The following is a 278,874-nucleotide window of genomic DNA, read 5'->3' on the forward strand; positions in this document are numbered from 1 at the left end:
ATATATATATATATATATATATATATATATATATATATATATATATATATATATATATATAATAGATTTTTAAATTTCTTCCAGGCATTCAGAATAATTTATATTTCTCTTCTGCCTTTGTGCATTATGAACTTCAGCAACTGATTGTAATAACAATATATTTGATGCAAATATTGGATGATTTTTAATGAACTTCAAGAATGCAAAACTTGATGATGGCGCCTACTCTATAATAGTTGAATACTTCTAGCTCCATATTAGTATTTTCCCATCAATATTTTTAATACGAAATTAATGTTGGAAGTTAATGTAATTATGTTGTTCGATGCATTTCTCCTCACTATGCGATCCGATAATAAACCTTCGCATGTAAACAATTTATTCCAACACATTAAAAAATGCTCTGACATGTATGATTTCTTAATACATTCAATTAATGATAGTAAGATCCCAACATCCTCCTCCTTAATGTTACTGAAAAATGAGTAAACATTTGATCAATATGGAAAATGGAAAATGGCATCAACCCATGGTATTCATCCACCCATGGAATTTACTCATGGTATTTATCCACCGATGGTATTGTAAGTGACATCCACCCATGGTATTCATTCACCCATGGAATTGGCCCATGGTATTGTAACTGAAAAATACTATAAGTAACAAGTCACATCTTGTAAAAGGACAGTTTGTCTTCCACAATGTAACTCTTCCAGTTATTCTCCATTTTAATAAAAAAAATTCTTTATGGTTTTGTTTTTTGGGCATTCTCCTCTTTTTATTCTGGCATTTCAATTTTTCAAATCTTGAGGGCCTCTCCCCAAAAGTCCATTTCAATCTTTTAGATTTTGGGGGTCTCCCCGCAAGAACCAGATCAGTGGTATCGGAGCAGGTTACGATTCTATGGGAATGAGGGTTTAATGCATATTTTAGTTTCAAATTTTTGTAGCAATATTCAACAAACTTCAAGAATTTTTTTTTTGGCAGCAAGTTTGCAGATCAGATATGAAACATTTGGCGCAATATTTACAAAAAAAAATAACATATTTGGATTCTTTGTGAAAAAATACCAAAATTCAAAAATAAAATCAGCTGAATCGGAGTCTGGATGAGGGAGATATTGCTGATTTAAAATCAGCTATGTTGTAGAATTTTATTTTATTTATTTATTTTATTTTATTTTATCTTTATTTATTTATTTATTTTTATTTTTTATTATTTATTTATTTATTTTATTTTTTTCTGACAACAACTAGTTGATGACGATTCTCCCATTATTTTTTAATTTTTTTGTGCAGAATTTCAGAAAAATGATTGTAGATCTGAGCTCCTCTTTAAAAATCACCCAATTTAAAAAAAATTGGGTCGAATTGGAGTTCGGATGTGGGAGATATCGTTGATTTAAAATCAACTATTTTTTTAGAGCTTTTGTGACGACAGAAAAATTGCAGTGTGAATATGAGATTCTAGAGTGTCTAGATAAAGATTTCCAACACATGGGAAGATGCAAAATGGTCCTTGTGCTTCCAAAAATAGGTTATAATAAATATTCTGAGTTATATTGATCGAGTTATGTCCATTTTAATTCTGGAGCAGCATTTGGAGCAGGATTCCGTTGGAGACGTGCCCTCTCACCCCACTTTAGTAGGCACCTGCTTCACATTCATTAGTTTTAGCATAGCAACATTCAGCTTGGGTTGTTGGAGATGTTCCCTCTCACCCCATGCTATGTAGGCACCTACTACTTCATCATCAACCAACATCACGGTTATGGGTCAACTGCACAAAATCCTTGTCATCGAAGTCCATTTGCTAGGCCGCACATTGTTAGTATCACAATTGGTCACAATAAAGGTATTCTCGAACCAATATACATTTATCTTTCCTCTAGTTGTGAAGAATTAATAATACCTTGAAATTATTGTTGTTCCATTATGTTTCATTCCTCATGTCCATTTAACACATTTTGTGGCCAAATAAATGGAGTCTTCATAAGTATATCTTCATTTGTTTACCTTGATATGATATTTCTCTGATTATTGAAAAACGACTCCCACCAAACTGAATCAACAACATCAAATGTTGTTAAGTTGTTCGATGCAGTTCTCCTCGCCATGCGATCCGATAATAAACCTTCACATGTAAACAATTTCTTCCAACACATGAATTTTTTTTTTTTAACATGTATGATTTCTTAATACATTCAATTAATGATAATAAGATCCCAACATCTTACTCCTTAATGTTACTGAAAAATGACTAAACATTTGATCAATATGTTCATTAGTGTGCGCAATGTTGTCACTCACTCCAAAAAGTTTTTTCAATTGTCCAAAGTGCTAAAGAGAAGAAATGTTTGCAACCATATTTCAAGAAACATAAACACTCAAAGCTAAATCAGACCCCCTCCAATGGAAAGTGCTCCAAACAATCTTTCCAACAATATGTGGAAGTGCAAAAATGGACTTCTCTATTAGAAGATATGGCCTATTAAAATTGAGGATTTTGTCACCTTTGAAAGGAAGAAAGAAGAGCATATCAGAGGTTGTGGCACATCGGCGATTGCAATATTGGAGGATCAACCATTATAACGCATCAATGATTGCAATATAGGACATCCCAACACATTGGTGATCACAATATCGGAGGATCAGGCAGTATGGAACATCAACGATTGCAATATCAGAGCTCTTGGCACATTGACGATCGCAATATCGGAGGTCCAGGGTGAATCGATGATCGGCGATCACAACAACACAAGACATTTCACAAATCGAAAATCAGTAATCAGAGAGTGACCAATATAAAGGAATCATAGGAAAAAGCATTGATAGTGTAAATTGTTGGGATAACACCTTGAAACATTTAAAATAGGAACGCAGTAGCAAAACCAAGGAGGGCGAGCCTTTCTTTCTCCTCTAGAGGTCCATGTGGCAGAATACCATTGGTCCCGATAAAGCTAAGTGGCGTCTCATGTCATCATGACATGCCGGTACTACAGACACATGGCTGGCAAATTCAACATTTTGAGGGGTCATAAGGGGCCAAAACAAGGTGACACATGTCACCATTCACAAGGCGCTACATGGCATTGATTACGTCACAGTCGGAGGTCACTAATCGACATTTTGTAACACTCAAAAAAGAAAAACCTATGATTGAAGACTTTTGATTAGGGGGCTTCGATAGTGAGGCTAGCCCCACGGTCACAAAGGGCATGAGGGACCAAGGGCGGAGCTAGAGGACGAGTACCAAAGGTGTATCATAATCAGAGATTGCAAGCATGTCACAACTCAAATGTAAAAGCCTCGACTGGAAACCTTTGATGTAAAGGAGCTCTCATATAGGGCGCGTGGTTGTAAGACTTAAGGTGCTAAGCAATTAACATGGGAAAAGAACCCTCGAACAACAAATAAAAAGCCTCAGCCCCGAAAGACTAAGCTAATGGTCAAAACCCTTGCTCTTATGTGAAGTAATGCAAGAAGGGCTCGAAGAAAAGGGGGCATAAAAGGATTGGAGATCACTACCTCGCTAAGTTGTTAGATATTAAGACTACGACAAACATAATCCCTGATATTACACTTTGGTTGATTTATGAGGATTTTCATGCTTCGGTAGCATGATACAGTTGCTAACAAATAATATGATTTGGCACCTATGTTTAGATCATCACCACGATGGTCACTGGTGATCGCTCCCAACTCTAGTGAGTGGGAAATTAAGTAGTTAAGGAAAATGGGATGGGAACCAGATGAGCAGCAAGAGAGGCATGTTGAGGTAGAGACATCGCCTGTTTTCATCATTCAGTTGTCCTTTCTCTTCTTTCATTTTGTAATTTTTGTATTTCAAGAAAGGAATCAAATATTGTTGGTAATCATTTGGGCATCCGATCTATCACACGCCAAGACAGCTAGTCAATCAGATAGATGGAGCTCTGCCTGAGATATTTTATAATTGATTTTCAAAGCTCTCCATGTCATTATTAAAAAAAGGGAAGAAACACTTAATAGAGGTTCTCGAATTTTACACATGAGGGGTCCAAAATTCTATGATTCCACTTTTGGTTCTATTTGTATGTTCATGAGGGACTTGAGCTATGTATTGCTAAATGCAATGGACTGGTTAATTGGACTCATTTTGAGGATTAACGAAATTCTTTGGTGGTTCCAATCAGATAAATGTGCAGTATGTGTTTCTCCTATGTATATCACTTCATGTATCTTTTTTCTCCATCTCAAATAGTGTAATGAAGATATCAATTTAAATTTTATTCATGGTTGTAAGTTTTTTTCTAAGTAGTGAGAAGTACCTACATATTTACATATTTACTTATGTTATTTTATAGCCTACAGTACCTGTCATGTGCACATATAGACTAATTGATGTTCAACAATAAATGCATCCATGATGCATATAGTTTGGGACCTTAACTAGTGCTCAATTGTTTCTTCCTTTCCATCTCTTCAATCTTCCATACCTCTGCTAGAACATTGTTGCTTAGGATTTTGTCTTGTTTCTAGCCCTATGCATCAAATTCCATCTTCTCTTTCCTCCTCTTCATTTTACTACAAGGCCAATATTAAAGCTGCTTATTGTTGTGTGTCATCCACCTGAACCAGACATTTCTCTCTAAGATCATCCTGATTCACCCCCTGAGTATCTAGATCCATGTATTTTATTGAGTTCACCTTGATGAAGGACTATTGATCCAAGCCCCCCTTACCCTACATCTAAACTTGAGATCACTCACCTAAAGGGGTTTTCAAAATGGCCATTCCTGCATTCTTGGCCAACAAATTTTCCCCACTAGATTTTTCTTCTATTGTTGGTTATCCCAATCATGTCCCTTCATTTCATGAATGGAATACCTATTTGTCTATATTCAACAGAGACATAGATAGAAGACCAGACCAACACCTTAAGGATTTTCATGAATGCATGGAATAGGAGGGTATTATTTTTTAATATGTGTGAATGAAATTTTTCATGTACTCTTTAGAAGAATAATTTAGAGTTTGGTACAGAACAATACCTCATGGAAGCATATCTTCCTTAAAAACTTTTCATATAGCATTCAATCATTATTGCAAAAGATAATTTCCACCGAATGCTCTGTTTGAAGAATATTGCGCACATTTTAAAGTTGAAAATATTCCAGAGGTTAATGACCTTGCTGAAGATGTTTGTGACACACCATTCCAAAAATATATCTAATCACATCAAGAAGCATTTCCCAGTGATCAAGAAAGCAAAGAAGGAAACATCATCCAGCTAAAAGTAGACCCTCACAGATGTTATTCCACCGAATTTTATTAGTCTCATTCTTATGATGAGTGTGAATCCAATGGGAAGTCGAGCAATCCAAAACTATGATAGTCCTAGTCATGGTAAGATGCACAGAAAGAAGACGCTCGAGTTTACAATTCACATCCTTCACCTAGAGAACAAGTTCAAGAACCTCCTTCGATTATGATTCATATGATTCTCAGTAGGATGAGATTGTCACAGATTGTCAAAGGGATCTACTTACAAACAAGTGGAGAGAGGGTTTCTAGTGATTTTATTTTAAGAAGAGCCCAGAGTTGAAGAGCCAAGAAAAGTTTGTTGCTTCCTATTGCATAAATATTCCTCCTTGGAAACGTTTCAGGAAAGCGAGAGAGATATAAATTTTTCTCATCAATTCCATGATCCAACAGCTAATTATATGGTGTCTTTCTTCGGTCTGCCACAATATACTTGTATTCCAAGGTATATGTCAAAACTTTAGTCTGAAGCTCTTATGGGGTTCATAAACATTTTAATCACTAGTTTTCAAGAGCATGTCCCAATTAGAAGGTTCATGGTGGAGATTAAAAGATTTGATCATCAACTACCAAGTTCAGGGCACATATCAAATTTTTTCTCCAAAGATTTTATGTGGTACATGACTGTTTTAATTGTTGAATTTTTAAATAAATACGACATAAGGTCCAGTACCCTGATTTTAAGATGGTGTCATTGGAAGGTTGACTTCACTTGGGTAAATTGAGCCTTATACATAACTATGATTTTTATATAACTAAGCTCACTAGCTGAGGATTTAATTTCTAGTTATTAGAATTTAGATTTCTGCATTTCAAATTGATGATGAAAGGGCTCACTACAAATAAAGTTGCATGGATATTTTCTGGTTGTATAGGTTCATTATATTTTTTACTCCATGCTCAGAAGTGAAGGTTACTGGTCTGCAGGTTCTCAGCACCTTTCCAGCAAGGCATTGTCCCCAATTCGAGCCAATGTTGTCACTCACTGCAAAATGTGTTTTTAACTGTCCAAAGTGCTAAAGAGAATAAATGTTTGTAGCCAACTTCCAAGCTACAAAAGCACTCAAGGCTAAATCATACCCTCTCCATAGGAAATTTCTCTGAACAACCTTTCCAACAGTATGTGGAAGTCCAAAAATAGACTTCTAGATCAAAAGATATGGCCTATTGAATTGAGGGTTTTGTCACATTTAAAAGGAAGAAGGAAGACCCTATCAAAGCTCCCAACACATAAGTGATCACAATATCAGAGGATCAGGTAGTATGGCACATCAGTGATCACAATATCGAAGGTCAGGACACATCAGCAATCAAAATATCGGATGATCATGCAGTATGACACATTGACAATTGAAAAATAAGAGGTCCTAACACATCGACGATTACAATATCATAGTTCTAGGGCGAATCAATGATTGACAATCGCAACAATTCTAGACATGTCACAAATCAACAATCAAAAATCACAAAGCGACCAATATAAAGGAATCGTGGGAAAAAACGACAATAGTGTAAACTATCAAGAGAATGCGTAGAATCATATAACGAAGGAATCCAGTCACAAAACGAGAGAGGGTAGGCATTTTCTCTCTCCTCTGGAGGGCCACGTGGTAGAATACCATTGGTCCTGATAAATCCACGTGGCATCTGACGTCATCATGACGTGGAGGTATGACAGATATGTGGCTGGAAAATTCCATGTTTTGAGGGGTAATAAGAGGCCAAAATAGGGCGACACATCTTACCATTCACAATGTGCCATGTGGCATTGATGATGTCATTGTGAGAGGTTGCTAATATGCATTTTGTAACACTGGAAAAAGGAAAACCTCTAATTGAAGGCTTCTGATTAGGGGGCTCTGATATTGGGGCTAGCCCCACAATCACAAAGGGTATGAGGGAGCAAGGGCAGACCTGGAGGCCAAGTACCAAAGGCCTATCGCAATAAGAAATTGAAAGCATGTCACAGCTCCAATGTAAAAACCCCAACTGGAAACCTGTGATGTAGAGGAGCTCCGATGTAGGGCAAGTGATCGTAAGTGTTAAGGCACTAAGAAGTTAACTTGGGAAAACAACCCTCAAACAACAAATAAAATTTGTCAGCCCCGAAAGACTAAGCCAATGGTCACAACCCTTTCACTTATGTGAAGTAATGAAATAAGGGCTCAAAGAAAAGGGGGCTTAAATATATCAAAGATAGTTGCCTCATAATTTTTTTATGTAGTATGACTGCAACAGGCATAATCCTCGATATTACACTTTGGTTGATTTATGAGGCCTTTCACGCTCCGGTAGGACGATACAGTTGCTAACATATAAGATTAGTTTGCACCTGTGTTTAGAACATCACTATGACCATCATTGGTGATTTCTCTCGACTCTAGTGAGTGGGAAATTAAGTAGTTAAGGCAAAAGCGATGGGAACCAGACGAGCAACATGAGAGGCACATTGAGGTAGAGATGTGGCCTGAGCATAGACCATAATTCCTCTGTTCATCATTCAATTGTCCTTTTTCCTCTTCTATTCTCTAATTTTTTTTATTTCAAGAAAGGAATCAAATCCTATTGGTAATCATTTGGGAAGTCGAGCTATCACACACAGAGACAGCTAGTCGATCAGACAACTAGAGCAGTGGTTGAGATATTTCGTAACTAGTTTTTAAATCTCTCCCTCTCCTATAAAAAGAGGGAAGAAACACTTATTAGCAGTTCCGAAATTCTGCAGCCGAGGGGTTCAAAATTCTATGATTCCACTTTTGGTTCTATTGGCCTGTTCATGAGGGACTTGAGCTATGTACTGTTAAATGTAATGGAATGGTGAATTGGACTCATTTTAAGCATTAATGAAACTCTTTGGTGATTGAAATTAGAATAATTTGTAGTATGTTTTTCTCCTCGATATATCACTTCATGTATGTTCTTTATCCCTCTCAAATAGTGTAATGACTCTTATTCATGGTTGTATGTTCGTTGCTAAGTATTAAGAAGTAGTTACGTAGTTACAAATTTACTTATGTTATTTAATAGCCTTCAGTACCTGTAATGTACACAAGTTTAATAATTTCTTTTTGGCGATAAATGTACCCATGATGCATATAGTTTGGGACCTTAATTAGTGCTTCATTGTTTTTGCCTTTCCACATCTTCAGTCTTCCACACTTATGTCAAAAAATTGATTCTTAGGATTATGTCTTGTTTCCAGCCCTATGCATCACTACAAGGGAAATATTAAAGGTGCCTATTGTTGTGCGTTGGCCACCAAAACAATACATTTCTCTGTAAGATCAGTCTAATTCACCCCTTGAGTATTTAGATCCATGTATTTTCTTGAGTTCACCTTGATGAAGGAATATTTATCCAAGCCCCCCTTTATTATCTTTTTCAAAGTACGTGACAATTGCAATGTAGAAGAAAGCCTTGTTAATAATCTTCCCATGCACTCCTCTCTTAATATGTCCTAGGCACTGGTCTACAATCAATCGAAAGGCTTTCTCTAGGAAGCTTCTATATCACCCGAAGCACTTGTGCTATAGGTGCTAGAAAAAGTGACAACACCCAAGAAGAAGGAAACTAGCCTTTACCCTCCAAAAAATTCTCAATTCAACAAGCATGTTTAGATATCCAAAATAAAATTTCTTTTTTTTATGACAAGTGTTGTCCAATTGTAGCGACAAAAATTTAGAAAGATTACTAGACCAATGAGAAAGAACATCATGAATTATGGTTATTGTCAAATTTTCATCATTATGAATATTTGGAGCTGTGAAGTAAACCCTTGGAAACATTTTCCCATCGTAGGCCACACAATCGACCAAGTGAAACTTAATAAAACTTTTCTCCTATAAATTTTTCGGTGTGTAAACAAAATGTGGTAGAAGTGTTCTCTTCTGGTCCATACCATCAATTACCAATTCGAAATATTTATTTGGATTATCGTACCACTTCTTTCGATGCTTGTACAACATTTTCCTTTCACTTGTTTGTTGTTCACGATTCTCTTGAATTGCTTTCAAAATGGAATCTACACATAATATAGAAGAAACATATTAATAAATAAATTTTCATAGTTGATGACTATACAATTTTAAAAATTAATGTTATGTATGCTTACCTCGTTCTGCCCCTTGACATTTGGCCCCTTTTTATTTAAGAGAATCACATGCACTACAAACCCCCATCCTTGTCTTCTTAGGAATACATACATTGTTGAATTATTTCCTCCATATCTTCACAAAATATTGATATGTAATAAAACTACCATTTCCTTCAACACCTTTTTCATATTCTTTGTAAAAGTTGTAGAATTCTCGTCTTGAGAAATTATTTGGAATATATATTGTCTCTATTTTTCATACACTCTCCATGGTTTGAAAATAAGCCTTGCATCCATGACATATTAGTATTTTCTAAAGGCCCAAACTCTCATTTATGACGTACTTCTGAATAAAATGTGGGATATTTTTCCAAATTTTCTTGGATTCTTGACAACTGCAAATTACCAGTTGAATAAAACATTTTGAAAGACATTTTACAAATAAATAAAGACCCAATATGATAATCATAACCGAACAATGTGTATTGAATGCACCCCACTAAGTACGCATTTTGCATGCTTTTATTCATTGACAAATATCTCTTCATTTTCTCCAATGCAAACTTGAAATCCATATATTTCAAGCAATCCTTTTGACAACAATCACTTGAAATCAAATCCCTAATAGAACTTTTTCTCATGAGATATTCTACTCTACCCATTGTATAACTAGAAATACTTGGATTGATACGAGAAGGTCTACTCCTAGTCTTAGATACAATATCTGTTGGCAATGTCTCCATCATTTCATCATCCTTTGTATAAGAATTTTAATCATCATTAGGAGGCATATCATCCTCACTATGATAATTTTGAACATAGTTAGGAAATTCATCACCATCATTATTTGAAAACTCATCATTACCATCCTCAGTTGAAGGAAAATTTTCACTACCACCATCTGTAATTTTCAAATATTGACTTGGAGGATATTATTAATAATATTCATCCTACCCTTCATCAGTGTTACCATCATAGTCCTTAAAATTAGGACTAAGTGGAAAATTTGACTCTCTATGCACTAGAAATTCTTCATCCTATGCTTTTCCAGGGTTGCTCTCATAGTCCTTAGGATTAGGACTAAGTAAAAAATGTGAATCTTTATTTACTGGAAAATTTTCATACTATCCTTCATCATTATTTCTCTCATTGTCCTTAGGATTAGGACTAAGTGGAAAATGTGACTCTCTATTTTCTAAAAATTCTTCATCCTGTCATTCGTCATTCTCACTCTCATTGTCCTTAGGATTAGCACTAAGTGGAAGATGTGACTCTATATTTACCAAAAATTATTCATTGTTCCCTTCATCACTACTACCCTCATATTCCTTAGGATTAGGCCTAAGTGGAAAATGTGACTATCAATTTTTTGGAAATTCTTCATACTAGCCCTCATCACTACTGCTCTCATAGTCCATAGAATTAGGACTAACTGGAATATGTGACTCTCTATTTATTTAAAATTCCTAATCCTGCCCTTCAGAAGTGATGCACTCATATTCCTTAGGATTAGGACTAAGTGGAAAATTTTACTCTGTATTTATAGTGAATGAATTTTCGTTATATTCATCAATATGAATAAACATGTTATGCGGTCATGCTTCACAAAGAGAAACTTCACTATCAGAAGAATCCATGGCCTTCAAACAAAATATGTTGAATGATACAAATGAACTCTCTCCGATGATAATATATAGCTTAAAGAAATAAGATTTCCCTCCAAAAGTTTCTACCCAAAAAATTTTGCCGAAAATTTTCCCTCCAAATATTTCGTGTGGAGTATTTCCCTTGAAATATTTCTTCTAGTATTTATTTGAAAAATATCTACAAGAATTTTCTCTTGAAAATTTTGACCATAATTTCCATTCAAATTTTCCACACAATTTTTGTTTAATACGTTCATTCAAAACTAAACTAAATCATTTACTTAAATCAATATTTTACTTAAATTATAAAACATTTACTAGATAATTGAATTATTTAAATTTTTTTTTTTTTAATCCCACATTGATCCGGATTTAATTGATCTAGATTTAAACAGGAACGCAAAAAATTATAGAGATAACAATAAACACAGATATGCAGTGGAAATAATAATTCATTTCGTTACCGTAAAATACTGAAATATGCTTACAAATAGTAATGGAAATAAACCAGCTAGGGCGATGGTAGCTTATCTCTGAGAAGAGATGTGGCGGCTACATGCCTTTGAACTGTGCTATAATGAGGCTCGAAGGCCTATTTATTGTTGAGAAACAATGGAAAACACTTAACATCCCACAACCTAACCTTAGAAGATGAAACGCCAAATTGTGGGCCCCGTTTGGGTAAATTGGTACATCAATTTCCAGGGGTTGTAACTTTGACACCCGATCTCTGTTTGACACGTACAATAGCTCATTAGAAAGATCTATTCGAGAACTATAATTTTGGGAAGAGCAACATCGGTTCACGGACCCATGGTTCTTTGAAATTTCCCAAAAGACATCGTTTAGGGCCTCAAAATGGCTCCGGAAGTTCAGGACCCGAAAAACTGCTAAAAGTAGTTAATTGTGCTACAATTACAGAAACTGAAAAGCTAAAAGAGACATTTGTGAGGGTCCAAGTGGGATAGGTGGGTGGCTACCAACATCCACCTAGATCATTTATCCCCCATTAGGAAGCAATGATCCCCATTGCATTGAGTTCCTCCAGGAGATGAGGAAGCTGCTACTGAACTTGGTCCCTGGTGAGTTGTTCTGCAATCTCTGATGTGTCTAGTAATGGTGGGAAGCATGGTCGACGATGGTCCACATTGAACACTCGGTGCAAGTGAAGGAATGGGCGAACGTTATGCTCCAAAGCATTGTTTACCACTGCCTGGGTAATGGTTTAAGGACCATGTCGCCATGGTTGGAGCTTTGGATGAGCTCTTGTAAGGCGTTATTTCTGCAGATGCAACCAAACTCTGTTGCCCACCTGAAGCTTGTGTGGTACCCCTGTGGGTGAGCAGAAGTTGTTCCTGTGTTCTGTCATGACTGTATCCCTTTGCTGTTGCTGTCACGTGGAAGAACCCTTTGTGGGGGTCATGGATGTGGTGATGATCTTCCCCTTTCTTTGGGAGATAACTGGACATATGAATTTCCTAGTCTGGGAGATCAGCTTGCTGTCTTTCTTAGTAGAGATCAAAGAGGTGGCTGTAGGTGGGGCTACCTCCGGTATCCTATATAATGAATTATCCAAAGAAATAATGACAGCACGAGGCCTTGACTCATACACGGCATGCCGCCTCCACAAGTATGGCTGGCCTAATAATACATCACAAACATCTAGAGGTGTAGCATCACACAATACCTTGCTTGTGAAGGGTTTGATGTTGTAGGGAAGGCGGCACTACTGGCGAACATTGAGATCTCGTCCTTCATGAAGCAACCTGATACTGTACGGCTGTGGGTGTGGTGTCGTTGGTAGGCCCAACTGCTTCATGACCTCCACTGAAATGAGGTTCTTTTGGCTGCCACTATCAACAATGAATTGCAACAACGAACCCTTCACCCACATCTGTGAGTGGAAAAGACGCTCACCCTCCTCTGGGTCTTCGGGCTCATTCTTCTGGATCTTGGTGGTGGCAACAGTGACGCTTGGCTCCGCATCAATGATCTGCATCCCTTTGCCATTCCCCTTATCGGGTTCTAACTCAAGCTCAGATCATGCATCTGATTCTGAAGCCTTCAACTCGGACACCAGCGACTGCTTGGTCCGACACTCACTTGTGTTATGAGTGGGACCCTTGTGGAACTCACACCACTTTCCTGTGTCCTTCTTCAACTTCGTGGTGTTGTTCTCTTCTTGCAGCTTCGACGGGTTGTCTTGGGTCACTCCACCTTGGCTTTGTCCTTTGGTCTTTGGATTCACAGATCCAAAGTCTCTCTTCTTTTGTATGAACTTTTGCTCGATTTTGATAGAGTATCGATACACTGTGTCGAGCGAGGAGATGTTCAGGAACTCCATCTCTTCGTGGATGTATCTATGTAGGCAGTCATGGTATTTGAGTACCAAATGCAGCTCAAAGTCCTTGATACCCAACTGTGTGCGAAGGGTATGAAAAATGTTTGTGAACTCTGGCACATCTTGGTCCCTTCCCTGCTGCAGTGTGGTCCATTTGATGTATTTGTCCTCATAGCTTTTGACAGGGTAGTATTGCTCTTTGACGACATCCTGAAATGAATCCCAAGTGGGTGCGGCTAAAAATAGTGAGCCCGTACATTCATTCTTCTGATTGCAGTAGGTTTCCCACCAGTCCTTGACGTGGTGGGCTGCTTTGAGAAGAGAGAAAACAATGTTTTCTTGATTGGAAAGTTCATGAACAGAAAAATACCCATCTGGCATATTTAAATGTTTATCTATGACATCTGCGTCTATTTGACCCTCGAAGATGGGGATTTCAAAATTAACGTGTACCTTAAACGATGTGGCATTTCCAGAGTAGCTGATGGAAGTCGATGTGTCGCTTATGGGTAGCTGCTGAAGGATTTGCGCAAAGCTATCCATCATTGCATTCCTTTGTCGCTCGAGGGCTTCTTCGAGCAATATTTTGATAGGATCTCCCGCCCCCTCATCTTTCTTTTCATATTCCATGGGGAGGCTGTCGGGATTTCCGAGGCTGGTCTTGCAAAGGTTTGACTAGTTCAAGCCCTAACTCCTTATATCCTAACCTCGTTGGGGACATGCAAAGAAAAACAACGAAAAAGTAGACCGCTCTAATACCACTGATCCAAATTTAAATAGGAATGCAACAAATTACAGAGATAACCATAAACACATATATTGAGTGGAAATAATACTTCATTTCATTAATGTAAAATACTGAAATATGCTTACAAACAGTATTGGAAATAAATTAGCTAGGGCGATGGTAGCTTATCTCTAAGAAGAGATGTGGCGGCTACATCCCTCTAAACTATGTTACAATGAGGCTTGAAGGCCTATTTATTGTTGAGAAACAATGGAAAACCCTTAACATCCCAAAACCTAAGCCTAGAAGATGAAACGCCAAATTTCGGGCCTCGTTTGGGTAAATTGGTACATCAATTTCCCGGGGTCGTAACTTTGGCACCCGATCTCCATTTGACATTTACAATAGCTCGTTAGAAATATCTATATGAGTAATGTAACTTTGGGAATTGCAACATCAGTCCATGGACCCATATTGCTCCCAGATTTCCCAAAAGACGTCGTTTAGGGACTCAAAACGGCTCCGGAAGTTCAGGACCCAAAAAACTGCTAAAAATAGTAAATTGTGCTATAGTTACGGAAACTGAAAAGATGAAAGAGATAGTTGTGAGGGTCCAAGTGGGATAGGAGGGTGGCCACCAACATCCACCTGGATCATGCATGTAACATAAATTAGTGTATCATCAGAATATTAAGTATATATTATGTTTACCTAATTTTATTTATAATACCACATTCAAGAAGCGATAAAACAATTCCATAATTTTCTCTGTTACACAATAATTTGTCACCATTTGCCACCGTCCTTGTTATCCTTTCCCGCATTTTGGAGGACTCATTCCGGGACCTGTGAGAAGTGACATAACTTGAAAACACTTGCATTATGTTCCCCAAAGTATGGACTTCATATGCCTTGAAGACAACTCCTGCAGAATATCCTTTAAAAGTCCCCTTTTTCCATTAGCGCGGATCCACAGTGTATCACCCGCGCCAATGGGGGAAATTCTCCAAAGAGGGCGCGCCAGTTGGTGCTCTGTCTTAGAGTCTTACCTGTGCCAACCAAGCTTGGAAATCCTTTTAACAAACGCACGCCCGAAAGTTTTTTCCTTTCGACTCATGAAGCGTTTCAAGGATAATGCCAATCTCATGGATGTCAAGATTCATTGTATCTCTATCCATAATAGCTTTTCGAGGATAATGCTAATCCCATGGATGTCTGGATTCGTTGTACCTCTTCCTCCTCTTCCATCTATAAAAGCTTGTTCTGTTGCATTTGAAAAGCTAGTTTTTGAGCATAGGGAGAATGATACTATCAGAAGTCTGAGAGATTGTAAGAGTCTCCTTCGCATTCATAATCAAAGAGAGAGAGAGGCTTGTCTCCGATTCCGAAAAGCTTTGCAAGACATATGTAGCTGATCACCCAACCAAAGGAGGATTTGACGTCAGAACTATGGTTGTATACTCCTTTGTTGATTATCAATAATAGATGACTATCATTATGGTTCCATTCTTGCTGTTCATTATGATGATGTTTGAATTATATCTTTTCTAACCGATATATAATTTCATCTATTGGATTTTATGCTTGTATTCGTATCGTTCTTTTCATGTGTAGGTGTCCATTCACGGATATCGTGACGATCGTGATCAGCCGGAGCAAAGGAACGGGAGTGTCAACTCTTCTACAACACTAGCGTTGGAATCCAAGTAGGTTCTCATAATCCACTTTTAATTTGAAATTAGGAACTTGCGTGATAGCATTGTTTGATTGTTGCTAGAACCATTTTGGGCTAGTGGGATCACCTCTGTCGGCAGACGGTATTTACCTCTCCAACATTCTCTATATAATAAATTTCGTTATCGCTATTCCTAACATCACAACAAGACTTCTCGAGGTTTTGTTAAAATGCTTGGAGAAATTTTGTGGAGCACACACATTGTCATCGACAACAAATTCAAGAGTTGATTTTCACATTTCAAAGGTTAGTTTCTCTTCTACTTTGACCATTGAATGAGGAATTTGTGAAAAATAGTTCGTTATATCCTGACAAATCATTTTTTTAAATTTATTTTCTGTCTTGGGGAGGTAGCTCAATTTATTAATTCAAAATTTAGGAAATTGTTGAAATTACATAGACTTGAGTTCAAATCCCACTGAGTGTGTGTATTAAATCCCAATAGGTTTATTAATAGTGACGTTTCAGCTGGGTCATTAGGCTAATCTAAGATACTAGACAAAAAACACATTCCATTAATTTTTCTTTAACATTTTGTTAACGAAATATAGTTATTTCTCAAAATAAAAAATAAAACAAAATGACATGGGGAAACCTTTCCCAACGGGCCCCTCCCTACTATGGGGTCATTGTGCCACCAGTGGGCGAGACGGGCCCACTTGTGGTATAGCGGGCGTGCATCACACCCGCTGTGTTGCAAGCAAGCATGCCCTCCCATGGCACAAGATCCTCCAGTGCCTTGCGAGGGTGCCCCTGCCTGCGCGACAACTACCCCCTAGAAGGTAGGGGTTGATTATGAGAATCAACCCAAATCGGACCTATGGCAAGAGGGGATTGATTCTCAGCGTTGCGTCACCAGTGGGCACACCCGTCTAGGGAAAAGTGCAACCCTCACAGGGAGGGGGGCGTTGTGCCTTAGACAAGCCTGCTAGGGTGCAGTTGTGCCCTAGTAGGCATGCCCATGGACAACACAAAAAACCCTTGGTAGGAAGGGGGACATTATTCCCTAGGCAAGCGCGCCCATCGACAACACATCGATCCCTAGCAGGGATTTGTTGTGCCTCCGATGGGACTTCCAGGGGGGAATCATGCCTTGAGGGGGCGCACCCGCCGACCACACGAAGACTCCCTGGCAAGAAGGGCGATGTTGTGGCCTAGGTGGGCGCACCCAGCAGAGGCATATTGACCCTAGGCAAGCAGAGGGTTGGCGGCCAAATGTAATATATATATATATATATATATATATATATATATATATATATATATATATATATATATATATATATATATATATATATATATATATATATATATATATATATATATATATATATATATACACACACACATATACATATACACATATATATATACATATAGATATAAGGAATGGGTTTCTTCTTTGGTACGCTGGATGAACCTAACAACCCACTTGACATGGGGGTTGTTATGCATGTTTTTTGGTGTTTTTTAGTTTTTTAATGTTTCTTATTTTATTTTTTTACTTAAGATATTGGTCTTTTTGTAATATATATATATATATATATATATATATATATATATATATATATATATATATATATATATATTGCAAGAAAATGACATCAAGGAAGGTTTTTGTGAATCTTTCTGGAGTAAAGACAACAATTATATCATCTAGGGCTGCAGGTGGACCATCAAAAAATATTGTTGAAAGATTCTGGCCCGAGCTAATTACTAAAAATATAACAAGTGGCTCCTCAAAGTAAAAGAACTTGATTTCATACTAGAATAAATCACAAGTGAAGCATACACAATTTGCATGGTTTGTGAAATATAGATAAGGTTAAGAAGACATACAGATATATCTGTATGTTGGTATGATTTACGATGGTGGAAGTTATGAGGTGCTGGGAAAAGTACTAGACATATGTTTGATGTCGGATTCTAAAGTTGTTTATATACTTACAAAACTTCCAAAGTCACATTATAAGATTAGATATCATTTTGGAATGTCGGTGTATGACATGGTAGAATATTCTACAAGGATATGTAAACAAATCATAAATGACATTGCACAAAATATTGTAAGTATTCTTATTTATATTTGTGTGTTTTTATTTTGTAACTGTATCATTATATTTTTTATAACTTTGTTATTATTAACATATTATATTTTATTTGACAAACTTTTGTGGAGGGTCTTTCAATTATGTTGTGGGGAATTTATTTTATAGTGTGAGATATTATGAATGTTCTTGGCAGTTCCCACTCAGGCTCAGAAGAAGATACGAGAAACAAGCAAAAAAAAGTACTTCATGATGCTACAAGACTACATACAAGGGATCAATAAAGGATGCCTATAATGTATCAATCTAGTCAACCTAGACATGTTACCTTCGAAGATGAGAAAGTTGAAGTTTAATTTGAAGCTGAAGAATATGTTCTCATTATTGGGGATGATATTACAACTGATATGGGAAAGGAGAAGAGACATAAAAGACCAAAAGAAAAAAATTCCTAGAATGTCCCCCTTCTAGTTGATGATGAGGATATTTCTTATGTAGAATAAAATATGATAACCAATAGGAGGAAGAAATTAAAAGTTGATCATTCTAAAAAAATCATAGCCAGTAGTGAAGATCCTAGTGAAAACTTAAAAGGAAGCACGGAAGTCATTATACTAGGAGTCGATTTAGAGGATGACATGATTAAAACAAAATAAAATTCCATTCGACATCAGTTGATGAGGAAAAACTTAATTAAGGGCGTTCGTACATTTTGACTTAATGTTGGCCAAATATATAAGCCAAATGGAGGATAATTTAAATATGAAATTAGAAAGCTACACCACCTTCATGTTCACAACTTAAAAACATTGATGAGGTAAAATCCATATGCTCATGTGGTTTATTATGTGCTTCTTGTTGATCGAATTAAAGTTCCCAACAAGGAATCATTTGATAAGTCAAGATTTTTTGAATAAAAATATTATGTACTTGGGGGGAATCATTCTATAGAAGCTCAAATAAAATTGATTGGGGAATATCCCAAAAACCCTTTGTTTTGAAACAATGAAATGTATCATTTATGTTGGATTAATAGATAGAGAAGAAAAGTTACTGGCATGGGATCATAATAAAAATAATGAGGATAGGATGTGTATGACTTTTATCCAAAGGGTCACATTTATTCATAATGAATTTGAAGAAAAATGTGTTGGAGATAAGACAAAGGTTGGTCTAGCCTTTCGAGAGGAATGGTGTATGGAAATACGTTATCAAATTGAGGAAAAAATCAATTAAAAAGGTGGAAAAGTAAATTATGAAATATTTAGAGGTGTGGATAACATTTTCCATTTGTCATGTAGAACTAGAGAGATATGGGAATTTATTAATGATATTTTCAACATGCGGGACTCGGACATTGGCATAAAAAACCATAAGGTAAAAAATTATAAACCATTGAAATGTACCAGTAGTAAATCAGGCCCTGAAATGAAGCTCCTTCCAGAAGATATGACTATCACACTTTGGAGAGCATTACAAGGAGTGAAGGATGAAAATATTTTCAAAAAAATATTATCTTGTGTGAAGTCAGGTGAATTATCATTGGACAAAATGTGTGAGGAATTTCAAAAGTAATTCTGTTGAATTATTTTGACTTATTTCTAGATTATAAGTTTCTTTGAAATATAACATATTATTGTCGATATTATTTTTTATACATATCATTATATTAACTTTTTTTACTTTATTTATTCAGTCACAAGGTTTATATGAGAATACAAGAACAACTGGTTAAATTGTTGAATGAATATAGTTGGAATGATGTTGTACACAACTATCTAGATTCAAGCTGTACATCAACACTAAAATATTGTTATCTTGCATTTAAAAAGATAATTTGATTTATACATTCATTTTTATTGATATGTATACTATTTTTGTTTCATAACTTACAGATATATTTGTTTATTTCATTAAAAATGAAGAAGGATGCAAATGGGCACTGAATAGTTTCAGAAGATTTATTGGAAAAATTTAGATGGAAACACTGAGAAAGTAGTGTCTTAGTAATGTTGAACTTGATCCTAGTCTTACTCATTTTATTTTGAATGGGTTCCATTCTATTTAATTTTTGGGTTGTGTTATATTCTTTCCACGACTAGCTTGTTGGCATTATGATGCATGTGTTGTACTTGATGGCAACCCTCTCATAGAAGAACATCTCACTTAATGAATCATCAGAAGAGATAGCAGATGTGATTGAATGCATGGATGCAAGACTGCTCAAAGGAATCAAATGATAGTTCTAAGTGTGACAAGTTAGCTTTTCCACCAAGTCCAAAGGGGGAGATTGTTGGCATTATGAGACAAGTGATTGTCCTTGATGGCAAATCACACAAATGACAAATTATAGTGCAGCAGGTCAGTAGCAAAGAATTGATGATCAGACTACAAAGAATGAAGAAAGAAGAGTATATACGCAGGTTCACTATATACCAAGTAGGGTATACACGCAGGTTCACTATATACCACGTAGGGTATACACGCAGGTTAGCTATATACCAAGTAGGGTATACACACAGTTTCATGCACGGAAAAGCGCGTACATGTCGGAAAGCTTATTTTTGGGTCCGTGGTATTGCACCCATAAGTGTTTATCCCAAGTATTGGGTTGACGGTATTGTTTTATTATGGTTCTCGTCCGTGGTATTGAGCAAGGCCCAAGACTATTAAAGGAGAGGAAGATCATTAGGCAAAAGTATCTAAAAAGGTCTTGAATATCTGAAGAAGTATGAGATCCAGGATGCAGGTTATGGGTTGATGATGCATTTCTTGATCTGAGCTAAGGAGGGATCTCACCGGTTGATGGAGAACAAGATCTAAGGAGAGATTGGGATCAAATGGTTTGAAATGAACTATCTTTATGATGCTTATTCTAGATCTGCATACTGGCGCATGTAATATACCATAAATGTTATGAGTATGACTGATTTCTGGTACGGTTGCAAAGTTATAAGAAAATATTTTTAGATCTTTACGCGGGTTGTCTTTGGAAAAAGCGTGTATGTACGCGGGTTTGATTCATCGTAGTAGCATATACATTATGAAGTATAATATTTGAAGTTGCAGATCGGTGTGATTGTTATGGCAGAGTTCTGTAGTCTGCTCTGTGTTCTGGTGACTGTGTTATTGACAGGGTTTCAGTGTTTCAGTGATTGATGATGCTAGTAGTGATTGTTTTGAGCTTCAATGATAGTTATGGGTCAGGTATGAAAATTGGATGAAACGTGGCCTTTCAGATTATGTGTTGTGCTTCAGGAGTATCCAGTCTGAAAATGTATGAAACGTGGTACCCGGAGGAGAGAAAATTGTAGGCTGGCACCTATGTACTAGTATCTTAGCTAGTACAAGAGCAAAGGGGGTTGGAGCTCCCTTCCAGGAGAGTCTGGAGAATGAGAGAAGGTTGTATCCTTCTGTAGGTTGTAGCCTGCGTGCTGGTAAAGGACTGCACCAGTACATTGTAAAAGAAGTTTCTTAATAAAGGAAGATAGAAACGAATTGCAGCAGGTGGTTTTCACCCACATTGGGTTTCCACCTTATATCATGGTGTTCATGTGTGTTGCTTATGTGTGTTGATCTATTTGTTTTACTGCTATTTTTTACTGTTAATATGGCTAATAATGTTCTGATGCATCCATTGAAGATCACATAACTAAATCATGAGTTTAATGGTTATACGCTAGTTGCAATAGACACAGTCGCATATATATGCGGGTATACTTAACTTAAGTAGCGTATGTGAATCTGAGTATGAAATTGAAAAAGTTCAATTGATTAGATAATACTCATTCACCCCCCCCCCCCCCTCTCAGTATTATTTCCAACAACTGGTATCAGAGCCAAGTTCTTTGGTAGAAGCTTGATCACTTGAAGGAGATCCGTGGAACTATGGGAAAAAAGCTTAAGAAGAAAGCACCTAAGAAGAAGAAGACATCTCAAAATAACTATGACAGTGGAAGAATCGATTGGGGATTAGGTATAAGAAGCTCTTCAGATTCAGAATCCGATTCAGAATCATTTCAGAATGAAGATGAACTATCAGGTATGAATTTGCTATCCTCTGATGTTCCAGCTATCTATCCATTTGTAAAAGATGAAAGTGATAACGAAACAACTGAATTTGCTCTTATGGGTGAACAAGAAAGATATCAAATAGAGTCAGAATTCAAAATACTGACAAACAAAATTAGAACTCAAGAAGAACTTTTGAACATAAAGGATGGTGCCTTCAAAGAAGCTGCTACTAGACTAAAGACTCAACGAGAGTTATTCAAGGACAAATATCAAAAGTTGCAGGATGAAGTAACATCTCTAAGAAATGAAGCCATTGAAAAGAACACACCAATCAAGGAGCTCAGAGATCGATCCAATTATTATGAAATTCTTGAAGCTACGACCCTCTCGCTAAAGGAAGAACTTGAAGAAACAAAGAAGCAGAATAAAGATCTACTCCAAGCTATTAAAAAACAGGAAAACGAAGTTATTAGCTTAAAATCTCAGCTGGAATGTGCCTTCAGAATTCATCAAATGCAGCAGGATGTGAATGAAGAACAAGAAAAGGAGATTCTCAAACTAAGGCAACAAATGGAAGAGGAAATAAATGTTGAAGAAAACATGAAGAAACAATATCTGGAAAAGGAAGAGCAACTTCAAGTTGAGGTAAATATCTTGAAAGGTAAATTAGAAGAAAAGGGTAAACTATTACGATTTCAAGATAGTACTAAAGCCTTGGATGATATTTTTAGTAGTCAAAGGTCTCCTGCTATCAAGATTGGTCTTGGTTTTCATGAATCTGTTGAAGGTGAATCTAGTTCAGAAGGTGAGGCAAGGAACTCTAAAGAGAAACATAAAATGATCAACAAGGAGATAAGAGAGATGAGAGGTCAACAATCAAGGAAAGAGATTCCTCAAAGAAAATCTTTTACTCCTATCTATGGAAGTAATAGTCGGCCATTTACTCAGATGAATAATATTGAATATCATAATCTTGGACATGTTGCAGCTAGATGTAGAAGAAGAATGGTTCAAGATCATCACATAAGAGGATCATCACACTCCAGGTACTTTAATGGATATTGTTTTTCTTGCAATATGCTTGGTCACAAAGCTGTTGATTGCTACAGGAGGAATATGAAACATGTAAGATGTTATGCATGTAACAAGATTGGACATATAGCAAAGGAATGCAGGAACAAAGGACAGACATCACACCAAAAGGAGAAAACATCATCGCACTTAAAGATATGGAAGAAGAAGGAAGTATAGTCAGAAAGATGTGGCACAACACAATGTACTCAGATACATCACTGCACAGACATAACATACTTAGAGGGAGCTAAAAGTATAAAACTTCAGTATCCTGAATCTCATACGCAAGTTCCATAAAGGGAAGTCGCGTATATACGTGAGTTAGACACTGCAAAGTCGCGTATATGTCAGTATGAGGAAAAGCAGTGGGGACAGGCTCAGAAAAAGGATCTGATATGATTCATTACGTTATTTGCTCTATTAGTTAATTGTTACAGTCTGCTGAGGATGCGTGGAAATGTTTTGGTACTTGTAAGATGTCTAGAAGTGTTTTGATCCTAACTTGATGATGATGATGTCTTGATGCTTATTGCTTATATATGCATGATCAGATCTAACAGATGGCACAGGTTGAGGGGGAGCATATGCCTTTAATAATTCATTGATGGCATTATGGTTAATATTCCTTGGTGATGATGCTTATATGGATAAATGATATATCTTGCTATGATGTGGTCATGAGTTGTCCATGATAAAATCTCATATGATTCTTGGGGTTACATAGTTGCTTTTCAGATCAGATTTATGGTTGATTCTTTGATGATGCATATATGGTGCTTACATGGTGATCTTCATAAGGATAAGGAGAAGTACAAATCTTGAATACACATCTTCCTCACTTGATGATGAGTCACTCATATGCTGTTGTCGTCATAAGCATGATGCAGGCACTCTTGCAGATAAGGATTGTTGCTGTTAATGATATAAAGAGGTTTTGACAAATGAGGTTGAGCTCAAGATACATAGTGTTGATACATTGATGACTACTCAAAGTTGCTTTATTGGAGACATGATGATGAGTTCTTATCTATATGATACTTACATATGTTGATTGATGTAGATCTTCCCAAGTAGTGATACTTGGATCATGTAGATCTTGATGAAATGGCTATGGTGGTTCCACACATGATATAATGTGAATGACTCTGAATTCTGTTCAAAGCGATGAATTGATGCAGACATACCTTGTTATAGGTTGATGACTTATACTCTACAGGACATTTACAGGTTGCTGATATGAAATTGGTTGTACGCGAGTTTCACAAGGAGTATCCGCGTATATACACTAGTTTCTGTGGATAGAGTCGCGTATATGTTGGTTTGAATAAAATCAATGGGCCAGACTCTGGGTGAGAAGAGTCTAATATGGGTCTAACAGAGACCATCTGGCACAGGTTCAGGGGGAGCAGATTAACTTCTAATAATGCATTGTTGGCATTACCTTAGAAGCTTTTGGTTCTAGTTCACAATTGTTGTTGGTTTCAGGTGGAACAGAGGCAGATGGAGAATAGAAGGAGATCATGGTTGATGATCTGAAAAGTGTTTGACAGATGTTGCTGCTATCAGTTATTGGTGACTTTCATAAGTCTTGCTTTAGATATTTCGTCTCTATGTCATGTATCTCCTTTATGGTGTCAAGGTCATGTAACAGCCTATATTGGTTTCCCCACTATGTCTGGGATGAAGATATAATATATTTGGTTGTCATATTTCTGATGTATTCCCACTTGATTCGGTGGATGATCCCCACTTGGTTGAGAGATGGATGTATGTATGAGTCTTTGGTGATAGGAAGGTCATTTATGATAGAGTCATGTTCTTCTTATAGAACATATTTTTGCAGATCTAGCCTATAGTCAGGGGGAGCATGAATAGCACACTTCAGCAGTACAGAGACTCAGCATGTACTCAGGGGGAGCATGGACAGATTGGTACACCTTGGCATATACAAAGGGGGAGCTCATTCAGAAATTTCAGCAGGCACTCAGGGGAGTATGAACAACGGAATGCTTATCTTGTAAAGAGAATATCTTGGTTCGCCCTTTGCCCTTGATTTCAAAGGGGGAGAGTGATTTGGTGTTGTTGCCATCAAGTCCAAAGGGGGAGATTGTTGGCATTATGATGCATGTGTTGTACTTGATGGCAACCCTCTCATAGAAGAACATATCACTTAATGAATCATCAGAAGAGATATCAGATGTGACTGAATGCATGGATGCAGGACTGCTCAAAGGAATCAGATGATAGTTGTAAGTGTGACAAGTTAGCTTTGCCATCAAGTCCAAAGGGGGAGATTGTTGGCATTATGAGACAAGTGATTTTCCTTGATGGAAAATCACACAGACGACAAATTATAGTGCAGCAGGTCAGTAGCAAAGAATTGATGATCAGATTACAAAGAATGAAGAAAGAAGAGTATATACGCAGGTTCACTATATACCAAGTAGGGTATACACGTAGGTTCACTATATACCAAGTCACGTATACGTAGATTAGCTATATACCAAGTAGGGTATACACGCAGTTTCATGCACGGAAAAGTGCATACATGTCGGAAAGCTTATTTTTGGGTCTGTGGTATTTACACCTATGGTTTTGGTCCATGTTATTGCACCCATAAGTGTTGATCCCAAGTATTGGGTCGACGATATTGTTTTATTATGGTTTTGGTCCGTGGTATTGAGAAAGGCCCAAGACTATAAAAGGAGAGGAAGATCATTAGGCAAAAGTATCTGAAAAGGTCTTGAAAATCTGAGGAAGTATGAGATCCAGGATGCAGGTTATGGGTTGATGATGCATTGCTTGATCTGAGCTAAGGAAGGATCTCACTGGTTGATGGAGAACAAGATCTAAGGAGAGATCGGGATCAAATGGTTTGAAATGAACTATGTTTATGATGCTTATTCTAGATCTGCATACTGACGCATGTAATATACTATAAATGTTATGAGTATGACTGATGTCTGGTACAACTGCAAAGTTATAAGAAAATATTTTTAGATCTGTACGTAGGTTGTCTTTGGAAAAAGCGCATATGTACGTGGGTTTGATTCATCGTAGTAGCGTATACATTATGAAGTATAATATTTGAAGTTGCAGATGGGTCTGATTGTTATGGCAGAGTTCTGTAGTCTGCTCTATGTTCTGGTGACTGTGTTATTGACAGGGTTTCAGTGTTTCAGTGATTCAGAGATTGATGATGCTAGTAGTGATTGTTTTGAGCTTCAATGATAGTTATGGGTCTAGTATGAAAATTGGATGAAACATGGCCTTTCAGATTATGTGTTGTGCTTCAAGAGTATCCAGTCTGAAAATGTATGAAACGTGGTACCCGGAGGAGAGAAAATTGTAGGCTGGCACCTACGTACTAGTATCTTAGCTAGTACAAGAGCAAAGGGGGTTGGAGCTGCCTTCCAGGAGAGTCTGGAGAACAAGAGAAGGTTGTAGCCTTCTGCAGGTTGTAGCCTACGTGCTGGTAAAGGACTGCACCAGTACATTGTAAAAGAAGTTTCTTAATAAAGGAAGATAGAAACGAATTGCAGCAGGTGGTTTTCACCCACATTGGGTTTCCACCTTATATCATGGTGTTCATGTGTGTTGCTTATGTGTGTTGATCTATCTGTTTTACTGTTATTGTTGACTATTAATATGGCTAATAATGTTCTGATGCATCCATTGAAGATCACATAACTGAATCATGAGTTTAATGGTTATACACTAGTTGTAATAGACACAGTCGCGTATATACGCGGGTATACTTAACTTAAGTAGTGTATATGAATCTGAGTATGAAATTGAAAAAGTTCAATTTATTAGATAACGTTGATTCACCCCCCCCTCTCAGTATTATTTCCAACAAGCCCATGTAGTTAACCAAGGGCTTAGAAGGGGGGCAAAGCCCCCCTTCGTTGCATCGATTGCATAGCGCGTGGGGGGGGGGGGGGGGGGGGGGGTGTCACAGGGGGTTTGAGGGGTGTAGGTAACCCCACTCTATGGGGTCCAAGGTAGCACCCCCAAAAAATTTGTTTTTGGACCCTATATTAGGTTGGGCGGACCTACCTATGGTTTTGTGCATGATTTTTTCACACATGGTTTTGGACGCGATGGTTTTCAGTCTATGGTTTTGGATGCAATGGGTTTTGGTCCATGGTATTGGATGCTTTGGCATTTATAAATATGTATTGTAACATTGAAAGGAACACAATGAAAAATCAAGCTAGTAGTCTTGGTTTTGGGATCCAAGGGAAAATCACTGTGTATATGTTGTTGGGAAAAGTATCCAATACGGAATGACCCTATCCCACTCTAAGGGTGATAGTACCTCAGCAACAATCAAAGCAAAGCTATTTGAGATTACTTCTTTATGAGATGTAAGAGAGGGGAGGAAGAGATCCACTAACCGATGTCTTCCGCTAATGATTGATCCAATCTTCTCTCTTTGCTGCTTGCTCCCAGCTCCTTGCTCTTTCACTGGCCCAGCTACACCAAGATCCTGCAAAATCACAAGAGAGGGAAACTACAAGAAGCATACATTCATAATTGATTCAAGGATTACAATAAATCAAATATACAAGTATAACAATACACCATTGAGACACATGCATATAGAAGAACCTCAAATGCTTTATTAATGGAAGAAGTAAATTTCAGGAAGTGATACAACCATAAAAGGCCCAATCCAGCATCACCTCCCAGCACAAAGAAATCTCCTCTTCACCTCCTTCAAGCAAATCACCCAATAGTTCTATACTCAAACCAACAGCACTTCCTTACATTCACAAGATTCCAGCCTCCCTAGACCTCATGAGAGAGCTCTATATATAGGAGTTTTGGAGAAAGGATGAGTCAGCTTGAGCTTGGCATGGAGCTGACTAGTGTCCTCTCCCACTTCAGTTATTCTTCAGTTCTTGAGTCCACTTGGAGGTTCTTGCTTCCACTTGGAGATCTAGACCCTCTTACTCATCACTAGGCGAATTCCCTGATCCAAGTGTCATTTTGGAAGCTTCCTGGGCATTGACACCTTGAGGAATGACTGTGCCACTTGGCCAAACTCGCCCAGCGCAGGTAGCCTTCTTTACAGTTGACATTCAGCGCAGGTACAGAGTGGAGCAGTTGACATTCAGCGCAGATGCTTAGTGGAGCAGTTGACATGATCCAGAATTAGCTTGTTTTTGAGTGTTTTTAGGTGGAGAACTGATATTCAGTGCTGTGGTTTGCTGACCTTGTTCCTCTAGGGGTAGGAACAACATGTTTAGGGACTTTGGATCCCTTAGATTATTGACATTTCATGCTTCATGCTGTAAGGCACAAAAATGTCTATAACAGTTGCCCCCTAAAGTATGAGGTCGTTTATCGGGTGAAATGCTTTATCAGGAGGATCCGAAGTTCATTCAATCGCTGAGAGGTGACCTGTAATAAAATACAATACAATACATTATTTTTAATTCTGATTTCATGATCTAGCTGAGGCGGGCATTCCCATGCTTAGTTTTATAAATTCATTTTGGTACATAGAACAGACGACCGTCTGATGGTAGACTGATAATTCTCTGCTGAAATTATCATCCTTTGAGTAGGATGATCATCTGCTGCAATGATGTACATGTCAAATGTCTTTATGTTTCCTTAATATATATCGCAGCCCGGATGGATGAAACTAGATCCGGGGTCTTCAAACTCGTTCGATCTTCACTCTAAGTACAAGTCGATCCATGCGAGAATTGCGCTGAAGTCGAACATGGAAAGACATCTCTTGATTACCGGTCAATGATGTAAACCGTTAACAAGCGCGAGAGGAATCACCGATAATGATAATGACCCTCAAGGTACTGCAGTACAATTCACGTGGTGTGAATAAAGGACTTGGCGTCGAACACCACGCAAAATCTTCTGGTCGAAGGTCATTAATGTATACCTGTCGCCAGAAGTGAGAAACTTGCCATTGAGGCATGCAAGCTTCAAAGTACTGAAGGGGGTGTTCCTAGATCAACTTCTTGGATAATGAGCTGAAGTCGACAAGAAGCGATCAGTCAAAGGAGGGCCTTAATGAATCCCACATCAGTGACACGGAACGGAGCTAACAATTTTAGTGGAGGTGAAAACAATCTGTGAAATATGATTCAGGGTGGTGATCATGGGTGGATGAAGGATAATGTATGGCAGTGGATGGGACACGGTTGACTCTTTCTGAACAACATCTCTTGAACATATAACGACACTGATGCGATGGATGGGTAGCATTACCCCAAATGTGGATGGTTTGGCGAAGACCATGGTGATGAGACCGGTGAATGAAACAACCCAACCTGATGTGATACGGAGGAAAAGTGTCATGTTCAAGAGCGACTTGCTACCATTAAAGCTTTGAGGTTCTCCCAATTTTTCCCCAGTCATTTCTGACCAGTACCTCTTTATTTTTGTCAAGCTTGAGGAGGATAACATATGCTTGTTCTATAACCTGCCCTTCGGGCAAGCCCATCGCTATGTTTTAACGAGCCTAGCGATAGGGAAACTCGTTCTCGTCTAAAGACAAGTTTGTCGCTATTTAATCATTTTAACGAGTCTAACGACAAGGAAAACTCGGTCCTTTTCATTTTTAGAGAGTCTGAAAAGGTACAGAAAGTTAACTCCGAAGTTCCTTTTTCGTCATCTAATCCCTTAAGTCCGAAAAGGTATAAAACAATACAGAAGGGATGAGTTTTCGATAACTTTAACGAGCCGAATAAAACAAGCGCTCGACCTTTTTGTGCAATAATCCCTCAGGTCCAAAAAGATTAAAATCTAGAGGAGGGATAGCTCTTCCGGTCACTTTAACGAGCTGGAAGGCCAAAACTCGGCAAACTTTTCATATTTTACGAGTCAGTTGAAAAGAGCTCAAAGAAGACTCGTCTTTTGAGGAACGAGTGATAAACACTGATAGCAGCAGATTCCAGGTACAGGTTGGAATTTTCCAATCACGGCAGTGTCATAAGGATGGCTAGGTGAAATCACTCTTCGCAGCTGTTCCTCAAAATAGGTAAACAATCATATGGAGGTGAACGATCGGCCAAATGGAATGGAGGTGGCAGGTGCAAACATGACCAAGGCTTTTATGGCTAATAAATTTACGATCACAATGGTTATTTACCGGAATAGGTTCATTTTTTAATGATCTTAAACTCTGGAGGAAACTCTTGCTCAATCTTATGTTTATCTTTTAACAAGCATGAACTATATATTAAAACTGCTCGGATCTCGCTTTTCTATTTTTTAACGAGCATAAATTCCGCGGTAAAACTGCTCGATTATATGGTCAAATTTTGATTTTTTACCATTACTAGCTTTTCTCTTTTCAAGGATAGTACTGCATTTTCAATTGCTGCAACAAACTTTGTTAGAAATGAATAATATTTGCATGAAAATGAGATTATAACCCTAATATTTCACTTTGAACTACGTAAAAATATATTTAAAAGGTGTTTTTACCTCTCATTTACCATTTCATTTGCATTTGGTTTGTTGGAGCTCTGGAGGTGCCTCTTCCCCCTTGATTTTCATCAACTGATTCTGGGAGATTCTGCGGACGATTTTCGGCGCCGTCTGGACCAGGTAGGAGCTAAACCCTAGCTCTTTCTTTTCATGGTTTCCTTTTCCAGTTTCATGCCTGTTTTTCAGTCTTTCTGAGCCCCTGGGGTTTTGCCAGGGCACCCTAGCTTCAGCGCAGGTTCCCCATTCGAAACCTGCGCTGAATGTCAAGCTGCCTTAAGGCAGCCTGATCCTCAGCGCAAGTGGGAGACTCTCTGCTCAGAAAAATTGAGTTTCAGCTCATTTTTTGACGAATTTTTGCCAGTTTTTCATCAAAATCAGGAACTTACTCTTTCTCTTGTTTGCTTTGCAGGGAACTTTGAACAAAATGTCCCTTACGTGGTGAGAACGAGAACATGAAGAGGAGGACATGATTGCCCTCCATGACCCTGTCACGGTGAACGCGCTGCGGAACTGTGGCCTGCTGAAGTTTTTCCGTATCTCTAGCATGAGGGCACAGATTACTTTGTTGCAATATATGCTTGATGCTTGGGATCCTGTTAACCAAGTATTCCAGATTAGGGGAAAGTCCATCCCCTTGACCATAGAAGACATTTACTTCTTGACTGGGTTGTCAAGACGAGGTGCCCCCATTTCCTTGTCAGGTACGGCCCGGGGGACTGATTCCACCAGAGATTATGTCCGCCAGTATTGCAGGGAAGGTTCTCAGCCGAGCAGAGACAGCAAGATTGTTATCCGTGAGATTACTGACAGGTCTCTCAGGTCCATTCTGTATACCATTGGTACGATGGCCGGTAGCGCAGCTCTACATGTTGCCAACAGATCTTATATGCAACACGCCTTGGAGTGTCTCCAACCGAAAGTATTCAACTAGTGTGATGCAGTACTTGTTCAGATGAAAAGTCAATTGACCAAGGTAAAGGATGGGAAGCTGAAGAACTTTGGATTTGGTTCTATTCTGACTGCCTTTGCCTTGGAGAAAATCCCACTGATGCAGCCTCAGTACATCATACTCGACTTGCCTTCTCCGACCGAGCCACGCATGCAGAGGTGGGTTGATCACATGTCGAGGCATGCTGGTCAACCTCAGATTACTTTTACTGAGGCCTTCTTCACGTGGTTCGAGCGCCAGGAGATGGTTTTCTCCGAGTATCCATATGTGGGTATGGATTTCCGAGGTGATCCGGATTTGGTGTTACCGGATGGCGAACAGTGGGGTGCTATTGGTAAACTCTTTAACCATATTACTGTTTACTGTTCCACTTATAATGTTGTTGTGCTTTATTCTATCAAGACTTTTAATCATACTCTTGGGTGCATGCAGATGTTGGTCCTGTTCGTCCAGCAGTTCGTCCGAGACCGCCGGTTGCTGCCCCGGCAGTAGAGCCTGCTAGGAGGGCTATTCTCCGCGACCTTGATGATACTGAGACTCATACAGCTGTGCAGGAGAAGGTTGAGAGCCTTACTCTCGGCATTCCTGATGTGAGGATTGATGAGTTACCTTTACAGCTGTAGCGACACACCACTGGCGTGCCTAGACGATGGACTCGTCTCTTGCGCATGATTGCACAGGCCGTGACGTGCTATCATGAGCACCACTAGGCTAGGGTGCCCCCTAGCATCTTTTTGAGTTTTAGGTCATATGACCAATTTTGTCTTGGTTACAGAACATTATGTATGAACTATAAACAGCTTATATATATTTTGATTTTCGAGTTTTATTCTGTTTGAGTTATATGATCCATATACACAATCTTTGATGATGTGTCCTTTTTATAAATGTTGCAAATGTCTATCTAACACATAGTTTGCCAATGAGTCAGTTAATGTGTTTAAGTTTCTGGAAATATGTTGATATTGAATTGAATCAAATCGTCTTTCCAAGATCTTACCCCTTAGGAACATGCGATAAATAGCTGGATTGCGAACAGAGTATATACCATTGAGTTGTAGTATTACGAGCTGTGAGTCTAGCCTGACAATTAGTCGGCGTATGCCATGTGTGATGGCATCAGAGAGTAGTTCTATCAACGCGCTATACTCAGCGATGTTATTCGTTGATTGCCCAATACACACACCTGTGAAACTTACTAACTCGCCGCTTGGATCAAAAATGGCCCAGGTTGCAGAAGATAGGTTCCGCGAACTACGACTCGCTCCGTCGGCATATCCAACACATGTCTCCAGAAGGTTCGACATCTACAACAAATGAAAAAAGGTGGATCACTCGACCAGAACAAATACTTTAGCGAAAACAAAATACAACAAAAGCATGCAGGTTACTATTTAAGCATAGTAACGCTTGAGGTACAGCCCGTTGCGGGGCTGCGCCAATGGAATTCCATCGTAATCCATTAACTCGTAGGCTCCTTTTGCTAACATCCTTTTAACAATATAGGGGCCCATCCATAAGGACTTGAATTTCCCTGCTCCCAATTTATCGGATTCTTGGTCATAAAGCAAGACCAAATCACCTTCTGAGAAGACACGGGGTTTGACATTTTTGTCAAACTGAGCCTTGACTCGTTTCTTATGGGCCTCGTTAGCCAAAGCGGCATCACGACAGGTTTCATCCGATTGGATTAATTCTAAGAAATGAGCCTCTTGTTCTGAAGTTCCGGGGAGAAGATCGATTGCGAGTTTAAGCGACGAAATTTCGCACTGGATTGGCAAGACTTCTTCCAGGCCATACACCAGTTGAAAAGGTGTGAACCTGGTTGCGTTCTTTACCGATGTTTGGTAAGCCCACAAGGCTGAGTACAGGATTAGGTGCCTCCTTCTTTTATGAACCCCGATCATCCTTTGCAACATACGCTTCAAGACCTTGTTGATTGCTTCAACTTGTCCGTTGGCTTGCGGATAATATGGGGTAGAGCTGTCATGAGATAGCCCTAGCTTGGCAGCTAATTCGACCATCATGCGATTGCGAAAATGTGACCCATGATCTGTAACTATAGCCTGTGGTACGCCGAACCTGGCGACTACATGATTGAAAAAGAAAAGGGCAGCTGTTTCACCAGTGTTATCCAATGTAGGCATCGCCTCGGCCCATTTGGTAAAATAGTCAACAACGACTATAATATACCCATGCCCCCCGGTCGAGGTGGGGTTACATTGCATGAAATCGATGCCCCACTTGGCGAAGGGCCCAACAGCAACTATCGGCTGTAAGGGTGCGGGTGGTCGTCTGGTTTTGCTATCAAAAATTTGTCAAGCATGGCAACTTCTGACTGCGGTTATGCAATCTTTGAACATGGTTGGCCAGAAGTACCCTGCTCGTAAGATTTTTTGTGCTGTTGCATATCCAGATTCATGCCCCCCACACGCGCCTGAATGACATTCATTCAGGGCTTTTTCGGCCTCCTCATGGGTAAGGCACCTCCTCAGAACCGTATCGACACCACGACGGTAAAGTGAATCACCGACAATCATGTAGTCTTTTGCTTGGTATCGTATATGTTTTTGTTCGGAGCGAGAGGTGTTTGGCCTGAACTTTTGGGTTTGGAGATAAACTATGATATCTCCATACCACTCATCGCTTGCAGATATGAGAAACAAAATTTTGTCCACGATTGACTCTTCCGATATTTCATCGTTGGACGACGATGGGAAATCACATAATAATTCTGCGAAAACTAGAGCTTTCTTTGATTTGGATTTTACAAATTCCAGATCAAACTCTTGAAGGATCGCTATCCATATTGAATATTTGCCCCCCAGCAACTGTCGCGACAGTATATAAGTCATGGGGTTGCAATCTGACAAGATGGTAGTTTTCCGAAAGAGGACATAATGTCGAAACCTTTGAATCACTTGAACAGCTGCAAGCGCTAGTTTTTCAACATAAGAATATTTACTTTCTGTATCATTTAAGTTTTTACTTAAATAATATATAGGATGTTCAATTCCATCGACTTCTTGAACTAAAACCATCGCAATGATCGTATCCGCTGCAGCCAGATACAGGTTAAAATCTCTTTGATAGTCCAGGGCGTACATTAATGATGCTTTTACTAGACAATCTTTCAGAGCATCAAAGGAAGCTTGCGCCACCTGGTCCCAGACAAAAGGTACATCCTTTTTCAAAAGACGAGTATAACCCTTAGCAAGTTCTGCGTAATTTGGAATGAACCTCCTCAGAAAGTTTGCTTTCCCTTGGAGTTTCTGAATCTGAAGCAAATTTGAAGGTGGAGGCAAATTAATGATTGCTTGAACCTTGCAGGGGTCGAGACGAATCCCATCCTTAGAGACTACAAAGCCAAGTAAACGACCAGAACCGACGTAAAACACACATTTGTGCGGATTGAGTCTTATCTTGTAGTGTCGACAACGTAGAAATATCGCTCTTAAATGCTGCGGATGATCAGTCCGCTTTCGCGAATGAGCCGGAAGATCGTCGAGATAAGGTTGAACAATGTTCTTGATGTCATGGAAGGCATAATTCATCGCCCTCTGAAACGTCGCCCCTGCGTTCTTTAAACCAAAGGGTAATTTTCGATAAGCGAATGTGCCCCACGGACAAATAAATGCAGTCTTTGACTGGTCCTGTGGGCGGATATTGATTTGATTATACCCGGAAAATCCATCCATAAATGAAAAAATTTCACATCCGGCGCATTCATCAATTATCTGGTCAATGAAGGGTGTAGGGTAGTTGTCCTTCGGACAAGCTTGGTTTACATCCCTATAATCGACACACACTCTAATCGTCCCTTGTTTCTTCATAACAGGGACAATATTCGATACCCAATCGGTTAGAGGAACCGGGTAGATGAATCCAGCATGGAGAAGTTTTTCAACTTCTGCTTTAATGGCCGCGGCTTTCTTGGGGTGCACCTGCCGAAGCCGTTGTCTTACTGGTTTGACATCGGGATACATTTTAATTTCATGTTCAACGATACTCGAGTCAATGCCTGGCATTTCATCATATGACCAAGCAAAGACATCTCTAAATTCCCGAAAAAGAGCGTTATATATTTCCAGTTCTGAAGGGGAACAACCTTTGCCAACATAAATATTCTGTACAACATCTGTTTTAGTCGAGATATTTATGGCTATAGTCTCTTCAATATTGGATAGGTTTCGCTCGGAATCCACCGTATTTACAGTATTTGCTAGGAACTCAAATACTGAAGGGTGATAAAGGTCACTTTGAGTATCTCCTTCAAATTCCGGAAGAAGGGAACGATGGTGGTGATCATTCCATGGTGCCCCCTCAATCAACATTGATTGTAAGATTCCTTCGTCAGTCCCATGTACTTTCGACCAAGGATCTAATGTGGTACCATATTCTCTAGACCTATCTACCCAAATGCTTGAAAAGCATTGATTTGGGTTCGCCTCCCATGCTTGAAACATTGATTGCTACAATATTTCTAAAGGACTTGGGGGCAAAACAATTGTATGATCCATGTTGACCTTCGTGGAAGATATCATGTTGCAGGTTGCTACAACCGGTACATTTCCTATATAAATAGGGGGTGGTAGCGTGAAAGTTCCCATCAATGTGGGGTCTTTCAATAATCCTACTCCGATATCTTGAAGCGAATGGTTGCTCTCATGGATCATGGGAATGCTTCCTGTAACTTGTGAACCATTAGGGAGGAAGTTCTGTTGGTCGACGACCGTAATCCCTCCTTCAAACGGGAATGCGATCTTCCTGAAATAAGTCGACACAATAGCTGCCATGTCATAAATCCGAGGTCTACCCAGTAGGATGTTATAGTAAAGATTTCCATCAATGACCTCAACATCAATTTCTACTATTTTTTCTCCTAGTTCAACTTTCAAGTTATTAAGGATACCGTAGGGGGTATAAGTCCTTCCGTCGAAAGCTTTTAATGTCGTCGAAGATCGCGACAAGGTTGGAGATCCTAAAGTTTTCCAGCAACTCATCGACATAATACATGTCGAGGCTCCCTCATCAATTATTGTTCTGTGAACAATTTTGTTGAGGGCTTTCACTTGAATAAGGAAAGTTAGCTGAGCTGGCAACTGAGGATCATATCCCTTGTGATCAAAGGATACAAGATTGGAATCCTTAGGATCAACCCCACCAATTGCTGATAACAAGGCCTGCCTTTGGGTTGGACAATTTTGTAGTACTTCAAGAGTCGACATAGCGGACGGCGTTTGTGCCAAATATTCCACTATGTTATAATGCTGCACTGCTCTGGCGCGAGGATTAAATGTCGACTTGTGTACTACACCCTTTGGCGGTTTTATTGTTAATTGAGGGATGATGGGTGGTACAACTTCTGTCGAAGTTGTTGTCGAACTACTCGGTTGATCTTTACCTTTTTCATTCGACAGCTGAGGATTCCCATAATCTTTGTTCCTTGTCGAAATCAAAGCATCATTCTGCTGTTTTGAAACTGACAACATAAGTACTTGCGACGGGGAAGCATTTCCATTATCAACCAGATTTTGACCTGGGTTGGGAAATGGATCAGTTAACACAGCTGAGGTTTGGGAACTTTTAAAGAACCTCTTTAACTCAGCTTTGAATGGGCAATTCTTTGTGCTATGATCCTTATCATCACATATTAGACATGGATAATTTTGTTTTCCTTTCCCAGGAGGGTTTGAAGAATTTTTCCCAGGGGATGACTCACCCTGTTTCTTCTTCTTCCCTTTGTTTTGTTTCTTCTTGCTTCCTGGTTGATTGGTTTCTTTGCCTCTATCTTCTGATACGGCATTTACTTCCGAAGCAAGAATTTCTTCTTTTGCATTTTGATCCGAATTCTTACGGGCTTTCTTTGATGAAGCCTTTATCGATTTCGCGTTTGCCGTGCCAATCACACCGTCACCGGCATGAGAGTCACTATTGGATTTAGGAGGGGGAGGAATTGAAAATTCCGGTCTAGGGGCGTCGGGTATTTTGTCGTAGAGCGTGCCGGACTAAGTATAAACTAAGTCCAAATACTGTGCACGAGCAATAACTTGCTCCTCTGTTACGACTCCCCCCTTGGCCACATCTTCCGTAATAGCCAGAAGTAACAACTTTATAAACCATTCAGCTAATAGCCGATCGGGAATGTATGTTTTCACCATCCTACGATGACGACGCCACTCATGTATATGATCAGATATATGGGTGGCAGTTGTCTGCTTGAAGTTGGTTAATATTTCTGTTCCCGTCTCATACCTTATCGGTAATTGAAAATGGGTTAAGAAAGTCGTGGCTAGGGAACTAAAATTGTCGAAAGAGGCTCTTGGCAATTCAATATACCATTTAGCCGCTGGACCTGTCAATGTCCTCTGAAAAAGGCGAAGCCTTATTGAATCGTCGTTTAGGGTGTTCGACGAACACCATAGATGAAAAGTCATCACGTGATTCGATGGGTCTTCACCTGGATTTCCATTGAATTTAGGAATGTCAGATGGAAGTTTATGAGGAATCGCTGGCCACCAAGGGGCATAAGCAATCGGATCGTTGGTTAACCGGTGTAGATCGGGTAACTCTAAAGTCGCCACGAATGGTAACTGTTGATTCAGGTTAGGTGAAGCATAACCAGGGTACGATGGAATCGCTTGAGCAGTGGGCCTTTGCATACCAGCATAATGTAATTGATGTTGGTATGACTGATACGGTTGGTGGACTTGGCCACTGTAAAGTGGTTGATTTTGACCGTTTTGGATATACGGTTGTCCACTATTCGCAAAGATCTGCTGCTCAGAACCTTGGTATACTTGCTGGAATTGTGGTTGTTGGTATTGCATAAGCCATGGTTGTGAAGCCATGTTTTGTTGTGCCATGCTAACCATTGGACCGAGGTGTGGGGTAATTGTACCCGTTTGTACTTGTGTCGCCCCACCGGTTGGCGATTGTGGTTGTGACCCATGGTCAAGTGGCTATTGCATCACAACCTGAGAAATCTAAGGTTGACATGCAACAGGTATCGCTTGAACTTGTGACACTGTTACAATAGCCGGTGTGGTTGGGATGTTCGTCATAGGTACACACTGTTGCATAGAATATACAACCCTTGGTTGTTGAGGTAGCATAGGTACCCAACTACTTGATGCAATTCCAGTATAACCTGAATACTGTTGAGAACTGCCGTATGGATATCCTCCTGGAGGAGGTAATGAAAGGGCATACTGCCCCCCATACGGTAGCAATCCGGAACTCAGAGGGATTGTTAGTCCTTGAGGACTAGATGGCCCAAATTGACCTCCATGAGGATCAATCTATCGAGTCTCAACATAAGAGTTGCTGGGTATTACTCCAGATGAACAAACTGGAACATACCACACTGTCGAAATACTCCCTTGGTGGACTCCTTCTAGTGGTTGGGAGCTAGTCGGGACTACTGGTATGCCGGCAAACATCGTCGGAGTGACGGCAGGGGCTTCTGTTGTCGCTGTGTCATTTGACACAGTCCTAGATGATGACGGTTGTTCAGACATTTTAAGTCTATCCAATAGATTGCCTAGCGATTCTACAGGAACTTCCACTTGTGGTGGATTAACTTCTGATGAAGGAAATAGAGTGACCCCGACTCCAAAATGAGTTGGAGTACTTGCTTGCGGATCCTCTGCAATTTCCTCTATCGCAATCAAACCCGGTGGAAGAGGAAGACCGTCAGGTCCGTAAAATATTTCTGGTGCCGAAGAAGTGGTTGTTTCGACAGCGACAGTTGTTTGAGGAACAAAACTCTCTGGACCAGTTACAGATGGAACTGGTTCAGTTATACAAGTATTTGCCCCCAGACTGGGATCAGTGTTACTGTCCTTCTGTGGCTGTTGAATTTCTTCTATAGAGGCAGGGTTTCCAGAAATGTTTGGAGTAACCGGAACCTCAGATGTAGTTGGAACACTTGTTCTAACTTTTAAAGGAGATTTTGAACCGGTTAAACGAGTTCGCTTTGTCCGTACTGTTTTCGATTCCGGAGACAAAGACGGTTGACTCGTAAGCCTCCGTGAACGACAGGGTTTCAATTGACTTTCTTCCACGATTGCGGATTACTCGATCAACCAAAATATTAAAAGGGGAAAATTTTGTTTCCGAATTGAATGAATTTTATTAGACGCTTTTAGACACAACTTTCTTTTTCACTTTTTAAGAGTCGAGAAAAAGCTAAAGATGACTCTAGTCTCCTTCGATGTTTTAACGAGCCTGAAGTGACAAATGCTCGGATGGACTTTTTCAGTTATAGAGTTTGAAAAAGGCCAAAAGAAACTGCTCTGGAGATCTAGGCAGAGGGTGTGCCAAACCTTTTGCAAAACCACAGAATACGTTTTATGGTACGGGTGGTCGATCTTCGTGAATGTTGTGTTCACTGCATTGCGATCAGTAGGGCGGCCGAAACGGCTTCCTATGGATAAAAGATATATGCCTATAGGGGTCTCCCAATATATACGCGACGGTACGTGGGAGCACAAGTCCGTATTAGTGCCACCGACTCTCAGGAGGAATCACCCACCTTCTTCGAGATCGACAGTCACTACGTTTAACGACGCCAGAACACGTCTCTAGCTTAGACCTCTATGTGTTTGCGTTATGTTTCAAATAATTGTTAGGTTCATTCAATATATTTTAAGTTGATCTTTTTAAAGTTTGCCTTTCAAGGTTCACCACAAGATGTTCGATACAAGTTCCTAAATGCAGTCTAAGATGAGAAGCAAGCTTTTTCAATCTTTTCGACTTATGAAAATCTTAACTACTGAGGGAAAAGAAAGACATCATCTTTTCACACAGATCAAAGAGCATACACTAATGCACTTTTTCCTAAATCAACATGCAAACTTATCAAATGCAAAATGCAGAATGCAGGTATTTCTTTTCTCTTTCTTAATGTTGATGTAATACAAGAAGAAAGCTGTTGTATAACTTTGAATTCAATTTCAAGTGAAAGCAAACAAGCTTGTCCAAAATCAAAAGACACCTTAAGATTTACTTGTTTCGACACTAGAAATATATAAATTCAAACCATATGACGAAAGCGAGAGCTCAATCAGCTATGAACAGCAAATAAACTAACTCTTAAGATCAGAACGACACTTTATCACAGGTCTAGATCTAAGAGGCCACAGCAAGACTAGTTCACTTTCGTTATGGGAAACTGCAAATGATACAAGAAATACACAAAGAACAAACACAGTTTCTTTATACAACCGAGGCGGAATAGTGGCAAGGAAAGTTGGTTTCAGATAGGTACATTGACTGGTAACAGGCTGCAAAAACAAGGGTGAAAACAGGGCAATAAACAGGAGGGAACCCCAGTAGCACTAGGCAAAACTGGTTCAGCACAGGTAGTACACTGGCAGTTTGACCTTCAGCGCAGGTAGCCCCTTCGGGAACTGCGCTGAAATGCAAACTGCCTTCACAGTGCCTGCACTGAAGATTCAAACTTTCGTTTTTCTCAGTTTCCGGGTCACAGATTGCTCAAAAATTCACAGTTTTTGGCCAAATCAGAAGCTATCAGTCAAGTACACACTAAGGGATGAAAATATATCACTAAGAGCTATTTAGAGTCCTTGTGAATCAGCTCTTCAAATCATAAACATGCCCAGAAACTAAGCTAGAGTAGCTGCCCTCTACTTTGCATTTGAAAGATCCAAATGCAGTTCGATTCGGTACTCCCTGTGTTTATGAAATGAATAGCAAAAAACGCAAACAACCAACAAGATACGATCCCCAGCGGAGTCGCCAATTTGTTGTTGGGAAAAGTATCCAATACGGAATGACCCTATCCCACTCTAAGGGTGATAGTACCTCAGCAACAATCAAAGCAAAGCTATTTGAGATTACTTCTTTATGAGATGTAAGAGAGGGGAGGAAGAGATCCACTAACTGATGTCTTCCGCTAATGATTGATCCAATCTTCTCTCTTTGCTGCTTGCTCCTAGCTCCTTGCTCTTTCACTGGCCCAGCTACACCAAGATCCTGCAAAATCACAAGAGAGGGAAACTACAAGAAGCATACATTCATAATTGATTCAAGGATTAGAATAAATCAAATATACAAGTATAACAATATAACATTGAGACACATGCATATAGAAGAACCTCAAATGCTTTATTAATGGAAGAAGTAAAGTTCAAGAAGTGATACAACCATAAAAGGCCCAATCCAGCATCACCTCCCAGCAGAAAGAAATCTCCTCTTCACCTCCTTCAAGCAAATCACCCAATAGTTCTATACTCAAACCAACAGCACTTCCTTACATTCACAAGATTCCAGCCTCCCTAGACCTCATGAGAGAGCTCTATATATAGGAGTTTTGGAGAAAGGATGAGTCAACTTGAGCTTGGCATGGAGCTGACTAGTGTCCTCTCCCACTTCAGTTATTCTTCAGTTCTTGAGTCCACTTGGAGGTTCTTGCTTCCACTTGGAGATCTAGACCCTCTTACTCATCACTAGGCAAATTCCCTGATCCAAGTGTCATTTTGGAAGCTTCCTGGGCATTGACACCTTGAGGAATGACTGTGCCACTTGGCCAAACTCGCCCAGCGCAGGTAGCCTTCTTTACAGTTGACATTCAGCGCAGGTACAGAGTGGAGCAGTTGACATTCAGCGCAGATGCTCAGTGGAGCAGTTGACATGATCCAGAATTAGCTTGTTTTTGAGTGTTTTCAGGTGGAGAACTGATATTCAGTGCTGTGGTTTGCTGACCTTGTTCCTCTAGGGGTAGGAACAACATGTTTAGGGACTTTGGATCCCTTAGATTATTGACATTTCATGCTTCATGATGTAAGGCACAAAAATGTCTATAACAGTGTATGTGTTTTATGTGTCATGCTTTCACATTGTTTATTTTCTGTGTTTTAAAATTCGTATGCAGGTAATTTTTGTATGGGGTTAAAACCTACACCAATATCAAATAATACAAGTTGTTTGTGAAGACATTACAAAAATCATACCTAAAAGAGATTATTCCATAGTTATTGTAGATATTCCTCATGGTTTCAATATCCCGAACATTGAATATGATAGTGACACTTATACTTATCAAGATTTTAGTAAAGTAGTTGTTGGATTTCTACAAGTCACAACATCACCATTTTGGAGATTTGTGAAATTTCATTGAGAAACACAATTTGCAATGTTATTAACAAGATTCAAAGGAAAATAAAACTCAAGGATGCATCTTACATGGTAAGAAGTTGAAATTTTTTGTTTGATTAATGTTAAAAGAATCATTTATGTACAAGTTAATTGCACTTTTACTATTTCATGTTACAAGCAAAATTAAAATCTTATTGGTTGCAGAGATCAACCAATTATAAGTGATTGTAAGTTCATCCATGTTGATTGTCAAACAAAAGATGATAACTACAAGCCTATGCTTCTGATTGCGTAGATGGAAAGAGTCATAGTGAAGTATTAGTTCATGATGCTATTGTAAAAAAATTAGCATATCAAGATAAAGAAGCAAAAGGAGATATAGTTAACTTTTATCAAAAACCACAATCATTGATTAACTATGTTATAGATTTATGTTCAAATGAAGAAGGTTGGGTTTTGGATTTATTCTTAGGCTTAGGAAAGTTTTATTATATAAAATTGATTTTCAATATTTTCTTTTTTAATTTTGATGTGTTTATACTAATTTACTTGATTATTTCTTTTGTACTTTATGATTAGGTACAACACTAGCATATTGCCTACAAAAAGGAAGAAATTTCATTTCCATTAAAAACGACCTAGTAAAGTGCAAATGTATTCACTAAAGAATTAATTTTCTTTAATTTCCTCCATATGAAATGCAAGAATTTGGATTTAGGAAATGGTATTTTAATTAATCACATGTGACAAAAAAGGCAAAGAAACCTCAACCACCATTAGATGTAATGATTGGAAAGGCATACAATGGGAGATTCATAGACATCAAAGATCCATCAGAAAAGGAAAATGGTCAAACTAAAGAAGAAAATATTATGGAAGAAGACAATGTAAAACTCTACAAAATGAAGAAAATGGATTAAGTTATTGTTAAATACACATGGGCAGCCAGAACAATAAGAAATATAAACATGAGAATTCGATTTTTATTAACAAATGATTTACATTTATAGTACATGTGGTGACCGTTGGGTTTCACATCCCAAGGTCTCTTGGACTCCTTTTGTCCATTCAGCTTCCACACTAACCCATTGAGGATTAGGTGTCCAACATTCCCCCCCTTAATCCGAAGGGTTATGTATGAGTCCAAGAAGAGAGCTGTAATACAAAATGTGCAAAAAATGCATGGCAGCACTAGGCTGAATGTGCTCTCTGAAATGTTGGTATAAAGGGTGGTGGTTTAAGGATGACCACCAACACTGGAACGCTTAGTGCAGTTCCCAGAACTCTTCCAAAACTGGCAAGAAGTTGAAGTCTTTTGCTAGAGGAAGTGCTCCTATTGATTTGAAGAGGGAAACCTTCAACCATGAAAGGGAGGTCTCACCCCGCATAAAAGGGAGAACTTCAACCTAAAAAGGGAAGTCTCAACCTGTGATGGTTTAAGGATGACCAACAACTCTGGAATGCTTAATGCAATTCTTGGAACTCTTCCAAATCTGGCAAGAAGTTGGTGTCTTCTACTAGAGGAAGTGTTCTTAATTTTGTTCCTGGAATTCTTCTGAAACTGGAAAGAAGCTGAAGTCGTATGCTAGAGCAAGTGTCCCAGATTTCCAACTGAAGGCATTCTAAGGGGCATCTTTGTTTCTGGCTACAACTCTGAAACTGGTGTGGTAGGTTGTGGCTCAGGCTCGCTTGATGTGACTTTGAAGCTTGTAGATGACCATCATTTCCCCCCTGTCAGATACAAAGTGAGAAGATGGAGAAAACTCAACTGCAAGACTGTTCAATACTCTAGAACAAGTTCTGACATGTGTTTGGAATATCTTCTTGGCTGTTGATGCCCATTGCCAAGAAGCGATCCATCCAAGATGAATCTTTGTTCTTGCAGGGTGTTTGTTGCTAAAGCATCTGTGTGAATAATGGCTAGTTTCATGACAATGCTTACATGGATGAAGATAAAAACAGTGATCTTTCAGATGGCCAACTCGGTCATAGTGTTGGCATTTTACAATCTGTTGTTGTTGTTGCTGTGGAAGAGAGGCAGAGTCTGGAACAGATGGAGGTGAACTGTCATGAGGAGTAGGTGAACTGTCATGAATGGATCCAGCACTCTGAAATTGAATGGGCTTGGTGTAGTCTGCAATATGAAAGGACAAGTCCTTATCATATCCAAGACCAATTTTGTTCTTGTTGTGGACAAGCTGTTCCCAAGGTCTGATGATGGGCTTGGGAAGTGCAGACTGAGTTTCTGCATCTGCATGTACAATTGCTACTTTATTGGGCACTGGATCTGAATGAACTTCAACAATATTGTCTCGATGTTTATGGGAGTCTGTTTCATTGTTCTGAATAGAAACAGGTTCAGAATGATGATTCCACTGCTCTAATTCTTCCTACTGCAGTTGTGATTCAAGTTGCAAAAACTCTATCTTTTCTTGTGCATATTGTAGACATGTTTGAATGTCTAAAAGAGAGGCTTTGTTAATTTTGACTGTGCTCTCAGCAGTGGACTTGATTAGAGTTTTTAGTAACTCTAATAAGCCATGAATGTTTGCCATTATTCGACCAAACAAATGGGCAAAGTGTTAAGAAACCAAATGCACAGTGTTGCTTCACAATAAATGTCTCTTTTTTTTTCTTTTCTTTTTTGCAAAAAAGATGATATCAAGCAGTATTCAAGGTAGACCCAATTAATGAGGAAAAGCAGAATTCGTTATAGCATGAAGGCTCAATCTATTTTCTACAAAAAATGAGTTTACAATCAGCTCGAAACAGTGCAGCAATTTATGAATACACTGTCGTGGGAAGACACACCATTAACCACTTTGCATGTTCAAAGGTTGATTCTTGATGGAGGAAATATGGAAGATGCATTTCATGAGACAGAGACAACATAGTAAAAATACCATACCATAGACAACTTACTAATGTAATAAACAGTGTTAACTTATAGCTCAAATAAATAAATAGCCTACACAGCTACATTGCCAAGATATTGTTGATTCTTATGGTCGCATTTGGGATGTTGATTGAAACTTTTCACCAAGCCATCTCACTGTGGGGTTTGATATATCAGTGAAGATAAATAGTTCTGGAGTTCCAGAGAGCCCTCCTGATGTCGTATATTGGTTTGAACAGATACCTTATCTTACAACTTCCAACTTGATGAGGAGGCAAATTACCTTGTAATTGCCTAATTTGCCAGGATTTTACCTGTGCAATCTTCTTTTCATGTATTGGTTAACGGAGATATTTTAGCAACCAATTACACTCTCCAAAGCAGTGAGACAGGCACAGTTTCTTTCATTTCAAACAATATCTCTGTGATTAATATCACAATCCACAAATCAATGCTCTAGAAGTATACCAGATAACGTGATGAAAACAGAACCACAAAAAAGAAATGCCAAAATATTGTACGAGGAATAACTGCATGAACCCTATCACTTAAATACACTCTGCAAATGCAATAGATCTGAACTTCAATGATCTAATTTCTTTAGCAACCTCCGAACTAGACGTCGCATAATTCAAACCACCGATATTGATCGTTGATCATTGTTTCACCGATCAGCGATGCGTCCATGCAACGCTTCAAAGGCCGTAAACGTTCCAATTTTGCCACTTACAGCTTTAACACGCTGATTTGAGCCTCGGAGAAACAGAAGTTATGCTAGGAGCTTCTACACATTGGTAGAATTCTCTATCAATTTATCAGAATTACGAATAAAACTCTCGAATTTGAGCATTGAAACTCCCATTCCTATACTTCTCTGTCATTCGTTATTGAATTTCGTTGAAATAACTATTGGTGAATTGAATGTGTGCCTTTACAAGCCCCAAATTTTCGAATTCCTCAAAGAATCCATTGGATTTGAGTATTCGGATGCTTCGGATTTGAGCCATTACGGCACGGGGTTGGCATATTTTCTATTCCGTATTTGCGTTTCGTGGAACCCGGAAGAATTCCTTCTCAGGTTGGCCTTATAATCCATAATCTGTAAGTATAACGCAACTCTGAAGGTTGATGATGTATACTCGTTGTATATATACCATTTAAAGAAAATACCGAATTTATCCAGGGTAAATTGGGCATAGATGGCAATCCTCTCGGCAATAAATGGAATTCTACTGATATCTACTGACAATAAGAAAAACTCTCCATATAAGTCTTCCACTTCTCCATTGCTCAATTGGGCAAAAGCCAGTGCCTTCGGCTAGTCCCAGAAATGAGGTTGAACAAGACAGCAAAGAAGAAGTTGGCAAACAACTGACTTCTCTATCACTTGACGATGTGAATCCTATCGGGCTTGGAAGGAAATCCAGGCAGGTATTTGATGAAGTCTGGAGGAAATTTTCTGAACTCTTCCTCGCAACTGCTCCGCAGATGTGCCTCTTTCTCGTGACAATGAGATAGCTTCAACGTTTTATATTCCCTTCAATACAGCGCACGAACCAATGGCTTGCTCAAAGCACAATCATTCAGCCCATGCTCTCCAACCAGTGCATATAGCCATATGATGCAGAGGTTCTAAATATTGTGCAGAGAAACAAGACTCCTTAAGGTATCAAAACATAAATCTGAATGAATAGAAAGCGTTCAATAGAATGAGCGATGGTCGATGGAACATTGGTACTCAATGCTACACAATGAATACATTAAACAATTCTTGTGACAGGGCTAGCGTTCAGAAAAAACGCATATGATAGACAGGCGTACAACGTTTAGCATATGATACAACGTTTAGTTCCAGGAAGATTGAATGTAGGGAAAATAATGTTGTTAAGAGATTAGGTGCATCCCAATGGAACGTTAGGCATTAGAATCAATGAGACTGTCACGTCAGGAGAGAAACGTAAGCATCAGAAGGATAGTTTGTTAAAGCGATTCAAAATGCTTTCAGAGCTAAAGGATGGCAGAAATGGTGCAAAAATAATTATGGTAGACAGAGTGGCGCAACATCAATAATGGCAGAAAACGGTTATAGAGAGCACATAGAGCGTATCGTGGACAACACTGGTCAGGTAGGTAGAACACAGATAAAGGAATATGGAGGAGCAGTGCAGGTATATGCAAGAGGTGGCAGCTAAATTCTAGTTGAGAAAATATTCATAAGTGATGGCAAAAATGACCTGCATATAAAGACCATAAAACAAATGGTTCAAAGAAATTATGCAGGGCAGGAATACGCCTGCTCTGATACCATGTTAAATACACATGGGCAACTATAACAATATGAAAGATAAACATCAGAATTCGATTTTTATTAACAAATGATTTACATTTATAGTACATGTGGTGACCGTTGGGTTTCACATCCCAAGGTCTCTTGGACTCATTTTGTCCATTCGGCTTCCACACTAACCCATTGACGATTAGGTGTCCAACAATTATATTATTGATTAAATTTAAGTTATGATTGGGAATCAAGCTCTTTTTTTGTAACTATTAATTAGTTATATTTGTAATGTTTTGACTTTGAAATTTTAAGAGAAGAATAAGCATTCAATTATTTTTGTTATATGTTTAATATTTGTATTATGTGAATTATCTTTAAGTTTTATGTGAATCATTATTTTTTGAAAAAAATGTGATTATTATTATCTTTTGAAATGAAATTCATCAAAATTGTTATTTTTAACCACTTTTAGTTAATTTCTTCCTATAAAAATTGTTTATTTGACATGTCATTTTTAGCAAAAAAGTTTCAAAATGTGTATTTTGTTTGTTATATCTATATTCAAAATGTGTAGTTTTATGTCAACAATTAAAAATTATTGTTTTGTTAGTGACAATTATTTGATTTGCATTAAATATTAACTAACGATATATAAATATATAGAGATCTAAACATTAAAATATCGACCCTTTTTTTAACTATGCAAAAGAACAAATATCTCACTACAAAAAAATGAAAAGAAAAAATACAAACCTAAAAAATATGTCATGGTAGAAGAAGAAGATGATTATAATCATCCACAGTTAATACATTAGAAAATTTAAAGTAAAAAAATAAGTCCTATAAAAAAAGGTGTTGACGTTGCATCAACACCTTTCAAAATCAACATGAAAATCACTAACATTTTAAAAATAATGTTTATCCTTGATACATAAAAAATTTAAAGTGTGAAAAATATGCTAAAAAAAAATTGTTATAAATCAACACTTTTCAAAATCGGATGATTATTTTGCTACCTCAAAAAAATGGGTACTCAGTACATTTTTTGTTTCATAACTTACATTGTTACAACTTGCTCATCCTACAATCTAATATTGAGAAAATCTATGTTGTGTGAAAGGACTCTTCTTTATGTCCAGAAGACAAGAATCAAATGACATAAATTGTATTCCACAAAAGTTGCAATACTAATCTCTAGGAAAACAAGTTGTAGATCTCGATTCCTTACTTTAGTTGGTAGCGGCTTAATTTCAATGTGATAAATCAATTCCTTGCAGGCCTCCTTAATGATCAATTTGGAATTAGTTGAAGCACTAGATTCCTTGTGAGGGCCCAAAAATTTCTTTATCACCACCACAAATATTCTTTTAAAATCAAAGTATCTATTATGATCCATGCAAAAAATGAATCTCCTCATCAATTTGAATAATCGTAAGCAAGTAATTTGAATGCTTATAAACGAGAACATAGAAAGAATATTCATGGGTACAATGTTATGGATGACCTTCATTGTTTTTCTACCCTCAACTAATGAAAGTGTCACCCCTTGTCTTCAACAAAAATTCCATGCACTGATAATTCCACAAGAATTACATGCACAGATATCACTAAACAATAAACACACATTAATCTAATGTAATTATACTTATGTACAAAGTATCAATCCTCACATAATTTCCATCTTCATGATCCCCTTCTGTTGGGGAGTCAAGCCCAACCTTGCTTTGATAGAAACATAGAAAACGAGAAAGAAAACATAGTTACATAACAAACACACATCACACTATTTTTAATTAACCAAATAATGGTTACATATAGGAATAGAGCACTGACTAGATCCAATAAAAGTTGATTTGATTTATTAAAAGTATCTAGCCGAGAAACTCACAATAATTGACAACTTTTAATACACAAGTAACACATATGGAAGCATTACTTCCAAGTGGAACAACCAAATATCATTCAGGAGTAGAATGTCGTGTGTAAGGTTTTGCATGTTTTTCCACATCCATTGTATTCTATTGAGAATGGTTTTACATAGTGGAGAAAATATTTATTCAAAGGCGTTGTACCCAAGTTCCAGTATTGGGAACATATTGAATGTGGGTTTAAAGCCAAATATTGATGCTAGTCATTATAAGGATGAAGATATAAGTAAAACATATGTAGTGGTTGACTAGTGACCATCAGTACAAACATGTGCTATTTTTTTCATAAATTGTCGAATGTACTTGATAACGTTGGTGGTTACTTTGGAATAAAAAACATTTCTAGTTCCATTTTATATGTTTAAGCCATAGTTACCAATTTTAAAAGAAAAATATTTTTGAGCATATTTAAAAAATTCACCGATATGTTTCAAAATTTATGAAATCCACTTGTAATTGAGTTTTTACTAAAGGTGTTGGTTAGTTTTTCTTTCCCTACCGATCGGTGCCTCTCATTAGGCTCTGACAAAGGTTAAGTAGCAATGCATAATTTTTTGTTAATATATTTTTATGATCTACTCAAGGAGAAACTGTTATTAAATTAGCTTGATGTCTCTAGTTGGTATTAGATCAACTTTTATTACTTCAGCCCATGTGATCCTTATGTGTTTTAGATAATTTTGTATTTTTTTTTATAAATTTAGTCAAATATGGTAACTATGGTTTAATCATACTTGAAAAAGAAAATTGTGTTGGTGTTTTATTAGCATAAGTCATTGGCATGTTAATTTCTACACTAATATGTATGGTAAAAAAGATATATTCTTACATGTCTATTTTGGAATAGGGATTCAAGAATTTTAATTTAATTATCAATAATTATTTGGTGGATGGCATACTCCAGAGGCATAAGTTCAGTTCCAACTGTTTCCGTTATAACCTTGTTGATGCCTCGAAAATCGCTGCAACAACATTGGGGAAACCACCCGGTCTGGACCTTAATACAGCTCCTTTTCCGTTTGGAATAGTGGCTCCGACTGGGGATAATGGGACAAGTTTCCCAAAAATATAGATAAACGGGATGGATGAGTGACTTATAGACTATGCTAGCGATAAGCGAATAACTAAAACTATCAGCAAGAATATAATAACTATGATCTACCCCGGGGACTTATTGATTTCTAAAGCGTAGCGTTTGATGGTATATGCTTAAAACAGGCATATAGATGACTCCATCTTTAAGACATAGATATTCATTCATTCAAGACTGCTGTGCATAAATAGTTAAGCAAAGCGATAACAGCGAAATTACCACACTTTATCATTTATATCATTGTTACATGCATGATTAAAGGAAAAGGCATATCATAAAACATCCAATAGTGGAATGAAATAAAGATTTGCTGTTACAGCGCATACATGTATTCAACAATAGCAAGAATAATTACATAACAATTCATATATAACGGGAATGAACTTAGACATAGATAGAAATACCATATGAGCTGATTAACACTCCCAAATATCAATCGCTATGTTGTAGTTCTTCCTTCAACGCAAAAAACATCCCCAACAAAAGACAATAGTGCGCAATTGCATAAAGAAGCTTCCTCGTCAAATTAAGAACGATTGGTCGAGTTTCATAAGAGAATATTGGCTGAAGCACAGTAGTGCAAACTTCAGTCTTTAAGTCTATTACAAAATTTTACGACCCTTTCTAAAAACATGAAAGGGTCTATAAATACTAAATTAATCTAAATATCTAAGAAACTGAAATGCTATTAAGTTTGCATCAATAAATATTCATCCTATCTTCCTCAGCGATCTGGCAATCGGCGGCATGATTCATCAGGTAGGCTCTTTGCCTTTAAACCTGAGCTGACTTATCGCTAGCATTGGCTCCACTTCAGGCGGTTTGTTGAGGCGCGAACTGAGCTGGGCAGCATATGTGGCATCTTGTATATCGGGAATTATACAGCCAAGTGCATCTGTTAAACACTTGAGGGCAGACCTTTGTGTGTGTGGCTTGATCAGAAAGAGCCAATATGCATCAAAAGTCAAAGTATTAACCCCAGCGATTAACCTCCCCTTCTCCTCTAAGTCAGGATAACTTGTTTGCTCAATCATATTTGCTGTTGTTATGCTTCCAGGTGTACACTGGGAGATCATGTTCGCCAAGTAGAGGGTGTTGTTGACCAGATCAACTAGATTGCTGGCAGTTAGTTTACATCTTGAAGCCGCCCTTTCTGCTTTCATCACTTGAGTTTGCCATTCTGTGAAGAGTATGTCCTTGTATGTTTCTTGGATTCTAGGCAAATTCGCTGCTTTTCCCACATCAGAATCTTGCCAATCAAGATATGCGGTTATGGTTTCCTCAGCTTGGTCTAAATCATTCCTGGCCTTCTCTACCTGCTGACATACAGATGTAGTTAGCTAACATAATGGTTCTGCCTCAGTGAGTTGATGACATAGGAGCCTAATCTGTGATATTAATGCATTGTTTATCTGTGATGCTTCTGCTCTGAAATCCTCCACTTTTTGGGTGCCCTTTATGATTTCGAGCTGTGACGACAATTGATCTATTTGCTCGTCTTTCGTTTTCATCATTAGCTCATTCGCTGTCCTCAACTGTGCCAATGCTTCCGATAATTCCCTTTGTTTCTGGATCACGCTTTGGTCGATCCTCTGCCTCTCTATTTGCAATTTCTGGGTTAATAAATTGTTCGTTTGATGTTGTGCCAGCAACTGCTCTTCTGCTTGCGCTGCCTTCTACTTTGCCTCGGTCAATTCTGCCTGTAGTGCAAAAATTTATTGGTCCTTAGTCTTCAGTAGAAGACTTACCTCTGATGCCTTGTCAATAGTCGCTGCAGAATAGGCTCCTGCATACTGTGACAGTTTTGTTAGGTCATCGGAGGGGTCCAATTCCTCCTTCCATACTACATTACCCGTGACTGTTTGCTCTGGAAAGATAGAAGGTTGATCAGTCCTTCGTCTTTTCCTTGATCGCTTTACAACTGCTCTATACCTTGGGCTGTAGAAAACATCCAGGGGAGGAATATCTTCCACCCGGAGAACGATTTGATCGGAAGGGTCTTTAGGAATTACCTCAACATCCTTAGAAATGGGTGGGCCGCTGGTTCCACTTAGAACCTGAGGAGAAGTGATGTCCTGTGTGTCATTTGTTTTGGAGGTGTCCATATCTTTGGAACATTCCATTCCACTGATGATAGAGTCAAATTGCTTCCACTGCTAGAGCAATTCGGGATCAATGGTGGTTTGTTTCTGCTTCTCGGCTTGGGACTCGCTCCGCTCTTTTTCCTGTTCTTTCTTTTTCTGCTCCTCTTGTTCTCTCCTCTGTTTTTCTTCTTGTTCCCTTTTCTACCTATCTGCCTGTTCTTTTTTCTGTTTCTCCTCTTGTTCCCTTTTCTGCTGTTACTCTATCTCTTTCTTCTTTCTTTCCTCTTGTTCTATTTGTGCTCTCTGCTGCTTTTCTGCTTGTTCTTTCCTCTGTCTTTCTGCCTGTTGCTTCTTTTGCCTTTCCTCCTGTTCTTTTTTCTGATCTTTTGTTATAACAGGAGGCTGGCTTGACTGTTGCCGACCAGGCTCGCTTGAAGATGTCGCTGGGGTTGTTGCCAGTAAATCTAGAGGCAGAGTTTGCAACCTCTGCTCTCTAAGTTTATTGAACTCAGTTAACCCTTCATCATTATATTTCATCCTAGCGAGTTCTTTAGCTTGTCCTATTGATTCGGAGGCAACGAACAAGTCGTAAAACATATCTTCTTGATGCTCAAATTTTGTCAATTTGGCCTGTTCTAATGTAGTATAGGCAACTTTCTTTGGATCAAATAGCCTATTTGGGATAGTGGCCAGAGTTAAGGATTGAATCTTTGTGGCTTCCTTTTCTGCATGTTTGAGATCATGCAGAGTATAGACACCACATCTCAAGGGAAAAGAGGGCCAGCCCCTCTTCTTTTCTTTCTTGAGAGTCTGTGTAGTACTCTCAGCTATAATCTGATAGGCGATTTCTCTTGCTAGTAGTTTATCTGGAATGTACAACGGGAGAACATGCGGATTGGCTTGGCTGCCGAAAACTCTAATATAGGTAAATCTCTCTTCTCCAAACCAACTCGCTACCGCCGGTAAATCAAAGGAAGCTAGATAGGAGATCTTGGGAATGGGCTTATCAAAAATAGAATAATGAATGGGAACCATAAAGCCATTGCAGATTTGGTACAGATGGTGCTTGTAAGAAGACTTCCACAATTTCTGGTGGTATATATGAATGGGTGAGGGGTCTTGGGCAGTCCACCTCCAACCGAGGACGGGAAACTCAGAATTGAAACATAATGTATCTAAAATGTATGCACTGTAATAAAATGGGGGAATTTTCCTTTCAGTGACAACAGACTTAGCTCTAAAATCACGAACAACTACGGCTAGTTTATCAGAGAGAATAGTGGCCCAATCCATAATTATGTTGTTTACTGTTGCCTCCATTAGAGGGACCATCTCTATGGTAAAGTTAGCAGAGTCATGTAATCCCCATAGCCTACACATCATTATCCCCGCATAGCAATAGGGAGAAGCCAAAGAATCGACTGAGTACTTACCGGAAGACTCGTGCTTGTGTTTGGACGGATTCTGCCTCCAATCCTGGATGGGTTCGGATTCCACTTCATTATCGCTTGCAAACTTTTCCAGGAATGTCTTGTTATACACCTTCTCTGGCTCGGGCAAATGATACGTTTGCCTTAGATGATCTGCCTTGAATGATCCAAAAATCCTCCCATCTCTGGTGCTAAAAGTTCTGTCCAGGATTGGAATTTCTTCAATTGCCCATCGCACAACGTCTGTGTAGGGGAGAATCTGTTCTTTGGCCGCTATCCTGTGAAGGAAAGAGTCGGCCAAATCTTTGAGAGTGCAATCAGACTTCCGGAGTAAGTCCACACTGGCTTCCGTCACTGTTTTCACTGGTTGTTCGGCTTCTAGCAGATTGTAAGTGCCTTGCCATGTAGCTCTGGTAAGACCCGTGCATGTAGTATCCGATATTAAACCCTTCTTTTTATCTGCGGCAGCTTGTCCTGCAACTGATGTAGCAGAGGAACCCGCGGTCTTCTTAGATTTCTTTCCCATCTTGCTCAAGCTTCTCTCAAAAGATGAATTCTGCACAAAGGCAAGAAAAATCGTAACATAGAAATATAATAATGAAAATCTATGGTGGGAAAGATATATCAATCGAAGCGTGCTGAGAGATTAACTCTCAAAAATGGCTGCGGATCCAATCAATGAGAAGATATTACAGATACATTAAATGGCCGTTTAAGGCCTGCTACTCCTTAAATGCTTATTACACCATTATCCGGTTGAATGACTCTCTTAAGCGTGCTATGGATATTTTGGCGGTTGAGTGCAGGTGATCGTTAATTGAAGGGGCAAAACTTTAAATACGAATACATCACCTTATCCCTCCATTTAACGTCTTTTTCGAAATCTGCGCTCTATCGCGATCGGATATCAATAATACTTTAGATTTTCAAGTTATGTCTTTTGAAATGCCGATCACCGATAGCGATATCGCATCGCTTTAGGAGAGTAGGTGTTATGTAATCATACGCATAGGATCCTCCCGACCGTTGATTGCGACATCACATCGAATTAGCGTGAAGAAGTATAACAATGTGCATTTTAGAGTGAAGTGCCGATTCCCCGATCGCCCATATCGCATCGCATCGGGGGTAAGACCTGGGCGCCTTATTATTGTACATGGAATGTTGCCGACTGCCGATTGCGAAATTGCATCGGATCGGGGTAAATGACTTAAAGTGCTTTTGAATGCATACGAAGTATCGCCGATAGCCGATTGCGCATCGCGTCGGAGCTTATGTTATGTATGCTTTTAAGATGTGTATGGGGTATTGCCGATATCCGATCGCCAATATCGCATCGGCGGAGACTAATGTGCCATCTTATATGTGTTTTCCATGTCATTGCGATATGCGATCTTGCGATCGCTTTATCGCAATAATATAAGATTGTTTTATTTGTTGAAAAATGGTTGTTCGAAAGGCTTTAAATAAATGAGTTCATTTGGTTATCGGACCTTTTTTAACAATAGAAGTATTGATACCAATTAAACTTTTAAAGGGACCCATTTCATATGTTATCCTTTATAAATAAAAATAATATGAAATGGGGGGTTGTTGTAGAGCACAACAAACCTCTAGGTTGATTTGAATCACTATCACTATAAGCTCTAGGTTCTTATGTATGCCCCTTCCGCAGTGTTATTTTTTTGTAGCTGAGGAGGTATTTATGCATTGGTAGTGCCCAGCACGTGGAACTAACTGAGCATATTTCACTCTCTACACACTTTACTTTATAAAGTGATTTTATAAATTTAGAAAGTGGCTTCTTATATTTAATCAATAAAAGGTGACTTTTTATCAAGTGAGTGTGACTTTATAAATTTGGGTCACTTAAGTGATTTCAGTGGAGCTAATGTGAGATTAAGTCAGGATTGTTGATCTTGAGATGCTGAGATTTAATCTCAATCAATGAGATCTAGGGTTAGGAATTTTATTTATTGACGAGAAATAAAAGGAGAAAAGGAGGGTCAAGAGGCACTTCATTTTTCATGATATTTTGAGAAGAGGAGATAGAAAACTAAGGGGATAAGTTCAACAAGAGGAGTTGAGCTAAACAGGAAGAGCGAGTAGTCTATATAGTAGATAAGAAAAGGCACGAATCCTTAGGAGAAACATAAAAATCAAGGTAGGTATAACAAAAATTTTGAGGTGTTTTTGAGAATTCAATGAACAACAAAGGACATGAACATCGAGAGCTGCTACAATGCACTTAATGCATAGGTTGTACAAAAATGGGGACAATTTTCAAGAGGTGACTGGATATGAATTTTGAGAGATGTACAACACGAATTTCTAAGCAAATGGGCATTGTTTCCAAGGTCGTTTGGGCAAAAAAATCGAGTAGTTGAGGCAACACAAAATTCTAAGAAATCCGGGCATCATTTCTAAGGGAAATAAGTTGTATTTATTTTTGATTTGATTGTTGTAAATTTTTTCTATGAAATAAAAATCCCTCCTCTCTCTCTCAATAGTTTTACTTAGGGCTTTTTATAGGATCATTTGACCAAAATCACCTATGTTAAATTTGTTGGTTGTTTGAGGTATTTTAAGAAAAAATGAGTAGAATAGGTTCATGTGTTTTAAGTTTGAAAATATCCATGTTTATGACAACAACATGAAACATGTTGGGTTGTTTATTACAACAACATAAAATATGTTGGGTTGTTTACGATAACAACGTAAAATATGTTGTGTAAGGCATTAAACTTGATGTGACTTTACGAACTTGAAACTGAGTTGGACCTAAACTCAGTTTTTTCTATGTGTAAGCACAAGGGAAATTTGAACCTCGAACCTGCTTGAACATGGCAATTCATTTTCATGGTCATTCCCAATTGAGTTTCCCCTAAGACTTACGAGTCATGTTTATTAATTAAATTTAAACATGAAATTCTTATAACTACAAATATGAATCATTACTTTAATTTTTTCATGTAATACGTATATTATGAATTTTTCCCAAAAAACATTAGTGACCCAACTTATTTTCTGGACTATAAAGCTCGACTCCATGCAATTAATAGATTAGCAATATTCTTCTTTACCTTACTCGTCTTACATTATTATTTCTTTAGAATATTATTTTTAATCTAGAAATTTTGTGCATTTAATAAACACTATTTTATGATTTCAAATACAATTAGATATGTTCAATAAGCTCAATAGTGGTTAAATAGCTCAAGAGCGATCAAATATAATCACAATCGTCATCCATGGTTAACACTTATTATCAATAGTTAACCGTTGTCAATTATGGTTAACTCTCTTCAACCATCATAAACCATACTCAATCATGTTCAACCATCCTCAACCATGTTACAATAGCTAATCATGCTCAACCATAATCAACCATAATGAGTCATTATCAACCATCATTAACTATACTTAACCCTCATAAACCACAACTTAAACATATTTAATGATACTCAATTAATCTTCACACATAAACTATTAAATAACATAAGCACATTAAAACTTATCTATCACCATAACTTTTTCAAACTAAAAATAATGCCACATTACAATTATGCATTATATAAATGCATAGCTAGAGCTACCCTTAAAACAACGAAACTCAAAATTGAGTTATGTTCAATGCACAATTAGTCCACATTACAATTATGCATGATATAAATGCATAGCTATAGCTATCCTTAAAACAAATAAAGTCAAATTTGAGTAAAGTTCAATGCACAATTAGGCTTTTGTTGCATTATGATTTGTAATACGTTGAGGCATGAGCCCATAAGCATCCAACCAACGACGAATTTCGGCTTAGACTTTAAGCTCCCCACAGATAAGACAATTACTTCAAAATTCGTGCGTTTATTTCGAGCCGTTCTGTAAGAATCTATAATTTCACATCTTTCTTGTCATGCATTTGGACAGGGTATATGCATTTGGACAAGGTCCAGCTGTTTTCGTTGGCCTAATCGCACGCACGTTATTAATACGGTTCATAGCCCCCGGAACTTCCGGATTTTTATTTAGATGGCTGATTCGCTAAATATTTGTTTCGTTAAATAATTGATCTTATTTATGTCTCTCTGATTACTAAATATATTGTTTTTCAATTAAAGCCTGAGTTGTTTATATCTGCAAATTCTTATTAATACATGCATGCCTCACTTTTATTCCGAAGTAGAAAACATATATTTATAGGACTTTTTTCGAATATTTTGGTTATATATATATAATTTTCTCTATTTTGTTTTATATACTAGAAACATAGTTGAGATTAAAATATTTTATTATAATTAATATTTTACATTTTAAAATGTTAATGTATACTACAAATATATTAGAAGTAGAAAGTATATATTTATAGGAATCTCTTTCCATATAAAAATAATTTTATTATAAATATTTTTTAAATATTATATATAATGATACATTTCAACTCCATATTAAAAGTGAATAAATTGCCATTCTCCCAAGAAAAATAAATAAATAAATAAAATAATATATATATTCTCTAACTTATCACTTTTTTCATAAAGATACTTGGAATTTCATTTATACTAAAATGATGAAATTACAGTTTTGTATGTAAGAGTGTATTCTTGCAATTTCAACTATTTCTTTACATATATGGTTCATCTTAATAAAATTATAATGAAAAAGCATATATTTTTCAACATCCATGTATCCAGCATATATAAGAAAAATAGAAAAGAGCTTAAAATGTCCATGAGAGATACATAGAGATTATAAGAAAAATGTTAAACTAGAGAAAAGAACAGGTAGACATAGAAAGTATGATAAGAGTCTGTTTGTTGTAGTAGTTGTAGTATGAAAGAAAATGCTTTGCTTGAGAGCAAATGAACTGACACATAAAAAAAGAATATATATATATATATATATATATATATATGGAAATTTTATATTAAAAAATGAATAAATTATAAATATCTCAAAAGAATTTATTAATGGAATAAAATTTTTTCCTATATATAAAATTTATTTTAAACTCTTTTTTATTATCAATATGTTTTAAATATTACATATCTATTACAAGTGAAAAATGCAATAAATTATATCTTTTATAGTGAAATATGAGAATTTTTTTAATTTAAATTGCTTTGCATTCTTTATATGAATTTGAGATAAAGCTATATTATTCAATATAAATATTGAATTATTTTATTTATGACTATAAAAAACTATTATTAATATATTTTTATTTTAATTATTACATACTAATTAAACATAAAATAAATGGCATTTAATGTAATATCAATTATATAGTATTTATCAACTATATATTAAATACTAAAAATTAAATTATATTTTTTAAAATTTGATCTCTATATGAAATATAAATGTAATTTAAAATTAAAATAAAATAAATTTTTTTCTCATTATTAATTTTATTATTTTCAAATATGATATTATTAAAAACCCTCACTCATATAAAGTTCCTGCGTTAGCCACAATAAATTACAAACATATTTTCTCGTTAATAAATCAAACATTTTTCACTCATCAAAATTATATAAATAGTGTTAATTTAATTAAAGATCTAAATCATAATAATGTAATGAAAATTTAAAAATACATATATCTGGTATATATTTCACTATTCAATGTTGAACCTCAATCTTATTTCCTTAATAAAAAACACTTTTAAAAAAAGATAAAATGAATATATAAATCCACATTACAGCCGTAACTTGTCAAAAAGATAAAATAAATATATAAATACACATTATAGCCGTATGAATCAGATATTATGCAGCCTGATCAAGCTTTTGCAGCACCATGGAGATTATCGTTGAAGAAAGAGCAAAGACATAATATCCATTACGGAAGCCGGACAATACCTAGTCCTTCCTCCACTGACTCTGCATCAACTCAATCGTGGCCTCCCTGCAGAGGAGTGAAGGGCAGCGGCCTCGAAATAAAGAAATTCTACTCTACTTGTATTGATTCGGGGTTTTCTAGCCGAGAGGAGAAGAAGAAGCGGAAGTAACAGCCATGGCGGGGGGATTCGTGGCCCCAACTGCTGCGAGAAAGGAATATGCGGAAAGAGTTACAGCGTTCGTGGTCGTGGCCTGCTTGGTGTCGGCCACCGGAGGCCTCATTTTCGGTTACGACCTTGTGATTTCAGGTGCGTTAGTGACTACAATGATTCTCCTCTCAAACCCCTCGAGGTGCCAAATCTCAATTCCAAATTGATATAATTGTTGATTGGCACAAGCTTTACTATGGATCTGTGCAATAATTTTCTTAAATTACGTCTTTGTCGTATGTATTGCAGGAGGAGTGACTTCCATGGATCCTTTTCTGAAGAAATTCTTCCCAAATGTTTTTCGGAAGCGGGAGCAGGCGCACACCAACGCTTACTGTAGATTCGACGACCAGTTGCTCACGACTTTCACGTCATCTCTGTACATAGCCGGTCTCATTGCCTCCTTCTTTGCGTCGGCCACAACGAGAATTATAGGGCGGAAGACGTCGATTCTGTTTGGTGGCTTGACTTTCCTTACAGGGGCCGCGCTCAACGGCGCTGCCGTTAATGTGGTCATGCTTATTCTCGGCCGCATATGTCTGGGTATAGGCGTCGGTTTCGGCAATCAGGTCAGTGCATCACACATTCCATGATAAAGATAGTAAGTAGAATGTCCGACGGGCATGCATGTGGCCTCTAACTTCCTATGCACAAATCAAGTTATATAATTTAGATGCGGTAAGCTGATGTCACCTTAATGCTGAACCTTGTTATATAACACTGAAGAATGAATATATATAATTTTCATAGGATTCGTTTAATGAGGAATTGTTTAGATGGTCAAAAGTGGTTGGAATTTAGGCAAAAAGAAATTTCAAAAATTTTTGTAGAAGCAATGTTTGAATCGTGTTTTTTTTATGGTGGAAACAAATTCAACACCTAAAATTTTGAAGATTAACAACTATAACTTGGATTTACATAAATCCTTATCGGATTTTCTCTAAATATAACCAGAATTTCCATAACTTTTCAAACAACTCCTCAACCTGCTTTGACTATATAACTATGAATTTTTGATAACTACACTCGAAAATATACATAAATTTTCATCTTACGAAATGAACACTCAAAAATATAAATGAACTTTCATTGTGCCTAAAGATGACGCCACTTGACAGTCTATTATATACCGATTATAGTAGTATGGATGTTTCTTTAAGGTTGTAATTAACATTTCGGTTAGTAAGATCGCATATATTAAGTTGACTTTATATCAATAATATTTATTGATATGTGTTAGTTTTTTAATGTTATAATTAATATTTTGGTTGTGTGAAATTTTATAAGAATTAAATTTTAAGAAATTATAATTAATAATTAAATTAATTTATTTTAATTTTAAATTTACCCAGTATTGAGAGGTTAAAAAATATTATGATGTGACGAAGACCTTTAAAAGGTCATATAATAAGTTGAAAATTATCAATTTTTAATTAATTATCTTATGCACAAATCACATTGAGAAAGTTATGTCGAATATGTTAGAATTAATGGAAATTAGGTGATTATTGTTACTTAATTATGATTGTGCCTTTTTTGGACATTTAGTTCCTATCATTCAAGGATTTGATTTACTATTACTAACAAAGTGTATCTATTTATTACTAGAGTTTAATGTGAAGCCTAAGCAGAGTATTTGCTTGTAGGAGCTCCTGGTGATATGCACATGTGAGCTCCTCTTGTGTTGTTTGCCAATTCATGTCTTCCATGTGCAACTGTTGACATGGTATCAGAGCTGCAGGAAGCAGAGGCCTGTACGCTAAGTTGAGGAACGCGACATCATCGCGTGGGGACTGAAGAGTAATCGCGTCGATACTCTTGCAGACTGAAGAGTAACTGCATCGTCGTAGGATTCTGGTGTACATTAACAACTAGTGGCGAACCTGAGGTGATTAGTCATGACGATTGTGTAACAAGGTTTCAGACTAGCCACATGGATGAGTTAAATTGTTAGTTGCGTCGCTGACCTGGCTATGTGTTGAAAGGCTGTGGTTGACTACGTTTTGTTGAGCAAGGAATATGCGTATTTTTTTCGCTGCGTGGAGGCCGAATCTCCCCAGTTGTTGCATTGAACGGGGCTGTGTGAGGGGACTTCGTCGTGGATGCGTGTAGCCAGGCGTGCCTCTAGACCTGTGTGGTGGTGAAGCCAGGGAGGCCCAAATATTAGTAATCTTGGTAGTGAGGGGTTACATGTAATGTCTTCGATTACATGTTAATGTATTTGATTGGACCTGCGTTTAATTGGAGAATCTCGACGGAAAGTCGTGAGGCAGAGAGCAGCTTGCCTAGCCTTGCTGCGTCGGCTCGCTTGGAAGCTGATTCCTAAAGCTGCGCTTGATTGTAAGAGGCCTGATTACTGAAGCGGCCAGCTGGACCTGCGTTGAGGAGAAGGTGGCCTAATCGCCGATGGAGGTCAATAGAGGTGTATGGTGAATGTTGGCCCCTCTCGTTCGGATAATTTATTTTTTAATTGAATTTTTTCAAAGCTTTAATTAAAAAAAATCTGTGGATTTATTTTAATTAGAGGGCTCCTTATTTAAAAAAAAAAGAAAGGGGATTTCATTAATTGAAGATGAATAATCAAATTGTTGAAACTTATCTCAATGAGAGCAATAAGCTTGATGGTTCCAATTACACTAATTGGAAATTTAAGCTCCAGACTCTACTTGAGGGACAAAATGCCTATGGCATTGCCACCGATGATGAGGTCAAGCAGACTACTACAACTGGGGGATTGAATACAACACTTCAAGACTAGGAGAAAAGGGAGATGAAGGTGAAGGTCCTTCTCAAGTTATTAATCAAAGATTGCATCATCCCTCACATTCGGGATTAGAAGAAAACGAATGACATCTAGACGATTCTCAAAGAGATGTACGAGATCAAGAACACCAGTGAAACTTTGTACCTCTGGAAGAAGATCTCTCAATCAAGATGGAGGAGAATGAGTATGTTTCTTCATTCATATCTTGGATAAAGTAAGTTAAAGATAAACTAACTGATATCGGTCAGACCATGGCGAATGATGATCTGGTGACAATCACCATGAACAGCATGACAGATGATTATCAGATGTTTATAACGGGATTGAATGCAAGAGAAAAGCCTCCAGGTTTTGAAGATCTCACTGGGATTTTGCTACAAGAATAGGAAAGGAGGTTGTCTCTCAAACCTCAAAATTCAGATCTTGCATTGATGTCCAAGTTCAAGTCAAAGGGGAAAACAATGGTTGAGCATAGGAGAGGCAACGCATCAAGAAAAAGGACACCACAAGGTATGACCTCGCATAAACATGAATCTGCTCCTCAATGCTTTTATTGTGGTAATATAGGCCATATTGCTAAATTTTTGCATAAGAAAAAGGCAAATGGGGATGGGTACAAGCAGAGAAGACATGCAGGTCATTTGGCTGATGCAGATCAGAATCAGGATGTCAGATTGTTTATGGCTGAGGCTGAGGCTGCTTTAGCTACTGAGGAGGATGAATAAGATATTTGGTTCGTAGATTGTGGAGCCTCGTCACATATCGCAAGTAAAAAGCAATGGCTCAGAAATTTTAGAGAATCCAACATTGGAGTAAAAGTATACCTTGGAGATAATAGAGGGTACAAGATCCAAGGACATGGAGATGTCCTTGTTACTCTGCCCGATGGAAAGTTAAGGAATATATCTGATGTGTGGTATGTTCCTGGTATTAAGAAGAACCTGATTTCCGTATCAAAGATTACAGATCAGGATCTTAAGGTAGAATTCTTTAAATCTCATTGTATTATTAAAGACTTGTTTGACCAGATGAAGCCTAATGCTATAGGTATTCGCATAGGAGGACTCTACAAACTAGATGCGAAGAGTACACCACATCTAACATTGATGTCATCAGATAAGTCTGCTGAAAATTTGTGACATCAACGACTTGGGCACATCAATTTCAGTGACCTTCTTCTATTGCAGAACAAAGGTATGGTAGATAGTCTTCCTGTTTTGAAAAATTTTAATATTGATTGTGAAGCATGTGCATTCGGTAAGCAACATAGAGATGAATTTCCTATTGTTAAAGATAGGACACAGAGGGATATACTTGAACTTGTACACACTGATTTATGTGGCCCTATGCAGACAAGATCATTAAGTGGGGCCTACTACTTTTTAATTTGTGTTGATGATTGTACAAGATTCACATGGGTGAATTTTCTTAGACAGAAAAGTCATGCTTTTGAGTATTTCAAGCAATTGAGAAACATGATTGAGAAGTTGATAGGAAAGTTCATCAAGATTCTTCGATTAGATGAAGGTGGAGAATTCAAGAAAGGGGATTTTAACAAATACTGTAAATAGCATGGGATACAGTAGCCGTTTACATCACCTTACACTCCTCAGCAGAATGGAGTAGCTGAGAGGAAAAACAGAACACTGGTAGAGTGTGCTCGCAGTATGTTGAAAGGTAAGAATCTAACTAATGGGTTTTGCGAAGAAACTGTCAATACTGCAGTGCGTTTGAAGAATAGGAGTCCCACTAAAAGTCTTAATTATAAAACTCCTTTTGAAGCATTGTTTGGATTCAAGCCTACAGTAAGTCATCTTAGATTATTTGGTTTTAAAGATTTTGCGCATGTTCCCAAATAAAATAGGAAGAAGTTAGATTCAAAGGCCATTAAATGTACCTTCATTGGATACTATAGTGAGTATAAGGTTTATAAAATGTTTGATCCTTCCACTCACAAGGTGTTTGTTAGTAGGGACATAGTATTCCATGAACAGGTTGATGATGGAAATCTTGTTCAAAATGATGAAGAATGGCATGTACCTTTACTTTCAGATGAGGATGTTGAAATAGGGATCATTCAGCAACAACAACAGTAGCAACAACAATAGCAATAGCAACAGCAGCAACAACAACAACACCAACAACAACAACAATAGCAGTAGCAGCAACAGGATAAAGAGGAGGAAATTGAGTTCAATCCACAAAGAGAAGAACAGAGAAGAATAATTGAACCCCCACTGCTCAAGAGATCTAGCAGGTCGAAACAATTACCAACTCGATATAGGGATTGTACACTCATGACTGGTATGTCAAACATTGCAGAACCTTCTAATTTTTATGAAGCAAGTAAGAGTTTTGAATGGAAGGAAGCAATGAAGGAGGAATATGAATCTATTATTAAGAACAATGCTTGGGATCTAGTAAAACTTCCTCATGGTAAAAAAACCCATAGGTTGCAGATGGTTATTTAAGTTGAAATTTAAAGCATACGGGTCTATTGACAAGCATAAAGCAAGGTTGGTTACAAAGGGGTATTCCCATAAAGAAGGTATTGATTTTGAGAAAACATTTGCCCCTGTTGCAAAACTGAATACCATTAGATTGATTATTGCTTTAGCCACTAAGCATCATTGGAAACTACATCAATTAGATGTTAAATTTGTTTCTTAAATGGTGATTTAAAAGAATTATACTTAGTGCAGCCTAAGGGGTTTGTTAAGAAGGGAGAAGAGAACTTAGTATCTATATTAAAGAAAGAATTATATGGTTTAAAGCAAGCTCCTAGATCCTGGTACGAAAAAATTGATTCATTTTTCCTCATGCATGGTTATAAACGGAGCAAAAATGATCCTAATTTGTATATTGTGTTTAATCATGAGGGCCAGATAGTGTTGATTTCTTTATATGTAGATGATCTGATCATGACAGGGAGTGCAAACATTCTCATTGAAGAAATAAAGTAGTAGTTATCACAGAAATTTGAGATGAAGGACCTTGGAGAAATGCATTACTCTTTGGGTCCAGAAGTTTGGAGAGATTCAAGCCAAACCTTCTTATCCCACGGTAAGTATGCTAAGAGTTTGTTGACTAAATTAAAAATGGATGAGTGCAAGGCTGCGTTTATGTCTTTATAGCAGAACAACAAACTTCAAGTAGATGATGGTTTGAAATATGCAGATGCAACATTGTACAGACAGTTGGTCAGTAGTCTTATCTATTTGACTACAACGAGATAAGATCTAGCTTATGTAGTGAGTGTTTTGAGTGAGTTCATGACTCGACCTCATGAGAACCATTGGATTGCAGCGAAAGGAGTACTAAGGTATCTGCAACGAACTTCAGACTTTATTATTTTGTATTCTGACTCATTTGGTGTTAGTTTGACTAGTTATACAGACTCTGATTGGGCGGGAAATTTAGATGATAGAAGATCAATTACAGGTTATGCCTTCAGCATTGGGTCCTGGGTAATCTCTTGGGGCAGCAAGAAGTGGCATACTGTAGCATTATCCTCAGTAGAAGTAGAATATCAAGTTATGTGTGCAGCAACATGTGAGGGAGTTTGGTTGTGCAAACTTCTCCAAGATGTAGGAGAATAACAGATAGAAGCTATGGTTATCAATTGCGATAATCAGAGTTCCATCAAACTGGCCTACAATCCTGTGTTTCATAAAAACACTAAGAACATAGACACTCAATTTCATTTCGTCGGGGAAAAGGTGCAGTCCAAAGAGATTTGTGTTGAATATTGTAATTCTTGTAATAATATGGCTGATATATTTACTAAGCCTCCGAAAAGAATAAATTTTGATTTTTTTAGGGACATATTAGGTGTGTTTAAAAACCCATTCTCCATTAAGGGGGAGTGTTAGAATTAATGGAGATTAGGTGATTATTGTTACCTAGTTATCATTGTACTTTTCTTGGACATTTAGTTCCTATCATTTAGGGATTTGATTTACTATCCCTAGCAAAGTCTATCTATTAATTACTGGAGTTTAATGTGAAGCCTAAGAAGAGTATTTCCTTATAGGAGCTCCTGGTGATCTGCATCTATGAGCTCCTCTTGTGTTGTTTGCCAATTCATGTCTTCCATGTGCAACTGTTGACATAATAAGCCTCACAGGCTTTGGAGGGTAGACACTTATGGGCTAGGTGGTTACCTGCCCATAACCTCTTCTAGAGAAATAAAAACTATTAACAGCTAATCTTTGGGATTAGGAAATTCATGTAAATAATGTAAATAGAAAATAACGAGTTAGGAATGTGAAGAGGCAATGGGAGGTGAAGACCAAGAATCTCTCCCTCCATTTATATATCCATGAGCAATCTTAATGAGAAAACACAATTAGCATTGAGGAGTTACCTCCAGGCCTGACATGGTATGAGAGTCGGCTCCCAAATTAGTTTGTGTTGTAATTCCTGTCAGTTCTCTGTGAATATTTTGTTCCTATATTCCCTGTCATATTGACTACAAGATTTTGTGCATTCATATTCCTCAAGGCTGCACTAAGTATCCACTATGAGGTTTTTTTGTGAAGGCTGAGATTTTGTATCTCATACAATTTATATTCTTGATTATATTGTATATTGATATTACTTTCCTGGAGACTAGTGTTACTACACTCTCCCTCGACCCATACATTGATATATCACCTCGCTCTCACCTCATAATCGACCTACGCACCTCGGCCTGCACTGTTGGCATGATTCCATGTTACACTCCTCGACTCCAGTCCACTATGGTATACGATAATACTCCCACGCTGAGAATTCCACTGATCTCGTGTAATACCACTATCGGTTAACATTGATCTCTCATTCCATCGGTTGCTCGTGGCTCCACTGACATCCTCTAAGTCATAACGTTATATGCTTCAAACATTGTATGCTCCTCCCCCATCACGCGGTGTATATATATATATATATATATATATATATATATATATATATATATATATATATATATATATATATATATATAGCTACCACCATGCATATTCCTCAAGGCTGCACTCAATATCCACTATGAGCGTTTTTTTGTGAAGGCGGAGGTTTTGTATTTCATACAATTTATATTCTCGATTATATTGTATAGTGATATTACTTTCTTGGAGACTAGTGTTACTACACTCTCCCTCGACCCATACATTGATATATCACCTCGCTCTCACCTCACAATCGACCTATGTTGGAAATAATACTGAGAGGGGGGTGAATCAGTATTATCAAGTCAAATATTTCCTTTTTCAATTCCAGATGATATATGCTACTTCTGTTAATAAAAACCGCGTATATACGCAACTACAGATAAAGAAACCCGCATATACAAAGTAGACTTATAATTTGATTTATCTTTCAGATGTCAGTTATTAATCTGTGTATCAAAAACAAATAAACAGTACCAGAAACAGAGCAGAAGACAGTCACACACAAGAACACAAGATATAAGGAGGAAACCCAATGTGGGTGAAAACCCCTTGCTGCAATTCATCTCTATCTTCTTTTTAATTAGAAACTTCTCTTTACAATGTTTTGTATTGGTTCAGTCTTTACCAGTACGCAGGCTGCAACCTGCAGAGAGCTACAACTCTCTCTCGTTTTCCAGCTTTCCTGGAAGGGAGCTCCAACCCCCTAAGTTCTTGTACTAGCTTGAGATACTAGTACGCAGGCTCCTACCTGTAGAAGGCTGCAACCTTCTCTTTGCTTTCAGGGACCTCATTTCATTAATTTTCAGATTGGATCCACAAGTAACATCAATCAAACATCAAGAATTTCTGCATAACCTAAACTCCTTTTCACCAATCAAAAGCTGAAACAAATAAACACTTCTCTTACCACTGTACCTAGAACACAGTAACTGTAATCAAACACCAATTCTGAACCTAGAACACTGCAGCAATAAAACAGAAGCAGCTAGAACATAAATCAAAATATATGCGCTACTTCAATTTTCAGCAACCTACGAATATACGCTTCTGTACCACAACCAACCTGCGTATACGCTACTTTCATTCACAGAAAACACGTGTATACGCACCTGTAATTCACTGAACCTGCGTACAGATCTATAAAGGATAATTTATTCTTTTAAGCATTCAGACATTAGTTAACCCAGATTTATAGATCAAGAGTGCGCCACATATAACAGATCAAAATCATACAGAGATACTAATGTTCAAGCCTTAAGATTTTGATCCATCAATAGTCCTTATCCTTCTTGCACTCAGGTTCCTCCTTCATTCAGATCTAGATCTGCACCATAACCCAATCTCTAGTATTCCAGATCTATCACAATATCAGATATTCAATAATTCAGATGATGCCTTGCCACATGATCTCCTTCCTCTTATATAGTTTTAGGCCTTCCACAACACCACGGTCCAAAACCATAATAAACAATACCAAGGGCCCAAAACCTGGGGTCAACTCTTCTGACGAGATACCATGTTCCACAATCATAGTTTCAAATTCCAAGGGCTAACAACCACGGAGCAAAAATAAGTTTCCCACCATGTACGCACTTTTATGTGCATAAAAGTGCGTGTATACGCATACGCGACTTCTGAACGTATAACCCGTGTGTATACACGTCTTCGGCAAGGTGTACCTACGTATATAAGATTTCCTTCATTCTGAGCACCTGAACTGAGATCTGTCACCAAAGTGAGTTTCCATCAAGGACAACACCTGTACCATAGCACCACACCTATGCCAAAATGCCAACAATCTCCCCCTTTGGACTTGATGGCAACCCCAAGATCCTCAAATTCATTCTCCCCCTTTGTCATCAAGGGCAAAAGGTTGTGCTCCCCCTGAGTACATGTTGATATCTCTGCTCTACTGTGTTGAACATGCTCCCCCTGACTGTAGGCAAGAACTGCAAAAAGATGTTCTTCAAGAAGAACCATGACTTATACATCATAAAAGACCTTCCTATCACCAAAAGACTCAATACATACAACCATCACCCAACCAAGTGGGGATCATCCACCCAACCAAGTGGGGATACATCAGAAGTTTACATATGGCAACCAATCACATCAATCATCCCAGGGATAGTGGGGAAACAAAAATAGGCCATTACATGACCTTGATAAAATAATATACATGACATAGAGACGAAATATCAAGATTTATGCAAATGACAAATAACTACTATCAACAGCATCTGACAATCATTGTATATATCAGCAATCATGTTCACCTTCTGGCCTTCTTTCTGCAACTGATCCACTTGAGCCAAAAACAGCTTGAGTACTAGAACCAAGAGCTTCTAAGGTAATGCCAACAATGCATTATTAGAAGATTATCTGCTCCCCCTGAACCTATGCCAGATTGTCTCTGTCAGACCCATATCAAACTCTCTTCAACCAGAGTCTTTCCTTGCTGATTTTCTTTAGAACTCCATATACGTGACTGCACCTGCATAGATCGGTGTATGTACGTGGATTCCCCTTATCCAACACACGTACACCAACTTTTCTTTGAAAACAGACAAGTTTCAACAGCAGGATGAAGAATCAACTACTCCCAGCTTCTGTCTGAGATATTCAAAAGTTTCCCTTGATAGTGGTTTGGTGAGTATATTAGCAACTTGTTCCTTAGAAGGAACATACTCCAACTTGAATTTTTGCTCAAGCACTTGTTCCCGAAGAAAGTGATATTTGATAGGTATGTGCTTGGTCTTTGAATGCATGACAAGATTCTTTGAAATTCTTATTGCAGTTGTATTATCACATAAGATAGAGACAGGTGGAGTGCAAGTGATTTGAAAATCCTGCAAGGTTTGCATCATCCAAAGGAGTCGTGTGCAACAAGATGCAGTAGCCACATATTCCGCTTCAGCTGTAGATAAAGCAATCGAAATCTGTTTCTTGTTGAACCAAGATACTAATTTGGAACCCATAAAGAATACACCACCACTTGTGCTCTTCCTGTCATCCACACTTCCGGCCCAATCTGCATCTATGTAAGCATGAAGAGTGAGATCTGTATCTCTAGGATACCATAAGCCATAGTTTTGAGTTCCTTGAAGATACTTGAAAATTCTCTTCACTTCCTGAAGAAGAGTTTCCTTTGGATTTGCCTGAAATCTTCCAACTATTCCTACTGCATGCATGACGTCTGGGCGAGTACCTGTCAAATAAAGTAGACTTCCAATCATAGATCTATAGGTTGGTTGATGCATTGCTGCTGATTCATCATTTGCACTGAGGCTGCATCCTGTAACCATGGGGGTACATACTGGTTTCGAATCTTCCATGCCATACTTCTTCAGAATCTGCTTGAGGTACTTGGTTTGAGACAAGAAGATACCGCCTTCATTTTTTTCGATTTGCAATCCAAGAAAGTATGTCAGTTCTCCAAGCAAGGACATTTCGAATTCTTTTTACATCACCAAGGCAAAGCTTTGACTCATAGCTTCTTCATTGCTTCCAAAGATAATGTCATCTACATACACAACAAGTATTAGCAATTTGTTATTTTCAATTTTTGTATAGAGATTGCTATCTGCTGATCCTTTTGAAAAACCTTGTTGATGAAGGTATTTGTCCAACCAATAGAACCAAGCCTTTGGAGCTTCTTTAAGCCCATAGAGAGCCTTTTTAAGTCTACATACAAGATTTGGATCATTTCCAAGGATAAAGCCATCTGGTTTCTCAATGTATACTTCTTCTTCTAAGTCTCCATTCAAAAAGGCTGACTTCACGGCCATTTGAAATACTTTGAATTTTTGAAAGCTAGAGAGGGCAAGGAACATTTTGATGGCCTCAAGTCTAGCAACGGGAGCAAAAGTTTCTTCAAAGTCTATTCCTTCCTGTTGAGCATACCCTTTGCAAACAGGTCTGGCCTTGTTTCTAATCACTTCCCCATTTTCATTCAACTTATTTTTGAAGATCCATTTTGTTCCTATGACATTTTTGTCTTTTGGTCTGGGAACCAACTCCCAAGTGTTATTCTTTTCGATCTGCTCAAGCTCTTCATCCATTGCCTTAACCCAACACTCATATTTGCATGCTTCTTTTACATTTTGCGGTTCAGTGGAAGAGAGCAACGCCAAATAGCTTGAAGCTTCTGCTATTGCTATTCTTGTTTTTATACCTGCTTCTTTCTGCCCCAAAATTTAAGATTCTGGATGATTCTTCTGAACGTACCTGGATGGAGTCTTCTCTTCTATCCTTATCTGTTCCTCTGGTGCCTCTTGGGGTTCTTCTTCATCATCTGTCTGATTTGGAGAGTAGTCTTCATCCTCATTGATATTTTCATGATTCACTTCCCTAGGGATGTATCCTTTTTCATCAACCACTACATCAATGCTGTCAACAATTCTTCCAAGTCTTTTATTGTAACACTTATATGCTTTGCTGTAAGGAGAATAACCAAGGAGAATGCCTTCATCAGCTCTAGGTTCAAGTTTTCCAAGCTACTCATCAGTATTCTTAATATAGCATTTGCTCCCAAAAATTTTGAAATGTTTTACCGAAGGAGTCTCACCATACCAGAGCTCATGAGGAGTTTGAGTACTGTTCACTCGAACATTTGTTTTGTTGAGAATAACAACCGCAGCATATGCAGCTTCACCCCAGAAGGTTGCGGGAGTTCCAGACTCATCAAGCATAGCACGCACCATTTGTTGGACTGTTCTATTCATCCTTTCCGCCACTCCATTTTGCTGAGGAGTCCTAGCTGTAGAGGATTCCCTTCTTATTCCATGTTCTTCACAGAAATCAAAAAATTCATTTGTGGTAAATTCCCCACCTCTGTCGGACCTAAGGCACTTAATTTTGTAATCTAATTCATTTTCAGCCAAGGCTTTGAAGGATTTGAATTTTTCGAATGCTTCGTCTTTGTGCTTCATAAGTCCTAACCAAACAAACCTGGAGAAGTCGTCAATGAATAATATAAGGTATTCTTCTCCTCGAGGTGACCTTGTCCTAAATGGACCACATACATATGTATGGACTAGCTCAAGAGACTTGCTAGCTGATCCTTCCTTCTCAGGAAAGTTAGTTCTGGTTTTCTTACCAAACTGACATGATTTGCATATGGTGTTGTCTGGAAATTTGATATCTCGAAGACCACGAACTGCCTGGTATTTGCATGCTTTCCTTATTTGTGAAAATCTTAGATGCCCCAACCTCCGGTTCCATAACCAGTGTTCATCATCCTTGCTTAAATAGCATTGTTGTTGTCCTTCTTCAAATATGTATAGATTATTTGGAGTTCTTCTGCCTTTGATCACTGTTTCTCCTGTATCAAGATCACGAACACTACATCCATTTGATCGAAATATTACTTCGGTTCCTTGATCGCACATCTGACTAACACTCAGTAGATTATGCTTCAAGCCATCAACATACAAAACATTTCCAGCCTTGACCTTTTCTTTCAACTGAGCAGTGCCTTTTCCTTTTATGGTTGTAGGGGTATCGTTTCCAAAAGAAACCTTCTTTCCCTTTTCTAAAGCAGTACATGATTCAAGTTTTTCTTTATCACCTGTCATATGCTTCGAACATCCGCTGTCGATATACCATAGATTTTCTTGTCCTTCTGCATAAAAGGCTATCCCACATCTTTTTGGTTGTGGTTCCTTCATTCTCCATGTTCTGGCACTTGGGGTTTGTTCCTTTTGAGTTGTCTTCCAAAACCTGCTCATGCATTCAGAATCTTCATGACCAAAGTTATTACGAATAGAACATTCAACTTCATTTTCAAGGGCTAAAAAGTTGTTATAAGTCCTTTTCGTGATCCTAGTCATATTCCTTTGTTTTTGAGCTTCTCTAGTCATGATTGTCTTATAGGCAACACATTGGGTTGCTTTGTGACCAAAGTTATGGCAAGAGAAGCATTGGCCATGGAAGAAACTCCTGTGATTATCAAATCTATCATCCAATCGATTGTAGTTTCCACTGACATCCATTCTTGAGGCAAATTGGGAATATTTTACCTGAGGTTAATTGTAGCTTCTATTTGTCCTTAAGGTAGCTTGCCCCTGATTTTCTTGATAGTCTTTGTTTGTTCTTGAGGTAAACTGTCCCTGATGATTTATATTAGGCCTTTGTTCGCTCCTCCTTGCAGCATCAAGATAACTTTTGGAGTTGGATGCTTGAGAAGTTTCTTCATTATATCCCATACATATCTTGATTAGTGGAGAACGCTGCACATTGATAATCTCATCCAGAGTCTCAGATCCTTTAACAAATTTAAGATTAATAGCTTTTGTTTTCTCAATCTCCTTTCTAAGACCAACAATTTCACATTCCAATTTTTCAAGATGTTTTTCCCTTTCAGCCAGTTGACATTGCAGAGAATCAATAATCGCATTTTTCTCTTCTAAGCAAATTTTAAGATTAGATATCTCTTTATAATAACCTTCTACATCTATAGCATCCACGTAGTCATCATCTTCAAAAGCCATTAAAAGTTTATATTTATTACCTCGTTCATCTTCGTCACTATTTGAAAGTCCATCACTATCTTCATGAGTGTAATAGCTTTTCTTATTTGCATTTTGTTTCTTGTTCCATCTAACAGGTTCCTTCCCTTTGTCAATCTTATCCTTGTGAGGACATTTTGTAGCATAGTGACCGACTCTTCCACAAGCAAAGCATTTGAAAGGTAACTTACCTCGGAACCGTCCAGTACCCCGTTGAAGATTTCTGACAACATTTGATTCTTCTGATTCTTCTGACACATGTCCTGACTCATAGTAATTGCCTTTGCCTGAAGCCTTGAAGGCAGCTTCTCTCCTGTCTGATGGTCCTCCTTTCCTCATTTCATAAGCAGTTAGAATTCCGTGCAGCTGTGACATTTTAAGGCTTTGTAGATTCTCTTTTTCTTCTATTGCAGAAACTTTAGATTCAAACCTAGGGGACAAAGATCTTAGAACTTTTTCAACCACAACAGCCTCTTTTATTTCTTCACCCAAATATTTCATACAATTAACAATCTCATCTACACGAAGAAAATAGTTAGCCACACTTTCATCATTATACATCTTGAGATTTTCATACTGAATCCTGAGGGTTTGAAGTTTTGCTCGTTTTACGTGATCATCTCCTTCATAGCTTAGGACAATCTTGTCCCATATTTATTTTGCTGATTTTAACTGCATAACTTTCACGAATTCTGAATGAGATAGACATCCCAATAGAGTATTGACCGCCTTTGCATTTGTTTCATATTTCTTCTTCCCAGTCGGATCTGTAGGAGTTGCTGCTGGAAAAGTATATCTTGTATCTATGATAGCCCAGACTTCTGTACCCAAAGATTGAAGATAGGCAGTAACTCTTACCTTCCAATATACGAAGTTTGTCCCATCAAAAACCGGTGGCCTGATTGATGCTTCCCTCTCGTAGTTGCTCATGATGAAAGATCTTCCTTCAAGCGATCAAGCTTCTTCAGAAGGACTTGCTCTGATACCAATTGTTGGAAATAATACTGAGAGGGGGGGTGAATCAGTATTATCAAGTCAAATATTTCCTTTTTCAATTCCAGATGATATACGCTACTTCTGTTAATAAAAACCGCGTATATACGCAACTACAGATAAAGAAACCCGTGTATACAAAGTAGACTTATAATTTGATTTATCTTTCAGATGTCAGTTATTAATCTGTGTATCAGAAGAAAATAAACAGTACCAGAAACAGAGCAGAAGACAGTCACACACAAGAACAAAAGATATAAGGAGGAAACCTAATGTGGGTGAAAACCCCCTGTTGCAATTCATCTCTATCTTCTTTTTAATTAGAAATTTCTCTTTACAATGTTTTGTACTGGTGCAGTCTTTACCAGTACGCACGCTACAACCTGCAAAGAGCTACAACTCTCTCTCGTTTTCCAGCTTTCCTGGAAGGGAGCTCCAACCCCCTAAGTTCTTGTACTAGCTTGAGATACTAGTATGCAAGATCCTACCTGCAGAAGGCTACAACCTTCCCTTTGCTTTCAGGGACCTCGTTTCATTAATTTTCAGACTGGATCCACGAGTAACACCAATCAAACATCAAGAATTTCTGCATAACCCAAACTCCTTTTCACCAATCAAAAGCTCAAACAAATAAACAGTTCTTTGACCACTGTACCCAGAACACAGTAACTGTAATCAAACACCAATTCTGAACCCAGAACACTGCAGCAATAAAACAGAAGTAGCTAGAACATAAATCAAGATATATACGCTACTTCACTGTTCAGCAACCTGCGAGTATACGCTTCTGTACCACAACCAACCTGCGTATACGCTACTTTCATTCACAGAAAATGCGTGTATACACACCTGTAATTCACTGAACCTGCGTACAGATCTATAAAGGATAATTTATTCTTTTAAGCATTCAGACATTAGTTAACCCAGATTTATAGATCAAGAGTGCGCCACATATAACAGATCAAAATCATACAGAGATACCAATGTTCAAGCCTTGAGATTTTGATCCATCAATAGTCCTTATCCTTCTTGTGCTCAGGTTCCTCCTTCATTCAGATCTAGATCTGCACCATAACCCAATCTCCAGTATTCCAGATCTATCACAATATCAGATATTCAATAATTCAGATGATGCCTTGCCACATGATCTCCTTCCTCTTATATAGTTTTAGGCCTTCCACAATACCACGGTCCAAAACCATAATAAACAATACCAAGGGCCCAAAACCTGGGGTCAACTCTTCTGACAAGATACCATGGTCCACAATCATAGGTTCAAATTCCAAGGACTAACAACCACGGACCAAAAATAAGTTTCCCACCATGTACGCACTTTTATGTGCATAAAAGTGCGTGTATACGCATACGCGACTTCTGAACGTATAACCCGCGTGTATACGCGTCTTCGGCAAGGTGTACCTGTGTATACAAGATTTCCTTCATTCTGAGCACCTGAACTGAGATCTGTCACCAAAATGAGTTTCCATCAACGACAACACCTGTACCATAGCGCCACACCTGTGCCAAAATGCCAACAACCTATGCACCTCGGCCTGCACTGTTGGCATGATTCCATGTTACACTCCTTGACTCAAGTCCACTGTGGTATACGATAATACTCCCATGCTAAGAATTCCACCGATCCCGTGTAATACCACTATCGGTTAACATCGATCTCTCATTCCATCGGTTGCTCCTGGCTCCATTGACCTCCTCTAAGTCATAACGTTATATGCTTCAAACATTGTATGCTCCTCCCTCATCAAGCGGTGTATTTTTCTATATATATATATATATATATATATATATATATATATATATATATATATATATATATATATATATATATATATATATATATATATAGATATATAGCTACCACTGTGCTCAAACTCCTCCCACAGTGTACCTCCTACGTTCAGCCCACATTCCATAGTTACCACCGTGCAATATAAATATAGTTACCACTGTGCTCAAACTCCTCCCACTATCCACAGTCTACCTCCTATATTCGGCCCACAATCCATATCACAAACTCCTCCCATACGTTGTCATACCACTATCCAATTCATGATGCCTCCATACCACCCGTACCCACTCCTGCGTTTGGTGATATGCTACCATGGTTTGAATATGCTATCATTATTTCACCATAATGCCTCCCCTCATATACTCCCTACCCCAAATACTCTCCCCCCCTATTTCCCCGAAAACTAGCGTCTTTTCGATATGCTAGTCCCACTAATATTGGCAGCTATCTTAGAAACAAACAATGAAAGCAATTTGTGATTTCCTCCATGTATGATAGATAAGAGAGAAGCAAAGGACCAACCTGGATCTTCCTCTTGAATCCTTTCTCTATTTCTCTCCCCTTTGATAGAGCTTGTCCCGCTTAGAGAATACCTGTAGAAAAAAAGTAATAGAACACCATCAAAGCATCTCGATCTATTATATCATAAACAATGCAAAATTAGAAATACATTGAACATACAATGGCATTTACAAATAACAAGATTGACAAGTACACGATTGTATGGAGGAAAACTCAAAGAACTTTATTAAAATAGAAGGGATAATTGCAACCCAGCTATCTGATCCAGCATCATCCTCTTCACCTCATGAAAATCAAGATCACCCAACAATGCAATGCTTCTTCTCAAAGACAAATTATCAACACTTCCTTACAAATTACAAAATTCCAGCCTCTAGATCTCTCAGATGAGGGATCCATTTATAGATTTTTGCAGAGGTGTGAATCATTTATGGATTTTTGATTAGTGTCATTCCACTTGTAGTTCTTAGTTCCACTTGGAGATTTCTTGGATCTCTTACTCATCCCTGGGCAAATTCAGAGAGGCAAGTGTCATAGGAGAAGTTTCTAGAAGATTCCATAAGCATCCACTTAGCAAACTGTCTCAAACATTTGTACATTCTCACTCATCGCACCCCACAGAAGGCCTCTTTAGTATGCATCGTATGTGGCTAGTGTAGGAGTAAGTATGCATCGCATCTTGACAGTGGAGTAGTCGGTATGGTCCAGTCTTGGCCAGTTCTAAGTGGTTTTTTAGGTGGAAATTCTGGGGAATGATATAATCAGTTGACTATGATCCTTTACGGTATGAAACAACACTTTTAGTGGTTAAAGAGCCCTTGGCTTATCGACATATAATATTGGGGTTGCAATGCCCAAATATGTGTATAACAGTTGCCCCCTAAAGCATGAAGTCATAAATGTTTTGATGTCGAGTGAAATTCTTTATCATGAGGATCCGAGATATTCAAACTGGAAGGTGACCTATACAAGATACAATAAAATACATCATCATCATATTATTTTTCATGATCTAGCTGAGGTAGGCATTCCCATGCTTAGCTTTATAAATTCATTTTCATGTACATAGGATAGATAGTTGTCTGCAGTTGCAGACTGGTGATTCTTGGTATCTAGAGTCATCATCCCTTAGCTTGGATGATCATATGTGCAACTTTTGTGTAGATTTGATGTCTTTATATTCCTGAATATATCGTAGCCTAGATGGATGAAACTAGATCCGGGGTCTTCAAACTCATTCAATCTTCGCCCGATGTACAATTTGACCCATGTGAAAAGATGTTCTGAAGTGGAACATGGAAAGATATCGCCTGATTACCAGCCAATAATGTAAGTTGTTAACAAACGCGAGAGGAATCACCGATAATGATAATGATCCTCAAGGTACTGCAGTAAAATTCACGTGAGGTGAAAATATGATCTGATGTCGAACACCACGTAAAATCTTTCAGTCGAAGGCCATTGATGTAAATCTGTCGCCAGAAGTGAGAAACTTTCCATTGAGGCATGAAAGCTTCAAAGTACTGAAATGGTTGTTTCTAAGTCAACTTCTTGGATAATGAGTTGATGTAGACAACAAGTGACCCATCGTAGGAGGGCCTTAATGTATCCCACATCTACGACATGAAATGTAGCAAATGATTTTCTGGAGGTGAAAACGATTTGATGATACAAGGTTCAAGAATGGCGGTCATGAAAAATGGAGGGTGAAGGTATTGCAGTGGATGAGGCATTAATTGGATTGTTAATTCTCTGAATGGCTTCTCTTGAACATATCGGTAACACTGAGATGGATTGGTGGCGTTAACCCCAAAAATGGATGGTATGGAGGACCAATGGTGAAATGACCGGTTGTTTCCGAAAAAACTAGTGTCTACTTAGATCTGCTAGTCCCACTAAGACAGGTAGCTATCTTAGAAACAAACAATTCAAAGCAACTTGTATTTCCCTTTATGGATGATAGATAAGAGAGAAGCAGAGAGCACCAACCTTAGTCTTTCGCTTGGCTCCTTGCTTGTTTCCTCTCTCCTTTGATAGAGCTTTCACCACTCCTTTCTCACATGTACCGCTTCACAGAACACCTATAGATTCAAAGCAACAAAATACCATCAAAGCATAGAGATCTATGATACCATAAACAATGTAGAATCAGACGTACATTAACCATACAAATGCATACACAAATACAAGATTTAGAAATATACAAGTATATGGAGGAAAACTCAAATAACTTTATTGATATAAGTAGTAGAAGAGAGGATTACAACCCAGCTGTTTGATCCAATGCCATCCTCCCAGCATGAAAGCCCTCTTCACCTCATGAAAAGCTAGATCACCCAACAATACAATGCTTCATAGAGGAACCAATAGCACTTCCTTACAAAATAAAAAATTCTAGCCTCTGAATCTCTAGGATGAGGGATCCATATATAGATATTTACAGGGGGGTGAGTCATCTTCTGGGTTTTTGATTAGTGTCATTTCACTGATAGTTCTTGGTTCCACTTGGAGATTTCATGATATTTTACTCATCCTTGGGCGAATTCAGAGAGGCAAGTGTCATATGAGCAGTTTCTAGAAGATTCTCTAAGTCTCCACCTAGCCAACTGCCTTTTCCATTTGTCTGCTCTCACTCATCGGAGCCTACAGAAGGGATTTTCAGTATGCATTGTACCCCTTGTGTGTAACAGGTGAGATGCATTGCACCCTCAACATGGAGTAGTCTGTATGGTCCAGTTTTGACTAGTTCTAAGTAATTTTTCAGGGAGAACTTCTGGGAAATGATGTAATCTGTTGACCTTGATCTTTTAGGGTTTGAAACAAATATTTTAGGGGTTTGAGAGCCCTTGGTTTATCGACATATGTGATTGGGGTTGCAGTGGCCAAATATTTCTATAATAGTTGCCCCCTAAAGCATGAGTTCATAAATCTTCTGATGTCGGATGAAATGCTTTATCATGAGGATCCGAGGTTTTTCGAACTGGAAGGTGACCTATAATAAGATACAATACAATACATTATCTTTATAATATTTTCATGATCTAGCTGAGGCAGGTGTTCCCATGCTCAGCTTTATAAATTCATTTTCATGTACATAGGATAGACAATCGTCTGTGTGGCAGACTGATGATTCTAGTAGAGCCATCATCCCTTAGCTTGGATGATTACCTGTGCAGCTATGGAGTACATTTGATATCTTTATTTTCCTAAATATATCGCAGCTCGGATCGTTGAAACTAGATCTGGGGTCTTCAAACTCATTCAATCTTCGCCCGATGTACAAGTCGATCCATGTGAAAAGATATTCTAATGTCAAACATGGAAAGACATCGCCTGATTACCAGCCAATGATGTAAGCTGTTAACAGGCATGAGAGGAATCATCGATAATGATAATGACCCTCAAGGTACTGAAGTACAATTCACGTGGTGTGAATACATGAGTCAATGTCAAACACCACGCAAAATCTTTTGGTCGAAAGCCATTGATGTAAACCTATCGCCGGAAGTGAGAAACTTGTCATTAAGGCATGTAAGCTTCAAAGTACTGAAAGGGTTGTTCCTAAGTCAACTTCTTGGATAATAAGCTGATGTCGAAACGAAGTGACTTGTCTATAACTCTGTTATAGACATTTTTGTGCCTTACAGTATTGAGCATGAAATGTCCATAATCCAAGGGATCCAAAGTACCTAAAAGAGTTGTTCCTACCCCTAAAGGAACAAGGTCAACCAATGACAGCTCCTCCCAGAAGTTCTCCACCAAAAACCACTCAGAACTAGTTAAATCAGGATCAATTCAGATGCTCTACTAGCTGCCTGCGTTGCAACGCACCCCAGTACACTAGCTAGGTGCGTTGCAACGCACCTAAAAGCACTACCAGGGTGCGCTGAGCCAGAAATGCCAAATGGCAGTGTCATTCTGCGAGGTGTACAGACACTAGAAGCTTCCAGAATCTTCCTCAATGACACTTGCCTCAATGAATTCGACCAGTGATGAGTAAGAGGCACTCAGCGTCCAAGTGGAAGCAAGAACTGAAAAAGAGAAGCCACAAGTCAAAACATAAGCTGACTCATCCTATCTGCTTACATCTATATATGGATCCCTCATCCCAGAGATCCAAAGGCTGGAATTTTGTACTTTGCAGAGAATTGCTGTTGGTTTGAGATTGAGATTAGTACATTGGGTGATTTATGCTTTGTTGGAGGAGAGGAAGGGATTCCTTTGCTGGGAGGTAGATGCTGGATCGGGACTCACTTGGTTGTATCTCCTCTTGGACTTTCTTATCATATCAATAAAATTATTTCAGTTTCTCCTACATGCTGTGTATCAATGATGTTTTGTTATATTTGCATGTTTAGCTTAATCTGATCCTAAGCTTTTTATGAATGTAAATCTATATCTTCGTGTAGTTTCTCTCTTTTGTGATCTTGCAGGAATTCGGTGAAGCTGGGCCAGTAAGGGAGCAGGGAGCTGGGAGCTATTGAAGAGAGGAGCGATTGGATCAACAAACTAGTGAAAGACACAGGTTAGTTACATCCTTCCTCTTCATTTACATTTCATAAAGAAGAATACTCAAGTAGTTTTCCTTGTTTGTTGCTAAGGCACTATCACACCTTAGAGTGGGATAGGGGCGTTCTGAATAGATGCTTTTCCCAACAACAAATTGGCGACTCCGCTGGGGAGCGTATCTAGTTAGTTTATTTGTGTTTCTATTGTTGTTCATCTCATAAACTCAGGAGTGCCGAATCGAACTGCATTTTCCATTTACAAATGCAAAGTAGAGATCTCCTACTCTAGTCCATTCGCTGGGCCTGTTTATGATCTGAACAGCTGATCCAAAAAAGCTCTAACAGCCCTTTGTGATAGATCTTAGTCCTCCTTTAAATCATCCCTCTAATTGTACCTTATTGATAGCTTTTATCCGACCAAAAACCGTAGATTAAACTGCAAACCGTGACCCAGAACCCAGAGACAATTCTCATTTCTGCTTCCGCGCAGGTTCTGTGAAGAGGTTCTGCATTTCAACGCAGGTCCTGAGAGGGCTACCTGCGCTGCAATCCAGTTTCTCTGTGCAAGGGGTGCGCTGATCAGCCTTTGCCTTGTGCAGCGGTGGTTCTCTGCTTCTTTTTGCTCAGTTTTATCTCTGTTTTTGCAGCCTGTTATCAGTGTGTGTACCTATCTGAAAACCCCTTTTATTTGCCTTAATTCCACCTCAGTTGTATAAAAGAAACTGTATTTGTTTTTGTGTATTTGTTACATCATTTGCAGTTTCCCATTACAAAAGTAAACTAGTCATACTGTCGCCCTTAGATCTAGACCTGTCGTAAGTGTCGTTTTGATCTTAGGAGTGAGTTTGTTTGCTGTTCACAGTTGATTACACTTTTACTTTTGTCTTTTGGTTTGAATTTATGAATTTATAGTGTCGAAACAAGTATTTGCTTCAAAATCATAAAGTGTCGTAATCGTCTTTTTGATTTCGAAAGAAGCTTGTTTGTGTTTTTCACTTGAAATCGAATTCAAATTTGTACAACAACTTTCTTTTTAGGCATCAATATTAAGAAAGTGAAAAAAAATACATGCACAAGTGCATTTGCATTTTGACAGTTTGTATGGTTTGATTTAGGAAAAGTGCATTTACAGTGTGCTCTATGCTCTTTGAGGAAAGATTGTGTCTTTCTTTTCCCCTTGTAGCTAGGATTTTCATTCTTGAAAAGAGATAAAAGCTTGCTTATCATCTTTAGACTACATTTAGGAATTGTATCTACATCTCGTGGTGATCCAAAAAGGCAAGCTTCTAAGAAATATCAACCTAAAATAAATTGAATGAACTTAACAACGCTTTGTAACTTAACGCACAACATAGAGGTCTAGGCTAGGGACGTGTTCCGGCGTTGTAAAACCTGGTCACTGGTCGCCTCACTGATGGTTGGGTGACTCCTCCTGAGAGACGATAAGTACCAGTACGGATTGTGCTCCCACGTACCGTCGAGTATATATTGGGAGACCCCTATAGGCATAAAACCTTTATCCATAGGAATCCGTGTCGGCCGCCCTACTGATCGCAATGCACTGAACACAACATTCGGGAAGATTGACCGCCCGTACCTTAAAAAGTATTCTGCGGTTTTGTGAAAAGTTTGGCACATCCTCTACCTAGAACTCCAGAGCAGTCCCTTTCGTTCCTTCTCAGACTCCTTAACGGAAAAGGTCCATCTGAGCACTTGTCACTTCAGGCTCATTAAAAATCGAAGGAGACTAGAGTCATCTTTTGCTTTTTCTTGACTCTTTAAAATTGAAAAAGCAAGTTGTGTCCAAGCGTCGTTAAAATTTATTTTAAACAGAATCTTCATACCCTTTTCCTGCGTTGATATTTAGGTTGAGAAAATGGAGCCCACCAACCAAGAAATTCCCCTTGGTGGAAATCCTAGTCCCTTCTCCTCTTGGGGAGATGTTGGTGCGCCCCATATGGCCACATTGTCGCTTCGAGGACTGACAATTGGCTTGTCGGTCTGGCTCTTCTCAACCAATGTCGTTCAGAGCACCACTATTCCTGAACAGTCGAATTATCAGTTAGACCAGTCCAGAGTTACCCACCAGCCTTCTACTTCCTATAATTCTTCCCCTCCTCCTTCCTCTTCGCTTGATGGGGCTGGCAAAGCCAAAAGTCAAGTTCCTAAGGAGAAGAAGGAAAAGAAGAAGAAAGAAAAGAAGAAGAAGGAGCCAAAAGCAACTGGGGGCAAACAAGTGTCGTCTAACTAAAATCCACACACTACACTGACCAGGCCTAAATTGCCATGTGTCATTTCCAAGGGAGACCACTTTCACAGAGATTGTCCCTGCATCCCTCGGATACTAAGGGACTGGTCTCCCCGTTTGCACAATCCGGTGGCGTCAACCTCTGATAGCCATGTTGAAAGCACACTGTCAACTAGCGAAAGTGAAGTCCCAGGACAAAAAGGGAGAGCTAGATCTCCCTGTAGACTGTGCGAAGGTGACCATGCCCTCCACCATTGTCCCTTCTTAGGCGAAGCTAAAAGAGTTCTCGATGATCGTCCGGTTTCACCGTTACGACTTCCTCCTGGATATAAAAAACTCTTGCCGAGTCCTTCGTTAGTTGAAAATCCAGCTGGCCCGCTCAAGTGGTCAGCTGAAGCGCCAGTCATTGAAGATGAACCAGCTGAATCCATACCCGACAAAAGTCAAAAGGTCAAGGCGGCAGTTTACCCGGTCTTGCCTTTAGAGGATTTATCTTCGAATGACACAGTCACTGAAGAGAACATGGATCACACCGTCCAAATTCTCTTCATCAACACAGACTCCGACGAACACGGGGGCAATCCACCCATTCCTTTATCGCAGGAAGGAAGTTCGTCAGAGCGATACCCGGCCGTCTACTCGGTCCCACCTCCAAGCAACCTAGTTGTATCCTTCGACTGGAACCAACTAGGCAGACCCCATTTGCTAGCAAGCATACCATTCTGAATTATCGTCCAAATATACAGAATAGTCATGGCTGGCACCATCATTGATGAAGGGGCATCTGTGAGTATCCTTTCCTCTATTGCTTGGAAAGCGCTTGGTTCGCCATCGCTTTTGCCTGAGATGAGAAATCTGACAGGCTTTGATAAAGGAACCAGTCGACCTTTAGGGATCCTCCCCAATGTGCCCATAAAATTGAAAGGGAAGACCGTTCAAATGAACGTGATGGTCATTCAAGGACCCTTGGATTATAACCTACTCCTTGCACGAGACTATATTTATTGCATGGGAGCCATCGTCTCCTCACTCTTTAGAGTAATTTGTTTTCCGCACGAAGGAAGAGTGGTCAAGCTCGTGGACCAACTTCCATTTCCCGGATCACACATCGCAAATAGTCATATACCATCCCTAAATGGTCTCTTCACGCAAGAAATGTCTCAAGTCCTAGTCCGTCCTCTCGATGAGCGCGAGTAATTCGGAGGGATATGACTGAAACCCAGGGGGCATGCGTCCTGGTCTGCTTCGGCACGAAAACTTTGGGTATAGGGTAGGTTTCCGCGGGATAATATGACTAGTCTGTACCCCATCCGTGATTGAGATAGGGGTTAATCTAGAATAAGATTCTCTTGTCAAATTTATGTGTTTGGTGCTCATTGTCACTCACCTTTGTTTATCTCGGTAAACATCGCCGGAGAAGTGTTTTATTTGCTGTGTGAATAGAACAATCTTTGGGTAACCTGTAAGAGGTAGTACCCTTCCTGATAAAACAAATTTTTTGTTAGCTCGAATAAAGGGTGACCCTTCCTGATAAAATGAAATTTTTGTCAGCTCGAATAGAGGGAGATCTCGAAACTCTGTTTTATACCTGGGGGCATGCAAACCTTTTGCAGTGCAAGCAAAGAGCGGTTATTTATCTGTTTTTTGGATTAGTCGTTTCCTAACTTGCATAAAGGAAGGAAGTGGGGCACAAATCTAAACGTTATCGTTTTATATGAGACATTCTTATCATATGACTGGATTATCGAGCAGTTTTAGCACATAGTCCAAGCTCGTTAAAAAATAAACATAAGACCGAGCAAGTGTTTCAACCCGCGTTTAAGCTCGTTAAAAAATGAACTATCCTCCGGTAATTAACCGTCGTAAATATAGTACTTCGGCCATTAAAGCCTTGGTCGTGTTTGCACCGTCACCTCCACTTTTCATTGGCCGATCATTCACCTCCATTTGATTGTTTACCCATTTTTAGGAACAGCTGCGAAGAGTGATTTCACTAGCCATCCTTGTAACACTACCGTGATTGGAAAATTCCAACCTCTACCTGGAATCAGCTGCTACCCATTTTATCACTCGTTCCTCAAAAGACGAGTCTTCTTTAAGCTCTTTTCATCTGACTCGTAAATATGAAAAGATTGCCGAGTTTTGGCCTTTCAGCTCGTTAAAGCGACCGGAAGTGCTATCCCTCCTCTATATTTTAATCTTTTTGGACCTGAAGGATTATTGCACAAAAAGATCGAGCGCTTGTTTTGTTCGGCTCATTAAAATTATCGAAAATTCATCCCTTCTGTATTGTTTTATACCTTTTCAGACTTAAGGGATTAGATGACGAAAAAGGAATTCCGGAGTTAACTTTACGTACCTTTTCAAACTCCCTAAAAAGGAAAAGGACTGAGTTATCTTTGTCATTAGACTCGTTAAAACGATTAATAGCGACAAACTTGTCTTTAGACGAGAACGAGTTTCACTATCGCTAGGCTCGTTAAAACATAGCGATGGGTTTGCCCGAAGGGAAAATTATAGAACAAGCATATGTTATCCTCCTCAAGCTTGAAAAAAATAAAGAGGTACTGGTCAGCAATGACTGCGGAAAAATTGGGAAGAAACTCAAAGAACTTTTATTGGTAGCAAGTCGCTCTTGAACATGACACTTCCGCTCCGTGCCTGAGTCGGGTTGGGTTGTTTCATTCACCGGTCACATCACCATGGTCTCGCCATACCATCCATCTTCGAGGTAAATGCTACCAATCCATCATATAAGTGTCGCCGATATGTTCAAGAGAAGTCATCCAGAGAAGGCAACCGTGTCCCATCCACTACCATACATTATACTTCATTCTTTCATGACCGCCACCCTGAACCATATATCATCAGATCGTTTTCACCTCCATCAAAATAATTTGCTCCGTTCCGTGTCATTGACGTGGGATACATTAAGGCCCTCCTTTGGCGGATCACTTCTTGTCGACATCAGCTCGTTATCCAAGAAGTTGATCTAGGAACACCCCCTTCAGTACTTTGAAGCTTGCATGCCTCAATGGCAAGTTTCTCTCTTCCGGCGACAGTGTTATAGACAATTTTGTGCCTTACAGCATCAAGCATGAATTGTCAATAATCCAAGGGATCCAAAGTCCCTAAACATGATGTTCCTACCCCTAGAGGAACAAGGTCAGCAAACCAACAACTCTCAGATCAGTTCTCCACCTGAAAACACTCAAAAACAAGCAATCCTGAAATCAAAGCAGGTGCTCCACTAGGCTTCTGCGCTGAAACTCAACTCCTCCATGGTGTACCTGCGTTGCAAAGCAAGTGGAACAAAGGCCACCTGCGCTGAGCGAGATGGGACAAGTGGCACACTGAGTCATTGCTCTGGAATCTTCCAAAAATGACACTTGGATCAGGGATTTCGCCTTGTGATGAGTCAGAGGCTCTGTTTCTCCAAGTGGAAGCAAGGTTCTCCAAGTGGACTCAAGAACTGAAGATCAACTGAAGAGAGAGAGGACACAAGGCAGCTACACATCAGTTGCAAGCTGACTCATCCTTTCTCAATTCATCTATATATTGAGCTCTCTCCTATGAGCTCAGGAGGCTGGAATTTTGTGCAAAGTAATGGTATGTTGTTGGTTTCACTATAGAGCTATTGGGTGATTGCTTGAAGGAGGTGAAGAGGAGAAATTCTTTCTGCTGGGAGGTGTTGCTGGATTGGGGCCTTCAATGGTTGTAACCTTCTCAGAACTTTACTTCTTCATTAATAAAAGCTATTGAGGTTCTTCTATATGCACTTGTTTCAATGATGTGTTGTGATAATTTTATATTTGATTTATGCTAATCCTTGAATCAGTTATGATTGCATGCTTCTTGTAGTTTCCTTCTTTGTTATTTTGCAGGATCTCATTGTAGCTGGGCCAGCAAAAGAGCAAGGAGCTGGGAGCGAGCAGCAAAGAGAAGATTTTGGATTCGACATTAAGCGCAAGGCAACGGTTAGTGCACTCCTTCATTCTCTCTTGCTTTCATAAAGAAGTAAACCTTAAGTAGTTTTCCTTACAGTTGTTGCTGAGGTACTATCACCCTTAGAGTGGGATAGGGTCATCCGAATCGGATAATTTTTCCTACAACAAACTGGCGACTCGACTGGGGATCGTATCTGTTTGATTGTTTGTAGTATTTTGCTATTCATTTCCTGAACAAAAGAGTACCAAATCGAAAAGCTTTTGACTATATCAAAAGCGAAGTAGAGGGCAGCTACTCTAGCTCATTTCTGAGCGTGTTCATGATTTGAAGAGCTGATCTACAAGGATCCTTGTAAGCTCTTAGTGATAGCTTTTCATCCTCCTTGTCATCCCTTAGTGTGTGCTTGACTGATAGCTTCTGATTTGAGCAAAAACTGTGAATTTTTTAGAAAATTGTGACCCGGAAACTGAGAAAACGTAACTTTCGTTTTCCAAAGCAGGTAGTACACAGGCTACCTGCTTTGCAACGCAGGTCCCGAAGGGGCTACCTGCGCTGAGAGCCAGACTGGCTGTGCAACACCTGCGTTGGCCCAATTTTGCCTTGTGCATTTGGGGTTTCCTCCTTTTTTCTTGCCTGTTTTCACTATAGATTTTGCAGCCAGTTACCAGTCTTGTACCTGTTCTGAAACCAACCTTACTTGCCATCATTCCGCCTCTGTTATATAACAAAATTGTACTTGTTCTTTTGTATTTCTTACATCATTTACAATTTCCCATAACGAAAGTGAACTAGTCTTGCCTTGGCCTCTTAGATCTGAACCTGTGTTAGGCATTTTGTTGGTCTAAAGAGTTAGCTTGTTTGCTGTCCATAGCTGATTAGTCTTTCTACTTTCGTCATTATGGTTTGATTTCATGCATTTCCAGTGTTTAAACAAGTAAATCTTAAGGTGTCTTTTGATTTTGGACTAGCTTGTTTACTTTCGCTTGAAATCGAAATCAAAGTTATATAACAACTTTCTTTTTGTAATACATCAACATTAAGAAAGGGAAAAGAAAATACATGCATTGTGCATTTTGCATTTGACTGTTTGCATACTGATTTAGGAAAAATTGCATTAGTGTGTGCTCTATGATCTGTTTGAAAAGATGATGTCTTTCTTTTCCTTCAGTAGTTAAGGTTTTCATAAGTTGAAAGAATTGAAAAAGCTTGCTTATCATTCTTAGACTGCATTTAGGAGTTGTCTCATACATCACGTGGTGATCCATAAAGGCAAACTGCTAAACAAGATCAACCTAAAAAGAACTGAATTTATCTAACAACGCTTTGAAACATAACGAAACACAATAGAGGTCTAGGTAGAGACGTGAACCGACGTCGTTAAACATAGTGACTGTCGATCTCTACGAAGGTGGGTGATTCCTCCTGAGGGACGATAGCACTAATACGGACTTGTGCCCCCGCGTACCGTCGCGTATATTGGGGGACCCCTATAGGAACAAAGCCTTTATCCATAGGAAGCCGTGTCGGCTGCCCTACTGATCGTGATGCAGTGAACACAGCATTCACGAAGATCGACCACTCGTACCGTAAAACGTATTCTGTGGTTTCGTGAAAGGTTTGGCACACCCTTGCCTAGAACTCCAGAGTAGTTTCTTTTGGCCTTTTTCAAACTCTATAACTGAAAAAGTCCATCCGAGCATTTGTCACTTCGGGCTCGTTAATACATCGAAGGAGACTAGAGTCATCTTTAGCTTTTTCTCGACTCTTAAAAAGTGAAAAAGCAAGTTGTGTCTAAAAGCGTCGTCATAATAAAATTCATTTTAAACGGAACATAATCACCTCCTATTCCTGCGTTGATATTCGAAGTTAGTCTTTTGGCATCGTAAGTTCTTGTAGAATCGCTAAGAAATCTTTTGGATAGACTAGATATGTCTGAACAACCGTCGACATCTAGGACTGTGTCGTCTGACACAGCAGCAGCAGAACCTCCTGCTGCTACTCCAACGATGTTCGCTGGTATACCATCTGTCCCGGCAAATTGTCAACAACAAGCCGGAGTCCCATCAGGGACGACAATATGGTTAGTTCCTATTTCTTCATCCGGATTATCATCTGGTACTTCTTATGTTGAAACTCGACAAATTGATCCAATGTGTCTTCAAAGGCCAATTTACCCTTTAAGTACTAGATTTCCACCATGTGGAGGGCAGTATGCTCTTTCATTGTTCCCTCCTAGAGAACAACCATATGAGAGTTTACAACAAGGATCAGGTCAAACTAGAATTACATCCAGCGGTTGGGTACCAATACTGCCCCAACAACCAGGGGTTGTATCTTCAATGCAACCAGTACACCCTGTGTCGAATATTACCACCACACCTGCTATGGCGAATGCGTCGCAAGTACAAGCGCTACCTGTTGTAATACAACAACCTCTTAGCTCAGCGGCTCAATCACAATCTCAGGGTAGTGCCTCCTTGTCTGGAGCGACTCAGGCTCAAACAAGTACTGTGACTCCTCATCTTGGTCAATCATCCAGTATTGGTCAACAGCAAATGGTCCAACAACCAGAGCTGGTTCAATCTCAACAACCGCCATTCCAACAATCATATCAAGGACCTGAGCGACAAGTCTTTGTAAGTAATGAGCAACCATGCTATAATGGTTATACCCATCAACTTTGTCAAAGTTGTCAGCATTATGCTGGTCTGCAAAGACCCATTGCTCAGGCGATACCATCTTATCCTGGATATGCTTCGCCTAACCTAAGCCAACAGTTACCCTTTGTAGCAACTCTAGAATTGCCAGATCTAAACCGGCTGACTAATGATCCAATTGCTTATGCCTCTTGGTGGCCAGCGATTCCGCATAAACTTCCATCGGACATTCCTAAATTCAATGGAAATCCAGGTGAAGATCCGTCGAATCATGTGATGACATTCCACCTATGGTGTTCATCAAACACCCTGAATGATGATTCGATAAGACTTCGCCTCTTCCAGAGGACATTGACAGGTCCAGTGGCTAAATGGTACATTGAATTGCCAAGAGCCTCTTTCGACAATTTCAGCTCCTTAGCCACGACTTTCTTAACCCATTTTCAATTACCGATAAGGTATGAAACGGGAACAGAACTCCTTACCAACTTCAAACAGATAACGGCCACTCACATATCTGATCATATACATGAGTGGCGACGTCGTCGTAGGATGGTGAAAACTTACGTTCCCGATCAGCTGTTAGCTGAATGGTTTATAAAGTCGTTACTTCCGGCTATAACGGAAGATGTGGCCAAGGGAGGAGTCGTAACAGAGGAGCAAGTCATTGCTCGTGCTCAATACTTAGACTTAGTATATACTCAATCGGGCATGCTCTACGACAAAATACCTGACGCCCCTAGACCTGAATTTTCAATTCCTCCCCCTCCTAAATCGAATACTGACTCTCACGCCAGTAATGGCGTGACTGGCAAACGCAAAATTTCTAGTCAAAACGCAAATGAGGAACTTCTTGCCTCAGAAGTAAATGCCATGTCGACCGACAAGGGCAAACAACTGAAGCAACCAGTGGGCAAGAAGAAAAAGGAAAGGAAAGGGAAACCCCCGATAGGGTGTCATATATGCGATGAGGATCATTGGACGAAAGATTGTCCACATATAGCTGAAGTTAAGAAACTCTTCAAGAGTTCAAAAACCCCAGCAGTATTGACTGATCCGTTCCCTAATCCAAGCCAAAATCTGGTTGCTAATCAAAATGCTTCCCGATCCCAAGTGCTTATGTTGTCCACCTCGAAACAGCAAAATAATGCTTTGACAAGGAATAAAGATTACAGGAATCCAAAGCAGTTGAACGACAAGGCAAATAAACAACCTAGTAGTTCAACAACAACTTTGACCAAAGTTGTGCCACCCATCGTTCCTAAACCAATGATAAAGTCGCCAAAGGGAGTAGTACACAAATCGACATTTAATCCTTGTGCAAAAGTAGCACAGAATTATAATATAATAGAGGACCTGACCCAATCGTCGTCTGCTATGTCGACACTTGAGGTAGCGCAAAATTGCACCTCCCAAGAGCAAGCTTTATTATCAGCCATAGGTGGGATTGGCCCAATGGATTCCAATCTTGTGGCCTTTGATCATAAAGGATATGACCCTAAGTTACCAGCTCAACTAGCTTTCCTTATTCAAGTGAAAGCCCTCAACAAGAATGTTCATCGAACAATTATTGATGAGGGGGCATCTACATGTCTTATGTCGATGAGTTGCTGGAAAAATTTAGGCTCACCACCCTTGTCGAAATCGTCAACGACATTAAAAGCATTTGATGGACGATCATACACTCCATACGGGATTTTAAGTAACTTGCAAGTTGAACTGGGGGGCAAAACAGTAGAAGTTGATGTGGAAGTAATCGACGGAAACCTCGATTACAACATCCTACTGGGAAGGCCTTGGATATATGCCATGGCTGCAGTTGTGTCGACCTACTTCAGGAGGATTGTATTTCCTTTTCAAGGAAAAGTTACAATCGTCGACCAACAAACATTTCTCCCCAACAGTTCTCAAGTTACGGGAAGCAGTACAATGATCCATGAACGTAATCAATCACTCCAAAATATCGGAGTAGGTCTCCTAAAAGACCCTGCCTTAATGGGTACTTTTTCCCTACCGCCGGCAAGTAATCTGGCGGAAATAGCCATAGTGGAAACCTACAATATGAAATCTTCTATATCCAACGGATTCAGAAGATTCCTAAATATTTTGTCAGCATGCATCGTCGCCCTAATGGAAATACTGTAAATACAGTGGGCTCCTAGGACGGTTCTTATCTCGTGTCAACCTCGTTAAAAAATGAAACAAGGAGTCACGAGGATAGTTCTTTTACTATGTCAACCTCAATAAAAAATGAAACAAATCCCCTTTTCAAAATTCAAAGGTAAACCTTCATTCCAACCACCAAGTTGAATGCAATGAAGCTTGGGGGGCACCCTCCTTTGACATGCGTTATTATGATGCTGGGGGCATGCAAAAGATCCGAGCAGTTTTAGCACATAGTTCATGCTCGTTAAAAAATAAACATAAGTTGTGAGCAATCTTCCCCTAGAGTTCAAGCTCACCCAGAAAAAATGAACCGGTAAATAACCTTGGTAAATGTAACCTTTGACAACCATATTAAAGCCCTTGGTCGTGTTCTTGCAGTCTCACCTCCATCCATTCATTTGGCCAATCATTCATCTCCATATGTTTGTTTACCCATTTTGAGGAACAGCTGCGAAGAGTGATTTCACTAAGCCATCCTTGTGACACTGCCGTGATTGGAATATTCCAACCTGTACCTGGAATCTGCTGCTGCCCTGTTCATCACTCGTTCCTCAAAAGACGAGTCTTCTTTGAGCTCTTTTCACTGACTCGTAAAATATGAAAAGTTTGCCGAGTTTTGGCCTTCCAGCTCGTTAAAGCGACTGGAAAGCTATCCCTCCTCTAGATTTTAATCTTTTTGGACCTGAGGGATTATTGCACAAAAAGATCGAGCGCTTGTTTTGTTCGGCTCGTTAAAGTAATCAAAAATTCATCCCTTCTGTATTGTTTTATACTTTTTCGGACTTAAGGGATTAGATGACGAAAAAGGAATTTTGGAGTTGACTTTATGTACCTTTTCAGACTCTCTAAAAATGAAAAGGACCGAGTTATCCTTGTCGTTAGACTCGTTAAATTCATTAAATAGCGACAAACTTGTCTTTAGGCGAGAACGAGTTTCCCTATCGCTAGGCTCGTTAAAACATAGCGATGGGCTTGCCCGAAGGGCAGGTTATAGAACAAGCATATGTTATCCTCCTCAAGCTTGATAAAAATAAAGAGGTACTGGTCAGCAATGACTGGGGAAAAATTGGGAGAACCTCACAGCTTTCATGGTAGCAAGTCGCTCTTGAACATGACACTTTGTCCTCCGTATCACATCAGGTTGGGTTGTTTCATTCACCGGTCTCATCGCCATGGTCCTCGCCACACCATCCACATTTTGGGTAATGCTACCAATCCATCACATCAGTGTCATTATATGTTCAAGAGATGTTGTTCTGTAAAGAGTCAACCGTGTCCCATCCACTGCCATACATTGTCCTTCATCCATTTCATGACCGCCACCCTGAATCATACATCACAGTTTGTTTTCACCTCATCACAATCACTAGCTCCGTTCCGTGTCACTGATGTGGGATTCATTAAGGCCCTCCTTTGACGGATCGCTCCTTGTCGACATCAGCTCATTATCCAAGGAGTTGATCTAGGAACAACCCCTTCAGTACTTTGAAGCTTGCATGCCTCAATGGCAAGTTTCTCACTTCCGGCGACAGGTATACAACAATGACCTTCGACCAGAAGATTTTGCATGGTGGTCGACACCAAGTCCTTTATTCCCACCATGTGAATTGTACTGCCGTACCTTGAGGGTCATCATCCTTATCAGTGATTCCTCTCGCGCTTGTTAACGGTTTACATCATTGACCGGTAATCAAGCGATGTCTTTCCATGTTCGACTTCAAGAAATTCTCACATGGATCGACTTGTACATCGAGTGAAGATCGGAAGAGATTGAAGACCCCGGATCTAGTTTCATCCATCCGGGCTGCGATATATATTCAGGATATAAAGACATTTGATATGTACATCATTGCAGCAGATGATCATCCTTCTCAAAGGATGATAATTTCAGCAGAGAATTATCAGTGTATCATCAGACGATCGTCTGTGCTATGTACCAAAATGAATTTATAAAGCTGAGCATGGGAATGCCCGCCTCAGCTAGATCATGAAAAAGAATGAAAAATAATGTATTGTATTGTATCTTATTACAGGACACTTCTCAGCAGATTGAATGAACTTCGGATCCTCCTAATAAAGCATTTCACCCGATAAACGACCTCATACTTTAGGGGGCATCTGTTATAGACAATTTTGTGCCTTACAGCATCAAGCATGAATTGTCAATAATCCAAGGGATCCAAAGTCCCTAAACATGATGTTCCTACCCCTAGAGGAACAAGGTCAGCAAACCAACAACTCTCAGATCAGTTCTCCACCTGAAAACACTCAAAAACAAGCAATCCTGAAATCAAAGCAGGTGCTCCACTAGGCTTCTGCGCTGAAACTCAACTCCTCCATGGTGTACCTGCGTTGCAAAGCAAGTGGAACAAAGGCCACCTGTGCTGAGCGAGATGGGACAAGTGGCACACTGAGTCATTGCTCTGGAATCTTCCAAAAATGACACTTGGATCAGGGATTTCGCCTTGTGATGAGTCAGAGGCTCTGTTTCTCCAAGTGGAAGCAAGGTTCTCCAAGTGGACTCAAGAACTGAAGATCAACTGAAGAGAGAGAGGACACAAGGCAGCTACACATCAGTTGCAAGCTGACTCATCCTTTCTCAATTCATCTATATATTGAGCTCTCTCCTATGAGCTCAGGAGGCTGGAATTTTGTGCAAAGTAATGGTATGCTGTTGGTTTCACTATAGAGCTATTGGGTGATTGCTTGAAGGAGGTGAAGAGGAGAAATTCTTTCTGCTGGGAGGTGTTGCTGGATTGGGGCCTTCAATGGTTGTAACCTTCTCAGAACTTTACTTCTTCATTAATAAAAGCTATTGAGGTTCCTCTATATGCACTTGTTTCAATGATGTGTTGTGATAATTGTATATTTGATTTATGCTAATCCTTGAATCAGTTATGATTGCATGCTTCTTGTAGTTTCCTTCTTTGTTATTTTGCAGGATCTCATTGTAGCTGGGCCAGCAAAAGAGCAAGGAGCTGGGAGCAAGCAGCAAAGAGAAGATTTTGGATTCGACATTAAGCGCAAGGCAACGGTTAGTGCACTCCTTCATTCTCTCTTGCTTTCATAAAGAAGTAAACCTTAAGTAGTTTTCCTTACAGTTGTTGCTGAGGTACTATCACCCTTAGAGTGGGACAGGGTCATCCGAATCGGATACTTTTTCCTACAACAGACAAGTATACATCAATGACCTTCGACCGAGAGATTTTGCGTGGTGTTCGACGCCAAGTCCTTAATTCACACCACGTGAATTGTACTGCAGTACCTTGAGGGTCATTATCATTATCGGTGATTCCTCTCGCGCTTGTTAACAGTTTACATCATTGACTGGTAATCAAGCGATGTCTTTCCATGTTCGACTTCAAAACATTTCTCACATGGATCTACTTGTACTTAGAGTGAAGATCGGACAAGATTGAAGACCCCGGATCTAGTTTCATCCATCCAGGATGCGATATATATTCAGGAAAAATAAAGACATTGACATGTACAGCATTGCAGCACAGATAATCATCCTACCAAAAGGATGATGATTTCATCAGAATCATCAGTCTACCATCAGACGATTGTCTGTCCTATGTACATAAAAAAGAATTTATAAAGCTGAGCATGGGAATTCCCGCCTCAGCTAGATCATGAAAACAATATGAAAAATAATGTATTGTATTGTATCTTATTGCAGGTCTCCTCCCAACATTGAAAGAACTTCGGATCCTCCTAATAAAGCATTTCACCCGATAAACGGCCTTATACTTTAGGGGGCAACTGTTATAGACATTTTTGTGCCTTACAGCATTGAGCATGAAATGTCCATAATCCAAGGGATCCAAAGTCCCTAAAAGAGTTGTTCCTGGCCCTAAAGGAACAAGGTCAACCAATGACAGCTCCTCCCAGAAGTTCTCCACCCAAAACCACTTAGAACTAGTCAAATCAGGATCAATTCAGATGCTCTACTTGTTGCCTGCGTTGCAATGCACCCCAGTACACTAGCTAGGTGCGTTGCAACGCACCTAAAAGCACTACCAGGGTGCGCTGAGCGAGAAATGCCAAATGGTAGTGTTATTTCGTGAGGTGTATAGACACTGGAAGCTTCCAGAATCTTCCTCAACGACACTTGCCTCAATGAATTCGACCAGTGATGAGTAAGAGGCTCTCAGCCTCCAAGTGGAAGCAAGAACTGACAGAGAGAAGCCACAAGTCAAAACATAAGCTGACTCATCCTCTCTGCTTACATCTATATATGGATCCCTCATCCCAGAGATCCAGAGGCGGGAATTTTGTACTTTGCAGAGAATTGCTGTTGGTTTGAGATTGAGATTAGTGCATTGGGTGATTTATGCTTTGTTGGAGGAGAGGAAGGGATTCCTTTGCTGGGAGGTAGATGCTGGATCAGGACTCACTTGGTTGTATCTCCTCTTGGACTTTCTTATCATATCAATAAAACTATTTGAGTTTCTCCTATATGCTTGTATATCAATGATGCTTTGTTATATTTGCATGTTTAGTTTATATCTGATCCTAAACTAGTTATGAATGTAAATCTTTGTCTTTTGTGTAGTTTCTCTCTTCTGTGATCTTGCAGGAACTTAGTGAAGCTGGACCAGTGAGGGAGTAGGCAGTGGGAAACGGACAAAGAGAAGAGCGAGTGGATCAATAAACTAGCGAAAGACATAGGTTAGTTACATCCTTCCTCTTTGTTTACATTTCATAAAGAAGAATACGAAAATAGTTTTCCTTGTTTGTTGCTAAGGCATTATCACACCTTAGAGTGCGATAGGGGCATTCTGAATCAGCAGTTAGACCAGTCCAGAGTTACCCACTAGCCTTATACTTCCTATAATTCTTCCTCTTCGCTTGATGGGGCTGGCAAAGCCAAAAGTCAAGTTCCTAAGGAGAAGAAGGAAAAGAAGAAGAAAGAAAAGAAGAAGAAGGAGCCAAAAGCGACTGGGGGCAAACGAGTGTCGGCTAACGAAAATCCACACACTGCACTGACCAGGCCTAAATCGCCATGTGTCATTTGCAAGGGAGACCACTTTCACAGAGATTGTCCCTGCATCCCTTGGATACTAAGGGACTGGTCTCCCCGTTTGCACAATCCGGTGGAGTCAACCTCTGATAGCCATGTTGAAATCACACCGTCAACTAGCGAAAGTGAAGTCCCACGACAAAATGGGAGAGCTAGATCTCCCTGTAGACTGTGTGAAGGTGACCATGCACTCCACCGTTGTCCCTTCTTAGGCGAAGCTAAAAGAGTTCTGGATGATCGTCCGGTTTCACCGTTACGACTTCCTCCTGGATATAAAAAACTCTTGCCGAGTCCTTCGTTACTTGAAAATACAGCTGGCCCGCTCAACTGGTCAGATGAAGCACCGGTCATTGAAGATGAACCAGCTGAATCCATACCCGACGAAAGTCAAAAGGTCAAGGCGGCAGTTGACCCGGTCTTGCCTTTAGAGGATTTATCTTCGAATGACATAGTCACTGAAGAGAACAAGGATGACACCGTCCAAATTCTCTTCATCAACACAGACTCCAACGAACACAGGGGAAATCCACCCATTCCTTTATCGCAGGAAGGAAGTTCGTCAGAGCGATACCCAGCCGTCTACTCGGTACCACCTCCAAGCAACCTAGTTGTATCCTTCGACTGGAACCAACTAGGCAGACCCCGTTTGCCAGCAAGCATACCATTCCGAATTATCATCCAAATATACAGAATAGTCATGGATGGCACCATCATTGATGAAGGGGAATCTGTGAGTGTCCTTTTCTCTATTGCTTGGAAAGCGCTTGGTTCGCCATCACTTTTGCCTGAGATGAGAAACCTGACAGGCTTTGATAAAGGAACCAGTCGACCTTTAGGGATCCTCCCCAATGTGCCCATAACATTGAAAGGGAAGACCGTTCAAATGAACGTGATGGTCATTCAAGGACCCTTGGATTATAACCTACTTCTTGGACGAGACTATATTTATTGCATTGGAGCCATCGTCTCCTCACTCTTTAGAGTAATGTGTTTTCCGCACGAAGGAAGAGTGGTCAAGCTCGTGGACTAGCTTTCATTTCCCGGATCACACATCGCAAATAGTCATATACCATCCCTAAATGGTCTCTTCACGCAAGAAATTTCTCAAGTCCCAGTCCGTCCTCCCGATGAGCGCGAGTAATTCGAAGGGATATGACTGAAACCCAGGGGGCATGCGTCCTGGTCTGCTTCGGCAGAAAAAATTTGGGTATAGGGTAGGTTTCCGCGGGAGAATATGACTAGTCTGTACCCCATCTGTGATTGAGATAGGGGTTATTCTAGAATAAGATTCTCTTTTCAAAGTTATGTGTTTGGCGCTCGTTGTCACTCACATTTGTTTATCTCGGTAAACATCGCCAGAGAAAGGTTTTATTTGCTGTGTGAATAGAACAATCTTTGGGTAACCTGTAAGAGGTAGTACCCTTCCTGATAAAACAAATGTTTTGTTAGCTCGAATAAAGGGTGACCCTTCCTGATAAAACGAAAGTTTTGTCAGCTCGAATACAGGGAGATCTCGAAACTCTGTTTTATACCTGCGGGCATGCAAACCTTTTGGAGTGCAAGGAAAGAGCGGTTATTTATCTGTTTTTTGGATTAGTCGTTTCCTAACTTGCATAAAGAAAGGAAGTGGGGCAAAAATATAAATGTTGCCATTTTATATGAGACATTCTTATCATATGACTAGATTATCGAGCAGTTTTAGCGCATAGTTCAAGCTCGTTAAAAAATAAACATAAGACCGAGAAAGTGTTTCATTCCGCGTTTAAGCTCCTTAAGAAATGAACTATCCTCTGGTAATTAACCGTCGTGAATGTAGTACTTCAGCCATTAAAGCCTTGGTCGTGTTTGCATCATCACCTCCACTTTTCATTGGTCGACCATTCACCTCCATTTGGTTGTTTACCCATTTTGAGGAACAGCTGTGAAGAGTGATTTGACTAGCCATCCTTGTGACACTGCCGTGATTGGAAAATTCCAACCTTTACCTGGAATCAGCTGCTACCCATTTTATCACTCGTTCCACAAAAGACGAGTCTTCTTTAAGCTCTTTTCATTTGACTCATTAAATATGAAAATATTGCCGAGTTTTGGCCTTCCAGCTCGTTAAAGCGACCGGAAGTGCTATCCCTCCTCTAGATTTTAATCTTTTTGGACCTGAGGGATTATTGCACAAAAAGATCGAGCGCTTGTTTTGTTCGGCTCGTTAAAATTATCGAAAATTCATCCCTTCTGTATTGTTTTATACTTTTTCGGACTTAAGGGATTAGATGACAAAAAAGGAATTCCGTAGTTAACTTTACGTACCTTTTCAGACTCCCTAAAAAGGAAAAGGACCGAGTTAACTTTGTCGTTAGACTCGTTAAAAAGATTAATAGCGACAAACTTGTCTTTAGATGAGAACGAGTTTCACTATCGCTAGGCTCGTTAAAACATAGCGATGGGTTTGCCCGAAGGGAAAATTATAGAACAAGCATATGTTATCCTCCTCAAGCTTGACAAAAATAAAGAGGTACTGGTCAGCAATGACTGGGGAAAAATTGGGAAGAAACTCAAAGAACTTTTATTGGTAGCAAGTCGCTCTTGAACATGACACTTTCGCTCCGTGCCTGAGTCGGGTTGGGTTGTTTCATTCACCGGTCACATCACCATGGTCTCGCCATACCATCCATCTTCGGGGTAAATTCTACCAATCCATCATATAAGTGTCGCCGATATGTTCAAGAGAAGTCATCCAGAGAAGTCAACCGTGTCCCATCCACTACCATACATTATACTTCATTCTTTCATGACCGCCACCCTGAACCATATATCATCAGATCATTTTCACCTCCATCAAAATCATTTGCTCCATTCCGTGTCATTGATGTGGGATACATTAAGGCCCTCCTTTGACGGATCGCTTCTTGTCGACATCAGCTCATTATCCAAGAAGTTGGTCTAGGAACACCCCCTTCAGTACTTTGAAGCTTGCATGCCTCAATGGCAAGTTTCTCACTTCCGGCGATAGGTATACATCAATGACCTTCGACCGAGAGATTTTGCGTGGTGTTCGACGCCAAGTCCTTTATTCACACCACGTGAATTGTACTGCAGTACCTTGAGGGTCATTATCATTATCGGTGATTCCTCTCGCGCTTGTTAACAGTTTACATCATTGACTGGTAATCAAGCGATGTCTTTCCATGTTCGACTTCAAAACATTTCTCACATGGATCGACTTGTACTTAGAGTGAAGATCGGACGAGATTGAAGACCCCGGATCTAGTTTCATCCATCTGGGCTGCGATATATATTCAGGAAAAATAAAGACGTTGACATGTACAACATTGCAGCACAGATAATCATCCTACCAAAAGGATGATGATTTCATCAGAATCATCAGTCTACCATCAGACGATTGTCTGTCCTATGTACATAAAAAAGAATTTATAAAGCTGAGCATGGGAATGCCTGCCTCATCTAGATCATGAAAACAGTATGAAAAATAATGTATTGTATTGTATCTTATTACAGGTCTCCTCCCAGCATTGAAAGAACTTCGGATCCTCCTAATAAAGCATTTCACCCGATAAACGGCCTCATACTTTAGGGGGCAACTGTTATAGACATTTTTGTGCCTTACAGCATTGAGCATGAAATCTCCATAATCCAAGGGATCCAAATTTCCTAAAAGAGTTGTTCCTAGCCCTAAAGGAACAAGGTCAACCAATGACAGCTCCTCCCAGAAGTTCTCCACCAAAAACCACTCAGAACTAGTCAAATCAGGATCAATTCAGATGCTCTACTAGCTGCCTGCGTTGCAATGCACCCCAGTACACTAGCTAGGTGCATTGCAACGCACCTAAAAGCACTACCAGGGTGCGCTGAGCGAGAAATGCCAAATGGCAGTGTCATTCCGCGAGGTGTACAGACACTGGAAGCTTCCAGAATCTTCCTCAATGACACTTGCCTCAATGAATTTGACCAGTGATGAGTAAGAGGCTCTCAGCCTCCAAGTGGAAGCAAGAACTAACAAAGAGAAGCCACAAGTCAAAACATAAGCTGACTCATCCTCTCTGCTTACATCTATATATGGATCCCTCATCCCAGAGATCCAGAGGCTGGAATTTTGTACTTTGCAGAGAATTGTTGTTGGTTTGAGATTGAGATTAGTACATTGGGTGATTTATGCTTTGTTGGAGGAGAGGAAGGGATTCCTTTGCTGGGAGGTAGATGCTGGATCGGGACTCACTTGGTTGTATCTCCTCTTGGACTTTCTTATCATATCAATAAAATTATTTGAGTTTCTCCTACATGTTGTGTATCAATGATGTTTTGTTATATTTGCATGTTTAGCTTAATCTAATCCTAAGCTTTTTATGAATGTAAATCTATATCTTCATGTAGTTTCTCTGTTCTGTGATCTTGCAGGAATTCGGTGAAGCTGGGCCAGTAAGGGAGCAGGGAGCTGGGAGCTACTGAAGAGAGGAGCGATTGGATCAACAAACTAGCGAAAGACACATGTTAGTTACATCCTTCCTCTTCATTTACATTTCATAAAGAAGAATACTCAAATAGTTTTCCTTGTTTGTTGCTAAGGCACTATCACATCTTAGAGTGGGATAGGGGCGTTCTGAATAGATACTTTTCCCAACAACACTGTCGTAGGAGGGTCTTAGTGAATCCCACATCTACGACATGGAATGGAGAAAATGATTTTGTGGAGGTGAAAACAATCTGATGGTACAAGGTTCAGGCTGGCAGTCATGAAAGAATGGAGCGTAAAGGTATTGCAGTGGATGACGCATTAGCTCGGTTGGTCAATTCTCTGAGCGACTTCTCTTGAACATATCGACGACACTGAAATGGATTGGTTGCGTTAACCCCAAAAATGGATGTTACAGAGGACCAATGGTGATATGACCGGTGAACAAAACAACCCAACGCAGCTCAATCATGGTGATGGAGTGAAAGTGTCATGTTCAAGAGCGACCTGCTACCAATGAAGTTCTTGAAGTTTTCTTCCCTTTTTCCCTAGTCATTGCTGACCAGTACCTCTTTATTTTTGTCAAGCTTGAGGAGGATAACATATGCTTGTTCTATAATTTTCCCTTCGAGCAAACCTCTCGCTATGTTTTAGCGAGCCTAGCGACAGTGAAACTAGTTCTTGCTCAGACGGGCAAGTTTGTCACTATTGTTTTAACGAGCTTAACGACAAAGATAACTCAATCCTTTTCATGTTTAGAGAGTTTGAAAAGAGAAAAAAATGAAACTGAAGTAGTCCTTTTTTGTGGTATAATCCATTAAGTCCGAAAAAGTATAAAATAATACGAAAGGGATGACTTTTTGATAGTTTTAGCAAGCCGAACAAGACAAGCGCTAGATCTTTTTGTGTAATGATCCCTCAGGTCCAAAAAGATTAAAATATAGAGGAGGGATGACACTTCCCTTTACTTTAATGAGCTGGAAAGGCTAGTAGCTCGGTAATCTTTTCATATTTTACGAGTCTAAAAAGAGCTTAAAAGAGACTTGTTTTTTAGGAACGAGTGATGTATCCGGGTAGCAACTGGTTGCAGGTAAGTTTGGAACTTTTCAAGCACTGTAGTGTAAACAAGGTGGATAGTAGAATCACTTGTCGCAGTTGTTCCTCAAAAGGGTAAACAATCAAGTGGAGGCATATGATTGGCTAAAAGAGTGGAGGTGATTGTAGGAACACGACCAAGGCTCAAGAAGCTGATAGCAATGTGATCACAACGGTTATTTACCGAGGGTGGATTCATTTTTTAACGAGCTTGAACTTTGCGGAAACATTGCTCGTACCAGTCGTCTTTTCAAGATGTCTCTTATTAGTAGGTTCATTTTTTAATGAGCTTGCCCCATGCGAAACTTTGCTCATGAGCCTTTTGTATGCAGGCTAGGAACGACCAACTACAAAACTAAGAGTTAATGAACTACTGAAGTTAGGTAGGATAGTTTCTTACAAAACATTTCCTTTACTTCGCCGAGCTGCTGACAAAGGTGAATGGTGGACCAGACCAATCACCTAACCTAAGCAGTTGAAGTTACTAAAATACTACAGGGTTAGAGTTACGCTGGTCACTTTTCACTTACGTACAAGAGGTTTGCATGCCCCTAGGTATAAAGAAAAGTAGAGTTTGCATTAAAGCAAGATTGTTTCATCCGCGTAGCAAAAAAATCACTTCCTTGGATTTGTCCATCGAAATAGACAAAGGTGAATGGTGTGAGCTTCCAATCACAAAACCTTTGACGAGGAAATCTTTTTCCAGACTGATCCCATATCCTAAATAGACAGGTGTGTTAGACTGGTCATATATCCTACAAGGAAATCTATCTCTTATCTGGGTTCGCCTACCAAAGCAGACCAGGGTGCATGCCCCCTGGTTTCGTCACATTCACCGAATCACTCACAGTCATTAGGTCCACGGACTGGAGGTTGATGAGACATCCCTTGAGCAAAGAGACCATTCAGGGATGGCATTTAACTAGTAGTTGCGTTTGAACCGGGGAATGAAAGCTGGTCAACAAGTTGTATCATTCTGCCTTCATATGGGAAACACATCACCTGAAAGAGAGAGGAAACAATAGCTCCCATGCTATAAGTGTAGTTGCACCCAAGGAGTAGATTGTAATCTAGTGGCCCTTGGACTACCATCATGTTCAAATGAACTATTTTCCTTCTTAAAGTTATAGGAAAATTTGGAAGGATCCCTAATGGTCAACTGGTTCCTCTATTGAAGCCTGACAAATTTCGAATCTCAGGTAGAAGTGATGGCGAACCAAGCGCTTCCGAAGCAATTGAGGAAAGGATACTCATGGAAGCCCCTTCATCGATGATAGTGCTAGCCATGAACATTTTGTAAGCTTGTAATATGATTCAGAATGGTACATTAGATGGAAGGTGGGGTCCTGCTAGTAGATTCCAATCAAAGGAAATGACTACATTGCTTGGAGAAGGGACCAAATAAACGGCCGAGTGAATCTCTTGAAATGGGGAACTTCCATCCTGTGTTAGAGGAACAGGTAGATTGCCCCCATGTTCACTAGACTTTGTGTGAACAAAAAGAATTTGAACGACTTCGTTCTCATTCTCTTTGGAGACTGTATCATCTGAAGGTGGACCTTCTGAAGACAAGATTGGGTCAACTGCCGTCTCGACTTGTTGACTTTGGTCCGGTGTGGACTCAGAGGGTTTATCTTCAATGATGCGCATTTCTACCGACAACAAAGGTATGTGAGTCATATTTTCAACTAGGGATGGGCTTGGCAAGAGTTTCTTGTATCCAGGTGGAAGTCGTTGTGGTGAAGCATGACGATTATCCAAGACTCTTTTAGCTTCGTCTATGAAAGGACAATGGCAGAGGGCATGACCGCCTTCACACAACCTACAAGGAAATTTAGATCTTCCTTTTTATCCATTGACTTCATTTTCACTAGTTGATGGTGTACTCCCAAGATGATGGACAGAGGTTGAAGACACCAAATTGGGCAAGCGGGGAGACCAGTCTCTTAAGATCCGTGGGATGCAAGGACAATCTTGATGATAATGGTTTCCTTTACAAATGACACATGGAGATTTGTGTTTGGAAGGTGCAGTGTGTGGATTTTCGCTGGATGATGCATGGTTGCCCCCTTGCGCGGCTGGCTTCTTCTTCTTCTTCTCCTTCCCTTGCTTCTTCTTCTTAGCTACTTGGTTTTTAGTGTTACTAGTTTTGCCAAGAGAAGAGGAAGAAGGAGAGGGAGAGACAAACAAAGTAGAAGGTGGGTGAGCGACTCTAGTATCATCTGGTTGCTAATTCAATTACTGAGGAATTATGGTGTTTTGAACGATAGAGGTCGAGAATAGCCAAACTGGCAGGCCAATTGTGAATCCTGGGAGGGACAATGTAGCCATATATGGAGCACCAATATCTCCCCAAGAAGAGAAAGGACTAGGATTTCCCCAAAGGGGAAATCCTTGATTGGTGGGCTCCATTATCTCAACCTAAGCCCAACGAGGGAACAATGATGTTATTCTGAATTAAATAAATTTTGTGATGCTTTGACACAACTTTCTTTTTTAATTTTTAAGAGCCAAGAAAAAGCTAAAGATGACTCTAGTCGCCTTCGATTTTCAATGAGCCTGAAGTGACAAGTGCTAATATGGACCTTTTCTTTTAAGGAGTTAAAAAGGAATGAAAGTGACTAATGTGGAAATCTAGACAGAGGGATTACCAAACCAATCACAAAACTGTTATATACACCTCGGTGGTAAATTATAGAGAAATTAGCGAGGACTTTACGTATGGAAATCAATCTTCCTGAATGTTTTGTTCAGTGCATTGCAATCGATAGGGCTGTAGACATGGCTTCCTAAGGATAAAGGATATCAGCCTATTGTGGTCTCCCAATATATACTCGATGGTACGTGGGAGTACAAGTCCGTACTGGCACTTGTCGTATCGAAGAGGAGGAATCACCCAACATACGATGAAAACGATAGTTACCAGGCTTTAAGACGCCAGAATACGTCTCTAGCCTAGACTTCTAGATTTTGTGCGTTAGGTTCCAAAGTGTTTTTATGTTCACCGAGGTTTATTTTATAGTTGATATTTCTTAAGAAATTTGCCTTTCAAGGTTCACCACATGATGTAGATGTACAATTCCTAAATATGCAATCTAAACTGGTAAACAATCGTTTATTTTCTTTTAGCATTGAAAATCCTAGCTGCTAAGGAAAGAGGAGTAAAATTCTTTCCACATAGAGCAGAGAGCACAAACTAAATGCACTTTTCCTAAATCAATTTCTGCATGCAATCTAAATGCAAATGCACATGCATGTATTTTTTTTTTCGTTTCCTTAATTTGTGGATGAAAAAACAAAGGAAACTAAGTACAGATCTGAACTACTTCCTTCAAAGCGACACTTTAGCAATTTCTTTTCAAAGACGAAAGTAAGACTAAGATGACACTTTCAATTTCGAATGGAAAACTACTTTCGACACTTCAAAGAATTGACAATTCAAATCAAGTACAATGGAAAAAGTGCAACCAACTATCTAAAAGAGGAAAACTTTATGACACTCTTTTTCTTGACTCAAAATGACAGTTGCGACACTTTGGAATCAAAACACGACAGTTCGATTAAGCTACTATTTGCAAAGAAGGACTGTAAATGATGAAAAATACATAAAAAACATTCACAATTCCTTATCAATGGAGGCTGAATAATGTAAAGGAAGAAGGCTTCAACAATGATATACTGATCATAAGCAGCAAAACTACTAAATAGAGCTGAAAACAATGAAGAGAAAACCAAAATCTGGAGAGATAAACAGTCTCATTCAATCATCGCACCTGTCCTTAAGGGAAACAGGGATGCATCTCACCTGCAGCACATGGGAGTTGCGATGCATCTAGACTGCCAATGAAAGATAGTGCGATGGTCCAAGGATGAGACTGAGCTTGGTTTTCACTCACAATTTGTAGGTAAGTTCAAGGATTTAGGCTGAGCTTATGATAGAAAGTAAACACAAATTATAGGGGTATGATGTAATGAGGTTAATGAGCTACCACCAAGGCACTTAGGATGTTTGCAAGTCAGATGTTTAGTTCATAAACCAACCTAGAGATTGACTGAAGCAGCATTGATCTACTTTGTAATTGCATAGCAAAAGAAATTCGAAGGCTAGCTGGCTTAACTTCAGGCCTCGTCTGTAGTTTATAAAGCAACCAACAGTAACAAACTATTCGTTCCCTAGTGGAGTCGCCATTTTGTTTCCAGGAAAACTAGTGTCTATTCAAATCTACTAGTCCCACTAAGATGGGTAGCTATCTTAGAAACAAACAATTAAAATAAACTTGTATTTCCCTTTATGGATGATAGATAAGAGAGAAGTAGAGAGCACCAACCTCAGTCTTTCGCTTGGCTCCTTGCTTGTTTCCTCTCTCCTTTGATAGAGATTTTTCCACTCCTTTCTCACTTGTCCCGCTTCAAAGAACACCTGTAGAGTCAAAGAAACAAAATACCATCAAAGCATAGAGATCTATGATACCATAAACAATGTAGAATCAGATGTACATTAGCCATACAAATGCATACACAAATACAAGATTCAGAAATATACAAGTATATCCAGTGCCATCCTCCTAGAATGAAATCCCTCTTCACCTCATGAAAAGCTAGATCACCTAACAATACAATGCTTCACATAGAAACCAATAGCACTTCCTTACAAAATACAAAATTCCAGGCTCTGGATCTCTAGGATGAGGGATCCATATATATATATATATATATATATATATATATATATATATATATATATATATATATATATATATATATATATATATATATATATATATATATATATATATATGTACATATATATATATATATATATATATATATATATATGTACATATATATATACATATATATATATATATATATCTATATCTATATATATACATATACATATACATATATATATATATATATCTATATATATATATATATATATATATATATATATATATATATATATATTTGCAGGGGGGTGAGTCAGCTTCTGGGTTTTTTATTAGTGTCATTTCAGTGATAGTTCTTGGTTCCACTTGGAGATTTTGTGATCTCTTACTCACCCTTGGGCGAATTCAAAGAGGAAAGTGTCATATGAGCAATTTCTAGAAGATTCTCTGAGTCTCCACCTAGCCAACTGCCTCTGCCATTTGTCTTCTCTCGCTCATTGCACCCTACAAAATGGCTTTTTTGTATGCATCACACCCCTTGTGTGTAACAGGTGAGATGCATTGCACCCTAAGCATGGAGCAGTTTGTATGGTCCAGTTTTGACCAGTTCTGAGTAGTTTTTTAGGGAGAACTTCTGGGAAATGATGTAATCAGATGACCTTGATCTTTTATGGTTTGAAACAAAACTTTTAGGGTTTTGAGAGCCCTTGGTTTATCGACATATGTTATTGGGGTTGCAGTGCCCAAATATGTCTATAACATCGGTGAATAGAAAAACCCAACCCAACTCAATAAGGGTGATGGGGTGAAAGTTTCATGTTCAAGAGCGACCTACTACCAATAAATTTCTTCAAGTTTTCTTCCCTTTTTTCCCTAGTCATTGATGACTAGTACCTCTTTATTTTTTTCAAGCTTGAGGAGGATAACATATGCTTGTTCTATAATTTTCCCTTCGGGCAAACCTGTCGCTATGTTTTAGCGAGCCTAGCGATAATGAAACTCATTCTTGTCTGGTTGGACAAGTTTGTCGTTATTGTTTTAATGAGTTTAATGACAAGGATAACTCAGTCCTTTTCATATTTAGGGAGTTTGAAAAGGGACAAAAAGGAAACTCCAGTAGTCATTTTTCATAGCATAATCCCTTAAGTCCGAAAAAGACTAAAATAATACAAAAGGGATGAATTTTCGATCGCTTTAGCGAGCTGAAAAAGACAAGCGCTTGATCTTTTTGTGGGATAATTCCTCAGGTCCAAACAGATTAAAATGTACAGGAGGGATGGCGCTTCCCCTTACTTTAATGAGCTGTAAAGGCCAATAGCTCGACAATCTTTTCATGTTTAATGAGTCTAAAAAGAGCTTAAAAGAGACTGGTTTTTGAGGAACAAGTGGCATTTTAGGGTAGCAAGTTTTTCCGAGTAAGCTTGGAACTTCTCAAAACATGGTGATGTGAAGAGGGTGGCTAATAGAACCAATTGTCATAGCTATTCCTCGAAAGGGTAAACAATCAAGTGGAAGCATATGATCAGCCAAAAGAATGGAGATGATGGTAGGAACACAAACAAGGCTCAAAAGGCTGATAGCATGGTAATCACAGAGGTTGTTTACTAAAGGCGGGTTTATTTTTTAATGATCTTGAACCCTATGGTAACATATGCTTAGAAGTGGGTTTATTTTTCAACGAGCTTGAACCTTGCAGAAACATTGCTCATGCCAGTAGCTAAAGATGTCTCTCATTGGTAGGTTCATTTTTTATTGAGCTTGAACTCTACGATAACATATGCTCAGCTCTCTTTTTATGTAAGCTAGAAACGACCAAACTAAAAAGCTAAAAAAACTAGAAAGCTAAGGAACCACTGTGCTTAGGTAGGATGGTTTTGTCTTCTGTCTAGACAAAACATTTCCTTTCCCTCATCTGTGGTGCAGACAAGGGTGAATGGTGGGTCAGACCAATCACCTAACCTGAGAAGTTGAAAAACTAAAAAGTTAAAAAAAATCTAAAAAGCTAAGAAATGAAAATGGTCACTTTTTGCTTGCATAAAAAGGTCTGCATGCCCCCAGGCATCGAGAAAAAGAGAGTTCCCAATAACCATGTGGAAATCACTATGGTTAAGTAGGATGGTTTTAGTTAGCGATTAGAAAAAAACACTTACTCCTTGGCTTTGTCTGTAGTGTAGACTAGAGTGAATGGTGTGGGTCGATACCTCCAATCACATAACCTACAAGGAAAATTATCTTTTTGGTTGGGTTCATCTGCTGGATGGACAGGGGTGCATGCCTCCTAAGATTCATTACATTCACCAGACTACTCGTGGTAATTAGTTGGATGAAATGAAGGTTGAAGAGACATTCTTGATGCCAAGAGGCAATTCAAGGTTGATGTTTGACTTGGAGCTGTGTTTGAACGGGGGAGTGAAAGCTGGTCAATAAGCTGGACCATTTTTCCTTCATGAGGGAAACACATCACTCGAAAGAGTGTGGAAACAATAGCCTCCATGCTATAAACATAGTCACGTCCAAGGAGTAGGGTGTAATCTAACAATCCTTGGACTACCATCACATTCAAGTGAATGGTTTTCCTTTTCAAAGTTATTAGCAACTTCGGAGGGATCGCTAATGGTCAACTGGTTCCTTTGTTAAAGCCTAACAAACTTTGTGTCACAGGCATAAGCGATGGTGAACCAAGCGCTTTCCAAGAAGTTGAGGAAAGGATACTTACCGAAGCCCCCTCATCTATGATAGTGCCAGACACGATCATTTTGTAAACTTGTACTATGATCCGGAATGGTATATTAGATAGAATGCGGGGTCTTGCTAGTTGATTCCAATCAAAGGAAATGAGTAGACTGCTTGGAGGGGGTACCAGATAAACAACTAGATGAACCCCTTGAACTGGGGAATTTTCCTCCTATTGTAAAGGAACTACCGGATTACCCCCAAGTTCATCAGAATTTGTATTAACAAAAAAAATTTGAACGATATCGTTCTCATTCTCTTTGGAAATTGTATCATTTGAAGGTGGACCTTTTGAAGGCAAGACTAGGTCGACTGCCATCTCAACCTACTGGCTTTGGTCCGGTATGGACTCAGAAGGTTCACTCTCAAGGATAGGCATTCAATCGACGATTGAGTTACGTCAGTCGGATTTTCAACTAGCGAAGGACTTGGTGAGAGTTTCTTGTATCTAGATGGAAGTCGTTGGGGTGAAGCACGACGATTATGCAAGATTCTCTTGGTCTCATATAGAAAAGTACAACGGGGAAGGTGATGGTCTCCTTCACATAATTGACATGGAATTCTGACCTTTCCTTTATGTCCAGGAATCTCATTTTCACTAGTTGAGGTGTGAAGTCAACATGATCGCCAAAGGTTGATGACACCGGATGGTGCGAACGGGGAGACCATTCTCTCAAGATTTGCAGAATGCAAGGACAATCTCAATGAAAATGGTTTCCTTTCCAAATTAGACAAGGGTATTTAGGAGATTTAATGTGTGGATTTTCACTAGATGATTCATTGTTGCCCCCTTACTTAAATAACTTCTTGTTTTTCTTCTCCTTCCCTTTCTTCTTCTTCTCAGCTACTTGGTTACTACTATCACTATTTTCACCAAGCGAGGAAGAAGAAGGGGAGGGAGAAACAAACGAAGTAGAAGGTGAACGGTCAACTTCAGTATCAAATGGTTGCTGATTCAATTGCTGAGCACTCATGGTGTTTTGAACGACAGAGGTTGAGAATAGCCATACCGGCAGACCAATTGTGATTCTTGGAAGGGACAATGTGGACATATATGGAGCACCAATATCTCCCCAAGAAGAGAAAGGACTAGGATTCCCCCCAAAATGGATTCCTTGATTGGTGGACTCCATTATCTCAACCCAAGATCAACGAAGGAACAAGGATGTTATTCCGAATTAAATAAATTTTAATGATGTTTTGACACAACTTTGCTTTTTCAATTTTTAAGAGTCGAGAAAAAGCTAAAGATGACTCTAGTCCCCTTTGATTTTTAATGAGCCTGAAGTGACAAGTGCTCAGATGGACCTTTTCTTTTAAGGAGTCGAAAAGGAATGAAAGTGACTACTCTGGAAATCTAGACGGAAGGATCACCAAACAAATCGCAAAACTAAAATATACACCTTGGTGGTAAATTACAGAGAAATTACCAAGGACTTATGTATGGCAGTCAATCTTCTTGAATGTTGTGTTCAGTGCATTGCGATCGATAGGGCGGCAGACACAACTTCCTATGGATAAAGGATATAAGCCTATTGTGGTCTCCCAATATATACTCGACAGTACGGGGAGCACAAGTTTGTGCTATCACTTGTTGTATCAAAGAGGAGGAATCACCCAACCTTCGTTGAAAATGATAGTTACTAGATTTTACGACGCCGGAACACGTCTCTAGCCTAGACCTCTAGATGTGTTGTGTTAAGTTCCAAAGCGTTGTTAAGTTCATTGAAATTTATTTTAGACTTGATCTTGCTTAGAAGTTTTCCTTTCAAGGTTCACCACGTGATGTAGATGTAAAATTTCTAAATATGCAATCTAAAATGATAAAAAGTCATTGTTTATTTTTTAGCAATGAAAATCCTAGCTACTAAGGAAAGAAGATTACAACTTCTTTCAAACAGAGAACAAAGAGCACACACTAGATGCACACTTCCTAAATCATTTTTCGCACACAGTCTAAATGAAAATGCAAATGAATGTATTTGTTTTTCATTCCCTTTAATGTGAAGAATGCAAAAAAGGAAACCTAAGCACAACTCTGAACTATTTTCTTCAAAGCAACAGTTCGACAATTTCTTTTCAAAATGAAAGGAAGACTAAAACAACACTTTTAAATTTCGAATAAAGAAATGCTTTCAACGCTTAAAATATTAACAATTCAAATCAAATACATGACAAAAAGTACAATCAACTATCTAGAGGAGGAAGACTTAAAGACACTCTTCTTTTTGATTAAAAATGACAGTTACGACACTTTTTTGCATCAAAACGACAGTTCGATTAAGCTACTTTTTGACAAAGGATTGTAAATGATCGACAAAAACGTAAAAAATTTTACTAATCCTAATCAATGGAGGCTGAACTATGTAAAGGAAGGAGGCTTCAGCAATGAGATTCTGATCCTAAGCAACAAAACAACTGAAAAGAGCTAAAAACAAAGACAAAAAACAGAAATTTCAAGGAGAGAAATAGGATTACTCAGTCATCGCACCTATGCTTCACAGAAACAGGGATGCATCTCACCTACTACACATGGGAGGTGTGATGCATACTGACTTTCAGTGATGGACAGTGCGATGGGCTGGGGAGCGAAACTGAGGTGGGTTTTTGCTCAAATTTGTAGCTAATTTCAGTGATTTAAGCTAAGCTATGATGGACAGTAAAAAATCAAAGTACAGGGGTATAATCTTAGGAGGTTATTGAGCTATCACAAGGGTGCTTATAATTCTTGTAAGTCAAATGTTCAGTTCATTAACTAGCCCAGAGATTGACTGAAGCAACATTCATCTACTTTGCAATAGCATAGCAAGATAAGTTCGAAGGCTATCTGCCTAATTTCAGGCTCTGTTTGTAGTTTATAAAGAAAAAAACAATAACAAACAAATAAACTATTTGTTCCCTAGTAGAGTCACAATTTTGTTCCTAGGAATACTAGTGTCTTTTCGATTTGCTAGTCCCACTAAGATTCACATCTATCTTAGAAACAAAAAATCAAAGCAATTTGTGATTTCCTCTATGTATGATAGATAAGAGAGAAGCAAAGGACCAACATGGATCTTCCACTTGACACCTTACTTGATTTCTCTCCCCTTTGATAGAGCTTGCAACTCCTGTCTTACTTATCCCGCTTAGAGAATACCTATAGAAACAAAGTAACAGAACACCATCAAAGCATCTCGATCTATTATATAATAAACAATGCAGAATCAGACATACATTGAACATACAATGGCATTTACAAATAACAAGATTCACAAGTACACGATTGTATAGAGGAAAGCACAAAAAACTTTATTAAAATAGAAGGGAGAATTGCAACCCAGCTGTCTGATCCAGCGTCATCCTCCTAGCATCAAAGCCCTCTTCACCTCATGAAAAGCAAGATCACCCAACAATGCAATGCTTCTTCTCAAAGACAAACTATCAGCACTTCCTTACAAATTACAAAATTCCAGCCTCTAAATCTCTCAGATGAGGGATCCATTTATAGATGTTTGCAAAGGTGTGATTCATCTCTAGGTTTTTGATTAGTGTCATTCCACTTGTAGTTCTTAGTTCCACTTGGATATTTCTTGGATCTCTTACTCATCCCTGGGAAAATTTAGAGAGGCAAGTGTCATAGGAGAAGTTTCTAGAAGATTCCATGAGCATCCACTTAGCAAACTGTCTCAGACATTTGTCCATTCTCGCTCATCGCACCCCACAGAAGGCCTATTCAGTATTCATCACACCTGGCTAGTATAGGAGTAAGTATGCATCTCACCTTGACAGTGAAGCAGTCAGTATGGTCTAGTTTTGGCCAGTTTTGAGTGGTTTTTCAGGTGGAACTTTTGGGGAATGATGTAATCAGTTGACTATGATCCTTTAGGGTATGAAACAACACTTTTAGGGGTTAAAGAGACCTTGGTTTATCAACATAGAATATTGGGGTTGCAGTGCCCAAATATGTCTATAACACCCGCAAATATTCCCTCTCCCATATAACAACTACCCCAAATAATACCTTTTTCCTATATATATCATAATGTAATTTTTAAACCATAAGTGCATTTTTTTTCCACGAGAAGTGCATTTTGTTTGCCACCAAAAGTACAATTTGTTTTTGCAGTATACATATTTCAACGCATTAATTCATATTTATTGTTGTAGTAGTTCTCTCTGGGAAATGGAACTATCCTGAATGGTCATGTAAGATAAAACAAACTCATTTTCAATGAGTTTTGGAAAGGAGTTTGTGTAGGAGAAGGAGATAATGAACCTTCAAATCCCATCTCAGATAAGGAGATCGCCATTTGGGAAAACAAGAATAGCAAGGCCTATGCCATTATTTGAGCGTTTGTAAATGAAGAGGTGAGTCACCATATTTCACCATTTTCAATTAGTTTTTAAGAGTTATAGAAGTTTAAGGAACTCTATGACTCACACTCTAAACTTGAAGTTGTCCAATTAATGATTAAGTTGTTCAGTCTTGAATTGAAAAATGATGATCCTCTTTCTTTAGCATCAGAAGTAAGATCTCTTATCCATGATATCAAAACCACTAGTGTTCAAATAGGAACTCCTCTTATAGCTTATGTCAAGGCACTATATACCACTTATTCAAATTACCTTGATTCATTGCAATCAAGTGGAAACCTCAAGGAGATTACCTTTGACTCCCTTGAGAAGAAGTTTAATGAGAGAGAAGGATTTTGGGAAGAAAACTCCCCAGTATTCTGAAGACGCTTTGTGTCTTGTACATATAGGGAAGAACCATGCTCAATATTTTTCTAGAGGAAGAGGTGGCCAAAGATGAAGAGGAATTAGAAATTTTAGAGGCAAAGGGTGCAAACAATTCCAAGGAGAAGAGTTTGATCTTCATTGCAAATGTTGCAATAGAGATGGACATGATGCATCCACATGTAAGTTGCCTTGGGACAAATTTGAGCAGGAAAGAAATGAAGCCAAAGGTAAACCCCATCAAAAAGAGCAAGGTAAACCACCCAAATCCGCTCATTATGTTGTGGCACATAAAAATATTGGAGTAAATGAAGACTTGTTCAATGCTTCACTTGAGTCATGGAAAGATCATTGGTTGCTTGATTTAGGAGCAATTTTCCACATGAATTTTATGAGAGATTTTTTTGAAAAATTCACTGACAATTTTGATGAAGCATTATATTCTATAGATAAGTCAGAACTCAAGCCATCAGGGATTGGCACAGTGAGGCCCAAATTTCCTAGTCATCCATACTTTCTTCTACATGATGCTCTATACCTCTAGGAGTTGAGGAGAAAAGTGTTTTCTTTGGTCCACATCAGCCAACAAGGAAAACCCATTCATATGTTTGATGTCAAGGTTGAGGTCAGAAAAGCCTCAGATCACTCACTTCTCATGACAAGGAAAGAAGAAGAAAGACTTCTCATGCTGCAAGGTACCTATTCTCATGCAAAAAACTTATCATACAGTTCTCGTTATGATAAAGGTAAATTTACATCAAGTCTTTTATGGAATGCTAGATTTGGACACTTGAATTATGACAACCTTTGTATGTTGAAGAAAAATGGTGTTACTGGTTTGCCTACAATTCCTAGGAAACTTAAGCAATGTGATGCTTGTATTCTAGGAAAGCATAATAAACAATATTTTCATGATTCACATTCTAAAGCACATAGAAAAGTTGAACTTATTCATTCAAACTTATGAAACCCAAATCCTATTCCTTATTCAAATGGAAATAAATATATGATGACATTTATTGATGACTACGATAGAATGTGTTCGGTTTATTCATTGAAGAACTTTCATACGTGCATTGAAAATGATATACAATCTCATATTGGCTCTATTCACACTGATAATGGAGAAAAATACACTTCAAATGAATTTGAAAACTATATTCTCCAGCTTGGGATCAAACGTCAAACCAATGTGCCTTATAATCCCCAATAGAATGGAGTAGTTGAAATAATGAACAAGACAATCCTAAATATGGTGCGTTCCATGATGTTTTCCAAGAATGTAAAATTGATGTTTTGGGTTGAAGTAGTTCTATGAGTTGTGTATATAAATAATAGGTGTCCTTCCAATGCTATTAGAAACAAGACTCCTTATGAAATGTGGTATGGACACATTCCTTCGTTAAATCATCTCAAGGTCTTTGGTTCCACCTGTTATGCCTTGATACTTAAGGAACAAAGAAACAAACTTGGTGTAAGGAGTCGTAAGTGTATCTTCATGGGGTATTCAAATACCTCTAAAGCATATTGTCTCTATGATGACATTAATAACTAATTTTTAGTATCTAGAGATGTGATCTTTATTGAATCTTCCAAGGCTGACACTATTGTTGAGCAACAACTTGATCTCTTAGATATATTCACACATGAAAAGTTATTTCAAGAATTTAATAATCATATTACACATATTGAAGGGGGGGGGGGGGGGTTCATATACTGGATCAATACGTGGAATCTTCTTTTGAAGCACTCTCTCCCCCACATGAAGCTCCAACCACTGAGGATACTTTGAGTGAGGTGATTAACAGAATTTGGAGACTAAATCTTGATTCCACCCCAACTCCGTCAACTGAGCAGCCTCAGCCAGCTCAGAAGGTCCTCCAAAATGGTTGACAAATACACTTGGAAATTTTTGTCCTAATGAGGTTGGAAAGACAAGAACAAAAAAATTCAACCAAGAAAAATGGAGGTGATGTAGACGATTATGATTCACCTATTGATATGGATGTTTCTTATGATTGTGAACTGAATTTGTCTATAGATTTTGAACGAACTTCCCTCAAAGAAGCCGCTTCTCATAATGAATGAAAAGAAGAGATGCAAAAAAAATATGATGCCTTGATAAATAATGGTAGATGGAAGCTGGTTGATCCTCCATTGGGAACCAAATCAATTCGTTGCAAGTGGGTCTACAAGAAAAAGTATAAATATGATCAGTCACTTGACAAGCAAAAAGCCAAGCTTGTGGCAAAAGGATTTTCACAAAAGGAAGGGGTTGATTATGAGTAGAATTTCCCCCCACCCAAAGAAAAATGGGCTACTATCGAGAGACTCTTTTCCTTCAAAGCTCAGAACAGTTGGAAAGTTCATCAAATGGATGTAAAAATTGCTTTCTTGAATAAATATCTGATAGAGAATGTTTTTTTGTCCCATCCAAAAGGATTTATTGTGAAGGGCCATGAAAAAAAGCATGCGATCTTGTGAAATCCTTGTATGGCCTCAAGCAAGCACTGTGAGCCTCCTATGAAATGTTAACCGAGCATCTTCTGAAACTCAACTTCAAACATTATGATATTTATGATAAAAAAAAATTTGTCATGAAAGTTGGCAAAACAATTATATATCTTGTGGTGTATGTAGATGATGTTTTGAAGACAGGGAACAATGGTAGCTACATTTCATCCATAAATAAGGAATTTAGGAAAGGTTTTAAAATGACTTACTTGGGTTATGTTCACTACTATCTTGGTATTAAAGTAACTCCACATCTGAAGTTTATATTCCTCTCTCAGAAAAATTACATTGTAGATGTGTTGAAGAGATTTGGCATGGCTGAGTGAAATCCTTTGACTACTCCAATAGATTAGAACTTGAAGCTCACATCCATTGAAGGAAAATAATTTTAGGATGCAACAAATTATAGATAGCTTTTAGGAAGTCTCAACTACTTGATTACTACCAGACCGAAAATTTCATTTGTTGTTGGAATCCTCTCTAGGTTTATGATAAAGCCTTGTGAGGGACATTGGTTCGTGGAAAAAATAGTTCTAAATTACTTGAAGGGAACTCAATACTTTGGACTCAAGCATACACAGGTGTGTGACTTAAACTTGATTGGATACTCTAATTTAGACTTCGATGCAGAGAAATAAATTGGGGTTTCTACTTCAAGTTATGCTATGAGACTTGGATCGGGAGTTGTCTCCTAGATATCATGCAAACAATTAGTTTCAGTAGACTCCACAACTGAGGAATAATATGTGGCAGCAACTCAAGTAACAAAGGAAATTTTGTGACCCACGAACATTCAAGAAAATTTGCAGAAGAAACAAATGCATTCAAATCCTCTAATGATTGACAATAGTTTTGCAATAAAGTTGGCCATGTATAAATTCTCACTGTAGGTCAATAGATTATGCAATATACTAAAACATAATGCAAGATCTACTTCTACAACACTTTGCGGAAGCTTAATTGAATTGAGCAAGATCAAGAGAACACATATAACTGAGAATGAGAAATAAATCACACATAACACAGAAGATATAATCCGGGGAAAGCCTCAGCTTAAAACCCCAACTCTATATTATCATACAAGTGGAAATCTTGTTCAAGTTACAAAAAGAATCAGCTCTCAAACTATCCTGCTCTCTCTACAATCAAACAATAGAACTCACAGACTGAATAGACATAGTATATGTCCTCCTCAAGCCCTCCAAGCCTCCTATTTCCTTGCGCAATTTTTCTTGGGGTGCAATGATGTCACATGTGTGAATTGGCCTCATCACACACACTAAACTTAAAGAAGTAATTGCACAATCGTCAAGGAAAGAATTCATTATGCATGCAAGTAATATTCACAATGGAATATTCTAGCAACTGATAGTACACTGCCCCTCCATCTGATCTCAACTAGGTCTCTGTCTGAACTAACATGCATGAGTTATTTATGAGAGAATACTTAGTTATCTGAAGTGCAGTAGTTACATGCATGCAAGCATTAAATAATTGAACTTACACTAATTCAACAAACTATTTGAATTAATCTAACTAGACTTGACTCAGTTAACTAAGTCAACTAATTATGACTCAATATTACAACTCATCCTTATCTCTTTAATTGATGGATAAATTCATTAGTTAATGGAAAAATTGTTTCATGTCCCCACATAGACTTCAAGTTTGATTTTCCTTAACTAATTAACTCAATATGAATTAATTAATTATTTTACAAAGTGCTACTAAGATCAAATTCGAATTTTACTTCACTATTTTAGTTTAGGGACTAACTAAAATAGGAAGGTATCCCAAAATTCTATTTATAGAATGCTATTTTTAGCACTTCCATTTTTTCATCCATTGTTGCTAAGATCAACACTAGCTAAACTGCTATTTATAGTAGTGCTATTTTTAGCATTTCTTGTTGCTATTTTCAACACTCCCTCTTAACAAGAAATAGATTATCAGTAACCCCAATCCTGTCTCTGTGGAAATCGAACTTGCATTTTGACAATGCCTTAGTCAAAATATTTGCATCTTGTTCCTCGATCGAAACATATAGCAATAACATGATCGTCTTGACCACACAGTCTAGAGGATGGTGACACTAGATATCAATGTGCTTGGACCTGTCATGAAAAACTGGATTCTCAATTATTTTCATACAACTATAGTTATCTTAGTAGATCAATGTAGGATCCATCCTCTGACCAAACAATCCCACTAGAATCTTCCGCATCCAAATGGCCTCACATGCAGCCTGACTAGCATCTAGGTATTCAGCCTCTACTGAGCTAAGTGCAACTGATCTCTATTTCTTATTGTACCATGAAACTGCAGCTGAAGCAAGGTTTAAGATTCCTCTAGATGTGCTCTTTTGGTCTCATGGACTACCTACCCAATTTCCATCTGTGAATCCCTGAAGCTTCACTCCCTCTATCCATTTGTACCACAATCGGAACTAAGATGTGCCTTTGAGGTATCTCAGAACATGCTTCGCTGCCTTCCAAAATAGCTTGGTACGCTGGACCATAGCTTGACTCAGCTGGTTCACAGCAAAGCATAAGTCGGGTCGTGTGTTCACCAGATACATAAGTGAACCCACCAGCTCTTGGTAAATAGTAGTAGCTGCCACCTCACCTGAAGTAGCATCCTCCTTCCTCCCATTCCCAGCTAGAGGAGTCTAGATGGGCATACAATTCTCCATGTGAAAGCACCTGATTATCTCATTGGCATACTTGCCTTGAGACACAAATACTTCCCCATCTTTCTGCCACACCTCCATGCCTAGAAAGTAGTGCATAAGACCCATGTCCTTCATCTGAAACTCTCTTGCAAGGTCCTCCTTGCAAGGCAGTATTAGCTAATCATCACCTGTCAAAATCAGATCATCGACATAAAGAACAATGATCAATGGTTTACCTTATACCATGATGTGGTAAAGGTTCACATCTACTTCACTCTTGGTGAAGCCCAAACCAGTGAAATAGTTCTCAATCCTACTGTACCGAGCACGGGGTGCTTGCTTCAGCACATACAATGTCCTCTTGAGTCTGAACACATGCGACTCATGATTGAAGGTCTCAAAACCCTATGGCTACTCAATGTACACCTCCTCCTCAATCTTCCCATTGAGGAATGTTGTCTTCACGTCCATCTGGTGGATCTTCCACCCCATCTAAGCTGATAGTGAAAACATCGATATAATTGATGTGTACCTTGCTACAGGAGAAAAAGTCTCATCGTAGTCGATCCCCTCCACCTGTGAGAAACCCCGGGTAACAAAGCTTGCCTTATGTTTCTCAAGACTGCCATCAACTGCCTGATTTACATTGTAAAGCTATCTGGAACTCACCACTGGCTTGCCCTAAGGCCTTGGGACAACATCCCACACACTATTCTGAATGATAGAGTCATAATCCTCTACCATTGCATCTACCTAGACTGGTCACTACACTGCCTCCTCGAATGAAGAAGGTTCGGTATCTACACACTTCCCAACCAGGGCCATGTACCCAATGTACCGCTTGGTGACCTCCTCTATTTGTGCTGAGAAGATGGTTGTCCCACATTCTCCCACGCATCCAAGATTAACCTGTCACCTTCCCTTGAGAGTTTTTTTCCATCTCTAGAAGTATCAGCATGAGTGGATGTGTCCACTCCCAGATCCTCTGCATGCGGCTACTCCACATCAATCTGAGGCTCCTCATCCTTAGGAACTGAAAGTTCCTCATTTTCATGTAACTTGATCTCCCTCTGATGTGACAAGCACGTGGCTTTCTACTTGTTGAACTTCAGATCCCTGCATACAAATGTCCTCTGAGTGGAAGCCAGGTACACCTGATAGTTGTGGGGTGTATTCATGTACCCCACAAGTATTCCCAACTCATCTATTGGATCTAGCTTCTTCCTGGAATTTTTGGTCACATAACAGTGAACTAATGATCCAAAGATTCTAAAGTCACTTACATTGGGTCGCTTCCAGGAATAGCCCTCCATTGGTGTCTTCAATCCCAATATACGGTGCAGGCTTTTGTTCTGCAAGTATACTGTTGTATTGCATGCCTCAACCCAAAAATACAGTGGTAGGCTTTGATCATGCAACATCACTCGAGCTACTCCCACAATCGATCTGTTCTTCCTTTCGGCCACCCCATTCTGCTGTGGGTTATGGGGTGTCATCAACTCTCGTTTAATACCTTTTGCAGCGCAGAAGTCTTTAAACTGTTGGGAGACATACTCTCCACCATTTTCACTATGCAAGGCTTTTATTTTATTTCTATATTCTTTCTCTACCAAGGCTTTAAACTCACAAAACCTCAAGAAGGTCTAATCCTTATTTTGCATAAAGTAGATCTAGCATCTACAAGAAAAATCATCAATAAAAATAACATACTACCTTTGTTTAGCGGTGGAGGCTGTAGAGAAGGGCCCACAAACATCTGAGTGAACTCGCTCTAGGATTACTCCAGCTCTACTGTCTCGATCCGAAAAGGAAGATTTCACATACTTACCCAAGGTACAACCTTTGCATGTAGTCGTCTTCTCAAGTTTTCCCTTCGGTAATTCGGTAGAAATCTGTTGCATGATCTTTAGGGCTCCATCGTGCAAGTGGCCCAGTCTTCTATGCCATAGCTTGCAAACATCTTCGCTCTGCACCATCTCAGCTTTGGAACTCAAAGAAGAACAATCATCTGCCTCGAGCTTGTAGAGATTCTTGACTCGAATCCCTATTCGCTTTGTCTGTCTAGTACAGGTGTGCCTCAAGAATACCTTTCCTTGACTAAAGACTACATCATAGCCTTTATCTTCTAACATAGTGACATACACAAGATTCTTCTTCAAACCTGGTACATACTTTACATCAATCAGGGTGAGGGGAGCTCCATGCTCCCTTTGAAACACAACCATACCTTCACCTGAAACACAGTACTTTCCAGCATCGCCCATCTTGATCTACATATGGAGATCCTTCTCCTCTAACGTATTGAAAAGATTCTTGTCACCTGACATGTGGAATGAAGCTCCACTATCCAGGTACCACACACATCCCACCATGGATGAAACCATGCATGTGATAAGTGAGAAATGCAGCTCAGACCGTGAGGTCAGTGCCTCACCATTAGATCCCTTCGAGGAACCCTTATTAGATTTCTTCTGTGGACAATTCATAGCATAATGGCCCACTTCATGACAATGGAAGCATCGCACTTTCAATTTGTCAATCTTCTTCCCACCATGGGAAGAACCAGATTTGGGATGGGACGCCTTCCCTTTCCCTTTCCTTGCCTTACTCGCTATGTCTAGATTTTCCTCATCATCTTGCTTCGATGGGGATCCATCTCAGGTGCTTCTTCTTATTTCCTCCTACATTAGATTTGAACAAAGTCATTCCCAATCTGGTAGTTTTTCTCTTCCATTAACTGAGTCTTGGTATCTATGCCATCCCTTAGGAAGACTGAGGAGTGCAAGACTCACCGTGTCATCATCAACGGTCATGATCCCTACTCTTCCATGCTCATACTTGCAGGTGGAGAGCTTGTTCATATATGTAGAGATCGTGTCGCCCTTTTCACACTTGATCTTACAAATCTTGTCTTTCAGTGCCAGCTTCCTCTGATCTCTGTTGTTCTGATATAAATCTTTCAATGTTTTCCACATCAAAAATGGTGTCTCCTTCCCATGGGGGCTCAAGACAATGTGGTCTCGAACTCCCTCCAGGAGGATTCTCCTTTCTCTAGCCACACATTTCTTCCATTCCACCAATTGAGTAGCATCAGTCAACTTGGGGACTTATTGATCAAAGAAGTCCTTTAGACCGTTATCCTCTAATATTGCCTCCATGTGATACTTCCAAGCTATATAATTCGAGCTACCATCAAGGGCATACTCGAGTATTACACCACTGAACGCCATATATAAAATTGAGATGTGATAAGAACTCAATTTCTATATTTAGGAACCATAAACTTCAAACTCCTCTTCTTGTATATTGTTCTTCACCTTGATCACCTTTGCTCCGATACCATATAGAAATTCCCACTATAGATCAACATATTATGCAATATACTAAAACATAATACAAGATCTACTTCTACAACACTTTGCGGAAGCTTAATCGAATTGAGCAAGATCAAGAGAACACATATAAATGAGAATGAGAAATAAATCACACATAACATAGAAGATATAACTCGGGGAAAGCCTGAACCTAAAATCCCAACTCTATATTATCATACAAGTGGAAATCTTGTTCAAGTTACAAAAAGAATCAGCTCTCAAGCTACCTTGCTCTCTCTGCAATCAAACAATACAACTCACAGACTGAATAGACATAGTATATGTCCTTCACAAGCCCCCCAAGCCTCCTATTTCCTTGTGCAATTTTTCTTGGGGTCCAATGATGTCACATGTGTGAATTGGCCTCATCACACTCACTAAACCTGAAGAAGTAATTGCGCAATCCTCAAGGAAAGAATTCCGTATGCATGCAAGGAATATTCACAATGGAATATTTTAGCAACTGATAGTACACTGCCCCTCCATCTGATCTCAACTGGGTCTCTGTTTGAACTGACATGCATGAGTTATTTATGAGAGAATACTCAGTTATCTAAAGTGCAGTAGTTACATGCATGCAAGAATTAACTAACTAAACTTATATTAATTCAACAAACTATTTGAATTAGTCTAACTAGACTTGATTCAGTTAACTACGTCAACTAATTACAACTCAATATTTCAACTCATCCTTATCCCTTTAACTGATGGATAAATTCCTCAATTAATGGAGAAACTGTTGCATGTCCCCACATAGACTTCAAGTTTGATTTTCCTTAACTAGTTAACTCAAGATGAATTAATTAATTATTTTACAAACTGCTGCTAAGATCAAATTCGAATTTTACTTCACTATTTTAGTTTAGGGACTGACTAAAATAGGAAGGTATCTCAAAATGCTATTTAGGGAATCTTATTTTTAGCACTTGCAATTTTCCATCCATTGTTGATAAGATCAACACTGGCTGAACTACTATTTATAGAAGTGCTATTTTTAGCATTTCTTGTTGCTATTTTCAACAGGCCAAGAACCAAAAGTTCCATGATCGAACGAAACAAATCAATATAAAATACCATCTGATTCGATATCATGTTTAGGCCAAGACAGTCAATCTATGCAATTGTTCAACAAATGAGCAGATTGCAGACATCTTCACCAAATCACTTGGAAGAGAAAGGTTTGAAAGATTCATAATGATGCTTGGGCTCACCAGCTTTCCTTCAGATTAAGGGGGGCTTTGTTGACACCTAATATTTGGGATTAGGAAATTCATGTAAATAATGTAAATATAAAATAAGGAGACTAAGAATATGAAGAGACATTGGGAGGTGAAGCCCAAGAATCTCTCCCTGCCTGTAAATATACATGAGAAATATTATTGCAAAACCACAATTAGCATTAAGGAGCTACATCTTGGCCTGACAAAAAATCAGAAAAAGGAAACCTAAAGGGTTACGAGGAACCTAAGGTGACCTAAGGAAGATGAACTGTAGAAATAGAGAATCGATGTCCATGTTGGTTGGCCACGTGGAGTTTGTGCCAAGATAATTATTCACTGCTAAGTTTGGTTGGGACTAGATAGTCACTGACATTCCTTTATGCAGTACTATCTTTTAAAGAAAACCATCCTGTGAGGAGACTTCGGGGGGAGACACAGTATACAGACCGGTCTCATTGGTATGTAGGAAAGACACCACTTTCATTGTGATTGTGTGGCATACGATGAAAGTAATAGATAAGTTTTATGTAAAACTCTTTGAGTTATGTGTCCTTTTATTTTATTTTTAAAAATTAAGTTCTTGGAATTGTTGTTTATTATGGGTTATTGTCGAAACTAGAATAAGAATAGCACATAGGGTCATACACTATAAAACAATTAACAATGACCATAAGTCCTCCCTAATATATTAAAAGAAAAGCCATGTTTGTGACACGGGATTAGAAGGGAAAACCCTCCTCTAGTTAGAGCAAGTATAGTCAAACCTGGAAAAGAGTGAATTGAAACCCTTAGTGGATGCCTCGAATCATAGAAATGTGTGGATTCAAAGTAAAGGTAGATGTGTAACTACAAGTTCAAAGGAATTTAGGATTATCAAACTTAGAAATGAGGCAATAGGATACTGAGCAGGGGATTAAGGGTCGGCAAAAAACTTGTAAGATGAAATAAATTCATCCTAGAAAGGCCTCCAAGTTGAAGCACAATGCAGAGAATCTTACTAATCCAAGAAGTGAGGAAATTTTCATGGAAATAGACCCTATCTCAAAGGAAATAACATGATATACCTTATTTGTGTGTCGTTTGTAGCAAGTTACCTACCAAATTCGGAACGGTAATAGAATCAACCTCTATTGTAAAACCATGTTCCATTAGGCAATGGAAATTACAACAAATCGCAATTAACAAGGAGTCAAATGAGTAAGAAAACCCTCCAATGCAAGTAATATCACCTGTATCTATCACAGTGATGTTGGGTTGGTTAAACAAGACATGCCACCAGCTAGAATCTCCTTGTAATAGTCAAAATTTCTCTCTGGAACAATAGAACAACCACACCAGTGTGTTGAGCAAACCCTCATAGTGAACGTGTCGAATGAACCTTGGGCTAAGCAAGTCGAGTGGATAGTTACCCATAAAAACTCAATATCTAATCTCCACCGTTGATTTAGTGTTGAGAGAGAAGAGCTTTGGATCTATCCTCATATCCCGAGACCTAATACGCTAAGTGTACAATGTAGAATGATTACCAAAACATTCTAGACCCTAGGTTGGGTTAGGAGAAGACTAGGAAACATTATCAAGGGTTAATACTAGTTGTGAGTTAGTGTAATGTCTGACAAGGTCTATAACATAGTAAGGAGAGTAAGATATGCTTTTATTATATTGTCTATAGGTGGAACATTGTATGTCGATACAACCATTCTACTAAAAGTATAACCTTAACACTGAATGCATGATGAATAAAAAAAAAAAATATTAATACACGGACTTTAACATTGGTAAGGAAGACTAAATATTGTGAATATTTTTTTAATATCATTTTCCTTATATATATTTAATCATATGATTTGATTTATAATTTGGTGTCAAAATGGGGTATGTGATAGGTGGTATTAGAGCCACGTTTCAACATTGTGGCTTAAATGGGTATATATGAGATTAACAACAATTGTTGTGTTAACGGAGTGAAAGAAACAAGACACCATGAGGAGAGTTGGAGCTACGCTAGTAAGAAAAACATTAGGAGCTCAATCAGAACCATTTTCGGAAGCCAACCCCAAAATGTGGGTCCATTTGGGAGAGGAATCATGGAATACTAATGCTGTGATCTTCTAGATAGTACATGAATTGAAGAACCAAATATCCTGATTGAGAGCTAACAATGAGAGGTTGATGCAAGAGAAAGAGAAAATCATGAAAATAATTTTAGATAGATAAAACCATCGACACCCTGCTCCGACCTCAGATCATGAAAACATCCATGGACATGGAGATTATAATTCAATGATAGAAGGAGACTAGGAAGAAGAATTAGATAATCTGTCAAATGATAAGGGGCCTAAAAGGGACAAGACTGAATTTCAGGGAGAGTTTAAGAAAATTAAATCATCGAAATTTGATGGAGAACAAGAGAAGGTTGTTGAAGGTTGGCTCATTAACATGGAAAAATACCTCCAAAATTAGGAGTATGATTATAGTTTAATAGAAGATCTTCGGCGAAAATCACAAGATAAATCATTTGTATGATTATAATCTGAAAGCTCACCTCACAATTTATCAACTACAACGAAAGGCCACATTACGGTGGGAAGAAGTAAAAACATTGTGGGGAATTGATGAACATGAGGTGACCTGGGAAAATTTCGAGAAACACTTTAAGGATAAATACCTATTTGAAATATTTTATGATGAGAAAGCAAAGGAATTTCATGATCTTCGGTTGCAAAAACTTTCTATGGTTGAATTTATCATGAAATTTACAGCTTTGTTTAAGTATGTTCCTTACATCCGTGAAGAGAAAGATAAAGTCCAATGGTTTATTAGTAGTATACCTCTATACATAAAGAACAATTGGGATTCGATAACCCAAAAATTATGGACAAAGTTATTAGAAAAGCACAAATATGTTACCAACAAATGAAGAAGAAGGGAGAAGGAAGTAAATGGTCATATGAAAATAAAGGACATAGAATATCACAGAGTATTAAAGGCTGGGATTTTATGGGCTCCAAGAGTTCTTATAAAAATCAACATAATAAGCATACAGGAAAGATTCAACAAAATCCTAGTCACAATATGAGTTGAATTCCACCGACCAAATTGACAAATCTGAGCTGGAACATGCAGCAAGGCCTTCCTTGGAAAGCTAGGGTTGTTGGGAACCACATTATTTCAATAATTTCCCTTACTAAAAAGGAACAACACAAGTAACAAAATTTCAAGAAGCCTCCATTGTAGGAGAAGTTGTAAGGGGCTTGCCCAGAATCATTGTTTCACTAGAAGATCTCAAAGTTGAGTACCAACTGATCATGGTAGTGTTTGAAGATAAACTTTTCAAGCTATTTGTGCCCATTGTAAATGAATATAGGGTATAATTTAAGTTGTTTAAGTCCTAAGATAGTAGAAAAATTCCACTTGCAAACCACTAAATTTAAAAATTCGTGGTTGGTGCAACTAGCTACAGGGGCTAAGAGAAGGGTGTTGCCTAAAGTTGACAATTGTCCAGTGGAACTGTTAGGACAACCAACAATAGAAAATTTGAATGTTTTACCCCTTGGATCATATGATATTTTGATTGGCATGGAATGGTTGGAAAAACATTATTCCCTCATTAACTATAAAGATAAAATAATTAGTCGCTTGAATAATGAGGGAATAAGGCAACAAGTTCAATGAGTGGAAATACCACTAAAATTGAGATCTATCACGGCCTCTTATTTGGTGAAGTGTATTAGGAAGGGATGTCAATTCTATGCAGTGAAAGTAGGATACACAAACTCTAAGGAAAAGAATAATACCCTAGAGAATTTTCCTATAGTGCAAGAATTTGCTGATATTTTTCCTTAAAATCATCCCCGACTGCTTACTAAAAGGGACATAGACTTTACTCTTCAACTTGTTCTTCGAGACTGTCAGGCCAGGCAGTAACTCCATAAGGCAAAAATTATTCGACTGTTCTATTCCTTCAGGTAGGTCTTCATTATATACATGAGGGAGAGACTGTTCAGTTCGTCTCTCGATGACTATTCATATTTCCTATTTATCTATTTACATTAATTCACCCGATCACAAGGATTAGGTTTTCAACATTCCCACCCTTAATCTGAAGGGATGTTGGTGAGTCCAAGTATCATTCTGAATCGTTCAAGATTTTCCCTTCCAAGCACTTTGGTGAAGATGTCTGCAATTTGCACATTTGTGGAACAATGATGAAGATGGATTGTTTTGGCCTCAACATGATGTCGAATTAGATGATATTTAGTATTGATATGCTTCATTCGATCATGGAACTTTGCGTTCTTGGCCAATGTTATTGCAGAGGTATTGTCAATAATGAGTGGAGTTGATTGTACTTGTTTTACCTGCAAATCTTCAAGAATTTTCCTGAGCCACACAATTCCTTTTGTTGCTTCAGCTGCTGCCATGTATTCTGCTTCTATTGTGGAATCTACTGGAACTAATTTTTTGCGTGATCTCCAGGAGACAACTCCTGATCCAAGACTCATAGCATATCCTGAAGTTGATACCCCAATTTATTTGTCTCCATCGAAGTATGAATTAGAGTATCTAATCAAACTGAAGTCGTCCACCTGTGTATACTTGATTCCAAAGTCTTGAGTTCCCTTCAAGTACCTTAGAACTCTTTTTGCAGCAGACCAATGTCCCTCACAAGAATTTTGTATAAACCTGGAGAGGATTCCAACAACAAATGAAATGTCTGGTCTGGTAGTAGTTAGGTAGTTGAGACTTCCTAAAAGTTGTCTATACTTTGTTGCATCCTCAAATTCTTTTCCTTCAATAGATGTGAGCTTTAATTTTTGTTCCATTGGAGTAGTGAGAGGATTGCACTCTGTCATGCCAAACCTGTTCAACAGATCTCCAATGTATTTCTTTCGAGAAAGAAATATGGACTTTGGATGTTGGGTTACTTCAATGCCAAGATAGTAATGAACATAGCCCAAATCAGTCATTTCAAAACTTTTCCCCAATTCCTTCTTTATGGATGCATTGTAGCTTCCATTGTTCCCTGTCATCAAAAGATCACCTACATATAACACAAGATATACAACTATTTTTCCAACTTTCTTGACAAATAAAGTTGCATCATCAAGATCAAAATGTTTGAAATTGAGTTTCAGAAGATGCTCAGTTAGTTTTTCATACCAGGCTCGCGGTGCTTGTTTGAGGCCATACAAGGACTTCACAAGTTTGCATACTTTATGTTCATGTCCTTTCACAGCAAATCCTTCAGGCTGGGACATAAAAACATTCTCTTTTAGATCTCCATTCAAGAAAGCAATTTTTACATCCATTTGATGGACTTTCCAACTGTTCTGAGCTGCTAGTGCAAAGAGTGTCCAGATGGTAGCCCATTTTGTTGTGGGGGAAAAAGTCTCCTCATAATCGACCCCTTCCTTCTGTGCAAAACCTTTTGCCACAAGCCTAGCTTTGTGCTTGTCAAGTGAGCCATCAGCTTTATACTTGTTCTTGTAGACCCACTTGCAGCCAATTGGTTTGGTTCCAAATGGAGGATCAACCAGCTTCCAAGTGCCGTTCTTTATGAGGGCATCATACTCCTTTTGCATTGCTTCATTCCATTCATCATGAGAAGTAGCTTCTTTGAAGGAAGTTGGTTCAAAATCTGTAGACAAGTTCAATTCACAATCATAAGAAACATCCATATCAACAAGTGAATTAGAGTCATCTACATCACCTCTATTTTGCCGGTTTGAATTTCTAGTTCCTGTCTTTCCAACCTCATCAGGATGAACACTTTCAAGTGCCTTTGTTGCCAACTTTGGGGGACCTTTTTCAGATGGTCTAGGCTACTTCGTTGATTGAGTTGGGACTGAATCAAGATTGAATCCCCCAATTCTATCAATCACATCACTTAAAGCATAATCCGTTGTTGGAGTTTCATGCGGGGGAGAGTGTTCATCAGAAGAAGATTCCACATGTTGATCTAGTATAGGAAGCCCCCCTTCAAGATGTGGAATCTGATTATCAAATTCTTGAAATGATTTTGCTTTTGCGAATCTATCCAAGTGATCAAGTTTCCGCTCAACAACATTGTCAGTTTTGGATGATTCGAGGAAAATTACATCTCTAGATACAAAAAAATTCTTATTTACTTCATCATAGAGGCGGTATGCTTTGGAGGTGTTTGAATCTCCCAGAAAGATACACTTATGACTTCTAGCACCAAGTTTGTTTCTATGTACCTTTGGTATCAAGGCATAACAGGTGGAACCAAAGAACCTGAGATGCTTTACCGAAGGAACATGTCCATACCACATTTCATATGGAGTCCTGTTTCTTATAGCATTAGATGGACATATATTCGTTATATATGCAACACATAGAACAACATCAGCCCAAAACATTATCTTTACATTTTTGAAGAAGAGCATGGATTGTACCATATTTAAGATTGTCCTATTCATTCTTTCAGCTACACCATTTTGTTGGGGATTATAAGGCATAGTTGTTTGATGTTTGATCCCATGTTGGTGAGGATAATTTTCAAATTTGTTTGATGTGTATTCTTTTCCATTATCAGTGCGAATAGACCCAATATGAGATTGTGCATCATTTTCAATCCATTTATGAAAATTCTTGAATGTTTGAAAAGCATCAGATTTGTTCTTCAATAAATAAACCCAACACATTCTGGTTTAGTCATCAATAAATGTCATGACATATTTATTTCCATTTGCAGAAGGAACAGGCATTGGACCACATAAGTCTGAATGAATGAGTTCATGTTTTCTATGTGCTCTTGAATGTGAATCATGAAAAGACTGTTTGCTATGCTTTCCTAGAATGCAAGCATCACATTGCTTAAGTTTTCTAGGAATTGTAGGTAAACCAACAACACCATTTTTCTTCAACAAGAGAATACTGTCATAGTTCAAATGTCCAAATCTAGCATGCCATAATAAAATTGATGGAAGTGTACCTTCTTCATGATGAGAATTGTATGAGAAATGTTGTGCATGAGAAAAGGTTCCTTGCAGTTTGAGAAGCCTTTCTTCTTCTATTCCCCTCATGAAAAGTGAGTGGTCAGATGCTTTTCTTACGTGAAGCTTGCCATCAAACATATGAATGGAGTGACCTTGCTGGTGGATGTGGACCAAGGACAACAAGTTTCTCTTGAGCTGTGGGAGATATAGAACATGATGTAGAAGAAAGTCTGGAAGACTAGGTAGTTTAAGCCTAATTGTGCCAAGCCCTGATGGCTTGATTTTTGATTGATATGCAAAGTATACTACTCCATCAACACTATTAGTGAAATCTTCAAAAAAATCTTTTCTATCATGAGTCATGTGGCAGGTTGCTCCTAAATCAAACAACCAATCATTTTTCCAAGAAGCAAGTTAAGCATTAAATAAATCTTCATATACTCCAATGTTACATTGTGCCACAACATAGTGAGTGGATTCAGGTGCTTTACCTTTGTCTGTATCATCAGTTTTACCTTTCTGTTGGTTTCATTTATACTCAATTTTGTCCCATGGTAGCTTGCATGTAGAGGCATCATGTGATCCATTTCTTTTGCAACATATGCAATGCAAATCTGCCTTTTCTCCTTGAGAATGTCTGCCCCCCCACCTCTGAAATATCTTCCTCTTCCTCTTTGACCACCTCTTCCTCTTGTCGAATCTTGAGCAGGATGCTTTTCTTTATGAGCAAGGCACACAGCCTCTTCAGAAGATTCAGGGGCTGTATTCTTTCCAAAATCTTTCTCTCTTTCAGCAAACTTTTTCACAAGAGAGTCAAAGGTTATATCTTTGAGATTTCCATTTGCTTGCAATGACTCAAGATGATTAGAGTAAGTAGGATAAAGTGCCTTGAGAAAAGCAGTAAGAGGAATATCCAATTCAACCTTAGTGGATTTGATATCATGCATTATAGACTTTACTTTAGATGCAAGAGCAAGAGGATCATTATTTTGCAGTTCAAGAGTGAAGAGTTTAATCATGAGTTGAACTACTTCAAGTGCATAATGTGAGTCATAGAATTCTTTCAACTTTTGTAAGGCTTCAAAGGCAATTGAATATGATGAAATATGGTGACTCACCTCTTCATTTACAGATGTTGTGATTAATTCATAAGCTTTGTTGTTCTTGTTTTCCCGAATGACGAGCTCTTTGTCTGAGGTAGGCTGCACTGGTTCATTGTCTCTGTCTCCGACACACACTCTTTTCCACAACTCATTGAAAATGAGGGTGTGTTTATCATCCGGGACCATTTAGGATAGTTCTCCTTGCCAGTGAGAACTATTCCCACCATGGATAAGATTGAATGCATTCTGTAAAAATTATTTCTACTGATAGAAAAATACTTTTGCTAGCAAGAAAAAAATCTGTGTACAAAAATACTTTTGTTGGCAAAAAAATGTGCTTTTGTGGAAGAGATATTAGAGTATATATCAAAGTGGGTTCGGGCCCCACGGTGGTATTTACAAACAATATATTAAACATAGTGAATACACCTCTGTCTCCCCATACTACTATGTTTGTAGAATCTTTTGAATCAAGCAACGAAGAAATATTCATTGATAAAGAAAAAACTGGCGGTGAAGACCATGTTTACCTCTAAGAAATGGCTATTCCAAAACCACTTGCCTACAGGACAACATGGGCATTGCATTTAAAATGAAGATAGTCGAGATCGACAACTATGCCAACTATAATTTTATGCCACATCGGCCAGCTCCGCTACTACTGCGTATCCTTGATTTTCTTCAAAGCACTGTCAAGACTCACATTGGTCATGAAATCATGTTTTAATAGATGGGAATTGTGCTGTGAGGGGACTGTATGGTCAGGTAGTGCCACTATATGGTCCGAGTCTGAGCGGTGGTGGACAAATTGTTATATCTCAGGCAAAGGCGTATCAAGGTATGGGAATCTCTTCCAGGAGAAACAACGGAAATCGATATTAAACCGTGAGAGAGTTCGGAAGTAAACTGTGGGAGAGTTGAGCGATATTACACATGAGTAATGAACAGTAGAGGCAGCGCGGTATCAACTTGGAGTATTAACAACAAAGGTAGCATGGTATTAATCCGAAGTGTGCTGCTGTGAGGAGTGATCATACAGGATGCTGCAAGATCGATTACAATGGTGGTGTGGTGCTCAACGTTGTTCGGAATATTTTAAAAATGCATATGACAGCGTAATGTGGCGCGTTATCACAGTAAAATGGAGCAAGAGCGGATACGTATGTTAACGCACAACACCTTTTTTTTTTTTAATGAAACGTTCATGGACAGTCCAGACAGCACAGGTAAAGAGTGTTTAGACCTGGAAGTGACTATGGAGGGAGCATGCATGTATAAATGGAATATGGCAGACAGAGGGCGCAGCTAATTGTATGGAGGAGCAGCGCAGGTATATGAGAGCATACAAGGGAGTTACAAGGGACAAGAGATACAAAGGAGTTGGCTCTGATACCATGTCAGGCCATGCAGTAACTCCATAAGGCAAAAATGATTTGACTGTTCTATTCCTTCAGGTAGGTATTCATTATATACATGAGGGAGAGTTTGTTCAGTTCATCTCTCGATGAATGTTCATATTTCCTATTTATCTATTTACATTAATCCACCCAGTCACAAGGATTAGGTGTCAACAGAGACACTCCCATATCTAGAGAACCCTACTGTATGAGTGTTCCTGAGCTGATTGAACTTAAAATGGAGTGACAAAAGTTAGTTGACAAAAATTACTTTCGCCCAAGTATGTCACCTTGGGGAGCTCCAGTTCTATTTGTAAGGAAAAAGAATGGTACCCTACAATTGTGTATTGACTATAGGTAGCTAAATAAATTAACAGCCAAAAATAAATATCCTTTGCCCCGTATTGACAATTTATTTGATAAAGTGAAGGGGGCTACAATATTTTCTAAAATTAGTGTGCACTCTGGGTATCATCATATAAGAATAAAGGAAGAAGATATATATAAAACAACCTTCAGAACTTGTTATGGACATTACGAATTTGTAATCTTTCCCTTTGGATTAACTAATGCCCCCGTAACCATTATGTTTCTCATGAATAATATATTTTATCAATACTTAGATAAATTTGTATTGATCTTTATAGATGACATGATTATTTATTCATGAAACATGGAGGAACACCAGAGACATCTGCAAATGTTTTTGTAGACCCTAATGGAGCATCAAATATATGAGAAGTACAACAAATGTAAGTTTTACAAAGAAACGATCTAATACTTGGGACGTGTAATCACTAAATATGGCATAGCGGTGGACCCAAAAAAGATAAAAAACATAATGTACTCGCATGTTCCTAACAATTTCGCTGATATAAAATATTTCATGGACTTGTAGGGTATTATAGGTGGTTTATTGAAGGTTTTTCAAAAGTAGCTTATCCTATTACCACTTTGCAAGAAAGGGGTAGAACCTTCAAATGGATAGGAGATTGCCAAAATAGTTTTGATTGAATCAAACTTTTACTTACCACTGATCCTATTTTGAGAATTACTAACCCAGAAAAGGAATTTATAGTCTGCACCGATTCCTATAAAGAAGGTGTAGGGGGAGTGTTAATGTAGGAAGGAAGGGTGGAAACTTATCAGTTTTTTAAGTTAAAAGAGCATGAACATGATTATTTAGCTTATGACTTGGAATTCATGAGAGTGATCCAGACTTTACATATATGGCCACATTATTTACTGTGAAAATGATTTATGCTAATGGCATATGACCAATCACAGTAGTTTAACTAATTATTTCAAGCAACCAAATTTAAATACTCAACAAGCACATTGGACCGCCAACCTAACCGAGTTCAAATTTGAAATTAAACATTTAAAGGGGAAGAAGAATAGGGTAGAAGATGATTTAAGTAAACTTTGTTTACCAAATCTCCTTCAGTGAAATAGAACATGCTTTCAAAGATCATATCAAAGAGGTTTCTCAAATAGATCCTAAATACTAATTTTTATGGTAGAAAACCTAAAATTTGGATAACAAAAAAATATAGTTGGGATATGAGGTAAATAATGATAGCATGTTGGTTTACGAGAGATAATATATGTTCCTTATAAAATTAGTATTAAGTAGTTGATTTTAAACGAATTTCATGGGAGTCCTTAGGCAGCTCATCCTAGCTACCAAAAAAAGATTACTACCTTGAGGAAAGAATACTTATGGTCCGGTATCAAAAATGAGGTGGCAAAGTATCTAGCTAGGTGTTTGGAATGCCAACAAGTAAAAGTTGAGCATCAACACTAACCAGACTACTTCACGTAGTATCCATTCCAGAATGGAAGTGGGAGTTCAGTATGTTGGATTTTATTATTGGCCTACCTAAAACCAAGAAACAAAATTACTCTATAATGGTTGTGGTGGAAAAACTAAGTATTCTCATTTCATACCAATGCAATCTACTTTTAAGACAATTCAAATTTCTAATATACTTACGAAATAAATTTTCAGATTGCATGGGATACCAAAGGCGGTAATTTATGATAGAGATGTTAAATTCACTTCCGCATTCTTGAAGGCCTTCTTTGAATGGGTACGTACTCAAGTACAATTTAGTACAGTATACCACCCTCAAATTGATGGGAATATTGAACGACTAAATCAAGTGATTGAAAATATGTTGAGAATGTATGTAATGCAACAACCAACAAAATGGGAGGTCTACATACACTTAGTAGAATTTTCTTACAATAATAGTTATCATTCTTCCCTCAAGATGAGTCTTTTCAAAGTGATATATGGATGTAAATGTAGAACACTTATAAACTAGAGTGGCCTTGAAGACAAATTAATGTTGGTGTTGTGTGATAAAAGGTTCCTTTTTAACTCCTAATTATCTTCACATTAATTATCAATCCAGGCAAGTCTTTCTATTTCAAGAGTGTACACAGTATGTGGCGGCTATTTAACTCAGAGAGTAATGCTTCTAAATTGCAGTATAGTTCTTTCAAATACAAGAGTAAATGGATGCAACAAGTAAATTATAATTGCAATTAAAAGAAAACTCAATCCTCTAATGAAACTAAATCAGACATTCATCAAAGTAAAAAAAATCATCAGTTGAGAATATAGTAGTAATAACTCATTTCTATTTTAACTGATTTATTCTCAATCAAACACAATTCTTAATATAAGCAGCAAATGATCTCAATATGAGAGCTTTGACAGCGGTAGTCAATACACTTTATAGTAGGTGATCTCAAAAAGGAATGCTTAACTAAATAACTAGATCTGAAATAACAATAAACTGAATCAATGATATTATAGAACAATTCTGTTGAGATTGGAAAATGGGAAATAGCAAAGCGATACAATTGTAGAAAGTAGAAATTCAATCAAACCATCACACTACAGGAATCATAAATGCATGATACAGGAATAGCAAGTGAATCCACCAGGGCCAGGCCCTTAGCCGCCAGTGAAGACAACGAAATTACTTCAGGAGATGCAAAAGAATAACACTATTTTATAGATTAATCATTGCATAAGCGTTACAATAAGTTTGTGCTCTGCTCAACAACGAGAGTCAGTGATAAAAGTTACAATTTCTCAACAGTAATTCCCCTTTCTGCTTACAATCAGTGCCTTTTATAATGGGAAATAGGTAAAAAGATAAATAGTAAAAGCAATCCCTCAGGATCAAGAGATCCTGAGGGATTCGTGCAATTTTCCAACTTCAGTCATCTTTCCCTTCTCGCACTGATCCCTATGATTCATTTTGTCCTTATCTGTAACTTCCGCGCTCCTTCCTTGGCTATCTGCTTTTTCGTTGTTCCTTGGTTAGGGAATAGCAGTTGTCCCTTTCGTATTTTTCTTGCATCAAGAAGGATAATGATCAGCTCAATTGTAATTACATATAATTTCCTCATTCTTACCATAATCCTTTGATATATTAACATATTAGGATATAAAAAGGGATATAACTAAAGGAAAAGGATGATGAAATAAATAGCATATGCATACCTTTTCCATGACTCAACATACTCCCCTGCTTACCCTTTTCATGTCATCATGAAAACCATGTAGTTCGTGTGCAGAGCAGTCAAGGAATAAGTTGGAGAAGAAATGTTGTAAAGCAGTCTGAAACCATGATTTTTGGCCAAGAGCTCAAGCATGGGCCCTGTCTGCCCTTCAACTAATTCATATATAGCTTTATAACCTTCAGCAGGTTACCAAATGATAGGGCTACGGAACCGATAGCCCAACAAATAAGGACATTCCCTTAAGATGAGGTTGTTGTAAGTAACAAAGCATTCTGCAACAAGCTTAAAGTTTTTATAATTGAATAGCTCCCTATTTTGTACATTACTATTAGAAAGTCCACCTAAACATGGCTATAGCCAAGGAGCTTTCTTGAATAGAGAGGAAGTATTCTACTCCCTTCTGGACAATCTCTTTGTGAATGGGCCCTAAGATTTTGATTACTCCTTCCCTCTTCATCAGACTTTTGTGACTGGCCAGTTTCTGTAATGGGTTCTTTGGTTCACCTTTGACCCACAAGTCCAGTCCATTTTCCTGCCTCTAGAAAGTGTTATGAGCCTTGAACCATTTCAATTGATTAACAACAAATGAAATGAAAGCCTGGAACTACACATCCCCCACAAAAGGACTAGGGTTCTTTTCAATTTCTTCCTCTAATACAAAATTATGTAAGTAAAACTCACACAACAATCTCTGAACTTTTATCCCATGATGTTTACAACAGTTTATGAAATCCTCAATTGTTTTCAACTCTATTGGTTTTCCAACTTTGACAACTTTGATCTTCAATTGTAAGTATCTTTCCAGTAAGAATAGGGCATAACTATTGGCAGGAGATCTACATGCCAATATATCAGTGTATAATGAGCAAAAAGTATCCATTTGACCCATGGCCTTCTCCAATCTAATATTCGTTTTCTCAATTCTTTCCTTCACCCTTCAGTATTTATTAAAGGTCTCACTTTCTGACACATTCATATCCTACAATTGCCTTTGTAATTCCTGGTATCTCTATTGGGGGACAATTTCTACCTCAAGCCATTCTATGGTAAGTTGAGCCTCTGCCAGATTTTCTTGAAGATTTGATATACTAGGGTCATTGCTTGTCATAAAATCTTTGGCTTGAATATCTGTCTGCGTATTCTTGCTATGAGAGTGGATTTTTATTGTCTGCATGTTCTTATTATGGGACTGAATGCTTATAGTTTGTGTACTTTTATTATGGACCATCGGTCTTTCTGTCTAGGTGGCCATGATATCAGAGGGTACCACCTCCGTTTGAACAGCTAGGTTACAAAAATGTACACTCTTTGTTTGGGCAGTTGCTTCTACAATAGTTGCATGTTGTTCCTTAAAAATTTGCGTGAATATGGGCTTAGTTTGAGTCCTAGTAACCTTTGTATCATGAAATTCGGTTTGAATGGTTGCCTTCATTATTTCCGGGGTTCTTCCTAAAACTTTACCCCTTGTTAATGTCCCTATCTTTTGCCCGAGTCTTTTTACTAATTTCTACAGCCTCTGTTGTTCCTTTCTAAGCGTTTTAATTTTGTTTTTCTTCTTTTCGGAATGAACAACTGTTCCACTAATCATTTCTTCTCTTAGCGAGCTCAGTTGCTCATCTCGGTTTTGTTCTACAAGATTTGTGTCCTTACCCTGACTTGTTCCTATTTCTCCTATTTGGTCCACATCCTCTATATTTAAACCTACCCAACTGGGTTCTCTTGGAGGTGTATTACTAGTTTGGTCCTGTTAGGTCCCTATAATACTAGTGATTACCCCAGTACTATTGTAGTTGTATCCCTTATTAATATTGTTGTGCCCTTATTGTCCCCATATTGTTATTGTTGTGCCCCACATAATCCCTCTATTGTTATTTTTGTGGCTTTATATTATTATTGTTTGGTCGGCTGAGTTATATTGTGACTTCTTAGACTCCTATATATAGAAAGGAGGTTTTTTCATTTGAATCATCCAAGAATTGTTCATTTGTGTAATTGAAAGGAGGTTCCCCCTCGAAGAGGCTGAATTCTAAGGTATTCAACTATCTTTTCCATCTTTTTGTGAGTTGGCTTCATAACATTTGGTATTGGAGCATTGGATTCTAGGATTTCGCTGCTCCAGATAGGTCATCGTGGAATTTTCTCTATAACTTTTTTTCTGCGATGTTTCAGAAGCTAAAAAAAAACCCTTTGATATGAAATCACACTGAACCTCATGTCCGAATTTCAGATCTTTTCACACTATATTTGTAGAGATATGATCTGAGGAATTGTCTTTTTGCAGAATCCTAAATTACATTCCAAACAGGTGACCTGGGGAAAATCGTTATAACTTTCTCTCTGAGCATCAGATTGAAATTTCGTAAGAAGGTACAGAAAGAGGACGTAATTTAGTTTCTTGTAAATATTTTTCAAAGCCAAAGATTGAAACGGTGACTCATGGCACGTCGTACAAGTTCACTCTACTGAACTAGTTTATAATCAAGTCACTGTGGGAGATTTGGCATAACTCTACCTTGGAGAATCCAATTTGGATCATACTAGTGGCATTGGAAAGAGGACACAGAGGGCTACTATAAATCACAATTTCAGAACTGGATGATCTGAAATTACAAAGATACATCAGATTCAATATCAAGCTCCTACAAAGTGAAAAAAGGTGTGTAGTTTTTTTTTAATTTTTGCATAAGCTTGGTTTGAAAAATTAGTTTGAAGGAATTCAAAGGGCATAGTAAAGCATTATTATCAATAATTGATGCCCCGAGGAAAGAAAATGCAAACACCTAGTAAGCAACCTGAAAGCTCTAGCATGACTCATGAAGAAGAGGAAGAAATGCAACATGATATATCAAAATTACGAGACCAAGTGCAACAAGTGTCACTTGCACAAAAAGGAACAGAATCTAAGATGGATGGTTTAAAGAAAGATGTAGAAGCTAAGGTGGATGGTTTAAAGAAAGGCATAGAAGCTAAGATGGATTGTTTAAAGAAAGGCGTAGAAGCTAAGATGAATGACGAGGAAGCTAAGATGGACAATTTGAAGATAGATTTGAAGACACATGAAAGATTTGAAGACAGGCATGGAAGATTTGAAGACAAATTTAACAAAGTTTCTACAAGAAATGCTTACTAATGGTGAAAGGGTAGTAAAAGAAACGCATGATGAGAACAAAAGAAATGTTAATCATGATTTCATAGACGCTAATGTTGGATTGAAGACCCACCATATTCCAAAAATCGATATGAGGAAGTTTGATGGCAAGGATCCCGGAACATGGATATTACAGATGGAGCAATTTTTCGATCTCAATAATGTGCAAAACACACAAAAGGTACGTATTGCAACTTTATATTTGGAACCAAATCAGTTTGTATGGTATCAATGGCTTTGCTCTCGTAAAAAAATTATCACTTGGGCAATTTTCACGGAAAAATTGACAACACATTATGAGGATACAAAAAGCAACACTTTTTTTAGCCAATTGATAAGTCTCAAACAAAAGGGTTCAATAATGGAGCACATTGAGGAGTTCCAAAAATTGAACATTAGGGTAAAAAATATTCCAGAGGAGCATAGGATTGATGTGTTCATAGGGACTTTAAAGGATAATATCCAACATGATGTTCGCCTTTGGGAACCTGATTCATTAGAGAAGGCATTCAGGTTAGCAAGAAAAATGGAAAGCAAAATTATGGCAACCAGGAAGCATACCACTCACAACTATAAAGATAGAAGTGTTGTTGCCCCTAGTCTTCCACAACCTATAAGGTTCACACCACAACAATTGAAAGAAGAAAGAGCAAAAGGGCTTTGTTACAGTTGTGATAGAAAATACACTAAAGGTCATAAGTGTGCTGAGAAGAAATTATTCTACATAGATTGTGAAGAGGAAGAAGAAAAGGAGCAAGAAAGGTCAAAAGAAGAGGATATACTCCAGGAACAAAGCCTAGATAAAGAATAAATGAATCCGACCACATCTTGTAATGCATTGGCTGGAATTACCACTCCTCAAACCATTAAGATAGAAGGACAAATCAAGAAGAAAAAGGTAATAGTGTTGATTGATTCAGGAAGTACCCACAATTTTATTAATTGTAAGATAGCAAAAGAATTGAATTGATTCCTATATCTAGCATCAGAGTGTCAAGTGATGGTTGCAAATGGAGGAATGATATCAAGCTATCCATGGGAGAATATGTATTGACTAGCCCAATGCTTTCCATTCCAATGGGAGGTGCTGATGTTGTACTAGGAGTCTAATGGCTACAATCCTTGGGTACAATAGCTTTTAATTTTCAAGAACTTTTCATGAAATTTTCTGCGGAAGGAAAGAAAGTTGAATTAAGGGGTATTGCAGGGAAACCGAGATAGATAATTAGCTCTAACGATATGACAAAGCTTCTAAAAAAGCAACAAAGAGGTGTAATTGCACAATTATTTTTGCTAGATGTTTCCACATCGGAATCATCTATTTCTCCAGATCTCCAAAAAGTCTTGGACAATAATTCCAAGGTATTTGAGACTCTCAAAGGTCTCCCACCTATTCGTGATCATGATCATGCTATTCATCTGATTCTAGGAAGTGTTCCTCCAAACATCAGGCCGTAGAGATATCCCTATGCCCAAAAGAGTGAAATTGAATGTATGGTTACAGAAATGCTAAACACTGGTATAATTCAACCTAGTCAAAGTTCTTTCTATGCTCCAATAGTATTGGTGTGCAAGAAGGATGGATCATGGTGCATGTGTCCGGATTATAGGGAGCTCAACAAGCTCACTATTAAAGATAAGTTTCCCATTCCTGTCATTGATGAATTACTCGATGAATTGCATGGATCAATTTACTTCACCAAGTTGGATCTTTGTTCAGGATATCATCAAATTAGAATGAAGACTGAAGACATTCCAAAAACAACATTTAGAACTCATGAGGGTCATTATGAATTTTTGGTTATGCCTTTTGGCCTTACCAATGCACCTTCTACATTTCAATGTTTAATGAATTCCATTTTCAATCCCTTCCTTAGAAAATTTGTGTTAGTATTTTTTGATGATATACTAATCTACAGCAAGTCTTGGAAGGATCATGTTGAACATGTTGATAGGGTGCTACAACTGTTGGAGGAGAAAAAAGTATATACAAAAGGATCCAAATGTTTCATTGGAGTACAAAAGGTGGAATATCTGGGTCATATTGTATCTCATGAAGGAGTTAAGGTAGACCCTAGCAAAATTAAAGCCATTAAGGAATGGAAAATCCCCACATCCATAAAGCATCTGTGAGGATTTCTTAGGTTGACAAGGTATTATCGCAAGTTTTTCAAGAATTATGGGAGAATAACAACATCTCTAACAAAATTATTGAAGAAAGATGCATTTTCATGGACTCCAGAAGCGACAAAGGCCTTTGAACATCTTAAAGAGGCAATGTGCCAAGCACCGGTCTTAGCTACACCAGACTTCACAAAAAACTTTATTATGGAATGTGATGCTTCAGGAAATGGAATTGGTGTTGTTTTAATGCAATATGAAAGACCCATTGCTTTTTAAAGTCGTCCAATCAAGGGAAACTTTTTACACAAAGCTATTTATGAGAAGGAAATGTTGGCAATACTACATGCACTTAAGAAATGGTGACCCTACCTAATGGGAAGACACTTCAAGGTAAGAACAGATCATGATAGCCTTAAATACTTTTTAGAACAAAGATTATCCTCTGAAGAGCAACAAAAGCGGGACACAAAGATGTTGGGTTATGACTTTGAAATCATCTACAAAAAAGGGAAGCAAAATGTGGTGGTAGATGCACTCTCAAGAAAGGATGAGGATGTGGAAGCATTGTTGTGTGCCATTTCCATTATCCAACTAGATTGGATAAACGAAGCAAGGGAGGAATGGAAGAATGATGAAGAAGTGTGGGCACTTATTCGAAAGTTACAACAAGATTCCAGTACATCTGATACATTTAGCTGGAAAAATGATTCGTTATGGTACAAAGATTGCTTATACCTCTGTAAGAATTCCCAACTCAAACAAAATATTCTTATGGAATTGCACACTCCTCCCTTAGGAGGGCACTCAAGATTTTTAAAAACTTACCACAGGGTTAAGAAGGAATTTTTTTGGGATGGCCTTAAATCAGATATTCAAAAGTTTGTGGCAGAATGTTTGGTTTGCCAACAAAAGAAAGTGGAAACAATTAAGACCCCAGGTCTATTACAACCTTTATCCATTCCAAGCCAACGTTGGGAGGAGGTTTCAATGGATTTTATCACAGGTTTACCCAAGTATGAGGGAAAGAGTGTCATCATGGTGGTAGTTGACAGACTTACCATGTATGCACACTTTTGTGCATTATCACATCCATTTAAAGCTAGTACAGTTTCTACTGCATTTATGGAAAACAATTCAAAAGCGACATGGAAATCCAAAGATTATTGTAAGTGACAGAGATCCCATTTTCACTCGAAATTTTTGGACATAATTATTTTCTTGTCTTGGTAATCAGTTAGCTCATAGCTCATCTTATCATCCTCAATCTGATGGGAAAACTGAGATAATAAACAAATGTTTGGAAGGATATCTTCCTTTCTTTGTATTTGATAAAGAGACACAATGGGTCAAATGGTTGCCTCTGGCTGAATGGTGGTATAACACTTCCTTCCATACAACAACAAAAATGACCCCATTTATGGCACTTTATGGATATCAGCCACCATCCATCACATCATATTTAAGAGAAAATTCTAAAGTTGAGCAGTGGAGCATCACATTGAACATCAACAACAAGTCCTCCAACTCTTAAAGGATAACCTCGTGTTGGCACATAATAGAATGAAACAACAGGCAGATCAACATCGCAGCGAAAGAAGTTTTGATGTAGGTGATTGGGTATTCCTATGGCTACAACCATATAAACAAATGTCCCTCAAGTAAGCTAAGAAGGATAATAAATTATCACCAAAGTATTATGGTCCGTACAAGGTGTTGCAAAAGATTGGTATGATGGCATACAAATTGGAGCTTCCTACAGCTTCTCGAGTGCACCTAGCTTTCCATGTTTAATGTTTAAGGAAGGTTATAGGTGACAAGCTCCCAGTTCAAACAATATTGCCAGAACTTGACGAGGAAGGAAAAATTATATTGGAATCAGAAGCAGTCATAGAAACAAGAACTTGACAGCTACGAAATCAATCAATTTCAGAGTATCTCATCAAGTGAAAGAACTTATCCGCTGAAGATTCCACATGGGAGGATGAGAATTTTATACAGAAGCATCCAAAACTACTCAAGTGTTGAGGACATCACTTTTTTGAAGGAGAAGGGCATGTTAGGTCCCTATAATACTAGTGATTACCCCATTACTATTGTAGTTGTATCCCTTATTAATATTGTTGTGCCCCTATTGTCCCCATATTGTTATTATTGTGCCCCATAGAATCCCTCTATTCTTATTTTTGTGGATTTATATTATTATTGTTAGGTCGGCTGGGTTATATTGTGACTCCTTAGACTCCTATATATAGAAGTCTAAGGAGTCACAATATAACCCAGTTGGCCTAACAATAATAATATAAAGCCACAAAAATAACAATAGAGGGATTCTATGGGGCACAATAATAACAATACGGGGCAATGGCGGCACAACAATATTAATAAGGGATACAACTACAATAGTAATGGGGTAATCACTAGTATTATAGTGTGAGTTGGTTTCATAACAGGTCTGTGTCTTCCCAAGCTAATTCTACCCTTGTTTCTTCTCTATTGATTACATTTTCTGATATGCTCCTATTGTGGGTAGAGTTTTCTTCCGATTGTGTTGCTTCAACATTAAAATTGAGCGGGCTTTCGGGCTGTATAAATTCATTTATACTGGCCAAAATCTGGGCCAATTTAATATCAAATAAGTCTTGCGGGGAACTTGTGTTGGGTGTTAAGGGTAGTTTTGTTTCATCCCTCTCCTCTTCACTAGAGTGATTTGTTTCCTCCTCAAGTTCAGTCTCTCGGTCATCGTATCCTTCCAGCTGTAAATATTGCTCATTTTCTGGACTAGATAGTCCTATGGGTTGGCTGCTGCTACCCTAGGGATTTTCAGCTATTCCCAAACTTGTCTTTAATCTTCGAGAGTGTCTACATTTTTGTGGAATGTTTGTTGTGATGGTAGTTCTCTTCCTTTTTGGAACAGCGTTAGGAGAAGGTAAAGCTAACCACCCTTCTATGGTAAATACTAATTCTTCCCAACTTGTTTGCTATTGGGAAAGATTGTAGCTTACTATTAGCCTAATTAAGCAATGATGACTCATGACAGTCTCTATATGCCGAGATTTTTTTATGCTTTGAGCAATGTCATGCAATAAGAAATTCAAATACGCAGGCAAGTTTACAAAACATTTTTGTTTCAGAACTACTAATAATTTAAGGTGACATGGCCTTACCATGTCTTTTCTTCCATCAAATTTGATATAGCTCTAAATGAATCTGGCTAGTTTTGTCCACAGTTCTTCAAGGGGTGAAGGTTGAACTCCTTTGCCTTCGACAATCAGGTCCTGTCTCTCATCCCGAAAGACTGCAATAGTGTCCTGCAACCTCAATTTTTTATGGGTCCATATGGGTCTGACCGCTGGTAATCCAGACACTTCAACTATTATTATGTCTGTCATTGTAATTTTCCTTCCCCTTATCATAGAATATTCATCCTGTAAATTCTATAAGAATTCGATAGCAATGGATTCATTGGGTTGCTGCAGTCGTGTGAAGTATGCAACTCATTCGGCTCGAACTAGAATTTCTCTGGTGGCATCAGAAACAACTGTTATCAGTGGCTCCCTATTTACTGTTCTTCCTCCCATTTTTCCTGAATTCTGCACATTGTTATCTTAACACAGGTAACACAACAATAAATAGAGCCAACGATGGAACAACAATTTGTTAATATCGGATGATACCTTTTTAGCATAGATACCATTAAAGACTTGCTATTATGGAATGTCATATAGTCTAGTATAACCAAATAAAGGATTGAGATGCATTCATAAGTGCTTTCAGAGTCACCCTCGATCCCCTTAAAATGATAGGTCGCCTTCGACCAGTTAAATGAAGGAATGATGTACTGGCGGTGACGTACATAAGTGGTAAAAATGGCAAGGTATACATATTTATGATAGGATCACAAATAATATCGGAGTACTGACATCGTTGCATAGAATGAGAATTGTGAATATATGTGGAGATGTCGTGGAGTGATTCGAAAAGGGAGAAAGGGCATTTTACGTGGGCAAGATTCTTTGCGATCATTATTCCACTTAAACCACTATGATTGACTTTTTTAAAAGATACCTGATGCATAAAGTTCAAAAAATAAATTAGGAACATAATCTCTCTGTAGTAAAGATAAAGAATAAGAAAAGGGAGCTATAATCACTAGTGATGTTGAAAATATGACCCCAATACCATCAGCAGAGCTTTTGTTCGCCACAGGTGTTTATAACCTTGACAAAGTTTCTTTTTCACCCTTTAGAACCATGATCCTTTATGTATAATTAGGAAAGTTCCTTATGATTTAAGAATGGAGGCCATTGTGCTGGCTTGGTGACCAGATGAATCACAATGCCATTCACTGGGGAGGAGCAGAAAGTGGGCAGGCCGGCTCATGATGAGACCTCCTGTTCCAAGGACTTTATTTTTCTGATGCATCCATTGGATCATATCCCTTGTGTGGTGGCCATAGTGGGAATGCCACTTCGATTCTTCCTTATAAGCATGGTAGTTTGGTTCATGATCAGACCCCCTATCCTCCATCTGAAAAATCATAGAATTGTTAGTAAGCATATGTATATTTGTTTCTTTCCTTCCCCTTTTTTTAGATAGCACTTCCTATTTATATATAGAGGGTGGCTCAACACTCCTTAAGAGTAGGGATGGTGGAAGAAGTCTAAACATACCAATAGAAAAAAAATATGCCCTTACTCTTATTCAATGATAATGAGCAGAGAGAATTATAAGAGTTAGGGAAGAACCAACATAGTACAAATAACCAATCAATTTGATTTATAGTGAAAATAAGGACAAAAAAGTGATATGGATGGTTTTGTCCTTCCCTTTTTAATCAATACAAAGCAATCTCATTAAAGATGATAATATTCGATTTGCTTGTTCTACTAACCTTCAAATTTTGTATCCTTACATATATGTTTGTATTCTTGCCCTATATACGATCATGAAGAGTGAAATAATATTCACAAGGTGCTTATTTTCTAAGGAAAGCCTCTTACAAAGAGTATTGTTCCTTGTACGAAACAACACGAAAAACACACAAAAATGTATTGTACCTTAAAGGGAACAACAACTGTTCCTTAGGAGGAACGACAAAAAGAAACAAAACTGTAGACCGAAACTGTTGTTCCTTAAAGGGAACAATAGTTGTTCCTTAGAAGGAATAGTAGTTGTTCCTTATAAGGAACAACAAAAAGAAAGAAAAAATAATTGGACGTGAAATTGTTGTTCCTTAAAGGGACCAATAGTTGTTCCTTAGATGGAACATCAAAAAAATAGATGCAAACGAAATTGTTGTTCCTTAGTGGGAATGGCATTAAAATAAACCCAAATGAAATTGTTGTTCTTTAGATGGAATAACAGTTGTTCCTTAGAGGGAACAACAACTGTTCCTTAGAGGGAACAACAACTGTTCCTTAAAGGGAACAACAAAAAGCAGATACAGACGAAACTGTTGTTCCTTAGAGGGAATGACATTTGTTCCTCAGAGGGAATAGAAATTGTTCCTTGAAGGGAACAACAAAAAGAAAATACACCTGAAACTGTTGTTCCTTAGAGGGAACAACTGTTGTTCCTTAGAGGGAACAAAAACTGTTCCTTAAAGGGAACAACAAAAAGAAAATACACATGAAACTGTTGTTCCTTAGAGGGAATGACTGTTGTTCCTTAGGGGGCAACAACAACTATTCCTTAAAGGGAACAACAAAAAGAAAATACACACAAAACTTTCGTTCTTTGGAGGGAACGACTACTGTTCCTTAGAGGAAACAACAACTGTTCCTTAAAGGGAACAACAAAAAGCAAATGCATATGAAATTGTTGTTCCTTATAGGGAATGTCTGCTATTCCTTAGAGGGAACAGTAACTGTTCCTTAAAGGGAACATCAAAAAACAAATGCACATGACACTGTAGTTCCTTAGAGGGAACGACTACTGTTCCTTAGAGGGAATAACAATTGTTACTTAAAGGGAACTACAAAAAGCAAATGCACATGAAACTACTGTTCTTTAGAGGGAGTGGCTATTGTTCCTTAGGGGGAATATCAATTGTTCCTTAAAGGGATCAGAAAAAAGCAAATGCACACGAGACTGTTGTTTCTTAGAGGGAACGGTGGCTGTTCCTTAGAGGGAACAACAACTGTTCCTTAAATGGAACAACATGAAAATCGAATATACAAGGAACTATTGTTCCTTAGATGGAATGACAACTATTATTTAGAGGGAAAAACAGTTTTTCCTTAAATGGAACAGAAAAAACAAGTACACATGGAACTGTTGTTCCTTAAAGGGAATGGCAGTTGTTCCTTAGAGGGAACAACAACTATTCCTTAAATGGAACAACAAAAGCAAGTACACACGGAACTGTTGTTCCTTAAAGGGAACAGAAGCTGTTCCTTAGAGAGAACATCAACTAGTCCTTAAAGGCACAAAAATCAAACATATAGGAGACTGTTGTTCCTTAAATGGAACGACAACTGTTCGTTAGAGAGACATCAGTTGTTCCTTAAATGGAACAGCAAGAAAATCAAATATGCAGGAGATTGTTGTTCCTTAGAGGGAACGATAGTTGTTCCTTAAAGGGAACAAAAACTGTTCCTTAAAGGGAACAACACGAAAATCTGTACACAAAATTGTTGTGCCTTAGAGGGAACAACAGTTGTTCTTTGGAGGGAACTGTAGTTGTTCCTCAAAGGGAACAACAAAAATAAAATCCATGCAACATTGCTGTTCTTTTTAGAAGGGACGACAGCAGTTCCTTAGAGGAAACAACAAAGGAAAAAAAAGAGTTTATTTACATTTTATACAAGCAAATTCAATCAAAATATAAAGAAAAATTTATGTACAAAATTCAAAAACAAATGAATTATTTAGTGGGTCAATGTTGAGGATGGGTTTCCCTCCTCAGCAAGAATTTTATTGTGGAATCTTCCCGTAACTATTGGAAAAAGGACTCTCTGGTAAGAATTTTATGATAAAGATGTACTTGATGTTCATTCTCTTTAAAATAATAGCTAGACCCATCAATGGTGGCTAATGTGATGGTGCCATTATCATCCACCTTTTGTATCTCATAAGGTCCTAACCATCTGGTTTGGAGTTTTTCGGGGAAATCCTGGAACCTAGAATCATACAGGAGTGCCCAATCTCCTTCATGGAAGATCTTCTTTTTAATAAGGGCATCATGCCATTTCGCTCTTTTTTGTTGGATCAGTGCAGTGTGCTGAAGAGCTGATAGCCAGATTTCATCCAATTCATTGATTTAATGTAGCATGTTAATATGTGCCTCGTTTAAGTCCAAGCCTACCTCCTGAGCTATCCTCAATGTCTAGATTTCAAATTCAATTGGGAAGATAGGTTCTTTTCCAAACACTAATTGGTATGGGGAATATCCCGTGGTATTTCTCCATGTCATATAGTATGCCCACAGGGCTTCTAGCGATCGGCTAGCCCAGTCACGTTTATGTGATGCAACTCTCTTTGTGAGTATTGCCTCAATCACTTTATTGGTACTTTCTACCTGGCCATTTTCCTGTGGGTGGTACGGAGTCGTGATTCTGTGCATGATATGATAATTATTTAATGTTGTAGCGATCTTATGGCTTATTAATTATGGCCCTCCATCCATAATTACCTCTCTAGGAAAGCCATATTGCATGAATGGTTGGAAAAGAAAGTGGATTACCAAATCCTCTGTTGCCCTTGGTAGTGCCTCTACCTCCTCCCATTTACTCACATACTATGTTGCAACTAATATATATGTCTTTTGATTAGAGGATGGGTTTATTGGACCGATGAAGTCTAACACCCATCGCTCAAAAGGTTTAATGACTATCTGCAGGTGCAAGGGCATCTCATCAGACTGCTCGAGGCATCCCATTCTTTGGCAACTGTCACATGCCTCGACAAACTTCTTGGCATCTTTAAAAATGGTAGGCCAATAATAGTCCATCTGTAAGAATTTGTGACCAGTCCTGTGATCTGCAAAATGTCTGCTACATGGTCCATCATGGCACGCTTTCAGAATGTCGAAAACTTCATCTTCCCTGGCGAATCTTCCTGTATGAAATAAATAGTCCCCGATCCAACAGAATCTCATGTTGCGCTATACTATTTGTTTTCTTTCATTAGGCATCAGGTGCTTGGGTAATTTGCCCACTGCCAAATAATTTGTGACATCCGCGTACCATGGTGTTTTCACTATTACAACAAATAAATGTTCATCTAGAAACTGATCTTATACTACTTCCGAGTCATCTGTCTTTGGCATTCGTGAAAGGAAGTCTGCAATTGGATTTTCTTTTCCTGGTCGATCCTTAATTGTTATATCAAATTCCTGCAAAAGAATCAACCATCTTGTCACTCTTCCATTTTTAACAGGTTTATTGGCCAGATATTTAATAGCAGAGTGATCAATGTATAAAACCACAAGGTATGCTGTTATATAATGTCTGAATTTATTGATAGCATAGATTACAGCCAACAATTCTTTTTCAGTAACAGTATAATTTAATTCAGTAGGAGATAGAATTTTGCTAATATAGTATATTGTATATGGTTTTTTATCTTCTTCCTGGCCGAGAACTACTCCTATGGTTGTGTCTGAAGCGTTGGATGAAATCTAGAATGTCAAATCCTAGTTTGGGCCCCTTAATATTGGCACTGTTGATACAAGCCATTTTAAATCTTCAAAAGCGTTGTCACATTTATCTGTCCAAATGAAATCAATATTTCCTGTTAGTGCATGTAATGGTGCGGTAATCTGAGAAAAAATCTTTATAAACCTTCTATACTAACCAGTAAATCCCAAAAAACTGCATAACTCTATTTGTGTGGAAGGGGTAGGTATTAAAAGAATTATCTAAATTTTTACTGGATCTACCTGGATTCCAACTGCTGAGATATAGTGACCCAAGATGAGGCCCTCAGTCATCATCATGTGGCATTTTTCATTGCTTAAACAAAGTCTGGTGGCAATGCATCTTTGCAGAACGTTCTCTAATGTTTGTAATGCTGGCTTGAATTCATCACCATAAGGTGTAAACTCATCCATGTACGCCTCGAGCCCTTCATTTATCAGATCTAAAAAAGTGCTGAGTATAGCCGTCTAAAATGTGGCAGTTCATTGCACAACCCAAAAGGTAGGACCCTGTAAATGAATGTTCTGCAAGGGTAGGTAAAGGTAGTCTTATCCTGATCTTCAGGAGTAATCTAAATTTGATTGTATCCGCTGAAGCCATCTAGGAAAGAAAATAATTTTTTTTCTGACAATGTGTCCAAGACCTGGTCAATGAAAGGAAGGGGAAAATTGTCTTTTGGGGTTGCTTTATTAAGCTCTCTATAGTTAACACATATACGCTGCTTTCCATTCTTTTTCGACACCACTACTAATGGAGAGACCCATTTGCTATCAAATATTGGGTAAAGCAATGATCGGTTCACCCAGTTTGCTTGGAAAACTAAGCGAGGGTGAGGGAACAGAACCGCTCTAAAGACTAGAGGAAGGGCGAGGGCCCCATATTACTTAGGGGTCACTCACCATTCATATGGTGAGGGTGTGACAACAGGCTCGACCAAAAGGGAGAGGTCCGACAGGTGAGGAATGAACGTTGGACTAATAAGGCCGCCATCGCTCTCAATATAAGGAGAGGAACTGGAGAAGAAAGTTTACATCTAGCAATTTTTTGTAGTTGACCTTTAACAATATCTTTAAGATGAGGATTTAACCTCCATTGAGGTTGTCGAATGGGCCTGGTATCCTACTCTGTATAAATGTGGTGCATGCATAATTAGGGATCAATCTGTTTCATGTTCGGGTAATCACATGCAAAGGCCTCTTTATATTTTCTCAGGAGTTGAACAAGCTTCTGCTTTTGGTTAGAATTCAAGTTTTTGTTAATATTCAAAGTTTTCCCTGGCTCAATTTCTATGGTTTTTCTGTTAGGTGGTTGGTATTGATTAATCGTTAATATATTTTAGGGGATCTTCTTCTATTTCGCTATCAAATGTTGCTTCGATGATGTGACATTTCAGATGGGATCTGATATCTGGTTGGTTAATGTAGATGTTAATGATGTCATCTTCTATTTGATCCTTAAATTCGAGAGCATCCTCTATGCTTAACGGTGATCTAATGTTTTCAGTTAGCTATGATACAGGTTGTTTTCTGGTTTTGATTATTGTTAAACTTGGCTAAGCTGGAGGATATAAGGCTAAATTATTTATATTGCTTCCTCTTGCTATAGTCATGATGCCTGTTCGACAACTTATGTAAGCATCCACAGTTGCTAGCCAAGGTCTACCTAGAGTTAAGGGATGTCCATCGAGTCGGTTTCTAGGATTGATGATCAGAACGTTTGCAAGGTATTCCCAAGAGTCTACAGACACCATTACATTCTGTAATGTGCCTTCTGGTGTGACTACCGATCGGTCATCCATTTGCAACAAGGTTGTGGTTGGGTCCAAGGATGTAATGCCAAGCTTTTGACAAATTTTGGTTGTAAGAATATTGATTGTTGCTCCTAAATCGACTAAGGTATTGGGGAAGGAGCATCCTTTTTTTTGCACTGTGATTATAGGATTTCATGGGTCCTCATATTTTACAAGTGTTTCTCTTCCTGATAGTAAATCAGATAAGGTATCGACTACATGGACAGTTAGATTTGTTTTTATTTTCTTCTTTGGCTTTTTCATACATAATTCCTTAATAGTTTTTGCATAAATTAGGATGTCTTGAATAGCATAGAGGAGTGGTATTTTTATAGACAAAATTTTCAATTCTCTCAGAAGATCGAAATTAGGGTGTTCAATTGGGTGAGGTATGATTAATCTTTCTGGGAATGGTGGACAAGAGGTGGTTGCTTGATCATGAGTTTTTTGTCTAACCATGTTCTCTACTTGTGGTGCTTGTTCTACAGGTAACAGATCTTCAATTTGAACATTTTTATCCCCCTCTGATTCTATTATCTGCCTAGATCTTAATTGAAGGTCATTGCACTCCCTTAACTCGGTTTCTAGCTCTGGTCCTTCAATAATTTGCACAAATTGAACCGGTCTGTTGTTGGGGTTCGGTTTGGGTTAGGCTGGGAGCTCTGGTCGTAGGTTGGTTTGAGGGTTCTGTTGCAATGTATAGGGTGGTGACAGTGTGGGTTGAGGTAGGGGGATTGTTCCTGCTGGTTGATTAGTAGGTCTCTACCAGCTTGACTGCCAGTTCTAGTTCTGTGAAGTTGAGGGTGGCCATTGGGATTGATATCCATTATTTTGCCAAAACAGTGGGAAGTAAGAGGAATTTGGCCAATTTTTATTTTGATTTGATTGGTTGGGCCAAGGTAGCATAGGGAATGGTTGTTGTGACCAATTGGAAAAAGATGGTTGGTTCTGCCACATGGTTCCTAGGTATTGTTGTGAATTATATTGCGGCATTTGAAAGAAAGAGGATGGATCAGTCGGCATACTTGTTTGTCGTGGTTGTCATTGGCGATGCTAATTTAGCAGGTAGACTGGTTCTGTATCTTCTTCTGCCTCCTTATAGACTTCTTTTAGCCCTGGGAGTGATGGGCAGCTTTCTTTAGCGTGACCTTTCATACATATGTCGCAGGTTTTCACCATATCCAGTAGGAACTCTTTGTGACTATGCTTCTTTCTACATCTAGGACAGAATATCACCAAGTTTTGTTGTGCTTCTGCCTACTTTTGTTTGGCTTGGATAATTTCCAATTGCGTTGTCAGAGTCCCTAAAATATCAGTTTTAAAATCCTCTAGCGGGTTGCCAATTTCTGCACGAGTTATACCTCTACTAGAGATTTTGATGTCCCTTGTGGTCATGTCGTGTTCCACTAGCTTCAATCTTGTGCCACCTCTTCAACACCTGATACACAAATTAATGATGTCAGCATAATTCTCCTGATATATATCACCTTTACCCATAATATTTAATGTTTCTATCCATTTTTCTTTCATTCCTTTAATCACTGTAGTTTTCAGCACATTATCAGGTAAAGGCAGAGTTGCATAGGGAGACCACTAGAGGTTATATTGAAATCATTCCACATATTCTTCTAATGTTTCACTTGGTCTTGCTACCATCTAGAATATTTCGTCTTTCAATTCCCTAGATCTGCAATAGTCTTGATACTTTTTTAGGAAAGTGGTTTTCATTTGTTCCCAATCGTTTATTGTGCCTCCACCTAATCCCATAAACCATCGCAAGGCTGCTCCTTTCAATGTAGAGGGAAACAACTTTAGTTTTTGGGGGTCGGTGGTATAATCATACCCCCGACACAGTACATCAAACTCAAATAGGAATGTGTCTGAATCCTCTCATGTCAGCCAATGAAAGGTAGGAATATATTAGAGAGGGATGACTTTCATAGGTGCATTGACCACTGTGTCAACGATGGGATACAACAATGTGTAGGTCTGAGGTGTTTGTGGGTTGTTGGCCATTTGATCAAATATGTGCCAATACCATGTTGGGATCTCTAGAGAGTTATTCCTAAGATGACTAGAAGGGGTGGTAATGAGCTTAACAGCACTCCCCTGGTCTGGGATAATGAGTGTTCCTTGCTGGACTACTACCTACATGGATCTTGGCTCCTCTGTCTCCCCTGCTTCATCTTGAATGAACTTAACAACACTCCCTCTATTTAGGATGTTGAGTGTTCCTAATTGAATTAATAGCTGAGGGAATCTTGGCTTCTCTGTTTCCCTTGTTTCTCCTCATCCTTCATGAAGATTACTAGAATTCCCTTCTTGTAAAGAAATTGGGCGAGAATTTTCAATTTCTTGAAAATTCTGCTTAGTCTCTTCTATTTTGTTGTGGACCTCAGCGAAGGCTACAAATGGTGAGCCTGTGGCCCGAAGGGAGCCAGTAGGTTGTCTGGAAGCAACTTTTCTAGGACCTACTGATGGCTGAGATTCAGATTTCTTTATGATGTCATCTATGAAAGTTGATTGTCCAAGGGTCACTGATCCCTTAGCTTTGTCGGGTTTTGGTAGTGGAATTGGATTATTTTCAGTTTTTTCTTCTTAGTCATACACACAATTCAAATATTTACCTCTACCCTAAGTTCTTAACAATTCTACTGAAAAGTGGGTGGGGGAGCAGATATTTTACATGCTCTGTATGCAGGTTCTTACCTTTCATTTTTAATACCCAATTCTCTCCAACAAACAAGCCGCAAATACCTATTTCAGATTTCTATAATTGTGCTGAAAAGCGGGCGGGGGAGAAAGCACTTTACTTGCTCGTTACGTAGGTTCTTACCTTCTGTTTTCAAAACCGAATTCTTCTTCAACAACAATCATCAGATGTACACTAGTCCTCATAAATGGCTACACTCTCCCCACCAGCGACGCCAAAATGTTGGGTGATAAAAAATGCTTTTTTAACTCCTAATTTTCTTCACATTAATTATTAATCCGGGCAAGTCTTTCTATTTCAAGAGTGTACACAATATGTGACAGCTATTTTACTCAGAGAGTAATGCTTCTAAATTGCAATATATTTCTTTCAAATACAAGAGTAAATGGATGCAACAAGTAAATTCTCATTGCAATTATAAGAAAACTCAATCCTCTAATGAAACTAAATCAGACATTCATCAAAGTAACAACAATCATCAATTGAGAATATAGTAGTAATAACTCATTCCTCTTTTAACTGATTTATTCTCAATCAAACACAATTCTTAATATAAGCAGTAGATGATCTCAATCTGAGAGCTTCGAGAGTAGTAGTCAATGCTCTTTACAGTACATGATCTCAAAATAGAATGCTTAGCTAAATAAGTAGATTTGAAATAACAATAAACTGAATCAACGATATTAGAGAACAATTCCATTGAGATTGGAAAATGGGAAACAACAAAGCGATACAATTGCAGAAAGTAGAAATTCAATCAAACCATCACACTGCGGGAATCATAAATGCATGATATAGGAAAAACAAGTGAATCCACTAGGGTCGGGCCCTTAGTCGCTAGTGAACACCGCCGGATTAATTCAAGAGACGCGAAGGAACAACATTGTTTTGTATATTAATCATTGCATAAGCGTTACAGTAACTTCATGCTCTACTCAACAGCGAGAGTCAGTGATAAAAGTTACAATTTGTCAATAGTAATTCCCCTTTCTGATTACAATCGTTTCCTTTTATAATGGGAAAGAGGTAAAAATATAAATAGTAAAAGCGATCTCTCAAGATAAAGAGATGTTGAGGGATTCGCGCAATTTTCCAACTTTAGTCATCTTTCCCTTCTCGTGTTGATCCATGTGATTCGTTTTGTCTTTATTTGTAACTATCGGGCTCCTTCCTTGCCTATCTAATTTTTCACTATTCCTTGGATAGGGAACAACAGTTGTCCCTTTTCATATTTTTCCTGCATAAAGAAGGATAACGATCAGCTCAATTGTAACTACAGATAATTTCCTCATTCTTACATTAATCCTTTGATATATTAACATATTAGGATATAAAAAGGGATATAACTAAAGGAAAAGGATGATGAAATAAATAACATATTCATATCTTTTCCATGGCTCAATAGTTGGTCGTATATATTCTATAAGAGATGGAAGAAGTTATAAGAAAGGTAAGTCTAAGTTTGAAGGCAACCTAGCATCGAACAAAGCACTACATTAATAAAAAGAGAATTTATTGGGAATTTAGTCTCGGGGATCACATATATGTATGGGTGAAGCCCAAAAAGAATGCTTTGCATTGGGTAGGATGTACCAAGATGGTTCCCAGATATTGCGGTCTTTTTCAGATTTTGGCCTGAATCGGACATCTAACTTACCAACTAGCCTTGCGCAGTCACATATGTAGTCACAATGGTTTTCATGTTCCTTAGTCAAAGGAATATATATATATATATATATATATATATATATATATATATATATATATATATATATATATATATATATGTATATATATATATATATATATATATATATATATATGATCCTAAACATGTTATAATTTGGAAATATATACAAGTAACTAAGCCCGTAATTGATATATATATATATATATATAATGGGTTTGATGGTTGATATAAAAAAAAGTCACTAATAAAATTGCAACTATGGTTGTAGGTCGAACAGGGTGGCGAGTTTCTTGTCAAGCCCGAGCATATACTAAATGAGAGAGAAGTAATGCTGTGAAGGGGAGTTATCACTCAAGTTAAGATGCAATGGAAGAACTTTGGCCCAGGTGAGGCCACTTGGGAGGATTAAAATTTCATGAGAGAAGCATACCCAAATTTTTTCTGAGGATGTGAAAACACCCAGACAATGTTTTGTTCAAGAGGGGGACGATGTAATACCCCCCAATAACTTGTAACCAATAAGTTATTTTGGTTAAAGAACATTATGATGTGATGCAAACCTTCCAATGGTCAAACAATAAGTTGAAAATGACCAGTTTTTAATTAATTATCTTATGCACAATTCACATTGGGGAAGTCATGTCGAATGAACCTCATAGGCTCGAGATGTTAGAAAGTTATGGGCTAGGCAATTTCCTGCCCATAACCTCTTCTAGAGAAATAAATACTCAAAAAAAAGAAACCAAAAGGGTTATGAGGAACCTGAGGTGACCTAATGAAGAGGAACTGCATAAACAAAGAATCGACGTCCATGTTGGTTGGCGAGGTGGAGTTGGTGCCAAGATATTTATTCACGGCTAAGTCTGGTTGGGACAAGATAGTCATTGAAGGTTCTCTATGAAATATTGTCTTTTAAAGAAAACCTTCCTGTGAGGAGAGGGGGGAGATGCAGTATAAAGACTAGTCTCATTGGTAGGGAGGAAAGACATTACTTTCAATGTGAATGCGCGGCATACAAGGAAAGAAATAGATAATTTTTATGTAGACCTATTTGAGTTGTGTGTTTTTATTTAAAAAAAAATGTTTTGGGAATTTCTATTGATTCGGGTTATTGTTGAAACTTGAATTAGAACAATACATAGGGTCATAAATTAATAAATAATAAACAATGCCCAGATGTTTGTGAAGCCCATATAGCGGGGTTATGGATTGTTCAAAAGTAACTGTCTAAGAGTTGCCACTTGGTAGACTGAGAGTTAGTCTAATGGCAGAGCTATTACGGTTGCCTTGAGACAGTCCCTCTACCCTCGAGGAAATACATTTATTACTAGTGAAGCACTAAGATTTACATTCCTTATAATTAATAGTGAAACCTCAAATAGCTGACAAGTAAGATTGATAACACTTAATAAGAAAACAAGAATTTATAGAACATAGCTATTCATATATCAAATCAGGAATACATTTTATATGATAACATTAACACTATAACATAGAATGTAGAAACATTTCTGAGATATTGAAAAATTATTAACCATAAGAAAATTTGAACAATTTAGCCACGCTTAAAGACTCGTTTGATAAACTGAAAAACAATGGTTGGAGGTGTAAACGTTGCAACTCTTTAACAAAAATAGTTAAATACAAAAGTATTTAATTTTTTGAAACAACTGAAGGCCACTGATTCTACAAATAACATATTTCTGTTCATCACGGTGTAATTTCAATAAAGAAAAATAACTCAACAAAGCAGGAATCAAACCGTGTAGCAATACGATGAGTTAAACAATTTATTCATGTATCCATACGACTAACTAATTCACCCTAGCTCATTTCAAAGAAAGTCAAAGTCCTCCTTGAGATATTAAAATAAAAACCCTTGTTTGTGACACGAGATTAGAAGGGAAAACCCTCCTCTAGTTAATGGAAACGCGCGAAGTGAAAACCATAGTGGAGGCCTCAAATGATAGAAAGGTGTGTAATCAAGGTAAAGGTAGACGAATACTTGCAAGTTCAAAGGAATTTAGCATTATCAAAATCAGAAATGAGACAATAGGATACTGAGCAAGGGATTAAGGGTCAACAACAAACCTATAAGATGAAATAAACTCATCGCAAAAAATCCTACAAGTTCAAGCATGATTCGGAGAATCCTATTAATCTGAGAAGCCAAGAAATTCTAATGGAAAGAAATCCTATCTCAAAGGAAATAAAATAGGATACCTTATGTATGTGTTGTTTATGGCAAATTTTCCAACCTTATGTAACAGAACCAACCTCTGTTGTAAAAGCTTGTTCCATTAAGTGGTGGAAATTACAACAAACCATATTTAACAAGGAGCCAAATGAGTAAGAAAACCCTCTAATGCGAGTAATCCCACCTGTATCCGTCATGGCGATGTTGGGATGCTTAAATGAGCCATGGCACCAGCTAGAATCTCCTTGTAACAACCAAAATTTCTCTCTAAACGAATAGATGAACTGCACCACTGTGCTGAGCAAACCCTCACAATGAACGTGCCGAATGAACCTGAGGCTGAGTGGGTAGTTACCAATCAAAACCAAAAATACAATCTCCACCATCGATTTAGTTCTGAGAGTGGAGAGCCATGAATCTATCCTCAGATCCCAAGACCTAATACGCCAAGTGTAGAGTTAATACTAGGCTGGGGTAGGGGAAGACCGAAAAAAATTATCAAGAGTTAATACTAGCTCTGAGTTATCGTAATGTGTTTGAAGGTCTATAACATAGTAAAGCAAGTAAGCAATGATATTATTATATTCTCTGTAGATGGAACATTGTATGTCGATATAACCTCTATACTAGAAATATAACCTTAATATTTAACGCATGATTCATAACAAAATATAGTATTAATACAAGGAAAATAACATAGGTAAGGAAGAATAAAGATTTGAAAACCTTGTTTTAATATCATTTTCTTTCTATATATTTAATCATATGCTTCGAGTTATAATCGTGTCAAGGGGTGAGACAAAGGATCAAATTTATTAAGGTGTAAACTTTTTCTAGAGTGAAGAGAGATTTCATCTTTTTCTGTCCGTAAATCTGGAGTTAAAATGAACCAAAGGTTGTATAGTTGTATCACTTCCATACTTCATAGACTTTTGATTTATGAGATAAGGGATATTTTCTATTTCATCATTTAATTCTTTATGAAACAAGCATTGTTCTATCGAACTATTTAATTATTCATATAATATGGTTCTTTAAGCAATTTTATGTTATTAAGATATTCTCCTTTGAAAAATGCATTAAAAATAATTTATAAAGAATATATATATATATATATATATATATATATATATATATATATATAATATTGCTCCCTATATAACACTCAATAATATATCTATATATGAATTGATTTTTGCTCAACTACACATCTAATTACATGAACACTCTAAAATATATATGAACTTTTATTGTGCCTAAAGACACTCTCTCTAATATAATAGTTGTTTTTTAATGTTGTAATGTAATGTATTACTTAACATTTTGTCTCAGTTAAATTAGATAAGAATTTAATTCAAAAATTATAATTAATAATAATTAATAATTAAATTACTATAGATTTATTTTAATTTCAAATTTATTAAGTATGAAGAAGATGAAATCTATTAAAATACAAATCTCTTTTACACTGAAAAAATATTTAATTTCTCTCCGCCCTTCCAAATCGATTCTAAACTAATATATTTATACCCTCTTTATAATTTATGATTTATGAGATAATGTCTATTTCACTTTTTATGAAATAAAATATATATATATCAAAAGTGCTGTAAGGCTAGCCAAATTGAGAAGTGAATTAAAATTCTTAAAACTTAAATACGAACTCACTTCTCATCTAATCAAAACCATCCTTTGAAAGTGCAGACTATTCCTGTTTATCTAGTACTAACAGCTTGCCAAGTAAATTAAAATTCTCGAAACTTCAATATATTAAACTCTGCTTATCTTTCGCCATACGAATTTGGCGCCGAGTCCTCATACAATCAAAACCGACATTTGAAATTGCAGGCCATTCCTGTCTATCTATCGGAAATGGCGCCTCCGAAATTCCGGGGAGCGCTAAACATCTGCTTCTCTCTGTTCCTCACTGCGGGCGGATTAACGGCTGGCCTGGTAAACTACGGCACCCAGAGACTGGACGGCTGGGGATGGCGCCTCTCTCTGGGTTTGGCAGCAGTCCCGGCGGGCATAATGACGATAGGATCGCTGGGGCTTCCCGAAACGCCCAACAGCTTGGTAGAAAGAGGGCACCACGAGAAGTCGAGGGCCATGCTAGAGAAGATCCGGGGGACTCCCGACGTTCAGGAGGAATTCCAGGACCTTGTAGAGGCGAGCGAGGTATCGAGGAGGGTGAAGCATCCCTTCCGCACGATATTAGAAAGGAAATACAGACCTCATCTGGTTACGGCCATAGCCATTAACTTCTTCCAGATATTCTCAGGGATCGACGTCATCACGTTCTATGCGCCCGTTCTGTTCAAGACGCTCGGTTTCGGCGACAGTGTATCCTTGCTTTCTGCCGTTTTGCTGGGGATCACCAGTTGCGTAGGAACTTTCGGGGCTCTTGTCACGGTCGATAAGGTTGGCAGAAGGTTTCTCTTCATCTCGGGAGGAATTGTGATGTTCGTCTCTCAGGCAAGTCTTCATTTTTGAGAAACCTAGACTCAGTACTTCATGTTCCATCCACTAATTGAATTCTGCTACACTTTCAATACGCACAGAATAAAATGTTTTGATGCCATCTCTTATTTGGGTTAAATTAATTATCTTCTATACAGGTGGCTGTTGCAACAATTTTAGGCGTGAACTTTGGGGAAAGCGGACAAGGTAGTCTGTCCAGAAGTTTCGCCATACTAGTGGTGGTTTGCGTTTGCCTCTACGTATTGTCCTTTGCGTGGTCATGGGGTCCTCTCGGATGGCTGGTTCCCAGCGAAATCTTCCCACTGGAGATACGGTCGGCTGGGCAGAGCATCAACGTGACTGTAAACTTTCTCTTCACGGTCGTGGTTGCCCAGGCATTCCTTGCCATGCTCTGCCACTGGAAGTACGGGCTGTTTCTCTTCTTTGCAGGCTGGATAGTGGTGATGACCGGTTTCGTTTATTGGTTTCTCCCTGAGACCACAAATGTACCAATTGAGGAGATGGCCATTGTGTGGAAGGAACACTGGTATTGGAAAAGATTCCAAGAAGAAGATGCCACAGATACAGTTTTGATTATGTGAAATATTGGCACAAATCGACACACACATCATAATATAATATTTGTAGTGTAGTTTATTTCCATTTTCTTAAAATGGAATTGGCAGACAAGGAGAACATGGTTTGGAAACAAATTTTGATTAAAAATGATCTTACAATGGAAACTGTATTAAAAAAATAATTATAAATAAAAGCTTCCCACGGTCCTGAAATATATGCATTTGACAATTTTCGTACCAAAGCAATACAGTAACGTTCTGTATGTCAAATCTAAAATCAAAATCACCCCATCTTTCTCCTCCATTTTGTCTGTAAAATCTAAAATAAAATTAAGTGCATTACTGCAAGTTAAAATATGCAATATTTTTTTGTTTGCAAATTGATAATCATATCAATTACATCAGACATTTTGCTTAAAATCTAAAAGTATGTGATACTTTTTGTTTGTAAATTTCAAATGAAATCAACATCATATCTTTTAAGAATTGTATGTTTTGTGTAAAATCTAATAGCAAATCTATGACATTGTTACACGTCTAAAATACCCATACAAAAATTAAAATAACTCCTCTAAAAGATAGATCGTAGCAATGGTAACTTATAGACGTTTTATCTTGAATTAGGTTAAATATATTATTAAATTTTAGATTTTATATATCCTTAACCGGATAATTATCTTTTAAAATAAGAGTGTTCTAATTTTTCTTTTAAATAAGATTAAAATCTATAAATGTAATTAATGTTTTTTAAATTATTTTCTACTTAATTATCAATGAAGTTTTTAAGTAATAACAATAATAAGTTACTAAAATATTTATATTATTTTTAAAATATTAATATTTTTTTATTAGTTTTCATGGTTTATATATAATAACTTTAACATTAAAATCAATCTATGATATTGTATTTATAGCAATGGTTTAAAGTAAGATAAACAATATGTTAATTTTATTGTAATTCAATGAGTTTAAAAGTTAAGATTAAGTAGTTATTTTTAGTATGATTTTTTGGAAGTTTTTATGGTGGGTTTTTTAAGGTCAAATTTCTCTAAAATCAGCAGGAATTTATTCAAATCATAAGTTTGATGGATAATCATGTGAAATGGAAGTGCCCTAGGGAATCCATATATATAGTTAAAAAACTAGTTTAAATAACACGAATCAAGATTTCACCTCAAAATTTTCTACCACTGAAAAGTCCAAAAAATCATACTAAAAACAACACCTTACATTCATACCATATCATATGGTACATGAAACTTAATTCATAAATTATATATAAAATATTTACATTTGAAATCGTAACTTTATTTCACATATAGTAAAAATATTATATCTCTTAGGGTAAAACCCTTAATTTAGGACATAGACCAAATTTTGCAACATAAATTTAGCACACCTTATCCATGAAATTCTTTTAAGACAAAGATTCTATATTCATTGTTAGTACCATGATATATAATGCACCGATTTGATTTTGAGCGCAATGAAATATATTAGAGACAACTGTGATTGTGGGCACAAAGCCAAGGATTAGCCCATAAAATTTATCTGTATCATATTTAAAGTAAAACACTATGTTGAGGTAGAGATTTCATGTCCAAGGCGCACACATTTGTTTGAGACATCATAAATGCATTTTAAATTCAAAAATATAGATTATAGGTAAAAATACCCAGTTTCCAATTCCAAGGTATGAATTTATTATAATTAAAATTATTTTTAAAATGTTTAATTATCGAAATAATTTTCCTATATATTTTCTAAGAAGAATACTTCATGCTTTAAGTGTATACGAAAGCTAAAGACATGACTTTTAAACATGACTTTTAAATCATTGTAACATGGTTTGAAGGGAATACTTCTAATCTCGAGCTATAAAACATGGTTTATCCCCCAAAGCAATACGATTTATTCCTAATTCATCACATTTAGTCTCTTTTCTTATTGTAGAGTAAATATTCTATGGTTTAAGGTTGTTTACAATATTTTTAACCATTTTTTTATGGCTTTTTCAAGGTGGAGTTTTTAGTTTAGTATCTATATTCATGATTTACGTTATAATAACTATTTATATCATTCCTAAGACATGAAATTATACTCTTAATATTGTTATAGGAAAATGATTGGATAACTATAAAGCTTAAATATGTGTTCAAGGTTCTCATAATGGATTTTAAACCTAAACAACATGCATTACGAAGAAATATTGAATTTAGGGCCCAAAACTATGGGTTGAATTAAGAAACTTTTCTTTCCTACCTAACTTACAAATTTGATATTGTATTCATGGTCTGGGTTAGAGATGCCATCAACATGACCTATATCATAGCTTAAAACCTCTTCACATGGATTTTGAGTCCAAAGCACATTGAGTAAGAGTTTTTTTTGTTTCATATGTGTTTCAATCCACAACTTGGGCCATAATAAATCTTATATATTGTTGATACCTAATCATAGTGATTGGGTCAACAATTATAAAGAGTGTAAATAAATAATAGAGAAAGTGGAGAGTCATCGAGAGATGATACTCAACACTCACTCCCTCATGTATATAATAATGAACAACCTAAATGAATAACATGATCTCATTTTGAGGAGTTACCTCCTGGCCTGACATGGTATCAGATCCAATTCTAATTTTAGCTTTCCTCCCTTTGTAACTCCTTCATGTTCTTCCTATTTTTGCAGAACTATCACCTTCTTTGCATCGTGTACACCTACACTGGTTATTTCTCTATCATATCCTTGCAAGATTTTGTGCATTATTGAATTCACTAGTCTAAATGAAGTGAGGGTACTGAAGGGTCGGTTTGCTGCATTAAGGCATTGCTTTACCTACTGTGAAGTCCGGAGCCAGTTGCTGCATGGAATGGTCATGTTATTCCAGGAAGTGCTACAACTGTGTGTTGGAAGGGGTGCAACTGGAAGCATGGTGTTATGGCCAACACTATGACTACAACTGCATTTGTGTCTATTATTCCCTGGAGCATGGTGCTTGATTGAGTATGCTCTGATTTTCGTAGAAGACCAAACAACACTCCATTATATCACTGTTTGGAAACTGCTGGAAAATGTTGCATACTACTGATACAACTTATTTATATGCATTGAATGATTGTGTTGTTGGTCTGATATGAAAGTGTTGTATACGCTGATATTTCACTATGCATATTTTGAAAGTATGCATATAAATCCCAGCCATATATAAATCGTTGTTCCTCAGCTCCACTTCCCTAGGTCCGGTTGTCACATCATCGAAGATTGTTTGGGTATTTTTCAAACTAGTTTCAAATTCACTGCTACAGTTTCGCAGACAAAAGTTCGAGGTATGGTGAATGTATATGTTGTGAAGGGAATTCAATTCCTTTGAAAATGGTGATAGTATTAAAGTTCGTTGAGATTTTTGAATGGTGATAATAGAATGAGAATTTTGGATGGTGATAATAGAATGAGAATTTTGGATGGTATTCTTTTTTGGATATATATTATATGGTTTATATGTTGAATCCATGATATAACATATTTATGAGCGGAGGAATATATGCTACATTAAAATTATTAATATAGTGAATTCTTTTCCACCTAAACAGAAGATATCCATAAAGGTTGTGTTTATTTTGTAAATAAAAAGCAGATTTTCTTTTTTTTGGGAATGCATTCACTAATATCTATTGTTGGAGTAATTCTCTCTGGGAAGGAGAACTATCCAGAATGGTCAAGGAAAATTAAACACACTCTCATTCTTAATGAGTTGTGGAAAGGAGTGTGTGTTGGAGATGGAGAAAAAGAACCAGAACAACCTACCTCAGACAAGGATTTTTCCATTTGGGAAAATAACAATAAGGCTTATGCATTGATTGCAACATCAGTAAATGAAGAGGTGAGTCGCCATATTTCTCCATTTTCAAATGCTTTCGAAGCCTTTCAAAAATAGAAGGAACTCTATGACTCACACTCTGCACTTGAAGTTGTTCAACTCATGATTAAATTGTTCAGCCTTGAATTACAAAATGATGATCCTCTTGCTCTTGCATCAGAAGTAAAATCTATTACGCGTGATATCAAAGTTACTAATGTTGAACTAGACATTCCTGTGATAGCTTTCCTCAAGGCACTTTATCCCACTTACTCAAATTATCTTGAGTCATTGCAAGCAAATGGAAACCTCAAAGATATTACCTTTGACTCCCTTGTGAAAAAATTTGCTGAAAGAGAGAAAGATTTTGGGAAGAAGACAAGTCCTCAGTCTTCTGAACAAGATGTGTGTCTTGCACATAGAGAGAAGAATCTTGCTCAAGATTCTTCCAAAGGAAGAGGTGGTCAAAGAGGAAGAGGAAGAATAAATTTCAGAGGTAGGGGGAGCAGACACTCTCAAGGAGAAAAGTTAGATTTACGTTGCATACGTTGCAAAAGAGATGGATCACATGGTGCATCGACATGCAAGTTGCTTCGGGAAAAAATTGAGCAGGAAAGAAACCAAACCATAGGTAAAACTAATGACAAAGAGACAGGTAAAGCTCCTAAATCCACTTACTATGTTGTGGCACACTGTAATATTGGAGTAAATGAAGACTTATTTAATGCTTCACTTGCTTCTTGGAAAAATGATTGGTTGCTTGATTCAGGAGCAACTTGCGACATGACTTTTAGAAGATATTTTTTTGAAGAATTTACTAACAATGTTCATGAAGCCATATACTTTGTAGACAAATCAAAAATCAAGCAATCAGGGCTTGGCACAATCAGGCTTAAATTGCCTGATCTTCCAGACTTTCCCCTGCATCATGTTTTATATCTCCCAGAGCTGAGGAGAAACGTGTTGTCCTTGGTCCACATCTATGAACAAGGACACTCCATTCACATGTTTGATGGCAAGGTTGAGGTAAGACAAGCATCAGAACACTCACTTGTCATGACAAAGATAGAAGAAGAAAGGCTTCTCAAGCTACTGGGTACCTCTGCTCATGCACAAAATTTCTCATACAATTCTCACTATGATGAAGGTACATTTTCGTCAAGTTTATTATGCAATGCTAGATTTGGACACTTGAACTATGACAACCTCCGCTTATTGAAGAAAAGTGGTGTTATTGGTATGGCTATAATTCCTAGGAAACTTAGGAAATGTGATACATGTATTCTAGGAAAGCATAACAAACAATATTTTCATGATTCACATTCAAGAGCACATAGAAAACTTGAACTCATTTGTTCAGATTTATGTGGTCCAATGTCTGTTCCTTCTGGAAATGGAAATAAATATATGATGACATTTATTGATGACTACACTAGAATGTGTTGGGTTTATTTATTGAAGAACAAATCTCATGCTTTTCAAACATTCAAGAACTTTCATACATGGATTGAAAATTATGCACAATCTCATATTGGCTCTATTCGCACTGATAATGGAAAAGAATACACTTCAAATGAATTTGAAAGTTATCTTCGCCAACATGGGATAAAATATCAAACAACTGTGCCTTATAATCCGCAACAGAACAGAGTAGCTAAAACAATGAATAGGAAAATCTTAAATATGGTGCACTCCATGATGTTTTAAAAAAATGTAAAATTGATGTTTTGGTTCCACATGTTATGCCTTGATACCAAAGGTACATAGAAACAAACTTGGTGCAAGAAGTCATAAGTGTATCTCCTTGGGGTATTCAAACACCTCCAAAGCATACCGTTTATATGATGAAGTAAATAAGAAGTTTGTTGTATCTAGAGATGTAATCTTTCTTGAATCATCCAAAACTGACAATGTTGTTGAGCGACAACTTGATCACTTGGATAGATTTGCAAATGAAAAATCATTTCAAGAATTTGATAATTGGATTCCACATCTTGAAGGGGGGATTCCTATACTAGATCAACCTATGGAATCTTCTTCTGAAGCACTCTCTCCCCTACATGAAACTCCAACAACGAATGATACTTTGGGTGATGTGATTGACAGAATTGGGAGACTGAATCATGATTTAGTCCTAACTCAATCAACCGAATAGCCTGGACCATCTCAGAAAGGTCCCCCAAAGTGGCTGATAAATACACTTGAAAGTGTTCATCCTGATGAGGTTGGAAAGTCAAGAACTAGAAATTCAACCCAGCAAAATGGAGGTGATGTATATGACTCTGATTCACCTGTTGAAATGGATGTTTCTTATGATTGTGAAGTGAATTTGTATATAGATTTTTAACCAACTTGCTTCAAAGAAGCTTCTTGTCATGATGAATGGAAAGAAGCAATGCAAAAGGAGTATGTTACCTTGATAAACAATCACACTTGGAAGCTAGTTGATCCTCCATTGGGAAGCAACCAATTGACTATAAGTGGGTCTACAAGAACAAGTATAAATTTGATGGCTCACTTGACAAGCACAAAGGGAGGCTTGTGGCAAAAGGTTTTGCACAGAAGGAAGGGGTCAATTATGAGGATACTTTTGCCCCCACAACAAAATGGGCTACCATTCAGACACTCTTTTCCCTAGCAACTCAGAATGGTTGGAAAGTCCATCAAATGGATGTAAAAACTACTTTCTTTAATGGAGATCTAAAAGAGAATGTTTTTATGTCACAGCCTGAAGGATTTTCTATGAAAGGCTATGAACATAAAGTATGCAAACTTGTGAAATCCTTGTATGGCCTCAAACGTGCACCGTGAGCCAGGTATGAAAAACTAACTAAGCATATTTTGAAACTCAATTTCAAACATTATGATCTTGATGATGCAACCTTGTTTATCAAGAAAGTTGGAAAAATAGTTGTATATCTTGTGGTATATATAGACGATCTTTTGATGACAGTGAGCAATGAGAGTTGCATTGCATCCATAAAGAAGGAATTGAGGAAAGGTTTTGAAATGATTGATTTGGGCTATGTTGATTACTATCTTGGTATTGAAGTAACTCAACATCCAAATTCCATATTCCTTTCTCAAAAGAAGTACATTGGAGATCTATTGAATAGGTTTGGCATGGTTGAATGTAATCCTCTAACTACTCCAATGGAAAAAAACTTAAAGCTCACATCCATTGGAGGAAAAGAATTTGACGATGCAACATAGTATAGATAGCTTGTAGAAAGTCTCAACTACCTAACTACTACCAGATCATACATTTCTTTTTTTGTTGGAATCCTCCCCAAGTTTATGCAAAATCCTTGTGAGGGACATTAGTCTGCTCCAAAAAGAGTTCTAAAGTACATGAAGGGAACTCAAGACTTTGGACTCAAGTATACACAGGTGGACGAGTTTAGCTTGATTAGATACTCTGATTGAGGCTTCGATGGAGACAAAGAAATTGTGGTATCTACTTCTGGTTATGCTATCAGTCTTGGATTAGGAATTGTCTCTTGGAGATCACACAAAAATTATTTCTAGCAGATTCCACAACAGAGGCAGAATATGTGGCAAGAGCTGAGGCAACAAAAGAAATTGTGTGGCTTAGGAAAGTTTTGGAAGATTTGCAAGTAAAACAAGTACATTTTACTCCACTCATGATTGAAAATACCTTGGAAATAAAGTTGGCCAAGAACCCAAAGTTCCATGATCAAACGAAGCACATCAATACAAAATATCATCTTATTCAACATCATGTTGAGGCCAAAATAATCCATCTTCGCCATTGTTCCACTAATGAGAAGATTGCAGACATCTTCACCAAAGCACTTGGAACAGAAAATCTTGAAAGATTCAGAACAATGTTTGAACTCACCAATATCCCTTCAGATTAAAGGGGGAATGTTGACACCTAATCATAGGGATTGGGTGAACAACTGTAAATAGTGTAAATAAATAATAGAGAAAATGGAGATTCATCTGGAGATGAAACTCAACAGGCACTCCCTCATGTATATAATAATTAACAACCTAAGTGAATAATATAATCTCATTTTGAGGAGTTACCTCCTGGCCTGACATATACCCACCTTATACCACCTAATCTAAAAAAATTGACAACAACTGATTCGAATTTAAACATGAAAGAAAAAAGTTACAGATATAACCATGAATACAGAGGTGCAATAGAAATAACACTTCCTTTCATTAATATCAAATAATGAAATATGCTTACAAATGGAAAGGAAATGAGACTAGCTCGGGCGATGGTAGCTTATCTCTGAGAAGATATGTGGTGACTACATGCCTCTTAACTGCATTACAATGAGGCTTAATGACATTTTTATTATTCGATAGTAAGAGAAAACCCTAAACAACCAAAACCCTAACCCGAGGAGACGTAACACCAAGATTTTATGGGCCCCGTTGTGGTTACTTGGGTAGCCAACTTCCCAGGGTCATAAGTTGGTCATATTATCTGTGTTTGATGTGCATGATGCATTGTTGGAAAGATTTTTTCGAGGACTACAATGGAAAATTCAATTTCAATGAGATATATCAAAATAATATTGGAAAAAAAATGTTGTTTAGGGCCACAAAATGGCTCCAGAAGTTCAAGACCCAAAAAACTACCAAAAATAGTAAATTTTGCTACAATTAAGGAAACTGAATATATATATATATATATATATATATATATATATATATATATATATATATATATATAATAATAATAATAATAATAATAATAATAATAATAAATGACAGAAAAATGGTGAGGGTCCAAGTCGAATAGGCAGGTGACCACCAATATCCACCTAGATCATTCCTCCCCCCTTGGGAAGCAATGGTCTTCATTGCATTGAGTTCCTCCATGAGATGAGGAAACTTTTGCTGAACTTGGTCCCTAGTGAGCCATTTTCTGTGATGCAGGAGATGGCCAAATTTGACAGCTCGATACAGTTGGATCTTCTGTTGACGAGTGTTCTTGATTTGGGTGTCCACGATCCGATCAGTTGTAGCTTGTTCCATGCAATTTTGATTTAACTCTGTTGGTGTGAGCTGTTCTGCAATGTGAGATGTGTCTAGTAATGGTGGAAAGTATGGTCGAAGGTGATCCACATTGAACACTGGGTGTAGGCCAGGGAATGGGGAAATGCTAAAATCAAAAGCATTATCTCCCATAACCTTCGTGATGGTGTATCGCCCATACCGAAGTGGGTGAATCTTGTGTTGGGGCCCAACAAGGTGCTCCTTCTGCAAATGTAGCCAAACTTTTTCACCCACCTGGAACTTGTGTGGCACCCAATGTTGATCATGGCACTAATTTTACTTAGCATTGGCTTTGTCCAATATGTCATGGACATATTTTTGGATGTGTTGAATGTGTTTAATGAGGATATTTGCCTTGTTAGCTTTGGACCAGACATGATCGGAATCTGCCAAAGTCACTGCAAATGGTATGGCCACATCAATGGAACATAGTGGTTGGAATCCCAAGCCCACCTCAAAAGGGTTGTGGCCAGTCGAGCTGTGGAGAGACAAATTGTAGCTATGCTAGACATAGGGGAGGCTCTCATCCCATGTGTGTGGATGTTTTCAGTTGTACATGTGCAAAATGTGTACGATCATATTGTTGACGACCTTTGTCTGGCCATCAGTTTGGGGATGGAAAGTTGTGGACATAGTGATCTTGGTGGCCAACATCGACCAAAGAATGGACCAAAATGTAGTGACGAACCTTCTATCTCAATCTGATATCATAGCCTGTGGGATCCTTAAGTGTACCCAGACTTGTTCGAAGAAGAGTTTAGCAGTGGCTTTTGCTATGATAGCCTTCTTGCAGACCACCATAATGGCCATCTTTGAGAATTTGTTGACAACCACAAAAGCAAAGTCATTACCATGCTTAGTAGAAGAAATACCTCACATATAATCCATGGAGATGGGTTCCTAATGTCGACTAGGGGTAGGTAGCGGAGTATAGAGACCTTGCTTCTTAATGGTCGGTTTGGCAAAGGCATCGGAAATGTAGGATTTGATGTACTTCTCGACATCCTGTTGAAGATTCTACCAATAGAAATACTTTTGCTGCAGTGCCACCATTTTATCAACCCTGAAATGCCTAGGGGCTTGATCATAGTGTGTTTCCTAACCATCTTTGCAAGCTAGATTGCAGGAACACAAAGGTGTCCCAGGTGGCATAACAGAGCATCCTCGCGGTGAAAATCTGGAACTTGATCACTCTCGAAGAGCATATGGTAAGTGTGGTCGAATTCTGGGTTGCTTTTGTAGAGAAGTGTCCAATCAGAAGTCTTGTATCCATAAGAGTCAAGCACATTTTTTAAATCCATGATCGGTGTTCAACTAAGGTAGTCTGCAACATTATTTGTGCTATCCTTCTTGTACTTGATATTCAAATGGAACTGTTGCAGGTATGTGGACCACTTTTGATGGTGGTCATTTTGCAACTTCCCTTGAGTCTGTATGAACTACAGGGTTGGTGGTCAATGTGGATGAGCATTTCCTTCCCAAAAATGTAATGCTTCCATTGTCGGCAAGCCTGAACAATGGAATACATCACTTTTTCATAAGTGGTATACTTTCGGATTGTGTCTGCATGTGTCTCACTTTGATATGCCACTAGATGCTCCTATTAAGTAAGGACTACCCCAATAGAATATTTAGAGGCATTTGCCTCGATCTAAAATGGTTGTTGCAAGTATGGTAATGTGAGCACTGGTGTAGAGAACAAGCGATGTTTCAACTCTATAAATTCCTTCTGTTGAGATTCCAAACAAAATAAGTTTTCATTCGCTCCTCCTTTGGTGACTTGAATCAAGGGCCAAGTGATATGAGAGAACTCCAACACGAACCTGGAATAGAAATTGGTAAGGCCCAAAAAGCTGCAGAGCTCTGTTAGAGTGGTTGGGGCTAGCCAATCCAGAATGACTTGGATCTTGGCTGGATCCACATGTACCCCCCGTTGATCAGTAATGTATCCTAGATATTGAACCTAGGTCATGCCAAAAATGAATTTCTCCAAATTGGCACACAACTTGTGTTGTCGCAGTGTTTGGAGAACCTGTCGGATGTGGTGGAGGCACTCTTCCCAAGTCTCGTTGAAGATCAAGATGTCATCCAAGTATACCACGGAAAATGAGTTAGTGAATGGCAACAAGATGTCATTCCTTAGCCTCAGGAAGTTTGCAGGATCATTCATCGACCCGAAAGGCATAACCAACCATTCAAAAAGGCCCTCCTTAGCTTTGAAGGTAGTCTTCGACACATCGGAGGGTTCGATTGGTACTTGGTGATATCCAAAATTCAAGTCAATCTTGCTAAAATGTTTTTCCCCCTTGAGTTTGTCAATAAGGTAATCAATCCATGGGATCGGGTATCTATTTGAGATAGTGATCTTGTTCAACACCCAATAGTCAATATGGAGTCTCCAAGTCCCATCCTTCTTCTGTACCAACATGATTGGGCTCCCACAGGGCAATGAACTCGGTCGAATGTGACCTTTCTGCAGTAGCTCCTAAATTTTCCTCTTAATTTCATTATTCTCCAGAACGGAGCATCGATAGATTGTTCCATTGGGTAACGATGAAAATGTGGTCAGATCGATGGACTGCTTGACCTGACAGTGCAGAGACACCCACGCGGGTTAGGTGAAGATGTCCTCATACTCCTCCACAACCTTGTCCATTTGTTTTTTTCATGCAGAGGGGCCTTTTCTAGAGGTTGTGGCCACCGTCCTCCTCCCTCCTTGAGGGTGTATCATTAGGAAAACAAATTTCGCAGTTTTGGAAATGAGCTGACTGCATTGTTTTGCAGTAACCAGAGAGATGGTGGTAGGTGGTGCTACCTCTGGTATCCTGTACAAATTATTCCCCAAAGTGACAATAACAACGTGAGGCCTTGAATCATACACAACATGTAACTTCCACAAGTATGGTTGGCCTATTAATACATCACACACATCAAGGGGAGAAATGTCACATAATACCTCATCCATGAAGGGCTTGATGCTGTATGGAAGGTGGCATTATTGGCTCATGCGTAGATCTCATCCTTGGTGAAGCCACTTGATGGTCTACGATTATGAGTGTGTTGTGGTAAATAAGCCTAGTCACTTCATGACCTCTACTGCAATGAGGTTCTCTTGGTTTCCGCTATTGACAATGAACTGTAGTGGGGAACCCTTTACCCACATCTGGGAGTTGAAGATACGCTCCTCCTCCTCTGGATCTTTGGGTTCCTCCTTCTGGATCTTCGTGGTGGTGACAATGGCATTGGGCTCCACATCAATAATATGTTTTCATTTTTCATTTCCCTTGTCAGGTTCTGACTCAGCGTCAGAACATGCATTTGATTCTGAAGCCTTCAGCTCGACCACCGGCGACTGTTTGACCTGACACTCACTTGTGTTGTGGGTGGAGCTATTATGGAACTCACACCACTTTAAAATGTCCTTCTTCAGCTTCGCAGTGTTGTCCTTTGTTTGTGACCTTGGCAGGTGGTCCTAGGTCATCTCACCTTAGATTTTTCCTTTGTTCTGTGGTTCGGGGGCACCTTTCCCTTGGTTCGAATTTGCAGATCCAAAGTATCACTTCTTTTGTTTAAACATCTACTCGATCTTGATGGTCTATCGGTATGTCGTGCTCCGCAAGGAGATGTCCAAGAAATCCATCTCATCTTAGACATATCTATGTAGGAAGCCATTGTACTTGAGTACCAAATATTTCTCAAAATCCTTGATACCCAACTTCGTGCGGAGGGTGTGAAAAACATTGGTAAACTTCGGCACATTTTGGTCCCTTCCCTACCACACCGTGGTCCACTTTATGTATTTGTCCTCGTAGCTCCCAACGGGGTAGTACTGCTCCTTGATGGCATCCTAGAATGAATTCCAGGTGGGAGCGGTTGAAAACAGTGAGGTCGTACTTTGATCCTTCTTCTCACAATCAGTTTCCCACCAGTCCTTGACTTGGGGGCAGCTTTGAGAAGAGAAAAAGTAATATTTTTTCCGGTAGGAAAAATCATGAACAGAAAAATATCCTTGTAGAAGATTCAATGATTTATCTATGGTGTATGCATCTATTTGGCCCTCAAATATGGTAATGTCAAAGTTTACTTGTACCATAAAAGGTGTGGAGCCTCTAGAGTTGTTGTTGGATGTGGATGCACCACCGTTGGGCAACCGTTCAAGGATCTAGGCAAAGTTATCCATCATCGTGTTCCTTTGTTTCTTGAGGGCCTCGTCGAGCAATATTTTGATAGGATATCCTTCTCCCTCATCTTTCTTTTCTTCCCCCATGTGAGGCTGTCGGTATTTGTGACACTGGTTTTGCAAAGGTTCGACCAGTTCGAGCCCTAACTCCTTATATCCTGACCTCGTTGGGGACATGCAAATAAAAACAAAGAAAGAGCAGATTGTTATGATAACACTGATCTGAATTTGAATAGGAATGCAACAAATTACAGATGTAACCATAAATATATAGATGCAACAAAAATAACACTTCCTTTCATTAATATCAAATAACGAAATATGCTTACAAACATAAGGGTAATGAGACTAGCTTGGGCGATGGTAGCTTATCTCTGAGAAGAGATGTGGTGGCTACATGCCTCTGAACTGCATTACAATTAGGCTCAAGGGCCTTTTTATTATTTGACAATAAGAGAAAACCATAAAAAACAAAAACCCTAACCGAAGGGGATGTAACACTAAGAGTTTATGGGCCCTGTTCGAGTTAGTTGGGCAGCCAACTTCCCAGGATCGTAACTTGGTCATATTATCTTTGTTTGATGCATATAATACCTCATTGGAAATATCTCTTCGAGCACTACAACGTAAAATGTGATTTCAAGGAAATCACCTAGATGAATATTGCCAAAAAATGTCATTTAGTGCCTCAAAACGGCTCTAGAAGTTCACAACCCGAAAAACTACCAAAAATAGTAAACTATGCTACAACTAAGGAAACTGAACAAAAATAAAATAAAATTATTTAATTAATTAAAAAAATGATAGAACAATGGTGAGGGTCCAAGTGGAATAAGCGAGTGACCATCAATATCCACCTGGATCGACAACTCTCTCATACGGAAAATATTTTATCTATCAAACTCATATTGTAGTTCAAAATTGCTTACATGGTATTCAAGCCTAGATTGTATATCTTAAATGAAGAATTCATTACTCTAAGAAGAAAATCATCTCTTAGCCCATGTAAACCATTCCTATCTTATGCAATTTAAGAAATCATTTTCTAGATTATAATACCCTATTTTTAACGTCTTGCTTATACAAATTTTATTAGATTATGTAAATAAATAATGACATTGTTATTTATTAGGTGTTAAGTCATGTGCTATATGTTTCTAAATATTCTTAAGAGGTGTAAATATCACCTATTCAAAATGAAGGTTTTATTAAAGGAAGGTATGTCTTAAATTTAATGGCATCTCAAGTTTGTAATTCAAAAATGAAATTTATATTATATTACAAACTAATAAAAAGTAAAAGTACACAATTTAAAGAATTGTTTGAAAAAAAATTCAAGTTTGTAATCAAATATGTGCAAGTTATATTCTATTACAAATTAATAAAAAGTAATATGATGAAGAGTGCACAAGTTAAACACTTGTTTGGATAAAAGGACAAATATGAACTATTCACATCACAAAGATAAGGAGAAAAAATAAGATAGAGTACATGAATGAATTTGTCCCAAGGTTCCTTTAATTCTCATATCATGATGTATTTGTGTATGATAGTGGATAAAGACAACAATGGTTTATAGGAATTTTGTATGAATGATGGTTAAATTAGTAGAGCACTTTTGAAATATTCCACTTACATGTCAAAATCAATGAAAATATTGGGGCAATAGAACAATGCAAAATGCGAATTCTGACTTTTGATCGATAATTTATTAATTAATGTAATTTTGAAGACATACTTGATATTGAATATTTTTTGTTCTTTTTTCCTTATTATTTGTCTATTAATTTTCCTTTAATAAAGGGAATTGTTGGAAACATCTGAGCACTACTAAAAGGGGTGGGGGTGAATCAGTAATTTGATTTCTTAACAATTTTTACCAAATTAAACTTCTCTACTAAATCATGCATATATTAACTAGAAGCACATTAGATTATCTCATATACATAAACCATATAAGCAACTAAAACAAGATAACCATGAGAGAAACAATAAAAAACATGTGAAAAACACATCCACAAAAGAGACAAAAGATATTTGGTGGAAAGCCCTTCTCCATGGAAAAAACGACCCTTGTTGTTGTTGCATTGCTCTGAGTATCTATTATGTTAACCGACATTCTTTTACATAGATTTGTTGACTCCCATCAACTAGGAGAATCAACCTCATATACAATCAATTGACTCCCATCATCTACGATTCTCGATTCTAGTGATAATCTCGAAAGGCTATGTTCTCACATAGATCTATGAACTACCATCCACTAAAAGCTACCACATCAGTGATCCTCACCCAAATCCAATTGGACTATAAAACTAACATTGGATGGATAAATTTTTCCTTTCCCTGTGCTACAGAATCACTACTCCACTCTCATGAGGTCACTACTCCTCTACACTATGCAGACCTTTATTTCATTCATTTTCAAACTAGATCCCACGACACCATGGTCAACTCTATTTCAATCCTACAATCATACTCTCAGTGGCAAGACACCATAAAAAAAACATATAAAATCACCACAACCATACGCTCTCCACTCAAGCAAAATAGTGGCCACAATGCATGCATTGAATCTAAATAACAAAGTCACAAACAACTAAGATAAATCTCACATTCATTCATAACATCAAACCCTCAATAAAAAACATAATTTCTACATAATACAATCAACAACATAAAACACAATGGCCATCTACCAAATGCACTAGAAACACCTACAAAACAAATGTGAGAATCACCAACTTGGAGCTAAACTAAGCTCTCAATCTCTACCAAAAACTCGGTTATAGCTCTTTGCATCTCTGATTTGAAATACGAAGCTTTGTGTCAATATTATGCTTCAACAAATAGATCTTATCATTATGCTACCATTAACACTCATGTCAAAGTTATCATTGTTGTCTAAAACATTCCTCTACTTCTCTGTAGAATTCTCATTCACATACTAACTTCATCAACCTCACTTAGCTCCAAATGAAGTATATAACACATGTTGGGCGAAATTATCCTTTGTCTTGTGATGAAGAGTGCATAAATTTCATGAAGTTAATCCTCAACCATCACATCTTGTGCACTAAATGAATTCACACCCATTGGGATACTTTTCAAACCAATTCTGACCCTTTTCAATTAATATAGAAGCCTCCCGATATTTCCAAGTCGAATTACTCTAGATGCGCAAGAGGAATGTAGGGGAATTTCTTTGTTAAGCCATAACCCCACCCACAATATAGTAATTCTCAGTTATAACCATAGACACAAAACCATCTCTCAATGTTTGGAGCCTTTTAACTTCATGCATAAACCTATCTCCATGTGGTTGGAGCAGAGCATAAGGAAAAAACTTGTACTTAGAACCTTTGCCACCTGATGGATCACCTTCTCTAGCAGTTGTACATGCCTTCAAACTACTTCCAAGCCTTGTGACACTTATGCAAATGAATCAAACATGTCTCCCAAGTGCCACTACCAAATTAACCTAGAAGCCAACAAAGAAATATTGACTTGTTTGCCAAAAATTCCTCTACTTTCCTCAAAAGCCTACACAAGTTGTGACACATCAGAATCAACCTGCAACACACTATAGAACATCTCCATCATCATCATAAGGCCAACACACAACTGGAACAAATTATCACCATGATCATAAGCATGAAGACCTAGATGAACACCTAACTTCCAACTCAACCAATGTGTTTTTAGGATCTGAATATGTCATATTATTCATTATATAAAGTATCTATTCATAGGGAATATTCCCACATTTATGACACTTCTTGTAGCCATTACACTGCCAACTTCAGCTAAATATTGATGGCATTATTTTCATTAATGGAAAAGGAGCAACAACAAGGCAAAGAAGACACAAATATGTGATCGAAAATAAACAACAAGGAAATCAAGGTATGTTTATGAAGTTATATTGAAGGTATGCTTGATATGGTGATGAGAGGTTAAAATTAGGTATACTTGTACAATTATACACTTGTGATGCCTCATATGATATGTTTTTTAGCTTGTTTTCATATGTTGTTATTACATGTTGAGTTGATTGCATATATTTGTATGGAAAATAAGTAGCAAGGTATACTAGAAATGGTTATTATGTTTGCAAAGCATATTGGTATGATTGGTATGCTTATTGTGTTATGGTGCAAGGTATGCTTATATACATGTTTTTTGTATTCCTAATTTGAAGACTAGTTTGGCTGAGTTGAATTGTTGTGATGCAATGCGAAAGCAAGACTCCATGACAACAAAGGAAAAACAATGACAAGACTCCATGACAACAAAGGCAAGACAAAGACATGATGCAATGAAAAGAAAAATATATGGAAAATATTGTGATGTAGGGTTATTTTAATATGAATGCAATATTGTATTATTGCATACTATTTATTTATTTTATTGACATGAAGAATATGAATACATGACATTTGGATATGTTAAAATTATTTTTATGTATTTTAATATTCAAGAGTGTAAGAAATTAAAGGGACACCTTTGGAATGCAAAGAGACAAGTTTTGTAATTTTACATTTGTGCCAGTGGAATACTAATGGCGATCAGAGTTCATTTATAAATTTGTGTATGGTTGGAGAGTTGACAGGTTAGAGAGTTAGACAACATGTAAGCATCGAATGTTTATGAGTTACTTGGCATAAATGAAACTAATGTGAAGTAGATTTGAAAGGGAGAAGAGGCATAAATAAAGATGGAGGTATGTAGAATTGATGACCAGGTAAACCAGCATATTATTTTAGTTTTTATGAGGGGATTGCACACTCCTTTCAAGTTGTGACTTGATAAATATTAGCTTGGAGACTATTGAGGTAGGATCCTCCTATTGGTTGTAGCCTGCAAAAAAATAATGGGAGTTGGATATTCCTTGCATCTTGTGGATTACAGAAAAAATGATGTAGTAGCCTTTCATAGGTTGGAGCCTACATAAAAGAATAGATAATAAGGGAGTAGGAGCTTTTCTTTGCATCACAAGAATAACAAAGGTGTGATTTTCTCCATTTATGGGTTTCTACATATATCAAGTTTCCATATGCATTGATGTTATGTGTTTATGTGATGTTTTGGATTACTTATCACTTGTTGTTGACATATTCAATTTTCTAATAATTATGTGTTAAAATACCCATTTAAAAGTTCATTTAATAAGCTTGAAAGAAAATAAATTTAATGTCCATGAATGTACTAGACTAATTCACCCCCTCTCTTCATTTAGTCAGGTTTTCATCAATTGATATCAAAGTAAGTTATTTCTGTGTAAGCCTAACATCTTAAAGGTAGTTTCGGTTAAGTCATGGACTATAAAAGTGTGCTTGTGATAAGTGAAACAAACATTCATGAAGGGAGAGACAAGGTAAATTATGAATTGATAGCTATCGACCTAGTGTATGGAAACTAATATGTGATGGTTACTATAAAGACTCTCCCTATGTGAAATAAAAACAATGTAATATTAAGGCAAAATGTGTTATGTATAATAATAATCATAATAAGGATCTTGTGATACAGTAATAGATTTAAATTATGCTGAAGAAATATGGGATATATTGGAGCTCATTAGTGAAGGAGAGACTAGTAGGAGTAATAAAAAAAAAGGAGGAGAAAGAAGAAAAAGAAAAATAATTGTAAAAGGGGAAGTGTTCATTCGAATTTGGTCTTTGCTAGTGTGGATCAACCCAATTTCCATGAAGAAAATATAGCTCCAGAACAAGCCAAGCTTGGCATGGCCTTGACTAAAATAGAAAGATTCAAGAATGAAAACAAAGACCCAAAGAAAATTGTGCAAATATTTTATGAGAGAGAGCATTAGTACAAGGAACAAATTGCTAATTTGAAGACACAACTTAAAGAGGAAATGAGAATAGAGGAGATGATGAATAGTCTGCTAAAGGAGAGAGAGGTATAGCGTGAAATATTAGAAGTTGAGTTGGTGTTTGCTAGAAGTGAGTTAGATGAAAAGAAAGCATTATATAATAACCTAGAAGAGGGGATATTCTCTATGAAAAACTCATAAAAGCCATCCATTAGAGAGTACAATACATCAAAAATACCTAAAGAAGAAGAAGCTAGTAACAACATGATTTGTAAAGAAGTAGATAAAACTAACTAGCAGAACCAAACATAGAGGAATGAGACAAAGAAACTCTATTATGCAACAATGCAATTTGGTCATATAGATGAGATTAGAAATTATTCGAGATATCAAACGAGGAAATATATCCACTACAATAAAACCTTGTGATTAGCATTCATTTTTTATTCCTTTTTTGTGTCTAGAGCCCAATTTTGGTGCTATTTGTGTCTATTTATCAAATATGGTGCAAAACATGATGCAAAGTTTGCACCAAGGTTTGCACCATCTTACACCAAATTTAGCACCAGGTATTGTAATAAGCTTTTCACCGGATTTTACACCGGGTTTTACGCCGGGTTTTATGCCAAGTTTTGTGCCATCATTTACACCATGTTTTGCATCAAGTTTGGCACCTAATTTTGTTTCACCAACTATTACATTCTCTATTGCATCCACTTTTTTTGCCTAGACTTGCATCAAATTTTGCATCATTTTTAAAATCCATTTTTGCATCCCCTTTGTGCCAAGTTTTGCATCAAGGGTTGTGTCTAGTGTTGCATATAATTTTGGATCTACTTTTGTTGCATCCAATTTTGCATCTTGTTTTCCATCCATATTTACATCCTCTTTTTCATCAATTATTGTGTCCACTATTGCATCCAATTTTCTTGTGCTATAATTTGCAACTAGTTTGACACCTCCCTTTGCACCCATTTTTGCTTCTAAATTTTCATCCATGATTGCATCCTCATATATATCTAGGTTTTTATCGAATTTTACATCTATTTTTTCATCCCTTTTTGTATCCACTTTTGCGTCAATATTTGCATCATGTTTTGTGTCTCATATTGCATCTACTTTTGCATCGAATTTTGTTGCATCCTATTTTGCATCCATTGTTGCACCCATGTTTAAGTCCACTTTTGCATCCCTTTTTGCATCTTATTTTACATCTTCAATTACTTGTTTTTTTGCATCTATCATTACATCCACTTTTGTTGTGACACAATTTGTGCCATGTTTTGTACTTACTATTGTACCCAAATTTTCTTCCAATTTTGCATCCATCTTCGCATCCTGTTTTGCATCAAATATTGCATCTTTTTTTGGATCCAATTTTGCGTTGGGTTTTGCATCTCATTTTATATATATTTTTTGCATCTACTTCCATTGCATCCAATTTTGTTTCTCCTATTGCACCCATGTTTTCATCGACTTTTACATCCCTTATTTCATATTGTCTTGCATATAAGTTTGCATATTTTTTGTATCAGTTACTACATCCACTTTCTCATCCACTTTGGTTGTGGTACAATTTGTGCCATATCTTGTGTCTATCATTGCAACCCGCATTTTCTTCCATATTTTCATCCTCTTTTGTGTCCAAGTTTGCATCAAATATTGTTTATGTTTTTTGCATCCCATTTTCGTCTACTTTTACATCCACTTCTGGTGTATCCAATTTTCTGTCTAATTTTGTTTCCATATTGCACCCATGTTTGGTCCATGTTTACATCCCTTTTTTCATCCAATTTCGCCTCATTTTTTCATCCAAGTTTGTTCCCTTTTTCACATTTGTTTTTGTATCCACATTTGTTTTACCACAATTCATTCTAAGTTTTATGCCTACTATTGCACCCATGTTTTCTTCCACTTTTTCATACATGTTAGCATCCTATTTTGTGTCCAAGTTTGCATCAACTATTGCATCTACTTCTTCATCAACTTTTGTGTCAATTTTTCTATCTTGTTTTTCATTTACTTATGTTGAGTCCACTCTTCATCCAATTTTACGTGTATTGTTGCCCCCATTTGTTTTGTTCACTTTTGCATCCCTTTTCCAACACTCATCATATTTTTTGCATTGATGATATTTCTTCTGAAATTGACAATTATGAAAAATTGATAAAAATGTTAATATTTATGATGATGATGATAATTAAGATGATGAGAATGACATGAATTGTGATTATTAAGATAATGGCAATGATGATAAAGACAATGGAGGTTACAATGAAAATGATGATGATGCTAATGACCTTGGTGAATCATCCAAATTTTTAAATGTTTTCATGGTCATAATCGTAATCCTTATCTTTGGCATCATCTTCCAAGTAATCATCATCTGATAATAATTATCATTGTTTTCGTCTTGGTAATGATCAACAACAATAATGGCATGAATGATGATTATGATGTTCATGACGAAGATGATAAAAAAGATTATAGAAATTACATTAATAATGATTATGGGGATGATGAAAATTATAATTACGATGATAATTGTAGTGATGATGATGATCATCGATCATCTCTAAAAGAAATAAAGTTGTTATTTCTCTTGCATATATTATGTGTCCTAAAAACCATTTTCAAGCACTCATCAAATTTTTTGGGTTGATGATATTTCTTACGACACCTATAATTATGAAAAATTGACGAACATGTCCATAATCATGATGATGAAGATGATGATGATGATGACGACGATGATGACAATGATGAGGATGAGATGAATGGTGATTATGATTATAATGCAATGATGAAAATAATGATGACAATGATGGTGGTGATGATGACGATAATGAATCTGATGACACTCCCTCTAGACTAGAGAGATACTCATAACGAGACAAAAAAGTACTCTCAAGTTGAAATATTCATATAATAAGGGATCTAGATTAATAAGCATCAATGATGATTTACATCATCATAGCCAACATTGTCAAAATAGCAGGGCCTTGACGAAAAAGTTATATCTCTCCATTAGATCAGAGAACAATGTTGGGAGGCATAAATTTAGACACAACTGCCTCTCTAGGAACTTACCCCACATGAATGTTCACCAAGTATGTCCTCAAATGATCATTTCCTAATCCACTTTCATAATATTTGACACCGAGAAATGTCTATCCCCATGACTATTCTTATCTTGGATTAATTCACTTGACATATGGTGGTTAGTCCTAATAAAAGTACAAATTCTCAAATAATATTGGTCCTAGATGTTTATCCAATCCATAATCCTCCCTAATGGCATCTTTGCTAGGCTTACGAATATTAGTCCTAGCCATAGTACACGACAAATGGATAATATGGTGTCCACCCTCACTCCCTCTCAACCACGCAGGAGACATCCACAAGAATAAGCCTTTCTCAAGAATACCCATCATTTTTATAGAGAATAACATCATTAATTTTTTTCATCATATGATGCCTTTATGATGAAGCATTCATATATTTGGGGAAAAATATTTCTCCTTTTGTAATTTGTGATGAAACAAAATAAAAAAGTGAAAGCCAAAATCATTAAATATACACTATAATGATTTATCTAAGTCTAAACTCTAAGGTTGAATTGAAAATTCATGTAAATTTTATATCTATGAGTTGTGCCAAATTTATGAAAACCTTATTCCCTATGTCCTATATATAAGAAAAAGAAAAAGAAATAAAAATAAGGCCAAATGAATGGTAACTCATGTATTCACTCCCACTTTGGAAAACATATGAATATACACACTCCTAGTCACACTTGATCACATGTTTGTGATGGTTAAATCACGAATTCCTATTTTCCCCTTTCATCTTCACTTCATCATTTAAGCACCTAATTGATGATCTAGGGAATGTTTTTTGCCTAAGGGTTTCATGTATACTCTTGGTTTAATTATGTCACACTATAGTCAATTTATCTAACAAAGTGAAATAATTAATTTCGTGGAGTTATTACAAAAATGTATTAAGTTAGTCACCACACACACATGTATTACATTTCATTGATCCACATGTGCAGGTTGGATACTCATTGCTTGAGAAATTTAATGGATACTAATTTAGGGATTTGATGGTATAGCTTAAAAAATCTCTTGGTAAACATTGTGATTCATCCTTTTGTTTCGTTGAGACACCTGATAATATTGAAGTCACTCCTAATAATCCATGGAGATGGGAAGTATAAATTACTTGTGTTGGAAATAGAATTGATAAATAGAGGTTTTCCACTAGTGATGTTGGATTCATAGACATTAGATACATGGTAGTAGTCCTCGATGTCAATTAGCTAAGATTGTATTGTCATAATGTGAAAAGAGGTAAACATATTGGTAACCTTGATGTCCTAATTATAAATCACTACTACTTGGCAATTCCACCCCCATAGGTAAACATATAGCCATTCCACCCATTTATCTCTAAGCATAAATCACTACTACTTGGCAATTCCTCCCCCATTTTATAATTATATGAGGTAGAACCTCATTTAATGTTTTTGTTTCTTATATCAACATTATTGATGGGTGCTTTGCATATCATTTTTATTTTATGAGTCTTTGTTTTCCTTTACTATTGAGGCTCCTCATGTTCCATGAGACTATTTTCATGGAGAATTTACACAGAAAGGAAGCATAATGTGACTAAAGAAACATGTTTCAAGATTGAAGTGCTTGGATAATGCCACTTCATGACTCCTTTATTTCCTTAACGTGGGACCGAATGGTGAATTTGATGTCCTTAAGGGAAATTGACCAATGAAAATATCAAAAAGTGGTGACTTTTGACTTTATCACATACAAGTTAATATACTAAAAAAAATATCCATAACAATTTCATCAAGCAATGAATCATTACATTATAAAATACAATCTATAAACCTTTTGGGAACTTTTTGCTAAACCATGCTCAAAACCAACATATTTAACAATAATATGGACAATAAAACATTTTCATAAATTAACATGTTATCAAGCCTAATAAATGTCACTAAGAGAAAACTAAAAAGCATGCAACTGATGGGAGTGACCACTTAAGGCCACCATAAGACAATTAATCTATTAAGACCAAGACTAATGGGGACAAAGATATACAAAGGACAAAGGCAAACCAATTTTTACCTTATTTTTTATTAGGTGCAGTTTGAACATCTCAAGATATAATGAAGAGAAGAATTAATTTTATTGCATTAAGAAAACCCAAGCACATTCTATAACTTAGCAAGGAATATATGTATAATACCCATCTCAGTAACAAAACACATGGCATTAAGTTACATTTTTATATATAATTTAACATTCTATCATAAAATCAAAAATTTAGCATGAATGGAATGTTTAAAATCCATTTTTATAAAAACAAAATATAATTTTTATATAAAGAATACAAAAAACTAAATATATTTTTTTAGAAAAAAATACTAAAACTAAATATATATTAAAAAAAACTAAAACATAAGATATTTTTTTTTTATTTCAAATAATTTTTAGATTTTTTTAAACACTTCCCTCCTTTCTAAGAAGTAAAATAATAATAGAAATAAGGATGGACCAAAAATCTTCCTTTCCCTGGTAAGTGTTTCCCACCATTCATTCCACTCATTCGAGCTATTTCATTAAATAGAGATAAGTGTTATTTCACACTCTTTTGGCAAAGCCTATTGAGCTCCGCTTATGATAAACCTATTCCTTCATGGAGTCCTTGATATATTGATCAAGTTTTGATTCCTTAGAGATTAATTAGAGCAAAGAAAACATGAGTACTCTTAATTCCAAGTTCAATACCTCTGATGGTGGACACGAGGCAAGGGAGGGGTTTCTGTCATGGTCATAAATCCAAGTTCATTGTCTCTGATGGTGGACGAGGAAAGGGAGGGGGTTGTAGTTGTGGTTGTGGTAATGGAGTTTTATCTTTTACATTATATTTGGGGAGTTCAAAGCAATTTCAATGGAATCATTGTCATCACTAGGTATAATGGATTAAGTGTGATAATGGATAAAATGAAGTAATTATTTGTGAGAATTTGTTCTTGAACGAATATTAGGATCCACTCTATCATATAAAAAAGTACATGCATTAAAAACAACTCAATATTTGATGGGCCATTCATATTGTATGCAACTTATTTTTTATTAAAAACAATTTACTTTTTCACGTGACATTTGTTTTTGTTAAAATTTCTTCTATTTCTAATCTTAATTACAATTGTAATTTGAAATAAAACTTCGAGCAACTCTTAGTTTACCAATCGTGCATGGACATAATAAGAAACATTCACAATAGAATATGAAGAACAAATGGGTACCTACTTCATATGCATTAAAAAATGCTTCTACTACTTAATGTGAATTACAAGTGTAATCTTAGTTGCATCTCCAATATATATTAAACCATATTTTCATTTTATTTCTTAGTACTATTGAATGTTATTACGTCCTACCTCATTTTATGGTTAGAATTGTAATAAAACTATGCATTATGCTATGGAATTAATACTAACATGTAATATTGATTTTTTTCCCATAACACTACAGGTAATGACCACGAAGATGATGATACAGACTATGTTTAGATTACATCATATATCATAGACGATGATGATGAGGATGGCGATGATTTTGGTGATGATTATGTGGATGATATTATTAGGGTGGTCAGTATGATGATCATGGAAGTGATCATGAGGATGATCTTGACTATGATTTTCGTGGTGCTAGCTAGCCATGTGTTATTTTTTATACTTAGTTGGGATATATTAATATGGTAATCATACATTTGAATTTTAGTTGATTCAAATAATGATGATGATACTATCGGTACTATTTTGTTTCCTTATGAATATGATGAAAATTGTTTACAATTTTTTTTATGGGGAATTATTGTGTATGATGAGATTCTTATTTTTTTATGGATGTTTTGAATTTACCTTAGAATAATGATATCTATGAAACAATTTTAGTTGATATGATTAAATATGATGATGATATTATCATTTTTATTCTATATATAGAAAATTATCAACATTATTTTGATGGAGAATTATTATGTATGATGATATTACAATATTTTGATGGATGTTGGGAATTTACCTTAGCATAATGGTGTTCACGAAATATTTTGATCTAATAATAACACATTTGCATCTTAGTTGATTTGATTAAAGATTATGAGGATATTATTATTATTATCTTCGTACTTTATGTATGTATTGAAATTGTTAATGCTTTTAGATGGACCCATTATGTATGATAATATTACTATTTTTGGATATATTGTTGTGAATTTATCTTGGAATAATGATATTTTTTATAAGTGTTGGTTTAGTAGTCATTTATGTATGTTGAAAATTGTCAATGATTTTTTGATTGAGAATTGTTATATATAAGGATGCTGCTATATTTTTTATGAATGTTGTCAATTACCCTTAAATTCGTTTACAAATATTAAGTTATCAATTTGAAATGTGATATGTTCTTAAATGTGTTATACATGAAAATACATCCTCATCATCTTGGAGGAGAATACTATGTTGTTGGTTGAAATACCCCTTTCTCCTAGACTATATAAGGCTATAATACAAGTTATGTACCATGAGGACGATGTTATCCTAGTCTACAACAAGTTGTCCACTTCATCTAACTTTTGTTACCAAAATTCTCACTCAGTCACGAGGAAAAAAGCTCGAGTTAACTAGAATGTGACACTCTTGCTCACTTTTGGTAACTCATATGGTGGAATGTGTTCTCTTTATCATCATCTTTAGCTTTTTCCTAAAAAATAAAAACATAGAAAAGCGGGAAAGAGTCATAAACCACAGGGAAGCTTTTTTCTAAGTACAAAAGCATCTAAAAAGTGGAAAAGCCAATTTTTATATGAGGAAACATTATTCACCCAAAAGCTTTTGCCAAAATTGAACTAGTGAGGAATTTGGGAAATATTCATATCTTCACTTTCCTATATATTTGAGGCTTTTCCATTGAGAAAAGGATGGGAATTCTTGTATTGTCACGTCACTGAGATCTATCTTGAGAGGGAGAGTTTTGGAGCTAGGAGTTGGGGGAGGTGTTGCTTCAACTTCATCTGATGGTTGTAACTTTCATCCAACTCCTTCATTAATATATATCGGTTGTCCTTCCTTCCATATGTTTCTATTCATTCTTTACTTATTCTATTTAACTCATGAATGTATGGCATTTTGGTTTATATTTATTTATTTGGTAATATTTATATGTTTCTGATAGTTTCGATTATCAAGATATTGTGTTGTTAAGGTTGATTTTTTCTCTCTCTTATGTGTAGGACCAAGCTTTGGAGCTAGCTAAGAGTGCCTCCTAGCTACACTAAAAACTCAAACAAGACTTGCATGCGAGGACTCACAGGAATTCCTTCTCTTTTTCTTAATCTATACTCTACATATTGATCTACTAAGAATCTTGAGCCTTATGAAAAACTTTCTCTTAATCCGTTTGTCCTAGGTTTCTAGGATAAACCGAGAGGGTTTTATTTTCATCTAGTCGTGCATTAAATCATACAAAAAAATGATATTTAGAAACTGTAATATATTTCACTATGTAATTGAAATTAGTGAAATGAAACCATAAAGGGGATCATAAATGGAATTAAAATTAAAACTCTAAACAAGAAGCCAAAAATGGATGTAACCATGCATACAAAATTGGGAGTCAAATTGGATGTTAAAATAGTCATCAAAACAAGATGCAAACAATGACACAAAAAGGGTTTTAAAGTAGAATTAAAAAGGGTGCACTACTATACACAAAAAAGGGAACAAAATAGGGCATACAAAATGATACCAACTTGGGTGCAAATAAGAATCCAAAATGGAAACCAAAATGAGGATGCAAATAATGGTGTAAAATTAGGATGCAAAATTGGGTGCAAAAAGGATGTAAGAAAAGACACAAAACAAGATGCAAAATGGGACTAAAAAAGGGTGAAACCAAGGATGCCAAAAATGTTGCATAAATAGATGAAAATTCAAACTAAAATCTAGATGAAAAATGGGATGAAAATGTCGACCCAATATGTGGCAGAAAAAAAGGATTAAAATTTGGATGGAAAAAATGAAGAAAAAATAGACACCAAAAATGATGCAAAATTGGACATAAGAAATGGTGCAAAATTGGACACAAAAGTAGAAACAATGGTGCAAAAATGGGAATAAAAATGGCTCAAATTTGGATGCAAATTGAGATGCAACATTGGATGAAAAATGAGGTGAAACAAATGATTCAAAACTTGGTGCAGAAACAAATGGAAAAGTAGATGAAAAAATGGCTCAAAATTGAACGTAACATTAGACACAAAATGGGATGCAAAGGCAGATGCAACACATGGTTCAACATAGAATGAAAATTTAGATGCTCAAAAGGATGAAAAATTGAATGCAAGAAATGGCGTTAAAAATGATGCTAAATTGGATGCAGCAAATGATGTAAAATTAGATGCAAAATATGGTGCAAAATAGGATGCAGAAAATGGAGACAAATAAAATGCAAAAGTGAATGCAAAAAATTGTGCAAGAATGGATGCAAAATTTGGCACTAAATCAGATTCAACATATGGTGCAAAATTGGACGCAAAAAGTGGTGTAAACAAAAAGGCAGAAAAATTGGCGCAAAAAGAGATGTAAAAATAAGTACAAAATTAGAAGCAAAAACTGGCATAAGGCTAGATGCAAAAACTAACACAAAATGGATGAAAAAAAGGCACTAAATCAGATGAAAAAGATGATGTAAAACTCTGTGCAAATTACGACATAAAAGGAGAAGAAAATAATGGCACAAAACAGGAAGCAAAAAATGATGCCAAAATAGATGCAAAAAATGGCACAAAACTAGAAGTAAAACTTGTTGGAAAACAAAATGCAAATCTTGGTGTAAGATATGATGCAAAAAATGATGCTATATTTTGCGTTAAAAAAGATGAAAAATTCAGTGCAAAAAAGGACGCTTTAAAAATTGTAAAATAGATCCAGATTTAATGCCAGGCTACTCATACCAATTGAGAAAAAAATGCACTAAAATTTGGTGCTAAATCTGGTGCAAATTTACTATTTTTTTGTAGTGATCTCATGTATCCATTGCCATGAACCTGGACATAGAGTAACAGATTGTAAGAATAAGAAAACCAAGAATAATGAGCAGAAGATGTAACAAACAAGAAAGTTCCTTCAAGAGAACAAACAGAGAAGTCAATCGTCCACTAAGTAGATAAACCATTATCATGGTTACTATTATTTGTGCAATGAATTTGGACATAAAGTTGTTCAATGTAAAATGTATGCAAAGAAGAGCACAAGAAAACACACACTATTTGTACCATATATTGGTCAACTAAGGTGTTATTTATGTAGCAACCTTGGACACAAAGCTAAAGACAACAAAGTTCCATATACCCTAAAGTGATCAAGAAAAAAAATGGAAGAAATTATAAGAAAGTGAAACAATGAAGAATATACACACAACAGAAGGAAGTCCACTAAAGCACGGAAGAGGAAGAAAAAAGAGTAATGAATTAAAGTCACCTTGGTCTCAAGGGGAGCTTCCCAAGGAAGCAATGAAGAACTTGTCCTATGTTAGAGAAGTACTATTTTAGGAGGAGAATAACTCCATTAATGACATGGAAACAAATTATGTATTAATGAAAATCTAATAAGAGACAAAAGAAACAAAGGAGGATGACACTAAATTATCACTAATAAAATATATATACAAAAATATAGGAAAATAAACAACACGTAAACTAGAAACTTTGGCACCACCTCAATTATATGGTTGAATATATTATTAAAGGCCTTCTATACTTTAGAGTTAGATGCATTAGCTCACAAGGAAGGAGAAGCAAAGAAGATACAACAATGATGATTATAAAAATTTGATAGTGCCTCCCAATGGATGTATAAAGCAAGAGAGTTCCATACAAGACACTTTTAATTGGGGGGCAGAGTTGAATTGACACACGGAAATGTTTAAAAAGAAAAAAAAAAAAACAAGCATGAAACAAAAACTTCAATGTCAATTAGAGTAATAAGAAATGATTCCACTACAACCCACTCTAAGCATATGAAATTGTGCTACCTCTGTGAAGAGTAATGGAAGTTATTGCACACAAACAATGGGGATATGCGCCATATTTAGACGCACTCCATTCAAAATGAAAACTGATATTTGAAGCATAATTTTAGAACATATCCCTACTTCAATGATGACTACCAAATGAAACTTCAATGATGTCTACCAAATGAAATAGTAACTAGAAACAAAATAATACACCCAAGAAAATGAATACAATGGAGACAAATCTTGTGATTCTATAGTGAGATTTTGGGGGCATAGAATTGTTTGAGAATGCTTTAGAAGAACATCCAGTAAAAAAATTGAGAAAGGCATAATGTTGAATCTAGATCCTAATACTGAAAACATCGAAGTCGTGTAGCTAATCAATGGACTGAACAATTATCACAATGAAAAGATAATTTGATTTTGCCTTTGCATATGGGAAAACAAGATAGTCATAAAGCAAGATGGAATAAGACACAATGAATTTTAGTAGGATTTTATGGCCAAATTTCATTATTTAAAAAATCATATTAATCATCTCAACTCTTACATGGATGCTAATTTAGAAAAATAATGAGCGATATGATACCTGTGGTCTAATACAATTGGATGTTATGATAAAATATAGATAGAAATTGCAGATTCTAGACTTGAGATTGATAGGAGCAATATTATTACACGATTACAAACCAAAGAATCCATGTAGGCATAGCTATGTCCACCGAAGTGTTATGGGAATGTTATAGATTCTTTTTGGTGTATATTTTAATGCATTGGAATTGTGCATTTTTGTAGGATTAATACATTATGAAAATTTTTACAACATTGTGATGATATATAATGATCTACATGGTTGGCGTGGCAACGTTGGTTATATTGGTGTTTGTGACAACACTAAATGTGTGAAACATTATTGGTAGTGTTTAATTTAAGAAGTGTTGAAGCAACATTAATATATCATAAATATATTGGTGACAACATTAATTATTACATATTGGAAGCTTCTCAAGCCTGGATGGAACACCGTGGCTGGACCGTTACAATATGGCATGCTTATCAATCCGGTTATATATGAATTAGGGTTCTTGCATACATTATATGTAATACATTATATTCTGGTTGATATATTCATTTTATATAGTGGTATATAAGGGAAGCCTTGTCATATCACTATGGATATTCCATTATAGTATTACATTGTTTTTACAATTTTTATTATGATGGAATATCATTTAATGTATTGATATGTGTGTTGGAATATGTGTGAGATATATGGATGGGGTCGTTTCCCATAATATATATACATTGTTGAGAATGGTGTGCACGATGTGCATTGAATGGATAAATTATGTGGCTCATTCCCATGACCATATAATTCTGCCTATGTGAAAGATTAAAATACAAACTGTATTTGATGAGCACAAAATTCTTGATCGTTTATCATGCTCACATTTCATAGACAGCGATTATTTTATACAATGCAGGGATTCATGCCACAAATTATACAACTAGATTTCATGAGCGTGCCTGAACAATCTGATATAGTCTGTTGTATACAATATAAATATGTTTGGCTACGGAGCTCAAACTGTTGAGCACTAGGCTTGCATTCAACTAACAGCAATAGGTAATGCTAGCATAACATACAATGGAGGGACACTGAAAGTTGGCATGGGAATGACTACATTGATAAATTCATTGTTTTAGCATTGGATGCCCCTTTCTCATCATGTCACAACTAGAGTGAAAAATCTTTTGTCCAATTTCGGGTCTTGGATCTATTAAGAAGGTTAATAATGGTAAAATATCCTTAATAATCATGATGAAGAAGACACATTTAGTTTCCATGTTGCGCTGAAAGCATGCAAGCAAAAGAGATGGGCTGTGTTTGCTACTATTCATGCTACATAAATGTGAAATTATACTCAAGTTTCACATTCATGATGTCAAATTCCATGAAGAACATTATGTGAATAATGAAGCATGTTTTAAGAAAATACATTTTTTTTTTCTCTTATCTCATATTACGTAAACACATATGCTTTTAGAATTTTGTGCCCTAAGGATGGTGGAAAAGATTAATCTTAACATTACAAGTAAATATTTATTTGTATGAGAGTCGTGGATACCAAAATTTGTTCTGGGATGTCGGTCCTTGAGTGCTGAATATTGTGAGATTAAAACCATAAGATTGTCTTTTTTAAACAAAAAAAAACAATCGATGCCAACCATGTTGATGCTGTTTATCTTTCCTCTCTACTTGGTATCTTTCTTTCGAAAACTCAACTTTTGACCCACAGCTACACAAGGAAGAGATGCATCATAATTAAAGGATGAGAAGGAACTTCACATAAGTTGAGACTTTTAAATAAAATTGATATTTTGGGCAGAGAAGGCATGTTGATATGCTCATGAAATATGTTTTTCAAGGTCGACGGTCTTGCATCACAAAAATTTATTAGATAGTCAGATAGTGGAGTATAAAGGCAATGTGTCCGTGGGAGTATAGTGAGTGGTCACTATAGTTCGATAGTCAGATATTTGATGGAAATGTGTTTGTGGAAGCATATATGTGTTCTGTAAATCATACGAACTTTATACCCTCCAAGTGGACTTCCTTTTCACAAGGAAACAATTCACTTGTTTAGTTTCAACATGCTGGCGTCGATGGTTTTTTTTTCAAATTATATTATGCAAATTCCATGCAACCGCAAGGTACAAAAACCAGGGAAGAACATGTGCACCATCACTTTGTGGGAGGTGGTAAATTGCCAAACTTGCGAGAACCATGGTACCATTTGCAACACATGATAAACAAATTGCAGGGCTCATTGGAAGAGAAGTTCATATATATGGAATCCACAATGGCTGAAATGGAGATCAATTTGAGGAACATGACCTATATGATATACCCAAGTGTTGAAAATCATGATGTAAACTAAGCCCCCTTGTGCTTGATCTATTGTTATGTATTTTGTTCTTGTGGTCGCTATATATACTGTTATTAAATTTACTTGAGCCAATGTTATGTATTATGGTTTTTGTAAGTATATGAGGATGTTTTCAAGCATTTCATGTCTTAGTGGAAAATCAATCCCTCTAGTTGGTGATTGGCGTAAAAATTTTAAGGGTGTAATACCCCTATGTTTATATGTAAATATCTTTATTTATTAGATTGAACTATTTTTAGATATGATGTCTAGAAAGCCATCATGTACTTGAATTAAGGCAAACAATAAAATATGATGATGTAATAAATGAATTTTATTAATGAAAATAAAATAAGGAAATTACTTGGGAAAGAAACACTCGAGTAAGAGACTCTTGCCAAGATCTAGAAACCAGTATTGGTGGATGAGTTTAATAAATATTGCCTTAAATAACTCCAAAAAATCCACTGCGAGTTGATCGATAAGATTTAATATGATGGAAGATATAATATATTAAATCACCCAGTTGAAGAAAAACACTAAGGGTGGAATAAAGCACCCTGGGAGAGGAAGGTGGGGCTAGTGGGTTGGCAGACCATTGAAAAGCGAGACACTTGTAAGGAAAAATATGCTAGGGAAGAAATAAATTAAATTCATTAATTGAAATCGCAAGGGGTTTTAATTCCATTGGAAAGAGATATGAGCTCAGGGGGAACTTGAGGATCATTTCATAGTTACGAGGATAATGTTTCTTCCCAGGTTAGTTGCAGTAGTGTTTCGAGTTAAGAATATGTTTTGATTATTTATTTGATGGCTAGTGGAATTTATATATGCATGGTTAAGAATTTGTTTTGATTATTTAGTTGATGGCTAGTAGAATTTATATATCTGTTGTTAGTGAATGGAAATATGATTACTTTTCTTATTCTAAAAACTGCACTAGTAAGAAGTAACTGAAAGAAATTTTGATATCAATCTCATAGAAAAATGAAAATATAAATGTCTATGACTCAATTATAGAAAAAATAGATTTAGGATTTGTAATTGAGCAAATGTGTGCACTGTCATAGTAGACAATCAACACCTTGGAACATGGAGCAAATTTTATTATATAAAAAAAATTCTTAAATGCATATGAAATCCAATAAAGCGAGAAAGTGGGGAAGCTTAGATTACCCATTTCCCTGCAAAATAAAAGGGGAACGTGAACAATATAGCTATTTTTTATATATACTTAATATGTCCATGTATCGGTATTAGCTAAATGCATTAGTTAGCGGTTTTCTTTAATATATATATATATATATATATATATATATATATATATATATATATATATATATATAAACGAGTGTTCTTGGGGAGTCCCTTAGTGATGAGTGTATAAGGGTTGGTGTTTTTGACCTATGAAGAGGAAAAAAATGAATTTCGTCAAAGTGATTTGGGTAACTATTTAGTTGTAGAATCATTAATTTGATGCATGTCATTTAACTTAGGTAATTCCTATAACTCTCATTGGTAATTATCATTTTCAGGATGTTTTGAGGTCATCAGGAGTAGAATAAGTCTTCAACATCAAAATACGTATTTTGGTTAAATAATATGAAAATCAGTAGAATTATTGTGACCTATTACCAAACACACAGAAACAAAATTTCTGAGTCATAGGCTAATCTATTGCTAGTTTTAGACTCAGCGTAACCACTAGTGTAAGAAAGGTATATACCACCATACCAAAATAGAAAAATTATTTATTTCAAAATCATATTATCCATTTATCCATTCAAAGTAAGAGGAATATAAAGACCTAAATAAATTACATCTGAATCCAATAGATGTAGCAACAAGAATCTCATCGCGTAGTAATATTATTGCACACATGTCAATAATCAAATCTCCATATAATATAAATTTTAGTAAACCATGGTGGTCAAATTAAAGAAATGATAAGGAAATAACAATAAGAGGGAAATCATTAACACATAATATTAAATCTAAATTCCTTTAAACCTTAATTTATATCCATGAAAGTTCTGGTGTTTCAATAAGAAGAAATTGTATAGTAGGGCCACTCCATGAGTTTGTAGCTAACAAATGAAAGAAAATTATTACATAGGGCGTCATAAGTGGGCATTCATAGAAATGGGATGAAAAAAAAAGCAATAAAATTTACAAGGAAATATTAAGGGTCATTTGTTACTTCAAAGTTGTCTGGGCACCATAAATCTAGCCTTGAAGTCTAGAAATTTTGCAGGACCAAATGCCATGCAATAAACTTCAGGGGACGACAGGCGACCTTGGCAAAAAAGAGTGAAGGATTAGAAAAAAAACCTAAGAATAGGAACTCGCGTAAAGATTCCATGAAGTTAACACTTTAAATATAAACCGAGTAGGATAATTTGTTACCTACTACGTTAATGCCAAAAAAGTCGTGGGAGGAAGGAAGGCGTAAGAGCCACATACTGTTGAGCGAGAACTAGATGTCTGATCCTTCACCCACTAGAGCAATGACATAATGGGGTTTTGACATTTCCAATTAAGGAGGATGAATAAACTATCAACAACCCAATTCAAGAGAAGTGTCAGGGAGGTAGAGACACCACAAGAATATTAGGGTTTGTAGAATTAATCTCTGTCATCCAAGAAACTCATTTGATTGTAATCGTTCAAGGAGGGAGTACTAGTCCATGTGAGAATCACATTGGGGGAGATAACATGGCAACAAACCTCTAGCACACATAATACTTAATGCCTTTCCAAACCCTGACCAAGTTACCACGTCATGAGGAATGGTACAAGGACACATCATGAAGCCACTTAGGTTAAATGAGATTAAATGTTCATTTAACCATCCTATATGTCATAAGTGTTGCATTAAATTGATATTGGGACATTGTGACATCTCACCATATTAACATCCAAACATTTAGTGATTTTTTGAGGGAAGGACTCATTATTTGAAACTTATATATATTCCATGCTAACAAGGTTAGGAGGCATCATATTTTAGAAATCCTAAACATGTATGTTGCAGGTAAGAAACATATGAAGCATGAGAACTAATATACTAAGTTTAAGGAAGAGAAATGGTTCCATTCTCATCGAGCAAAGATTATATAGATATATATATATATATATATATATATATATATATATATATAAAAGACCTTTTTCACAACAAGAAAACTAAACAATACCCCACAAGGAATGCATTGTACATACAATTTATCATAGCCTAATCTGTAGAGAAATAGAATTCAATATATGAAGAAACGGAATAAAACAAAGAGAAAAAACAAAATAAATAAGTTCCTTATTTTGAACTATAGTAGTACAACTGTAACACCCTCCTCCCACATCTACCCCAGTAACCATGCCAACCAAGGTAAACATGAGACGAGAGGCTACTATGATTAGATTCAACCTCCTATGTAACCTTAAGGAAGTGGAATCGATGAAAACAACGCAAACAGTCGTCCAATCTTAGCAAAAGAAACCTCAGGAGACATTTCAACCACTCAGAGTGCCTATGGGTCCCATTGTTTTTCTAAATCTCCTAGGCCATAGTTTCTCTAATGCTATGGGCAAGGGAGCAGCTAGAAACTCAAAGGTGCTCTCCCAGGCTTGCCTACCAGTGACTAGAGACCAAAGTTACCAGTTTTGTGCCAGCAACCATGGGATTTAAGCAACTTTTTCAGGCCCAGAGCCAAGGCCATTGCTCAGAATGGAGTGATAGCTTGAAATTAGTAAAAGTATAGGTAAACAATGAGAAAAAAAATTAAGTTGAACAAGACCATAACTAGACCCCTCCTAGCCATGGCAGGCATTTCATCAAACATATCATCAACATGTAACCTACTGGTGTAAGCAACATAATTAAGTGTAGGGATCTTATACTTATCTGAGAATCGCTATGAACCATTGTTGCCTCATGTCATTTGCTTCATTATCCTCTATTAGGTCATAGACACATTATCCATTCATATGCAAGTAACAACATGTTGAGGGCCATACATAGTTGTTGTCATAAATTGTACATATAACCAACATAATAGGAATATAAATGCCATAAACATATTAGCCATAAAATTCCATATATATACATAAGTGATTTTACACATGAAAATCAAGGGAATGAATTTCTCATTAATGAATGTAATGAACCAACCAGAGATGTGACTACCACATTCCACTCGACCATAGATTGGCTTAGCCAAATCTCTCTTCAGCCAATCAATCTTGTGCCATATTCCAATCATGAATGTGGGACTCAGAGAAAACACCAAAAAATTGAATAAACATGGATGCCACTAGAGTTCTCCACCTACATCCTGAGGAACTCGAGTGCCTCCTAGTCTCTTAGGCTTTACCATGCATCCATAATCTGATCTAGGGATCACTAAGCCCTACATTGAGACATACTCTTAGGCTTTACCATGCATCCCATCTCGGGATAACTAGGCCCAATGGAGAGAAAATCCACCTCTTGGCTTTACCGTATATCCTGCCATTCACTGGAAAGGATTCCTAGGCCCATTGAGGCACACAATATAGCATTCTCGCAACCCACAGTCTGATTCATGGGTTACTAGGCCAGTGGCTTCTTGATCCTCAGTCTGGTTTGGGGATGACCCAGACCATGTTTTTTTCAATTCAAAGATCCACCCCACTTAGCCTCAAATCCAATCCGGTCATCCCACATAAACAGAGTGAGAGAACCCATCTTATCAAAGCTATCAGAAAATGGCAAGGTTAGGCTAAAAATATTGTCACAGTTGGAAAAACCTATGCCATGGTAGGAAAGAAACACATGCAATCCCACGCATGCAAAATCTAGCAAGGAAAATAAACATGAAATTTGATACCTACAATGAAGCCTATTAGTGATGCTTGATCCTACGTTTCCCTACTTGATCTTTACTTTCTCTTTCCTTCTTTACCTTTCTTGCTCCAATGCCAAAGTTCTCCAAGAAACTATATGTATCCAAGAGAGAGAGAGAGAGAGCAAGAGAGAGAGAGAGAGAGAGAGGGAGAGAGAGAATAATGAGAGATAGCTCCAACACTGAATTGGCCTAATCTTGCCCACTAATCCTTAGAAGCCATTTTATTAATGAGGTCTCTATTTTCTTCATTTTCCATTATTTTCCCTCAATTTCCTCCTCACATGAAACATGTGATCTTTCACCTTCCTTTTCTCCTAATTTCCCTTAGTTTCATAAATAAATGTGCTAAAAATTCCATCTTACCTTTCTGAAGCCTTAGCCATCGCCTTTGCCAATTTTCTTAGCCATGAATAACCAATCAATAACCCCTAGGATGTCTTTCAAAACATTCAGCTTGGAATAAGTGTCTCATCAACCGTGGTTACTGTTTTTAACTTTTATTACATGGAATTTTCACTAAGGCTATTACAGAAGCCTCCCCCTTGGGGGACACCAGCCTCAGTGTTCAATGACACCTATAACCAACAAGACCACTAAAAACAAAACATATTTCCCATGGAGCTTTATAACACAACTCATCACAGTATTTACAATAACCACATATGCACATTTTCTAAACCAGTAAATAAAAGGATATGATGCCCATATCAAACAACAAGAGAATCCATAGGATAACACCTCCACCCTCAAAGTAATATTAGGATTCACCTCCTTCCCAGGAAATCAAGAATCCACTACAAAGTCAAATATGCATCTAGTATCGAGTGCTATAATCTCCCGCCACTTGTCCTTTCAGTGAACAGTTACTGATTCATTGTTACAGGGCGCACTCCCAATGTGCATTTGATTCCATCTTAAAAGTCTAATAACCAAAACAAATTCATCCCTGACCTTCCTTTCTCTTCTACATAGTCTCTCAGGAAATCTGGTAAATCCCTCCCATGCAATCAATCACCTTCCAAGTTCTGTTGGCACCCCCATCCCTGGCAGTCCATCCCTTGGCAAGGCTTCCTCGCATCAGAAGATACAAAAAACAAGGCATATCCCTGCTTTAAAACCATCATACTGGTCATAACATGCTCATGGAAATCAATGGAAAGTAATGGGTACCAGTGTCCCATAATGGCTCTGCTCCTGAAGCTACTTACCATCATACTGCTCCATGTTCCAATTTCTTTCATTGTTGTTGCTTATTCTTGTAGTCGATTTCAACCATCCAAATAAAAATTTATGTGCTTATTGTACGAAGCACATATCTTCCATTAGATTTAAAATAAATTGAAATAAATTCACATCATACCTCATTGGTAGCTTGTCAATAAGGTACACTTGAAATTTTTTTCACTTCTTATCACAACAAGTCAAAATAATTGTTTCAACAAAAAATCATGTATAAACGTATCAAATCCAGTTAGATCAAAACACAACCATAATAGATCAACATAATAAATGACATGTCACCATCATAAACCAGAATCACAAATCACATATAATCATCATATACAAGAATCATAAATCACATGCATGATAAAACTAAATAAAATATTGATACTTATCCTTTATTTATCCTTGCTTTTTCCTTTGTTATTATTTCGTACGCACATCGGATTACTTGCCACACCCAACAAACACCCAATGCCTTGTCCTCAACCAGGTGCACATATACATTGCATACATTACACTTGTACAATCCACACACGACATACAACACCATGCAATACATGCATCCACACCTGACATACAATCCATACACCTATACACAGTGCACAAAACAATACATACACCTACACCTAGTTCATAATACAACACAATACATACTCATATGTCTAGTGTACACCATGGAACAACAAGTATACATACACAATGTACAACAAAATGTACATCACAAGACATACATCTGCACACAATGTGAGACACCACAAAATACATACACATACACCCAATATACAACACAACTCATATGTCTATACATGATGTACAACACCACACAATACATGTACCCACACAGAGCACAACACAATGAATACACATGTCATGATACCAAGAATACACAATGCATATACATCGTACCACATGCCCACAGCATAACATGTACGACATGCACCCAATCCCATAAGTACGTAAGTGCAACATGTACCAATAACCACCTACAGAATGTGTGCACAACATCACATGTACACGACACCACCTACACAATGTGTACACAACACCAAATGTACACTGCACCACTGTACAACGTGTACACAATACCACATGTACACAGTACCATACACATGACATGTATGCGACACCACATGTACAAAGAGCCACATCCATGACATATACACAATACCACCTGCACACAACGCCACTTGTACAACATGTACACAACACCACATGCACACAACACCACTTGTAAAATCATGCACACCACACCATATGTACATTGAAACACATGTAAAACATGCACGCAACACCACATGTACATAGCACTGCATATCCAACAGGTACATAGCACTAAATATGAAACATTTATACAACACTATCTATACTAACACCCTATACATAACATTGCATAAACAACAGGTACACACACTAAATATACACCACACCACATGCACACAACATCACAAATGTACAACATATACAACATATGCACAACAGTAGTAGCACACATCCAAAACCACACTAAATCTACCAAGCAACCCTGCTTCTAGTGTCTTATCCATGCGTGTCTTAGCATGCCATAGACCACGATGTTTTTATTATGCTAATGTATCCTTCAAAGTTACTTGTCATAACATAAACATAAGCATACTACAATCATATAAATTCATATTCACATGATATTGACCTCATATATTTGTCATGACTATTCTTCCACTTGATTCCTCAAGAAACCAAGAACCTCTTCATGTCATTTTCCTGCATAAGAAATCATTCCTCCACAAGAATTATCTTTGATGACTTTATGAGACAGTGAAATGGATACATAGATACATACATATATACAAACATTAGCATAAAAAATTCATAGTCCTATCAGACAACAACATACACACACACACACACACACACACACACATATATATATAATTGTTAGTGTTAATAATCATGATCCATGACGACCCAATCAAACATGATATATATACGCACCTACATGTATACATATATAAACATAAGCATAATCATAATCATAACACAATCACTAGATATCAAGGTCAATGTTAAGAGAACTGTCTTTATCCATGCACATCATGCAAAACATTGAGAACAATCGTTCCCAACATAGACAAGGCATCTGATTTCTCAGATCCATTCACTTCACCTTTATTATTACCTTTCTCATCTCTAAATTGGCAGTATCCATTTACACCAACAGACCGAACAAATCTAATCAATTGTCATAGTCTTACCTTTCGTTGTGCTTACTCATGCACAAAGCTTCATCTTAATCTCATATTACCTATTGGGTACCACACAGTTCTCCCCAAGCTTGATCAACATTCCTCTTTCCCGACCAATTCCCAAGACTTACAATAATAAAATGAAAGAATGGAAACAACAAGTAGAAGACAATGAAAAAAAAAGTAATATAACACTACAACAAAGTGGTACAGCTATGCACCAGACATAATCAAAATCGCAAATCAAGTGCAACAATCGTAAAAGAACAAAAGTGCAATACTAAAAATAGACACCATGAATCAATCCCCATTGTTCCCAGTGATTCCAAAGGAAAGCTCAACCTAATCCTTCTTCAAGATTTTATGGCAGTCTCTTTGCCATGCAATCCCCTAGATCATACTACCATAAACACATAAATGGCAATGCATAAATAAACATAACAATACAACAGATACCTTATCTTCTTGTGCCAAGCATGTTTCCTTATAGTTGAACATTTCCATGCCATCTCTCAAGGGACTCCAATCCTTTGATAGATCCACGTGTAACTAAAGATTAACTAATATACCTGTCAAGTACATGTTCATGAATATAGCATGTATCCACATAATGTCTCAGAAGATTAAGGTTCAGAAGGCTTCCTGTAGGAAGAGAACTCACTCGCTTCGAATTATGGTTTCCAAACATAGCTAAAATAATTGTTTCCCAATTCCTTTCTTTGACCTTCTCTTTGCTTCAATTGAGTGTTACTATGTACTGTCACATCACTTGACTATTATTGATATAAACACATCAACAATTACCTTGTCAGGTTAATACCAGCATCCTTCCTGCAACTGCTCACACATGTCAACCACATGTTCCAAATAGCAAGACAATCATATCTGTCAATTTAAAATCAACATTTACCAAGACTAACAATGATTTCATAATCCATAGTCAACTCATATTCCTTAGACACAATGCTACAACTATCACCCACTATACTCGAGTACATATCAAATATCTCGACACATATGTTTTAGTACAATCATCTTAAAACAAGATCATTTCTTGATGGAACCCTATCGACTCATATCCATATCATGCAATTAATCAAACATTCAGGTAGGCTATGGATGCACCATGTCACATAAATCAACTAGATGACATAATAGGCACAAAACACTCAAACACCAAATAGATGACATAATCAACAATGAAGAACTCAGTATACTGCATAAGAAAACTCATACCTTAGTGTATTTCATGGGGGATATCTTGTTTGCAAAATAAATCTAGGTTAGCATGATAACCCTTCACAACATATCCACTCAAACATAAATAATGATATCAATAACAGTAACTAACTAACATATTCACATCATAAGCTCATAACAATTTGTCGTTCATGCACAAAAATCACATATGTATGATAAGTCTATATTAGTACGAGACCATATCATAAATATGTTGGCTCATACCTAAATAACGCAACCATAACCATTTGCATACGTCATACCAGGTTAACAGAATACATATAACATCAAGATCTTCAACACAATGAACATAACCATCGCGCATATGACCAATCCAAATTACAACATCAAGATCTCCATGAAATAACCCTAATCATCAAGTTAATAAAATATAACAAAAATAAGCTATATATCATGCTCATCAACAAAAGATAACATAATCATTAAGTTATCTAACATAAAAGAAGTAGCAATGCATACAACCACAGGCTACCATCATTCTTGACTATCCGACTCATGTGAATATGACTACACTATTAAGCTAGAACCTATCATTTATGTAACCATAACATTAATAGACATGTACATAAACCTAATGTATAAAACCATAATGCATTTAACAATCCTTAACCTACATACCTGCATGCCCAACATACAAATCTCTATGACGACATGCTCTTTCCTCGAGGTCTAATGTTCCAACTTTACTTTGATGATTTGCATCTCCTACTTTACCTCATTCAACACATTAGCATCATAACATACAAATAGCACCATGGTGACCTAAATAGCATACCATGACTTCACAAGGCATGTTTGACCTACTATTCATGCATAACTATAACAAAGTGATTCATGCATGACAATTGCATATAGACATATAACACATGAGTACCAAACCATATACACATTCTTCTAGATAGAGTCCACTCATCAATGCATGGCCATATGAACTACACCATCTGTGACCTCATGCATGACAACAACTACTACTCCATTGTATGCATTTCCACATGCAAACATCAACATGCATAAGAAATGCATAATCAACTACACATATGCATAAATGCATGTAGTTGAGCATAAGCTATCAATACTTGTAACCAACCTACAAGTTTGATACATGTAGTCAAACATACAAGAATGAAACCTAACATACAAGGATGTAATCAAGTGACCTACAACAACATGGAAGAAACATATAAAAATATGTAACCATTCATATACTCATGACGATGCATTCCACAAATCATCATCAAGTTCCTCATGACCACCTTACTACAACAATGATCAACATTATGCAATGCAACAAGCACATGAAATGCAAGTGTAAGAGACATACATGAAACTGGCATGCATGCATGATCAACACACACCACCCATCCAATCCGAGTGGTGAACCATGCTCTGATACCACTCTATAACACCTTCCTCCTGCATCTACCCAAGTAACCATGCCAACTGGGGTAAACATGATACGAGAGGCTACTACAATCATATTCGAGCTCCTATGTAACATGAAGGAAGTATAATCAATAGAAAAGTCACATAGTCATCTAACATCAGCAACATAACAGTCAAGAGACATGTCAGCCACTCACACAACCTATCCTTGGGTCCCACTCTTGTTCTAGATCTATTAGGCCACAGTCGATCTCATGATATGGCAAGGGAATGACCAGAAACACAAACTCACTCTCACAGGCTTACCTCCCAGTGATCAAAGATCAAATTTACCAATTCTATGCCAAAAAACTCGGGATTTAAGCCACTTTTTCAGGTTGAACACCCAGGCCACTACCCAGAATGGAGTGATAGCTTGAAATGAGTAAAAGTACAGGGAATAAACAATGCAAAATTAATAATATGAATAAGACCATAACTAAACCCCTACTAGACATGACACGGATTTCATTAAACATATCATCAACATGTAACCTACAAGTCTAAACAATAGGATTAAGTGTAGGGATCTCATTCTTATCAAATAATCGCTCTAAACCATTTTTCCCTCATGTCATTTTCTATATTATCCTTTATTAGGTCATAGACACATTATCCATTCATATACAAGTAAAAAAATGTTGAGGGCCATACATAACTATTGTCATAAAATGTACATATAACTAGCATAGTAGGAGCATAAATATCATAAACATCACATCCATCAAAATCCATATACATAAGTGCATTTACATATGAAAATCAAGGGAATGAATTTCTCATTAATGAATGAAATGAACCAATCGGAGATGGGACTACCATGTTCCATCCAACCATATATTGGCTGATCCAAGTCTCCTCTTAGTCAACCACTCTCATGCCATATTCCAAGCATGAATGTCGGACTTATAGAACACACCAAAAAACCCAATCAGCATGGATGCCACTGGAGTTCTCCGCCTACACCGTGAGCAATTTGAGTGCCTCCTAGTCTCTCAAGCTTTACTATGCATCCACAGTCTGATCTAGGGAGCACTAGGCCCTATACCAAGACATAATCTACAGGCTTTACCGTGCATCCCATCCTAGGATCACTAGGCCCAACAGAGAGAATATATCTCTTGGCTTTACCGTATATCCCGCCATTCACTGGTAAGGATTCCTAGGCCCATTGAGGCACACAATATGGCTTTACTGCAAACCCACAGTCTGGTTCAGGGACCATTTAGACGATGTGTTTGTCAATTCATAGATCCACCCCACTCAACTTTGAATCCAGTCCGACCATTCCACATAAACTGAATGAGAAAACCCATCTCATAAAAGCTATCTGGAAATGGCAAGGATAGGCTGAAAATACTATCACACCTAGAAAAACCCATACCATGGTAGAAAGCCAACACATGCAATCCCATGTGTTCCAAATCTAGCAAGGAAAATATACATGCAAGTTGATACATGTAATGAAGAGTGTTGTACCTACTTGATCCTACCTTTCCCTTATTTATCTTCTCTTTTTCTTGCTTTCTTTTCCTTTCTTGCTCCAATGCCAAAGTGCTCCAAGAAACTCTAAGTGTCCAAGAGTGAGTGAGACAGAGAGAATAATGAGAGAGCTCCTATGCTAAATTGAGCAAGTCTCCCCCTTGATCCTCAGAATCCTTTTTATTAATGAGACCTCTATTTCCTTTATTTTCCAATATTTTCCTTCAATTTCCTCCTCACATGCAACCTATGACCTTTCACCTTCCTTTTCTCATAATTTCCTTTATTTTCATAAATAAATGTGCCAAAAATGTCATTTTTCCTTTCCAAAGCCTTAGTTAGTGCCTTTGCAATTTCCTTAGCCATAAACAACCAAATGAACACCCCCTAGGATGTTAGGCTCCTATAATACTAGTGTAACCCCCTATTGTTATTAGTACAACCCCCTTATTATATTGTTGTACCCATGTAGTCCCCATATTGTTACTATTGTGCCCCATAGAAGCCCACTATTGTTATTATTGTGCCCTTACATTATTATTGTTATGTTGGCTCTGATTATATTATGACCCCTTAGACTCCTATATATAGAAAGGAGGTCTTTTCATTTGTATCATCAAATAATTATTCATTTGTGTAATGTAAAGGAGGTTTCCCCCTTGAAAAGGCTTATTTCTAAGGCGTTCATATATCTTTTCTATCTTTTTGTGAGCTGGTTTCATAACATTTGGTATCAGAGATTTGGATTCTAGGGTTTCGCTGCTCCAAATTAGTCATCGTGGAATTTTCACTATAACTTTTTTCTGCGATGTTGTAGAAGCAAAAAAAAAAAACCATTTGAGACAAAACTGCACTGAACCTCGGGTCCGAATTTCAGAGCTTTTTGCACTATATTTACGGAGATATGATCTGAGGAAGTTGGTCTTTTTGCAGACTCCTAAATTACATTCCAAATAGATGACCTGGGGAAAATTGTCATAACTTTCTCTCTGAGCATCGAATTGGAATTTCATAAGAAGGTATACAGAGAGGACGGGCTGTAGTTTCTTGTATATATTTTTCAGAGCAAAATGTCGAAAAACTGACACATGGCACGTCGTACAAGTTCGCTCTATTGAACTAGTCTATAATCAGATCACTGTGTGAGATTTGGCATAACTCTTACTTGGAGAATCCAGTTTGGATCAGACTGGTGGAATTGAAAGAGGACACAAAGGGCTACTACAGGTCGCAATTTTAGAACTTAAAGATCTGAAAGTACAGAGTTGCAGTAGTTTCAAGATCAAGCTCCTAAAATCAAGAAAAGGCAAGATGAGGAAGTTTGATGGAAAGGATCCAGTAAATTGGATACTTCATATGGAGCAATATTTTGATCTACATGGTGTACCATTGTTACAAAAGGTATGTATTGCATCTTCATATTTAGAACCGGATCAATTTTTATGGTATAAAGGGTTTTTTTCACGTAAACAACTTGTTACGTGGTCAATTTGCATGGAGGAAATGATAGCACATTATGAGGATACAAAGAGCAACACCTTCTTTAGAGAAACACCACAACAATTGGAAAGATTAAAAGGGCTTTGTTACATACTAGAAAGTAAAATTATGGCAAAAAGGAAGTCTACCCCTCACAATTATAATAATGGAAGTGTTGTTTCTCCTAACCTTCCACAACCTACAAGTGTTACACCACAACAATTGGAAGAAAAAAGAGAAAAAGGGCTTTGTTACAATTGTGATAGCAAATGCAGTAAAGGTCATAAGCGTGCTGAGAAGAAATTATTTTACATAGAGTATGAAGAGGAGGAAGAAAATGATCAACAAACATCAAAAGAAGAGGATATATACCAAGAACCAACTCCAAAGAAAGAAGAAATGAATCCGACCATATCTTGTAAAGCATTGGCCAGAATTACCACTCCTCAAACTCTCAAGATAGAAGGAAATATCAAGGAGAAAAGGGTTCAAGAAGTGAAAGATCACATCAGGATAGATGAAATGAATCCCGCCATATCTTGTAATGCATTGACCGGAATTACCACTCCTCAAATTATCAAGATAGAAGGACATACCAAGAAGAAAAATGTTCAAGAAGTGAAAGATCACATCGAGCATCAAGAAATGAATTCGACCCTGTCTTGTAAAGCATTGGAAAAAATTAACACTCCTCAAACTCTCAAGATAGAAGGACATACCAAGAAGAAAAAGGTTCAGGAAGTGAAAGATCACAACAAACATCAACAACAATTTCTTCAACTTTTAAAGGATAACGCCACTTTGGTGTAGAATCAAATGAAACAACACGTAGATCAACATCGCAGTGAAAAACGTTTTGATTTAGGTGATTGGGTATTTTTATGGCTACATCTAAAGAAAGCTATTTATGAGAAGGAAATGTTGGCAATACTACATGCACTTAAGAAATGGCGACCTTACCTAATGGGAAGACACTTCAAGGTAAAAATGGATCATGATAGTCTTAACTACTTTTTAGAAAAAATATTATCATTAGAAGAACAAAAAAAACGGGTCATAAATATGTTGGGTTATGACTTTGACATCATCTACAAAAAAGGGAAGAAATTTTTGTTGCAGATGCACTCTCAAGAAAGGATGAGGATGTGGAAGCATTGTTTTTTGCTATTTCTATTATCCAACCAGATTGGATAAACGAAGCAAGGGATGAATGGAAGAAGGACAAAGAAGTATGGCCACTCATTCAAAAGTTGCAGAAGATCCCAATTCAAACAATATTTCCAGATCTTGAAGAGGAAGGAAAATCATATTGGAACCGGGAGCAGTCACAGAGAGAATAACTCGAAAGCTACGAAATCGATCAATTTCAGAGTATCTCATCAAGTGGAAGAACTTACCCGTTGAAGATTCCACATGGGAGGTCAAGAATTTTATATAGAAGCATCAGGAACTACTCAAGCATTGAGGGCAACACTTTTTGAAGAAGAGGGGCATGTTAGGCCCCTAGACTACTAGTGTAACCCCTTATTGTTATTAGTACAACCCCCTTATTATATTGTTGTACACATGTAGTCCCCATATTGTTACTATTGTGCCAACATGAGGTAAGACTCTTGCTCAGCCATTGATGAGAAACACTATAACAAAGAATATTGCTAAGTTGAGAGTCTAGTTAGATAGATGAATATAAGCCAAATTAAATTTTGGGAATTTATTATCTTAACTCTTATTTGTTGGGGAAAAAATTGTGAGGTGTGTGACAAATGGTATCAGAGCCTCTGTTCAACACTAGGCTTTGACGGAAGCATCATATTGAAACTAAATATGTGTAAGAATGTAAACATTAGATGTTCATAATAATTTTATTGTTTATAAGGTACTTGAGTGAAGTAGATCACAACAGAATGGAGGAGAATTATCCTCTAGCCATAATAGTCATCAAATAATTATATGTGGAATTGGGTAATAAAAGTACCCCACAAACTTCTTAGTTTATGGATGTCATCCGAAATCTGAAACAAGAGTTGAGTTATATTAGAAACAATAATGAAATCCTATTAAAGGCTAGTGAGGAACATGAGAGGATGATAAGAGAGTTGAATGAAAAGTCTAGCCATAGAAGCATGGAACTAGAAGGGATGAAGAGGAAAAAGGTGGAAGCCGAATCAGATAAGTATATAAATGGAGGTAAATCAGATAGGACATATCTGAAATCATAGAAGTAAAAGAATAAGATGGAGTTACTATGAGATTTTAAGAAAATGAAACCCCCTACTTTTGATGGGGAAAAGGAATAAGATGCGAAAGCATGGATGCTTAACAAGATAAAATATTTTCAGGTATATGAGAACAAGAATACTTTGAAGGTTGGACTGGCTATTTATCAGTTGTAGGGAAAAGCTACTCTCTGGTGGGAAGAGGCAAAAAGTGTACCCCTGTTGGACAAGAAAACAATTTTTTGGGAGGAATCACAGAAGTAGTTTAACTATTGATACTTGAGTGAGTGATACTATGATGATCGTGCGAAGGAGTTCCATGAGTTAAGGATGTGACAGTTAACTATGGATGATTTTGTAGTAAAATTTAAAACTCATTACATTATATTCCCTATATTTAAGAAGCGAAAGCCAAGGTACTCTTGGTTGCTAAATTTTCCTACTCGTTACCCACCTTTTTATCCCTTTCCTGTACTCATTTCATCGCCTTGTTGGTTGATTTGTATTCTAAACAACAAACGTATACCTATTTTCATGTCTTTTTGAATTATTAATCAATGAAGCACAGTCGTAGGGGATTATTACCAAAAGAAACTAGCTAACTTAAGTTTCCTTGCAGATTCAAAGGAATGATGATCAAGACCATGATTCAGTGTATGATGACTATTGAGTTGGCAGTGTTATCTTTGGATATTAGCTGCAATGGTGGTTCAACTTATCGACCAGGACAAGTGGTATCTTTATACTCTGTTATATCTTAAGAATCATGATGTATTTTTAGGTAGACAACTTCTGTAATCTTAGGCATGTTCAGTTGTTAAATGTATAAGTAGTGTTACGAGGCTGGGAAAGCCACCACTAAGAGATACATTAGAATTCTGAGTTGTAATAGAAAACCTTTGTAATGTTATTTTGATTAATGCAATTTCTGATATTAAGAGCCTTTTATATTTCTTGATCTTGTCGCAACCCTGATCACGGAGTTGAGCCCACTCTCCCGAGCAAGTTTTGATGGATGAGTTGTGTGTGTAGGCTTATTTCTGTTGTTTTATTTTATTTATGTGTAATTAATTATCAGTGTGTTGTTGTGAGTCTTAAATTTCTATTACTCTGATTGTTGTTACAATTATTACTTGTTTTTACACATTGTTATTTTTATGATTAAATGTTCAATGATGGGTTGGGAAGTTGTGGCCTCCATATACCTTGCATGATATCCTTGAAATAATCAGTCGAGATCCGGGTTCACAACTAATGTGCAATTGGGTGAATTGTATGATTCATATCAGAACATGAACATTTTGGTGTTGTTGTTGGGGAGGCTATCGAAGGCACGAAAGCACGACTAGTATTGACCATAGGACCAAACTCTCATCCTAGAGAGGGAGGTTTTCCACCCTACTCCAGGTCCTGAGCATTAAATTATTTTGTTTCTTTCGTAAGAACCACTCTCTTGTCCTGGGGAGGGAATTTTTCACCTTGCTTTAGGTCCTGCGATTTTGATTTCTTTTAATGTTTTCTTTTTATTTTTTGTTTGCATTAGATACAAATAAAAGGGGCAGAGGAAGGCCCCCAAAAGGAGGGAGGAAAGATCTAGGTAGAATTACCTACATCCAAGAAATCATTTTAAAATTTGAGTCAGGAGCATCATCGCGAGCTGTTGTTAGGGTGAGATATCATACGAGATCTGGAGGACAGTTAGTTTCACAACCAGAACCTCCCCCAATAGTAGAAGTAAAATTCAGGGAAGAAGAAGTAGCAAGAAGAGGATCAGAGGAGCTTATCATTGTGAGTTTAGAAGAAGAAAAATACTTGAGGGAATTCTCTGCACCATTTGACCGAGGAAGTGTTGCCAAACAACCTCCACCGTGCATTATAGAACAACTAGAACTTGTTGAGATTCCAAGTGAATATTGGAAGATATTCATGGCTCTTGCAACTTCTTTGATCGAGTTCACAATTGGACATATCATGGGTGACGTGCCTATGAAGCCTATTCATTTGATAACATTACCTAACTTCCATGGTCTTTCTTCCGAAGATTTGGACACATTCCTGTTTGAATTTGACATTGTCTGTCTGGGGTACGACTATATTTTTTATGCCCAGAAATTAAAGATATTCCTCACTACTTTGTAGGGAATAACTTTGAGATGGCTCATGGGTTTAGGGGGAAATATATTACTACATGGGATGATATGAAGACGATTTTCCTCGAAAAATATCAAGACTACTGAAAATCCTGAGATGTTAAGGTGCAAATATTTAAGATGCAGAAAGGGGATGAGAACATGGGGGACTTTGTGGAACGTTTCAAATACAGTTTGCATAGATCACACCATCATGAGCTGGATAAATATATCTTGAAGATATTTTTTCTCTGGGCACTAAGGGAGGAACTTTTAGAACTTTTGGATGTAGTAGGAAAGGAAGATATATCAAAGGAAGAATTCGACACCATCTTGTAATTTTGAATTAAGTGTTCACGTGGAGATGTGAGGCATAGGTAGGGGATCCAAACCCTCAAGACATCCAGTGGTGGAGTTATGAAAGAAGAAATTGGAAACTTGTTGGATAACTTGAGGATAGATATCTTGAGCACACTATCCTCATACCTAGACATTTTACATGTGAAACAGAAGCAGATGGAAGTAAAGAAGGCTATGTCCATTTTCTACCCTCAATGTAGGAAGAGGCACCTGCTGAATGAATGTCCACGGAATACCGTTGAGACCTATGTGATATGTGAGAAGAGTCATTCCACTAAAACATGTTCATCTCTTCCCGGACTGAAGGTAGTTTTTCAAGGACCAAATGAAGAGGTAGATTAGTTGTACTTGATAGGATCAAGGAAACCATGTAAACCATGACCAGAGAACATGAATCAAGGTATGCCGTAAGACGCCTCTTAGTATTTTAATGATTTGAATTTTGGGCCTCAGTATGTACCTTCTTCAACTTCATGGACATAGTCTTGTCAATACCAATGCCCTGACAACCATGGTTCCCTCAATCTCGTCCAAATCCTTCATGGTTCCACAATTGGTGTTGACCTCCTCCTTTAGGAAAATTCTCCCAGCCTATTCCATAGCAACAGTTACAACTTCCTTTTAATGCCTCCACTAGTAATCCTCTTCTTCGTCCACAACTACATCTTCAACCCAACCCAAATTCAAACAATATTGGGCCTCAACAGGTTGAGCTTGCATATAGTATTGCCACAACAGAATGTAGTGAATTAAATATTTGGTTTGGTGAGGTGGTAAATACACAGGATTCACCAATAATTGTTGAACATATTGATGATGAAGTCTAAGAACCAGAACCTAGGAGTTCTATTGAAACAACTGGAGATGAGTTAATGAAAACTTCTATGAAATAACAACCCCCTTCTCAAACAATTGTTACTAGAGGATGTCATACTCGTCCACCTTATCAAGAGAGACTATCCTTGATAAAACATATTCCTCATCCTGAATTTTACTTTTTAGTGAAATTACAATATTTATTTGTCGAAATCCTGCTACTTCAGGCTATGAGGGACATAGCGATTTATGCCAAAATGATCAAAGAATATTGTTCTAAGAAAATCGGGAGAGAACTAAAGGGTCCACTCACTATTCACGTTATAAGAAAATTATTAGACATAATGTTGGGGAAGCCTACACCTGTTAAATACGGGGATCCAGGGAACCTCATTCTTATAGTACAGATTAATGGGATTGATATCCCAATTATTCTAGTATATTTGGGGCAACAATTAATGTTATAATCTCTAAAACTGTGATTATCTTGGGCATGAAAAACTTTAAACCAATTCCCACCATCCTAGAATTGGAAAATCGGTCTACTATAACACTAGTAGGGAAGTTGGAAGATAAAACCATTTCAGTAGACTCAAGGTAGTACCCTGTCGATTTTTTGGTATTACATACCCAATCCCTAGCCGATGGGCATCCTTTGAGTTTAGGAAGACCATGGATTGTGGCCACAAATGCTTATATTGGGTGTCAATCAGTAAATATGGTAATATCTAGCAAGGAAGTTAAAAAGAATCTTATCCTTTATCGTCCCATAGAACCGAGTTCACCAAATAAACCAAGATTTACCATAATTGTTGGGTCCCTATAATACTAGTTATTACCCCATTAATATTGTGTTTATACCCCTAATTAATATTTTTGTGCCCCTATTGCCCCCATATTGTTATTACTATGCCCCATAAAATTCCTCTATTGTTATTTTTGTGGCTTTATATTATTATTGTTAGGTCGGCTGGATTAGACTCCATAGACTCCTATATATAAAAAGGAGGTTTTGTCATTTGAATCATCCAAGAATTGTTCATTTATGTAATTTAAAGGAGGTTGCCCCCTCGAAGAGGCTGAATTATAAGGCATTGATCTATCTTTTCTATCTTTTCTTGAGCTGGTTTCATAACATTTAGTATCAGAGCTTTGGATTCTAGGGTTTCGCTGCTCCAAACAGGTCATTGTGGCATTTTCACTATAACCTTTTTTCCTGTAATGTTTCAAAAGTTTCAAAAAAAACCCATTTCAGAAGAAATCGCGCTGAACCTCGGGTCGAAATTTCACAGCCTTACGCGCTATATTTGCGGAGATATGATCTGAGGAAGTTGGTCTTTTTGCAGACTCCTGAATTACATTCCAAACAGGTGACCTGGGGAAAATCATCATAACTTTCTCTCTGGGGATCGAATTGAAATTTCATAAGAAGGTACAAAACGAGGACGGATTGTAGTTTCTTGTATTAATTTTTCAGATCCAAAGGTCGAAACAGTGACTCGTGGCACGTCATACAAGTTCGCTCTACTGGACTAGTCTATAATCAAGTCACTGTGGGAGATTTCGCATAACTCTTCCTTGGAGAATCCGATTTGGGTCAGACTTGTGGCATTGGAAAGAGGACATAGAGGGCTACTGCAGGTCACAATTTCAGAATTGGAGGATCTGAAATTACAGAGATACATCAGATTCAATATCAGGCTTCTACAAAGTGAAAAAAGGTGTGTAGTTTTCTTTTTAAATTTTTGCATAAGCTTGGTTTGAAGGAATTCAAAGGGCATAGTAAAGCATTATTATTGGTGACTGATGCCCCGAGGAAAGAAAATGCAAACACCTAGTAAGGAACCTGAAAGCTCTAGCATGACTCATGAAGAAGAGGAAGAAATGCTACATGATATATCAAAATTACAAGAACAAGTGCAACAAATGTCACGCTCACAAAAGCTAACAGAAGCTAAGATAAATGGCATAGAATCTAAGATAAAGGGTGTGGAAGCTAAGATGGATGATTGGAAGACAGATTTGAAGACAGACATGGAAGAATTGAAGATAGATTTGAACACAAACTTGAAGACAAGCATGACAGATATGAAGACAGATTTGACAAATTTTCTACAAGAAATACTTACTAATGGTGAAAAGGTAGTAAAGGAAACTCATGATGCGAACAAAAGAAATGTTAATCATGATATCATAGACTCTAATGTTCGATTGAAGCCCCACCATATTCCAAAAATCGATATGAGGAAGTTTGATGGCAAGGATCCTGCAACATGGATATTACAGATGGAGCAATTTTTCGATCTCAATAATGTGCAAAACACACAAAAGGTACATATGGAAACTTTATATTTGGAACCAAATCAGTTTGTATGGTATCAATGGCTTTGCTTTCGTAAACAATTTATCACTTGGGGAATTTTTACGGAAGAATTGATAGCACATTATGAGGATACAAAAAGCAACACTTTTTTTAGCCAATTGATAAGTCTCAAACAAAAGGGTTCAATAATGGAGCACATTGAGGAGTTCCAAAAATTGAACATAAGGGTAAAAGATATTCCAGAGGAGCATAGGATTGATGTGTTCATAGGGTCTTTAAAGGATAATATCCAACATGATGTTCGCCTTTTGGAACATGATTCATTAGAGAAGGCATTCAGGTTAGCAAGAAAAATGGAAAGCAAAATTATGGCAACCAGGAAGCATACCACTCACAACTATAAAGAGGGAAGTGTTGTTGCCCCTAGTCTTCCACAACCTATAAGTTTGACACCACAAAAATTGGAAGAAAAAAGAGCAAAAGGGCTTTGTTACAGTTGTGATAGCAAATACACTAAAGGTCATAAGTGTGCTGAGAAGAAATTATTCTACATAGATTGTGAAGAGGAAGAAGAAAAGGAGCAAGAAAGGTCAAAGGAAGAGGATATACTCCAGGAACAAAGCCTAGATGAAGAACAAATAAATCCGACCATATCTTGTAATGAATTGGCAGGAATTACCACTCCTCAAACCATCAAGATAGAAGGACAAATCAAGAAGAAAAAGGTAATAGTGTTGATTTGTTCAGGAAGCACCCACAATTTTATTCATTGTAGGGTAGCAAAAGAATTGCTTCCTATATCCAGCACCAGAGTGTCAAGTGATGATTGCAAATGGAGGAACAATAAATTGCTCTGGAAAGTGCCATAATATCAAGCTATCCATGGGAGAATATGTATTGACTAGCCCATGCTTTCCATTCCAATGGGAGGTGTTGATGTTGTACTAGGAGTCCAATGGCTACAATCCTTGGGTACAATAGCTTTTAATTTTCAAGAACTTTTCATCAAATTTTCTGCAGAAGGAAAGGAAGTTGAATTGAGGGGTATTGCAGGGAAACCAGGAAAGATAATCAGCTCTAATGGTATGACAAAGCTTCTAAAAAAGGAGCAAAGAGGTGTAATTGCACAATTATGTTCGCTAGATGTTTCCACATCGGAATCATCTATTTCTCCAGATCTCCAAAAAGTCCTGGACAATCATTCCAAGGTATTTGAGACTCCCAAAGGTCTCCCACCTATGCGTGATCATGATCATGCTATTCATCTGATTCCGGAAGTGTTCCTCCAAACATCAGGTCGTACAGATATCCCTATGTCCAAAAGAGTGAAATTGAACGTATGGTTGCAGAAATGCTAGAGGCTGGTATAATTCAACCGAGTCAAAGTTCTTTCCCTACTCCAGTAGTACTGGTGCACAAGAAGGATGGATCATGGCGCATGTGTCTGGATTATAGGGATCTCAACAAGCTCACTATTAAAGATAAGTTCCCCATTCCTGTCATTGATGAATTACTGGATGAATTGCATGGATCAATTTACTTCACCAAGTTGGATATTCGTTCAGGATATCATCAAATCAGAATGAAGATTGAAGACATTCCGAAAACAACATTTAGAACTCATGAGGGTCATTATGAATTTTTGGCGATGCCTTTTGGCCTTACCAATGCATCTTCAACATTTCAATGTTTGATGAATTCAATTTTCAAACCATTCCTTAGAAAATTTGTGTTAGTATTTTTTGATGATATATTAATCTACAACAAGTCTTGGAAGGATCATGTTGAACATGTTGACAGGGTGCTACAACTATTGGAGGAGAAACAATTATATGCAAAAAGATCCAAATGTTTCTTTGAAGTGCAGGAGGTGGAATATTTGGGTCATATTGTATCTCATGAAGGAGTTAAGGTAGACCCTAGCAAAATTAAAGCCATTAAGGAATGGAAAATCCCCACATCCATAAAGCATCTGCGAGGATTTCTTGGGTTGACAGGGTATTATCGCAAGTTTGTTAAGAATTATGGGAGAATAGCAGCACCTCTAACAACATTATTTAGGAAAGATGCATTCTCATGGACTCCGGAAGCAACAAAGGCCTTTGAACATCTGAAAGAGGAACTGTGCCAAGCACCGGTCCTAGCTACACCGGACTTCACAAAAACCTTTATTGTGGAATGTGATGCTTCAGGAAATGGAATTGGTGCTGTTCTAATGCAAGATGAAAGACCCATTGCTTTTGAAAGTCGTCCAATCAAGGGAAAGTTTTTAAGCAAAGCTATTTATGAGAAGGAAATGTTGGCAATACTCCATGCACTTAAGAAATGGCGACCCTACCTAATGGGAAGACACTTCAAGGTAAAAACGGATCATGATAGCCTTAAATACTTTTTAGAACAAAGATTATCCTCTGAAGAGCAACAAAAGTGGGTCACAAAGATGTTGGGTTATGACTTTGAAATCATCTACAAAAAAGGGAAGCAAAATGTGGTGGCAGATGCACTCTCAAGAAAGGATGAGGATGTGGAAGCATTGTTGTGCGCCATTTCTATTATCCAACCAGATTGGATAAACGAAGCAAGGGAGGAATGGAAGAATGACGAAGAAGTGTGGGCACTTATTCGAAAGCTACAACAAGATTCAAGTACGTCTGATACATTTAGCTGGAAAAATGATTCGTTATGGTACAAAGATCGCTTATACATCTGTAAGAATTCCCAGCTAAAACAAAAGATTCTTATGGAATTGCACACTTCTCCCTTAGGAGGGCACTCAGGATTTCTAAAAACCTACCACAGGGTTAAGAAGGAATTTTTTTGGGATGACCTTAAATCAGATATTCAAAAGTTTATGGTGGAATGTTTGGTTTGCCAACAAAATAAAGTGGAAACAATTAAGACACCAGGTCTATTACAACCTTTATCCATTCCAAGCCAACGTTGGGAGGAGGTTTCAATGGATTTTATCACAGGTTTACCCAAGTCTGAGGGAAAGAGTGTCATCATGGTGGTAGTTGACAGACTTACCAAGTATGCACACTTTTGTGCATTATCACATCCATTTAAAGCCAGTACGGTTTCTACTGCATTTATGGAAACAATTCAAAAGCTACATGGAAACCCAAAGATTATTGTAAATGACAGAGATCCCATTTTCACTGGAAATTTTTGGACAGAATTATTTTCTTGTCTTGGTACTCAGTTAGCTCATAGCTCATCTTATCATCCTCAATCTGATGGGCAAACTGAGATAGTAAACAAATGTTTGGAAGGATATCTTCGTTGCTTTGTATCTGATAAACAGACACAATGGGTCAAATGGTTGCCTCTGGCTGAATGGTGGTATAACACTTCCTTCCATACAGCAACAAAAATGACCCCATTTATGGCACTTTATGGGTATCAACCACCATCCATCACATCATATTTAAGAGAAAATTCTAAGGTTCAGGCAGTGGAACATGACATCGAACATCAACAACAAGTCCTCCAACTCTAAAAGGATAACCTCGTGTTGGCACAAAATAGAATGAAACAACAGGCAGATCAACATCGCAGTGAAAGAAGTTTTGATGTAGGTGATTAGGTATTCCTACGGCTACAACCATATAAGCAAATTTCCCTCAAGCAAGCTAAGAAGGATAATAAATTATCACCAAAGTATTATGGTCCGTACAAGGTGTTGCAAAAGATTGGTACTATGGCATACAAATTGGAGATTCCTGCAGCTTCTCGATTGCACCCAGTTTTCCATGTTTCATGTTTAAAGAAGGTTATAGGCGACAAGCTCCCAGTTCAAACAATATTGCCAGAACTTGATGAGGAAGGAAAAATTATATTGGAACCAGAAGTAGTCATAGAAACAAGAACTCGACAGCTACAAAATCTATCAATTTCAGAGTATCTTATCAAGTGGAAGAACTTATCCGCTGAAGATTCCACGTGGGAGGATAAGAATTTTATGCAGAAGTATCCAGAACTACTCAAGCGTTGAGGACAACACTTTTTAGAAGGCGAGGGGCATGTTGGGTCCCTATAATACTAGTGATTACCCCATTAATATTGTAGTTATACCCCTTATTAATATTGTTGTGCCCCTATTGCCCCCATATTGTTATTACTGTGCCCCATAGAATTCCTCTATTGTTATTTTTGTGGCTTTATATTATTATTGTTAGGTCAGCTGGATTATATTGTGACTCCTTAGACTCCTATATATAGAAAGTAGGTTTTGTCATTTGAATCATCCAAGAATTGTTCATTTATGTAATGTAAAGGAGGTTGCCCCCTCGAAGAGGCTGAATTCTAAGGTGTTGATCTATCTTTTCTATCTTTTCTTGAGTTGGTTTCATAACAGTAATACAAAAATGTCTACCTACGAAAGGGCCTGAACCTGAAAAATGAAGAAATTACACCAATTCTTACCATTGGTGAGGCCCTTTGTTTTAAGATGAAATGGAGGATGTTGCCATTAGTACCTTTATTAGCAACCCTAACTCCATTTCTGATTCAACCTCCAGCTATTAGAATATGTTATGAGTTTCAATGTTCAGGAAGTCATTGAACCAAAGACTAAAGTTGAAAATTTTATTGTAATTGTATGCCCTAACAGTATTCTTGTAGAAATTGACCTAGGGAGGATGTTGAATGTTAATCCGAACATTTCACCTTCCTAGTCTAAATGGTTATTGAAAGTCCTTTGGGAACATAAAGAAGCCTTCACTTGGGAAAATAAAAATATGAAAGGAATCCTTGCTGACTTATGTACTCATCACATATAAATTAAAGAAGAATGTTGACCTATTAGGCAACCATAGAGAAGAATGAATCCTTCTTTAAAGAACATTGTCAAAGATGAGTTACAGAAACTATTAGATGTGGGATTTATTTATCCAATCTCAGACAGTCAATGGGTATCCCAACTAGTGATTGTTCCAAAGAAGAACGGAAAGTGGTGGATTTGTGTTGATTATAAGGAACTAAATAAAGAAACTCATAAAGATGATTTTCCCTTACCCTTTATTGACCAGGTGCTTGGTACATTAGCTGGATAAAGTTGTTCTCCTTTCTGGATGGATTTAGTGGGTACAACTAGATCCAAATAACTCCCGAGGATCAAGATAAAACTACCTTCACATGAACTTGGGGAACCCTTTCATATAAAGTCCTCCCATTCAGTCTCTATAATACACCCACTACCTTTCAACGCGGAACATTAGGATCTTTTTCTAATCTAGTCAATGATAGTGTTGAAATCTACATGGATGACTTCACCCCATATGGGGATTCTTTTGAAGAAGGTTTGGAAAAATTAGAGAAAGTAACTAAAACATGTAAGAAAACACATGTTTCTCTTAGTACAGTGAAATTCCATATGATGATGAAACAAGGAATAGTGTTGGGACACCTGCTTTTCGCTGCAGGAATTCAGGTTGATCCTACCAATGTATAGGTAATATTAATTTTTCCTACACCTAAGACCCCAGCATAGGTGTGTAGTTTTATTAGTTATGCTCGCTATTATAGATATTTTATATAAAAAAAATTCTAAGGTAGAATTTCCACTTTTTCAGTTGTTACCTAAGGATGTAGAGTTTGTGTGGACAAACGAATGTGAAGCAACCTTCATGAAAATCAAAGAACTAGTTTGAAAAGCTCCATTATTACGTGGACCTAACTAGAAGCTCTCTTTTTATATCTCTACAAATGCTTCTCACATAGCAGTAGGGGTAGTCTTGGGACAATAGGAGGACAAGAAACTGTATGCAATCTATTACGTCAGCGAGAATCTGACTCTTGTTGAACTGAACCATATGGTAATTTAAAAAGAGTTTTTTGCTATTATATATGTTATTAATAAGATTCAGCATTACATTACAGGGCATCCCACTTTTTTGCACACTGATCATACAACCATCAGGTATCTAAAGAATAAACCAATAAATCATGGTTGTATTACGAGATGGTTATTATTAATTCAAGAATTTGATACTACCATGGTAGATAAGCCAAGGAAATATAATGTGGTTGCAAATTTCCTATCTATGTTGGATATTAGTGATGAAGGTACACTTGTAGAGGATGGTTTTCTAGATGAACATCTCTTTGCAATATCTACTCACACTCAATGGTATGCATATATTGATAAATATCTTACTACAGGAAAAGTACCTCAACACTTGCCATACATAGAGTATTGAAAGATTATCCATCATAGTGCATGTTATTCGTGGATAGAGGGATACCTCTTTTATACAGGACCTTATCAACAAATCTGGCGCTACATAGGTGAAGATGACATTAATGATGTCCTAAAATATGCTAACGATGGCCCTTGTGGAGGGAATTTTGTTGATAAGCGATGAGGTCATAAGGTGTTACAGATGGGGTACTATTGGCCCTCGATTTTTTATGATGCAAGGAAATATGTTCTAGGATGCGCTAGTTGCTAGTAGATAGGACAGCTTGGTCGGTTAGATGAGATGTCCTTATAGCCTTAGCTAGATCGTTGGCTCTTTGAGAAATGGGTTATTGATTTTCTTTGGCCATTCAATTTGTCTTCACATCATAAAGTCCACATTTTTTTCTGCACAGATTAAGTGACAAAGTGGGTAGAGGCCAAGGCTATTGCGAAATAAACATAACATGTTGCCTCATACTTCTTATTCAAAGAAATTTTCGCTCGGTATGGAGCTCCTAGCGAGATAGTTTCAAATGGAGGAGCGCGGTTCACATCACATCTGATAGCAAGAGTTATGAAGAAGTATGGAATCAAGCATAGGGTGACATCTCCATATCATCCTCAGGCAAATGGTGAAGTCGAGAGTAAAAATAAAGTGTAGGATAATATCCTTACAAACGCTGTAGCATACCATCACCGAAATTGGGCTGCAAATCTTCTTGGGGCACTTGGGGCATATAGAACATCATGGGAGAACACAATAGGATTTTCACCATATGAACTTTTCTATGGAAAATCCCCTTTATTTCTAGAGGAATTTGAAATTAAGATGCTCAGGACAACCCTTGAAGTAGTTTTGGATCTTTCAAAATCCTAGAAACACTGACTGGGAAAGTTAAATGAGTTGGACGAAATTTGTTTGATAGTTGTCTAGAACACTGCTGCGATTTTGCAGTAGTGAACTAAATGGCATCATAAATTCATCAAGAAAAAGGTGTTTCAAAGAGGAGATTGGGTGTGGCTCTATGACTCCCGGCTCAAATATTTTAAAGGAAAACTCTACTCTAGATGGATGGGACCATATGAAGTTGGCACAATGTTTGATAATGGGACTATCAGACTTGTAACAATTGATGAGGCACATACTCCCCTAAATGTAGATGGACATCACCTCAAATTGTATCACCATCCAGTTTCTAAAGACTCCTTTATCAAATACCTCTATGATAATTTTGGTTTTGAAATTGTTAGTGTAGAGAACTCTTCCCCTACACCTCTTGTTTAATTAAAATAATAATAATAATAACAATAAATAAATAATATATATATATATATATATATATATATGTATATGTATGTATATATGTATATATACACTAAAATGTTATTACTACTCTATCATTATTTTTTGTCTAAGTACTTCACTGGTTTTATTAGTCCTCCAATGTTGATACTCTATCAAGGTAAGTTTCCAGGTACGTCCTCAATGGACTTCATGGATTTGATTTATATTTCACCTATGACATGACTAGATATGACCGTGGACAATCATCCCTTAGTTGGGGGGAGGTATCATAGTTAATGTTAAAGATGTCATATTTAATGGCAATGATGATCTGTAATTATCATTGTTAAACCACGTGCCAACTCATACATTCCACAATCATTATTCTGATTCCCACCATACCTTGCACATTTATCCATACATATCGAAACTGGAACTACATATGATTGCCTTGATTTACGGTCCTTCCCAATGCATGGTAATAATTTTCGTTATTACCATGATCCACCATAAATTTTCCCCATTACATTTTCTTGGATTTCCCTATCACTACATCCTTTGCCATCGCAATCCCTGTCATCGATACTTTAACAGCTAACACTCTCCTCAAGATTTTTGTTGCTACTTTGGGTGTTGCTACATATCAACTAGAAGAATGGGTGGGTAAGCTATTAGGCACAAGCCAGAAGACACAACGTAGGTCCGGTGCCATATGGATGTATGGCAAGTTTTTCAAGATGCATTATGACACACCTATTTTGAGTGGTTCGAGAGTTTCAATGAAGCTGTTACAGTCAAATTTGCATTGAATTTAGATGGGAATTATTCCAGAGTCTATGGGTTGAACATTCCCGGCACGGAAGAAATTATCTCGACTGTCAGCCGATTGCCGCAAGGAAGGCAGAAATGGTTCGCCTGGAAATCTCCCTTACCATAATTTCTAGAATTATTCTTGCAGGGAGGAGAAACTGTGGCTTAGAAGGGGAGGGGATATGATCGGAAATACTTGTGGCATCCATGGGCCAAGGTTACATAATTCATTTTGTGATACATTACTTGTGAAGGTCGGCTCTCTACCTTGTCCAAATACCATTTTAAACTTCTTTCATGCCTTTGGTTCCATCATGTCCATTCTCTGGATATGTTATATCTATTATGGAATATTCTTTAGTTAATGTCATGTCTCGCTCGTCAGTCGTGCAAATCGTTGGCGGTCCTCACAAATCATGGGCTTGTCAGGTTGCTACTGGTGCATGCTCTGTCACAAACTTCTATGGCTTGGCCACAATTCACTGAATCAGCAGAAGAGGAACTTGCGGCCATGATGTCGACAAGAGAGGAAGAAAAATTAGTGGTAGATGAAGAATAACTAGTGGGAGAGGAAGAAGCTACAGATGATGCTTCCACACAAGAACCAAAATCAGTTGTTGAAAAATTGGAAGAATTGGCGAGGAAATAGCCTATAGCAGAATCACTAGTAAAGGAAGGGACTCCAGATGATGTTGTTACACAAGACATAGCATCGACTACCGACATGGAAGCAGAAGCAATGGAGTTACAAGGGAGTGCAGGTAACACTGCTATACAAGAACCAGCGTCAACTTCCATCTTGGAATCAAGAGAAATGGAAGTAGAAGGAAGTGAAAGCAACGATGTTACACAAGAACTAGTGTTAACTGCTAAATCAATGGAAAAATTGTCAGCAATGGAAAAAACTCTAGGTGACATTGTTACAGAAGAACCAGCGTGGCTTGCCAAAGATGGTGGAGGAATCGATGAAAGAAACAGGAGCCATAGGATGGAAATTGAGGATGATATTCATCGTTCTCCACTTTCCTCTTCCCTACTAAGAGGGGCAAGAAAATTTCACTCGCATAGATGCTCAGTGAAAGAAAATATCTCTCCCCCATTACTAAGATTTGTAGGGACAACTACGGGGACCATCCTTGATGCTATCACACAAGAACCAATGTCAACTAGTGGACAAATAGGGAAAATTGAAAAAATTATGGTTGATGTTGTTTCCACAAAGCCATTGGAAGAAAATGCTATCCTTGGTACCAGCCCACAAGGGCCAGAACCAATTGTTGATAAAATGGAAGAATATGACAATGAAACAAAGAAGCCACATGAAAAGGGTCTTGAAAATGCTACTTTGCAAGGGCCTGCAGTGGCTCTGGAGTCATTCAGGGAAGATATAGAGGTTCCAAGACCTGTGGAAGAATATTTTGGGACCGTCCCCCTAGTTTTGGAGTAGACATAAGAAATAAAGGCGAAACAGGGGCTGGTTGATGAGTTCACTGATGTCATTCCACCAAATCCAACATCAATCGTGAGACAAATGGACGAGGTTGTTATCAAATAGGAATTCACTGAAAAGTGCACAAAGAAAAGGGCCCCCATCTAGGAAAGGTACTGGTCACAATTTAAGTAGAATATGCAATTAAAAATGGAGATTATTAAGCTAAGGAAGCAAGTGTTAAGCTTACGGAGACAAGTGAGGAAGAATAAGAGGAATGGCGATTGGGCTACCATAAATCCTAGAGGCAAAACCACTTCAGCAGTAGTGCAAACTAAATATAGGCCTACAGCTTCAACAACCACACAGAAAGAGTCATTTTTTCATCTGTTTGAGTCACAGGAATTCTTCTTCACCACAGAAACTAAGAAATGGTAGGCTACTGCATCTCACCTTCAACAGGGGTCTATATCTTTGGAAGCCCACCAGGAAGGAGTGATAGGAATTCAGGAACAAGTTGTGAAAGTAGTAATTGATTATATGACTTAGATAGAGAAAGCAAATAAGAAACAGGAAAAGCAGGAGAAAAAAATCGAGGAATTAGAAGAACAAGTGAAGTTACTGAAGGCTGACAAAGAAAAAATGTTTGCCTCGGCGCGACAGTTGATGGCATGTCGACCTCCTAATCATAGTTATTCTCTATTCCTCCATGAATAGTACATGTTCTTATGTTTGGAGAGAATCCATCAAGATATAAGCCATGAAATCCAAGATCCAATACTATTTCTACAGATCCTAAGGGGTCACAATATCCTGAACCAACACTTAGTGTGAAAACTCTACATGCACGATTATTTTCTGGGGAATGATCAATCATTCAATCTAGTGCCATATGTGGGGGATATCCAGGTGAGAGCCTTCACCTCCTTCACTATTAACTAGGTTAAATGCAATGAAGACCTGAACATGTTCGAAGAGAAACAAACAAACAGGCCACTTGTAGTTCATGTGGAACATTGTCAAGCTGTGAATATTTTCAACAAACATCATACCTTCTTGGGAATAGAGGAATGGAAGGGGCATATTCTCGCAACACAGAAGTGGTGTGTGAACATGTGTACAAAGAAGATTTTTTCTTGTCATGAGGAGGCTAGGGCCGACTGTTAGAAAGGATGGATGTTTTCATCATCAACAGTAAGGATACGCAAACCTTTTTGTGCCCCTAATTTTGTTTGGCATTTGCAAATGATACCAAGATATATCACATGTATTCAACATTGTGGGAACCAATGGATGGGTCTGAGATTTCATTTTCCCATTGTTTCACTATGAGCTGAGCAGAACACACCAACTTATGTGGTACACAAGGATTGGTGGAAGGAAGTCCTTCACACATGTGGACCTAAGGTTATGAAGATAAACATGGTCACAAAATATGGCCTTGCACAGCTCCATGCTAACCACAGTAGCTGTAACCTAGATCTGTGCAGAAGATGAGCTACATGAGGACATGTAGAAGGCCATTTGGGGGGAGATATTGGTTGCTAAATTTTCTTACTTTTTAATCATGTTTTTATCCCTTTCCTCTAATCATTTCATGTCCTTATGGGTCGATTTGTATTCTAAATAGCAAAGGTATACCTATTATCATGTCTTTGTGAATTATTAATCAATGAAGCATAGTCGTATGGGATTATTACCTAAAGTGACCTACTAACTTAAGTTTCCTCACAGATTCGGAGGAATGATGATCAAGACCATGATTGAGCATATGATGACTATTGAGTTGACAACATTATCTTTGGATATCAGTTGCAATGATGGTTCAACCTATCGACCAGCACAAGTGATATCTTTATATTATGTTATATCTTAAGAATAACTATTTATTTGTAAGTAGACAGCTGTTGTAATCTTAGGCATTGTGAGTTGTTAAATGCATAAGTAGTGTTACGGGGCCGGGAAAGCCACGGCTAAGAGATACACAAGAATTATGAGTTGTAACAACAGACCTTTGTAATGTTATTTTGATTAATGAAATTTCTAATCTTCTGAGATTTTTATAGTTCTTGATCTTGCCACAACCCTAATTAGGTAGTTGGGCCCACTCTCCTAACCAGGCGCTATTCGATTAGTTGTGTTCATAGGTTTTTTCTTTTGTGTTATTTTATTGTTGTGTAATGATTTATAAGTGCATTGTTGTGATTCTTAACTTGTTGTTACTCTGATTGTTGTTACAATTATTACTTCTTGTTACACATTGTGATGTTTATGATTAAATTTTCAATGTTGGGTAGGGAAATTGTGTCTTGCATATACCTTGCATGATAGCCTTGAAATAAATAATCGAACCCCGGGTTGACAATTAATGTGGAATTGGGTGAATTGTATGGTTCATATCTGAACACTAACATGTACAACAATTTTTGAACTATTTACCAACCCCCTACAAAGAAAGGGTTGAGTTTGACAAGCCTAAGTTAATGGATGAGGTTCTAAGGAAATCTAGATTGTGCTATTAATAGTTGAAGAATAGAAGTGAAGGATTAAAACTATGGAAAATTATCAACAAAACCAAGTCTGTAATGAATAAAAAAATATAGGAACCTCCTTACCTTAAGAATTTTGGAAAGGATCATCAGAGGAAGAAATTAAGTAAAGGAAATGTAAATAAGCTTGCACAACCTCATACTTGCTGAAAACCCATGGAACTGAACAACAAAAAGACCAGTGGGATCAAGGAAAAAAAACCGCTAAAGTGGTGGGGTTGTTGCGAACCACACTTATTAAGGGTTGTCTGCATAATCCTCTATCTATTCAAAATATTCAAGCAGTCCACGAAGTAAGAACTCTGAAAGATGCTGCCAGAAATATTCCAAGGATCAGTGCGACACTTGAGGGAAAACATGCTAAGCATAAATCTACCATGATTAACATTGAAGCTACCATTTTAAACTAATCTGTTTATGTTTTAATTGATCGAGGTGCTACTTTAAGTTACATTAGTCCCAAAATTGTGGAAAATTGTAAATTAAATCCTGAAAAATTCAAGAATGAATGGTTGGTATAGTTAGAAACTAGTACCACAATAAAGGTAATTAGACAAATAAGATAGTGTCTCATTCACTTAAATGGTTATCCTATAGAAGTAGATTTAAAAATTCTTCCTTTAGAATCCTATGATATATTAAAAGGCATGGATTGGTTGGAGAAACTAAATTGTTTGCAGAAAATAGTGATTTATGTTAGTCAAGATGGGAAAAACCAGTTAACTAGAGTTAAACAAGAACCAATATCAATCTGACAAATTTCAACTTTTCAACTGGAAAGGAATGCAAGAAAGGGATTCCAGATATACATGGTGTAATTGGAAATAAATAAACAACAAATAGAAAAGGAAAATTTAGAGACCCTGGCAGTCTCCAATGAATTTCAAGATGTTTTTCTAGAGGAAATCTCAGGTTTTACTCCCCGTAGATACATATAATTATCCAACTATTTAGTACAAGGTGCCACCCCAATGTCTAGAGATCCTTACCGAATGAGTACACCAAAGTTAGTAGAACTAAAAATGAAGTTACAGGAAATGTTAGACAAAGGTTACATCAGACCCAGTGTCTCACCATGGGGGACCCCTATACTATTTGTCAAGTAAAAGGATGCCACATTTATAATGTGCATTAATTATCACCAATTGGATAAGTTAACTATCAAAAATAAATACCTTCTTCCCTAAATTGATGATCTATTTGATTAAGTGAGGGGAGAAACTATATTTGCAATGATATAAGGACCGACTATAACCAACCACAGATAAAAGATGAAGATATTCATAGGACAAATTTTAGAACTATATATGGTCATTATGATTTCGTAGTGTTACCATGTTATCTCAATAACTCACCAATTCCCTTTATGTGTTTAATAAACATTGTACTTCACAAATACCTTGATAGGTTAGTGTTGGCTTTCATAGATGACATTTTAGTGTATCCAAAAATGAAGAAGATAACAAAGAACATTTTAAATTGATGTTAAAAACTTTAAGAAAAGATCAACTATATGATAAACTTAGCAAATGTCATAGACCTCATTCAATTCTTCCAGTCTGGTGTTTTTTTTCTTCCCTATATCTGTATTACACACCAGGGTTATTGGTTGTTCTATTATAAACTCCATAATTGACTATTTTTCTTTCTAAAAAGGACTCACACAAAAATATTAACTATTACCACTTATTAAATAGAAATTTAGGTTCAATATATTTACCTTCACTATAAGCATTTCTCCACCTCAAAGAGATGTGTTATTAAATTATGTTTGTAACTATGTCATTTTCTTCACTGGATCAATAACCTTAGGAACTATACTCATTCTAAACATGAGTCTCCAAATGGAAAATAGTTATATGATTTCTTTGGTACTTTTGGTCAAAGTGCACGATATCCAAAATTCTTAAAATATATACACATGTTCTTATATATGCATATTATTTCATTAATCATTTAGGACACCTAATTCTTTGTTGTGTATGTCATTGTTTCTCATTCATGATTTGGTATTTATTTGATTATACATAGCCACAACTTTATGAAACTTCTATAGTTGTATATGCCTTGCTACCATGTACCTCGCCTCTCTTAAACCTTATCTAAGACTTTGAATGGGGTTTCTGTGGTGTACCTAGGTGAATGAACTAAAACTGCGCCTTGTCGTGTCAATGAGGAATACAATGCACGCAAAACCTCTGTGGTATCCCACTTTTATGCTCAGAATATCAATGCTAAATGTTGGCAATGCCATCTGTTTATCATTATGTCCTTTGATTAAATTCATTATTTAACTTATTCCTTCCCATATAGCCCTAAATACATAGTTTGGGTTAGGCACATCATTATCTCAAATCTATTCAAGGCAATTCATGGATAATCAATTGCATTGACAACATTAACTGGTGGGTAATTTTTGAAAATGGTATTTGTGAGCATAACCTTCATTCCCTAAGTTTTATTGTCACCATACTTTAGTTAAATTCTCCTTTTTAAAACCATTGAATGGCAAGGAAGGTTGTATGCTTAGAGAATTTTATGGCCAATACTCTTGGGCCAATGCAACACACCCCATGTGCCTATCACATGGGAAGCGTTTGAACGTTTTTTTCCATGGATGGCTAGGATGGCTTGAAGTGATCATAGGGTTTGCATTACATATCTTCAATTCCTAAACCTTTCCACTCCTCTTCACTCCTGTCTTTTTTCGGTCAACCTATGCTCTGGTCTCTACCATGTAATAACCAGCAGATCTGAACAACTACCCTATTTTCACAAATATGCATATGAACATCCTTGGTTCCTTGATCTACAAGCGCATGACTAGGGAACTGAAGTTATTCCTAGCATATGACTTCACCATTCGTGTCCTCACCTTTGGGTATTATGTACTAAATAAATAACAAGGCGATATATAGAAAAATCGTGATAATTTTCTTGGAGGGTGAACTTCTTAACACCAGATTGCTAGAATAATCAGTGAAATGACTCACGGGAAGAGGGATTTATTGCATTCCATGGGTAAGGTCATCCATTCAATCATTCCATTACCGATGCTCATAATTTACACTATTTTGGCTATCTGCACCTCTCAATTGTTCATTCGTTACGTTTACACTCTCATCTTGCAATCCAAACATTTGGGTTCCATTTGCGTCAGGGAAACATTCCAGGAGCCAGTGTTGATGCCTGGTATCAGTTTCGCACTTTGCACATGGTGAGGCGAGCCTATTATTTCTCCTGGTACCCATCCATTTCATTTCCTCTTTCAAGGGGTAAGACATACACTCCCCTCATTTATTTTTTCTTCTTCCTTCTAGTATCGAAGTTATGGTATGTATTACTGGGTAGCGTTGGTGTGAGTCACAAAAATTACATGTGAAGCACACCAAAATTCAAACACTTGTATTCACACCAACGCTACCCAGTAATACATACCAGAACTTCACATGTAATTTTTATGATTCACACAAACACTTGTATTGAAGAGAATACACCGTACAATATTAATTTCACGTAGAATATTAAAAATTTGGACATAGGGCATCAAATACATAATAATTTTGAATAAAATCATAGAACATATAATAAGATTGAATAATATCATGAGTTGAGTACTTGGAAGTTCACACCTACTCACCACCCAACCTAAAATTGTTTTCCCTAGCTCACCTCCAAGCTAAGAACTCCTTGTCAGCAATCAATGTCCCCTGTTGATTTATTCATCAAGTATTTAATACTTGTCTTTCATGATAAAATTTTATTTTATTTTCACCTCGCTTCTGTCAACATTTTTATCCACTTTCCTAGGTTTTTCCATAAAATCCTGCCTTTCTCTCCCTCAGTGCTTTTATGTTTTTTATTTTTTTTCCAAGCCTAGCATCTTTCTCAAACTAAGAAACTTAATGGATATCTCTCTCCCATCCATTAATCTTATCAATCATGAAAGAATTACCTAATCTCATTTACCTATGAGATTATATTCTTTTGTTTTGGCAAGATTCTTGTTTATAGGTGTCTCATTCCAAGTACCTATGCTCTATTTATTTATTTATTATCAACATCATTGTTCCCATATTTTTCATGGATTTTCCACCATTCTAGTTAAAACAAGATTACAGTACTAGAGGGATATTACATTCTCCTCCCCTTTTATTAACATTGTCCTCAGTGTTTGCTATCCAATTCCACATTTCCCTGAACTCTTGTTGGATAACATTCTGCAACTTCCCTTCACATGCCTCGGTAGCTTCTTTGGGAATACAATGTTTCTTTTGTAATTCAACATGGATCAAATCTTTTCTCGATCTAGGTACAAATGATTTTGGTCCACTAGTCTCCTTCTAGTGACACTTGTAACATTTGTTCAAGCACCAATGTGAGAGTTATCATGTACACCTTTCTAAATTACTGCTACCCAAAAATAAAATATGATGAGCTTTATTTTAACAAATAAAAAGGTTTCAAAATTTGATCAAGATTTCCCATTTTGACTTCCCTTGAGTTTCTAATAGTAGAAAGGAAAATGCCCATTTTTATAGTATGTGTGTAGTCATGCTCTACGCTTGCTTCTTGCAGTTCTTATGCAGTCATCATCTCAATTCACATGCATTCCAAGCATCATGATATTAGTAACTTTAATATATTATCATAACGCTACCATAATTCCTTTTCATTCTTCTTATTCACACTATATCCAATGTCATGCATATGATCTATCGTAAAACTCGAAATAGAACTTTTCTGTATTACTTCCAGGAAAGTCATAGTAATTACTCGACTATTTGTTTTAGTTAATTTATCAATATGCATCTAGTATGCGTGTTTCAGTGCATGATAGCTTACTTCTATCAGTTTTATGCTTCACGTGGACTTAATCAAGTCTAATGAAGTTATTTTGTTACATATTTCCATGCCCTTCCAGAAATAATTGAAGGTATAAGGCTATTAACAATCTAGATACTTAAGGAGTATCTTGATACATTTGATCTTCATGGTTAACTAGAACAATTGATTACCTTATGTATACCATGAATTCATCCACTCATTGATCTATTCTTCAGCACATAGGGTGTTTGTATCATTTCCTTTATCTATTCCATACTTTCCCATTCTTATGTGCCTCCATTTCCATTTTCTGTTTAAGTTTAAATTTTTTCTTCCTTTATCTGGATTGTACCCTTTTACTTATTTTTATTTAACTATTCCACCATTTGATTTGGCTATTCAGTTGATCTAATGGCACCAATATTACCATTTCCAGTGGTTTACAATCATTTTTAATCACATTGTCACATACGTGGTTATCCACATTTTTGTAATGTATATTTTAGTCTATCCTCTTTTTTTGTTAGGATTTCAAGATGTGAGCTTCCACTTATATAATATTTTTAAGAAAACATGCTATAACCCTTTCTCTAACCAATTGGGACACCATATCTATATTCATATGGCTGGTTTATTCAGGAGACATTTCCAATCAACCTTTACTCTCTTTTTGTAATCCCAATATTTAACATCTGTTCATCGCTACTAAAGAGTATCCTTACTACTTTTTACAGCCTGAAGTTGTTGTACATTGGATAAAACAACACTTCCCATGTGTTTCGTGACATGGACTAACAACCTCTCATGGATCCCTACCTCTACTGATGCGATCATTCACTAACACCTACAGGTTTTGGTCTAACGACAATCATGATTCTCAACAAGTAGTATCATAGCGTAGGTCATGAGTTCGATAGACACCCAGCTCTCATTTAGCGAGAGATTGTTGGACATTGGATAAGACAACACTCACCATGCATTTTTTGATATGGACTAACTGCCTCTTGTGGATCCTTATCTCTGGCGATGTGATCGTTGACTAACACCTGTAGGTTTTGATCTAGTGGAAATCGTGATTCCCAACACTAATTATCATTGATAATCCTGGTAGAGAAAATGTAGTTGTAGATTTTTGTCTAGACTTTCTTTGCCTATAGGTGAAGAAGGAATGGTTGATGATTAGCTGCCAAATGAGAATTTATTCGTTATTTCAGTTCTCTCTCCATGGTTTTCTGACATAGCCAACTACTTAGTGCTTGAAAAGTTCCCTCCAAATATGTCCTCTAAGGAAAAGAGCAGAGTTATAATGAAAAGTGCACCATTCACTTGGATTGGGGGCAATCTCTTTAAGCTAGGCCCAGATCAAATTCTGAGGAGATGTGTGAGGGAGGAGGAAGTTTTTGATATCCTTTTGGCCTGTTATGATGGGCCTTATGGAGGTCACTCTGCAGCTAAGAGGACACCCTTCAAGGTACTACAAAATGGATACTACTTGTCCACTCTCCACAAAGAGGAAAGAAGATATTCCAGTGGATGTGAACATTGCCAAAGAATGGGGAAACCTACTCCCAGGGATGAAATTCCTTTGAAACCTCAAGTGACTCGTGAGCCATTTTACAAGTGGGGCATGGATTTCATTAGGCCCACTGATCCACCATCGGTGAAGAAGAAGTACATAATTGTGTGTACCGGTTACTTGAAAAAGTGGAATGAAAGCAAGGTTGTCAATGTAGCAATAGAGGTGAGAGTGGTTGGTTTCCTTAGGGAGAATGTGTTTTACAAGTTTAGGTACCCTATAGAGCTAGTCACTAACCAGGGTGCTCAATTCACCTCACACCTGATTGATAATTTGTTGAGTCAGCATAACATCAATCATAGGAAGTCAACTTACCATCCTCAGAACAATGGACAAGTATAGGCTACCAATAGAGCATTAGAAAGAATTATCACAAAGGTTGTGAGCAGTAGCATAATAGATTGGGTTGATAGACTAGTGGAGGCCACTTGGGCCTATCATACAACCTGGAAGACAACCACAAACTTCACCCCTTCTGATTTGGTCTATGGAAGAAGGTTAAGGTATCCATTTATTTTGAGAGAAACACTTTGAGAATGGCAGCACAACTGGATTTGGATGTTACAAGGGCACAACAAAAAAGGTTACTCTAGATCAATGGTTTAGATTAATTCAGGATGCAGTTCCTCCTACACACAGAGGTGACTCAAGTATAAAGAAAGGTTTAGCATGAAAAAAACATCAAAGACAAAGTTTTTCAAGAGGGTTCTTGGGCTCTGTTATATGACTCCAAGTTCAAGGATTTTAAAGGAAAATTGATGACGAGGTGGCTGGGCCCATATATGATAGATAAGTGCGATGAAAATGGGGTTGTGCAAGTAAGGACCATTAATGAAGAAGATATCCCCTTGCTGGTCAATGGACATTGATTGAAAGCCTATAAAAGACCTCTATCAAGGGAAGAATTCATCAGTACCATCAGTAAGGAAGTGAATGTGCTTGGAAGTGTCTCAACTACAGGATTTCCTGTACTTACTGCAAGAGCTTCTTGTAGTACTACGTGATGTCCTGAAACTCTACAAGAATGGAATTTTGGTTGAGAAATTATGATGTAGGCATGTTCTGGGTTGAAATAGGAGACCATACACCTCACCACATCTCACTCAACACCAACTCATGACCATACCACTCTTTGTTTCCATAAAAATTCATTCATAAAGGAAAATAACAAATATCTATATATACAAAAAAAATATAGAAAAGTCTAAGGGCCATACCGTCATTTTCCTGACTCACCTACTAGTCCATGTCCCCCATTGCAACCCCTTCCACTCCTACCTCACGAACTATTCCTCCTCCAAGGAAAAAAAACACAGAAAAAATTAATGAAAAAGGCAGCTACAGGTTTCTTGTAGTAAATACAGGAAACCCAATGGCAAGTAGTGCTCTCACAACAATGACTCTTCATGCACTCTCCTTCAGTACAAAAGAAAATAAGAAGCACCATCACCCCTAAAAACATTGTGACTCCCATCTAGAAGCTCATCAGTAGCAGTAGCAAGACCAAGCACCTGCACATAGAAACAAAGAGGACAACCACATCAATAGGTGAAATATAAAAAATATCAAAGGAAAAGCACTTACCTGAATAGAAAAATCACAGTAAATCCATCCTCTAGCATGAAGCAACCAAGCAAAGGAAGGAACAGGTATGGAAACTCATATGAGTTCTTCCTTAGGTATGATATAGTAAAAGAGTAGGAAAATGAAAAAAGTCAATTTTGTAAGCTGGAGGTGGCCAACTAACTTGGCCACCCTCAGCTTGAAAGAAAAATGGAAAATCCTAGTCAACCAGACATGTGGCACCATCACATCAAAGAGGAAAATGTGTTCGAGTGAAGTTGTGGGAGATTCAGTGATGTTTATGATGAGAGACTGCATGATAGCTAATGGTTGGCTAATGGTCCATAAGAGGAAATCTTGTACACTTCCAGCCAATACAACGCTCCAAGGAATCAACCATGAAAAGAAAATATTATGAACTCTCATGCACCATTTATTCATTTTGAGGTCAGATAGGGTTGGTACTGTTAGCGCTTGAAATTTCACCTCAGGCTGAGAAAGGAAAACTCCAAGGCAACATCAAACCACTTAGCCTCGTAGCTAGCCCTACGAGGCAGGAGAGGGCTCTCTCCGGTCTATCTCGGTAGGGATCTTCAACGAGAAAGATAACCAATGAGGAAACACTGATTTTAGGCTAGTAAACTGATAAAAGGTTTGATTTGGGATTTTTAGGGTTTTGGTGGAAAGTTGGGGAAAGGCAATTTTGGGTGCGGGGATTGGACACAGTTTTTGCAGGGGGTTCTTTGGGGAAAGGTAGGAGACTGTACTGATGCCTTTGAATTAAGTGAATGGATAGGAATGACCGGTGAGGAGCTAAAGAGAGCAAGAAACCTTCAAGAGTTCTCTTTAGACAGATGAAAACATAAATATTAAGCAAACTTAAAAGCAGAGCATGGCATTCATGAATTCTACTTTAACACTTCATTTGTTTAATTTGCAGAAGGAAAAGTGAGAAGATGAATCACATAACAAACTTACAAGTACAAAGAGAAACACACCATCAATACATGTAACCACAGGAATCCCAAAAAGGACTGCAAAACCCTGGTCTTTCTTCCTTTGCCAAAATTGCACAGATACAATGAGTAATACAATAGAAGCTTCTCCCTCAAGAGTCCAACCCTCCAACCTCTGAAAATGACTAAGAAAATACATAATATAGGCAAGCTAACACCTTTCCTTGCCTCTAGGTGTCGAGCTCATCCTTCTAGGAGCTGTTTCAACCAATTCTAAACTGAACACTAAAATCTAGGCAGTCAAAACAACTTGCCTCTATAAGCTAGGAAACCAATTCATTCATTAAATGTTTGCTATTTCATGAATGAATCTTCTGGAATAGGTAAATAAGTGTCATGTCAACATGAAAATACATTAATTACATCAAAGAGGGTGAAAAATCCCATCATAAGTCAAAACTGGTCAAAGCTGGGTGAATTCCTGAGTTGTAGATGAATTCCTGTGAAAACTGCCCAACAGGTCGCGCCCTCTTCCTGAACTGGTCGTGCTACTTTGGAGCTGATTTTGAGGTACTTCGAGGTGTCCAAATGAGGAAACAATGGGCTTGTTGGAAAGGTCTGGATGTCTACTTTACAACCCAAGTGGAATTTCTGAATTTGGTGGTCATTTGCCCCTCCAAAAGTGAAATCTCCCAAGATTGCTTCCTGTGTGTCAAAAAGGTGGCAGAAAGTCATTTTTTGCTTGTTTTTTCACTTTCTGGAGGCCCAAAACTTGGTGAAATTTCTTGGAAATTGCTGCAAAAGTGTATCTTTGCATGACGAATCCAAAAATGCTGAGTTTTCCCAAAAAGGAGTTGCCAACGAAAAGGTCGTGCGCGGCGGGCGACCCGTTGGTGGAGAAAACCTATGTTTGGCACAAAAAATTCACAATTGACAAAATTTTCTCCAAATTTCTTAAAATTTGGGCTGGGAGTCCCCAATCAAGTACCATGCTCATTCAAAAAGGCTTTGGCCAAAATTTGGAGTGGATCGGGCCTTTTCCGTCGTTTTAGTGCCTTGGCCAACCTCCTTGGATCTGGTGATTGCAATTTTGACATTTCTCTAAAACCATAACACTTGTGCAAAAAGTGAAGGAGGTTTTTCTTCTTTGGCATGTTATGGACAAAATCCTCTCTCAGGTTTCCAAAATTCATCTTTTATTGCTCTGGAACATCATTTGAGTGCGACTTGTCCCGATGTGTGAAACAAGGAATTTTGTCGAAATGGAGCGAAATGAAGGGGATAGGGGGCTTCTAAATTCTTGGGGAAATTTTTGGGAGTGGGGAGGGATGTTAGGAAGTAGGGGAAAGTGGAATCTCAGATATTGAGTGAGGGGAAGGGGTCCAAAAGGGAAAAACACAGGCCAAACCTAGAAAATTGCCAGGTTGTAGCTAGAAACTAGGGTTTGTGCAAAAATGAGGAATTTGGGGGATCTCAGTGATGGGAAGCATTTGATAAGGTACATGAAGGATAGGGGAAGGTGTATGAACATCTGGATACAAGTTTTGCCAAGGATTTGACCATCCACGAGAAATCGCCTTCAAAACCCTAGGAGAGGGAAATGACCTTACCTAGGCGCAACTGAAACATGAACAAGGTGTAAAATGACTCATTAGACACTGAGATGATAATGAAAACCCTATGAATGATGATAGACTCAGCTGAATAGTGACATAGATTGGCATTTGGGCAACTTTGAAAAGAGTGGGAGCAAACCCTAGACCTAATGCCTAGTGACCAAATTTTGCTTGAAAACTCTTTGAAATTACAAAATTTGACTTGGAAACTCTAAGACCACTTTGTAAGAGAATATTTGATCACTGGAGGAAGGCTGGAAAGACTGACACTAACAGGTACCACCTTGGATGGCCATCAAGGAGGAAAACTTGTTTCATCCACCCTACAGGAAACAAAAACTACAGTAAACGTAGGGAGCTACAGGAAATAATGGACATTCATAGAGAGGTGGATAGGGTCCAGCTTCTTAGAAATTCTACTCATCTAAAGAGGCACAGTTAAAGGTAGGTGGCCCATATCTCCTATTCTCTAAATTGGTAGCAAGGAACAAAAAAAATTGTTGGTTTAAGTGAAAACATTGGGCCTCATGTTTTTTTTAAAAGATAATTGTGAACAGGTTGAAAATTTGTGTGGAGATATAGGAAAATTTTAGTCATCCACCACCCTCAGTCACCCTAGTAACTAAAACCAGACTCCTTACATTTATCCAACTAGAATAAGAAAATGACAGGAGGGTTTAACAAAAGGTAACCCATAGAGACATCCAGAATACACCTCCATACCGTTGTGGCAGAAATATTCAAAATACACAACTAGTTGAGATTTTATGAGTTGCTCAGAGGATATGATGATTATGTAGCTCAAGAGTTTTCCATGGAACTTAACCCTTAGGCTACGATCCATTCTACCATAGTGGTAAGACGAATGTCAATTACAATTACTCCGAAAGTAATTAGCAGAATCACTACACTTCCTCAAGCGATGCCATGGAGAAAGGAGGATAAAAATGGCATAAGAAGGGAAAACCTTCCCTACCCTTGGAATTAGGTAAGTTGTCATATTCTCAAATATATCTCTTATGAAGCAAGGCTCAATATAGTCTATCGCTATCAATTTAGGCTCCTCCACGAGTTGAGATTTGGAGAGGGGATACCTAATGACAGAAGACTCAGCATACCTTGCTTCTTACTATAATAAATAGTAGACATGAGCCTAAAAGTCCAAGAAGGAAAACATCAGCAATTGGCCCACCATGGACTTATTAAGCTAATACTAGAGGATTCCCTAAGCCAACTCAAAATCCCCATTCAATGATCCAAATTCAGAGACATGTGTCATGGACAGAGAGGATGTGATTGATATACAAGAACTTGAATATGATAGGGACAACAACTCTAATGTTGATGAAGGAGGAGGAGAAGAAGAAGAAGAAGAACCAGAGGAAGAAGAGGAGATAAAAAAATAGAAAACAGAGAAAGAAGAAGATAAAAAAGAAGAATAAGAGGAGAATTTTGAAGATAAAGAACAAGAGGAAGAAGCAAGCCCTGAGGAGAAAACCCAGGAAAGGGAGGAATATCCAAGGTTGTCTCCTGAACCAATTGAGAGGGAGGTAATTGTTGCCTTGACTGCCCTAAGTACAACTATCATATAAAAAGGGAAAAGACAAAGGCAGACTCCCTTATATTTTAAAACAAGGAGGAGCACTAGGATCAAACAGGGGATACCACAAATGCCATCAAGACTCCTATCATTATTGAGGATTTACCAAAAGAGCAAGAAAAGATAGTCTCTTTGGAAATGATAGGTGAAGAGAGCACATCAAAATAGGATTCCCCAAAGTCTCTAATCACCTATGTTAGGAGGCCTATCACTAGCTCAGAATAAGAAAAGAAAATCAAAGAACCTTTGACCCCATTTCAGAAAGGAAAAATCTTCCTACAGGAAACACAAACAATCCTATAGGAAACTTTGTTAGCACTATAAGAGACAAAGAAAAAGTAGCAGGAAGGATAGTAAGGACAGAGGAAAGGCAAGAAAATAGCAACATAAATACAGGATGAGGAAGATGCTCCAAAGACATCAAAGGGAGAATCCCAAGAGCTACAGGAACCTAGCCCACAACCCAATCTAAGCTATTATTACAAATTCATTGAGGGAGGCAGAGTAATACCACAAATTTTCCATCCCTCTCTTCTTTTGTTTTGAGATGGAAAGAGGAAGGACACATCACTGGATGGAAATTTCTAAGTCAAAGAATGTAGAGGATGTAGGCCATATTGAAGAGAAGATACTAAGGATGGGCAGAGAGTTGAGTAGGATAAGGGACAAGGAACAAAATATGAAATTTCAACTAGAGGCTGGAAACACATGGTTGAGCAGGCAGGTATAGGAAAAAGAGAGCCAATTGGCCACTATGGAAAGCCTCTCTATGGAGGTAATCTAGTGTAGGATGCCACCAAATTCATATTCCTTGTACCCCAAAGATCAATGGCTGAAATTTCAGATAAAGACACTAGAAAAATGAGGGGCAATGTTGTTCCAAGACTAGAGGTAGTTCATTGAGCTACGTGACCAAAGCACCCTACAGGATAAGGTCAAGATATCTGAATTCTACTTACACAACATTGCCTTAACAGACTTGAATGTGTGGACCCCGATGCAAAGCTGCGGGACTTACAAGTAATGGCCCTTGCATCATGGATGAGTCATGAGGAGGCTAGTGTAGGTTTTAACCGCGTATAGAAATTACCTACATATGAATTCTAAAACACAGAAAATAAACAATGCGAGAGCATAACACATCAAGCACATATACACAGAGATTTTCCCCTGGATCCCAAAACCAGGACTACCAACTTGATTTTTCATTATTTTTCTTTCAATGTTATAATACATATTTATACATGCCGAAGCATCCCATACCATGGGCCGAAAACCATCGCATCCAAAACCATTGACCAAAAACCATCGCATCCAAAAACATGTGCGAAAGTCATGCACAAAACCATAAGTGGGTCTGCCGAACCTAACATAGGTTCCAAAACCAAAATTTTCCAAGGCGCTACCTCAGACCCCATAAAGTGGGGTTACCTACACCCCTCAAACCCACTGTGACCCCCCTACTACACAATCGGTGCAACGAAGGGGGGGCTCTGCCCCCCCTCTAACCCCCTGGTTAAATACGTGGACTAGTCGTGGAAAGAATATAACACAACCGAACATTCTCCTACTTGTTGTTTTCTTTTCATAGGGGTTGACAAGAGAGCTTAGTAATTTATCCATCCATGTAATTCCCATTGTTTCTCTACACCAAGAGAACTTGTCAGAGCTCATAAATTTTGTCAATGCATGTGCAGTGTTCTTGAAAGTGTCCACCTCTACCAGCAACACCTTTTTATCTTCTATCATATCCCTCACAAAGTGATACTGAACATCAATGTGCTTTGTCTTTGAATGGTATGCAGGTTTCTTTGCCAAGAAAATTGCACTTTGGCTATCATAGTCTATCCTTATAGCTCCCTATACTAACCCCATAATTGAACACAATCTCTGCAACCAAACTGCTTCCTTTCTTGCATGAGTGGCTGCCATGTATTCTGCCTCTGTAGTTGATAGTGCCACTATAGATTGTTTCTTACTCATCCAATTGACTACACCTCCAAATAGGTTAAACACATACCCACTTGTAGATCCTCTTTGATCCGGACCTCCAGCCTAGTCTACATCAACAAAGCCACGAATATCCAACACTCTGTCCAATCCTGGTCTTCCTTGGTAGCACAAAACATAATCACTAGAGCCACGCAAATACCTGAAAACCCACTTCACAACTATCCGATGCTCCTTTCCTAGTTTTGACATAAACCTGCTCAATACTCCCACTGCATGTGCAAAGTCTGGTCTAGTAAAGACCATTGCATACATCAAGCTAACAACTACACTTGCATATGGAACACGGGACATGTCCTCTTCCTCTTCTTGTGTCTTGGGACACTGTTCACCGAATAACTTTACAACTACAGGAATGGGAATCTTCACCGGTTTACTATCCTGCATATTAAATCTCTGCAATATTGTCTCGACATACTTCCTCTAGTTTAACCATAGCTTCCTCTTTGCCCAATCTCTTTTAATTTCCATGCCCAAAATATAATTTGCAGCACCAACATCTTTCATGTCGAATTTGGAGGACAATTGGGACTCTAAATCCTGGATAATTTCTTTGTCATTTCCAACCAGCAACATATCATCCACATATGTTAACGGGAAAAGTGTCTACTCAGAACGCCCCTATCCCACTAAGGTGTGACAGTACCTTAGAAACAAACAGAGAAAACTATTTTTGTATTCTTCTGTATGAACTATAAACGAAGAGGAATAGGATGAACCGACCAGTGTCTTGCGCTAGTCCTTTGATCCAATCTCTCTCCTCTTTGACAGCTTCCAGCTACCTGCTCCCTTACTTTCCCAGCCTCACCAAGTTCCTGCAAGATCACAGAAGAAGAAAACTACACAAAGACATGGATTTATATTCATAAATAGCTTAGGATCAGATTTAAGCTAAACATGCAAATATAACAAAACATCATTGATACACAAGCATGTAGGAGAAACTCAAATAGTTTTATTGATATAACAAGAAGGTCCAGGAGGAGTTACAACCGATGATTTCTGATCCAGCATCAACCCGCCAGCAAAGGAATCCCCTCTTCACCTCCAACAAAGCATAAATCACCCAATACACTGATCTCTATCTCAAAACCAACAACAATTCTCTGTAATGTAAAAAATTCCAGCCTCCGGATCTCTGGGATGAGGGATCCATATATACATGTATGCAAAGAGGATGAGTCAGCTTATGATTTGACTAGTGGCTTCTCTCTGTCAGTTCTTGCTTCCACTTGGAGACTGAGAGCCTCTTACTCATCCTTGGTCGAACTCAGTGAGGCAAGTGTCATTGGGGAAGATTCTGGAAGCTTCCATTGTCTGTCCACCTCGTGGAATGACACTGCCATTTGTCATTTCCCGCTCAGCGCACCCTGGTAGTGCATTTAGGTGCGTTGCAACGCACCTAGCTAGTGTACTTGGGTGCTATGCAACGCAGCTAGCTAGTGGAGCAGTGGAAATGATCCTGATTTGACTGATTCTGAGCAGTTTCTGGTGGAGAACTTCTGGGAGAAGCTGTAATTGGTTGACCTTGTCCCTTTAGGGGTAGGAACAACACTTTTAGGGACTTAGGATCCCTTGGTTTATGGACATTTCATGCTTAGAGCTGTAAGGCACAAAAATGTCTATAACAGTTGCCCCCTAAAGTATGAGGCCATTTATCGGGTGAAATGCTTTATTAGGAGGATCCGAAGTTCTTTCAATGCTGAGAGGAGACCTGTAATAAGATACAATACAATACATTATCTTCATACTATTTTCATGATCTAGCTGAGGCGGGCATTGCCATGCTCAGCTTTATAAATTCATTTTTATGTACACAGGACAGACAATCGTCTGATGGTAGACTGATGATTCTGATGAAGTCATCATCCTTTTGGTAAGATGATTATCTGTGCTGCAATGCTATACATGTCAATGTCTTTATTTTTCCTGAATATATATCGTAGCCTGGATGGATGAAACTAGATCCGGGGTCTTCAATCTCGTCCGATCTTCACTCGAGGTACAAGTCGATCCATGTGAGAAATGTTTTGAAGTCGAACATGGAAAGACATCGCTTGATTACCAGTCGATGATGTAAACTGTTAACAAGTGCGAGAGGAATCACCGATAATGATGATGACCCTCAAGGTACTGCAGTAAAATTCATGTGGTGTGAATAAAGGATTTGGTGTCGAACACCACGCAAAATATTTTGGTCGAAGGTCATTGATGTATACATATCGTCGGAAGTGAGAAACTTGCCATTGAGGCATGCAAGCTTCAAAGTACTGAATGGGGTGTTCCTAGATCAACTTCTTGGATAATGAGCTGATGTCGACAAGAAGCGATCCGTCAAAGGAGGTCCTTGATGAATCCCACATCAATGACACAGAACGGAGCAAATGATTTTGATAGAGGTGAAAACGATTTGATGATATATGGTTCAGGATGGCGGTCATGAAAGAATGAAGTATAATGTATGGTAGTGGATGGGACACGGATGACTTCTCTGGATGACTTCTCTTGAACATGTCGGCGACACTTATGTGATGGATTAGTAGCATTTACCCCAAATTTGGATAGTATGTCGTGACCATAGCGATGTGACCGGTGAATGAAACAACCCAACCCGACTTAGGCACGGAGTGGAAGTGTCATGTTCAAGAGCGACTTGCTACCAATAACGATTCTTTGAGTTTCTTCCCAATTTTTCCCCAGCCATTGCTGACCAGTACCTCTTTATTTTTGTCAAGCTTGAGGAGGATAACATATGCTTGTTCTATAATTTTCCCTTCGGGAAAACCCATCGCTATGTTTTAACGAGCCTAGAAATAGTGAAACTCGTTCTCGTCTAAAGACAAGTTTGTCGCTATTAATCTTTTTAACGAGTTTAACGACAAAGATAACTCGGTCCTTTTCATTTTTAGAGAGTCTGAAAAGGTACGTAAAGGTAACTCCGAAATTCCTTTTTCGTCATCTAATCCCTTAAGTCCGAAAAAAGTATAAAACAATACAGAAGGGATGAATTCTCGATAGTTTTAACGAGCCGAACAAAACAAGCGCTCGATCATTTTGTGCAATAATCCCTCAGGTTCAAAAAGATTAAAATCTAGAGGAGGGATAGCACTTCAGGTCGCTTTAACGAGCTGGAAGGCCAAAACTCGGCAATCTTTTCATATTTTACGAGTCAGTTGAAAAGAGCTTAAAGAAGACTCGTCTTTTGAGGAACGAGTGATAAAAATGGGTAGCAGCTGATTCTAGGTAAGGGTTGGAATTTTCCAATCACGGCAGTGTCACATGGATGGCTAGTGAAATCACTCTTCGCAGCTGTTCCTCAAAATGGGTAAACAATCAAATGGAGGTGAATGATCGGCCAATGGAAAAGTGGAGGTGATGGTGCAAACACGACCAAGGCTTTAATGGCTGAAATGCTTCATTCACGGTGGTTATTTACCGGGGAATAGTTCATTTTTTAACGAGCTTAAACGCGGGTGGAAACATTTGCTCATGTCTTATGTTTATTTTTTAACGAGCTTGAACCTCGTGGTAACACTGCTTGATGCGGGTTTATTTTTTAAGGAGCTTGAACCATGTAGTAACACTGCTCGTGATAAGTTTGTATGCCCCCAGCATAATAATGCAAATCGAGGTGCATGCCCCCCAAGCTTCATTGCATTCAACTTGGTGGTTGGAATGAAGGTTTACCTTTGAGATTTGGAAAGGGGATTGTTTCATTTTTTAATGAGGTTGACACAGTAAAAGAACTATCCTCATGACTCCTTGTTTCATTTTTTAACGAGGTTGACACGAGATAAGAACCGTCCTCGGAGTCCAAATCCATTAGATATAGAAGGTTTCATATTCCACTGTGGCCACTTCCGCCAGATTACTCGGAGGCAGTAGGGAAAAAGTACCCATTAAGGCAGGGTCTTTTAGGAGACCTACTTCGATATTTTGGAGCAAATGATTGCTTCCATAGATCATTGGAATGCTTCCAGTAACTTGAGAACCATTGGGGAGGAAGTTTTGCTGATCGACGATTGTAATCCCTCCTTGAAAGGGAAATGCAATCTTTCTGAAATAGGTCGACACAACAACTGCCATGGCATATATCCATGGTCTTCCTAGTAGGATGTTGTAATCAAGATTCTCATCTATGACTTCAACATCTATTTCTACTGTTTTCCCTCCTAGTTCAACTTTCAAGTTATTTAGGATACCATATGGGGTATATGTCCTTCCGTCGAATGCTTTTAACGTCGTCGCAGACCGCGACAAGGTTGGAGATCCTAAAGTTTTCCAGCAACTCATCGACATAATACATGTAGATGCCCCCTCATCAATAATTGTTCGATGAACAGTTTTGTTGAGGGCTTTCACTTGAATAAGGAAAGCTAGTTGAGCTGGTAACTGAGGGTCATATCCTTTATGATTAAAGGCCACAAGATTGGAATCCATTGGGTCAATCCCACCTATTGCTAATAATAAATCTTGCTCTTGGGAGAGGCAATTTTGCGGTACCTCAAGTGTCGACATAGCGGACGGCGATTGGGCCAAGTCCTCTGTTATATTATAATTCTGTGCTATTTTTGCACGAGGATTAAATGTCGATTTGTGCACTACTCCCTTTGGCGACTTTATCATTTGTTCAGGAATGATGGGTGGCACAACTTTGGTCAAAGTCGTTGTCGAACTACTAGGTTGTTCATTAGCCTTGTTATTCGACACCTGTGGATTCCCGTAATCTTTATTCCTTGCCAAAGCATCATTTTGCTGCTTTGAGATAGACAACATAAGCACTTAGGATCGGGAAGCATTTTGATTAGCAACCAGTTTGGTTCTCGGGCTTGGAAATGGATCAGTCAATACTGCTGATGTTTTTGAACTCTTAAAGAGTTTCTTAACTTCAGCTTTATGTGGACAATCTCTCGTCCGATGATCCTCATCGCATATATGACACCCCGCAGGGGGTTTCCTTTGCCCAGAAGGGTTTGTAGAAGGCTTTTCAGGAGATGACTCATCCTGCTTCCTTTTTCTCCCTTTCTTTTTCTTCTTTCCCCCTGGTTGCTTCAGTTGTTTGCCCTTGTCAGTCGACACGGCATTTACTTCCGAGGCAAGAAGTTCCTCATTTTCATTTTGACTAGAAATCTTACAGGCCTTTTTAGATGTAGCCTTTGTCGATTTCGTGTCTGTCGCGCCAATCACGCCATCGATGGCATGAGAGTCATTGTTTGATTTAGGAGGAGGAGGAACTGAGAATTCCGGTCTAGGGGCGTCAGGTATTTTATCGTAGAGCGTGTCGGACTGAGTGTAAATCAAGTCCAAATATTGCGCATGAGCGATAACTTGCTCTTTTGTGACGACTCCCCCTTTTGCCACATCTTCCGTGATGGAAGGCAATAATGACTTAATAAACCATTCAGCTAAAAGCTGATCGGGAACATACGTTTTCACCATTCTACGACGACGTCGCCATTCATGTATATGATCGGATATGTGAGTGGCCGTCATTTGTTTGAAGTTGGTAAGAAGTTCAGTTCCCATTTCGTACCTTATCGGTATCTAAAAATGGGTTAAAAAGGTTGTGGCTAGGGTACTGAAGTTGTCGAATGAAGCTCTAGGCAATTCGATATACCATTTTGCTGCCAGACCAGTTAACGTCCTCTGAAAAAGGTGAAGCCTAATCGAATCATCGTTTAGGGTGTTTGATGAACACCACAGATGAAAGGTCATCACATGATTCGACGGATCTTCACCCGAATTTCCATTAAATTTAGGAATATCTGATGGAAGTTTATGCGGAATCGCTGGCCACCAAGCGGCATAATCAATTGGATCATTCGTCAGCCGGTTTAGTTCTGGTAATTCTAGAGTTGCTACAAAGGGCAACTGTTGATTCAGGTTAGGCGAAGCATACCCAGGATAAGATGGAATCACCTCAGCAGTGGGTCTTTGCATACCAGCATAATGTATTTGATGCTGGCAACTTTGACAAGGTTGATGGGCATAACCATTATAGTATGGTTGTTGATAACCGCTTTGGAAATGCAGTTGCCCATTACTTACAAAGACTTGTTGCTCAGGTCCTTGGTATGATTGCTGGAATTGCGGTTGTTGAGATTGAACCAGCCCTGGTTGTTGGACCATTTGCTGTTGTCCAATACTGGATGATTGACCAAGATGAGGAGTCATAGTAGTTGTTTGAGCTTGAGTCACTCCGGATAAGGTGTCACTAACCTGAGGTTGTGATTGAGTCGTTGAGACAAGAGGTTGTTGTATTGCAACCTGAGAAACTTGGGGTTGACATACAATGGGTAGCGCTTGTACTTGCGACGCAGTCACCGTAGCAGGTATAGTGGGAATTTTCGACACAAGATGGACTGGTTGCATTGAATATACAACCCTTGGTTGCTGAGGCAGTATTGGTACCCAACCACTGGATGTAATTCCAGTTTGACCTGAAGTTTGTTGTAAACTCGCATATGGTTGTTCTCTGGGAGGGAACAATGAAAAAGCATACTGCCCTCCATATGGTGGAAATCAAGTACTTAAAGGGTAGATTAGCCTTTGAAGACAGATTGGATCAATTTGTTGAGTTTCAACATAAGAAATACCAGATGATAATCCAGATGAAGGAAAAGGAACTGACCATGTCGTCGAAAGAGTCCCTGATTGGACTTCAGCTTGTTGTTGATAACTTGCCGGGGCAGATGGTATACCATTGAACATCGTTGGAGTAGTAGTAGGAGGCTGTGCCACTGCTGTGTCGGACGACACAGTCCTGGATGTCAACGGTTGTTCAGACATATCTAGTCTATCCAAAATATTTCTAGTGATTCTACAAGAACTTGCGATGAAGGGAGACTAACTTCGAAGACCAACGAGGGAAAGGTGATGATTATTCCGTTTAAAATAAATTTTAGACGCTTTGACACAACTTGTTTTTTCAATTTTTAGGAGTCGAGAAAAAACAAAAGATGACTCTAGTCTCCTTCGATTTTTAATGATCTTGAAGTGACAAGTGCTCAGATGGACCTTTTCCGTTAAGGAGTCTGAAAAGGAATGAAAGGGACTGCTCTAGAGATCTAGGTAGAGGGAGTACCAAACCAATCGTAAAACCACAAAATACTTTTTAAGGTACGACAGTCAATCTTCCCGAATGCTGTGTTCGGTGCATTGCGATCAGTAGGGCGGCCGACACGGCTTCCTATGGATAAAAGGTTTTAAGCCTATAGGGGTCTCCCAATATATACTCGACGGTGCGTGGGAGCACAAGTCCGTACTGACACTTATCGTCTCAAAGTGGAGGAATCACCCAACCATCAGTGAGGGCAACAGTTACCAGGCTTTACGACGCCAGAATACGTCTCTAGCCTAGACCTCTAAATGTTGTGCGTTAAGTTCCAAAGCGTTGTTAGATTCATTCAATTTATTTTAAGTTGATCTTTCTTAGAAGTTTGCCTTTTGGGATCACCACGAGATGTAGATGTAATTCCTAAAATGCAATCTAAAGATGATAAGCAAGCTTTTATCTCTTTTCAGCAATGAAAATCCCAGCTACAAGGGGAAAAGAAAGACACAATCTTTTCTCAAAGAGCAAAGAGCACACTGTAAATGCACTTTTCCTAAATCAAGCCAAACAGACTATCAATATGCAAATGCACATATGCATGTATTTGTTTTCACTTTCTTAATATTGATGCCTAAAAAGAAATTTGATGTACAAATATGAATTTGCTTTCAAGCGACAAACACAAACAAGCTTCTTTTCGAAATCAAAAGGTAGAGAAGATTACGACACTTTATGATTTTGAAATAAAAACTTGTTTCGACACTAGAAAGTGACAAATTCAAACCAAATGCAAAAGTAAAAGCATAATCGACTGTCAACAACAAATAAACTTTCTCCTAAGATCAAAATCGACACTTGCGACAGATCTAAATCCAAGGACAACAGTGTGACTATTCTACTCTTTCAATGGAAAACTGTAAATGATGTAACAAACACACAAAGAACATCTACAGTCTTTTTGTACAAAGGAGGCGGAATTAAGGCAAAGAAAAGGGGTTTTTAAATAGACACACACTGATTACAGGCTGCAAAAATCAGAGATAAAACTGAAAAAAATGAAGCAAAGAACCTCAGCTTCACAGGGCTAGACTGATCAGCGCACCTGTTACACAGAGAAACTAGATTGCAGCACAGGTAGCCCTCTCGAGAACTGCGTTGAAATGCAGAATCTCTTCACAGAGCCTGCGCTGGGGCAGAAACGAGAATTCTATCCGGGTTCTGGGTCACGGTTTGCAGTTTAATCTATGGATTTTGGCCGAGTAAAAGCAATCAGTAATGCACAATCAGAGGGTGGATTTAAAGGAGGTCTAAGAGCTATCACAAAGGGTAATCAGATCATTTGTGAATCAGCTGTTCAAATCATAAACAAATCCAGTGAATGGATTGAGGTAGCAGGTGTCTACTTTGCATTTGATAATGGCAAATGCAGTTCGATTGCTACTTCTGTGTTTATGAAACAAACAACAAGAGAAACACGAACAAACTAACTAGACACGATCCCCAGCGGAGTCACCATTTTGTTAACGAGAATAGTGTCTACTCAGAACGCCCCTATACCACTAAGGTGTGATAGTACCTTAGAAACAAACAGAGAAAACTATTTTCGTATTCTTCTTTATGAACTATAAACGAAGAGGAATAGGATGAACCGACCTGTGTCTTGCGCTAGTCCTTTGATCCAATCTCTCTCCTCTTTGACAGCTTCCAGCTACCTGCTCCCTTACTTGCCCAGCTTCACCAAGTTCCTGCAAGATCACAAAAGAAGAAAACTACACAAAGACATGGATTTATATTCATAAATAGCTTATGATTAGATTTAAGCTAAACATGCAAATATAACAAAACATCATTGATACACAAGCATGTAGGAGAAACTCAAATAGTATTATTGATATAAAAAGAAGGTCCAGGAGGAGTTACAACCGATGATTCCTGATCCAGCATCAACCCCCCAGCAAAGGAATCCCCTCTTCACCTCCAACAAAGCATAAATCACCTAATACACTGATCTCAATCTCAAAACCAACAACAATTCTCTGCAATGTACAAAATTCCAGCCTCCGGATCTCTGGGATGAGGGATCCATATATACATGTATGCAAAGAGGATGAGTCAGCTTATGATTTGACTAGTGGCTTCTCTCTGTCATTTCTTGCTTCCACTTGGAGACTGAGAGCCTCTTAGTCATCCTTGGTCGAACTCAGTGAGGCAAGTGTCACTGGGGAAGATTTTGGAAGCTTCCATTGTCTGTCCACCTCGCGGAATGACACTGCCATTTGTCATTTCCCACTAAGTGCACCCTGGTAGTGCATTTAGGTGCATTGCAATGCAAATAGCTAGTGTACTTGGGTGCTATGCAACGCAGCTAGCTAGTGAAGCAGTTGAAATGATCCTGATTTGACTGATTCTGAGCAGTTTCTGGTGGAGAACTTCTGGGAGAAACTGTAATTGGTTGACCTTGTCCCTTTAGGGGTAGGAACAACACTTTTAGGGACTTAGGATCCCTTTGTTTATGGACATTTCATGCTTAGAGCTGTAAGGCACAAAAATGTCTATAACAACATACAAGACCAAATAAATAACACATTCACCAATTAATTTAAAATATACACAATGGTCTATTTTGCTTTTGCTAAAGCCAAGTCCCCATATAAATGTATCAAATTTTTGATACCACATCCTTGGTGACTGTTTTAACCCATACAGAGACTTCCTTAACTTGCATACCAGTTCTTTCTTACCGTTCACCGCAAAGCCTTCAGGTTGCTTCCTGTAGATTTCCTCTTCCAGATCCCCGTGAAGAAATTTTGTCTTCACATCCATCTGTTATACCTTAAAATCAAAAGTAGTAGCAACAGATAAAATTAATATAATAGAAGTTACCTTGGCAACAGGAGAAAAATATCACAAAAATAAATTCTCAGCACCTTGGAATAACCTTTTGCTACCAAGCGAGCTTTGTATTTCTCCACCTTTCCTTCTACATTTGTCTTCTTCTTAAACACCCATTTTCTGCCAATGGATTTCCTTCCAACCAAAAATTCCACCAGATCCCAAGCCTGATTTTTGTGCAAAGATGTCATTTTATCAACCATGGCCTCTTTCTAGAGTTTTCCATCCTTTGAATGTACTACTTCCTTCACAGTTCTGGGATCATCATCACTAATAGATAAAGCAAAATTTGAACAAAAAGCAGATGGAATATACCTTTCTGGCTGCCTTCTTTCTCGAATTGATATTCTCACACCCGGAGTTTGTGGCTCTTCATCTTTTGATTCCTCCTCTGTTGCAGAGTCTAATTCTTCCCCCTTTAGCTCAAACTCTATCTTTTCAGGTTCCTTTGGTTGGACCTCATGTTTAATAACATCTTTTACCTCTTTGAACACCACATCTCGGCTATACATAACCTTTCTTGTTACTGGGTTCCAAAGCTTATAACCCTTTAAACCATCCATATACCCAATAAATATGCACTTTTCAGATTTACTATCCAACTTGGTTCGTTTTTCCTTTGGAAAATGTACATATGCATCACATCCAAATACCCTCAAATGTGAAAGAGAGGGTTTCTTACCAGTCCATACCTCCTGTGCAGTCTTATCCTCCAACGCTGATGAAGGTGATATGTTGACTAGGTAACACGCTGTCTCCGCCGCCTCTACCTAGAATTCCTATCCTAACCTGGCACCACTGAGCATGCTTCTTGCCCTTTCCATCAACGTCTTGTTCATTCTTTCTACAACTCCATTTTGTTGAGGTTTATGTGGAGTAGTATTCTGTTGTGCTATACCACACTTCTTACAGATTTCTTCAAATTCCTTACTGCAAAACTCTCCATTGTTGTTTGTCCTCAGCACCTTTATCTTCTTCTCGGTCTAGTTTTCTACCAGAGCGCCTTAAATTATTTAAACCTGTCAAAGAATTCAGATTTCTTCTTAAGGAATATATCCATGTATTCCTTGAAAAGTCATATATAAATGATACATAGTACACAGACTTACCCAATGATGGAACCTTCATAGGTCCAAACACATCACTGTGCACAAGATCTAATATATGTTTCGCCCTCTTACCACTAGAGGGGAAACTCACCCAATTTTGCTTCCCATATACACAATTTTCACATAAATCAAAATCCAGAGAGCTATTACTCATACCTTCTACCATACCTTTACCATGAAGTTTTCGAAGTCCCTTTTCTCCAATATGTCTAAGCCTTTGATGCCACAACATGGTCTTCTCTCGAGAGACTACTAGATTTTCTGCTCCACTTTTAGGAACCACAGAACTGTCACACCCATCAATAATAGTGCTACCTTGCATCTTCTACAGAGTTCCAATCCGAACTCCCCACATCAATAATAGTGCTCCTCGAACCATTTTGTAGGTATCCTTCTCGAACACTATTTTTACACCTGCATCATCCATCTTGCTTATAGAAATCACATTTTTGGCTAATGCAGGAATATGAAGAACACCCAGAAGTGTTCTAACCCTTCTACCTTGCGAATTCAACTTTACTTTTCCATGACCAATGATTCTAGCCTTCCTGTCATCCCCCAAGAAGACATCACCGCCCTCATAATTCTCATACTCACAGAACCACTCTCTATGGAGAGTGAAGTTAAAAGATGCACCTGAGTCAATCAACCATGCCTCATGATCTACATGTGTATGTGAAGAAGCCAAGTACACATCCCCACCTTCATCTGAGGTGGGTTTTGCCTCTGCAGAAGGAGCATCATCAAATCCCTTTCCTTTATCAAGAGCCTTAGATTTACAGTCCCTTTTGTAGTGTCCTTCCTTTCCGCATTTCCAACACAACACCTTTACAAGTTTTCCTGGAGATTTAGATCTCCCACTCGATGACTTATTTTTTTTTTTGTTCTAGGACCGTCCTCATACAAACAAGGCATCACCATTATGGCTCTCCATATTTTTCCATCTCATCTCCTCCATCAGTAAGGATGAGACTATTTCATCAAACTGTAGGGTGGTTGCATTGCTAACTATTACAATAACCAGACTATCTCGTGAATCTGGTAGAGAACACAACAAACTGATGCACTTATCTTCATCTAAAATTTTAATATCAATAGATGCTAATTGAATTACCACAGTATTAAATGCGTTTAGATGCCCTATCACTGAGTCTCCATCTTTCATCCTCCTGTTATATAGCTTTTTCCATAAGAAAAATTTATTTACTAGAGACTTAGATTGGTACAAAGTCCCTAACTTGTCCCACAAAGCCTTCACCATAGCTTCCCCTCATACATTCAACAATAATGAATCTAAGACACACAATTGCATTGTGCTCTTTTCCTTCCAATCCAACTTCTTTCATTCTTCATTTGACACTCTCGTTGGTTTAGTACCTGAATCTACTGCGATCTACTGATCTTTATCCATTGACAAATCCTCCATCTTGAGTTTTTACAACTCAAAGCTCTGACCATTAAATTTCTCAATCTCTATCTTTCCACTGCTCGCTATCTTCTTTCACCCCCAGAATCGATCTCACAGATCTCCCATTGAATAGGGTCTACCACAGGGCCGAGCAAAACCCCTCAGCAACAAAGGCATCCCCTTGAAGGAAAAACATCTTTGATATGAAATGTATGTTTTCACCCCGTGCATAAATTACCTGCATACGAATTCTAAAACACAAAAGATAAACAATGCGAGATCATAACACATATACACAGAGATTTTCCATTGGATCCCAAAACCGAGACTACCAGCTTTATTTTCCATTCAATGTTATAATACATATTTATACATGCCGAAGCATCCAATACCATCGACCGAAAAACATTGCGTCCAAAATCATGTGCAAAAATCATGCACAAAACCATAGGTGGGTCTACCCAACCTAACATAGAGTGGGGATACATGCACCCCTCAAACCCCTAGTGACCCCCTGCTACGTAATCGACGCAACGAAGTAGGGGCTCTTCCCCCCTCTAACCCCCTGGTTAACTATGTGGGATAGTTGTGCAAAGAATATAACATAACCTAACAGCTAGGGCTAAGGAAGTGAAGAGGGTGTTGGAAAGAGAAGAAAAATAGCCTCTTTACATCAGAGCATAATAGATCAATTCTATGGATGTCATTAGCACCCACAACATCATTTCCTTGAGTGACCTCAGTTAGTTAATTAATGAATTAAGGTATTACACACTCATGTGCTAGTGTGTGTCTATGTTATTTTAGGCAACAAATCGATCAGATTGCAAAATGCACAAACACTGTAAAATGGAAAACAGTAGAGAAACACAGTAAACAAATACAAGAACACAACAATTAATAATGAGTTCACCCTATCCTTTAGGGCTACATCTCCGGTCCAGCTTTCAGTGGTGGCCTTCTTTTATTGTGTCTTTAATGTAGAGAATTACAATGAGGAGCTCAATCTAAGTCTCCTGAAACAAAATATCTTGGCATCATGGTTCTTGGATTCCCCAAGCCACTAGAGTGCACAGACTCTTTTCCTTACTAGCTCTTGACCTTTCTGGTCTTTAAGGGGAGGAGCCCAATATGGTACTCTATTCCAGATAGATCCCCTAAGGGGTAGCTTAAACCTCTCAAGCTCTCTAGTGCTTGACACTACTTCTGGTCAGCTCGGCCCTCTATCTTTCTACTTTTTGCTTCACTGTCTCTTCTTTTCTGTCTTTGTCTTCTTCTCCCTGATTCTTTCTCTTGACGTCCTCTCTCTCTATTTGTGTTTTTTGTTCTCTGTTCATGGCTTTAAAGCAAATCAATCTCATGACTATTCTATTCCTCTTCTTCCTCTATCGGGTCGCCTTCTGTTGCTCGCTTGGAGTTCCCTATTTTGGCATCATCATCAACGGCTCACAGGGAGTGGCCACTTGTCCTCTTTCGAACTGCACCAGCTTTTCGTCGTTGGTTCGGTTCTTCGGTTTCATCGGGAAATGACTCATCTGCCACCTCAACAGTAAAATCGGACCTTGAATCCTTATAGATCGTGGCTAAATCCCCTGTCAAATCTAGTTCTTTCATTAGGCACGTTCTCTGCCATTAGATCTGAAGCCCCCAGATCTGACGTCATTCGCTCATTTCGTGCGGTTGACTTGCTCGACCATTAGTTTGTGATGAGTAGCAGTTTCTTCTCTCCTCCACCTACCACACATCGGGTGCTGAATGGAATCGCTAGGTTTTAGCCAAATCTTCTTTCCACCCAAGGGTGCCCCTGATATATACCACCACTTTTTGGAGCACAGGTCCCACCTTTAGCCTTTTGTGCTTTTTCCAACATATTTCTCGGCCTCCATGTGACCGAGCGCTTCAGGGCCTTTCCATTTCCAGGGGTTTTTCCCACCGATGTGCTAGTCGCGCATTAGAAACTGACTCATTTTCCCGATCCAGGCTTCCCAGGTGCCAGTTTCACCTCCCACGCAGTCTCCGTGGGCTGCGATCAACGCACTTTGACCGAGGTCCTCGTCATTCCATGCTGGCTGCCACCTGCCACTGTTCAGAGGTTTTTCTGATTTCTCTATGCTCTTGAATTCGAAGGTTTTCCTGATATGATACAATTATGGTACTTTGATTATTTTTCAGGATCCAATTTGAATCATTCCTTTGCTTTAAGTCTGGTTTCCTCTGTCCTGCATAGAGACCAAATTTCACAGAGTGTTGTTGCTTCCTTATTGGCATATATGCTTGATGTGAAGTTTCCCCAATCTTTAGGTAGAGCCTTAAGTATTACAATTGTCATCTCTCTGTTAGACATGACTTCCCCAAGCTCTTGAATTTGATCTTTCATTTTAGATATTTTCATGAAGTAGGGAGCTATTCCTTCCTTTGTTATCTTCATCTTGTACAATTAATTCCTTAGAGATATTACTTCTTTGGTTGTGGATACCGAGAATAGCTCTACTAGCTTATCATAAATTTCTTTTAATGTTTCAAATTTGGAGACATAAGTAATGAGAGAGTCTTTGATTGATTCTATTAGAATCCTTTGATCTCTTGTATCATCCTTATTTTACTTAGCTAAGGCTTGATTTTGTTCCTTAATAGGGATAGTGATATTCCCTTTGACATGTTCTAGGAGTTCATTCTCTTTAAGAAGTAAATCAGTCCTCTTCTTCCATGCAAGAAAGTTATTGGTACCTACCAATTTGTTTCTTTCCTTCCAAAAATACATTGATGTATATTTAGAAGGAGACATATACTTACTTGATTGATTTTGAGACGTCATGTATTTTCTTTCTCCTTGAAGAATTGATGGCTTGCCTTCCTTGGATCTTGATGTTCTTCAAGTTGGATTCTCCAAGTGGACTTGCTTGATGATGAGATTTGCTTGACGACTTGTAGCTTGATGTAGGTCCTGCTTTGATATGATCTTCTTTCTAGATGCATTTATGTAATGCTCTTCTTCTTGCTATGTAGTATTCCTTGATGAATGATAGATGGTAGGCCTTCTTTTCCTTGAGTAGATTTTGGCTTGATGCTTCAATATTGTAGATTCTTTTTCTTTTATGAGTGTTCTTGAGTATCCCTTTCCTTGATGTGTCACCTTATCTCTGATACCATGTTGAATAATCTACGGAAAATAAGTGTAGTGTGATTATTCATTACCTGATAAAAATTTGTGGAGTCTTTTTACTTAGAATAATATTCATCTTCTTCTTATTAATTCATGTGTATGAACTTCATCAAACTGCTACCAAAACATAAGAACAAGAACACAAGATGTTGGCTCTCTGCCAGGGCCAAAAGCTCTCCTCTGTTGAGAGGAAAACCCTTTAGTAAGTTTATCTTATTGAAGCTTCTTATTGATCAATGCCAAACCCTTGACCCTTGACTTGAATATCCTCCAAGCACAAGTCAAGTCCTTCCGGCACTATGTTTTCTCAGCACTTCCTCCTTTTGACACTTCAACCTTCTTCTTTTGGCACTTCGTTCTTTTTCAATTGTTGATAAACCTTGCTACACTTGATCTAGAAGAGACACTTTTTGATAACTCCTTTTCTTGAGATGATCCTTTCCTTCTCTTCACCAACCAATCAACTTGAAATGACTATAATAGGAGGGACGTTATAATAGCAGAGACAACCTCCTTTTCCTTTGCATGTGTGACTATGATAGGATTTAGAACAACCTTATTACCTTTGCTCTTCTTCCTCACTTCTTCGCTTGTGTGGGAGGTGCTTTAGGTCTATGCTCTTAGCTCAAATGATGAGGTTTATGTGACTGTGGTAGAGGGCTTCTATAACAACAAAGATACCCTCTCCTTCTTCGCTCGTGTGACTGATTTTTACCCTAGAAAAGAGTCCTCTCGACTTCAGTTATGTATCCTTCTCCTTCGCTACCCTTGGAACGCCTTTTCTTAATCCTTCTTCATTATTTTCTTTCCTCCTTTTCCTCATTGATTTGAGGGATATCTTGGTGTGTTATATTAGAGTGGACATCCTCTATATATTGAGGATTGTCCCTCCTTTTAGGTTGACTAGAAAGTTGACATGTTAACTGTTTGTAGGCCTACTTGTTGTGCAGACTTCAGATGGTTTCTATGGTGGTTTTTCATGCTTGAAGGATCTCCTTTGATGGTTTCTTTTCATAGGAGGAGACTTGACTTTTCTTGGAGGTATTCTCTTGACTTTAATACATAATCATACATGGCGTAACATGACCTTTAAGGTCTTCAACATTTTACTTTTGACTATCTGACTTACCTATAGTATATTAAACGATAATATAGTAACATGCATGTTTGGAAAAAAGAAACATAATTTTCTCTTCCTACAAAAAATGTTGCATGTTTCAGTGGCCGTGTTTGTCAAGGTTCTTATTGTACACTCTTTTATATCCATCTATTATTTTTGATAATATTCCACAACAAAGTTCTTGTAGGTGTTGACGTTGACCACCAGTTCAGTGAAGGTAGGAGAGATTAATCTTTTATCTACCTCTTTTGTCAAGCTATCGAATTTCTTTCTTATTCCATAGAATCCAACTGTGAGATAAAAAAACACATCAATTTTTTTTACCCCAACACACCAACAAGTAGCATGCCCTAGCTATATAATATAAGAAAGTAGTAGGTATCCAAAAGTCCTGAAGGGGGTCTAATGGAAAGAAGTGACTCTTGTCAGAAGCCTTCCAATCAATATATAAATATATAAATGTAGATTCATTATTATTTTAATTGGAAATCTTCAATTAAATAATAAAATTTAATTACGTCTCTCCCAATCTAAATTGCTTCTTAGCATAATTCACTACCTTCATACGTCTTGCATTTTTTAAAAGTGTTGTAACATGTGGATTAATTTCCTTTTTGGTGCACAATCACTGCTTTTTAGGACAATATGGTGCAATGGCCCAACCACTACAGATCATTACAAAAAACTAAGAATAATAGAGAAGATGAAAGGTTGTACAAACCAACATATTTTTTCAAACAAATAATCCAACATCAATACCTTAACTTTTTCATGAATATATCATATTGAGAACATTTGAAAAATGGTGAGAAATCTAGGCGGCGACTATCTCTCTTCTGCGAGGGTGATTCGGAAAGAGTGATAGGATTTCACTGTTTTGATTTTTTTTTTTGTTAAATTAGAAAATCCAATATTAATGGAGATATTGGTATTTTTTACTAAATTTTGTGAAGTGACTAAATGTAGCTTTAATGTTGGGTTGTGTTATATTGTTTCCATGACTAAATTACATAGTGAACCCAGGAGTTGCGCCGATTGCTTAGTGGGGGGCTCGCAGTAGGGGTTGCAGCCCGCTTGTCCGGGGCAGCGCCCCGGGAAATTTTTTTTGGACCCTATATTAGGTTGGACGGACCTACCTATGGTTTTCGGTCCATGGTTTTGGACACAATGGTTTTCGGTCCATGGTATTGGATGCTTCGGCATGTATAAATATGTATTGTAACATTGAAAGGAACATAATGAAAAATCAAGCTAGTAGTCTCGGTTTTGGGATCCAGGGGAAAATCTCTGTGTATATGTGTTTTATGTGTTATGCTCTCACTTTGTTTATTTTCTGTGTTTTAGAATTCGTATGCAGGTAATTTCTGTATGGGGTTAAAACCTACATTTAACCATTCACCTTAAGATATTTTTTACAATATAATTTCTGAATTCTATTTAATATGTTCATTATCATAAAAACCAACCTATATCCATCTTAAATCCACATCTACCATTCTTAGATGGATGAAACCTATTTATCCCTCTCAGCACTTGGTAGACCCAAAATTAAGATGGATCTAAGCTGATAGAATTTCCCCTTTAAATAATCTATGCTCACATGCATATCGTGGTATTACCATGGGTCAATACCATGGCTTATCATAAACCTGGAGCTTAAAAACTACTATTAGTAATTCATAAAAATTAATTTTAACCAAGTTAAAATGTTTAAGTGACATTAAATTACAAGATCCATTTTTACTCTTGATCTACCAAGCTCCGATAGGGATCAATATTTTTCACTCACATATCATGATATTTGATCCCTCTCAGGGCTTAGTACATTCCACGTGAATACCGTGGGTCAATACCATGTGCCATCTTTATTTTTATTAATACTAATATTACGGTTAATAATGTTTTTTTTCATGGTATTAATAATAATTTGGCCCATGGTATTTGGCCCATAGGCTTCACCTAAATATAATGGGTCAATACCATGTACCATGTTTATTTTTATTAATCATAATATTATGGTTAATAATTTTTTTTTGCATGGTATTAGTAATAATTTGGCTGATGGCATTTGGGCCATAGTATTTTGCTCATAGGCTTCACCTAAATATAACCCATTTTTTGAGTGTTTGTAAATATAAGGTGACTTACGGAGTAAATATAAAGAAATATTTTATTTATTTACCATACCTCTCTTTTTTATATTTTCACTAATTTACCATACCTCTTTTATAAATATTGTATTTGGCCCATAGGATTCACTTAAATAAAACCTCTTTACTGAGTCTTGTTAAATAGAAAGAAGGTTATGGACTAAATATAAAAAGAGGTTTTGTTTATTTACCATACCTTTGGAGTAAGTATAAAAAGAGGTTTTACTTATTTACCATACATCCACTTTATTTATACTTATATTTACTTACACCCTTGCATGTTCGTAAATATAAGCTCACTTATGGAGTAAATACAAAAAAATATTTTATTTATTTACCATACCTCTCATTTATTTATATTTTTATTAATTTAGCATACCTCTTTTATAAATATGATATTTGGCCCATAGGATTCACTTAAATGAAACCTCATTTCTTAGCCTTCTTAAATAGAAAGAGGGTTATGGTCTAAATATAAAATGAGGTTTTATTTATTTACCATACCTCTAGTTTATTTATATTTTTATTTATTGGGACCAAATACAACCTCTCAAACCACCTCCCAAACCAGAAAATGGGTGATTGCAGACAAATTTAACATTGCAAAGTATAAAATTGGGTGATTGTAATGGAATATAACCTTTCAAATGAGGCGAATCAGGTCAAATGAGTCTTTTCGTAGTTTATCCACCCTTTTTTCGGGTTAAAATGAAAAAAATATATATTTTTTAAATAAAAGTTCGGCTAAATATATGAAATGGGTGTTTTATAAAAATTTAACCCCTCTGAAATGAAAATCCTCTTAAATTTCGCCCTTGGGCTAAAATTCGCCCCTAAAATTTACCATGAGTACTAGACCTATTTGAATGAAAAAACTCATTGAGATATATTATAAAAATAATATTTATTTTCTTGAATAAGTACAAATATCAAAATTACATTTATGAAGACCGAACCTAGTTACATTTCCTTCAAAACTAAGAACGATCCTAACCTTTCTATTAACCAGCCGCAAAGTCCCACTACGTTTTTTAACTAATTAACCTATGGACGCTCCCATGCTATGGTCATGAAAATGCCCAGAAAGCTTCGGACACTCCCATAAGCCTGCATGCCTACGTTTGAGACTATTTCTAGCAGACCTATGCCAGAGTCCATGAGATTTAAGGCATTTTTCAAGTCTAGAATTTTGGCCACTACCCATAACTTGTTGTAACTTCTGAAGTCCATTAAACACATAATGAAAAGACTAATAAAATAAAAACTAACTCCAGGACTAGGCCTGCCATCTCCAACTGGGACTGACATTCTATCAAATACTTGACATCAATGCAATCTATAGGAGTAAACAACATGCCTGAGCATAGGGGTCTCATACTTATCTAAGATTCTCTATGAGGCATTGTTTCCTTATCAGTTTAGTTGCAGTTTCATCCATTAGGCCATATATACATTGTGCATTCATATATAAGTAAAAACATGATGGGAGCCATACCTAGCCACTGTCATAATACATATTCATAACCAACATAATAACAACACAAGTACAAAGGAGACAACAACCATATAATCCACATATAAACTAGTACAATACTCATGAGATAACAAGGAGAAATAACCTCATATTAATGATGCAAAAGCCAACCCAGTATGGGACTACCACGTTCTACCCGATTGTAGACATGGGTGAGCGAAATCTCTCTTCAGCCACTCACCCCCACACCATATTCCAAGCATGAATGCAAGATCTCATAAAACACATCAATCCAAAACCATCGATGGCCTCTAGATTCCAACCACCTCAACCCATCAAACAATGATTCCGACATCACCAAAACCATCATCAAGTGGGTCTTTACCCAAGCCTTCTAGGGCTTTAGAGCATTTATTCCAACCTGGCTTCTAGAGTTAGTAACTCAACCAACAACCTTTTTAGGGCTTCCATATTGTTTGTCCAACTACGGCTTACAGGACTAATAAGTCAACCCATCAAGTGCTTCCAGAGCATTTGCCTAACCAAGGCTTCCAAGACTAGTAACTCAACCCCAGTTGTTACAAGGCTTCCAGAGCATTTTTCCAACTAGGGCTTCCAGGAACTATTAACTCAACCCAAGCTAAAGGAAACATGAGAACAAAGCAAAACAAAACCAGGAAGTCAATGCACACTCATCATGTCTATATAGGAAATCGCATGTCTAGGAAAATCGATTGTCAATCATGGTAATCCTCCATGCCAATGACAAATCATGACCAATAAACCACATGCATATGCCATGCACACCAAAACTAGTGAGGAACAAAAACATGAAACTCAGTATCTGCAAGAAAAACCTGTTGTAGATGTTGATCCCGATGTTCTCTTGCAATTCCCTGCTCCTCCCTTGTCTTCTTGCTCCAAAACTCCAATTATGTCACACTCTCCAAGAGTGCTTCATGAAAAATCTAAGGGTCCAAGAGTATGAAAGAGAGAGAGAGAATAGAGAGAGCTCCAAAAATGAATTGACCAAGTCTTCCCACTAATCCTCAAAAGCCTTTTTATCAATAAGGCCCCTATTTTTTTCAATTTTCATTATTTTTCTTCATTTTCCTTCTCACATGCAGTATGTAACTCTTCACCTCCCTTTTCTCCCAATTTCCATTATTTTCATAAATAAATGCGCCAAAATGCCATTCTGTCTTTCCAAAGCCTTTGACATTGTCTCTTCCATAATAAACCAAATGAGCACTGACTAAGATGTTTTTCCCACCATTAAGCTTCGAATACGTGTCCCATGACTATGGTCTTATATCTTTTACATGAATTTTTAACCAAAATCATTACGATCGTGAAACTGCAGTACCTAGCATCGATTATTGAGCTAGATCCCAAGGGACTCATATCCTTATTCCGATGGGTTCTAGCTATAAAATTTTAGAGATTCCGGTCCATAAAAACTACCCTTTGCATTATCAATAACCACATATGTATAACCTGAACACCAAACCTTATGATGGTCATGTAATTAAGTTAATATGATGATGATGATGGTGGTGGTGGTGGTGGTTAACGTCCACTGAGACCAAATTGGTCTATTGGACCTATAATTTTCTTAATTTATAATTGTCTGGCTCCTCATCTTTCTGTGCGAGATTGGTGATGTAGCTTTCTTTTTCTTCTCTACGGTCTTCCAACTTTATTTATCTTGCATCTCCTTCATCTCTTCTGGCTCTTGGGACATTGGTGTCTTAGCTTCGCGATCTATTGTTTTCGTCCTTTTGGAGATAGTCGAAGAAGAAGTTTGGTCTAGGGGATCTGCTTTGCCATTAAATGAAGATTTATTTTGTGCGGTATTCGAACATCATAACTATTGATGCTTCAGGGGTTGTTGAGTTCACTTTTTTGTTGTTGGGTGGGGATTTCCCCTTGCTTGTTTTGAGAGTTGTCTCTTTATTTCCCGCTTACTTGTAATTCACAGTTTTCTCGAGAGTATTCTTCTTTGATGATAGTGTAGTGTTCTTTTTGTGCTTGTTAGAAAATTGTATATTACAGAGCAATGGAACACATAAAATATCAAAGAAATATAAATACAGAAAACACATAAAAAAAGAGAGACATCTAGATATATGTGGTTCACCCAATTTGGGCTACATCCACAGAGAAATAGCTAGTCCTTCTTTTATTATGTTATCCAGCAAACTGAAGAGATGCAACCTACAGCAGATCCACTGTAACTCCCTCTTCTCTCTCAATCTCCTCTCTCTTCCTCACTCAGAATATAGATCTATATAGACGCAATACAATTCCCTCATATATAGTGAGTGGTTTCCTTCTAGGGAAAAAAACCCTAAATTAAACATAACTTCTACCGTCAGATCATCTGCCTAATAAACGACCCAGATTGACTAGAAATTACTAGAGTTTTAGAAGGCAATTTTACTTCTATTTTTAGTTTGGGGGAGCTGCCCCTGAACCCCCACCAAGGGACGGTTGGCCCTCACACCCCGTTGTGTGAAGGGGTGTACAATCTTCCTGGGGTATACATTCAGCTAAAACCTTTGAAAACAGAATATAATCAGGCTCCACACCCAACAATCTCCCACTTGGAGACTGATTATAGAAACTCTACTGTTGCTTCATTTTCTAGACAATGACAACACTTTGGACCTGGCTGTTTCTCATCTTCTTCATCATACTTGAAGACCAACTGAAATTGAGCAGATTCTCAGTTTCTCCCTGGTTACAACTTTTGTTAACATATCTGCAGGATTCTGGCTAGTGTGTATTTTTCCAGCTTCAATTGTCCATCTTCCAATGCTGACCGTATGTAATGATACTTGCGCTGTATATATTTAGTCTTGGAATGAAATGCAGAGTTCTTTGGAAGATGTATGGCACTCTAGCTGTCACTGTATAACCTGCCCAACTCTAGCTTTTTACACAATTCATCCAGAAACCTTTGTAACCAAATCATTTCTTTACTAGCCTCTATAGCAGCAACATACTCTGCTTCTGTTGTTGAGAGTGCAACAACACTTTGTAGTTCTGAGACCCAACTGTTCCACCTATAGTAAACACATACCCTGTTGTGCTCCTCCTGTTATCTCTATCACCCGCCATATCTGCATCACATATCCCTGTAGAGAAATGTTTGAACCACCAAAGCATAATGCTTGATTTGTGGTACCTCTCAAATACTTGAGAATCCACTTCACCGCCATTCAATGTTCCTTTCTTGGATTATTCATGTACCTACTTATAATTCCCACTGCATGTGAAATATCAAGCCTTGTGCAGACCATTACATACATTAAGCTTCCAACTGCTGATCCATATGGAACTTTAGACATATGAGCCACTTCTTCCTAAGTCTTGGGACACGCCTCCTTACTTAATTTGAAATGGCTGGCCAAAGGTATACTAACCGGTTTTGCATTCTGCATATTAAACCTTTTCAACACTTTTTGTATGTACTCACTTTGAGACAATGTTAATTTGCGATTCTTTCTGTCTCTAGTTATTCTCATACCAAGAATTTGTTTTGCAGCACCCAAATCCTTCATTGCAAATGAGTTTGCCAATTTCCTTTTGAGCACATTTATTTCCTGCATGTTAGAACCTACAACAAGCATGTCATCTACATACAATAACAATATAATATAGCTGCCATCATTTTTCATTTTGAGATAAACACAATGGTCAGAGTGACATCTACTATAGCCTTGTTCAGTTATAAACTTGTCAAATTTTAGATACCACTACCTTGGAGCCTGTTTTAAGCCATACAAGCTCTTCTTCAACCTGCACACTAGTTTCTCCTTCCCTTTTACCTCATATCCTTGTGTCTGCTGCATATATATCTCTTCCTCCAAATCCCCATGGAGAAAGGTTGTCTTTACTTCTAACTGCTCAAGATGTAAACCTTCAGCAGCTACTAGACTTAGAATAGTTCTGATTAAAGTCATTTTCACAACAGGAGAAAATATCTCATCAAAGTCTATACCCTTTTTTTGTGCAAACCCTTTCACCACAATTCTAGCTTTATACCTTTTTCTACCTCCATCTTCTTCCTTCAACTTGTAAACCCATTTATTCTGCAATGTTGTTTTACCTGCAGGCAACCTAACTAAGTCCCAAGTCTGATTATGTGCTAAGGAGTCCATTTCTTCTTTCATGGCTTGCTCCCACTTCTTCTTGGTTTCTACCTACACTGCTTCTTCATAACATTCTGGTTCACCAGAATCAATCAACAATACATAATATAATGAAGGAGAGTATAGTTCAAGGGGTCTACTTATCCCGGTAGATCTTATAACACCACTTTCAGGTGTTTGAGGTGCTTGTTGTTGTTTTGGTTTTTGTTCTAGCCATTAATCATTATGATTTTCAAGCACCATCACTTTTCCTGTGACATCGTCAAGCACTGTGTATTCTCTGTTTTCATTTTTCCTGTTTCTTTTCCTACAGCTGATTCTTATACAAGACATTTTCATTGAATATTACATCTCTGATCCTAATGATTTTGAGATTTTCATAATCATATAAGTGATAACCAAAATCATTAACACCATATCCAATAAAGGTACATTTCTTTGATTTTACCTCAAGCTTTGTTCTATTTTCTTTGTTAATGTGGACAAAGGCTTCAAAACCAAAAGTCTTTAAAAAATATTAGTTTACCTTTTTACCTATCCATGCCTCCTCTGGAATACCACCATCCAAGGAACTTGAAGGCCCTCTGTTTATTAGATAAAAAACAGTGTCTACAGCATTTGCCAAAAACTATAAAGGAAATCCTGCATGCAATCTCATGCACCTTGCACGCTCCATGATTGTCTTGTTCATCCTTTTTGACGCACCATTTTCTTGTGGTGTTCCTGGAACTGTCTTCTCTCTGCGAATTCCATTCTCTGAAAAATACCTATCAAACTCTTTTATGCAATATTCACCTCCATTATCTGATCTGAGACACTTCAGCATTTTCCTTGTCTCATTTTCAACCAAATCTTTCCATTTCTTGGAAGTATCAAATACATCAGATTTATTTTGAATACAATAAATCCAGGTTTTTATGGTTGCATCATCAATAAAAGTAACATAATAAAAAGAGTGACCAAGGGATGATACTTGAGCAGGTCCCCATACATCTGTATGCACAAGTTCTAATTTTTCGCTCTTCTTTTATTTCCCGACTCTAAGGAATCTGATTCTCTTCTATTTTCCATAAACATAATTCTCACAGATTTTAAATCAACATGCTTCAAACCTGGCAACAAATTTCTTAAGTGAAGAATTTGCATCCCCTTCTCACTCATGTGCCCGAGCCTATGATGCCACAATGTTGTATCTTCTCCTATAGAGGTTAAAGCATTAACATAATTAGGAATAGCATTGCATAAATACAATGTACCAACCTTTTCTCATTTTGCTATTACCAGGGATCCTTTAGTGACCCTGTAGGTTTTATCTGTGAAAGTACTTATGCTACCTTCACCTCCCAACTACCCTATTGAAATCAAATTTTTCTTTAGATTTGGAACATGCCTTACCTTCTTCAATAGCCACTGATTTCCATTTTGCTATTTTATGAAAACTGTACCCATTCCAACGATTTTACAGGGTTTATCATTACCCAATGGAAACTATCCAAAATCTCCTTGAACATAATCATGAAAATGTTTCCTATCAGGTGTGGCATGGAATGAGGCCCCTGATTCTACCACCCAGTCATTAATAATATTTTCTAGTGAAAGAATCAAAGCATCTTGCAACACATCACCTATTACATTCGCTTCATGATTAGTTTCTTGCTGCACATCTCCTTGTTTTCCCTTTCGAGACTTGCAGTCTTTCTTCAGGTGTCCTTTCTTCCCACATTTCAAGCACACTATCCACGATCTGGACTTGAATCTGCCTTTTCTTGACTTACTGCGATATCTAGAGCTCTTTCCTCTTTCCATTTTTCTTCCCATAGTTTCTGCAGTCAAAGCATTACCTGATGTCTCACCGAAGATTTTCCATCACATTTCCTTGACAAGGATTGCATCGACAACATCATCAAACTTTAAAGTACTAGATCTAGAGATAGAGTTACTAATGGCCATAACTAAACCATTCCAACTTTCTGGCAATGAGCACAGAAATAACAAAGCCGTAACTTCATCATCAAATTTTATCCCTACAGAACTTAACTAACTTGTAACTGTATTAAAATCATTCAAATGGTTTGCAATAGATCCACCTTCTGGCATCTTCATATTAAATAAACGATTCATAAGAAATACCTTACTTGAGGCCGAGGGTTTTTCATATAGTTTGGCCAATGCCAACATTAAACCCTCTGTTGTCATTTCCTTTGAAATATTAAACACTACTGATGCCGCTAGGCACAACCGTATTGTTCCAAGTGCCTTTCTGTTGAGAATATCCCATTCTGTGTCTATCATACTCGTCAGCTTCTTTGTCTTTTCGCTCAATGGTAGGTATAGATCTCTCTAATACAAATAATATTCCATCTGCATCTTCCATAGCTATTAGTTTTGGCTGTTGAATTTTTCAACCCTAAACCTACCATCTTCCGCCATTGCTCCCACTTGAACCAGGAACCCTTCTCTCCTGTGAGTTTATCAGCCAAATAGACCTTCGGCTCTGATACTAGCTATTAGAAAATTATATATTACAAAGCAATGGAACAAATAAAATATTGCAGAAATATAAACACAAAAAACACATAAAACAAGAGAGACATAGATATACATGGTTCACCCAGTTTGGGCTACGTCCACGGAGAAACAACCGGTCCTTCTTTTATTATATTACCCAGCAAACTAAAGACATACAACCTACATCATATCCATTGTAACTCCCTCTTCTCTCTCAATCTTCTCTCTCTTCCTCACTCAAAATACAGATCTATATAGATGCAATACAATTCTCTCATATATAGTGAGGGGTTTCCTTTTAGGGCAAAAGACCCTAAATTAAACATAACTTCTACTGTCAGATCATCCACCTAATGAATGGCCCGGATTGACTAGAAATTACTAGGCTTTTACAAGGAAATTTTACATCTATTTTTAGGTTCGGGGGTGCTGCCCCTGAACGCCCATCGGGGGACCGTTGGCCCCCGCACCCCCCCGCCGGGGGGGATTAACCCCCCTAGACCCCCGCAAGGGGGACAAATCCCCCCGCACCACCCTACGTGGAGGGGTGTACAATCTTCCTGGGGTATACATCCAACTGAAACCTTTGAAAGCATAAGATAATCAGGCTCCACACCCAACAGTGCTCCTTCCCACCATGTAGATCTGTGGTGATTTTTTCTGGCAGAATTATTCTGGGAGGCTTTTGGGCAACTTTTGGCTAGGTGGTCTGTCTCAAAGTAGGATCGACATCTGAAGAGGACACTTTCATAATCGAGTTTCTGGTTCCAGACATAATCTTTACTTGTTAGGTGTATTTCAGCTGGGAATCTGGTGTTGAAGTCCATTTCCACACAGATGTGTGCATAGGTGGTTCTGGCATATTCCTCTGTTTCTAGGCACCTGCGGTAAAATTTCCCAATTACATTTCCAATGACTTTTAGCGAAGAGAAATTCTAGAGATTCAAGGGTAGGTTTGGCAATCACCCAAACTGGTGTTGAGGTTATGACTATTGTTGAGGGATCGAATGATGGGTTCAATGGCTTCATGAATAGGCTTGATTTATCCCAAAACCAAGGGCTAGAATCTAAAATACATTGTCTACACTTATGATTTTCAAAATCTACTATAAAGAAACCCCTAGCACAGGGGTATATATTAATTTCATCAGGAATTAGAGGCTTCCATACCTCCAAGATCTAACTGCGGAGAGCTGTCAGTCGCGGCCAAAAACCATTGAATTGGCAGATTAGGGCACTTTCAGAGAACTTCAAGCCTCATTGAGTGAGGCCTGGATCACCTGGACAGTGGGAGCTGGGGCTTCACTGACGATATGGGCAGGAGCTTGCCCCGCAGAGGCTGACAGAACTAAGCTAGTAGCTATTTTCGTGAAACTAAGAGCCATCTGGAGAATGTTTTCCTGCTGAATATAAAATATTGCCGAAGAGAAAGACGCGGAAGATTTCTGAAGAGAAGGGAAAAGCCGCAGATCTATAAAAAATAACCGTAGATCTATAAACCACAAAAGACCCAATCAATGAGAAGAGATTTAGCCCGAGGAAGGGGGCCGAAATTTGGGCTCTGAGATAGCCGTAAAAGAAGTTTCAGGATGACCGAAAGTGTTCTAGGCGAATGATATCAAGGAAGGTTTTTTTGAATCTTTTTGGAGTAAAGACAACAATTACATCATCTAGAGTTGCAGGTGGACCATCAAAAAATATTGTTGAATGATTCTAGCCTGAGCTAATTACTAAAAATATAACAAGTGGCTCCTCAAAGGAAAAGAAGTTGATTTCGTACTGGAATAACTCACAACTGAAGCGTACAAAATTTGCATGGTTTGTGAAATATAGAGAAGGTCAAGAAGATATACAGATCTATCTATATGTTGGTATGATTTATGATGGTTGAAGTTATGAGGTGCTGGGAAAAGTACTAGACATATGTTTTACATTGGATTCTAAAGTTGTTTATATACTTACAAAACTTCCAAAGTCACATTATAAGATTAGATATCATTTTGTAATGTCGGTTTATGACATGGTGGAAGATTCTACAAGGATATGTAAACAAATCATAAATGACATTGCACAAAATATCGTAAGTATTCTTATTTATATTTATGTATTTTTATTTTGTATCTGTATCATTATATTTTTTATAACTTTGTTATTATTGACATATTATATATTATTTGATAGAATTTTGTGGAGAGTCTTTCAATTATGTTGTGGGTAATTTATTTTATAGTGTGAGATATTATGAATGTTCTTGGCAGTTTCCACTCAGGGTCAGAAGAAGATATGAGAAACAAGCAAAAAAAAGTACTTCATGATGCTACAAGACTACATACAAGGGATCAACAAAGGATGCCTATAGTGTATCGATCTAATCAACCTAAACATGTTACCTTCGAAGATGAGGAAGTTGAATTTGAATTTGAAGCTGAAGAATATGTTTTCATTATTAAGGATGAGATTACAACTGATATGGGAAAGGAGAAGAGCCATAAAAGACCAAAAACAAAAATTTCCTAGAATGTTTCCCTTCTAGTTGATGATGAGGATATTTCTTATGTAGAATAAAATATGATAACCAATAGGAGGAAGAAATTAAAAGTTGATCATTCTGAAAAAATCATAGCCGGTAGTGATCCTAATGAAAACTCAAAAGGAAGCATGGAAGTCATTATACTAGGAGCCGATTTAGAGGATGACATTATTAAAACAAAATAAAATTCCATTCGACATTAGTTGATATAGAGAAATTTAATTGAGCGCGGTCATACATTTTGACTTAATGTCAGCCAAATATATAAGACAAATGAAGGATAATTTAAATATGAAATTAGAAAGCTACACCACCTTCATGTTGACAACTTAAAAACATTGATGAGGTAAAATCCATATGCTCATTTCGTTTATTATGCGCTTCTTGTTGATCCAATTCAAGTTCCCAACAAGGAATCATTTGATAAGTCAAGATGTTTTGAATAAAAATATTATGCAATTGAGGGGAATCATTCTGTAGAAGCTCAAAGAAAATTGATTGGGAAATATCCCAAAGACCCTTTCTTTTGAAACAATGAAATGTATCATTTATGTTGGATTAACAGATAGAGAAGAAAAGGTACTGGCATGGGATCATAATAAAAATAATGAGGATAGGATGTGTATGACTTTTATCGAGAGGGTCACATTTATTCATAATGAATGTGAAGAAAAATGTGTTGGAGATAAGACAAAGGTTAGTCTAGCCTTTCGAGAGGAATGATGTATGCAAATATGTTATCAAATTGAGGAAAAAATCAATTAAAAAGGTGGAAAAGTAAATTATGAAATATTTAGAGGTGTAGATAACATTTTCCATTTGACATGTAGAACTAGAGAGATATGGGAATTTATTAATGATATTTTCAACATGTGGGAGGACATTGGCATAAAAAACCGTAAGGTAAAAAATTATAAACCATTGAAATGTACCAACAGTAAATCAGGCCCTAAAATGAAGCACCTTCCAGAAGATACGACTATCACACCTTGGAGAGAATTACAAGGAGTGAAGGATGAAAAACTTTTCAAAAAAATATTATCTTGTATGAAGTCAGGTGAATTATCATTGGACGAAATGTGTGAGGAATTTCAAAAGTAATTTTGTTGAATTATTTTCACTTATTTCTAGATTATAAGTTTCTTTGAAATATAACATATTGTTGTCAGTATTATTTTTTATACATATCATTATATTAATGTTTTTTTACCTTATTTATTCAATGAAAGGGTTTATATGAGAATACAAGAACAACTGGTTAAATTGTTGAATGAATATAGTTAGAATGATGTCGTACACAACTATCCAAATTCAAGTTCTACATCAACACTAAAATATTGTTATCTTGCATTTAAAAGGATAAGTTGATTTATACATTTATTTTTATTGATATGTATACTATTTTTGTTTTATAACTTATACATATATTTTTTTTATTTCATTAAATATGAAGAAGGATGCAAATGGGCACTGGATAGTTTTAGAAGATTTATTGCAAAAATTTAGATGGAAAGATTGAGAAAGTAGTGTCTTAGTAATGTTGAACTTGATCCTAGTCTTACTCATTTCATTTTGAATGGTTTCCATTCTATTTAATTGTTGGGTTGTGTTATATTCTTTCCACGACTAGCCCACGTAGTTAACAGGGGGTTAGAATGGGGTCGGATCCCCCGCTTCGTTGCGCCGATTACGTAGTTGGGGGGGGGGGGTCATAGGAGGTTTGAGGGGTACAGGTAACCCCACTCTATGTTGTCCGGGGCAGCACCCCAAAAAATTTTGTTTTTAGACACTATATTAGGTTGGGTGGACCTACCTATGGTTTTGTGCATGATTTTTTCGCACATGATTTTGGACGTGATGGTTTTCGGTCTATGGTTTTGGACGCAATGGTTTTAGGTCCATGGTATTGATGCTTCGGCATGTATAAATATGTATTGTAACATTGAAAGGAACATAATGAAAAATCAAGCTGGTAGTCGTGGTTTTGGGATCTAGGGGAAAATCGTTGTGTATATGTGTTTTATGTGTTATGTTATCACATTTTTTTCTGTGTTTTAGAATTTGTATGCAGGTAATTTTTGTACGGGGTTAAAACCTACACCAGTATAAAATAATACAAGGTGATTGTGAAGACATTACAAAAATCATACCTAAAAGAGATTATTCCATAGTTATTGTAGATATTCCTCATGGTTTCAATATCCCAAACATTGAATATGATAGTGACACTTATACTTATCAAGATTTTAGTAAAGTAGTTTCTGAATTTCTAGAACTCACAACATCACCATTTTGGAGATTCGTGAAATTTCATTGAGAAACACAATTTGCAATGTTATTAACAATATTCAAAGGAAAATAAAACTCAAGGATGCATCTTACATGGTAAGAAGCTGAAATTTTTTGTTTGATTAATGTTAAAAAAATCATGTATGTACAAGTTAGTTGCACTTTTACTATTTCATGTTACATGCAAAATTAAAATCTTATTGGTTGCAGAGATCAACCAATTATAAGTGATTGTGAGTTCATCCATGTTGATTTTCAAACAAAAGATGATAACTACAAGTCTATGCGTCTGATTAGGTAGATGGAAAGAGTCATAGTGAAGTACTAGTTCATGATGCTATTGTAAAAAAATTAGCATATCTAGATAAAGAAGCAAAAGGAGATATAGTTAACTTTTATCAAAAACTACAGTCATTGATTAACTATGTTATAGATTTATGTTCAAATGAAGAAGGTTGGGTTTTGGATTTATTCTTAGGTTTAGGAAAGTTTTATTTATTCTTAGGCTTAGGAAAGTTTTATTATATAAAATCAATTTTCAATATTTTCTTTGTTAATTTTTATTTGTTTATACTAATTTACTTAATTATTTCTTTTGTACTTTATGATTAGGTACAACACTAGCATATTGCCTACAAAAAGGAAGAAATTTCATTTCCATTAAAAGCGACCCAGTAAAGTGAAAATTTATTCACTAAAGAATTAATGTTCTTTAATTTCCTCTAAATGAAATGCAAGAATTTGGTTTTAGGAAAGGGTATTTTAATGAATCACATGTGACAAAAAAGGCAAAGAAACCTCAACCACCATTAGATGTAATGATTGGAAAGGCATACAATTGGAGATTCATAGACATCAAAGATCCATCAGAAAAAGAAAATGGTCAAACTAAAGAAAAAAATATTATGTAAGAAGACAATGTAAAACTCTACAAAATGAAAAACATGGATTAAGTTATATTATTTATTAAATTTAAGTTATGATTGGAAATCAAGCTCATTTTTTGTAACTATTAATTAGTTATATTTGTAATGTTTTGACTTTGAAATTTTAAGAGAAGGATAAGCATTCAATTATTGTTGTTATATGTTTAATATTTGTATTATGTGAATTATCTTTAATTTTTATGTGAATCGTTATTTTTTGAAAAACAAATGTGATTATTAATATCTTTTGACATGAAATTCATCAAAATTCTTATTTTTAAACACTTTTAGTTAATTTTTTCCTATAAAAATTGTTCATTTGACATGTCATTTTTAGCAAAAAAGTTTCAAAATGTGTATTTTGTTTGTTATATCTATATTCAAAATGTGTAGTTTTATGTCAACAGTTAAAAATTATTGTTTTGTTAGTGACAATTATTTGATGTGCATTAAATATTAATTAGTATATAAATATATAGAGATCTAAACATTAAAATATCAACCCTTTTTTTAACTATGCAAAAGAACAAATATCTCACTACAAAAAAATGAAAAAAAAAAAATATAAACCTAGAAAAATATATAAATATATATAGATGTCATAGTAGAAGAAGAAGATGATTATTTAAAAAAATGTTAAATTTATAAAATAATTATCTACACTTAATACATTAGAAAATTTAAAGTCAAAAAATAAATCTTATAAAAAAAGGAGTTGATGTTGCATCAACACTTTTGAAAATCAACATGAA

At 37.5% G+C, this 278,874-nt stretch overlaps 1 protein-coding gene across 1 annotated transcript; it reads left to right on the forward strand.

Moving 5' to 3' along the window:
- Nucleotides 1–60,245: 60,245 nt before the first annotated feature.
- Nucleotides 60,246–164,189, forward strand: LOC149265887 (sugar transport protein MST3-like). The gene is made up of 4 exons (XM_089406325.1): nucleotides 60,246–60,378; nucleotides 60,529–60,848; nucleotides 162,976–163,602; nucleotides 163,746–164,189. Exons 1-4 carry the CDS (start codon nucleotides 60,246–60,248, stop codon nucleotides 164,187–164,189), a joined length of 1,524 nt encoding a protein of 507 aa, XP_089262451.1.
- The last annotated feature ends 114,685 nt before the right edge of the window (nucleotides 164,190–278,874 follow it).

The sequence above is a fragment of the Pinus tabuliformis genome, chromosome 6, assembly GCF_031772625.1.
Source record: "Pinus tabuliformis cultivar Carrire ecotype Pingquan chromosome 6, CPIR1, whole genome shotgun sequence".
Classification (NCBI taxonomy): Eukaryota; Viridiplantae; Streptophyta; class Pinopsida; order Pinales; family Pinaceae; genus Pinus; species Pinus tabuliformis.

Excerpts from the sequence above, each read along its gene's own strand:
- LOC149265887 (XM_089406325.1), top strand. The coding sequence starts at position 60,246 with ATGGCGGGGGGATTCGTGGCCCCAACTGCTGCGAGAAAGGAATATGCG. Across the intron at positions 60,849-162,975 it reads GCGTCGGTTTCGGCAATCAG|GCCATTCCTGTCTATCTATC; the intron begins GTCAGTGCATCA and ends TTGAAATTGCAG. Across the intron at positions 163,603-163,745 it reads TTGTGATGTTCGTCTCTCAG|GTGGCTGTTGCAACAATTTT; the intron begins GCAAGTCTTCAT and ends TCTTCTATACAG.